Genomic DNA, 257,271 nt, shown 5'->3' on the forward strand with positions numbered 1-257,271 from the left:
CTGGTACTCTTTGATTAGCGAATATGTGAAATTATTGGGATGTATGAAGACTTAAGTCCCTAACTGTATATATTGGCACTTTTTCCTCTAATTCATCTCCTTGGCACCGTGCTGAAATTTCTCTGTGCAACACCTTTTGGCGTTGTATCATGTCCGCAGTGTGCGATATTTTTAATTATATTTTTTAATAAACTGTTTTTATTCCTCAAAAAAATCGTTGGAGGTAATTGTTTTGACCGCCTGGTTGACCTTGCTGTGCCTCGGTTCACAGCCGCACAGAGTTTTTTACACAGCATTTAGTTTCGTACTAAAACGGCTAATGTGATTAAAATAATACGCGGGAATATGGACCCGTCTTAGAATTTCTTCTCAATGTTTTATATATTTTTTATTTTGCCTGTATTTTTAATAATATCAGGGCTTTTTTAATATGCTGAACTCCTTTTTAGGCTCGAAGGAAAAATATTATGACTCAATAAAGATTTAGTCAAACCTTAAATGAAATGGGGTAAATGAAAAGTCTTTTCTTGAGTGAGAAATCTTTCATAAGATCTTACAGTTACATATTTACACTGATGAGATGTGGCGGTGGTTATTGCAGTGGATTATTGCATTGCCAGATATTTTTTATTTACATGTTGAGAATGCGTTTCTTGATAATGCATGTTTAGTGGAAACTTTGTTTACATTCCTTGTGAAGAAGTCATTAACTCGCAAGCCAGGAGGGCAACCAAAATCTTCTTTATGTTTCTCACCTATTTCTCTCTGCGAGGTCAATATAAAAAGGCTTAGCTCTCTACTTGAACAGCATTAATCTTTATTCCAATCTGTAGTTCTCACATTAAAGTCTGTCTTCGTCCGTTTCTTAATTTGAAGTTTCTCTCTAGCGAGAGAATGACTTAAACAAGAATATGACGTGTTTAAAATTTTATCAGCTATCCCACTTCTGATTTCTGCGAAAACGCATTTTTTTCTTTTTATTCCTAATATTTTTCTCATAAATGTACCCTAGGTTGAAATAGGTTTCTTCGCGGTGTGAATTTATAAGAGTTAATGAGAATGCGTTAAACGAGAATACTAACGCTATAAATTTTATCAGCTATCCCACTTCTGATTTCTGCGAAAACGCAGTGTACAGAAAAACACTTTGTTTTTACTGCACTCTGAGAGTTCACCTTTGATTCTGATCTTTTTGTTTGATTTGTATGTATCATCAAACATTGACCTCAAAAAAGAATTTGTCATTCCTTATCACTGGTGGGGGGAAATGAAAAGTCTTATATCGAGGGAGAATATATTCAGTATTTATTGTAGTTATTTTGTGGAGATCATCCATTACTTTTCTGAGGAGTTGAATTTGGGCTAAAAAGTGATAGGCACTGCTTTTTACTTGAAATATTTCCTTTTTTATTTTCTTTTACCCCTTACCACTGGTGGGGTAATTCGTAGCCTATATTTTTAAATTAATTATCAGACCAACGCATAGCACATGATAAGGCCGTTGGTCTTATCTAAAGGTATTTAGCACGTTACACGTGGTGCTTTAGTCAATATCAAAAAAGAAGTAAGTGTTACAAAATGACAATTCAATTATAAAAGGTTACATGACATTTAGCGGTAGATGGCGCATAACACGGCGCAGTGTGGGGCTTGTTTCCACACTTCTGTATTTTGCCTATTTATCACAATATTTGGCTTCTTTTTCTTTATTTCATCCGAATCGTTAAATTAGTTCAGTTCGACTTTTTTACATAAAAAATATTGCCAGACGGCTCGAGAAACTTAACTAAAAATAGTATATTTAAATTAGGTTGATACAGCAGTGCTGCCACAGCTTCATGTATTCTTTTATCAGCAAATGTATTTGTATACATTTGGTAGTGTGCATCTATTGCATTTCTATTTATTTGTTTATATAAATGTAGGGATTATACCCACGCACTTACAGAGGAGTTTTTCTTTTATTCAAATAAAATTCACGTTTGCAATTTTCTACTGTTTCTCACGTTGGAATATAAAAGTTTTATTTTATAATGCAGATAAATATTACAAAAAACGATTTACGATTAACTTTGCATTTACACGATTAAGATACATAGTTTTAAAAAGAGAAAAAGAGGTTGGTAGTTCAGTTTTAAAAAGGATACACTTCGGTTGTCTGCAGATAGATTCGTCACATGCGCACGGCTACGCGTTTACTCGACAAGTGTTCGTCTAGCATTCGCACTTTCTGGTTTTGCGTTTGTTGTTCGAAACTTGCGAAGAAGAGCTTTATGCGAAAAAGGGTTTCAGCGTTGCTCAACCCCACATAAATATGTATGTGTGTGTGTATGCAACTAAGGCACTTGAAGATTTATGATGAAGAATACAATAACCACCATAAGGGTTGTTTTTTTGTAATGTATTCTTATCACATATTTTTCTTTTGTTTGCTGCATTTTTGTATGCAGTCAACTGATAGTGGACTGTATATTGTTGTTCAAGTATTTGAACACTTTTTTATTAAAATTTAATTTAATGTATGTAGAATTTCTGATGCTGCGGAATTATTACTTTTATATTATGTATGGTTTTCTTTATTCACAATAAAATTCATATAAACATATCACTTGGATTTAGATTAGCCAAAAGTCACCAAATTATCACTGAGCATCGCTACGCTCAGCGTTACAATAAAGGAAAAGGAATATAATTAAAGTCACCAAATTCGCAGCGCATCCGCTACGCTGGATGTTGCAATTAACAAGGAAAATCACTTAAACTCTACGGAGTGTCTCATATATCGGCACGGAGCGTTTTACTACGCCCGGCGTTACAATTTAGAATGGAAATCACAAAAGTCACTTAAACGGGAAAACTGAATAATATGGCGATTTAGCATTACACACAAGAATATCTCTAGCTCAATAAAATGAGTACTACCCTGCTCCGCGTTACAATCAGGAATGGCCATCATACTTATCTCGCTATGATGGACGCTAAGCCTTACCGCCCACAACTTCTACGTAATCTACAATTGGCATCCACTATTTGACTTTCGAATAAGTGGTTGCCACTTATCTGTTAATTATGATGAATTATGAAATTCGGGTATCAATTCGAATCCCACATGTATTTAGGAAAAATAATGCAATCAAACACCTAAGTTTTATTTTAATTTATAAAAGTAGTCTATTTAATAGTTAACACTTTGTTTAATATTTCCACAAAAAAGTCTCAGAATCGTGTGTTTTATGTTAACCGTCGTTGTCGCTGTCTTATGTTCGTTTTGTCAAGTTCATTCATTCTGTGTGGATGTCTAGGGTTGCATGCGTGCGCAGGTTAGGTTTTTATTTGTAGTTCTGGAATATCTTCAAAATCCGGCTCGGACGACCAAATGTTATTACCTCAATGAAGTTTTATTAAATACCTTATCGTTGGTGAGGGGCAATGAAAGGCTTGTAGCGAGGGAGAATTATTTCATTCTTTGTCGCAACATTACGGTGGGGTGCGATAAAACCATGCGAGATAACGCCATATGGCCTTATCACTCAATTCAAAACGTCAAAATTTCTGTATGGCTTTACTGTCGTCGTCGTCGTCGTCTTTATAATCATCATCGGAATTAGGGATTTCATTGACGAATTTTTCTGCAAGTATGCAGTTTTCCATTTTAGAAAACTGACTGAGAATTTCCATCAAAGGTATTTTATTGTTTTTTAATAAGTCTAGCCGTTCTTTAATAAATTTGTCGCGAACTCCATTGCCGAATGTTTTTGATTTATATAGATTCGTACAACCAGAAATAGATTTTGAATAATCCATGGATTTTACAAAATCTAATTCGAAAAGGGTTTCTAGGAAGTTGTAATACGTGCCTCGCTTTGGAAGTTTCATATTCAATCTGCTATGGAAACCTTCAGCGGAATTACTTGTCCTGACAGGTTCTTTATACACTGAAAAGTTTACAGGGTTTTCCTAAAACAATAAAATTTCATAAAACTATATATGTATATGTGATTTAGTTTTCTCTCACTTTTTTCATCCATTGTCGCTCGAAGTAATTTATAAATGGTTTAAAGAAGCTTTCTGTATTATTTGATGGATTAACAAATTTTACATCCATAGCATCTTATTTTAAAATGCTATAGGCTTCTATAATATTAGTCGGTTTCAATAAAGGTAGATACATAAATTTGGAAAATAGGTTTTTGGCATTTTTATCTCTGTTCAATTTAGCTGTGGATTTAGGAATTTGCGTAACTTTCCGTCGAAAAGCATTCGTGTAGTGAAACCAACATCCAACCATTTTCACTGTTGGGTATACGCTTTTAAAAGCATTACGTAAACTGCATTCAAAATCAGTGATTACTGACGTCGGCTTCAAATCGATGACATTTGATTGCAAATATTGCAAAACATATTTATTGCAGATTCTGACTTATGAGACATTAAAATATACAGTGGCTCCATCGCATAATCGGACAAGAACTTTTCTAACATAAATGTCCTCCAAACATTAAAATAAAAAAGCAGAATGTGTTGTTTTTCGCTTTTATTTACACCTGATATTATCGTCTACTTAAGTGATAAAGAAAAGGTAACTTTTTTAAATGTAAGCTGTCAATTTAAATAAAAAAACTAAAACAATTCAATTTTTTATGCTCAACGAATAATCGGACAAAACAAAATAGAACCACTTAATATATAAAACAAAAGAAGTCAATACTTATTTGCATAACCCTTGTTATCCAGAACAGCCTGTAAGCGCTTTGGAACAGATTTTACCAAATTTTGACAAACCTCCGGCTCAATGGAATTCCATGCCTGTAATAAGGCCTCCTTTAGCTCACCTAACGTGTTAAACTTTTTTTGATACACTCTTCTAGCTAATTCTTCCCACAAATGCTCGATTACATTAAGGTCAGGGCTCTGCGGTGGTGTTTGTATTAGTTTAGGGCAGTTGTGTATCAACCAAAGCTTTGCCACGCCCGATGTGTGCTTGGGGTCATTGTTTCTTTCGATGGACGAAGCCGTTGACAAGTGTGTCAGCGATACCCAACTTCTCTGCACTTTGCTTAACATTTTCCTTCAAAATATTGAGATAGCCAAGTTTGTCCATTTTACCATCAATAAAATGCAAATTGCCTAGTCCAGCACTTGACATGCATCCCCAAACCATGACAGAGCCCCCTCCATGCTTCACAGTAGCTTTTGTATTTTTATGAGCAAATTCGGCATTTGGTTTACGCCACACAAACATTTTGCCATCTGACCCATGCAAATTAAACTTGCTTTCATCAGTGAATAAAACCTAAAAACAGGGAAAACTATCAAAATAAATGTATTTTGAGATGAAATAATGTGAAACTATCTGATTCCAAAAGTCTTCTGATTTTAACAAATACTCCCTAGCATATTTCAGCCTTTTGTTTTTATTTTGATGGCTAATGAAAGGTTTTTTTCTTGCAACTCTACCATGGTAATCGTATTTGTGTAACGTATTACGAATAGTATTTAGGCAGACATCTTTTCCACTTCGATTTTTTTAAGAGATTTTCAGTTCTTTTGCCGTTTTGAAAGGATCATTTGCTACTTCCTTTACTATAGAACGCTCTTCTCGCACGGATAATATCTTGCCTTGACCTTCTCTGCTTCTATTAGCCAATCTGAACTCATGATGGAATCTCTTGATCACATCATGGACCGTGGATTTGCTTCTTCCTACCAATTCAGCGATTTCTCGGACGGTTTTACCTTCACCATTCAATTTCACTATTAGTTGCCTTATTTCGAGCGAAGTTTGCTTTCCTTTTGGAGCCATTTTAAAAATAATTCACAAAATTCTAAACTCTTCTGCGACTAAATAAAATTTATGACTAAATAAGACCAAAAAATGTGATTGTAAGGTGCGCATTTACAAAATAACGGCACATTAAGCATTGCTATTTTCACTTGTCCGATTATTCGTTGAGTCCAAAATTGAGATATTTATGTTTTGCTACTCAAATTTACAGTTATCATAAAGGATAGCTGTTGATTTTTTATTGATGAGAGAAACTGTATTATGAAGTATAAATAAAAGCAAAAAACAATGCATTCTGCTTTTTTATCTTTATGTTTGGAGCACATTAATATTAGATAAACTTCTGTCCGATTATGCGATGGAGCCACGGTATATGAACGGATATGCCTGAAAAATAATGAAAAATGAGCGAGTTATTTTAAGATAAATAATAAATTTTAATTTGCTTATACATTATTTCTTTGAAATAGGTACTATCTTAAATGTTCCATCAACTATATAATTACGTTGTTCCATGTGGTTCCTTCCTTTAATAGCATTAGAAATGGTACCAGACACAAATAATGAGTAGGCAAAATTTTCTTCTACTATAGTGTCAATATAAAATTTGTCATTTTCCTCATATCTGGACATTGTAAATTTTGATGAAATTTCTTTATTTTTAAAAACTTCAATAATTTGTTCAAAAGTCATCGGATTTTTTGGATATTTTTCTTGTTTTATATGAATCAAATGCCTACGCATTTTTCCGAACTGCACTGAATGTGATGTTTCCTTATATTTTTTACATTGTGCATCAAATATATCTCGCACACTTGAACGTTTTAATGATGCACTCATCACTTCAGTTTTTATCGAATTTATTAATTTTAATTTTTCAATTAAGGCACTTTGTTCCCCATGATTGTGGCCGTTCTTGACACTTTTCTCTGTTTTGCGGCAAAATCTTGTGCTATTAAATTCAATGGCAACTGCAGCTGAACAGTTATCCACATAACAATAATAATATTTAACATTTTTATTCATATATGTATGTATTTATATTTGAAAATTTGATTTTCTTTTTCAATTAATAATAAAGAACTGTTTTTCCTAAAACCTGGAATCAACTTATATTCAAAAATTATTTCTTGATTTTCCATTTTAATTAAAGCACGAAATACGTGGATTATGAAAATATGCAATTTGACAATATGCAATATGACATTGATTAAGAAAGTTGCCAGGTGCAATGAATAACAATTAAATGCACATTCACAATGAAAAATAAATTCATATGAGAGATAAGGCCATATGGCTTTAACTCACAATTGACAAAAAAAAATGGCATTATCTCTCAATGCGAAGCGTGATAACCCCACCGCTGCGTACAAGCTTTGCACATTCGTCCGCACTTATAGCGTACCACTCGTTAATTAAGGCATTCTTTAAGGTAGTTTTTGATGTTACACTGTGTTCCTTAATCTTGCGTTTTAAAATAGCCCACATGTGCTCAATGGGATTAAGATCTGGAGACTGTGCAGGCCAATCTAACAAAACAATGTAACATTGAATCTCAAATGGTTAATGAAAATGGATTATACGATAATAATAATCGTAAAAAATTTAATCTGTTATCCCACTTCTGAATTCTGCGAAAACGCATTTTTTCTTTTTATTTCTTTTATTTTTACTTCAAAAATTTTAGCTCCATTGAAAAGTAATCCATAAAATCTTGACAAAAGCATTTGCAAATGTTGAGCTTTACAATTAATGCAATAAATACTTTTTAGCAAAAAATAAAGAAAGATTTTTTACATTTCGAAATAAGTAAATGTCAATATGTTGTAAATAAAGTAAATTTTTGACTGGAATATATTTTTGTAAAGAATTGTAAACAATACAAATAATGGTAAAAAATAGTAATGATATGTGAGTGTTCTTAGAATGCCCGGTTTGACTTACGCTTATTCCGATTGTTGATTTTTTGACTTTTCATTTAAAATTTCGTTTGCATTTTGTTTTGTTCGCCTCATAATTTTGTATTTATAAAGCTCGGATTGTTTAACGTAATGCGATTTTTAAACAGCAATCAAATAATAATCTCTTAATCAAAATGGATGATATTAAATTAATAGAATGTGTGCGGAATTCGCCACGCCTATATGACAAGAGTCATGCCGATTTCAAAAATCAAGAGAAAAAAAGGCGGTCTTGGAAGGAAGTCGCCGACAATTTGGAAGTTGATGGTGAGTTCAATACAAATATTATAAGATTTAATATATGTCGGTCCAGATATAGTAGCATCGTCTGTATTAATTTCCGTGCAATTAGGTGCTGCAGTAGGAGCGCCGTTCATGGGCAAGCCGATTTCCATTTCTCTAAAGTTAATATATATTTCTGGGGAAGCGCAGCGAACAACTGTACGACCGATCTCCTCTAGTATTTTCACACTAATCATACAGAACCAAAAGCGCTTCATCACTCTTAGTATATCTACCAGAACAAAGCCTTGTGCACATTCTTTGTCTCTTTCTTTCCTTTCCAATACTCGTTGATTTTATCGTGACGCGAGTTAATATCGTTTACACGATATGAGTTCAAGAATTTAAACAATTTTATTTATACGCCGAAATGCGTGCCTTTATTGATATTCTTAAGAACTGAATTTTAATATAAGATCTTACAGCTATTTATACTAATGAAATGCGGCTGCTGTTATCTGCATGCGACTTCTTTGTCGTAATTCGATATCTGCTATCTTGCTATTACTTGAGATGCGGAGTTGGTTATCGCAGTGGATTATTCCATTGCCAGATGTTTGTTGTTTACATGTTGAGAATGCCTTTCTAGATAATGCATGTTCATTTCTATTGTTCGACTGATAGTGCATGTCAAAGCGAGTTCTATCGGTTTACATACATAGTTCGCCTTTGTTCGGAATGTATATTAGGAGATAAGGTGTATGTGAGTGTGTGTGACCCGGAGCGAGGCTATGTCGTTAACTCCCCTCCTTCTTAAAACGGAGCGTCCTCGCTATGCTGCTACAGATTGTTGTTGTTGAAGACGATTCAATTCGACTTCGTATATTTCGTCAATTTGCCTTTGTCTGTGAAGCATTCTTCTATTTACGCGATATCGGCAGAGGTGTACCATACCGTAAGTGGTGACTACTAAAGTAAGGAATCCTATTATGATGAAGAACGTAAAATGTACTGGATTTTCTACAATAGGTATCAAAAATGTTGAGAGTGTTTGGATATTGCTGAATTTGTATATTGAGTTTGAAGAAAGGATACGGAGTACTTCAAGTTTTTCGTTGTGTTGATTGTGTATTATTTCTCTGAGTTGTCTTTGATGATTGTAATATGTCATGTTATCGATGTTCGTGGATTCATTGAAGTGTATCAATTTAGGGCCTGATATATGCATGTTGTTCCAAGTATGCTGGTAATCTGTCAAAATGTATCCATTCTCTAGGATGCGAAGTGGAGCATTATTTTCGTGGGTTGTTTCGCATTGTGCTGTTTTGTCTTCTAATATTTTTATAGTACAATTGTCAGCGGGTTCTGATTTACAAATAAAGTTACCCATATAATTTCTACATTTAGATATTCTTTGATAATCGTTACACTTTGCGATCTTAGGGTCTAAATTAATTTTACCATGCTTATATGCTAAAGGATATACATTAAATAAGCTACATTTAGTTTCAAGGATAGGATATTTGTATATTGTTATAATTGCTTGTTGTAGGTAACATATATGAATGTCGGCATATTCTAATATATTAATTATTGGAAGATCTAACTTTTCATGGTTTATTAAATCGTACACGTCTTTCAAATTTAATGTGCCAGAATAGAAATTATTAGTTTTTGCAAAATTTATAGTGTTAGTTATTGATTTGAGTTCATTATAAACTTCTGATATAACAATGTTTTCGGTTATTGCTTTGGGATCAAGGCTTTCGAGTATTCTTTCGAACTGTGAATTAATTAATTTTTGCTTATTATTGTTCTCTATTAGCAAATTAAGTGAAGTTTTTATTTCCACAAGGTCATCGTGGTCTGGTGTGCCCGTGATGAATTTTAACATGGAACCAAGAAAGTTAAGTGATCTTTTGGATCTATAAATATTGGGAATGAGTTGAGTTTTCAGAGTTTCGATTTTGTTTACTAAAATTTGAGTTTGGGGTTGGTCTTCTAGATTGAATGATGATTTCATTATACTTTCGTATGGCGCCAATATTTTTGAGAGATTGGATATGTGATACAAGAAAGCTGTATCCTGATAAATGTAAACAGGATCAGTTTCTACTAGTACATATTTCCTATGGCTTAAATCTATAATATTGTCGCAAAGTGCGATAGAGAAAAGTAAGGTAAATACTATTCCGTACATGCTTTTGCTCTGATATTGTCTTTATGGATAATTACTTTTTTATTGGTCGTTATTGTTTCTCCGTTGTCTTTTTTTTACTATGTGTTTCACGTATTTTTTTCCGTTTTTGTTTCGTCTATGCGTTTTTGAATATATTACCTCTCCTTCTTTGTATTTGAGCTGTTTCCGATTACGGTTATGGTATCGCAAAACTCTCTGTTGGTTTTGTTGAAGACGCTCTTTGATGCCAGGATATTCCCTTTGATTAAAAAACACGTCCTCGGGTTTGTGGTTGGTTACCGAATGGATTGTTTTGTTGTACTGTCGGACTGCTTCAAATATCTGATCGTCAGGAGCCGAACTGTGTTGATGCGCTAATACTTTTGTGAGTTCGATAATTGTGCTATGCGTTCTTTCAACTTGACCGTTTGTTGTCGAATGATAGGCTGGAGTTTTGGTATGCGTTATTTGTAATCGCTTGTATATTTGTTGTGCACATATGCCAGTAAATGTTGACTCGTTATCAGTCATTACAAACTTTGCGTTTGGGTATATTTGTGACAGTATCTCGTCAACATATTTGTATGTGTCTTTCTTTGATGGTATTTGTCTCAAATGGCAGAATTTGGAATATTTGTCGGTTGAACTAATGTACATATTGTTGCTCATAAAAAATAAGTCTAAGTGTATGTATTCGCCTACTTTGTTCGGTATCGGTGCTGATCCTATTGGTTGTTTATTTGGTCGGCGTTCATACTTGTTTGTGAGGCAGATTTCGCAGTTTTGTACTTCTTTTTTACAAGCGTCACGTATGTTTGGCCAGTAGTATCTGAGCGAGATTTCCTGTGCGTTGTTTTTGTAGTTTCTGTGAGCACGTCTGTGTGTGTCTTGTATGATCTGTTCTTGTTGTTCGGTTTCGGTAATATCGTCCACCAATTTTTGCGCTAGTACAATCGATACAGTTGGAAATGTGTTGATAATGTCATTTTCGACGTAAAATAACATTTGCTCGTCTATTTGTATAGCATTAGTTATCTTTGGTCTAATTACATTTTTTAGTCTATCTAGTAATACAGTTTTCGTATTAAAAAAGATCGTGTGTCGGCTGTTAGAAAATATGTTTTGTGAGAATATTTCGATGGGGTTCTGATCTGACCGTTTTACAATAATTTGGTTTCTAAAGGAGTTTACTGGTTTTTTTACTCGTTTGAGTCTTTGTGTTGGTGAGCTTTGTGCTGAATGTTGGGAGTCATCAGAATTTAAAGTGTTGTTTATTTGCTGACGAGAAAGGGCATCAGCGACCACGTTCTGATGTCCGGGTTTGTAAACGATTTTTGCACCATATTCTTCAATGAAATTTTTCCATCTTTTTAATTTTGTATTGGGGTTTTTTTCTGATATGGAGAATATTAGAGATTGATGGTCGGTGTATATTGTTAAATCTGCTATACCATACAAGTAGTTGCGTAGTTTCTGTAGTGACCATACAATTGCGAGTAACTCTTTCTCATTTGTGGAGTAATTCTGTTCTGTTTCACTGAGCGTTCGTGAAATAAATGATATGGGTTTTTGGTTTTGGGATAATACGGCTCCTATAGCGTAATTGCTAGCATCTGTGGTTAATTCGAAAGGTTTGTTAAAATTTGGTTGGAAGAGTTCGACCTGGGCTTGTAGTTCTTCTTTTATTATGTTCAGTGCTTTTAGTGCAGGTTCGTCTAAAGTGATTTTTATTTTTGCACTTTGATTCTTTGATATGCCACCGTTCTCTCCTCTGAGGAACGTAGTCAGTGGTTTGACGATGGCTGCAAAATTCTTTATAAATTTTCTATAGTAACTTGCGAGACCTAGGAAGGATCTGAGTTCCTTCAGTGTTGTAGGAATAGGGAAATTTTTAATAGTCTGTATTTTTGTTGGGTCGACTGTAATCTTGTTGTATTTAATTATATGCCCTAAGTATTCAACAGAGTCTTTGAAAAAGTGAGATTTTTCGTTAGAGATTTTCATATTGGCCTGGTGAAGGGCATTTATGATTATGCGGATGTGTTCGATATGTTCTTCAGGAGAGGAAGAATAAATGAGAACATCGTCTATATAGACGTACGCGAACTTCCCGATATATGGTCTAAGGATATCATCCACGCATCTTTGAAAAATAGATGGGGCGTTTTTCAGGCCGAATGGCATACGAAGAAATTCGTATTTAGCTCCATTTACACTAAAAGCCGTTTTTTCCCTGTCTGATTTATTAATAAGGATCTGATGGAAACCAGACTCTAAGTCTAGAGTTGAAAATACTTTTGCGTTTCCTAAATTTTGTATGGTCATAGCCACATCAGGTATGGGGTATCTATCTGTAACAGTTTGATTGTTAAGTTTCTGAAAGTCTACGACCATTCTGCGCTTAGGTTTCCCTTGTTCATCGGTACCTTTTTTTGCGACTGTCCAAATGGGAGAGTTATACGGACTTTTGCTGGGTTGAATTATTTCATTTTCTAAAAGTTTGTTAATTTCTTTGTTAATGAAATCGCTATCCGACATAGGGTACGGATATTGCTTGGTCCAAATAGGATCTTCGGATTTCGTTCTAATGGTAGCTTGTACCGTGGTAGTATATGGTAGCACTTCATTTGTGTCTTCATTTCTTTGCATAATTTCTTCGATTTCTGCTCTATATTTTTCACTATTAACCGTATAATTTATTTTTTGCACAGATTCACTTTCTTTCTTGGCCCTATATTTATAACTGAGCGTGTACTCGAAAAGGTTGATTTCTGCTTTAATTTTCCTAAGACCCTGTTCACCCAGAAGCATATCGAATTCTTTTAATGCATCAGTTTCAAAAAATGTGAGATTATGTTCTAACAATGTAATTATTTTTTTGATTTGGTTATTGAGTAACCATGAAGAGTTTTCACTTTTACAGGTTTAATTTGAATAGACTTACCTAAGTTACATTTTGTACTTATATAGTTGTTTGTTGCTCCAGTATCAATCAGGATGTTAATAAGTTTGCCTGTATCCCTGCAGTGGCGTTGCAGACACGGCAAATCGTTCATGCGCCTAAAAAAGCGCTGCCTGTTTCGTAATCATCGTTCTCGTATTCTGGTGTAAGCGATTGTAGTTCTTCGTCGCGTGTCTGGTTTACACGTTGACATTTCTGTTGTACGTGGGAATTATGAGATGAAGGATTTCGTTCTCTTTTTAGAGGGTTACCGCGAAATTGATTATTTGGAGGTAGCCCTTGTAATTGGCGGTTATAGCTGTTTTGTTGTGGTTTGGAATGATCCCTATTGGGATTTGCGGATCTCGTGTATTGTTGTGATGAATCTACGTCCATTGGTTGATGCTGTTGCCGGGGTGCTGTCTGATTGTATTGCACCTGTACGTTAGGTTTGTACCTTTGTGGCTCCTCGTAATGTCTTCTGCTTGAGTTTTGGTACTGTGATGTATTATATTGTCTCTGCTGATTGTATTGCGGAACGTCGAATTGTGAGTTTATATTATCGTGGTATATCGTACTCGCGATAGCGTAAGCGGTTTCTAAGTCCTTCGGATTGTGACTGTAGAGGGTGCCGCTGGTATATTTGCTGTTCAGACCGAGAATGAATGTCCTCACAGCTTCCTGGTTTGCATATTCAATCATAGCTGATGGATTTCCTGGTCCATGATTATCCATCTCAACTTTAGTGAGTGCAAGATTAAGTGACTTGCTGACTTCGGAATGGAACTCTGCCAGAGTCCTTTTTCCTTGCTTTATTCTTTTCATTCCTTCGAGCAAAACATACAGAGGTCTCTGGTCCGCATAAGTATAATCGAGACGGTTTATTATGGAATAAAAGTTGAATTTGGTGTTGTGGTTTATTAAAATATCGGCCGCCTCTCCTTGAATTTTGGAATGTACAATCGAGAGTGCCGTGTAGTACATGGGTGTAGTAGCGTAATTCTTGATGTTTTCCATGTGCGTCCAGGCGCGTTTTCTCCATGACCTATAATGGTTCATATCGCCTGTGAAGACTGGTAAGGTTTTGAATATTTCTAAGTTTATTTGTGATTCATCTGTGATGTTTGGTGTACAGTCCTGGTATTGGTTTGTGACTGTGACGTTAGGTGTTGCGTGGGTTTCCAACGAATTCAATCTTTGTTGGGTTTCAGTGAACGTTGTGGTCAGAGCAGCGATTTGTGCTCTCAAGCTTGCGATTTCTTGTGTTGTCATCTTGACGTCGGTGTTCAATAGGGGACGACGCAAATTGAACGGCTTTTGTCTCCTTTTTTGAGATTCTAGCGTGTTGGGATATCCGTTGATATAACGTTGCTTGACTGTTTTAACTATATATCAAGACTTATCCGTTATTCTTTTCCAGATTTTGCAGGAATATTAATTTTATCTTTGTTCAATTTTAAGCACCTTTTTCAAAGATCTAGTGCTGGAAGTCCTACTTCCCGTGGAATTTTTTCTATCGTTTTATTCAATGGATAGAGATGGCTTACAGACTGGTTGAGCCCCCAGTTAATATCGTTTACACGATATGAGTTCAAGAATTTAAACAATTTTATTTATACGCCGAAATGCGTGCCTTTATTGATATTCTTAAGAACTGAATTTTAATATAAGATCTTACAGCTATTTATACTAATGAAATGCGGCTGCTGTTATCTGCATGCGACTTCTTTGTCGTAATTCGATATCTGCTATCTTGCTATTACTTGAGATGCGGAGTTGGTTATCGCAGTGGATTATTCCATTGCCAGATGTTTGTTGTTTACATGTTGAGAATGCCTTTCTAGATAATGCATGTTCATTTCTATTGTTCGACTGATAGTGCATGTCAAAGCGAGTTCTATCGGTTTACATATATAGTTCGCCTTTGTTCGGAATGTATATTAGGAGATAAGGTGTATGTGAGTGTGTGTGACCCGGAGCGAGGCTATGTCGTTAACTCGCGCAGAAGCACACTCGGCAAAACAAAATGCTTTTCCTCGCTCTCACACCGAAGGATATAATGAAGAGAAACATGAAAACAGCATACTTCGATTACATCGAAATTTATTTACAAAGTACTTTGCATATACAGTAATTTGTCATGTAATATGAGATGCATATACAATTACTATACACAGTAGTTTGTCATGTATTACAAAATGTATATACAGGGTCATTCGTCATTTCAAAAATGATATTCAAATTAACAAAGTTATTTGTTTACATCGACATATACAATATGTTTGGACATTATAAACAGAAAGTGTTGTTATGAAGCGTTGGGGCAACTTGAGAGAACGCTTCTCAAAAGAAATTAGAATCTCACAAAATGCTTCAGGAAGTGGTGCATTCGTAGGAAGGCAGTGGGCGCTATTTGAAAGTTTGCAATTTTTAAGAAGTCACATTATTCCTCGTCCTTAAGTAAAATGCATTATTACCATATCCATGTAAATAATGAGAACATTAATATTAACAGAATGCGACAAAGTGCGCCAATATTGAAACGCAGCGACGAGAACTATGACTTTATTAACATTTCGTCCGAATCTATATCACAAGATCTCTCGCCGTCACCTCCAATTTCCCCTGGGCAGTTAATTCCGTCCGACCAATCAACAATAATTCTGTCCGATCAAACAACAGCAATTCCGTCCGATCAGTCAATCCCGTCTAGTCAGCCATCAGCAAATCCGTCATCAACATCGCGACCACGAAAGCGAAGAGGCAGACAGCTTCACGAGGTGGACACTGCCATCCTCGGAACAGTGAAAACTTTCCAGGAGGTATGTGAACGTAGAGCGCGTCGAGAAGAGTTTGATGCGGAGATAAGCGGTTTTGGGCGAATGATATGCTCTTCGATTTCAAAAATGAAAAAATCAAGGCAAGCATTGGTGATGCGTCAATGTACACTGACATTGTAATGCAAGCGCAAATTGATAAAGAAGAAGAAAGCTTTGTGTATGTGAACTAGTCCCTCATTTATGAGAAGAGTTTTTTAAACTTTTATTACATAAGTATTACTTTTTGTTCTTTTAATCAGATTGATTCACGGTTGAATTTTTGAACCTGAAATACAAAGGATATAATCCATATAATTATAGACTTAGCGTGTAAGTCTATCTTCCAATTTGAATAAAATACCTTGTATTCTTTTATGTTACAAATCGTGGTTTATTTAAGAGCTGCAAGGGAACTTAGAATAAAGTTGTTTTAGTTTAAAAGATACTTATCGTCCTTAGTTTACAAGATGTCCTGTGTCCTTGAGTTCCTTCTTGTCATCTAGTCCTTGGATGTCACATACATTTACTATTTGAGAGACAAACTGAATTTTAACTGCACTTAACTTCACTTGAACTGAACTTGTACTGAACTGGACTTCACTTGAATTGAACTTGTACTGAACTGGACTTCACTTGAATTAAACTGAACTACAATTGAACTCTTACTATGCCTTTTATGCTTTCTAGATTTGATTATTTCTAAGTCTCTAAGCAAAGCATCAAATATCATAACGATGGCACGAGTTCTTATTTATTATTGTGTCCAAATAGGATTCAAGTTTCTTTGATGTTTGTTTACATCAAATTCTATTGTTTTGAATACGTACAGCTATGGACAGAGAAATAGCGCACTTTCCAAGAATGATATAAAAAGCTAATATTTTTATGTGTAAGCATAGTGAAAACGTTATTTTTGCATGGGTTTTTTATTTCATTTTAATATTAACAAGAAAACATAAAAAAAATCACAATTCAGTGCAAACAAAAGTATTCAGTCCATTAAATATTGAGTTGTCTCATTTTGATCGGGACACCCAAATAGCACACTTTTCTTGATCTGCAGCAAAAAAGAATGTCGTATTTAAAAATGAGATAACTTAGTTTGTACAATTATTTACCTGCCTAGTACTTTGTAGAATAGCCTTTACTTTTTAAAACTGCATCACACCTACGAGGCAAACTTTCTACCAACCTTTGGCATTTCTCCAAAGGAATAGAGTTCCACGCTTCTTGTATTCCTTCCCAAAGTTCATTGCAGTTCTTAAATTTTTTTTGCCCAACCTTAACCTTAACATCGTTCCATAAATTTTCTATGGGATTAAGGTCAGGGCTTTGTGCCGGCCAATCAAGAACTGCAATTTTTTCTTTGAAAAACCAATCTTTCACCACTTTGGCTGTATGTTTTGGGTCGTTATCCTGCATAAATATCCAGTTTAGCGGCATGAACTCAAAGGAATATGGCTCCATTGTATTCCTTAGTATTTCCAGATAAGAAAACTTATCCATATTACCGGTTATTCTTACTAATGGTCCGACTCCACGCCAAGAAAACGATCCCCAAACTTTCAAGTTACCTCCACCGTGTTTTACCGTCTTTGTAGTGTACCGGGGATTGTATGCTTGGTTTCTTTCTCGGTGAACAAATGTCTTCCCATCAGGTCCAATCAAATTAATTTTTGTCTCATCAGAAAACAAGATTCTTTTCCAGAAATCTACGCCTTTGCATGTATGGGCGTTTGCAAATGATAATCGTGCTTTAATATTTTTCTGCGACAGTAGTGGTTTTTTTCTGCTGACACGCCCATATAAATCATTTTCATTAAGTCGTCTTCTTATAAGCCTGCTTGATACATTCAAGCCAAATTCTTCATTTATTTCCGCCGCGATTGTTCGAGAGGACTTGAAAGGATCAAGCTTACTCTTTTTGACGATTACTTTGTCCGCATGGGCTGTTGTTTTTCGTGGGGGCATCTTTCGCATTTTCTTCCTAATTAGCATATTTGGGTCTGCACTAATACATTTGATGACGTTATACACCATCTTTCTAGAACAAGCTAGAATTTCTGCAATTTTGGTTTGTTTTTTTCCTTTTCGATAAAGGTCCCAAATAATTTTTTTTTTTTTCAAGTGAGCAGTGAGGTCCTCTACCCATTTTCTTCCACAATAACGATTTTAACGAAAGAAATTATATTTTTAAATGCAATTAAAAAGAATTTATTGAAAGCACTAAACAGTAACTGTCTTAGTTGACGGTGAAAACAAAACTGCGCTATTTTGGTGTCCAACGGAATAGTATGCAGATTGAGTAAAATAAAGCAAAAACAAATAAACACAAGGGATAACGGAATTTTTTAGTGGAGTTGTAAAAACAGAGAATAACAGCACAAGAATGGCATAAGAATATGTACGACTATCTCTTAATTTTTTATGGGATAACAATTAATATAATGCATACTAAAGGTCCGCTATTTCTCTGTCCATAGCTGTATGTCATTACAACATTAGATGTTCAAATTCAATGTTTGGTTTCTAATACGTTATGTATGTACGTATGTACAGTAAAGGACATAACTGCTCACGAAAATACCAAAATTTTTCTTAAAGCTTAGAAATTTTATTAGACACCTTACACAAAAAAAATAATGTATACATTTAAAAGAGTAGTAAATTTGCTTTCAAATCCAATAACTTTATTCTAAAATTTGAACATAACGTATTAAAAATACTTAATTTTCAAAAGATATAAGTGTGAACACTTTTGTCCGTAGACTCAAAAGTTCGGTCAATATTTTGTATGACCACCGCGCGATTTCTTTAAAGCTTGAATCCTTTTTGGCATACTATTTATGAGGTTGTCTAAAATGTTTGGGCTTATATTCTGCAATGCGTGAAAATGAGCCTTACCCTGTGTTTACTCACTTGCTTGGATTCCACAACACGTGCTGCGGTTGGGTATCTCACACTGGTTACCACTCAACACTTCAGATTTCCGCAAAACACTTTTGATTACTTCAATAGAGCACTTTAAGTTTATTCCGCTGACTCCCTATTGACCTCAGTTAAACACTTTGAATTTATTTAGTAAAAACCAGTTGTAATTGTTTGGTAAACCACTTTTGAACGTATGTATGTGAAAATATCAGCAAGCACTTTTGCACGTTTGTATTTAAATATCAGAAAACACTTTTGAACGTTTGTATGTAAAAATATCAGCAAGCACTTTTGCACGTTTGTATTTAAATATCAGAAAACACTTTTGAACGTTTGTATATGAAAAAATGACTTGTAAAAAAGAACGCGTTGTTGTCAGCATTCGCTTCACTCTTGCGGACCGCCGGAGAATGTGTTGTCGCTACGAACGGGAGACGAAAAAAGGGCCGTTGCTCGTTGCTGCTGATCTTTTTAAGGGCTGCTGAGTGGCGAATACGCTGTATAACGGCATAACGGTATGATGTTGTCATGTGTTTTGTCTTCATATGTGATGTATTCGTATGTGGTCTTCAGGTGGGGATCGTGTTGGTGTCGTGAATTATCGTCCAAGGACGTGTGTTGAGGGGGGAGCGCTAACTCATCTAGCCACCGTGTTTGTCACTTAAGAGAGGTCTTTTTACCATTACTCTAGCCTTGAGCCCGTTATTTTTTAGGCATCTTCTTACTGTTTTGTCGCTGGCATTCACTCCATGGACCTCTCTAATGATTTTATTGGTTTCCACTGCGGTATTTGTTGCTCCTGTAACAATTAAGCGCCTAGCTATTCGTGGTACAACTGGGGATAACTTCTTCGGACGGCCTCCACTATTTCGTGGTACTGTTAAATCATTCTGCTTTTTTATTTTAGTAATTAATCCCAGAGAAATTTTATATTTTTTTGCGATTTCTCGGTAAGAAACACAATTTTTATTGTCTTCCAGCACATTTTTCTTCAAAACAGGATTTACGGCTTTTCCTATCATAAAGCAACTAAAAAGTTATTTTTTAGGATTTAAATATTTAAACATTAAATGTAAATTAATTAAGTAAATAAGTAAACTTTACCTTTTCCGTATTAAAATTAAACTTGGAACTCAATTGTGCACAAAATCTTATTGTGGTCAAAACTGTTCACACACTATTTCTGATTTCTTCGACTCATAGAAACAGTAAAAGTCCCTTTAGTTTAAAAAAGTGCTACCGGCTGGTAATTAACGTAACGCTTGAGAATTTACAATAGAAAAATATTGCCAGACTGGTTTCAAATTTATGAAATAGCAGCTTTGATCGCTGCAAAATCACATATCACATCATTGTAATTTAAAAATCACATATCATATCATTGTAATTTAAAGTTGAAGCAGTTTCACATTCTATTGAGAGAATTGCAAGATTGGACAGTCTACTCTGACTCATGGTCGATCTCAAGTAAGGATTGATCAGTTTAAGGGCTATTTTCATGATCATTGACACGGGGATTTAACTTCCGCCACGATGAAAATCCCAAAGTATTGCTAAAGGCACTTTGACAGCTTTTTTGTGGAAACAAAATACAGCAAAAACACTACAAGGAGTTTTTGGTTGGAGAGAAACACATCCAGGTGCGATGTATCCTTTCACCATTTTTCAAAGTTTTCTCAAACCAAATTTTGTTGAAAGATCGACCAGTATTATCCTGTGGAAACGCTGCGTCAACATTCTGGAGATTTTTTGTACCTTGGGCTATCATCAGGTCGCGAAAAGATGGAAATATTTTACTTGGCCAAGCTCCCACATCTTTTAAAAAAGCAAAATCCGTACCTTCCATAATGGGACTCTTTTTGTCTTTATCAGAATAATTTTGAGTGACGTGATTCACATAGATACGTTGCGAAATATTATCTTCTGAATTACGTAGAGGATTATCATCTTCATTGTCCGTGCGTATCATATCTGAACTATTTTTCTCCGTTTCGTCACTCTTTGCAAATTCTAAACAAAATTAGAAACAAATATTAAAATAAACGTAACAAATAAAAAGATAATATTCATATTAACATAATATTATTCTACATATAATTTATAAAACGACGTTAAAAAGTACGTTCCTTGAAAGTTTGCTTTGAGAAATTTGGCAAAATTATAAGTAGGTCAAATGCTCGATAGTCGAGAAAATGCAAGGTCTCATTTAAGGCAGATTGTTCATGCAAATTCATGTTGTTGAGAATCTAACCAATCGTATAGAATCAAGCCTACAGAACAATCCAGCCGTGTCGTTCTTACCAATTTCATCTGCATCCTTATTGTATTCATTGTCAGTTTCTTCTTATGAGGTCGAGTCGTCGACTAAGTAGGCCACATCTAGCGCAGTCGTTCCCTTGTTGATAAAAACTTCCATGACATTTTTAGATTTTTCGATACTTTGGTCTTTACGCTTTTTCATCTACCGAAACTGCGCGCCACTGGATTTGTTTCGTTTCAACAGTACAATGCTAAAAAACTTTTTATAATTATAATACATGGATCCTGAATTTGGAGGGCATTTTATCGCAATATGTTTTCCGTCGTTCGCACCTACACAGTTTGGCATGTTCCACATTTGCGCAAAGTCGGTCGTGATGTCTTTATACTGTTGTTGCGTGGTAAATTGGTGAAAGCATTTCCCAAATAGCCTCACATGTCTCCAGCACTATGTTTCTCACAGTGGTCTTTCCGATTTTGTAGCTCCATGCTAATTGTTTGAAAGGACTTCCGTATGCTAAGTACCTAATAATCACCTTAATAAATATAACAAATGGAGTAATAACACAGTACAACAGCTAATTTGGGAGGTGAGAAATTCCAAGTCAGGGTGATGGTACTAGGTCAGTATAGTAAAACCTTCAAAGGGTTTGGCGTTCGTATGTGTCAGTTTTTTTTTATGACCTTTTAAATTTTTTCTTATGTTATAGTGAACGAAAATTGGGTACCAAATATAGTGTGTAAAAGCTGCTACAACCGTCTAATGGATTGGAAAAATAGATAATAGTGGTTCGCGAGTTATGTATGTTAAACTACGTTTTTGCCAAAATGTTACAACTAAACGAAAAAACATCAAGATAAGGAAAAAATTTAAAAGGTCATATTTCTTTTAATATTTTATCAATCTCGGAGTCAACTGGCTTTTTGTATGAACCACGGCCCGTTCCATACGCATATTTTTTATGGTCTGCAGATCGCTTTTTCATATCTGCTTTCAAATTGAAATATTTGGTTCGCAGATTTTTTTTTTGACCGCGGTGCTCCGGAGCAAACCGCGTTGAAACTCTCCGCTATGTCATCCCACACTTTGTCCTTTTGATCGGAGCTCACTTTCCCTGTGGCCTTACACTCCAAAACACTTGCATTTTGCTGCACTAGGCTTAGCAAAGTAGAAATATCAGTAGCTGAAAAATTTTTGCATCGAGCTACCTTTTTCCATTTTTGTTAATCACCACAATTTATTTGTTTACATAAATCAGCTGTTATTCTTACTAACATCCCTGCCTTGTCATTTTTGGGCATAATGGCGAAACGCTGCAAACTTAAGTGCAAAGTTAAATAAAAATCAAAATTAAAATTAAATGGAGCTTAATTTTCAATGAAAGAATTTCGTGAAACCGGCTGTTAGTCCTAGGCAGGTGAATTTTGTCATCCTCCTTGTGCGTGTGATTAATCACGTCCCCCAACCCTTTCACTACCGTACTATACGCAGCGATGTTAAAAAAATTTAGGTCGTTTTTTCGGATGGATATAATCTTCTAAAAGAGAAAAATAAAACAATTTTTTTTTTCGTATCCTTCAGAAGGAAGATATGTCCTGGGATAATATGTCCCACTGGTATATTTACACGGTATTAATTGGGACTATATATCCCATTGGTATAATTTTTTGAGAATAATAAAATTTAGTTTTTATTTGTAACTCAATTTAAGTTTTATTTATTTATGGAACATGCCAAAACATTCAAAGCATAAGGGCTCTTTGCACATTGAACAAATGTAATACGTGCGTTTTTCTTTTTTTATTGAGGTGCATAAAACACAGCGTCTGCGGCGATCACCTTTTACTGGCATATGATCTCCCACGTTTAACATTTTTTTTGCTCTTTTTGACCTGGGTCCTTTTGTTGTAGATGTCCTTTTGACTTTTGTCCCAACTCTTCCTTGCGCAATGAGCTGTTCTGCGAGTGGAACAATAAAATTTTTCAGTTGAAACTTTTTGTGGATATTTTCCTGATAAACAATATGGGCATTTACAATAGATGTCATGAGAAGCTTGAAAAATACTTTACGCCACCATTTGCTTGATTTTCTGTTCTGTTCATAAGTTTTAACCTTTTGATCAGATATGTCAACTCCTCCCATGTTCTCATTATAGAAAGCCAATGCTTTAGGACAGTTAGTAACAACCCTTGAACCATCTTTTTGCTTTCTGAAGACTGCGGACATTGTAGGACTATGACAGTTACTCATAACAATAACTTCACGTGAGTCCTGCCATTTTGCTACCATTATACCGGTTTCGCTAATGCAAAATTTACATTCACCTTTCTTCAAACGGTCACTAATGGTTGGCAAGTTCTTTCTATTTTGAATACATGTTCCTACGCAAGCAAATGGCAAAGTTTTCATCAGATTATATGAGGTGAAAAAACGGTCAAAAACCAACACAGTATCTGGATTTCGAATAGTTTTGCACAATTTAAAAACGACTCTCTCCCCTAAAGTTCCTGATAATGTTGAGCATTCCTCTTTACCCGCATAAATATTAAAATCATATGTATAACCAGTTTTAGAATCACACCTTTGCCAAATTTTTATGCCACGTTTAGTCGGCTTCATCGGAAGATATTGCTTTAGAGAAGATCGACCTTTAAATTTTGCCATGGACTCATCGATGCTTTGACGCAAACTATCGGTACGAGTTTTGACAAACGTATATTTCAAACAATTGGTAACTTCTTCTATATAATAAAGCTTAGATGCTGCTTCAGGTTTCTCAGGGAAGTTAAAATATAATTTTGACATTAAGGTCTGAAAACGAGTTCGCGACATCGCCTTTTTTATGTACTCATTTCCCATGGATTCATTTTGGGACCAGTAATCAGAAATCTCTGGAAGTTGATTATAACCCATTATAAGCGTAATGCCCAACAAAATTTTAATTTCTGATGCATCAGTTGGTGCAATATTATAACTTTTTTGTTTTTTTAGAATGCTCAATCGTTCATTTGTGCACTGCGCGATAAAAATAAATAATGATTCTGGAAAAATGCATTTGAAGACTTCGAACTCAGTTGCATTCCTTGAAATTTGAGCCAACAGAATGGGCTCAACGTCTTCAGTGATAGAAAAGCGAGGACGAAATAAAACTGATGGTTCTCCCCATACTACTGGAAGATTGGAACTTTCACTGGATAACACTATTGCATTATCAATATCCGTTACTTCATCATCCTCGCTCGGAGACTCGTCTACTTCGTTCTCGGAATCCGGAATATACTCTGAGTCAGAAGCACTAAAATCACTTACGTCAGAGTCGCTGGAATTGATAATCGCCAAAATGTCGTCTTCCCTCATATTTCTGGCAGATTTTTTTCTATTATTCATTCTGTAAAATTGAAAGATATAAATTCTATGAATATTTCCATTTCGGAAATGTATACCAATGGGATTATGTGTCCCGCTTATTTGAATTATACAATTCCAATGGGATCATATATCCCAACTGGACAAAACCCCAAATAAACGAATTTATTTACAACATTTTGTTGCGAACTCACCTTATTATATTGAAAAACACTTATTTTATTCACTCAAATTAATTTAGTAAACAGAAACACTTTTATACATTTACAAATAGGCAAACACGTGCACATTCACTGAAGGTTGCTGTCGGTTAATTGCAATAAAAGGCAGTACAGTTATTGAACGAAACCAAATCAGCTGATATTGAACGAAAAATACTGTAAACTACCAATGGGACCTTTTCCTATCTAAATTGAGCTTGAATTGTATTTTTGACGATTTTTTAAATTTCTCTTGGGATGCATGATCCCCATGGTAGTGAAAGGGTTAAATCTCCAAAATGATTTCTTAATATTGTACCACATAATTTACACTTAGCTACTGGACCGGCAGTGCTTTCCACTACTTGCAACCAGTCCTTCAGTTCTGGTACACGTAACCAAAAATCACGAAACTTTTGGGTGTACTGTGGCTTAGGCATAATTAATTAAATACCTACTATGAAATCAGTTTTCATTCAAGTAAGATTAAGAAGTACGTATCCTCTATCATAACAATAGCAAACTGTACTGTACTGTTTGTTTAGTTTACTTTACTCACTGAACTGATCAACTGATCTGACTGAGTATATTTTTAAATAAACCAATAGGAGGTATTTTTCGCGAATCAAATCAAACTTATCTTAACCCAACCGTACAAATAACGTTCATAATCGTTTATACAAGAAGTTTGTAGACAATAATCGGGTAAACCCCGACCCGACAGATTTGATTTGAGCAATGTTGCCTACATCCTAAACTTAAACCATGTTTGAAGTTCCGGTCCTAAATGCTCATTTTTAACTATAACCACTAAAACCAAAAAAAACTCGCTGTAAGGCATGCCTAAACCACCAGATCTAGTGGAAAATCCACTAAGTTGGCAACACTGCGCGTTTGTAACCGAAATTTTTTTTTTTCTTCGAATTCAATTTGTCACAACGAACAAGCAAACGTCAAATTCACGGTATCATGCTGTCCGCTTTCACATCCCTGTTTTCAATATGCGGTGACAGCTAAAAAATTTGTTTGTCAAGTAAAAATTTTGCAAAAGTATTGGAGTTTCGGTCACGCCAGTTTTGCTGGGTTATCTCTTCTATAATATAAAAGCAATACTGTCTTTCACCTTCAATATTTAGCTTCTCTGTTTGTACTGATACGATTAATGTTCGAAAACGAAAACATTTTCATGTGAAAACGAATTGCAGCACATGCCTGATGATATCTACAGACTTAAAAAAATATCTTATTCAGGTTTATTAAAAACTATTGCTTAAATAAGGCGGCCTTTACGTATGTCCTCGATGTTCAAGACAGGAATTCAAGTTCTTCAAGATCGTCATCTATATCTTTACTTCGTTGATTGTCTTCGGTTTTACGGTTTTTAGGAGGAGGCTATCAGCATGGAGAGGGTAAAGACTTCGATATTCCAATGGCTCAGTGAACGTTTTGTTGCATCTTAAAATAAGTATTGGGATTGCTTCAGTCCCATTTGTGCCCTCAGTGGATAAACCTCGAGTTAAGAAACGTTGAAAAAAGTGAAGCGAAAAAGAATTTTTTTAGAAATACGGATTTCCAGCGCTATTTTGTGTGGGACACATATTAAAATCGTTGCTCCAACTAAAGATAAGTTTCTCTATTATAACCGCAAAGGACACTTTATTATCAATGCCAGGATTGTAAGTTCTGTGACAAATTCACATTTCACACATCTTAATCAATGTTTTGCAGATATGTGACAATAATATGAAAATACGTTATGTGAATGCTCAGTTTCCTGGCAGAAATCACGACTCCCACATATGGAATGTCAGCAACGCTCGTTATTTTCATGAGAAAAAGTACCTTGATGGTGAACGAAACACTTGGCTTTTGGGTATTATACATAAAAACATATGTATATGTTACAAAAATTCCCAAAACGCCTTACAAATTTTCAAACATCAAAATCGTTTTATATTTGTGCAGGAGATGCTGGATATGCCCTAGAACCATTGTTAATGACACCATACCGTACCCCTCCCTCAGGAAGCCCAGAAAAGAAATATAATAAAATACCTGCAAAAGCGAGAAATATCGTTGAAAGAACTATAGGTGTTTTTAAAAATCGATTTAGATGTTGTGGGTTTTATGGTCGTCAGCATATGGTTGCTTCCGATTCTGTTGGCTTTTCCTTGCCTTGATTAAAACACGTGTGCTTCAACTTTTATCTATACTAATACTTTTATTCGGAAAGTGGGGTGTTCTAGATGAATATGCGTAAAAGAATAAAAGTGGTGTGATCTCTGTAAGAATGCGCAGAAGAATGAGAATGAAAGAATAATGACAGTTCTGCTAACTGAGGTGCAGATAAATTAATGAGTGCTGCCAAACTATCGAATTGATGGTGCTGCCCTTGGGTGTTAGGTGTGTTCGCGTACTACACTGCCACAATGTTTTCTGGGTGCTCGTGAGCTTCACTACGAGCCATGGAAGGCATCTCAAATCGTTAATGTTGCGGCAGCGTTACACAACGTTTGCATTCACTATCGCGTGAATGATGAAATATTAGAAAATAATTCGGAACTAAATATTTTTACAGAAAGTAATGTGATTTTTTCATAAACTTATAATGATGCAGCTTCACAAATCAGAGAAGCTACATGTGCAACACTTACACTTTATTTAATTATTATAATTATTTTTTGTAATGGCTTGCAGTTTTTTTTCCGCCACTTCTAACATTTGCTGTTTTATGGAATTCTTAGCAGCTATCAAATTCTCCATAGCTATGTTGTGCCTTATAATTTCTTCCACTTCCGCTTTTTTTAAATCGTTTTGCATTTCCAATGCTCTGCCTTGTCGTCGCATACCTAATGAAAGATCGTCCAACTTCTCGAGAACCTTTTCCTGAAATTATCCTGTTACAAAAACAAAAACTACAACTTTATTATATTACCTTCTTCCAGCTGGAAATATTCTTGATAGGCGGACCAACACTCTTGAGTTCTTGGGCCATATTGTTCCTAAAAGCTGCCACTTCTTATTTAGGGCACTTGGTAAAACCCTGCGCCATTTCAGGTTTTTGCTGTAACAACTCAACCATTAGTGCATACTGCTGCTTGGTGGTAATTCCTTTGGACCTGCGGAAATCGCATTAAAGATTATTTTACTGGTAACAAATATGTTATAGTTTGAATTCAATAAAAACTTACATTTTTCTTTTTTTAAATTTATTTCTCCGCTAGCAAAAACTTTTCGTATAAAAATTCCGATGAAATTCAAAATTTTCCGTTCCGAGTGAATTCAGTGAATGCCACTCTACGAATTTCGAACTTACGTTCGGAATTATTCGAATTGCATGATAGCAATTTCGTATCTTTCCCGAAAAAATAGTCTACGATGGATTGCGTGATAGGGCTGAATTACATAAAAAATCTTTAGTTACTTTGACTGTTCTGGTGGCTATACATATGTTCAAGTTCAAAAGATGAGTATCGGGAAGCTGCAAGCTCTGGTCAAGATTGTTTGAAATTAATTTTATTTGTGTTTCAAACTTTTTCATCGGCAACAGTCTTTCCATTAAATTCCCTCTAGAGTTCCAAGGGACGCTTATAATGTCTCTTTGAAGCATTTCAAAGTTCTTCATTGTTGTGCTGAGTTTGGTGGCTGCTTCAATGAATTTCTCGCGTTTCAATTGCTCATCGAGAATTGAACTCAATTGAGTCGTTCATTGTTTTAAAGTTAGCCCAATAGGTTGGATTTTAACGTTTTAAAACATCTAATGTAGCGTTTTCCACTGAAGATTGATTTCGCAGCAATCCCAGCAAATAGTTTTCGTTCTCCTTAGCCTTCTCCATTTTCTCCGTTAGAACTTCTGCATGCTCTTCATCTATCAGCCCAAGCAAGAAGTAGTATAATGAGCCTATAAAAGGTAACACTTACCTAATCTTCCTTTGCATCCTCCTCCCCGTGAACGGGATGATGTCCTGAAGCTGTTCAATATCTAAGTATTTGTTGTGCAGCTGCTGAATCACTATGTTCAATTTATCCTCTTCAAATATCGTTGAGTCTGTTAAATATTTCAAATATTTCAGTGAATTTGAAATTTGCTGCCTTTCAACCGAGTATTGAATTAGATCGATATGGACAATTATATCCCACTACTTACTTAACTGCATTTAAATACTGGATTTTGAAATTTTGTTGATGTTTTTTAAACTTGTGCTGCTTCTACTGCATTCCCTTCATGATTCAGAAACGAGTGTTGTCGGGGTATAATAATAGCCTTTTTGGTAAAAAGCGCGGGAAAATCGTCTTCTTTTTTGTCTCCTTTTTCGCCTGTTGCGTGAAGTTGGGGCGGTTGGGCCTGTTTGTGGGAGTAATGCAGAGGAGTATTTGTTTGGATTAAACAAGTGTAGTGAATTGATCATCGGTATTTCCTTAGGAAATATTCCTTTTAAGGGAGTTTTCAAACCTAAGTCTTAAGTAGTTGTCTAATTTTTGCACAAGCGTATAGTTTAATAAAGCTTGTAACAAATTTTCTGTAGACAAACTGAGGCTTTCCAATGCTAGTACACAAGAAAATCAGAATTTTTTTCTTAAAATTTTCGTACACTAAAAGCAGTCTCATTCACACTTGGTGCATCTAAAATTTGTTTGAAATAATTATTTACTTGTAACCTTTTATTTTTAAATTTTTCATTAAGAAGGTTCCAGGGAGCTGAAAAATTCGTCGAGGTTGAAGGCAGATTTGCAATACAGCTTGCAGCCGATCCTCTGAAACATTTGGAGAGACTACGAGTTGCACAAACAATTCTCTAAAACTTTGCCAATGAGCGGATTCTCCCGAAAAAATATAAATGTCAACTAGAGGCAACGTAAAATTGGCAGCATTTTTTTGCTATTAGGTTTTAATTTGAGCTTGTAAAATCTATGTATTTCTTAAATCATCGAATTTACAAGTTACCTCTTCATCAAGCACAGTATTACGAGTTTTTTTCTATTATTCTACTATTGAAAAGCATTCCATTTTTTTGAGAGCACTTTTTTCTTTAATTGTAGTTATTAATTCGCTTAACTTGATGTACGCTGTCAAATAAATCGTACCTATCGTCCCCTCAGCACCATTTTTAAAATAGTTTTCATTTTTATTTTTGGGATCTTTGGACAATTCTAAATGGTTTCGTTGAAACTCTGCCGATTTTTTGTCCAACTATCTTGAAGTTTTTCTAAATTAATTTTCTAAATGAAGAATTATCATGAAAAGTATGTAAAATGATGATATTTAAGTAAAAATTAAAAATATTCTTACCTGTGTGGATCTGAAATTAATTTTTATATTTTTTTTTGTATTGCAATTTATTATAAAATCTTCATGTTTTTTTTATCTTCTGAACTGACATTCACAAAGGTCCACTTCTCAACTGACGCGTGTGTCACGCTTGCACAACAACTTTTTTTGATTAAGAAGTTGAATTTATTTTAAAACAATTAATAAAAACAAAAACAAATGAAAGTAATTTTAACAAAAGTAAACGCCGTCTTCCGGTGGTTTTTTTCCTCTTCGACTTCACTTCTTTCAACCAGTCTTCTCGTGCCGCTCCACACGGAGTCGTATTTCTGTTGCAAAAATGCACAGAGGCATATTTCTGTGACAAATACACTCAGAGGCGTATTTCAGTAGCGTGACAACTCGACCCTTCCTGACCTAAATCGTCCTCGATTTCGTCGGGTTCTAGCTCAGGACAATTTCTACACCAAGGCTTCGTTTTGTCTGATGCTTAGACGGAACAAAATTTCTTGTTTGTTGTTTGATACCCAGGAATATCTTCCAACGAGTAGCGATTGTTACCTAGAACTTTTCGAAGAACGCATGGCCCTCGAAACTTAGGCTCAAGTTTCCTATATTCACCTGTACAAGCTGGTTCGTTTTCAATGACTACCAAATTGTTTTCAATATATGTTTTGGGATTTTGGTGGCATTTATCGAATCTTTGCTTCCATTTCTCACGTTCATTATGTTTACTGTGGCTTGCTTACGTTTTTCTTCAGAGAACAGTGTTAGAGTGGTCGTCGTCAATATCACACTGTACAGCTGCTAGTAATTGATTGATGACTGTATCTCATAACAGAAAGTCGAAAATAAGTTCATTCGGACTGAAATCAGTCGTTGCATCACGTCGATAGTTCATGATCCATTGGTGATCTTTCAATTTGAGATCCCAATCTTTCGGATTTTCAGTTGTTGTTCTGAGGAATGTTAAAATGTTTTGGTTCGCACGCCCTACTTGATCATTAGCGCGTGGAGTACGACCGGCGACTTTCGTGAGTTGAATGCTAAGGTTATTGCAAAAGTCTTCAAAATCTTTTGACGTAAAAGATGTACTTCTATCAGTTAATCTTTGGGATCACAAATTTCGGTCCATCGGGCTCTTTGCGATATAAACGATGAACGATGAGTTAGAGTTGTATTAGATAATTTCGAGTGATTTTTCATCTTGGAGTTGTATCGTGAGAAGCCAGTCGTTGTCATTACTGGATTCGATATGTTTTGGGAAATGGGCCCTGTGTTGGGCTTGAAGTCGGAGAGGTTCTTCACTTGGTGCAAATCTCGCACATTTTTTGTATTTTTTAAATTGCTTCGGCTGTATAGATTCGGAAATCAACATATCCCTCGATTATGTATTGTTTTATAGACAACTATCTGTTACCCTGTACGTTTCGCTACACCTAAATCGATTAAAACTCTTAGGGTTTTTTCTTTGTGTTTAATTTATTGTTGTAAAACTGTTACTTATTTATAAAACATTTATAAAACATATTGGTATACAACATTTTTGGTTTTTCCACCTGGCGCGTAAATGAATAAGCACCTTGGTGTTCCCACTCTCGAGCATGCGACGAACAATTGGCCGTGGGAGAAGCACGGTTCTTCCAAATTGACGCCGCACACTTGAAACGTTTGCCCTTGCGATTTGTTGATGGTCATCGCAAAGGCAAGACGTTCTGGGAACTGCAAGCGCTTAAATTCAAACGGCATGTCCGTTGGAATCATGGGAATGCGTGGTAAGAGTACAACTTCACCTGCTGCCTTGTCATTTAGTATTGTTACTTCAATCAAATTTGGCCATAATTTTTTGACTGAAAGTCTTGTGCCATTACACAAAGTCAGTGGCTTCAGATTTCGTAGAAGTATAATGGGTGAACCGACTTTCAGGACCAAACGATGCGGTGGCAGACCGGGGGGATCCAAATCATCATCATCTTGATTTAAAACGCTATCAATCGATGTACATATATGGTGTAGCTTCTCCTGGCAGTTTTTCTTGAATGGCAAAATTGATTTCGTTGACGTGTACATTTTTCGGTGCCAATATTGCGCGTTCACTTAAATAATCGTGGCGTTGATAGTGTTGAACAATATTCGGAAATACACTTTCAATCAGTTCTTCTTTCGATTGTAAAAGTGTACAAAAGTTTTTTGGCAATGTGATCAAACCGGTATAATCGATTGGTCCAACAACTGCTTCGAAAACGCCGCTGCGGATCGATCATTTTGCAATTGGACTCGCATGTTGATGGTAAGAGTCAGCCTTTGAACATGTCTCCACAAAACTGACGATTTTAAACATACGTTTATTTCGTCGGCAGGAGTTGATCGAGGAATGACTGACAAAGTTTGCCGAAAATCGCCGGATAATAAGACTAATGCTCCGCCAAAAATTTGTTGCTTTTGGCGTAAATCTTGCATTGTTCTATTGAATGCTTCTAATGACTTTTTGTTTGTCATTGGTCACTCATCCCATAGAACTATTACAGCTCCTCGCAAAACTTTTGCCATTGTTGAATTCCTCGATATGTTGCACGTTGGTGTTTCAACGACTTGGATGTTCAACGGTAATTTCAACGCAGAATGTGCTGTTCAGCCGCTATCAAGTAGAGTAGCAGCGATGCCTGACGAAGCAATTGCCAGCGCAATTTTCTGCTGTGACCGTATAGTAGCAAGAATCAAAGAGATCAGAAACGTTTTCCCTGTACCACCGGGCGCATCAAGAAAGTAGAATCCACCGGCGTTATTGTCAACCGCTCGTATAATCTTATCATAAGTATTTTTCTGCTGAATATTCAATTTGGTAATGTTAGCTTGTATGAAAGCACGCAATTCATTGGAATGGTATTGTTGTTTACGTTGAAGCTCATGGTCAATGACTGGGCGCAGTAATGCCAAGTTGCGCTAATGCCTTATTCGCAATTGTAAGGCACAGATCTTCAACCAATATCAAAGCAGAATTATACATTTGTAATGTATATAGCAAGTCTGCGTCCGATGCTCGATTACGCGCCAAAATTAATAAGTCCTCGGTCATGCAGTCTTTGTACTTATTCCACAGTTATTGCGGATTTGACGGAAGGCATGTAGATATTATTATGGCGAATAGTACGCGTATTTGTTTTGGATGAGATGTGAGTGATGCGTCATGAAGTGCGGTGTCCCAATGCATATCATCTTCTAACAAATGCAATCGCTGACATGCTTCACGATACGTCGCACACAACTGACCGTCAAACGTTTTCAAATCATCAAATGATCTTGGTCCGCGCACGTTGACTAATAGCAGACGCAAATAAAAACATTAGGCGTTGTTCGGATGGATGGTGTAAATGCGTCTTATGGCATCGGTTTTACGGACATTTGGATAACCGTCAACACGCTCCCCTTGCTTTCGTCGTTGAAATGTTTTCGATGATGGATTCCAAGTGAAATATTGTGGTATTTCGGAATATAGCAATGTTCTTGCAAATTCATCGTTTTCACACAACTCGAAAAAGGTAGTTAGTGTTGTCCCCGGTGGTCGGGCTAGAGTATGCGCATTTGAGGTACATAAATAAAAATATGCATATTTGAAGTACATAAATAAAAATTGAAAAATTAACCTAAAACTACATCTTAAACTATGTATTTTACCCACACACGCATATGCAATAAGACCCACCAACAGTGTATTTGCGAACCGCATGGAAGCACTTACGAAACAATAACAATACTCACTTGCTTTGTGTGTGTTGCACGGTCAGCAGAAAAACACAAAATCGGTTCGAATAAATGTAGCAAATCGAAGGAATTAAATCTGGAAAAAACACACAATGTTGAAACACTTTTTTTTACACACACCGCGCATTTTCAAGCGACAATCGAACCGCATGGCATCACATATGAAACAACAACAATACTCACTTGCTTTGTGTTGTACGCAGAATGTTAATCACGTTGAAATCTGAGAAAAATACACACAATGTTGAAACATTTTTTTTGATACACTCAGTGCATTCGGAACACTTACGTTCTGTATGTCTTGTTAGCTTGACAGTCATTCATAGAAAGAACGAATGACAGGCAAAAACGATCAACATGCGATGTCAATGTTTTTTATTAATTGTAAACATCCGCCAGTTGTTTCTTTTTTTTTTTTTTTTTTTTTTTTTTGCAAAACGTTCAATGATACACACATTAAATTTCTTATGTGCACCCTCCAAACAGACCCCAATCACCCCTGAAAATTTCATTGAAATCGGGCAAGCCGTCTAGGAGGAGTATGCGAACAGGAAGTTTTGCCACTTAATTTTATATATATAGATATAGGTGTTGAATAGAGCCATATCAGACATATAAAAAAAAACTTTCGGTATCCTTTACTGTATTTTCTCATTATTGGAAAACAGGCCTAAATCGGGGAAATTGTTATCGTAATTGTCCAAAAGTTCAAAACGGTTACCTAAAATGCCTGCAACTTTTCTGCGGGCTTCTCCGTAAGAGCTTCCTTCTAGGGTCATCGATCTTTTAATTGATCGTTGGTGATGACGATCAACTAAGCAACGAATCATTGCTTCAGATTGCGAAATTCTGACGTTAAAATGTCGACTATATGCTCTTTGCGTTAAAATAATTGATCTCTGGTTTAAATAATAAAATTCTATTGTTCTGGTTCTCTGTTCAGTTGTGTACCTCTCCATTATAAATTCTCCAAGTGTTGTCTATATAATCTGAAAGAAAAAATAAAAAAATTAATAAACGAAAAAGTTATTAAACTTTTACACCCCTTGGTTTCTTTTGGCCCAGCCTGTATATACGCTTTTACCCTTGCTGGACATCCTTTCGCTGTTGGTGCATGCTCTAAGTTACAGTTTACACATATTAACTTTTTGCATGCTTCTTCTTCTGCATGTATTTGAAAACATTTTTTGCATCTTGACCTAGTTTCCTTACAATGTTGTGCAAAATGGTTAAAACGGTAGCACTTGTAACAGTGTGCTAACGCTACGAAAGGGCTTATTTTAATTTTTGTGCAGGCATAAGTTATGTGTTCAGGGATCGTTTGGTCTTTGAAAAATACTTTCACTCTTCTTGTTGGAATTTTTACATCTTCATTTTCATTTTTGGATTTGATTTCCACCCTTATCATCTTTAAGATTGGCACACGGGAGTGTACGTCTTCCATAAGCTCCTCCATTGTAATCTCTGTGGGAATATCGAATATGATGCCCCCTTTGGTTATACAATGTTGAAGGATTTTTGGTTCGTATCCCTTATCTCGCAGTAGTTGGTTGTTGCATAGATCGTTTGCAACTCTTGCAGTCTTGCATAGTACCTTGACTCTCCCATAACCAGCTTTGCTTTTTTCATTAATGTCGTCGTATCCATATTTTAGTTTTTTTTATTAAACCAGCGATCGCGACCGCATTTATAGCACTTCGTTCATTTCCTCTATTTTTTGTATCTATGTATACACTGAATGGACCTTGGTGATCTTCATCGTACGTAATTTTGTGTTTGCTGTTGAAAGTGATTTTATAATAATATTACTTTCAATATAAATTTTGCCATTGCCATATTTTGCTTTTTTTGCCGTTTCTCTCACATTATAAGCCCAGGAGTATTATTAGAGTCTGTCCTTCTATGTAAATTAGGTCTTTACATTTATTAAGAATTTTTTTAAAACTGATTTATCTTGTTTGTGTAAGCCGCGAAATATATTGCCAAGGGCTTGCTTATTCACATTGATTTCTTCTAAGATATGAATTTCACTAAAAGTTAATGGTTGAAAAAAAATTTATTTTGTTACCATTAAATGTAACGATTCGATTGTACATATACTATAACACTACGCATTGGAGTCAGTATATTCTGTCCAATAATTGCATTGAAAGATTTACCCTTGAAATCTACTAGTTTCCAAGTCATAGTTGCGTTTTCATTAAATTCAAAAGGAATATTTGTGACTATTTCTTCTGTAATACAAGTATTCAATGAATAAAGGCAAATGTTTTGTATAAGTTGTATTCTTTTATATTTTACTAATTTATTTGTATCAAGTAGCGATGTTGTTGCACCAGTATCTATCAATGCTAAAATTTTTTCGTTGTCAATAGTTAATTCTACCAGCGGTATTGATTTCTTGAGGCTGTTGTAAAAAAATTCAAATTGTCATCATAATCGGGAACCCAAGATCCACACTAGCATCTGCTTGTAAATGATCTACTTCCATAGATGACATGTTATTCACGTCATTGTTTCTGTTGCGAAATTGAGCGGAGAGAGCTTATGCATTATTATTCCGAAAATTACCATTATTTCTCATTTGAGAGGGTTGGTTTAAAAAAGCATTATTGTTGTGAGAGTTAGAAAATCTTCGAAAATGTTTATAATTTTGTTTATAACAAACTTGATTTTGTGTTGGAAAATTGCAAGGAAACATTGAATTAGGATATTGCAAATTTTGATTACACTGATTAGTATTAAACTTATCAGAATTTCTTAAATTAGTTTTACTTTCAGTACGAAATAAATCATTTTCTTCTAATACCTGAAAACCATCCCTAATATTTGTAACTTTAGAATTAATTATAACCGAAGCTCGGTTTATATCAATATTATTTAAAAAAGTACGTAAAATAAACTTATCAATACGTTGTGGTTCACACTCCACTGGCTTCTCATTGTCAAATTCAAATTTTTCGTTGATTTTACAACAAATATTACAAAGCTGTGTATAATAACTTACAATATTGTTGTTGGTAACGTTCAAATTGAAGTCTACCTCCTTTTAAGATCGAAACAAGAATGAGAAAATGAGAATATCTTCGCTATCATCTATAATGCTTGAACGCTTTCTGTTTGTATAAACTCGTCGCTATCACTGTAACCGTCATCATTGCTTCCATATACACGGTTCGTATATTCCATTTTATAAGGATTTGATAAACAGAAATTGTACCACGAGTCGGACTCGTGGAAATACGTCAAGGGGTTAAAGTATCATAACCCATAAAACAAAGATCACTTCCAGTATCAAATAACGCAGAGAAAGTAACGACTCTGATACTTTTTTACGACGATTCCTTAAACTATTGTGTATTTCCGCTGAAGATAGTTTCGCACCAAACTCTTCAACAAGTTTCTTTTTTAAAGACGACCAATCGCGTATACGACTAACGCCCCTAATAAACGACTTAGCTGCACCCTTTAAGAGTTGTTTTTCATAAATAAACATTTGTAATTCATTCCACCCTATTGTTGCCGCATTATCTTCATATTCAATTACTCACTGATTAACGTCTAGTGGGTCTGTGCCAGTAAATGAAGACATACTATATTCAATGTCTCTTAATATAAAATGCGAAATGTTCCTAACAGGTGGACAACACATCGTTTCCACGTCTTCATACCGACTGGCCTCGATTCTTCGTCACTAAATTCACCATCATTTAGGCCAAAATGTCGGATCAAATGAGTCTGTAAGTCTGATTTCTTTCTTTCGTGTTAAAATCACTCGATTGTCGCTTATTATTCCGGATTGAGTCCCCATTTTTGTGGGTTCTTTTATACAAAAACACGTACTTGTTCATTAAAACGTTTATTTTTTAATATAAATATAAGAGTGTTCTTATATTAACAATTCATTTGTTAAGCCCCATTATCCTAGGGTATTTTGTACAAAATACGTACTTTTTTAATTTAAACAATTTTTGCTCACATTTCTTTTTTATTCCGAATTGGTTTCATGGGCCCAATTTCCGGAAAATATGTGGCGTATTTGTCTAGAAGAAGAAGGGTCTCATTGTCTGTCCACACTGAAACAAAAACGTATTACGTGCTTTATTTTAAGTATTTGTATTCTTTTAAAACAGGGGTTTATATGAGAATCGCAATTATCTTCCATTTCAAAATTTTATTTGTATTGTAAATTTTGACTTGTATTTTCTATTCATATTTTTCTGAACAAACGAAAATAGTAAAACATCAGATGAATGACATGGTAAACCTTTTTTAGTTCTTTTGTGATGTAAAAAGTGGAACAATTCCATAGGGTGTAATTGAGCATTTGAATAACGTTGTCACATAATGAGGCAGCATTTCTCATCGAGAAAAGAAACTAACGTTAAAAACTTTTCTTATACCTCTGATTACGAAAAAACGGCCACAACGTCTTTACCAAATCCTTTAACTTTTGGTAGGGAATATCTTCCCAAAACTACTATTTTCATTTCATCCTGAGATGAAAATGAGGATGAATCCATCATCTCATTCACTACTTCTATTATGGAAGTCCATAAAATTTGTAATGGGGTTTCGTCCATAGCTGAGGTATGCTCAGCCGCTCCAGGGTCAGCCTTGGGACCCACGAACCCTTAGCAAATAAAAGATTTAATTCAATAGATGAAGTGTCCACACCCCCCTTTCAGTGGACAGCGAGACCAGCGTGATGTAAAACGAGCGGCGTTGACGCTTGTTGAAGCTGGCACGGTGATGAAAACGAACGGGATTGATGAGCCAGGCGTTGACGCTTGTTGAAGCTGGCACGGTGATGAAAACGAACGGAATTGATGAGCCAGGCGTTGACGCTTGTTGAAGCTGGCACGGTGATGAAAACGAACGGAATTGATGAGCCAGGCGTTGACGCTTGTTGAAGCTGGAACGGTGATGAAAACGAACGGGATTGATGAGCCAGGCGTTGACGCTTGCTGCGACTGGCACGGTGATGAAAATGAACGGACTCCTCTGTGTAGGAGAGATTTCATTAATAGCCAACCGTCTTCGTTGGCCTCCCACTATCGACTGTCTTGCACTTTCCTTACATTACATGTCGCCTGTTAGTCGCGTCAGTTTTAATAACGGTGCCGTAAGCAGCGGTACTGACGCCACGTGTTCTCGACGCGGCTACGGCAGTGCCATCGCGAGCATTGGCATCACCCGGCGGTGATGCATTTTCTGCGCGAGGCCTGCGCATTCCCTCAACTACCGGTCAGGGCCATCGCGAGCACTGGCATCACCCGGCGGTGATGCCTTTTCTGCGCGAGGCCTGCGCTTCCCCCTTCTACTGTCTAGGGCAGTCATCGCGAGCACTGGCATGATGCCTTTTCTGCGCGATTTTCTACCCCATACTGCCTACTTCTACTTCCTACTTCTATTGTTTTTAACTTACCCCTGCCTGATGCTGTCGATGGGGACCGTCCTCGCCAGAGTGCTGGAAGGAATGATCGCACTCGATTTTTTTTTTTTTTTTTTTTTTTTTTTTTTTTTTTTTTTTTTTTTTTTTTTTTTTTTTTTTTTTTTTTTTTTTTTTTTGAAGAGATGTGGGGGGGGGGGGGAAATCTTCTAAAGACACCCTGGCGGGTAGTGTCGGATTCGCTTGATGCGCCTACCGACTAAAACCCCCCCACACTGGTTGCCAACCATATGGTTATGAACCTAGAAGATAAATTGCGGGAGAAGGAGGAAGATTCAGTTGCGAGCGGTGGTGTCCCTCAAAAGAATCTGACGCTAATAAGCGAAGCTCGAGGTTTTGGTTAGGTGGGAGCGGAAGGATTTGTCAGGATACATGGCCTTCTGAAACGGTCGGTTTTCTTGCACCTGAGAGTGGCAAGACAGTTGATGCTGGGGTTTGCGTGGGAGGCAACTGACGCCCGGAGATTTGCAGCGTAAGAAATAGCTGCCGATTGAATGGAAGGGAGATTTGTTTCCACTAGGATCTGTTTGTTTCTAACATACCACGGGAAACTAAGGGCTGATCTGAGTAGACGCATGTATGTGGATTGAAGCCTGGACAGTTGTCTGGGTGAGGCAGAGCCCCACCGTTTTACACGAAACCATTGCAGCGCTTTGTCCTGCAGAATTTCCGGCATCGTGGCAAGAAGCTGGTTGTATATACCATATTACCAACACAATTACAACGATTTACGCAAATTTTTTATAAATGTGTCAAAAGAAAAAAAATTAAAAAAATAGGCTTTCTATGGAATTCAAATAACCTTTGCAACTAACAAAAAAACACATTCACTGAATTTCATTATTATTCATCATTATTTTTTTTTAATTTTCTTTTTTGAAATAAAAGATCAGATTTTTTCTTCTCCAATTCTGATTTTTTTAAAGGATACTTAATGGCCCAGCAATCCTTGGGCCCTGGTTCTTATTGTTGTCCTTACTTCCTGTCCTGATTCCAATCCTCGGGGTCCTGGATTTGGCGCAACATATTTCCAATTGTTCGGTATTCAGCAGAAGAGCCAAGAGCGTATAAAGCAATAGCAATGCGTTTCTCTAATTGAATTGCTTTCCTGTAGTTAGTGTTTTTCTTCTCCAAACCTTTCAACATAATACACAATTTAATGAAAGAATTGCGCTTCATTCGGATGTTGTTTTTAAAAAATGCATCTGAATTCACATGGCAGTCGACTTCCCAAAACATATTGCCACGAGTCTGAATTATATATGTATGTTACAGTTAAAACCAGTTTCCAAACATAACACGTTTTTCCTAGTTAGAACTAGTTATCTCATCGAGCTGTAGTTAAAACTAAAATTCGATAAAATAATTTAAAATTTATTTCAATTTAATAATTTTAAAATAATCTAATAATTTTAATCTAAAAAAATTATAAAGTTTCAAAAAAAAACAATCTACAGGATTTATTTGTTATTGCAAGACAAACTATTGTGGCATTTCGAATTGCATAGATAACCACTTTCCTTGCAGAGACACCTTTTTGATATATAGTACATCCTTTCTTGCATACGCAGCGCATAAATCCTTGGCCTGTTCCTATGGCTGTTTCCTTAGCAACAGTTCTCAAAGGTAAATTTGTGTTCGGTACATCTTCTTCACGCAAAAATTTTTCTTTGCACTTGTCAAATTCTGACCTGAAAAGCACATTTAAATAGATTACCCATTAGCGACATAATGAGAACAAAGGAATATAATTAAGTTTGATAAAACAATGAAGTAACGCGTATGTTCATACCTGCAATATAATTTGTCAAGCGTAGATGCTTCATCTTCAATGCCATATTCACTTGTTTCTGTTACAATTGACGATTCTCTATTTGTATTGGACGAACTTTCTACGTCTTTTTGTTGGGCTTCAGTTGTAATCAGATGCTGTCCACTGCAACTAGCTACAGGCTCGGATTCTGCATTATCTGTATTATCCGTCGTATTTATTTTATTCAACGCATTTTCAAAATCCTCTTCATCTCGTATATCCTCAATAACATCTCGAGGCAAAATCGAAGTCATAAGCCCTACTCGCGGTTCGATGCCAAACATTGCTTTGTATGGTGACTGTTTAATACCGGAATGAAGTGCCTGATTTGCCATAAACTGCACAAAACGAATACCTTTTGACCAATTTGTAGTATTGTTATCTTGCATCCATGAAGAAAAAATTTTCTCCGCGTCTTGGTTAGCCCTTTCAACAGATCCTTGGCTCTGGCTGTGTATTGGCTTTCCATGGACCAGTTTACACTCGGGCCAAAATGAAACGAGCTCATTTATGACAGAATTTACAAATTCTCTGCCGTTATCGGAGTGTAAGAAGCAAGGGGCACCAAATGTCAAAAATATATCAGTCAATTGATACGCCACCTCGGCGGCTCTCTTACTTTTCAGTGCACGTAACAAAACAAATTTTTGACAAATTTTTCGTCATAGATTTCGCTGGATAGTTCATTGTAGAGGGATTGTATTTCGTGCTATTCATCATTTATTTGATTTACTCTTTGTGCTTTTTTCTGGTGTTGTACTGAGTGTTCTCTTCTTCATTTAAATTAATTGCCAATGTGTTGAACTACTTGTCGAAATCGCTTTTGTGGTGGTGGACTGTTGTTTTGTAGCGATGGTTCTCTATGGTATCATTCGTGGTACATATTCAAGTTGCTGATAAAGGGAGTCATGATGCATGGTTACGGTGACCATAAATATGAATCGAAAATGCAGGACAATTTTTCAAATGATATATGTATGTACATATATTTATTTACGCAACATTAAAATAATAAAAAAAATATATATAAATATTTTTCAATCCAATTTTAACTTGAAACATAAATCACATTTTCTTCATTGGTATGCATATTTTTCATATGAGAGTACAAAAACTTATTGTAAATGATAAAATGCTTGTCAAAATAATAGTACCTTGATATTTAAACTATTTTCCTTTCAGTTCTTTAATGTTCATAAATTTTGTATAAGGTTTTGTTAATTTTATAACTACAACCATATAAATCCACATTTCAGACCTTATACAAAAGAGATACAAAATTAACAAATTGTTACTACGTAACAATACCTATAGATCTAAAAAGTAACATCTTATACACTACATTTTTGGTGAAATAGGATCTCTTAAAACAAGGAATTAAGCCAGTGAACACTTAAGCTACCTACGAACTAAAACTAATTTATAAAATAATTTTGCGAGATTTGCGAGATGCAAACTCATCAATGAGTAAATCGAAATTCAATTGTTTCGCAATAGAATTTTCAATTGATAAAATTCCTAACCCACTGAGCCTTTGTTGGCCCATTGACGATCTTAAATATGTTTTTATCAGTTTTAGCTTACTGAAAGCTCTTTCGCAAGATGCGACTGTTACAGGAAGGGTAAGGAAAAATCTGAGAGCTGCATCTACGTTTGGAAAAGTATCTGCCAAAAAGAATTCGTGAAGTTTTTGCAGCGTGTCTTGAAGGGTCTCCGATTCACTTTCAGAAAATAATACATCTGATTGAAATTTCAGTGATTCTAATTCGCCTAAAAATTCTAATGCATTTACATATATCGCGTTCGTATTCATTTGCTAAATCTCTGGCATGCTATTTTAGGGTTTCGACGTCATTGTGTTTCAAGTTAGCAATTGATAAAAAATTAAAATCCTTTGCAATTGTATTCATTTTTCGAACTTCCATTTTAGATCGACTAATAATGAATCTATCGCCTGAAATATTTGTGTCCTAAATTTTTTTTTGCTGTTTAAATTGTACCCTTCATCAGTGCTCTTGTCCAGATCTTGCCGTTTAATTCGTCTTTTTCTTTTTTCCGGAAAATGGTCGTCAATATCTATTTCTTGTGCCAGATCTTGGGCATCATTGAAATATTTTTCAAAAGATTCATTTCGTATTTCTTGGACCTGTTTTGTTAAACCTTCAATTATTTTTGAAGCAGTATCCAGTGTAATATCCTTGTTTGGAGGGTTTTATTTATTCGATCTCTTAAAATTCTGGACCAAATTTGCAAGAAACAAAGAAACTTGAAATCGATGCTGTTGATGAAACTTTGTGCAGAGATAGTCTCTGCGTTAAAATTGTTAGACGTCAATGTATGTAGAGCACCCATTACTCCTTTAAGCTGGTGATATAAAGTATTTACCGCTTTGGCTTTGGTAGACCACCTAGTATCCGCATGACATTTTAAAGTTATTTGAATCTTCTCCAATAAAATATTCCAACGTATTGTTGATCCAGAAAAAAAAGTAAATATTCTCTGAACGGTCCCAAAAAAAGTTATTATGTCCGGTGTAACGCTGGCAGCATGTACTCCTGCCAAGTTTAGACTATGTGCTGCACATGGCACAAATCGAGCATATTTATTAATTTCTTTAATTTTTGCTTGTACGCCGTTGTATTTCCCGCTCATATTGCTACCGTTATCATAGCCTTGTCCTCGAATATTGGATATATCTAATTCATCCGCTTCTATCTTGTCCAGAATTTCTTTTGATAAACCCTCGACGGTTTTCTGGTGGTTCTTCAATAATAACTACTCCTTTGGTAATTTTTACATATCTTATAATTTGAGACATCTGCTCGTTATGTGCAAGGTCCGGAGTGCAGTCAAAAAGAATTGAATAATATTGGGCTGCTTTTACTTCCGCAATAATATGTTTTTTAACAGCACCACTCATTAAACTAATAATTTCATTCTGTATCAGCGGAGAAATATATGATAATTTATAATAAAGCAAGAACGCATTTTTTTTACCTACTTTGCACCGCATAAAAATAAACTAACTACCTTATATTCGGAATTAAAAAAAATTAGGGATATGTCTGACTTCGATAAAATATCTATTTCAACAAAAATGTTACCGTCAAATAATAAAAGTTGTATTGAAGTTCCACGAAATAACAGTAAATCGGCTATTAACCTGTTAACTAAACGCGAACAATGTAAAAATTCGCCCTTTTTTAATGCGAATTTAGATAAGTTTTATTAATTTAATAATACTTATTTCTATTAAAAATAAGAAACAATGATGTAGTACTTACCAACTTATATAGAACTTGTATTTTGTAATTTTCAACTAAATTTAACCAATTTAACTTCCAAACACTAACCCGTCTGATTCTGATTCCACAAATAAAAAAGGATTTTAACTTGATGTTTTAAAGCTAATCAGACAATACCTCCCATTGAGCTCTGTTGTGGCTATACCAGCGATTAAATGCGTTAAAAAAAATTGATAATAAATTTGTACTTTAACTTTAGTTGCGAAAAGCGAACCGATTGTTGTTTGTTTTCAAAGTGAAGTATATTTTTGTCAATTGACACATTGACAGAGTATTTTGTCACTGGAAAACGCCTATAAAATTAGGGATGTGCGATCTAGATCGATATTTTAATATTTTATGTAGTGTTCGGTGTTCGGTGATATCGATTTTAAATTATGTTGAGTTTGTGTTGCAAAATAAAAGAAATATTTCCTTGTGATTGGTTCCCTTCATCCATTGTACGTGGTCGCGCAAAATTGAGAACGGATTGACTGGTTGAAGCTTCAAAATCAGCCTTACGATGTTTTTGCGATATCAAATGGCGTTCAATATCACATTTACCACCATTAGCAATGGAAAAAACAGCACTGCATTTCAAACATTTCACTTCATTCTCATGTGCAGCCTTTTTTATAAACGCGTACTTCTCTTTCAAATTATTGTTGAAAGTGCATTTTCTATGTGGAGCCATAACGCTACAATAAAAAAAAACTATTTAATTGAAGTGTTCAAACAATTTTCTGAAGACTTACCAATTTTGTTTGCTATTTCTTGTTCGATGGTCAATCGTTGCGCAGCATTCACGAAAATTGCATTGCAAGAAACATATGTTCATTAGAAATGGTAGTTATTATCGATAACTGCCTACATTTTGATTAGTAAAGGGCTGCCACCGTACATTTTTAAGTATCGAATAAAATGCGGGACAAAGGCAGGACACTTGGAAAAAAACAGTACATTTTCAGGTTTTATTGTTTCGAAAAATTACGCAGGACAGAGGTTTGAAAAACAGTACGGATGGTCACCGAATGCATGGTACGAGCTATGCCGTATGTTTCCATAAGTGTTAGGCTACATATTCGTCCCTATGAGTCATTTCAATTTTGAAAAAACGCAACATTAAAGGCTTGATTTAGTTGATCGAAGTAGACATGCAATGGACTATTGTTTTGCCGAATCTTCATCATTTCTTTCTCTAATACGTGTAGAGGTCGTTGGTCAGCATAGGAGTCTCAAATTTTTTTATGCTATCCATTAGCGTGATAGACATATTACGCCAATTTCGATATTCGTAATAATCACCGGTGAACGTACTCAGTGATTTAAAGATATTTAGATCCACTTCTGTCAGATGATTATACATAGTTGCATAGTTGTTCGTGAACAGGAGTGGGTGCGCTAGGTATTCCCGACTCCACCATAGATAATCTTTGTTGAAAGTTGGTGATGATTGTCTGAAATACGTTGTAGTCTGCCATAGCCATGATTCTTTACGTGATTATGATAAATTTTTAATATAGGATGTTAACACCTCAATGAAGTTTTATTCAATACCTTACCGCTGATGGGGGGCAATGAAAGACTTGCATCGAGGGATAATTATTTCATTTTTATTTAATATTTTTAAATCATATAAAAGTGTCTAAATATATTGCTGCATTCCGCCCTTTAGTAGCAATGAACATATTCTATTTTGAACATAGAATATATATCCTTCACATTATTTGAAGTCACGCGCGTAAGGATTTTATTAACCGTATCCTTTTATGATGTGTGCCCCACGTTGGGCACCAATTAATATTTCACTTTGCACGAAATATAAAAAATTTTAGTTTAGATCGTTACGGAGCAGCGATCGTTCTTTTAATCAAAACATCAAGTATCCAAAAGACAAGTGCATGGTATGTTGCGGCTATATTTATACTATGGTAAAGATACATACATATAATTATAGACTTAGCGTGTAAGTCTACCTTCCAATTTGAATAAAAGACTTTGTATTCTTTTATGTTAACAAATCGTGGTTTATTAAAGAGCTGCAAGGGAACTTAGAATAAAGTCGTTTTATTTTAGAGGATACTAATTGTCCTTGGTTTGAACGATGTCCTGTAAGCTTGAGTTCATTAGATGTTTCTGTAGTCCCGGATTCCTTCCTGTCATGTAGTCCGTGGATATCACACACATTTACTATTTGCGAACACACTTATCTAGACAAACTGAATTAAGCTACACTGAACTTGAACTGAACTGCAATTGAACTGAATTGAACTGCACTGAACTGAACTCTTACTATGCCTTTTATACTTTCGAGATTTAATTATTTTTAAGTCTGTCAGCAAAGCATCAAATATCATAATTATGGCACGTGTTCTTATTTATTACTGTGTCCAATTAAATAGGATTCAAGTTTGTAATAGGGTTTCGTCCATAGCTGAGGTATGCTCAGCAGCTCCAGGGTCAGCCTTGGGACCCATGAACCCTTAGCAAAAATATTTACTTTTTGCAGTAGATGTATCCACACCCCTTATGTGGACAGCCAGACCAGCTTATATTTATATGGCGAGCCAGGTGGAATCGATTGGATTTGTAATATAATAAAATAATTAATGTTTGTTGTGCAATTCATAATGCGTGTATATTTTATTAAGATAATTTGGAATTCGGTAAGACAATAGCTATGAATTTAAAGAATGACAATTGTTATAGTAGCACAGAGTTTGAAAGCGATATCCATGCAACGGAGGAAGCTTTAAAAATAAGAAAAAAATTAGCTAAAAGTTTGAAAAATTCCAAAGATTGACCATAAAGTGAAAATGATGTTAATAAGTTAAAAAAAAGACTAAATAAGACCATAAGTCAGTCATTTGGTATAGTTACTTATCATCTCACACATGTGGTATTGTTACTAGGCGGTGTAGGCTTATCTTTTCATGTATTAACTCCGGTGTAATTTAAAAATATTTCTTTCATAGAAATAGTAAGTTTTACCAAATGGAAATTTTCAATGAATTGTACATACATATATTGATTCCGGTTATGGACCTATCCAAACGGCTAACGCAGTCCACTTCTATGGAAGTATGTTGCCGTAATAAAATGCAATAAACATAAATACTGTATATTAAGAGGTTATATACATACAGTTAGAAGGCCGAAAAAAAGCAAATTTTCCCGAATTTGTTCTGGGAAATCTTTTAAATTTATTGATCCAAAAATTTGTACACATTTTATATTATTATTTTAGCATTTATTTGGAAAGAAACTACAGCTGATCTTCGAGCTCTATACCTCTGAACTGGATCCTCTGAACTTAAAAAACCAAACAGATTTCGTTAAAGTAGTTAAAGGAATAAGCAAAATAAAAATATTTGACAAAATGGCGGTTTGTAAAAAAAAATCGAATTTTGACCAAAATTTCGGGCTTAAATTGTTTATACAAAATATTAAGCTCGTCTAGACCAAATAAAGTTAGAGATGTATCAATAATTTCTTACCTGTGGTGGGGGAAAAATGACATACATACATATGTATGTCACGTAGGGATAAATATTAAATTCTTATTGAACTTGCTGAATATCCTTAGTAATACTGCAGCTAATAAAAATTGTCTTTATTGCTGCGCGCCCGTGACTGGGATAAGGAATATGTTCCGTAACTCACTCTTAAGAGCATCATTTTTGATTTTGTACCGATTTTTCTTTAATTATTTCCTTTGAAGGACATTTTTAGCTGTTCCTTATGTCTTATGAAAAGCTTATATAGAAAAAGCGTTGCCACTTGTTCATTTCCAATCAATAATTTCGTCTTGTGCATAAGAAATTTTAACTGACTAAAAACTATATTAAAATAAAGTAAATGACTTCAGTAATTTTTTATTTCTATACAATTATTGTTAAAACCATCGAAGCATTGGAGGTGAAAATGTGTTTAGTTGTTAAGTTAAAAAGCAAAAATAAAAAACTCAGGAAATTAAAAGCAAAATTTGAAAAGATAAGGGTTTATAAACGTGTATATATATATTTTTTACAGAATTAAATAAGCGTTATTTTAAAATATGCTAAGCATAAGGAACCTCGCATCAACTGAAATGATAAAAAAATATTTGAGATTCAAAGTTACATATTTGCCGCTTAAGTTAATTCAATTAATGAAACATATATCAACGCAACAATACAAAATAAACAAAAAAAGAAGTCCAAACTGAAGTAGAAAGAAGCGCACAATATATTAAACAATATGTCTCGTTACATTAAACAAAAAAAAACAAATTCTATAAAAATAAGTTAATATGTAGATGTATCCATCAATGGACTTAAACTCACCACCTCACATTAAAAAAAATAATGTCAATAAAAACGAAAATAATTGTAATGATAAAAAACTATGGAAAGATAATTCACAGTAAAATAAATAGAAAACACTAGCAAATAATGTAGTTGAATCGAATGTAACAAATTACCTGGATGAAAAAATAGTGTTCCAATATTATTGTATTTGTATCTGTCTAATGTTAAGTATCTAATTTTAAAAGCGAAAACAAAAATGTAAAAAAAATATTAAAAAAGTAGAAAAAAGGAAAGCAAAAAATGAGTAATTTGAAGAATTTTTGTACCAAAATGTAAAATTGAAAAAAAAAAAAATAATATATATATTTACACAATGTAATGTATTGTAGAACTTAAAAAACAAAAACAAACCAAAAAACTAAATAGTTAAATAAAGTATCATTTGTAATGGCAGTGCATAGTCATGAACTTTGCCTTTGCTCATTCAGCCTTTTGGCCCATCAAAACACAAACAATTTACCAACTGCTAGAAGGCAGCTTTATGGAATTAACAAAACAGAACCCATGCGAGTTTAAGAATATTTAAATGTTTAGGGGCAAAAGGCTGCACTAATGCACTGTCAAGAGACGCGTTCATTTGAACCGTCTCAAATACTCTGTACACCTTCCATGAAGGTCTTAGATTAATTTATAACACATTACACCAAATAGCCTTAAAGCAACCTTTCTTCAGGATTGGATTGAATAAGTTCAGAATTAAAGAAAGCAACAAATAAATTAGCTTCCGGTGCTAAAAAATTGTTCCACAAAAGATGTGCAGGTCATGTTATCAGGAGGTAATTAAAAGGCATTCAAAGCCCTAAAAATTCACGATAATTGTTTGGACAAATTAAATTTGCGGTTATGTACAAAAACATTTCATAGAAGAAACATTGAACGAAAGATCAAGCAAATAGCGAAAAAAGTATTATTAGATTCTCGAATAATTTGCAACGTAAAGAGTTACATTTAAATAGCGGAAAAGTATGTATATACATATGTAATTCACAACCGCACAGCTGTGGAAGCCTTATTACTTGTGATTGTATGTATTTGTTAGGCAAAAACTTTAATTCTAATAATTTTACACATTGTTTTCTCTTTTTTTTTGTTTTTTGTTTACAAATACGGAAGCTCGGTCTAACGCTTATATTTTGCTGCACATCTTTTAAATAATTATATACTCATTGTGAATTTGCACGATTATGCAATTGCCATTATTGTCACATTTTGTAATATCCTTTTATGAAAGGCAAAGTAATTAATAATGATAAAATTTGTTGCGAAAATCACCGGCATAGTTTATAACACAAGAAAAAATCTCAAATGTAAATTAAATTATCAATCAGTTCACACAGGCACCACTTAACAAGTGGTGTGTATACAGATATCATTGCCTCACCTCCCTCCCCTCCCCTTCACCCACCATATTTTTTTCCAATCACCACTCTTTCTGCTCTCCACTCCCAAACTTCCGCACGACCACCACAACTTCACTTTACCAAACAATAGAGGGAAAATGCTTAACACTGCTCTGACACTTATATTATCAGTTTGTCTATGTAACTATTGATATAGTCAACAGAGGAAGAAAACATAATAAATGCATTGTTCCAGTCTAACAAGAGCAAACTAAACAAAATTTACGAATTTTATTTACTGAATAAAATAAATGAGAAAGGTAAGTTTACAACATTATTAAAAAATCTGTATATATTGGTTAGTCGAAAAATTCTTTTCGTGTTCTGGCAATAGATGTCGTTGCAGTCGTATATCTGTGTTGGAAAGGTGAGATTTTAAGCTTCTTTTAACACAATACTTTGTGTCTGGGAAGGCGACTTAAGGTAATGTTTTCATAGAATTACGTTTGCGATAAAGAAAGTTTGCCGCTTACAATACAATGTCCATTCAATTTCTATTTAAGTAGGTAGTAGGTTAGGTTAGAAGGCTGATCCAACAGCGTGGCGAAGGAATCACACTTAGACTGTTCATTCAGTGCTTTGTAAAGCCAAATGAAAAACTCCTGTGACTGTATATTTTTGACATATACCCTGAATATCTAAGTGTATGAGACCCGAGGAGTTTTTACCTTGTTCTGACAAAAGCGGGACATTGCGACTGCACAGCTGGTGGTAGTTGTCCAGCGCTTGTTGAGGTGGTCCAATAGCAAACCACAGGAAGCCAACGGACCTCCTACCCGTTCCCATTCCGCAATTGTTGAGACGGAGGTACCTGTCCCAGCAAGCTCATCAGCCTTATAGTTTCCTGCAATATCTCTGTGGCCAGGCACCCAAACCAGTCTAATGCTTAAGTAAATTAATACTCGCATAAATTTTTAGAACAGATGGAGGAAAATATGGCGTTTCCAAAACTTTATTTTACGAAAGAATTGAACATTTATTATTCGACGAAAATAGGTCATATAATCACTTAGTCCGATAATATTTATGTTGAATTATTAATTTCATTAATTATATTGATTACATATGTATGTACATACAAAAGTGCTGGAGGAAGGTACAGTCATGAACAGAGAATAGCAAACATAAAACATGTAAACAATTACATAAACACAAAACAAATTGAATTTTTTCATTAGCATTGCTTAAATGGAGGAATAAGTAAGTTATCTACAAAAAATTATTATTTTTTTTTAATTTTTCTTTAAAAAAAAATTATTGAGTTGCCAATAGCTTATTTCGGTCTTGACATAGAATTTTTTTAGGTGTTATTGTTTTTAAGCTCTTACAATATAATACAGAAGCTTTGCAGATGTTTTTTATTTTTCAGCAAGTTAGGATCCCTTTAAAAAAATTTATGCGGTTATATACCATTTTCCTCGAACAATTCATAATTTTGGCAATGTGAGTTGGATTTTTGCCTTTTAGCGTAGATCTGAAGTAATTATCCTTTTTTAAGAGCTACAAGAGCCTTTTCCCGCGACTGCCAATTCGTAATAAATATTTGTACAAATAACCAAATTTGTGCAATTCATTTGTTCAATCAAATTTCGCTAGAATGCGATTGTAAAGAGTAACAACAAAAACGTTATCATGCCTACGGCATTAGAAGTCAAGACATACATACATTAATGAAGGAAATTATTGCGATTTGATAAAACTAAAAACTGATTTAAATAATTTATTTTAAGTGTGCTATTTCTCTGTCCATGACTGTATATACCGATACATATACATATGTACTTCTTGTCAACCATGGGATATTTAAAATACATACATACATATTGGGTATGTGAGCGAAAATTAACTGAAGGCGAGGTCCACATATCGTAACTGAATACTGACCCAAAAAAATAAATGCATGAAACCAGACGTTAGACGACTCCTTATATCCAACAAGGTAACTAGCATAAAGCAAAGATTAGCGCTTTTAACGCAAAATGTTATTGTCTAGACATTGCGCCGCGCGTTAAAGGACGCTGATTACCAAGCGAAAGAGAAGAAAAATCCGCTTTGTTTAAAAAAAACACATGTTTCTACCCGAAAGGATTTCCACAGTTTATTTTCAACCAGTCGACTTTTAACATACCAAGCCCGTCGTGCATGTAGTTTTGCCGGATAAGCCTCGAAATGCACTTCGCCCCAACAACAGCAGTCCATGAAATAATTTCTCTTAAAATAGAGTATAAGTTCAGACTAAGTCGTCTGAAATTCTAACACATTGTTCACGCCTACTTTTTGTAGTTCTGGAAAATTTGTTTCAAGAGATTGGACATGTAAATTTTATTGTTTTTATTTTATTTAAAAAAAATATTTTTAATGCAAATAATAAAAACAGAGATTTATTTTTCCCGAGAAATCAAGACGATTCCACATGCAAGGATTGCAAAGCAAAGCGTTTCTTCTAAAAGGAATTGCGACGAAAGCGAGCTCCCTCACCAGCCGTCGATAGCAGCACTTCATCAAATTGTTCTTCATTCTGCCGCTACGGTGATGTTGAAGCGTTTTATTGAAATATATATTTGGTAATATACATTTACTCCATGTTTAAATGTATATAAAAATTGGTTAATATTTGTTGTTTTTTTTTTTTTTGTGAAATTTAGTCGCTAATTTAGAAATCACTTGTCAGAAAATGAACGTAATCACAAAATTTAAAAGTTATAATATATTTATGCGGGGAAAATCAAAGAGCAATAGAACTGGGGAATACAGCCCGCTATGCTTCAGCACAATACACACAGACATCATTGAAGAATTTCCACCGGACTGAAAGGAAGAGCGTTGTTCCTAAAAAAAACACATCGTCTTGTAGAAGTTTTGATGGAGGAGCACTATACAAAGAGAGTCCCATAAAAAGTATCGATCGAACACTTCCGCCAATTGGCTCGGTAATTGCCCTCAAGGCGCTAAAGCGTATGAACCATGCTCGTAAACTCTATTCAACAATATTCAGAGTTTTTTGGGAATACATCGAGTGTCCGCTAATTTCTTTCGCTTCATTTCTTTTTTGGTTTTGCTCGTCGTGATATAAGAAAATAAAGTATGTACGATGAAAGGCCTTCAGCTTTCATTCACCTCCATTTAAAAATAATAAATTTTTGTTTTGTTGGCTCACTCATGTTTCAATCCCTATTGTATGTGCGACGTTCTTTTGGCTCTCATAAAATCTCATTGTGGATTGTTGTGTTTGTATTTCGTTTTCTGCTTGTCGTCGCTTCCAAATTCTCCTACTCGTAATTAACCCATTTAAGCACACGTTTGCGCAGGTGGCACACATACTACTCCGTGGCTGTGAAGTCGCATTTTTATGTGATCACTGATTCGCTGATTGAAATTGCATCCTTTTGTGATTTGGGTAGATTAACGGAATCTTCTCTTTTTATCCCTCGTAATTCCGCTTCAGTTCGATTCTATCCATGCGATCAGAGATCTGTGGCTGCTGTTTCTGCAGTGTTTTGTGTGCACGCTTCTTGTCTTCTTTGTTCTCTTTCGTTACATCAAAAAGTTTGTATTTGTTTGATATGAATTGTTGGTTTAACTGACTGCTGCTGCTTTTGCTTTTGTAGTTGGAATCAACCGTTATATCAATAAGGCTGCGAGAATTGACTCTGACTGTTCAGGCCGAATTTCATCCTATCAGTGGTGAGATTGCCCTGCAACAAGAACAAAAAAAAACCGTTAATGGTAATGTTTGAGTAACGGGATCATATTAAAAGTTTCAAGCTCACCGCGGTAAAATTTACATCTTGGGAAAGAATGCTATCTATTTGCGAAATTTGACCAAAATCCTGTGACAGCTCGGGCTGTTGAGACAATGTAAAGCCCCCCGGTTGGCTCATCTGTTGTGACATGTTCTGTTGGGTGAGCGGCAGGGCATTGTTCTGGGACGCGGTAGAAGCAGCCCCAATGAGAACACTAGCAATATCGGTGGCGCTAGTTGTTGTTGACGGTGTAGTATTAGGAGCTTGCATGCTGTTACGACTTTTAACATTTTGATTTTTATTAGCAACACCAGTGAGAGAAGAGTTATAGTTATTAAATAGTTTGCTGACTCCATTGCCGCTGCCGTTGTTGTTTACAGCAATACCGGTAGCTCCCAGGCCGGCACCAGTTCGGCGGCCTTGTTTCGCCGCGGCCTGTATCGCCTGTTGGTGTTGGTTGTAGAAGCGCGGAGGAATATTACTCATGTTCATGAACATACCAACCGGCACTGGCATGTTATTCATTGCTGCTTGGGCTCGTTCTGGTGAAATGTAGCTGATCGAATCGTGGTGATGATTCCATTGGTGCGCATTAGCAGCTGCTTGATTTGCCGTTCCACTTGGACCGCTGTTCCGGGCCCCGATAGCGCCAAAATTGCCGCTCATAAAATTATTTAAATTCTGAGCTGCAGCTGCTTGCATTTGTGCAGCTGCTGCGCCGCTACCGTAACCTAAGTTGTTGCTACCGCCATAACCCAATCCTAATCCTAGACCACTACTACCATAGTTTGATGCGTTAATAGGGCCCGATGAATAACCGTACTGCCCGGATCGATCGTAGATGGAGCCAGGAATCATGGCTTCCTTAGCATCAGCCATCATTGTGGTCATAAAGTGGGCGCCCATATTTAGGGTATTGACAATCTTTTTGGGCTTTTGAAATTGTATCAGGGACTCCTTTAGATTGTTCAATGAGCCCTCGACCAAAACTTTGCGATCTTTGTAGAAATTAAGTAAATGATTCCAAAGCGGTTGCTTGGACAAAACTTTAGGATTGCCCACAATGATAGTGCCATATTTTGAGCGAGTTAACGCGACATTCAAACGCCGGGGATCATTGAGGAAACCGATACCTATGTTCGAAGTTAAGATATATGAAGATACATATAATAAAAAACTTTCCCACTTTTTTGATCTACTTACCTTGACGCTCATTAGATCGCACACATGACATTATTATAATATCTTTCTCTCTGCCCTGGAAAGCATCCACGCTGGCAATCTCAATTTCCTGATATAGTCTGGAGTGCAAGCTTCCTTGATATTGCATGTATTGAACTAAGTAAGCGCGTTGGCCCTCGTATGGGGTAATTATACCAATTTGCTCTGGCTTGACGCCAGCCTTGAGAAAACGTGTAGTTATTTTTTCCACATTTGCTGCTTCAGTACGATTCAGATAGGATGTTCCAGAGCCAGCAATTTCTTCTTGGCCTTGGGTAACAAGGAAAAACATAGGCCTATCGGGTTGTGGCCACGGAAAGTCGATCTTTAGTTTGCGATCTTCAGCACAAACACCGTTCTGCAGCGAGCCTTCATAAAAGAAGTTTGAGGGGAATTGCGACAATTCTGGATGCATTCTATACTGGACTTCCAATCGGAAAGGGCGGATACCCAGAACTACTAGACGTTCGAACAAGCTCTGCGATAGACCAGCTCTGGCTGCTTTTTTGCACATTACAACTGGTCCCAACTGGCAGTGATCTCCAACAAGTATCAACTGTTTCGCTCCCAAAACAACTGGTACCATGCATTCTGGCTCAGTGGACTGCATGGATTCATCTATGAGGATAGAAGTGAATTTTATACGTGCTAAACGCACATCACCGGCGCTTACGCAGGTACAACAAATAACATCAGCAGCTTCGAGTAATTGATGCTCAGCGGCTCGTTTCAGGGTACGGTATCGTTTTTCATCAGCAGAGCTCAATTCACCGGTCTCATCTTTGAGTTGTTGCAGCTTCTTTAACTCTATATTGGTTTCCATATTACGAATTTGATTATGTAAAGCTAGGAAGCTGACAGGACTATCGATTGCTTCTCGAGATTTGGCGCAGAGGCGAACTACTTTCAAGTTTGTGCGGTGGATTTTTTCCGTAAGTTGGTCTACTGCTGTGTTGCTCGGTGCACATACGAGTACGGTGCCTCCATGCTGTTTAACTAATTGATATACTATTGTGGCCGAAGTGACGGTTTTTCCTGTACCCGGTGGACCTGTGAAGAATAAACGTGTCACCTTTTTAAATATAAATATGAAAAACTAATTTACCTTGAATTAAACTTAATGGTCGTTGCAATGCGTGTTTTACAGCATACACTTGAGAGCGATTCAAATCCGGTAAATTCGGGGCACTAAAAAGTTTTGGTATGGGACCACGAAACAAGAGTTCATCACTGCCATCATGTCTGCCATGTCCAAGAAGACGAGCATATATGTAATTAGACACTGAACTGCGATCCATAGCAAATACTTTAAGTGCGCGTGTCATTCGATCAAATGAAGTGCATTTCCAAATAAAATCAACGGCAAAGTTAGAGGTACACTTAACTGGTGCACCTGCTGAGGACTTTAGCTCCAACCCGACATCTTCGCCATAATTGTCAGGCACTTTTATAACGTGACCAATTTCGCTCCACGGCTTATGAAGCTCTCCAACGTAACGCAATCTTAATTCATCACCATGCATTAGTTTCATATCAGAATCAGTTTTCGCCAAGGTAAAATAGGCGATGGTTTTTTTGTTCAAGCCAACATCCCAACGCACTTCTATGCCCTCTTGTGTTTGGGATTCTTTCAACTTCTTATCATATTCCGCTTCTAATCGTACCAAAGGTCCGAAAACTTTTTCATATTGGTAGCCATCTTCGTATCGAAGAAGCACTTGAGATGGTTCCGTATCAATTCCGGGTTTCTCAAGATCTTGAAACGTTGCATCAATATTCTCTTTCCACAATTCTTCCAATTTATTTATCTGAGCAGCAGATATCTGACGAGCGCGTAATTGTTCTTGCTCGGTAGGTACCTTTACTAACCATGGTAAAAAAGATCGATCGGTTATCAAAGGTTTCCATTGATCTTGATCCCAATTCATATCTTTCAAAGAATTTTGTGCAGCACATGGTTGACTGCAAAACAACAAAAATGTAAGGAAGTTATGTTGAAACTATCGCTTCCGCTGGTAATCTTCGACTTACCGACACAATAGTACGACTACTGAATCCGCTTTAGCAGGGATAAATCCTAAAACAAAAACATTACGAACACCACATGAATAACACTCGAGTACAGTTTCCCCAAGAGGACCTTCTGAATGAAGAGTCACTTCTCGATGCTTGGCTCGCACTAAATGATTAACTATATGCGATCCGGATGTGCTACCCCTTCCATTGCAAAACCATTTTTTACAGTTATTACACATAACTACTGTGCCAGGGTCGTGAATGCCACAATATTTGCAGGCATGATTAGGAAGTTCTTTTACCGCTAATATAGATGTATCGTCATCCTCCTCTTCAAATTGCAACTCGGCCAAATTGTTTGTTAGTACATTCAATTTGCTCTGGACAGATATTGAAGAGAACATGTTTGCATCTAAATGTAATTGAATAGCATTGAATATTTACCTGTGTTGCATTACCACCAATACATTCCAATTGAGAGGCTTGTGTTTGAGATTGAGAAGGGAGCGTGAAGTCGCGAAAATCAAATTCTGATGCTTGCGTATCAGCGCCAATCAAGTCATTCTCCTCTGTATCCAAAAATGTCAAAGTCTGCGAACTAGGCCCATACGCGTCTACACTCATTGCAGTAGCGGAATGATTAAACGCGTTGATGACTACTTCACAATTCTCTTTATTGTTTTGTGGTTAAATCTCCTTTTTCCTTGGTTGCGTGTTTGGTTTCGTTCTTCCTCTTGCGCAAAATAGAAACCACGTCGTTGTTCTTACCAACTAATGCAATCGAAAAAGTTTCTGTCACCTTCTCCCTCGTTTTCTTCGAGATGACCTACGAAATCTTTGTTGTTGTGACGATGTCGACGTTCAAAACGGTTGCTATTTCGTCGTTGTCACGTTTTTGCTTTGTTCCGTTCGCTTATTTTCTGATTTTCTTTTGCGCGGAATATACCTTTTGTTTCCAATCGTATTTCTCCCTATCTGCTGACGACAAATTTTTCATATGAAGTTCTCAAGTCAATAGCTATGATTTATACTTCAATTTTTTTTTGCAGATATAATTTTCGTTATATTTGTTCGCAAAAGTTAAATTGTCTTTGCTACTAAGTCGATTTTTTATCTCTATTACTTCACAAAAAGTAAAACCAGGCGGTACAACAAATTCCCTCACATTTTCTTACCTTACGCACAAGCCTGCCAGATTACTTCAAGAAATTGAACGTCAAATGAAATGCTTAATATAACTGTCAGTTGAATAAGACCACTTTATTTTCCTCGGACAAAACGATTTTTTGCAATATTTGTTTACGTTTCTTCGTAAAATTAATTGCGAATGACGTTCAGCCGGCGTGCTCAAGCTTTAAGTTTTTGTTTTTTAAACCGATGAGGTTTGAAAAACAGTGTGTCGAAAATAGAAATAAAATGTTTAATTTTAAGCGAATTCACTCTACCACAAAAAAAAAGTATTCTGAGGATGAGGAGCAGTTAAAGTGCTTCAATATTATTTCAAAATGTCCAGTAAATTTGCTAAATGTTAAGCCTTAATAAAATCCGGATCCTTTTTATTTAACCGTGCGATTCTGTACCGTGATACAGTCTGAAGTCTCTAAATTTGAGATTTTAAGTTAGAGACAATTTTTGAGACTTGAGACGATTTGGCTATTCTGTAAGTGACAGTCACAAAATCTATTACATTTCATTATTCAGAGATGTTTTTACACTTGTATGAAAATAAATATGTCGATAACAAATATTCAATTTTCTATAACATAGTCAAAAAACATAATTATCAATAAAAATAAAAATAAATGTAGACTTTGCTTCATAATATTTACGAAATTTATGTAAAATTGATTTATTTTTAACCCTTTCGTGTTTGAGTTGCTTGCAAAATATAAAAAAACGACAATCGATTAATATCTATGACGATCTCTATTCAGTACATTCAAGATGGCAGACAAGAGTTGTTTTTAGTTTTGTGACTTGTGAGACCTGATATCAAATTTGAGGCAATATTTTGAGACTAATGCTAGAGACTGTTTAGTGAATAGTAACTAGTCACAAATTGAGACTTTACCTGAAAATGTTTCAAATAGAGACTAGAGACTGGTTACAGAATCCCGCTATAAGTATACCCGATTGTTGGGGGGAAATACAATTGGCTGTTTGCAAATAGGTGCAGTCATCCTCTTCTATATTATCGATATCGTTCATATAAATAACTATTATCGAAGAACTATCGTTTTCTGCTCTTTTCTGAAAAGTTAATAAAACAAGTTTAGAACGCGTTCATATAAGTGCATAAATCACGAGTTCTGATTAAATTACTCTAAATGTAATTAAAGAGTATTGGAATTGATCCCATTGCTGTAGGTAACATGTCTTCAAAGTCTGTTTATTGCAAGCTGTATAAAGATGATCCAGAGGATATAAAAACCAGTGAGTATAGTAATTACAACAAATTACCTTATTTATAAAAAATTATAATACATATGTATACTGTTTTAAGGTAATAAGCGGCGCAATAGATGGACGGAAGACAGCGAAAGGTTATTCCTTCAGTTATGGAGGAGCAACTTGGACGAGCTGCGTGCTTGCAAGAAAAACAGTCACATTTTAATGGAAATAGTTGTGGAAATGGAATTGCAAGGTTTTAAATACAGTTTAATAGAAATGAAGACAAAGATGCACAATATGACTTCGAAGTACCGGTAACTTTTTAAACACTTACATATGTATTTATACCCTTCTGGACTAATTTTCTAAATGGAAGGATATATTTATCGTTGTAGAAGGGAACGTATTGAAGTCAGAACTACAGGAATACCATCGCTTTGGGAGCATTATGACGTAATGAATTCGTTAATAACTGAGTATGAAAATGACCGGCGCAACTCCTTGGACATTGACCATTCTAACGGTAAGTCAAATTGAACTGAAACAGCATCAGAGGGCTCCGTTTCGCTTCAAAAAATTTTAAAAAAAGTCTTATGTAATATTAATGAAATTTATGTACATATCTGATGAAGTTCAATTTTTTTATTCCAGCCAAAAAAATAAAATTTGATCACGAAAATCCAATTTTGATGCCTGAGAAGAACCACAATACACCCAGAGATTCCAAATCCTCCTGGAATGATAACAATTTCGATACTCTGAGTGAGAGCGATAACAGTGTGGAAAAAAATGTTGGCCATAATGTTGAGGACATGGCGGAATCGAATAACTATTCTATATCAGTGCGAGGAAACTTAAAGTCCACGAAAAATTCAATATGTGATAATTACTGTTCAAAGGTACAAAACACAAACCGATCCATTGTGGTGGAAACAAACGGACATGATGATATGGATTTATTTTTTTTAAGTATGTCGAAGACGGTTAGGAAGCTTCCACATCACGTACAAGTGCATCTTAAGAGGAAAATTTGTAATTTAGTTTTTGAAGCTGAATTGAAAGACTTAAAGCCAAGTAATGTCGATGATAATGATTTCTAGATTACATATTCTGCGCAATATATCAAAAAGGTTTATGCGCATAAATGCATATATTGAAAATCCTATAGATATGTACTACATATGTATGTATATGTACATATGTCAAATATTCGAAATATCTCCATTATATTACATTGAATTGCATTTCATAATAAATTTAAGTCACATTCATCAATTTGAAATCCACTAATTTTATACTGATAATTTCATTTGAAATGTATGTCTAAAAGTTTACGATAAAAATATTGATATTATATTTATATTACTTTAATTTTTTAAATGTGAAACTTGACTGTAAAAACTTTTAATTTCTCACGAAGAAATATTTGCTTAAAAAAATATGAAGTGAAAATTAAGTTTTACCATGACACTTTAACCTTAGTACCACACCTTTATTTATTATCGATGTGCACATCTTTTTACAGTTATTACATTACTAGTTGACTGAGATTTGTACTCGTATTATCAGCAAGTTGCGTGCTGATTTTCAATTACTACGTTGAAATCACAAATGAAAAACGTTAATGTTTAAAATATATTTCCATTAAATAAATTGAAAGCATTTATAAGGCAATTAATTTATTTTACTTACTTTTTGTGTTTGACAAAAATTGTAGTCATTTCACTCCCTACACTCACATAGAACATTAAGATTGCTAGCAAACATTTTTTTTTAATTCTAAATACTTTTATTCCACACACTCAATAGCCAGATTTGATTGCGTGTCTATTACCAAATACGCTAGTGAAAATTAAATTAAATCAGTTATTCGACGATAAAAATTAAAGTTTAATGAATTAGATTATCCATTTACAGGATATCATAGAAACGTATGTGCATCACAAATTGTATTAACTATCCCTATTGGTTGATATACATACATACATATCTACAAACGCATGCTCGTACTTGTGGATTCATATCCACATTCGTGCATATATGTATGTATGTATCTTGACTGTCGAATTTATACAGTAATGAGATTAATCCAAAATGTGATGCATCCTTTTGAGCTTTTCGCCAAAATAAAATTAATTTTAAATAACACCCACCCTGCAACATTATGCTCCCGACTTGGATAGATATTTACATATATGTATATAAATGATGGTGATCAATATCCTGGTAAAGGATGAACGTGCCGATCACTATTATTACAAATATATGTACATATGTATGTACATATAAGGGTATAACATGTGTTCGTAGGTGTAACGGTATCAAAAATACAACTTCCTTCCTGAGGTTTTCACAAATTTTAAAAGTTTGTTTTGATTATACATTCATATGCTACATTCAGTATATTAGGTTTAAATGATTAATTAAACAAGGTTCACATAAATAATGTAAATCAAACCCAACTCCCCTGACACATTAAAATGTACGTACTTACATACATACATATGTACCTAATATGAAGGAAAAAACAGTCACCTCCAAGTAAATGAACAAAATCATTTGTTACGGGAAAATCACTTCCAATCACAACACCGTTTGCTATGCTGAGAATCATGTGGCGAGTACTCGTGCACTCGCGTTCTCGGCAAGCGGCATGCTCACGTTGGCTCTCGCATCATCACACACGCGACACACTTCGTCCGTTTCCAAACGCAACAGTAGCTTTCCGACTGCATACACAAATACACATTCATATTCTATGTACGAGCACTCGCTATCGCTTTTATCGTTGCGTTTAGTTAACTTGTAATACAACTCCCCGTCAACGAAGTGGTTCTCTAAGTAACTTAGCTTTAGAATATAGGGTAAAGCATTTTGGGTATAAAACATGATTTCATGAACCAATTTGTGACAATATGAAAGACCCTTGTCTCCAATGATTAGGATATCACTAAAGGAAGAAAATCGGCGAAACCCCCTAGATATTTATAATACCAATACCGCAGCTTTCCAACATATCCCTGATGGTTATTCGCTGAGAGAAAGATACCGAGTTTTGGGAAGTCGCGTCGTAAATTTCAGTGTCCGCTACACTGCTTTATGTGGAATAATTAAAGCTCGGGTTGCACATTTCCGGCGGCAAAAATTGCGAGAAAAAAAAGTCGATGAGCTATTTTGGCACCCTATATGTGTCGCATGTCGAACTGCATGAGTTACCTTTATTGTTTTCTACAATCGCACAGTGTTGGTTTTGTCTTTATGTATTTGCTTATTTGTTGCTTTTGTACAATCGCTTTTAATATACACAAACATGCTTACGCAGATATGTACACAATATTTTGCATTTATTTTATGTTTTTACTCATTGTTACGAATTGAAAGAAGTTTCAGTTGCCGCGGAAGTCTCAAAGAGCTTGGATGTGTCGTGGACTCGAGTGTGATTTTATTCGTTGTTTAAGGTTCGTCGGTTAATTTCTTAATTATTATTTTTTTGGCATTTGTCAACAACTAAACCAAAACGCGACATCGACCTCAAAATATTGTACCTAAATACATACATACATGCACACGAACTTATAAATATAGGGTTGTGAAGTGAAGCAAATGCAAAAGCGATATACTTATGTACATATTAACATAGAAGAAAATATACAAAATAACCATAAAAGTATTACTACGGATTAATGATTTTGTTGGAACTGAACGCAAGTGCAATTTTGTGCATACATGTACGTATTAATTATTGTAAGTTTTTATATAAAAATCATAGTGGTGCACTGGAGCAATTAGCACAGATATATAAAGTTCATACAAGCGCACAATACATATATTTGATACTATTACCAACCGCCAGTTGTGATTCAAAAAAAGTTACGTCTACAAAATATTGTCATACTGTGTAAATACTTAGTGATGCGCGGTTAATAAGTTGATGATGCCTAAGAATTAAAATGCACACACGTACACACGTTGCATATATTTATGTACATACATACATATGAGTTCATGTTCAACGAAAGCATATGCAGATTCCAAATATTCCCAGATATTTAACTATCGGCTCGGCGGCGCAGATCTTTTAATCTTAATTAAAAGGTATCCCCAATGGCCGGGTAACAAATGGTGCTTTTAAGTGCTATTGAAACGGAGCTTTCAGAAAGGTAAATGTAATAATACTCTAATGTGAGGTTATGAGAAGTGTGGGGCTAAAGTAATAATAATAATAATAATTTTTTCGCAATTATAGCCAAAATGCTGATGTGAACAACGGTATATACATACATACATATATACATATGTACTTATGTATGTATGTATACAGTTCTTAAAGCAACGGAAACAAACGATAGAAGATTTTATGGAAAGATGTCATTTAGTTGCTATTGGTTGCTAGTTACTAGTTGCTAAAGATCTATCTTAATAACTACGCAAAAATTTTCGAATACTTTAATCTCGTGGTTACAACAAGTTTCAAGCCGCGTATGTATGACTGTATGTATTTATGCACTTAGAAATTTGCAATGGCCTACCGATGTGCGACCGCATTAACGAAAGACCTTTGATCAACAACTTACCAATAAGTGAGTTTACGTGGTTAAAAACTTTTCGGATTTTGACAAAAATGTTTAGATAATATGCCCACAGCACTTTTCGGAAGAGTGGATCGTCATAACTACTAGTATGTAGAAATAAGTGTACATACAAAGTCTTTCTGCACACACTCAGGCAACCGAAAATGATGTCATACTTTCCACCACCAAGCCGAACTTTTGCGATCTTTTCTAAACGCTTTACTTTGACTTCTTCATACCAACAATGCGCATGAGTTGTAAATTCATCATATAAATATATACATACATATATGTATGTACATATATACTCCTATACACTTGAACTGCGTTTTACGCAGCTAAATTATGTAGTTCGGAAAGCCACAGAAAAATCAAGCATTGGCCTCTAATCAATTAAAATTCAGCTGTTACGCAGCCATAAACAAAAGCCAACAAGATAACGAATTTTGCAGACATTTGACCGATTGAAACGCTAATTGCGGTGAACTTCAGTGGCTCTGCCATGTTCGTGGGATCATGATTCATGATATTACTTTCAAATATGCATGTTTGTATATATAATACACACCTATGTGTGTGTTGTGATATAAGCTTGATATGAATGTGCTTCTAAAAGGCTTATCTAGTGATTTTATCTCGACATAGACAACAAATACCTCCACGCATGATACAATTACATTTGTTATGGAACTGACTTGTGTTGCTCATGGAGCAATCTTACAATGTGTTCTTTATAAATATAATAAAACTTTTATGCATCCCAAATAAGAACCCTAATATTACGCTTCATTAAGCAAAGAATCTTATTTTACTCTCTAAATATGCGCTGAGATATTCGTGTGTTAGGTGATCTTGTCCACCCTTGGTCGTGGAAGCACTTTGCATGCTTCTCGAAAATTCGTTTTGTATAAAGTAGAAACAGATTCCAAAGTTAAAAAATTGTGCTAAGGGACCATATCTTCAAATCTTTTAATAGTTTCGGAAATACGAATCCAAGGTTAAGAGAGGTTTCTGCCAAGAAAGTCTGACTTTGTTTTATTTTATCTACATATGTCGACACTTTTTGAAGCTTCTACATAAAATTATACCAGTAATACTGTAATCGTAAAATTCACAGAAGATTTAGAATTTTTTTTGTGCCGTTGTGATTTGAATTTCTTCGTAAAATTATTTTTTTCATGAAATTTATTAAACGTTCACTATATTTTTTGCACAAATCTGAGAGATTCTTATCCGAGCCGAGTACCTTAAGATCTGTTTTATCTATAACCGGCTCATTTATTTGAAAACGTATTAAATTAAATACTTATTATTTGACTATTTCAAAGTGTTTTATGTACATATGTATGTAAGTACATATGTTAGTTCTAGATTCTGGCATAAACTATGAACTTTATTTAAATTAATGTGATTGTTGTTTCTAAACAAATTTCCTTTGAATCCGATGAGTTTCTGAAATGCCTTCAACTTAAACCATATTGTTCGATTCCCAGGAATTGATTAACAATTTAAAGTTTAACGTCTCCTGACAGGTGTTCTTCCAAGGTCAAATCCGCTCCGTTTAAACGCTCTACTCAATACGGGTATTTCCGTATGATTTGTTGGTAAAAACGTAAATATGTTCAATCAGCCGTATTAACTTATAGATTATTGTGTGTATATGTAGATATGAATGTGTGCTTATGTACATATGTGTTTAATGGTGTTGACGGTCTGGGAACTGCAGCACATTCCATAATTACCACACATTCAAATTTCATATACGGTCAAACCTCGGAAAATAAATCAATGAAATAAAATTAAAATTACGTGGCATAAGGCAATTGTACTTACACACGGACACATATACGTATGTATGTATGTATGTACAGATATGAATGTAGGGATATGATCCATGCATACATCCACAATGAATCTTCGTCTAACCAAATAGTAGTAAGTTTATTGTGCACAAATACAGATTTTTGTATATAGGAATGAATCCTGGAACTGTGTAGCTAATAGCGGCTTCGGCCTTAATTGGCGACTTGTAGAAGTCTCCATTTTTCAGGTAACCCGAGAGCAGGAATTAGAGGCGAAGCATTTCATCACTGGTTCGCACTTGTGTTCTGTTGTTCCGATTGTATTACTATTTATGTTGCAAACTATTTAATATCACACTCGACAGCTAACAAAAATAATTACACTAACATAGAACCCTAAAAACCCAAACTATTTGAGGTTTTGAGCTTTTGCAAGCTTTTTATCAAGCGAGATAAAGATTTTGGATTGATAGAGTAAGCTTTATTTTTACTTAATGCCGCATTTCTGATTTATCCTTTCGATATATTTGTTTACATATTCCTTACCGCTATTACAATAGTTTCGCCGTCAATTGGTTTACTCACCAAACACACACAAACATTTCTGTGCGAGCATGTGTATATATGTACATATGTATGCAAGTATATGTTAGCGAAGTTCGTGGTCAGTCGGTTTGAGAGTTTGTATGTCATTTACAATTACCCCTCAACGCCCACACCATTGACATTTTGGAGTGGCGGAACTACCCACGGGTGTCATTCCTTTAGGTGCCATCAGAATTCATTGTTGTTCACGATTTCGCTTTCGTTTGATTGGTAATGAAATTTCAAAACCAGGGTTAGCTGAGCAGCGGAACAGAAACAACTAACAACGATTAGCCACCATCCAGCGCCATTGCTCCCGCGACCTGAATATGCCCTTTACGACTTCATTAAATCGCCGCCACAAACTGGGCCTAAGTGGAGGAACACAATCGGTGGAATGTTGTGTTGGCGTGTGGTAAATTGGTTTGTTGATAGTGGATTTATTATTGTATTGCATCCTTTTTGCGATATTTTATTTTTGTTTTTTATAGTTTCGCTGTCGTGTTACTTGTAGGCGGACAATGAACATGAACATGAATAAGATTGACCTCTGAGGGGAATTCAAAATTGTTGCACGAACACATACCTTTGCTAGTAACTAAACTACTATGAAGCTATACTATATATTTTATGGCTTATGTGTCGGGCTTTACATACATACATATACTCAAAGCGGATTGTGTATTCGTTTAGAGCGTTGTCGAATGGCCAAGAGGGTTAAAAAGACCTTTTTTTGCAAAATAATTTTCAAATATTTTAAAAATATTATTTAAACTTTGGTTATTGTTATTTAATTATGGGTTATTATCGGATAAAACTCGAATTTAATAGCACACTTCTAAGTTCTAATTTTTACTAAATAATAATAGTCACCCCAAATACTTTACTCGATGGTTGACCGAGCTTTCCTGTTTTTTTGTATGTCAGATGTTGCGCCAGCTTCGATTAAAGCCGTCCTGTGCCGTCGCAGCCAAAGCACTTAAATGCAACACGTGAACTTTTGTGTGCTGTCCCACCACACTTCACTTCACCCACAGCTGGCCCAGTCACATAAGAACTAACGGATTTATTTCGGATGATGTCAACTGCTTCGCTGTTTGGCCTTCATTTGCTCGCCCCGAATTCAAAACTCTCCATTTAATTAGGCTTAGGGTTTTCTTATTTTTTATGGGTGTTGTGGGGTCTTGTTTGTCAGCTGTGTCTTCATATTTACACCTTTACATAATCACATGTTCGGAAGCAAACAACGCATGTATGTATTTCCATGAATGGCGCCATTGTATATACATATGTATATATTCTTTTGTATAAATATGCATACATATGTATGTGTCACCTATGCGCTGATGGCGCGGAAGCGGTATTTATTTATGTATAAGAAGCAAATCCTCTGTTGTCACCGCAGTGATTTGTTTTGCTAATTAAATTGCACTTTAGTCCATTTCCATTCACGCTACATTCAACCATTTGTACATAGTGTGTTTACATCTGCAAATGCAAATGTACGCACGTATGTATAGATATGTTTTCTCTAAATGTCAAATGCTAAAATGTGTGAAAATTAACTTCATATTATTTTAACAAAGCAAAATGCCCTAATGGCTAATGTGTCATTTGCGTGGAAACCTAAATATTGCTTACACACTGCTATAGAGGGCTGCACCCGTCCGCGAAACTGGAGTGCTAAACGGTCATCTGATTTCACAAAGACTTGGATAAAACTCAACTTATGCGAGGAGAAGTAGCACTGTGTTAGTTTATTAGAAGTGACATAATAGATTACTGCTATCTTTTGAACTTTTGCGGTTTTTATTCCGAAATCTGTAAATTCGAGCCATTCGTTTGGCTTGCATCAGTTGTGTGAATACGTTTTAATCTGCTAATAAGCAGTGTATTCACTGGTTTAGAGTAGAGTGCACAATAACTGTTCATTATTCACATTTACTTTCCTTCATTATTCATTCTTATATGTACATATACATATGTATACACGTGCATCGATATTTTTTTGATTGCCCTAACACATGCAGCAAACTGGAACTTTATCTGAATTGGCACAACAATCCGGTTGACATTTGGTATACGTTTGTTTTCGAATATTCCTTGCATGTGATTTGTATATACGTAAGTATATATTTCTTCATAACTTTTTTTTCGAATTTTTTAACCAGTTCATAAGAATTTCTTTGCTGTATAGAGCTAGAGAGAGTTCTTTTTGGTTTGGGGTTAAAGAAGTTTTTGATTGCACCTAAAAAATATGCAAGTCTAATCCGGAAACATTTTGGTGTTACCCGCATTTACTAGAATTTGTGCACTGAATTTGTGAGCTGAATCGTTTGCGAAATAAAAGAACGAGTTACCGTCTCTGATATTTTAATTGTCATTATTTTAAACGCATGTACATATACATATATACATACAGACATATATGAGCATGAATGAATGTTCAAATGTATCTCTCAATGCGTACACGTAAAATAGTATCTCTCAAGAAGCCACCGCTCCGAATGACTCATACTGGCCGCACTCGCCTGGCCGTGATATCAACTAGCCCAACCAGTCAACTTTGAGAAAATTTGCGAAGGCTTACGCTCAAATTGACATTTTGCAGTAATACCAATTTAATTGACAATTTTTATACTAACCACACAACCGTTATTTGAAGATATCTCGAAAACATGAAACTCTATGGATTTTGTATTTCTCCGTGACCAATTTTTTAAAATATGTATTGTTGGATTTGAACAAAAAACAGAAAGAAAAATATTTTACTAACATTTTCATGAAAAATTAGTAAATCTTCTACATTTATGAATTTAAGATAAATAAATGTAAAGTGAAAGTAAACTTTTAAGAACAAGAACTTCGAGTTCAACGAGAATTCTAATGCAAGAGCGCGTAATGCAATCGCAGTATTGGAAATTGAAACCAAATAAATAATAATGCTTGCCAGATTTGTTTAATGTAAGTCATGCACTACTTTGCCACTCGCTTAAAAAGCAGGTGTAAATGTACGTACGTACATATGTATGTATGTTTGTTCGCTGAACATATATGTAAACGCATTAAAAGATATGTGTGCATACTCGAATAAGTATGTTGGTGGCAAACGTTTATTCATCCACAAATAGGAGAGTATTCATAATTAATTGTGCGTAATTACTAACTTGATGACTTGAAATGTTTTCTTTTTCAGTTCAATTATTAAATTCGCACCCAGCGTCTCGGCATTGGTCTCGGCTCTGTGAAAAAGTTCAAGGTGGTTTGGGGTTTTACTCCTCTACATGGTCACACATTTATACATTTACACATTTACTATGCTTACATTCGCATTCGTCTTAGCAATTGCCAACTGAGCACGCATAATTCTTCAAGTCACTCTGTGTGCACCACCATGCGCACACGCATTTAATGTGGAGATACATACATATGTACATACATACATAATACATACATACATATGTACATACATATTTATTAATTATTTTGCGGCTATTGTGTTTTTGGAAGTTTTGAGTGGACAAGGTCATTTGGTTAATTTGTAGCAAATCCATACATACATACATATGAATGTACAAACATATATATGTATATTCATATACATATTTATTTGATTTGAAAATCGCTCGAACCTAAAGTATCAATGAGCGCTATGCTAGGTATTAATTTCATTCATGGAAAATATTGACTGTGTTTCTTGTCTGCGAGTATGCTTTCTACAAAATTAAACTTAACCGAATAATGAATTTCGTGACAACAATGATTGAGAAGCACTTCCCTAGACAGCTGTTTCTTGTTGTTATAATCGGGACAGCGTTTATTAATTTATGTTATATATGAGCCTGACGTGCTGAGTCGGTTTAAGCGTGTTCGTATGTCTGTATATGCGCAAATCTCTTCAATTTTTGAATTGTCGATCTTAAAATTTGTCACACTTTCTTGTCTCCCCATCCCTTGCTTATTGGTCGGAACCATAGATATCGGACCCTTATAAGATATATGTAGCTGCCTTAAAACTGATTGATCAAAATGCAGTCTATTATGGAAAACGTTGTTAGAAAGACGAAGCAAAATTTTTCCTTTGGATGCAAACCGTTGGCCGATTACGTTTTCAGATTTAGTTATACGTGTATATACTATGTACATATGTATGTACTCAGTTGTTTTAAGAACAAGGGCCATGTGAAGAGTATTCTAGTTTCGGTGGATACGGTTTTTATTTGATTAATTTTTTTTCGAAAATGAAAGCTTTTTGCGCATAACTTCACTTCTAAGTCAAATGACGAAATTTTTCCTGTTACTCATACATACTTAAGCAAGTAGAATATCGAAACTATTTATAAAGGAACCCGAATTGAAAATTGACCTTGCACGAAAAAATGTTTCTCCATCGCGTGGTTGTAGTCTGTTAATTAACAGTTGATTCTTCAGTATTTTTAAATTCTCTGCTGATACCACATCCGCTGCTGCTTATTACTGAATCATCTTTTCTGTGAAGCGGGAAGAGTGAATTGCAATCTATTCGGAACATTTGTACAGTCAGTGTAAGTGTGTATGAGTCACGAAGTTTGTTCATTAAATTAAAATTAAATAACAAATGTATTTGAAGTATGAGTTTCTTACAACTACGTAAACTATAGCAAGATAACATTCAGACTCAGAAAGCTTACAGAAAACACACATCATAATTAGCAACCCGATCTTCATGTGCATATAAATACATTTGTATGTGCATGTGTGGGCATAACAGCGAATAAGCCGGATTATATAAGAATGCCAATCTGAGCTGAGCTATCAGGTTATTAAAGCTGTAAATTGCCAATGAACAGCACGATTTTCATGGATTAATTGCTGTACAAGGGAGCCCTGCTATCACTGGATATCGCATTTCCATATTTTCATTTGACGTTCTAAACAGTCGACAGAATTGCTGAAAGTTTGTGTGGAATGAAAAAAATTTGGTTTGCAAATTTTCCGTAATTATTTATTTTATAACATAAGTATAATCAGTAAATGTTAAATCGACTGAGTGAATGGAAAATTGATATCTAAACATCATTACGCTATATAATTAAGTACGGCTGAGCCAGACTCCAAGCCTGAACTGGGGCTGACAATTAAAAATTTCTGCTCCGCTAATTTATCATTAATTTTTTTATGTTCTAAATGATTCATTTAGATTTAATAAATGTTTCGGTTATCAAAACATTAGATTTTTCAATTTAAATGTTTGTTAATAACCAAAAAAAATAGGCACTCCTGGCCACAAAACCATGAATATTAACATATTTCTGAGTAAACTGATTAGAGTTTAAGCAATTCGTTCTGCTATCTACATTTGACCCAATAACTGCTTTGGCTTAAGCAAACATTAAAGTGGAAAGTATTTATTATTACACAATTTTTCAGAACAGGGAAGTCCACATGATTTAATCATCGGCTGCTCATTTGATAAGCCTTGACCACCTTAGCTGGGACCATGTTGTTCATAAGAACTATAGAATGGTGGTTAAATAATTTTTAGTATTTTATTAACCACATCATATAAAATATTTTTAAACATTTAGATACGAACATGTGCATAAATATTGAGTTTGTATAGCAAAATAATTTAATTTTTGTGCTAATTATATACGGCTCATTACTCTCTGGTATATACACGCAAACAATTATATAGCAAAAATTAGTACATTTGTTGGTTTATAAGGATATATGATCGCGAGCATTTCCGTCAATGTCAAACTCATTACTGCGACAAAAATTTGCGATAAGTATTGTAGTTTCGTGCGCTGTCGTCATTAATGGTAAGTTTGGCTTAAGATTTCATTAGAAATTATGGTTGCGTATGAAATCAAATAAAATTAATGTGCTAATGTTTTGACCATGCTCTCAGTATCTAGTATGTTCGAACGGATTTTCCAGTAGCTGTGCCCTTAGCTCCCTCCGGCGCTGCGTATAAGTAATATTTAATGGTAGAAAAATCGTCACCCACAAATTTTAATGTTCGACCAAGCATTTGGCTTCGTTAGTTGATATAACTATGTATGTATGTATTTGTTATGTTAAATACTGTTTTGGGCATTTTGTGCTGCCAAAATTACGATTACTTTGAAATTTCGACATAACTACTCTGTACTACTTAGTTTCTATTTTTTATACAATTGCAGATATTTTTGTATATGTTTTGCATTGTATTTTTATGCAATAACACTTCACCAAATAATGAACATCGAAATAAACTCTCCACTCCAAAAAAACCTTAGCTCTTTGAAAATCTTACACAGAATCTAACACATGTACACAGAGCATACACATACATATGTATGTATATGTATTGTATGTATATGTACATATGTATGTATATGTATTAATACTCTTACCGACATACGTACTATGTGTATGAGGAAATTATTTCTTTGCAATATTTCAAATATCGTAATTCAATTCATCAGTCAAATGTACAATCAAATAGAACAGTGGCGAGTGCATTGATTGTGTTTCAATTCCGTGGAATTTTTGGCTTATATATATAGATACAGTTTTACATATGCACTATGTATATGTACATATGTACATGCTGGTATACGAGCTTGTGCCAAAAACTAGCGATGGTCAAATCAGTTTTCTACACACTGGATATATTTCTTTGTTTGCACAGAGTTAAATGATCGCACAATATGTTGCTTGTAACAACAAACAATTCTTTCCTGCATCACCCAATCTGTTTTTCAAAATATAAACTGCTGACCAAAGTTCTCAGAAAACTAGTTAACCTCAAAATGTGCAGTTGCGAAGTCGCTAGAGGTTGGCATCGTATTGCATATGTTTACAGTTGCTTTTGCATTGGAATTTCAAGAAACTCAACACTTAGGAACTATTTTGATTACGCTCTCTTAGAAGATATATACATCATAACTCACATACACACCGCTTACATATGGATCCATTTTATTACCACCAAATATTTAAATATTTTCGACCAAATGCTAACATTGATATTTGCGTATTAAGCAATCCGTTTAACACAGTTTCAAATGGAACGAATCGTGCTACAGTTATGCCCACTACTGATAGAACGCTATTTTAAATGTCAACAGCTTAATGTCATCAAAAACGTGAAAACTTGTATCCTAAAATGTTTCAAATCGTTCCATGATTTCCTATGATCTGCTTTAGCTTATAAGAGGCTCTCCATTTCGGTTGATTTTTAAACATAAATGTATGTACTTATGTGTATCGATTTGCGTCCCAACGATTAACCTTGTGCCGTACCGCCGTACCGCTAAGCCAGACAAATTTCTAGGGTAAAATGAGAGGAGATTTTACACTTACTTTACTGTGTTTTGATGTGGAAGAATATGGTCCAAGAGCACGCAAATACCTAATATATTTTTTGTGCTATCCGTCAACTTTTTACCATTTACATATGTATGTATGCACATATATACATGATGGAAAGGTGGCACCATCAAATATTGTATGGTTGCAACCCTCGATGTCAAAAATGCCTTCAATACGGCATCTTGGCCAAGTATACTAAGTTCGCTAAAAAACTTCTCGGTACCGGCATATCTCTACAACCTGATAGTCAGTTACTTCAACGAAAGGATCCTATGCTACAACACAAACCAGGGCTACAAAAAATACAAAATCTCCGGGGGAGTGCCACAGGGATCTGTACTTGGGCCCCTCCTCTGGAATATAATGTATGATGGAGTACTACGACTCAAAGTACCGGCAAACGTACATATAATTGGGTTTGCAGACGACATTGCCGTGGTGGTAATAGCTAAGCATGTAGAGGAAATAGTTTCGGTAACCAATACAACAATTTCACAAATTAACAATTGGCTCGAAACTAATAGACTATCTCTGGCAGAGAGCAAAACCGAAGCTGTACTTATTACAGGCAGAAAGGTCCGAGAAGTTGCTACATTCTGTACGAAAGGTGTAAGCATAACCACACAGCCAGGTATAAAATATTTGGGAATCGTTCTCGACGCAAGACTATCGTTTAAAGAACACGTGGCTTATGCAAGTGAAAAAGCTACGAAAATATGCAGAGCTCTAACCCGGCTAATGCTCAATACCCGTGGACCAAAACAAAATAGGAGACGACTACTAGCCGGAGTATTAAAGTCAGTTGCTCTATTTGGTGCCCAAATATGGGAGAAAGCTCTTGAAGTCAAATCATACCGACGCGGCCTATTTTCCACGTACACCATATGCGCATTGAGAGTATGCTCCGCGTTTCGTACGGTATCCGAAGACGCTGCCCTAGTGATCGCGGGCTTACACCCGCTAGACCTCTTAGCCAAAGAGCTCACATACCATTCAAATGAGATAGTAACGCTCAGAACCCAAAAAGAGGAAGCCAGAGCAGATACGGTGAAGCGCTGGCAAAAACGATGGGAAGACAGCCGAAATGGCCGCTGGACATTCCGACTAATCCCTAAATTGGAACTATGGCTTAATAGATCGCACGGAGAAGTAGATTTTTACCTCACCCAAGTTCTCACTGGACACGGCTGTTTCAAATCATATTTGAAGCGATTCAATCATGAAGACAACGATGTATGCGACTATTGCGGAGGCGAGATCATCGAGAATGTGGAGCACACAATTTTCCTATGTGCGAAATACGACGAAGAAAGGCAATCTTTGAGAAACGCATTCGGGGTAGACCCAACCCCAGAAAACCTAGTGTCTCAAATGGTAGAATCACTAGATAAGTGGAAAGCCGTGTCCGAAGTGGCAGCAAAAATCATGAAACGACAAAGAGCTGGAGAACAACAACGTAGAAGACTACTCCAAATTCCAACGAACAATTAAGACGCGACACACAAACTATGACTGGAGCAGACAAGAAGGTTTTGGTGACAATCACTGTACTAGGGGGGTATAAGACAAACCGAGGTAGGGCCAAGTAAATGCAGCTTGTTACTGAATGCATTGGGACCATCACGTACATATGAGTAATACTCAACCTTCCTCCCGACGTAATACTTGACGGTGGTACCGTGGGGTTTGGTACAAGACAGTAGGAGGTTTAGTTCGGATTAAAGTTCCACACTGACATGGGTTCAGGCTTTCGATGCTTCCTCCTCGTAAAAAAAAAAAAAAACATATATACATGAGTCAGTAAGTTGGATACTTTAATGAAATGAAATGAGCATATTTTCTTGAACGCACTCTACTCAAGGCCCCCACATACTTAACATAAAGGGTTTCACTCCTTTGCCGATGCTGATTTTGTACATCTCGGTTAGAAGATATGTATATCTTGAAAGTAGATAAAGAGTTTATAATAAATAGTGTTGTAATAGATGGCTGCCGTTTATCGACCTTTCATTACTTATAAGGTCAACTATTTGTAGGCCCAATGCCTTGCAAAGGAGTTAACCACATTAATCATTTTGTTGTTGTGCTACGTTCAATTAAATCAAATTTGTAAAGATTCTCACGAGTGTATAAAAAATGTGTGAATATTATAATAAATTTCATTACAAAATTCTAATTTCCCATTCCTGCTGACAACAACTGAGTGCATAACACGTGGTGCAGCTGTTTTCTTCCACACTATTCCGTAGCCAACACTAGTTTCAGTCACATGCACTCATCGCATATGAATATTTTAATAAAAAATAAAATTGTTACAACTCATTTATAAATGATTAAAGTATGCATAATACCATAGTATATTGGCTGTTCTTAGCACGCCTTCGGAACTTTTCAGTATCAAACCCATTCTCAACGTCTTTTTATGTTTTTGTTTCATTTTTAGACGGCATTCGTCCTTTAACCAATCACATGGATATCCACTTCGTGCGGTCTCCACTTTGGTCCCCACCGATCATACGAAAACGCAGAAGGGCGCCTCCGTCCAAGTCCAGACCGCCTGGAAAAATTGACTAACACGTTCCACAAGCACAAGAGGCATTTGTTAATTGTAACGGAAACAAAGGATACATTCTACCTGCAACTAACTTAACAAAATTTATGGAATAATAAAAGTGCTAAATTAATATTTAAGAGAAAACGAAATCACAAAGACATAAAACAAAAGTTACCTTAATTTACTAGTTCTATTTATGGATAATGTTAACGAAGTCATTCTAAGTAAAAGTGCACTTATTTTTACGTACAACATACATATTTATACTGGCTTTTAATACGCGTTTTATCTACCGAGTCTACGCTTAAGCATAAACTTCAATTTGGACTAAAACGCTCTCAAAGACGGATAATATTCATAATGGGAACAAAAACACAACCACAGCCACAAAAAGGTGAGTTCCAACTAAGTTTAATTCATATTAATAAACGAAATTTGACTATGCATTATAATCGGTTTAGAACTATAGATAAGAAGAACTGCTTTGGTTCGTTGACTGATTTCCTTTTGAAAGGTATTTGGGGACCTTGTCGGCCTTTTTTCGGATATATAAATGTAATGAATATTATGAAAATCAATAATCATATGTTCCTGGTAAAATAACAATAACAAAAATAAATATAAATAATAAATTCCAATAACAAAAACTTGGTGTACGCTCTTGACTGTTTAAAGCGGGGTCAGTTATGCTCTGAAAAAACTTCACTTAAACAGAAAGGAATTTGTTGAACATACCGAAAGCTTTAATATATTTCATTTGCTTCCCCATAAGTTGTAATGTGTGGTAATGCAGTTCGATAAAATAGGCTGTGAGATGCTAGAACCTCACCAATGCAATATCTGGAGCAGGTGTTTCGACTATGTGTGTGTCCGATTTTTATCCGCGCTTTTTTGTGGTTTGCAATTATCAATAATTTATACATATATATTTATTTATAAATCTACTCTTATTACACAAACATAGCACCAATATATTACATACGAAGTGACAATAATTCTGGAATTCTGACTTACATACGTTGAGAGTAATTTGATCGTATTTCGATGAAATGCCCTATAAGGCATCGTAGTCACACCCATCAGTAGTGACATGATTATATACATATGTAAGTATGTATAAGTATATGCTGTGAACATTGAGCAGGGCTATTTTGAAGAGAGTACACCTGGGTTAATCTACAAAGGGAATGGATTAGTTCCCAAGTCATAAGTTTAGAATGCAAATAGATTTGCTTAATTCAACGAATGTCTTTAGGATATTATTACTTATTTTGAACTCTTTTAGTATCACGAAAGATGACTAGCTCGTAAACGATTGACAACGCTGAGACTATAAAAAGAAGCTTTCGGAAAAGTAAAAATATCTAAAGTTCAATCAGTTGCATGTTTCTATGTAACTAGTCATAAATTCACTCTGAACTGGTTGCCTTTATTGAAGGGTATATAAACAGACTCACTTTGATTACCTTGTGAGTTAGATAGGGGAATGAATGTATATATCACAACCTGACAGAGAAATGTTGCACTTGATGCTTCTGGTAAGTGGCAGTGAGTGTCCTGTCTGAAATTGTCAGGATCATATCCAAATTCTATATGTATGTAAATGGATGCGGGTAAATATGTACTTGTATTCACATATGCGTTGTACACTTAAAAACAAACATTAGCCTCAATTAGTAATCATTACTGGACTTCACGCAGGAGTTACAGGAAGTATATGAGGGGTCATTGAAGCGATGGGATAGCTTATGTGATTGTGACACCATAATCACACTTTCTTGCAACTACAATTATCTTTGAAATATAAATTATTATAATAAAAGGCTTTCAGTATCACTGACAAACTTTCTAATTTAAATTCAGAGATGTTCAAATGAAGAATAATTAGTTTTTGTAAAAAGTGGTAAAAGTAATGTCAACAAGGAAGGAAGCGTTAAGTTTGGGTGTGATCGAACATTCTTCACTCTTGCAACTTGCAAGAATCAAAGCTGGGGCAATACCTTCACGTGCATAAGGTTTGTTAGTTATATGAGGCGGTTTTCACCCGATTTTATCCATTTTACGTTCTCTCAATTTTATTAAAATAACTCACATATTAGTCATATTATATGCGGTATGAATGCAACCGGAAGTTCGAAAATCTTTGTATTATATTTGGTATATGGGGCTAGTACTGACTATTGATAAGTATTAACTCGATTCCACCCATTTTTAACATACAGACATACTATTATAACGAAAGGATTTTCTTCAAATTTAAATAATATATCTCACAGATTGGCCGATATTTTCTATAAAAAGTTCACAATAGTAACTTTGATCCACATATTCGGTATCTGGCATACCTTAGAGGCAATACTCGAGAAAAGTTTTATCCTGATACATTTATTTGTGCTTGATTTGCATACTAGAAAGTGAAAGAATCAGATACGGTTTTTAAAATTGTATTCCATGGAAAGTAGGCGGGGTTGTAGTTCGCTCATTTTTTTTATCATGATATTATATACTAAATTTGAATTTCCAGAGAAATTTCGTCGGTGCCACCCCCATCGTTCAAATTTGACCCCATCTCCTACAAAGTCTTCTTTATCATCCCAGGTGTAAAATATAATGCCTCTGGCTATCTATCGACTTTTTGATTAAACTGAATCACCTTAAGCCTTTTCCAACATTCGAAACGCTTCCGCACACGAAATTCAGTTAGAAATACAAATTTTGAAACAAATTCCTTGTTCGATATTTTTATACACTGTAAAAATCGCATTGCACCACTGAGGTAGCCTCCTGAGTCAAAAAAAATTTTTAGTCAAATTATTCATACACCTCTTATGGCTCATTTTTGGAGCACAATTCTCTAGATTGTTGGACTGTTTTGTTATATTTTTAAACCAGTCTCTCGTCACCAGGAATAACGCATTTGATGAATGTTAGGTTCTCATTTTTGCGACTCCTACTCGTAATTTTTTGAAAAAACACTACTATGGACGAGTACCATGACTTCGCAAACTTCAATGAAGACTCCGTGGCACTCAAATACATGTGCTCGTGAAAATAAATAGTCCCAAAAACACTTCTAAAACATTTTTAACGATTCCGTCGCAGTGATTCCATTAAAAACTCGCCAGACACACTTTTCGCGGCGTAAACAATCAGATACCAAACACACTAATTGACCTATGGAGATCAAACTTCAAACTATCATAAAAAATCTGGGAAAAAAAGTTTATCGATACCCTTTGCACGCGCAGCTTGTTTGGACTGAACTGGTCAAATTTGATCAGATAATAACAACACCAAAGTTGTTTATCCCTTCGATATATGTATGTACATATACATATATGTTATATATCTAATATGACAGCGTGAACATCTCAAAAAATCTGCGAAGAGTCTTGGCATTCGTTTTAATAATAAGTGAGCAACTAGACGGACGAATATGTCTTAATCGACTCGGCACACATATCATATAGATATATTATTTACAGGGTCTCCGACGTTTCCTTCTGGGAGTAACAAATTTCATTGCAAACTTAATACCCTCAGTTCAGGGTATAAATAGAGACGGTACTCTTATCTGACAAATAAATATTTTTATACTTAAATATTTGAAAAAACAAGAAAAAACGTTAACTTCGGTTGCACCGAAGCTAAATACCCTTCACAGGTGCATTTCTGTTAGTAACTATGTGTTCAGTTTGTATGGAAGCTATATGCTATAGTAATCCGTTCTAAACAAGTTTTTTAGAGATTACATTGTTGCCTTAAAAAATAACATATACCAAATTTCGTGAATATATCTTGTCAAATGTGAAAGTTGTCCATACAAGAACTTGATTCCGATCGTTCAGTTTGTATGGCAGCTATATGCTATAGTTGACCGATCTGAAAAATTTCTGCGGAGATTATATTGTTGCCTTAGAAAATAATATATACCAAATTTCGTGAACATATCTTGTCAAACGTGAAAGTTTTCCATACAAGCATTTGATTCCGATCGCTCAGTTTGTATGGCAGCTATATGCTATAGTTAACCGATCTGAACAATTTCTTCGGAGATTACATTGTTGCCTATAACATATACCAAATTTCGTGAATATATCTTGTTAAATGTGAAAGTTTTCCATACAAGCATTTGATTCCGATCGCTCAGTTTGTGTGGCAGCTATATGTTATAGTGGCCCGATATCGGCCGTTCCGACAAATGAGCAGCTTCTTGAAGAGGAAATGACGTTTGCAAAATTTCAAAAAGATATCTTAAAAACTGAGAGACTAGTTCGTATATATACAGACAGACGGACAGACAGACAGACGGACATGGCTAAATCGACTCAGCTCGACATACTGATCATTTATATATATTCTTTATTGGGTCTCCGACGATTCCTTCTGGGTGTTACAAACTTCGTGACAAACTTAATATACCCTGTTCAGGGTATAATAAAGGTAATGTACTTTCTTTCATCCTGTTTATACATATCTTATATGTATGTATATCTCCTTAAACCACTTGCTCATGAACTCTTTCACTATTAGGTACATATACATACGTTTGTGTTTAATTGTGAGCGATATACATAAGTCCTCAATGCACAAATCTTATCATACATACACTTATATACATACATATATACTGAATCGTGTACGCACATAAGGGCATCTAAATCAAGTGCTTTTTTGCTGCGAATTCTGGTTAAATAAAGAAAGTAAAGGAGCTCATTAATTTGAACGAAAAAATACTTATTTATGGCAAAGAGAAAATATGTGTGATTGTGGGGGACGACGGCCTAGTGCAATAGGTCAAGGGTACTTAGCCAGTCCGAGAAATACTATACATCGTGTGGATCAATACACGATACACGTGTAAATAATCAGTTTTTTCTTAAAGAAAGTTCAATATCATTGTAGATGGTAAGGCTGAGATCTTGCACACATGCGTTTCTACGAGTATTACAAAAACAATAAATAGGTACACAAAACTGCAGAAATAAATAGTTGCGAGCTATTATTCTACATAGACAAAATAAAAATAAAAATCCAAATCAAAATAGCCAATTCTATTACTCTTAGTACTTACTGTGGCACCCCTGATTGCATACGTCTACAAAAGCCAATCTACGTATAAGCGCAACGAATCATGGTTCCTGCAGGGTATTTATTAATAATTTTCCGGTTATTATTAATCGACTTAAACTTATATAACTGAGCATATTTTTTATTGAATATTTATTGTGAGTATTTATGCAACTATTGACGATCGACTTTGAATCGAAGCCGCTTTGTCACTAGACTAGAAAAATGACTCACGAATCATAGTTTGGCTTCATGCATAATACTCGATGCTTTATTGTATCAGCTACATTCCCTAACATTAAATAAATACAAATACATATGTATTTATATTTGTATATTTGCACGGATCTGAAATAAAATCAAACTTTTGTAAGATTTTCAAAATTTGCATTGCACGTTTACGCCCTGTTATTATATTATCAGCCCATACTACATACATAAGTATAATATATGTATACCAATATTAGATTGTATTTGCATGCATGCGATTTCATTTTTTCCAAATGTATTTTCCCCGCTTGCGAAACAATTACTTTTTAACCGCTTGAATAATCATTACAGCGTTGACAAACCCTGCACTATGTTTACTTTGTGTCATGCAGCACAGAACAACTCAAATTTAACTTAGGCGCTTACATATGTATGTATGTATGCTCCTGCATACGTTTATAGTAAGCTTAACTCTTATAACTTAACCGAGTAGAACATCGTTGCAGTGAAGCTTCATATTAATATACTGTTTGGATCAAGAATTTCCTGAATGTAATTAACCTATTGTAGATTCGTATATGATTTTTTGTTTGAGTTAAAAATACTGTACATATGTATTTACGCATTGTCTTCATATAAGAGACTATAATTGGAATATCTAAAGGCGTAAAATAATATTTGAAAATAAATTTAAAAATTTTTTTTATTATATACATTTTTTTAAGCCAAAGACAGTGGTTTTCGTGTAAAAACATTTTTTTTTTTAAATTACTAAAGTATGGTAATATGGACCGGTATAAATACATACATATATAATCATTTCGCAGAACATCTAGACGTGAAAAAAAGGATTTGAGGAAAAAGCCATTTGACTAACCAATTGGGGTCCATACTAGTTGAAAATTGTAACTAGTTATACATATATTTACTTACATATATATGCACATACAACTAATAAATCAATATACATTTACTTGTAATTGGGCTGTTTGCTAAACTAGATTTTGTGCCCACGAAAAGCTGTTAAGTTTTATAGAGAGATTTTCTAGTCAGTAAATGCTTTAACATCGCAGTTAGATCACTTCTATAAAACAGTTTCATTTTAGCTTATGTTGCCGTATTTTAAGCATCGAACTTGGATGTGTCGTATATGGCCACACACCATACTCAGTTCCCTGTATTTCGCACAAGCCTTTGTTACCTACACCTTTAATTACATATTTGCGCCTAAATAAAAGCTTTCTTCACAGACTTCAAATATGTTAACAGAAAATACATAAAGTAAATAAATTTCGACTCAATCGTTTCACTCATGCCGCGCTCATAGCGTTTTACCGCTCAAAGGCATTTGCTCTTTCTCGTTCACTATTCCGTTTGTACTTCAATTAATGTTGTTTTTGCTTAGATTTCCGTATAATCATACGATATCAGCTGGGCTGACGTTTCACTTCAGTGCGCAAAATCACGGTACCCCCTGCGAATGACGGCACAAAATGCGACAAACAATAAAAGTGGGTATAAAGCGTTTAGATGATTTGCATTTACAATTTATGAGTACATACATACATATGTATGTATTATATGTAAATATATATAAAATATGGGTGCATATGTATCTAGATATACCGGTAGATATATACTATTAAATAGTTGTAGAAGAAAGTTAAGAGCTAGTTAATTATTTACTCATAATACCGACGTTGAGCCGAAGAAATAAATGAGCATCATAAAGAAAGTTAACATATGTGCATTAAAAGAGGTCCTTATAACCTTATTCATATTCCTTTTCCATTTCCTATTATTCTTCAACTCACTTATCCTGACCTAGGCTATACTCCCGCCGCGTCAACTTAGACCAGCTGAGCCTATGCATTTATTCTTCTTCGTAGGCAAAATCACGGATGTTAATCCATATGCACGATCGAATCAATTTGAAAAGTGAATTTAACATTGTGTGATTAATCTGTCTTTGGTCTTTGGGATTTCCCATTCAAAGTTTACAGTTCACCACAATTTCACTCGTTTTGTTTTTGCATACATACCATGTACTATTATGGTATGAATGGTATCCGTATACAGTAGGTGGGTTGGAGGAGGCAGTGTTCATCGGGGCTCTGCGGCCAGCTGTTGACACTGGCACCACTGGCACAGTTTCGATACCGCTCCGTTGCACTCCTCTAAGTGCCAATGAATTCCGCCAGATAGTTCCCGTGGTCACCGCTATCCATGAAGGGAGCATAGCGTGAATAGCAACCACAACTTCTTTCCCCACTTGCCACAAATACCGTCGCCGCCAGCATTGCTGCCGCCAACGAGGTAATGAATGAAGGAGGCGAAGGAATATGTGTAGTCGAAACGAGTGTTTTCCTTATTGTTTACATTTCCATTTCTCTGCACTTTCAAGCTTCTGCGCCAAACACATTGAGTCGCCGCCATGTGAGTGAAATCGTGTTGAGTCGAGGCGCTTTTCCAACTTTTCATTTTAGTCTCGATTTCGTTCTCGTTTGTGCCGTTTGCTGGTCGAAAAGTAACAGTAGATCCGTTTGGCGATTCGCATAAAAAAAACCAACAACAACAACAATTAACGAAAAATACCATTTTAACACAAATAACCTACTTGAAATTAAATATTTTTTTCGCGAAATGCGTTGACTCGGACTTTAAAGTAATGAAGCGCAGCACTTGTGCATAAAACATATGTATATACAAACATAAATTGGCCAAGTACGGCGTTCTGCGAATGTGTAATGTTTTCTCTGGTTTTTAGTAACGATTATTAAAAAGTGAACTTATTGGGGCTTAGAGGAGGGAAGTAGTTATATGTAATTGTTGTGCCACGAACGGTGAGAAATCAGTTTTAGTGTTCAATACAGTAATGTATATGTAAAATAGCAGCTGAATAAAATAGAATTCGCAGAAAACTTAATCACCACAATTACAAATTGGCGACAATCGTTCGCTGCATTACAATGTGCTACTAAAAATACAACAACGACTACGTCAGCAGTCTGCATCTTGTGGGCTGCCTCTTGGCTGCTCGGATGGGCCAGCTTGAGAGCTGTTGGCTTGTAGTGGCCGCCACCAGCGCTAGCGTATGCGGCTGATCTTGGCCGAGTGTTCCGCTTACAACCATCAAATCAGCACAGCACACCTATGCAAATTAATATGTAATATGTACCATGCAAAAATATAGGAAGCACATATGAATGTATGTTTTTACGTGCTTAAGTGTACGCTGTCATTACCATGGCCCTCTGCCGGCCAACCCTCAGCGGTCCGCCCTTCAAACGGACGTCATCACAACTGAGTGCGCTCAAAACCGCTGCAAAGTGTTTGCAATGCACAAGTGACATATGTAAAAATAAATGGAAAGCATTTCTTTTGCAATTATTTATGGCTTGCGGGTTGTCTTCTGTGTTCATACATATGTACATATGTACGGTATACGAGTACACGTGTATATTTGTGTGTGCACGCATAGTTTGCGTTTTTATTGAATTTTCATCGATTTTTATTAAAAGACTGAGTGTTGTGCGTGTGTCAATAATTATAAACACGAAGCGCGCGGCTCTTCATACGTACATATGTATGTGACGGAGGTTGTTCTTCTAGTTAATTAAACGCGTTAAATATCACATCAATGTAGCTTCTTAGTGACATAGAGAAAAACATGACTCATGCTTTTACCCTACCCGACAATGAGCGCATAATAGATTTGGCAGACAGTGTTCATGTTGTCCACCCTCTAAACTTATTAACAAGCATTGCCTAGTAGTAACGCCAAGGAAAGGCCGCGAGCGTTTCTTTCGAATAATAAGTGTCGTTTTGTATGATTTCTAGTGTCACACATACTTATGTACATACGGACAAAAACACTTGCAAAGCGTTCTCAACACTTTGCGTACCTCCATGCCTGCAAACATACATATATGTATATATAAATCTTAACTGAACTGAACTTTTTCACTTCATGGATACTATGCACATACATATGTATAAGCTACCGCCGAAACATGGTGTAGTTTATATATGTATGTATATTATTAAGTATGTCTCTATACTTCAATATTGTATTAAATATGTGGCGTGGCGACAGTTTTCTTGCCTACAATTAAGTTTACATTTGCGCGTAATCGCACTTATGTAATTTTTTTTATTTGTTTCCAGTCTGAAATCGCATAAAACTGCGAATCCATGAATGGCATTCGCATACATGCACACACATATGTACATATATATGTATTTCCATACACCCGGTAGAGAAAACGTGTTGAGCCTCTCTTTGAATATTTGCACAGAATGCCATCATCGAACAGTCAGTCATGCTCATGAAGACTTGCTTGTATTCAAGAGTAAAGTGGTTTGTTAATTCTCCAACATATAGAAAATGTTGCGGTTCCAAAAAGAAGATAAACTATTCCTATTTCTTAAGCGGCGTTGGTACCGTTATAAAGAAATAGTAAAAACTATAAGCATTACACCCTTATCCACTAAACCGAAAGTCGTTTAAATTTTATGCCGCCACCAAATAGCAGATGTATCTTTGGAAAGAATTTGGTTTAAAATTGAATTAAACAAGTAAGAAAGGGGTAAGATCGAATGCAACCGAACATTTTATACTCTTGCAACTTGCACCAATCAAAGGAAAATATTTATCGTACCAAAAGTCAACTATAGGTACCTTGGTCTAAATATTCGGTACCTAGGGGCTTGAACAATTTTTATTGGATTTAAACAACTATTGGTCATAAGGTGGCACGTATTAAAGACACTATCGTACAAAGTTGTATTTCGTAATATGAATTGCTTCTTGATTTGTGTACTGGAAACTGAACGAATCAAGTGGAATTTAAAATTGTGCTTTATGGGAAATAGTCGTGGTTGTTTTCCATTTTCACACTGTGATATAAGAATGTTTGAAGAATGCCACGTACCAAATTTTGCCGAAATCGTTTGGTGGAGTCCCGGGATATTGGATTTGACCAAAAAGTGGGCAGTGCCACCCCCATCGTCCAATTTTCACAGCGGCTCCTATAAAGTTCTCTCATACCATCTCGGTGGTTATTGATTTATCGCGCTTTTAGTAGTTTTTACCGTTATATGAGGAGTGAGCGGGGTTATCCTCCGATTTCATCCATTTTCACACTATCACACTGTCAGTAGTTCTTTAAGATTTGCACTCAGTAAATTTTTTTGTTGTAGCTTCAGTGGATAGTGAGACACATTAAACTTTTTAGAGAGCGGGGCTACGCCCAGTTTTTCAACGATTTCAACTTTTCTCGTCATCCTGATCATTTATAAATATATAACACTATATCTATCTCGCTTACGTACAAACGTTAGGTGAACAAAACTATAATAATCTGTAGCAACTGGTTGCAAGAGTATAAAAATCGAACCAAGGCGCTCGCGCATAGCTTCTTTGATATTGGAATTCTTTTAATCTAAAATAATAAACGAAATGTGTGAAGTTCTGTCTTAATTAAAATACTTAGCACGTTGAGGACGGCGCAGCTTTTAGAAGTAGTAATAGTTTTTTTTTAAACTCACAAATATTAATAAATATATTTAAAATCTTTTTTTGATACCAAATAGTTTTATTTCATTTAACAAAAAATAGTTCTGAATAAAAGCCAGCGGTACCCATGTCGACGTGTTAAATGTAGTTCAACCCGATAGTGGTTTTCGGAAGAGAACTCTTTATTTTTCGATTTTTATGCTTAGATGACATGTGTAAAATTTCGCTTAATTGCGTTTATTTCTCATTTATTGGAATTGTTCTGGGCGAAGTCGAAAATCTTATTAATTACATTTACATTCTTATATGTATACGTACTTACATAAATATACAGAAATACTATATGTTTATTTGGAGCAATTATTCAAAGAATCCAGTTGCAAAAAAATTTTTACAATTTACATTGACCTTACTTTCTAGGTCTTGTTTCAATTGTTTCAACAAAATCAAAAAATCCCACTCAAATACCGCCAAACTAAAAAGGCATAAATACATATACATATGTACATGTGTGAACGTTCATATTTGAGATTTTTTTGCCTTAAAAAGTTTTTCTTCATCTGCGATGGTATTAGAGGTAACATTTGCATTGCACTGAATGTTTTCTATAAACGTACGAGGGCCACTGCTTACATTTCAGCGTTAGGATTGACAAGTGCTGTTTTCCCTTCCATTGGAAGGCACTTTTTAGCACAAAGTTAAAAAAAATTTTGTAAAATTTCGAATGCATCTTATGGTGTTATGTAAAAGTTCGGAGTATAAGTACGCCATGTATGCATTAGATAATATTTCGTACGATTAAGGCGCACTTGATCATTGTCAAGAGACCTTTGCGTGGTGATTAATTTAGTAAAAAAACGTGTGCCTTTGTTGAAGACGAACAAAATTTAACCGACGCGGATTTATGTGCCATCGCCAAATTAAAGTGGAAATAAATTGGAAAGTCACTGAAAAGTAATTGAAAAAGCTACAGCAACCCACGTATACATATTTGTTTACAAGTGAAATATAATATAAATATGCGAACTGTTGTTAACACCTTGAACTGCACTACGCTTTAAAATCACGGAAAATTGCAAAAAGCAAAGAAAATAACATTTAATGATAAAAACACATAAAATAAATGAAGAACTATCAGCGTCGGATAAATATTAAAGATCACAATATGGCCAGTTGCCACTGAATGTTTGAACTTTTACTCTTTTTGTACATTGTTCATATTCATGCACACATACATACATACATATGCACATACCTGAAAAATGGCCATTAAGTGTTGATTACTCATACGCCCTGTTCAACAGATCGGCATGTTTTTGACCTGCAATTTTGTTGGCAATTAGCCAAATGAACATGGTTAGGCGAGAACATAAGTAATCAAATGAGTTAACAATAAATAATATTGTATGTTTGTTGAAGCAGTTTATGCTGATGGAAGTTCAACTTTGTAAGGGTGTTGACTGAGATAAGAAAGAAGGTTGGATTTTTTATGATTTTGTGTATGGAAAATATTTGATTTTTCTTGTGGAAGCTGTGGCATCTTAGGCCTGTGACATACATACATCAAGTAACAATACTGTAAGTTTTATGGCATTTGGGACGGTGACAGACAGATTTCCTTTCCTTTGGAGCTGTCAAAAAATTAAAATAAATAAAATGAGAACATAAATCTATGAATATGCCCACATTTCTCTGAGTAGTAGATGTGTACTTAATTCACCCGTCTACGGCAGTCTCTTGAAAGTTGAGTGAAGCTCATTGACATTATGAAAGAGTTGATCCTTAATAATTATGACTAAGATAAGGTATACATTTCTTCAAAACACGCTCTAATTTCTTTACGGCTGGGCTAAAATTTTACTTTTATTGCAATTTACTTTCATAATCAAAAAAGGATGTTATGGAATAAATGTATCTAATATGATTTTCAATTAATTTTACGAACGCATATTTAGTACCTTGTTCTATTTACACATACTCACATGCATATGTATGCTCGACTGCAACGTTGCAACCAACAAGCCCTTTTATTAGATTTTCTTATATCTCAATTACCTTTGTAGATGCACATGCACATTGTTAAGGCGACCGAAGTTTAAGTTTGTGTCCAACATTTACAGGATCCGTTTTTAGACTCTTTACTATCATAATTATTTTTTTATGTAGGGTATATAACTTTTTTTTTTTTTTGATATTTTGCATTACTTTACTTTACTTGCCCATAATACAAAATTTTCCGCTCTACAAATGCACTGGGGTTCAGTAGTCCAGGAATAAGAACCTACCACTAGGATAAACTACCATTTTGTTTTTGCAACACAGAATTTATGAGGCACTTGTGTGAATGCTCAGTACATTTGATTCATAACTTCAGCTGGGTATAACTTTTACGTTGGATGCCTTCTTTCTTCTTTCTTAACTGAAACTTCGGGCGACGTTTGCAAAACAATCAAATTGGTAAATAATAATTACCATAGAACACATACTTTTCTTGGAATTATCTCTATTTACGTACCTGATGAGACTTTTATCGTAGAAAATATTTCTAACTGTATCTGAATTTCCTTGTAAATAATAGTAATAATAATGAAAGTAATAATATTTGTGGCCGTATACCCTTGGCAGGGGATTCGCTCTCCTAGCGTTATTCAAAGACATAATCAACGTCAGAACGGTCAAGTTCTGAGAACACTGCTCACTGAATGATAGATTTGTATGCAAAGCATTCAGTTATAAGGACAAATACATATATTTATATACATGCATACATACATCGTACACGCAACGTACACGCATCGAGTTCAAAATCTCCCAGACTTTTTAAATACCTGTGTGTCTTATACATAAGAATATTTTGTTCATGACAGAATTGTTTTGGGTTTTTGTGGCTTACCTCCGATCAACAGATTAGTTTGTTAGCACAATATTGCCAGGGTATAGAACTGAATTAGAAATGCGTTAAATAACTTGAATAGCAATCAATCAAAATGGGCCGGAATTCGACAAAATTGCAATGCCCCAAAGATACGTTTTCATTGTAATAGCCAAATGGGCAAATTTATAGACATTCGCACAATATTAAAATTTTGCCATGCAATTACTGTATTTACGCATACTTACATATACATATGTAACTATATACATACATACATATATGTATGAATAATACAAGCAATCGAGGCCAGTGAAAATAAATTTGGCTCCAGTTTGTAAAAACATATTCGCGAGGCAGGTGCTTGTTTTTTGGAGAAAAACTCGTACTTATACATGTTTATACAAAAAAATTCGAAATACAGATTAATGCATGTTGTTGTTGTTCTTGTGAAAAATTATTGAGCTCCTTTTGAGTGCACAGACAATTAAAATGGAAGTGTAAATAGCATTAGTTAAGTGAAAAAGCAAAAGTGTCGTTAAAGTAGACATGGAATTGACAGTATATCGGCGCATGCAATCTTGATTATCAACTACTCTGCGTTGCCGAAGCGTTTATCACGACAGCCAATTAATAGCATTTACATCCCGCTCAATTACGTCACATATTCGCACATTTTACTGTACACATGCGTGGTATGTACATGAATGCATGGAAGTGAAGGGTAGAGTGAAATGCTAAGCGGAAATCGAAAGCGGCCGGATACGCTGGAATTAGAGGTGCTTGGTGGGCGCCAAACGGAGTCTTCCGACAATGAGGATTGCGGTGTCACAGCCCGTGTTCTACCAAGATCACACCACCACAATTACCAGCTGCAAACAGAACAGAAAGATCAGGCACCAAAATCACAATACTTCCACGCAGCCAAGTCTCAATACGTTTCCGACAGCGTCGAAAAGCCGTCCAGTACGTTTCAACAAACACCATATTCCCCATCACAGCCGGTTGAAAAACACCACAGAAAATGGTTTCATTTACGTCGCAAACCTCGTCCTGCGCCATCAGCAAAAGCAGCATGCGACGGCAACAACGAGCTTACTGCTCATACGAACACTGTTCCACCAAAATTAGTCGAGCCGAAAACAGCGGCTGTCGCCAACACAACCACTACAATGTGTACATCGCTGCCCACAAGTCAAACGATACCCGATGTTGCGGCGGTTCTCATGAGACGCAACTCAAAAAAACGACGAAGCCGCACACAGACCGACAGCCTTTATAGTTTAGCGACACTCGCTCAGTCGGGTGAAATATGTCAACAACAAAACTCCGAACCGAACGTACCCGACTCTGTAGCGAACACAACCATCGCACCTGAGCCCTGGTCAAAATCGAGTGAAAAAGCAGACACACAGGCGGACATGAAAACAGCCATTCTTTTGAATGAGAAAAACGACGCTTCACTCCCGACTAGTGCATATATAGATCAAGAACTTCGCGATCATATGTTGCTCACTTCTGAGCTAACGTCCGTGGAGGAAGCAGTGGACGGCGCCATGTCAGCACCAGTATCTGGTTTTCAGGTGCGGTTTTTGTCTATTTTGGGAAAATTACCGGGTTGGAAGCGAAGTGAGTGCGTGGGCCGACGTTCTCGTACGACCGCCGCGACAAAAGTGTCGATGGCAAATGATGGATCGTTGGATGTCAACGATGAGGCTGAAAGTCTAAGCGATCATAAAAAACAAAAACTCAATGCCGGGTTTGAGCAGTTTTCGATGTCGCCGGTTGAAAACGGTGCTGGTAGCGATAAGGGTGTTCGAAGACTATCACAAATGCGACGTCGGCGCAGTTCATACTACTTCTCTGGTAAATGATGTTATATTAAAGTTATTACATGTTTAATACATAATTACATATTCATACTGATCATGACCTAAGCACTTAGTCAGACTGGTGGTTTTTAAGTATTAAGTGGGGGTTTAGTATTCATTTCTTTAATTACAGGACCACACATAACCTTGGTTCCCTCTCGAAAATGAATACTTGGCTCTTTCTCTCAAATCTTATTTATTTTCGGGAATACAATGACGTTGAGTATTCGGTATTAAATTTATTTTTCAAAAAGTACTGCCGAATTATTCAATATCACTGTGGCATATTCAAACTCTACAAATTATTTTTCGAGATGGCCTCCCAAGTGGCTTTGAAAGAAAGAATCCGAAATGTCATTAGTTATATTTTACGCACAGTTGGTATTTTGAAAAAAAACAAAAACAAAAATAAGTTATCATGAAATGGAATTTCTAATGGACTTTTTCTCCATTTATTGCAGAGAATGAACGCAGAATTCGAGCCAACGACCGAGAATTTAATGCACAATTCAAATACGCCGTAAGTATTTTTATATTCTCTCTGTTTGACAAATACCCATTTCATTTTGACACTTTATATGCAAACACAACCCATACTAAGAAGCTTAACTGGACTCAAGCGTATTCTGCAGAGGAATTTATGTGTATGTGCATATGTATGTATGTAAACATTTCGATTAATATTGAAAACCGATGACACAGATAGCGCAGATAAAAGAGAGATCAGCAAGAAAGCTTTGAAGAAGTTACAACCGAGGCAACTATGTACATATGTACATAGATTTACTCACATGCATAATATACAACACTTAACAACTCTAATTATACCAGCGCACGCCAATAACGCGGCAAAATTGGCATCATATTTTTATGAAATCGCCCGCAGTGGCCCACAAAAGTGCCAAATTAGTAGACCCCGCATGCTAATATCGAACAATTTCATTCTTCTTTAACCATATTTGCAATGGCATATTGACACTCAAGCGTTCATTCAATCATTTATTCTGACCGAGACTGAGCGAAGCGCAATTCGTAGCGTACACCACTCCGTGTATGTGTGTATAAGTGTACGCTGGCTTCCCATTGATCTTTGCGGCCGATGACGCTCAAGGGTAGTAATTTCTTGGACTGATTGGCGCTTTGGCATTGACATGGACATACGTACATTCATATACAATATATAAATGACACACGCACGGGCACACCTACAAATATACGTAGTCACAGTCGGCAGACGACAGCAAATATTCACGCGAAAATGTATAGAATAAAAAATGGACAATTCAGTATACTCGTGTCTCGGTATGTGTACTATGTACCTCGTAAAATAGGGTGCAACTAGGGTGATATTATTTGCTGAACAACTCGATTTCATTCAAAAATATTTTGCATTGGTAAAGCGCAACTCTTCGGACGTTGCTAACAAAAGTTGAATTTTCCAGTTATCCGAACTATGCGAACTTGGTGGTATCGAAAAATACTTGTTATCGTAGACTACCCAAGAGCGTTAAAGCTGTTTTATTCAAAGTAATATTGAAAACATCGATTGGCAATGTAAGCATAAACCAATTTTAGTATACGGAAATTTCGAAATCGTTTCTTTGTGTGTCAAATTCAGTCGTTGCGTTTTTAGTCAAATACATAATGTCGCTGACCTATGATCTATCTGGCCAATTGACAGACCCCATATGCAAATGATTCGGTCACCCAATAAAGTGATGTATCAGTATTTCCTTAGTCGCTATTTGAACTTCGTATCTGAACCATTGATATTGATAGAGATTAGACAGTTAAATTGCAACCTTTATAAACCAAAGATCTGAGCGAAATGCTACCAAAATATGTAAAATATTTTTGCTTGATGTAGTAGTTAACCTCACAACTTCGCCGACCAGACTGCTCTAACCCATCCTCTCTTTAGAAGCGCGACTTCACCAGATTTGATTGGCGTACCTTCATATGGACAGCTCCACAAATTACAAAATTGAATGCTTGAAATCATTATGAAATAAAAACTTACAAACTGTTATTCAAATTATTTTATAAAAAATGTTTAACTAATTTGTATAATAAATTGATTGATCTTCTCTTTTCTCTAGGACAATTTCATCAAAACATCTAAATATACACTGCTGACGTTTTTGCCATTCAATCTGCTCGAACAATTTCAACGTCTTGCCAATTTCTATTTCCTGTGTTTATTGGTGCTGCAGCTCATACCAGCGATATCGTCATTAACCCCCGTTACCACCGCCATACCGTTAATTGGCGTATTAACATTGACAGCCGTTAAAGATGCCTACGATGACATTGTAAGTAATTAAACAGTTATGAACTCTATATACTTATCTATATTCATACCTATCTCCGGATTATATTAACATTGTTATATGGTGTAATTGACTTCACTAAATTATAAGCCCATTTTTATTTCTCTTGATTAGAGTTGCACGATACTTGGGCTGGCAGTAATAGCGCACAATTAACCGCATTTGGGTTAAACAACACAACTCCTTACATCCCTTTTTTTGATCAGTTTAAAAATTAATATTGCCATATATCCGCCATCCGTTGGCTTTGGACATATTATTTTTTATTCCCTTTGCTTTAAAAAAGAAATAGATTTCAACATTTGTTTAATATTTAAAATCAAAAAAATTTACTTTCATTTCCCCTCGATGGATAATGTTGTGATAAAGAGATGATATTTAGGGACTACAGTAGAAGTGATTGAAGGTGTTAGGTTCTTGAAAATCGTATGTAAATCATTTGTACCCACCTTAAGACTCACCCTTATATATTTAGTCCACCTCTGAATTTAATTATACATGCAATTACCTTTATCTAACTAGCAATGCCACATTAATACCATCCAGATATGAATACTTTCTCTTTATTTACTGTTATTAACAGTATAAGTGAACTATAAACTTGTTACCCATAGTACATATGTTTCTTATATAAATGCTGAATGTGCGCCAATAAATAAAAATAAAAACATGAATTATTATCATTATTATAACCCATTATCTAAGTATTTACATTGTACTAGTTTCATTACAAATTCGGGAAATTGTTTGCCCTTAGTCGGTCTTTCAGTTCTTTACCATTTGAATTCTTTTTTTCATCGCTGGGACTAAAGACCTTAATAAGAAGATAGGTTGTTTCTACATAGATCATCGGAAACCAACTCAATGTCCTTTGTGAATTGTCCGATTGAGCCAGCTTCACTCATCTCATGCAAAATATTATGAAGAACGAAATGAAAGATTTGTAACGGAACGGCACGTACGCTCGCCTCGTTCTAAAACGCAATTGTTATATATAAATATGTATTTAGCTAATATATAAGAATGTACATATGTACACATAAGTTATCAAAGCTCATAAATATTTACAATTTTATTAATTTTCTATTCTCTCATTGGAAATTCATTGTGCACGAACCTTGAACTTTATGACGCCTTCAATTGCACCTTGCAGCAACGCCATCTGTCGGATTCCCAGGTGAATAATAGAAGATCGAAAACGCTGAGGAACGGTCAATTAATCGATGCGAAATGGTCAGGAGTTCAGGTAAGACACTGTATTTGATAATATTCAAAAACAAAAGCAAAGAAATTGAATAAGAACAATAGAACACAATATAGCAACGGTTCTATAGGCTTTCGCCGTTTTTAAGGTCAATTCAGCAAACACTTGAGTATCTTTAAGTGGTTATACACAGTTACAAGGCCGAAATAAGCAATTTTTTCGAGAGTTTTTTTCTGAGAAAACTTTTAAATGCATAGTATATAACTGTACTTCAAGACTTAGTATAAGTAAAAATATTTATTCGGAAAGGAACTACAGCTGATCTCCGGGAGCTCCTCTCAAAAAAGGCGTTTTGCGGTGGCCACTTTATCTCTGAACTGAATCCACTGGAAATAAAAAAAACAGATTTCGTTAAAGTAATGTTTAAAATTGGTAATTAATTGGAGGAATAAGCAAAATAAATTTTTCATAAAATAAAATCGATTTTTGATCAAAATTTCAGACTTAAATTATTTATGAAAAAATATTAATCGGTGATAAAAGTTCTTCTCTTCTAAAAAATACATATATTTAAGAACCTCGAATTAAAATTTGATATTAATCGATTTGGCCATTTTCGAGTAATGTTGGCCACCGACTTTGAAGACACCATTTTAAGAAAAACGCGTTTAAAGTTTGGTCTTGTACTTCCAAGCACTCCGAAACGCCTTTTCAAATTTGTATTTAACTTCGAAAATATTCACCGGAACGATAAGATTTCTGTGTGTATTTTTAAATGTACTTCAAGAAAATAAAATAAAATCTAAAAAATGAAATTCTAACTATATATAACCTCTTAAGTACATGCCATTATTATCTATATATGTATGTATGTTTCGGAAAAGGACTATATATTTGAGTGTACTCATCGACAGGTTGGCGATGTGATACGTCTGGAGAACAACCAATTCGTGGCAGCCGATATCCTCCTGCTGACAACGTCCGAACCGAATGGCTTGTGTTTCATCGAAACAGCCGAATTGGATGGCGAAACGAATTTAAAATGTAAGCAATGCTTGCCAGAGATCACTGAATTGGGTCAGCGGCATGATCTTCTGTGGAACTTTAATGGTGAAATCATCTGCGAGCGGCCAAATAACTTGCTGAACAAGTTCGAGGGCACACTCATATGGCGAAACCAGAGGTACGCGCTCGACAATGAGAAAATCCTACTTAGAGGCTGTGTACTACGCAATACGCAATGGTGCTACGGTGTTGTCATATTTGCGGGCAAGGACACAAAACTAATGCAGAACTCGGGCAAAACACAATTCAAAAGCACTGGCGTTGATAGACTGTTAAATTTTATAATAATCGGGGTGCGTCGAAATCCTTTTTTTAACAAATGTTTTAATTTATTATTGTATGTTTTAAAAATATATTTTTTTTTCATGTTTTAGATAGTACTTTTTCTACTTTCTATATGTGCGTTCTTCACGTTGGCCTGTGCCATTTGGGAAAGCTTTATTGGTCAGCATTTTCAGGTAAAAGGCTTGCTAATACATTAATAGCGAATGTACTAAAACTGGAATTAGCATTTCTAAGCTGAGATTTTTTTTAAATTTGTTTTCTTAAACGAATTTGCTTCATTTTGAGATATTTCACTTATGTACATATTTTAATATTTTTTGTTGTTTGTATCCATAAGTTTCCGATGCATTTCTGTTTAATTTTACAGGTATACTTACCATGGGAGAACATCATACCAAAAAATGTTGCACAAGGCTCCACCGTTATTGGTCTGTTGGTTTTCTTTTCCTATGCAATCGTCTTAAATACAGTTGTGCCAATATCTCTCTACGTTTCAGTAGAGGTAAGCCAAAATTACTTTTATGCGCAAACATAGTACATAGTTATCACCACGTTCCTTTCCTCTCTGCGCAGGTTATACGTTTCGCGCAATCATTTCTCATCAATTGGGATGAAGAAATGTACTATGAACGCTCGAAAACTCATGCCAAAGCACGTACCACCACACTCAACGAGGAGTTGGGGCAAATACAATATATATTTTCGGATAAAACTGGCACACTAACACAAAATATAATGACATTCAACAAATGCAGTATTAACGGTCGCACCTACGGCGACGTGTTTGATTTTCGTACGGGTGAAGTTATCGAGGTCACAGACGTAAGTAATCACTGAACACCACTACTCCATTTGAAAAGAGAACGCGTCCGTAACAAAATGTGTATATAAGTTCTTACTAACCAGTTTGGGCTCTTCTCTAGACCCTGGCTTTTTCTGCTCTTAAACTACTTATTACACATATACAAACACACACTTCTCTACCAAAGAAGGAAAATTATAAGAATTAAAGTTATTTCTAAAACCAAATATCCTTCACACTAACGATTTCTTCTAACACTCATTATAATTGGCAGCCACAAAGGTTTGCATGCGGTTAAAAACAAAAATAGTAAAATATATTTACAAATAAACCCAAATCATTCTAATATCATTTTGGGAGTAATATAATTATATAAATAAAGGAATTCGAAAATATTACGAATAAGGCCTCGCTTGGCATCATTTTCAGTCAAGAAATTGCGCTTCAACTAATTCTATTCAAAAGACGACACAACTTCTTTAAATGCACATTTTTATGTAAATATCCTATCTGCACAAGTTTTAAGTTTAAGAAAAATCTAAGTTCGCATTTTGACTGTGAATAGAAAAGTAGTCGCCTTAGGCGATTTTGGCACACTACCGAGCGCTAACATACCCTCTCACACACGAGTTCCTCTCAAAGAATTTGAATTAGGGGCATCCTTCCAGTGCTTCCCACATCTTCACTCTCCTGCTATTCACATCAGCTGCCCCCCCACATGTGATGTAGTTATCTTTTTGAAAATTGTTATGAAACTTTTGAATTTTGTTCTTAGTAAACGAAAATCCTTAAACCATATTCCTCGTTGTAGAAGCAAAAATATGTACAGAATTGCAACAGTAAAATGAGTGGCAACAATGCCAGCAACAAAAGCACACCGGCACCAACAATACTATTGCACAGCGCCGAAGTACATCCGAAGAGCACAATTATGGTCTCCAGTCCCGCGGAAGGTGGCACTGCTGATACCTCTATAGCACCACCAAGCTTAACAACAACACCCAAAGAAATCCCATTGCCCATCGCTACAACAACGACCACTCAAGCTGTGGTGAATCCGTTGGATGATGACGGCAAACCATCTCCAACGAACAACCAGCGACATGTCCAATATGACGAGAGTTCCATTGGCACGACAGTCTCGGAAGCGAATGCGCACCAGTCACCAACATGCGAAATACGAAGCCCGTTCTCCACGCTGTCCAATTCAGGCGATAAAGTAATGATATTCGGTGACTCTGCACCGCCGCATAGGGCACTGATTGTGTCTTACAACAACAGTAATACCACATGCTGTACACCCATAACCAATGCTTGCACCAGCACCAAGAAATCACCGTCGATCAACACAACACTACTGCCATTGACGATAGTGAATACACCAACAACATCTACACCAACATTATCACCAACATCAACAAGATCATCCTCATCATTGAGATTGTCATCGTCAACATCATCGCTTACACAAATAACAAGAACAATGCACTCAGATTCGCTTTCGCAAATAGCGGCCTTTTTAAACGAACCACCATCGCCCACCAGCACCTCATCAAGCACACGAAAAGCAAGCCTTAGAACAAATACGAAAAACATCGGCAAAACGAGTGTGCAATGTTCCACCTGCAACTGCCGCCAAGTTCTGAAACAGTCACGCTCACAAGGCAGCATGACATCCAAGTTAAAGTCGAACCTAAAATCGCAGTCTAAAACTAAGCTAAAGCAAAAATGTGGCAATTGTACAAAATGCACTCACCAAAACCACAATAAAAGCGTCCGCATCAACACCGACACCGACACGAACAGCAAGAGCAAGAGCAATTGCAAAAACAGTAACAACACCACCACAACAAGCACCGACAATGTATTTAATCTTTACGCCACCGAGTGGAGCTCGTCCCACCACCAACAAGTGCACGTATGCATGCGTTTTGTACTTGACTAAATGTATTATGTTCGCTCGAGCAGTCGAAGTCCTAGTCTCAGTGGCTTAAACTCGTCATGCACCTTAGAAACCCGTGTTTGCTTTGAGTTCTCAAATTCTTTTCAGTTTTCGAAAACCTGTCCTCAGCCTAACTGCTTTTATGTCGCTGAATTTTTGTTTCTTTATAATTTTGCACGATTCTTCTGAAATAGGTAGTTGCATAAGTATATGGCTAAGTTATTTAGTCTTCTAACTAATTAAATTGTCTAAGGATATGTATTTAACCAACTGCTAAACTGGCCCTTGCGCCAAAAAACGTTCAAAATGCTTCATCTAATTTCAAATCCAAAATCCAACAGCATGGCCCTGCTTTCGATCCACTAAGATGTATTACATCTTAATATATACATATACATATACCCATAATTAATAACCGTTTTTAAGCTCTTTCTTGTATTTATGGTACACCAAAGCGAATTGAAAATATAAAGTTATACAAGCACTCATAATTCCATCGGCAACAAATTAAACCAATATATGTACATAATAAAAACACGGTCACGCTTAGTACATTTACATACATACATACATATTTGTATATCATAGACACATACATTCCTAATTGTAAATGCATACATTTCGACATGCTACTATTGTGACATTCACACTCATGATATAACCAAATAGCTTAACTCATATTTGTGACGTATTTTTCAAGGCTCTTGAACCGGTTGACTTTTCGGCGAATCCGGAATTCGAGTCAGACTTTCGTTGGTACGACAGGACACTGCTGGATGCAGTCCGTTCTGACGAGGAGCATTCGCAAAATTTTTTCCGCTTGCTCGCGCTTTGTCACACCGTGATGCCCGAGTATGTGGAGGGGCGGCTAGAATATCAGGCGCAAAGTCCCGACGAGGCAGCTCTGGTGTCGGCAGCGCGAAACTTCGGTTTCGTGTTCCGTTCACGAACGCCGAATAGTATAACCATAGAAGTGAAAGGGAACCGAGAGGTGAGCAGCTTATTATGGCCATGCGAATATAATAAATTTATTTATTTTTTTGCAGGAGTATGAGCTTCTGAATATTATAGACTTTAATAACGTCCGCAAGCGTATGTCGGTGATATTGAGACGAGGTGATGACATTATACTGTACTGCAAAGGTGCTGACAATGTGATTTATGATAGATTAAGTACTAGTCAAAATGATATTAAGGCGCGTACTCAGGATCATTTGAATGTAAGTTTCCGACTAAAATTCAGTTTCAACAAATACATTTGAGTTTTTCAATTGCTTGATCTATCAATTTGAGCTGAACCAATGTGAAGCCTATTATTCGTCAAGCAGCTTAATATCGTTTTTTATTTAATTCGAATAATGTTATTTACAGAAATTCGCTGGCGAAGGTTTACGAACGCTGGTACTCGCCGAAAGACGTCTTGACGAAACCTACTACATGGACTGGTCGCAGCGTCAACAAATAGCGGCAGTTTCCCTAGATGCGCGCGAAGAGAAGCTAAACGCCATGTACGAGGAGATCGAAAGCGACTTGATACTTGTCGGTGTGACGGCGATCGAAGACAAATTGCAGGATGGTGTACCTCAAACGATAGCCAACCTACAAATGGCCGGTATAAAAATTTGGGTACTGACCGGTGACAAACAAGGTGCGTAGACGTACATAAGTGGAAACTATAACACAGCAAATTTATTTCCAAACCTTTATTTAGAAACGGCAATAAATATTGGCTACTCCTGTCAATTATTAACCGATGAATTAGCCGATGTCTTCATCGTGGACGGCAGTTCACTGGAGGAAGTCAACAAACAATTGCGCCAATTCCGTGAATCGGTGCGAATTCTCAATCGATTTAGACCAACGCGTAAGCACTGATGAGAAGCACGCTCAATGAAGTCATACTAATTTGAATCAATCTTTCTTTCTATAATCTTCGCTTATCTGCTTGCAGCGCTGGAGCCGACAGTTAACTTGAATCTGAATTTAAATGGTGCGAATAGTGCCGATCGGAACTCAACTGTGATGTATGGCACTGGATTGCGTACACGGACCTCGCCGCCGCCAGCGCCAGCGATATCGGTGGTTACCTTTAGGTGGGATGATGACAAAATTAAGCATAATAAGGGCGAACCGGACAGGTAGAGGGAACTCCAAAACAAACGCCACACATTTACACCTACCTACAAAACACTATCTATTTCTCTGCTACCCCTCTACGTTTTTCGTTTAATTTATTTTATTTTTTCTCAACGAAACCGAAAGTTCGATGATTTTAACTATTCTTCTAGTTATCATTTAAATTTAAATATCCTACTGAAATGCTTGAGATTGACATGAAAAACTACAATTTTCTAAATTTCGAGCTTCAACTTCACAAAATTATGCATATACGTAAATAATTGGTGTTATTTCGTAGATATATATCGTACAAGTAGTATATGGTCACGAGGCAATGTTTTATTTTTGGTTATTCACTTGAATTAATAATTACGTTAACCTCAGTAAATAAAAATGGAAAATTTTAGCTGAATATATGTAGCTCCAAAAAGTTAGCCCCACAATTGTATCCACATTTTTAACAGTTGTTTTTAATGTACATTTCGATATGTTTACACCTTCCCTTTGGCAATTTTACCATTCACAAAGGGCCAATGCTTATTGAAAGTTTCTTCATCCGGTTTTATATGGTCTATACACCATCACTAGAATCTGTATTTCTAAGCCATTCAATACAGTTTTCAGTACATTTTAATACTCGCACGTTTGTATTATTGGCAAATGTTGGCACCGGGCTTATGAGTAATATTTCCAAGTAATTTAGTATAGCAGATTGTATGCTTATTATTAAAATAGCCAGAATAAGGACATACATACTTTTACTTTATCTATATCTAATTGTTTCCATAAGCGTCTGCCTCTGTGATGAGGCGTCTTGGACCGATCCATTGAGATTTCATACAAATTTTAATTTACCTCTGTTGAAATTATTCCCACTTTCCCGACCATTTACTAAACTAAATTCGATATAGTTGGTGTTGAATCTTGCAACCCATCAAGGTAGAGTCCCACACGCAGCGCACTAGTATACAGCTGATCTTGTTTCAGTTATCAAAGTCTTACAATATTTGTCGCCAAATCAACAATTGTCAGTTTTAGATAAATGAAAAGAGAATTTAAGGTTGAGGATATACATTTTGTAGCGTATGTATGTAAATCTTTAATTTTTAATTTCCACCAAATTAATTAATGCTAAGAACACAAACTCTTTACATACTTATACATTGATTCCAAAGAAATCTGCAACTTAAAGATATTGCAATCGATGATTCGATTTCATTGTACAAGGATGATCCCCTCTATTGGTACTTGTTTCGCCCGGAAAGTAAATACTTGTTCCTTCATACAAATTTTTTAACACATTTAATAATTATATTTAATCACGCATTGTTGTTCGTTTCAATATTCGTTGTTAAAAACATTGCAAAACTTGCATTTCTATATAGTCTTATATTCATACTTATATACACATACATGCATACATACATAGAATAGTTTTTGAGTATTAATTGTCAGCTTCTTTTTGTGCATTTACCTCGCTTTTCATGCATCATTCAAGGCGTCATATTGTTGCTGTTGCTTTTGTTATTGTTGAAAGCTTAAATAATGTTTTTTTAACTTTTACGTTGATTGTGTATGTATGTATGATTTTAACACATGTAAGTCTTATTTCTGAGAGCTATCAAACGCAAAATAGCGATATACATATGTATTTATTAAAAGCCTTTAGAAACTAGAAAATTTGTTGCGTTGCTTTTGTTAACTAAATGTTTCGTCCTGTTTATTAATCAATATCAATGATGTGTCAATCGCTCCTAATTTGCATCACCCAATACACACATACAGTCACTCAAAAAGTTGAACTTAAGAATCGAATTAAAGCGTCGCTTCATTGAGTCAATTCGCGACTTCTTCATAAACTTATGAGTGTGTGGTCAATTCGCTAATTGACTCAATTAGTGGCTGTCTGCAACATCCACTTACTCCCAACAAATATCGAAGGGGTAAATGTACTTATGTTGAAAACACTCACAGATACTTATGCCGGTATTCTGCTTGTCACGATTGTCTCATGTCTCTAATTGCCACAATCGTAGTTTAGTGACTCTGTTAGTCAGGTATTCTGGCAGATACAGTATACTACTATAAAGTACTAACAGAGTCACTAAACTACGATTGTGACAATTAGAGACATGAGACAATCGTGACAAGCAGAATACCGGCATTAGTGAGTTTAACAAAATTGAGCTGAAGTGTGAAAAGTGTCATTTGCCATTTTGTCGCTCACCCGCATGATCTATGTAAATACATATGTGCGCTCATACATTTCTCCCGCCTGCTCTCATGTTCTGTCTGCTGTCCTTGTACAAAGTATCATTTATGCGTTTATTTTAATTTTCTCTATGTGTACCTCTGAGGACATTCAATATTTGGCAAAATGTTAACGGTTAATATTATTAATCCACTGCAGCGCTGAATGCAATGAACTGTATGACAATATTGAGAAGGGTGAAGACGGTTCGAGCGGGTTACATCCGGATGAAATCATTGAGGAGAATACAGGATTCGCTATTGTTGTGAATGGACATTCGCTTGTCTACTGCCTCTCTCCGGAATTGGAATCAAAGTAAGTCCTTTCACTCGGTTTCCTTCGATAACACTTCTCATAATTTCTTTGCCGTTTCCATAAATATCATATTTCTTATTCTATTATCCCATACCATTCCACCGGTCAATTTATTTTCATTAATTAGTATTATTGAATTTTTCTCTATGGCACTTAATTCAGATTCCTGGATGTGGCTTCACAGTGCAAGGCCGTTATTTGCTGCCGCGTTACGCCTCTGCAAAAAGCCTTGGTGGTAGAATTGATTAAGCGCGCGAAGAATGCCGTAACACTGGCAATCGGCGATGGTGCCAATGACGTTTCAATGATAAAAGGTAATGCAACTGCTCCAGAATTTTCGGCTACCAAGTATCCAAGATACCATATGTTAATGTGTATAATTACAGCTGCTCACATAGGCGTTGGCATCTCCGGCCAAGAGGGCTTGCAAGCGGTACTGGCCAGCGACTATTCGATAGCGCAGTTCCGCTACTTGGAGCGTCTCCTGCTCGTCCATGGCCGTTGGTCATACTATCGCATGTGTAAATTCTTGCGGTATTTTTTCTATAAGAATTTTGCATTTACTTTGTGCCACTGCTGGTATTCGTTCTTTTGTGGCTTTAGCGCCCAGGTATTTACCCACATAAATAAATTTAAAAAAAAAAAAATATTCCTAATGATGAGTGTATTTTGAATATGCAGACGGTGTTCGACCCAATGTTCATATCAGTATACAATTTGTTCTATACCTCACTGCCGGTGCTAGCTTTGGGGGTATTCGAGCAAGATGTCTCCGACAAACACAGCATAGAATATCCAAAGTTATATACACCCGGACTGAAAAGTCAACTGTTTAACACGCGCGAATTCGTTTACAGTGTTCTTCATGGTGCCTTCAGTTCGCTCATATTATTCTTAATACCATACGGTAATAAACATTTTGTGATATAGTGATATACCATTTTCGAATCGTATTAAATAAATGTATATGCTGGACTTTCAGGCACTTATAAGGATGGAATCTCGCCAAATGGACTCATACTGAGCGATCACATGACCTTGGGCGCGGTTGTGGCCACCATTCTCATAATCGATAACACAGCACAGGTACATACATACTCCTATATACACACCTCTATATATTCAAACAATTTTTCTTTGATACGAATAAGAATTAATGTATGCATATATGTACATATATTCGTTAAATTCCTCAGATAGGCTTGTATACTTCATATTGGACGATATTTAATCACATCACCATCTGGGGCAGTTTGGTATGCTTTTTCGTCTTGGACTACTTTTATAATTATGTCTTCGGTGGCCCCTATGTAGGCTCACTGGCGATGGCCATGAAGGATTTGACCTTCTGGGCGACAATGGTAATAACCGTTATTGTGATAATGGCTCCTGTATTAGCCTATAAATTCTATCTAATCGATGTACACCCAAGTCTAGCTGATAAGGTAAGAAATTGCAGTAAATATTTGCTTAACTAGAAACTTGTATTTAACAATTATTCATTGTCTATCAGATACGACTGAAATGTCGAGTCAGCACACGCCAGTCACGGCAGAGTAACATGGTAATGCGAACACCTTCGGCGAGAAAGGCACGACGATCATTGCGCTCCGGTTACGCGTTTGCGCATCAGGTGAGTTCGATGATAGTTGTAGAAGATTTGCTGAAACATGTATCCCAAATAGTTTATGAGATGAGTTTATTAAATAAATGCATTCATGACGAGTACAAAATGATATTTTTTATGTTTGTTTATATTGCAAATTTATTGTACAGTTGGAGATAGTTTTTCGTTAACATTTTGGTTTATTGACTGCCAACAAAAATTGTGTTAAAATATACATTTGATCCGCTTGACGATTTTCAGGAAGGCTTTGGTCGACTTATTACCTCGGGCAAGATTATGCGAAAATTACCACAGGATTTCGCCTTTCCATTGGGCTTGGGCAGTAAAAAGTTGCAACCGCAAACGATGGATGGTAATGACGGAAGAAATAATCAAAACAATAATAATAGTACCCGAAGTAACAAAAATTCGTCGACAGGATACCTCAACGACACCGATGCCGAGAGCGCGGCTGGAGGTGGGAGTAGCAATGGCGCTCATAGCGACGAAAACGTAAGCCCTCGTGCACCTTGCCAAGACTTAGATACAATTAATCTTTAAGTTAATTATCGTATGTATGTATGTGTAGCGTAAAGAGAGTGAAAATTGAACGATTGGCAAGCATCGACAGTTCAATCCATATGACACCAAAAGAATAAACCAAAAAGCAAAATTAAATTGCACATTGCAAAGGAAAAAAGGAACTTGAATTATTATAATCAAGGCACAAGCGGAAAGTTTTAACATAATGCTGTAGCAATTAGTTCATAATTATTTAAGGACTCTACAATCAACTAGAAATCCCAAGAACGTTTATAGTCATAGAATTATGTTAACAATGTACGATCAGGTGATTGTGTTTAATTATCTACTATTTGTAAATATTTTGATAAACTAAACAAATAGTAAGAATAAATAACTGTATTATGAAATATGTAAGGCGGAAGATAAGAAATACAAAATTTATTAAATAAAAGCTTTAATCCTTAGTAAACAGCTTTATTGAGATCTGAATAAGTAATTCAATCATTTTATGCAGAAGTAATATTTTCATTCATTCACCTATTTTCATATGCATGTGCGTGCGTTATAAAGAAGTCCTTCAACATGGCTTAGTCCCAAGGTGAATGTACGAAATTCTTCTTATCTCTCAAAATATAAAATGAAATTTTTACAATTATATTAATGCATACAATATGTGAACAAGAATCTCAAAAGCCAGAGGCTAGAGAAGAGTGGCCGCGATACTTATACAAACTCAAAGATACTGCATACTTAGAAGAATAGAAGAACTCACAAGCATACGCAAACTCATAAAAAGAAAAATGTATAAATTCACAAATTTTTAACAATTTCTTGAAAATAGATTTTCAACTATATGATATGAGCATAGACCTAAAATTGTGCTTTAGTATATACACTATTTACATACCTAATAACTTTATAAAACACATTTTCTATAATGCTTATTTAATAAGAGACGTCAATAAATAAGGCAAACATGTTTATACTTTTTTATTAATTTCATGCTGTAAAAGAACTTTGTAATATACATACATACATACTATATTCTCTATATACACTTACACGAAAGTATCAAAAATAAGAAGAGGTTTTATGTATGTGTATTTCTGGACACAAATATAATAATCCAACTAGTCTTTTTGCAAGATATGATTTGTTCAATGGACCTAATCAATATAATGTCTGCTGTCGTCGTTCTCGATACATCCTTTGTATATGGCATCTGCTGACCACCATTTGGGCTGGTCCCATCCGAACAATAAACCTCCACAAAACTTCGAATAAAAAGAAACCCTTTTCGAAATAGTCTAGTTTTAGCAAATCTGTTAAGACATGTTCCAGAAAACATTATTATTTTCAATTGGATTTGTCGTTAATATTCCCGTGCATGTCAATTTATTTCAAAATTTTAAATAAGGAAAAGTATAATGTCAAATTGATTGGGATTTGCTCTAATTCTCTGTATTATGTTGTTCAACGCTAAGATTGTGACGAAGAGAAGGAATATTGGTAAGAGAACGATGACGAAACCGAAATAAGAGTGAATTAGCTTTAACAGTTTTAAGGCATATTTTTCAATTAAAAATTTTGTAAATTTAACTTGAATAAAAAAAAAATTAAAAATAATTTTGTTTTTACGTTAGGTTACCAGTCTTAACGTTCTTATACATGCATATTCAATGACGAAGAGAAATCAAATTACAATAAGCAAAATAGCATTTCATAAACATTCAAATTAATTTTTGTATATTTTCTTACTTACAAAGTTAACATTGTTTCAGTATACATATGTATGTATGTGAGCATAACATAACTTGTTTTAGGCGGTGTTTCCTTTCAAATAATTTTTGTTATAAAACTGGATCTTTTGATTTTTCCAACACAATTGACTCCCTATTGCACATTTGCAATAAAAAGAACAAAAAATTCTTATTTTATATGTAAACTTCCCAGTATGGACACTGAAATTATTTTACATTACCAGTGCATATGTCAATTGTTAATACACAATTATAGCGCAAATCTGTAAGCAGTCTCTAGTCACTATTTGAGTCATTTTGAGGTAAAGTCTAAATTCGCGACTAGTTGCTATTCAAAAAACAATCTCTAGTCTTTAGGCACAAAATATTGTTTCAAATTGAAAATCTCAAATTTAGAGACTTGTGACTGTATCACAGTACAGAATCGCTCGGTAAATTTAATATACAACAGAAATATAGATCAAATGAAATTGTTGGTTACCAATTTGATTTTTTGTACCAAAAAATGTAAATCGGTAGTGAAAATCTCTGTTGAAAATAGAGTCGTGCAGAAGGTTATCAAGTGTATATCAAAAGTTCACTTTTTAGACAATGTTTTTTAATTATTTTCTTTTTAAAAGTGTACAAAAATTAAGATCTGGGAGAAAATGTATTTTTCTTACCCATAATACAGAATAAAATATATGCATACATATATATATGTACATATATATTTAAATAAAGGGGTAGTACCGCTGAACGATATACATATGTAAAGCTAATTTCGCAATAGAATAAATCTAAAAATACATTATTTAAGACACAATTTTTTCTTTACAACAACACTGCAATATTTATTGAACTTTTAGTTAAACAAAATACTTACTTTTAAAATTGTATTTCTAAGTTAACTGCTTACGAAAAAGACGATCAATGTTTCATTGAAATAAGTATTACTAAACAAATAAAGTGGAAAGCATGTATCATTGAGAAATGAAATTATCCGTGGTGAGTTGTTACCTAAACATACAAAGCATTGTGATTAATTACAACTTTTTTTTATATAAAACCAAAACATCTGACGAGAAATCTTCAATCTTGCCCGCTCGCTTTACTTAGCTCGTCAATGTACATTGACGTCCGATGCGTATACAAAAACTAGCAAGTGTACTTATGTCCGTATGTAAGGTAGTGCTTATAGTAGGTTTACTCATATATACTATATATAGTTACACACATTCAGCGTTAGATGCTTTTTAATTGGCAATTTATCCGTAGGTGTGGTACACAGCGTACTCTTAGCGTTGAGTGTTGTAGAGACGCATGCGCTCCGTTATCATTGTTGTACCTATTCAAAACGTATTTATAAGGCGCTAAATTTTTGAACATTGATGCTGAATATTGTTTTTAATAAAGAAAATTGTATTTTTACATATACTAAATTGTGTTTCTTTTTAACTTTTATATGTATTAATATAAGGAATAATAGTAATTAACAACAGATAAAACTAACAATTCACATATTCGAATTGTAATTAAAAAATATTATCATTATCAACCTATTGTAAACTTATTCAAAAAAGTTTCTTTGGCACGGTGCCACCTTCTAAGGCATCAATGAGTTTTCGTTTGAGGTTTGGTCTTTCCTCGACAGCCTGCTTGTTGCTCGAAGGCATTGGTAGTTTGTGCCCCATAGATGGTGCCGGTTTGTTGGAAAAGTATTTCATACATAATGCCTCCGTGCACGTGCAACGTTGTGCTGGATTAAGTGCCAATAATTTTTCCGCCAATACGATAAGATCATCAGGCGCAGCTGTGAAGATATGTTGTAAGGGAATTGCAGGAAACTGTTTGAATTGCATATAATCAGGTAATTTATTCAAATTCGGCCAAGTCTCCTCAGTGGGAGTGCCAAGGGCTTGGAAAATTTTCGTAAGCTGGTCAAGGTCTGAGTCGCCTGGCAAAAAAGGGACACGTAATAGCAATTCTGCAAGTATGCAGCCTACAGCCCAAATATCTATTCCCGTGCTATATTGGCGCGCGCCAAATAATAATTCGGGTGCCCTGTACCATCTTGTCACTACTTGATGTGTGTATATACGATTAGGTGAACCAAAAAATTTTGCCAGACCGAAATCACCAATTTTGAGTACACCGTCCGTATTAACCAATAAATTGTTTGGCTTCAAATCTCGATGCAGAATCCAGTTCATATGCAAATACTCTAAGCCTCGCAAAGTCATAATCATGTAAGCTTTTATATTTGCCTGTGTGAGTATAATTTTAGGGTCTTTAATGATAATTTCCAAATCGGTATCCATAAAGTCGAAAACTAATGATACATTTGATTTATGACCAAAAACGTCTACTAAACCAATAATATTCTCATGTTGCAGCTCATGTAGCAACTTAATTTCACGTAAAGCAGTGCGATTTATACCATCCTGAGCCTCTTCCCTGCTTCCTATTTTAATCTTTTTCACTGCGACAATCTGATCGGTGAGCACATCTCGCGCCTTATATACTGTGGCAAACTGAAAGGAGGCAATGAATTGTAGTAAACGTTACTAAACAACCTTGTGTATAGTGTGGTATATATTTAATATTTACCTGACCTTCGCCAAGAAATGCAATTTTCTCATAACGAGTTAGCTTTCCGTCCAACTGTTGCATTTATATTTTTTAAACTTTAGTAACAGATACAACAAATAAAAACTAGTGTTTAGCTATGATAGAAAGATAGTGGGTGATAGTATATTTTGTATTTAATCAACCGGCATGAAGACTGGTATTGACATAAATATTGCAATTATTTCCGTGCTTACCAGTTACACATTTATAATAATGCCAGTTTTAACTACAAGAGGGCGCTATACAAAGTAACGGACCATTTTCAAATTGAATTCTCAATTTTTTCGATAATTTCACCAAAACTGCTATGAAATTTGTTTTATAAATTTAAATAAATAATTGTCTAGATTTATTAAATAAAGTTAGGTCATTTACTTGAGAATGAGTAAAATTTTTGTTGCATAAAGGTATTGCCAACGAGAGATAATACAACTGTCAACAAATGTCAAAAATTCCGACTTGGTAACTTGGCGGATGTGTGAAAATGAACGAATTTGGCAGCACTACATGAACATGTTCTTTTTCTGGCGAACGCCATTACTGTCTGGAACGAAGGCAAATTTTCTGAGCTTAAAAGTAAGAAATTTGTAATTAGAAATAGTTGAAATATCAATTAAAGAACTCAATATTTAATCAAAACCATTAAGCTATTGAAAGAGTGAAAATTAAATGCTTATGTGATGAATTGTGACATGTTTAAATTTGAGGTTAAAACTCTTTGCGAAGCTACTGATTAAGTGTAACTTTTAACACAACTTCACACGTGTGCTTGTGATTTATTTCATGGTTTTACAAAATACATCCATCATATGTACAAGTGACCACAACTAATGAAATAAAAATATTAGAAAGTGATGAATAAGTCCACAACTAAAACCATGCACGCTACTTTATAGGCATATATGGTATTCAATTGGACAATATAAATACATATTGGTTAACTATTCCTCTTAAGGATATCGGCTAAAAGATAAAATCCTTAATAAAGTAATACCAACAAAGATATAATTACATTCATATAGGCATTTCACCGTCCATAACTAAAACCATATAAACTTAAATCTTTGGTATATGCGGTATTCAATTGGACCATAAAAAACTTATGATTAACTATTCCTCTTAAGGATATCGCCTTAAAGATATATTCCTTAATAAAGTTAAAAACCAACAGTAAATCATATCTTTGCAGAATTCAAATCAAAATACGTTCTAAACGCTGTCTCTAAATAACTTTCAATATTTTCAGAATGGCTGAAGTTGAAGAAAGTGTTGTTGAGAATTTCGACGAGCAACCGCCAATTGATACTGAGGGTGCTGAAACTCTCTTGGAAACAAATGTTGTGGCCACAACTGAATTGCCCGAAATCAAACTTTTCGGACGTTGGTCATGCGACGATGTCACCGTCAATGATATCTCTCTACAAGATTACATTTCCGTCAAAGAGAAATTCGCTCGCTACTTGCCACACTCTGCTGGTCGTTATGCAGCTAAGCGTTTCCGCAAGGCTCAATGCCCTATTGTCGAGCGTTTGACAAACTCACTTATGATGAAGGGTCGCAATAACGGTAAGAAATTGATGGCTTGCCGAATTGTCAAACACTCCTTCGAGATCATCCACCTGTTGACAGGAGAAAACCCACTACAGGTAATTATTTGTGCTAAATTTAAGAAATTATATAGAAAATTATGTCCCATGCTAAACTGTTATAGAGAAACTTGAACTTCTATGATCAGGTAGAATGAGGACGCATATTAAATAATATACTCCATATATTTAATATTTTTGGTAAAAAAAAATATTAATTTGCTGGAGTATTTAACATTGTTTTTATTGTGAATCTACATGTATTTGATAATGTTGATTACAAAATTTTTCAGATTCTCGTAAGCGCCATTATCAACTCAGGTCCCCGTGAAGATTCGACCCGTATTGGTCGTGCTGGTACCGTACGTCGTCAAGCCGTCGATGTGTCGCCTCTGCGTCGCGTCAATCAAGTAAGCCATTCATCGCTTTATTTTCCATGCCTACTACAATACCATGTAAAAGTTTTGCATCTCCTTTACAAGGCTATAACACTAGGCTAAATGAAAGTCACATTTAAATACCCATAGCGTCAAAAAGTATTATCTGCTTTTGTCGCATGAACTAAATGAACATTGCAATCAATATAGTTTTTGTCCAGCTTATTACTCATTCTTTCATTGTATAAAGCTTGAGTTATGCTTCTGGACAAGAAAAAATGTAAAGCAGTTTTGATGAAGCAAATATATGTACATACATTTGATTCTAGACTGCTTTAGAACACACTCTACAGGAGTTAGTTTTTATACAAATATTCCATATAAATATTACTATATGTTTTCATTATTTGTTTTAGGCTATTTGGTTGTTGTGCACTGGTGCTCGTGAAGCTGCATTCAGAAACATCAAGACCATTGCTGAGTGCTTGGCTGATGAATTAATTAACGCTGCTAAGGTAATTGTCAAAGTATATTACTACGAAATGTTAAATAAATGTCAAATAAGATGCAGTAATTTAAAAGTGGTTGTATGAAATCCATTGTCTAGTATCGCCTTATCATATGCAGATTTTCATCCATTTAATTTTTATTACCAAATATGTCCTCTCTAATGCAAAACAATGTATATAACCAAATTGTTCTGCCTCGCTTGTGGACAAGATAAATATTTCTATTATCCTAGTGTCTAACCTTATTAAATGGTTGGATGCTTGAGAAACATAGAAAAACAACTTTGTACTTTTGTTAACAAATTAGTCCTCTCTAATGTAAAATAATGATCTTATCAAATTGTTTTGCCTCGCTTGTGGACAATATCAAAATTTCTATTATCCTAGCGTCTAACTTTGACGAATGGTGTGATGCTCGAGAAACATAGAAAAACAATTTTGTACTTTTGTTAACAAATTAGTCCTCTCTAATGTAAAACAATGATCTTATCAAATTGTTTTGCCTCGCTTGTGGACAATATCAAAATTTCTATTATCCTAGCGTCTAACCTTAGATAAATGGTGTGATGCTCGAGAAACATAGAAAAACAATTTTGTACTTTTGTTAACAAATTAGTCCTCTCTAATGTAAAACAATGATCTTATCAAATTGTTTTGCCTCGCTTGTGGACAAAATTAATGAAAGGTTTTATTATCCTAGCTCTCTAAAGTAATCAAGGATTTTTATTGTGCTTGAGAAACGTAAAACCACATTGCAAAATTGCTCATATCTATTTGAATTCAAAGATTTAGGACACATGTAATATACCGATTAAACTAATATTTATATGTTATGTTTTGTATTTTCAGGGATCATCTAACTCCTATGCTATCAAGAAGAAGGACGAGTTGGAACGTGTTGCTAAGTCCAACCGATAAGCACTACAGTTGTACATTAATTTTTGTGTACATTTTTTACACTTACAAAATTACAAAGATGATTTATTGAAAAAATAAAGAAAACAATATACAGTTTAGCTCAATTAGTATTATTTTTTTAACTTTTAAAATTTTCTTAATTTAAATTTAGTTTCATGCTTACAGTTTTTCCCAGTTGTTAGGTCATTGAAAACGATAGATAGAAAAAATTTAATTGAGGTTTTTGCACAGCGACTTATGGTCTATTGTACCCTCTCCTATATCACATATTATCATAAAGGTCCAGCACTCTGGAAAATCTCAGAAGCTTCTTGTGAGCAATGGAGGTAATATTATCCTTGTCCACGTAGATGGGTCATTGAAAACGATTCAGTACGTAGTATTAGAAGTGCGGGTGTGTGTGCATTTGTACCATGCGAGTATTTTGTGGCGTGCAGGCATACAACAACCCTGTTTTTATTTAACCTGCCTTACTGTATAGTTTTTGAAGTATTGGCAACACTAATTAATTTTGTGTAGCTGTCAAATTTTAAATTTTTTCCCCGCGAGCGTATTCGTGCAATAATAATTTAATATAAATGGAAATCTGAACATGTCCAATGACGGCGCAGTATCAATTGAAAAGGATAAAGATTCTTCTCAAATATCGCAATCGTAAGCAAAAACGAATTTTTTTCTATTGATAAACTTGTAATAGACAGAATTTACAGATTTCGGGACCAAAAACTAATTGAAAGATTTGTTCGATGCAGTCAACTGCTCAAAATTATTGAAGGCGCAACAGAACTATTTATAAAAAGATATCGTAATAGCAAGAAGCCGGAAGATGCATTAGGTGCTCTATTTGTACCGCTTCATTTCGAGTACATCCATTTTATTCACAATAATGCTAATGAATTGTTGCACCAGATAATCGAAGAACCATTACAATTTTTGAACGCTGCTAAATATTGCGTTTATGGGATTGTTCGTGATCAAATTAAATTATCTGGAAACACAGTAGAGAGTAACGCACTTAAGTCTATTGACATTGACCAACTTCACATCCAACTGAGATTCATCGGATTACCACTCCAGGAAGATCTCCACTTTGCACACTACAAAAACTGTTGGCCGCCCGGGCTGTCATGGACAACTGGAATTTTGTCGGCAATATCGGAACCTCAGTGGGCAATGTCAGATTTTCTTGAATATTTAATTTTTTTTATATTCCCCAGGAATTTTAGATAATCTTTTGTATAACTTATAGCATTTGTGTATATATAAATACTCCATAATACTCAAAACAGACATGGTCATACGCTTATCTGAAAATATATCTTTTACAGTTTACAGTCGACGTGGTTTTGTTCAACCGGTTGCAATCGTAATAAAATTAAATCGGACTCGATAGATGGTAATATTACATTACATGAAATCATTCCTTATATATTGAATTTTAATCCAAATAGCACCCATATGCAATAGCTGTGGTCAGCACATGAATGAATATGCAAAATTGCGTGTGACTGAGAAATATCATTTCCTCCGCTTACTTCCCACCTCTTGTATTGAAAACCCCAGAGTTGTGAATAAAATTTTCCGTGCACTAACTGTGCATTGCAAAGGTACTATAGAACGTTCATATATATGTATGTATATATGTAGCACTTTTAATATTATACCGTTATTTTTAATGTATTGATGAATAATTTAAACTTCTAAAGTGTTGCATACATAAGTAGTTAAAAGCTTAATTTTTAAAATTTTCCAGAACATGTCCACGATTGCGAACTGCGTCTTGGAACTAGCTACTTCATAATTGGTTACTACGATTACACGCGTGCTGGTCAAATTTTTCAAGCATGGAGCGTAATCATACGTTAGAAAGCACTTTTGCGATGAGCCTGAGGAACATAACAGATAATGAATTAGACGCCCTATTGCATTTTGATAGTCCGCCACCGACTATTCAATTTTCCCAAAGCACTAATCAAGATGGAAAAGAGGGTAACGGAGGTACTGAAGAAGCTAATGAAACACTCAGCACTTTGCAGTTTAATCGTGAAGAGCTTCCTTCGCAAATGAGTTCACAAGTTGTCTACGTAAACTCTTTTCCAGATGATTTAGATTTTACCTTAAAGTTTACTCAACAAAGTTCAGGGCAACTTGATCCCGTTGTAATAAATTCGATGGAAGTTGAGAACATTGAAATAGATGACACTGAGATAACAACACCAGAAACTGAAAAGACGCCAACTAATAGAGCCATTGAAAGAAAAGAAGATTTAACGAGTAGAACTGTTCATGTTATAAAAGAGTCATCTATTGGTAACAGTACTGATGCAATGGGTTACATCGATGAAATTATCAAAAAGGAGCTCCTTGATCTTACGGCAATAGAAGACTTTTCCGATGATGATGGGTTTGCTGCTTTCATTGATGTGAACTTGAATGTTTCTACAGAGCTTGAACAGTCAAATTCTGGTGGCGCAAATTTAGAGCGTATGGTAAGGAAATAAACATAGCATATATACATACATAAATATATATACTACATATGTATACTGGAAATTGTGATATTTCAGTGCCAATCTCAAATGAATGCAGCAAAGAAAGAAAATATACTTGACAAACAAATATACACGTCATGCCCAGTAGAACTTCATATCCCAGCTTTACCCAGTACTATTTCTCCTGCTAAACAAAGCGAAGCCGTGGATTATACACTTAAAAGCGTTAATAAATGTAATCCACCAACAAAAAACGTCAAGAGCCTCTTGCCTCCAAAAGAGTTCAATGCTAGTGGAGTTACAGGTACAATAGACTATAGTTCTACCAGTGATTTGGGCATGGTACCCGCTTCTGTGAAACAATTATACGATCTGGTGCGGGCTCAGTATTCTGATTTTGCTTTCGTGTATGCATTAAGTGCGCAGCTTTGTCAAGATCGTGTACCAATGGATTGTTTCGTTAATTTAAAAATGGGTTTACTACTTAGCTTGGCGTCCATTAGTGTAGGTAATTTGCCGTGAGCTTAAAAAAGTACTAATTACATGGTTTCAGACAAATCCCGATCGTCCACCAATACCTATGATGGTGTTCGGCAGTGATACATACATAGCCAATTATTTACTTACAAACATTGCACAACTGTCGGAACGGTTTGTTGGCCCAGCTGATGTCGTAAAATCGCCCTTTTGTGGGAACTATCGCAATTGCAAATGGATTGTAGCAGATCCTATCTTGTTGGCAAGTGGAGGCGTATACTTCGCTGGCGATTGGTCACACCTGAAGATGACCCGGATGGATCAAGTTTTCAGAATCATCGAGTGTTCACGAGTTCCTGTTGATCATTCTTCGCAAATCTATCCTTTAGGGACCGCTATATGGGCACATTGGCGCTCATGCAAAGGCAATTCTAAAGATCAGCAAACATTTAACAAAGTGGTTAAGTAAGAACACGTTTCCTGATATGCCTCATATACTACATAAATTTTATCAAATAGAGATTGCTTATAATGCAGTGATAATAAGTCAAATTTTTAAATGTTACAAGAGAACAAAATCTTCATAATTCCACTTTAAAAATTCGTATATATTTATTTCGTCCTTATTGTAAAAAAAGAAGTATTGACCACAAACTTCGAATATTTCCAACATTAAGAAAGTTTGAATAAGTATTTGTAAATTTTAAAACAACTCATTTACTATTTTACTTAACCACATCGAATGAGTCTTACAGATGATTCACTTCTATTACCAAGAAATTCTTTTGAAATTAATTTACAGAATATTTGGTATTGCAATATGCATGGACGACGATGAAAAACATGAAGTGCTCGTAGACTATATATTAGAGCAATCGTCTGTGAAGATCTTCGAATCGACCGTAGACCACTTGTCAATTAGCAGCGAAGACATGCGTTGTTTTCTAAGGACAATTTCAAAACGCTCTGTAGATCTGACACCAGAAGCTTCGCAATTGTTACAACAATATTTTGTAACTTCACGTTTCGCGCGCCCCGGTAATTATTTACAATAATATGCTTATACTGGTTTACATATATTATAACAATTGTCAAAAACTTATATTTCCAAACAACAGAATGCCTGACTAAACAAGCCTATGTCGTATTGAAACAATTTGCCGAGTCTTTTGCAAAACTCTGCTTCCGCCACGAAGTGTTGGTATGTGATGTCGTTGCAGCTGTTTTTATGTGCGAACGTTTTTTACGAAGTATTTTCGGTGTGAATGAAAATTCTCCGCCGGCATTTGAGTCACATAATTTTGTGGGCTCTGTGGATGCGCACATGTTGAAATTTCAAGACTGGCTGAACGCCTACATCAAAAAATTTCAAGACAAATAATTTCATATTATAAACTATTCAGCGTTTAAGTTGAAACAATTTTTACATTTTATTTTAGAATCATACCTAAGTTGTAAAGATTACATATGTATGTGTGCGTTATATAATCCACATACATAAATATATGTACATTAATAAATACACTTTTGATATAGTTGTCAAAATTTTTACTCTACCAAGTTAGTGAAAAAATACTTGCCTTAATACAAAATTTAACTTATAAAACTATGATATACCATATAAATATGTATGTATGTATACTTCAGTGGTGTATATGAAAACTGTATTCGAAAATAAAATTTCCCTCAAAAAGCAACGAAATTAGAAACACACTCATTGCAAATTATTGGAAAGGCACTGATATTTAGAAACATATGTATTTATATTTGATTAGTTTAATAGGATGATTTCAGTACTTTACTCAAGTGTATCGAAACTCTGGAATAGTTGCCGTTTTTTGTATTGTTTCCAATTTGTTGCTTGTAAGTTTGAGCTATAGTTTCACTTATACAATACTTATAACTAGCTTAAACCTATTTAAAAGCTATGGTCATATATAGTTTTTAATTAATCGATTAATTGTTAAACTCCTATAGTTATACAAGGTATGTGTGAGCAGTAGGTCAATCTTCATTAGTAATTCGGGCAACTTCGCATATGGTACACAAGAGTTTCTTGGTATTAGCAAATCTTTCAACGTGATAATTTGCAAACGCAATTGAAGTTAATTATAATTTACGGCAGAAGTATATATTCTTAGTAGTCTAAATTCCCTTGAGCTCCAGTAATAATGGCGTCAATCCATATTCTTGCCGCAGCATCTGATGCTGCCTGCAGATGGTAGCTGCGCTTCTTAGTTTTAACGATTAATGTGCAATGTGGCCGTCCACTTTTCGAGACATTTAAATGGTCCAAATACACTTCGTCTATTGTCTGGAAAAAAAAGTAACAATTAATTATTCCTTAAAATACTGGCAAGGTATGGCAATAGAAAATTTAAGTAAAATGTCAAAAATTACAAAAATAAATGTTTTTTATATAAAATTTTCAACCAAATTCTAATATCCAATTTTAAATAGTGGCTGCCAATACCGCCACTATTTAGTTGCTTTATACATAAATCGAATAATCGAACGCACTCTATTATGACAACCAATCAGATGGAAGTGGATGACACCGACACCGAAGAATTCCAAGACATCGAAGAGTTCTCCGATGAGGCACCATCTTGCAGCAATACGCAGCCACAATCGAAGCGCTTTGTAGTAAAAAAGTTTCAGGCACAGGCGCTCTGGTCATGGGATGTGGCCGTGGACAATTGCGCCATTTGTCGCAACCAAATTATGGATCTGTGCATTGAGTGCCAGGCGAACCCGCTGTGCTCTAGCACCAAAGAGGAATGCACTGTGGCCTGGGGTGCCTGCAACCATGCCTTTCATTTCCACTGCATTTCGCGTTGGCTCAAGACCCGCCAGGTGTGTCCGCTGGACAACAAAGAGTGGGATTATCAGAAGTACGGACGTTAGCCCATAGCATTGGTTTGACTTGCTTATTTCGTAGTGTTTCTAAGACACATCTATATTTTGTTAGCTTATTTACAAACACACATTTGTATTCTACAATAATATCGAATTCGAGAGACCTATTCATATAAAAATATATTATATTCCGATTTTTTCAAAAACTTACCGAAAAGTAGGCACCTCCTCTGGGTTTCCGCTCCGTTTTATCCGCGTAATAGATGAAAGCGCTTCGCTGGCGATCAAGTACGAACCATCGACGAGCCCAGCCGTGGAAAGTAGCGCCCAATTTATGCAAATAACTGTAAATATTTATATTACGCAGCGATTTAATAAAAATCCATATAAACAAATCGGGTAAACTAACAGAAGAATAACGAAAATTTACGTTCACTTACCCCCGACAACTGAAGGCATCCACAAAGACATGCGGGCATAGCGTAATCTGGTGCCCAGCCGACTCTATGTGATGGCGCAAATTAAGATCCGGCGAAAAGATTGGCAGATAGCGTGTCAACGGACGTTGATGTTTGGGCAGAACACGTTTCCGATCGCCTTGTGCACTACCGCTGACGCTACCGCCTGACGTAGTCTCGTTGGAATTGACACTTGAACGCTTGTTGCCCGCCTCGGCGACGTCGCTGGATATACGCTCGGTAGAGTATACATTGTTTACTTTTGTACCGGCATTCGGTGACGCAGTGGACAATTCAAAGTTGGACTTACACGCGCCTTTGTGGTCGCCTTCCAGCAAATTGCAACTCAACTCCGAATTGGCCTCTGATAGTGGCCGTGGACTGGATGGCGATTGACGTGGTTGTGTTTCTATAAATTCAGGCTGCGAGTGACGTTGCTGCAAAGTAAACAAAGTGTAAATTAATGTAAATTTATTCGAAACTAATTATAGCTTGTTATGGTTAAAAATAGAATGACACACGTATATATATATTTATGCATGTATGCATGCATGTACATACGGAGAGTGCATTAGAAATGTTAAATTGAAATTGGGAGAATCGTGAATTTGCTGACCAAGAGCCATGGGCGACGTGCCTATCCATTTGCTCTTCACACACTTTTCAGCGCACTATTAATACACCAAGTATTTACAATCACCTAGAAGGTGTTTATACTTTTGGCGGGTAGCCAACGTGTGGTATTTAAAAAATAGTTCGTTTTGAAAAGTGAAAAAAGTAGTTCTTATCAAAGCCTACTCTTTGACGAAATACAGAATGAAATTTGAAAAGCAAACTATTATGGTGTCACTTCTAGTTTACCACAGGTTGATTTCGGTACATGTATGTATATGTGTATATATTATCACTAACAACTTCAACCCGGCTCTTTTAGCATATATTTCTAAGCTTTTTAGTTGATTTGTATTTAATGTAATGAGGTTCAACTTTAAGCACGTTCAATGGGCAACTTCCAACAAGATATTATTTAATAACAACAAAGCTAAATTATAAAATGAGTGCCTAATGTACATACATATGTATGCCTAGTATGAACTGACCACTAACTTTTAAAGAATTAAAAAAATATTTTTTTTAAACACTTTTCCAAGCCACACTAATATTTATGCATTTGCGTTCTAATACATTCATATATACTTAGTTGTCAACTTGATTTTACAAATTTTCTTATTGTTTTCTTACTCTACACTCACTTGATAGTACAACTCAGTTTTATAACGTTTATTTGAGTCTGCATGACGATGTTTCACATAATTCATCCAAACTGACATGATTAACCCTAGAATTTCTCTTTAATTTGTTGTTAATGTAGATTTTTTTTCTTGGCTTTAATTTTCTATTCGTGCTTGTACGCGAATTTTAATTCAATAAATTCACTTTTTTCGCAATTATGCGTGTTATAGGCATCCAAACAGTGTGAGAAGTTAGGAAATACTGAAATTTTTATATTCGTGCGATCATTTAGCCATTTAAACTGAGAATAATTTTCCCAGTGCAAATTCAAGTGTATTTAAGTTGTCCAGAGATGTGTAGGCCACATGCAGGAGATAGCAATTATTAAGTTTGCTTAGAAAAATCCACATCTTGTACTCTTTTGAGCATAGGTGAAATAAATTAAGAGCACCTTAATGGACTTGAAGGTTCATTAAGTTCAATATATTAGTGCAGGTTTAATGTTGTACATATATACATTTGTTGAGTAATTATATCACGATACTGGAACGATTTTACTTTTCACTGAAACTCAATTATATGTTCTTTCTCTTTGTTTTCAAAACCTTTTACCTTACTTTGTATGAGTACAGCAGATGTCAAGCGTTAGGAGAAAAAACTTTGGTGAATTTTTCCAACAAGGCAGACTTTTCCTAAATAGATATATTGTTTAAAAATATTCTCCGATGAGTTAGAGCTAACGGACTATCTGAGAAATAGAAATTACGCGTATTTCTCGTAAAGCATATAAACACTATATCGACGGGCATATATGTATGTATGTACTTAGCGCTTTTCACAAATTCTCCAAGTTATTGAAGAATTTTCCGCTCTCAAAATTATGACTAATAAATAAATAAAATTAGGATGAGGGTGGGTCTACAAATATTCGACTACTTTAAGAAATATGTACGTACGTACATACATATGTAAATAATAACGGACATTTGTTCGTTACCAGCCTTTGCACCGTCTATTTTTCATATTTTGCCGTTCCGATATGTTTATGTAAAATAGAAGAAAATGAGGTAATTCAAGATTAATACAATTTAAAACTAATTAACAGCTTTCGGTGTTAAAGTTAGGTATGATTCGAATGAAATTTTAAAATATTTATGTATTAATCACAAACAACTTGAACCAAACATTTTGGAACGGTATAATAATAAATAATAGAATAAATGATTTTAGACACTTTTCCACAATGTACGGACACACCTAAATATAGTGTGATTGTTAATTTATACTATAATTCATTGATGAATACATACATATAAGTATATACATACATACATATGTATCTAATACTACTATCTCAGAAAGACAAATTAAATTTGTATTGATTTATAATTCACCATTCCGTGGCCAAAATTAAATGAAGCATAATGAAATAAAATTGAAATTCTCAGAATCTGTTTAACAACCGCCTGCGGAAGTAAATATTTACCCCTCGCGCTCAATTACGCTTGCTCCGTTTGCAAGCTATAAACAAATTGGCGCGTAATTTTGTGTTTTGGTGAATAACAATTCGCCAGCTTTTATATTTTTTTATAAGTTGTATTGGGATGAAAACAAACTCTGAATTTATGTTTGTATGTACATATATGATTACTTTTATACTACGTAGGTATGCAGGCATTCGATCATTAATATGGGGTAATGAGTTATACGTGGGATTGCCCCCGGTTAATATTTTATTTTGAATCAGCCTATGTGCCATATGAAGTATTTTTTGTTTACGCATTTGAAGTATAAACAAAAACACATTGTACCAACCGTTGAAACAATATAAAATTAAAGATTTCATAGAAGTGTTGATTAATCTTTAAGGTGAAATATTATCTGTAAATACTTTCGCATATAGTACGCAGATAAAAAGGAGTGACCAATTATGACGAACGTAATTTTGTACTAATTTTTATGACGTTGGTGAATGTATTATTAATTATTTAAAAATAGCAATACAATATAATTTCATGATTTTATTTGAGTGAAATACTTTAACTTTTGCATCAATGGCTTCTAAAAGCCTACAAGTAAAAGCCAAAAACTATAATAACACCAAACTAACGCCAAATCTTACCTGACTAGATCGATCCGCTTGTATTTTGTTCGCTCCCTCGTTAACGCCAATCCGTGGAGAAAGAGTTATTCCATTTCCGAATGTAGAGTTCTTCTTTTGTGACGAACTCACGCCCGCTTGCGTCTCTTTGGTGGAACATACGTTACTTTCATCGCTTTCAGTACATTGGAGTTCTCGCATTTCAGCTTGATTTGAATTGCTCAGAGCATTGTTGCCGCTATTGCTGTTAAAATAATTCGGTATTAAAAAATCAAAATATGTGGAATGTATATATGGGAATATATATATGAGAATTTGTTTGTAACGGTAAATGGATAATCAAAATTAGTAATATCTCACCCGCAAATCAACCCGCAAAATTTATCCATTTAAAATTTTATTTTTAATATTTATCGATTTGTATGCTTCGAGAATCAAGTTAATAGGCAAGTGTAAATGCACCGTTTGTTATTTCCGTCGGCATTTAGCACTTGCAGAGAGTACTTCGTGATTAAAACCTAACAAGAGTGATACTAAAGTATAAAACATTTGTGCATACACCTCGCCACCCATATACGCATATACATAATTACATATGTATGTATGTATTAGCATATACACACTTACATATATATAATTCGGAATAAATCGTTTAACCATTGTTGTTTTTACCTATACAACCACAATAGACCAGTGTTATCATAAAAACGTTTAGTGATAAGAAAATTTTATCAAAATGCCTCAAGCTATGCGAAAACCAATGAAGACTTGCCAAGAGAAATTTAACAAACCACACACATACATATGTAAGTACAAACACATGAACTAAATGATCCATATATCAAAGTAATGCCCTTACACTAAATTATTTATTGAAATGCACGAGTAAGCCAACTATTCTACTTAGATTGGATACTTATTTACTTCAATTTTATTTGAGTTCCGCTTACCGCGTTTTCGCAAACCATACAAGTAACTGCATTTCAAAACAATTCAAATTCCAGCAACTTCCATTAATATGCACTGAATTCGATTTATATTCGTATAGGAATCTGACCTAAATTTGTGTTGTGCACCTCTAGTACATAATTGCAGTCGATAAACATATGAACTCATATACTTACATATGATGTGGTTATGTCAGACAGTATTCTCTCTCTGAGTATTATGAAATTAACTTTATTAGAAATGAACACTGATTTATTTCCCCCCTCATGAATTATTAAGCGCTTCACTGATCGGATCCAACTGTCACAAAGACAGCTCAGCTTGGTGTACGAGCAGTCGAACCTTTGTCATTGCATAAAGACACACACACTTCACTGTTACGTGTATCCGACTTTGTTGCTGAACCAATTGTAGGTCTGCTTTGATTGTACACATGTTTGTACATTTCACCACATTAAGTTTGTCTTATAACTAAATACACAGAACTGTGAGTAATAATTTGCACAAGAAGAAAAAATATCACCAGGAAATATGTATGTATATGGCAAAAAGTTGCAATTAATTTTTTCATACAACCGACACCTCCGATCCGGTTTTCTACCCGCATCTTTGCATATTCCAGACCTACTTACATACATATTCGATTCCGAATATATTTCTATATTTGCTTGTCATTTATTGCTAATGTAAACATTGTGGACATACCAACGCTCAAGCACATGTATGGATGTATTCAAAGGCCTTATCACAAAAGCACACAGATCAAGATATGAGTATTTGTTGACATTTTTGGGATATTGAAGTGGGCGGGAAGAAGAGGGTGCAATGCTAACACAAACGTTATAATTCAAAGTCCGTGAAATGTAATTTCAAAAAAATTTTAACAAAAACAATCATAGAATGCGACTACGGACGAGAAAAGGAAATTTACTTCCATTTCATTACAATCAAATTCGTTTAATAAGTTGACAATTTACAAATTTACGTTTCGGTATTATATACATACATATATATATGAACTAAATTTTTTATAAAACAAGTAGTAATATGCACTGTGATGAACAGACATTTTTAAGAAACTTTTTCAGACTCCATAATTTTTTCAATGTGATTAAGGTTCACTAAACCGTGTCGACTCAATTTGTCACCTCAACTGTTCAAAAAATATTTGATACTACACAACTGTTTTTTTTAAATAAGGTTTCGAAAATATCATTTCATCAACGAAAAAATTTTATTATAAAGATTTTTCGTATAAAAGAGAAAAAAATTGTTTTATTGCAGCCAGTGGCATGCGGTCGCGAACACTGGTCTCATTTAACTATCTCTCATGCGTATCTAATAAAAGATTCTCCTCGCAGCAATACATGTCAGCGTAGGTTAACAAGTGCAATAGTTGAGGAACATGCACACACATGAATGACCAACCAATTGAAGTTAATCAACATAACTCTATTTAATACGAAAAGGGCCAGTAAACCACTTTTACTGTTCACACCCTCACTATCATATATAATTTTAAATTACAACAGTCGCCCTCTAATTTTTGTGTTTGTGCGACTTTATTATAATGAGGCTTTATTTTTGCTTTTTCAGAATTTTTACTAAATAAGTCGGGGAAAATACTAATTCGATTTCAAGAGTATTTACAATAACACTCTCTATTTAGTTGTACTCCCTTTGAGAGTGGTCCAACAGGGAAAAATAAAAACTAATTACATGCGATTAAAGAAACAATAGGGACTTACTCTCTTTCGCCATTGTTCAGTTGTAAAAGATATTGGGCGCGTGCTTCATCATGGCATTTCTTCTTCAAATCAATGATTTTCTGGCGTTCATGCTCGATAACGTGATGACCTTAAATAAAAAATAATTTTATTAAGAACCTGTAAATGATAATATGATATGTTACACACCTTGCTGGGCCAGCAGCAACTGACGATTTCGTTCAATTTCCTTGATACTATCAAATATTCTGGTACTAGCACCTTTTGTTGAAATCGGTGCACTACTAGTCACTTTACATATGCGGTCAATATCATCCTGGGAAGGCACACGACGTTCCAGCGGATTTACTTCAAAATCATCGGTGCCCAAGGAAAGATTAAATTTTACCCGCTCATTGTGCTGATCGCAATTTGGCACGTCAAGTTTGCCATTCAATATAGAATCTACCTCAATTTCAGTACTCCTCCGCATATCGCTTATTGCATCATCAATGTCAACTACATAAAGTTGCTTACGTTTCGGTGTACTTGTGACTGGGGCTTGCGATGGCAGTTCGATTTTATTATTATAAAACATATTCTCATTTACGCTCTTTGACATTACATCCTCCGTGGTACGTTTTGGACAAAGCAATTCGGCGGAGCCAAAAAGAGATTGTGACATAACTCCCGTCGCCAGATTGTTCTGCAATATCGGTGAAGCGGAGGATGTCGTACTGATGTCTTCTTCGGATGAGTTAACCTTTAAATCACCAGTTATGTCGCAAATACTATTTTCTATAGCCTTTAGGTATTCCTGTTCTATTTTAAGCGAATTACATGCACTCACTAACTTTGATTTTAAAGTTTTTGCATGCACCGAAATATTTCCAAGGTCCTGTCTTTCCAGATATTGCAGTTCAATGCGCTTTTCTTTTATTTTCACAATCAAATTCGCTTCTTCGTTGTGGAGCTCCTCGCGGTAGGCGTGCCACTCAGATTCTTCTTCCAAATACTGGAACTCTAAATCTTCAAATGTCTTTCGGTCATTTTCCAGCGACTCACTTACATTGTGCAGTTCTTCTTTGAGGCAATCATTGCTCGGTTTCTGCTGTAACATCGACTTTAACCTATTTGCATAGACGTACATATGTATATATAGAATATGTAAGTTGAAAAATTATACTCACTTCTTCACTTGATCTTGCTTCATTTCAATTGATTGTTTCAATTTAGCCTGCTGATTCTCCTCCATTACTCGTGTGGCGTTTCGTTGTGCTTCAAAACGATGAATCTTGTTCTGCAAAAGCTCAAGCTGTGTTTCCAACTCGCCCACCGAGCCACCAACGGAATTCACTTCTGCATTCACCAGCGCTTTTTCCATATCCAACTGAAATTGTAGAAAAGAATAACAAATTCTTAAATTTTAAAATTATCGATGAATTAAAATAAGCACTCACTTCTCTTAGCTCCTCCGATTCCTGTTTTTGCAGTTCGGATATTTCATTCTTCAAGTCATGGATTCTCATCAAATGCTGTTTTCTTTTCAGCTTAAGCTGATCAATGCCTTCGCAGCCACTCAGAACCTGCTTGGATTTCAATGTTTCTTCAATATTATTTTGCACATTCGCAACTGATTTTTGTAAATCAAAAGTTTTAGCGGTGCCACTCTTACTGAAGTTCGCTAATGCGCTTTTGGAGAACATTCGTGGTGCAGGTGCTGGTTTCTTTTGTAGTTTGGGCGAGTTTTGCAGCGAATTCGATTCGGGTAAGTTCAACGTGAGATTGTTAACATTTTTATTCATACGTTTTGCTGGCGACTGTTCAGCGGAAAGCGATATGGATTTCACGGCGCTAGTCGGCTGGTACCGACTGCTCTCCTCGATGGCTTGCATTTCTAGTTTAAGTTTCTCTTCAAATGTCTTGATAAGTTGCTCATATTCACTCTGTTTTGAAGGCTTTGGTGCAACTGGGGGTGGCTTTGAGGCAATAGGCGTTTGACCATACACACTACTGAAGGAATGCTCCTTCTTCGGCGACATGCATGTCGTTCTAATTTTGGTGCGAGGACTTTGTGGCACATACTTGCCAATAACGACATTTTCATAGCCTGTCTTCGGTGAACTGGGACCTTGTGTTTGCCCACTAATTTCAATTCGGTTCTGAGTCACTAAACGAACATTCTCGTAACCAGAGGAGCTGGGAATGGAGGCTGAACCGTTATGTGCTTGGGTGCTGAGATTATTATTACTACCTGAGACAGATTGTTGAAGTTGCGAACCAGATAGGTCAAAGTAGAAGGGAGACTTTTTGTCACGTGGCAGTGAACCATTTGTTTTGATCCGGTTTTGAACTATAGGTGAGGAAGTAAGAGAAGCAGCACAACTCTGATTTTGTCGATCGGAATATTCAGTACATATTTTTAGCATATCCTCAAGGCATTCATTCTCTGAAGTACTAAGGTTCGAGAGGTTTCTACGCTGCATGCTTGGTGAACTCTCGTACTGCATACGATGCAGTGGCGACGAGTTTATAGAATTGCTATTAATTTCAGTATTGACTCCATTCATTGGATAAATCTGTAAACCACCATAGGTGCCGGGCTTCGGATAGCGATCGTAAGCAGGCACGTTGTGGTGATTCGCACTATTGGTGGTGCGCAATGGTGTCGTATTATTAACCTTTGCCAAAAACTCTCCACTTCCACACACACTGGTATTTTGTATGAAATTTGACGTGCTCGGAATGTTAACATAATTCCCCGTGCTGTTTTGGGCTCCTCCTCTTACACTATTGTTTAATTGATTATTGCGTACAGGACTTGCATTCTTGTCGTTGCGATGATTTTCAGCCAAATTTTTTGCAAAGTTTGCATATTTCTGACCCAAAACATCCTTGGCTGGCATATTCACCGTCACCAAGTCAGCGGCAAAAACCTTCGGGCAATGTAAGCCATTGATGTCAATCGGCGCTAGAGCAACGTTGTTGTATAGCGATTTATTGCTGCCTAGCATGCTTTTCGCGCTCTCTCTACCCATCGACATTGACATCTGTACATTCGACATGGGGCTAATATGTTCCTCGTAGAACGAGTCGATGGCTAACGATTGGCGCACATCTGCACTTCCATTGCTGGAGCTAAGACTTTTCGTTGAATCACGTCGTGGCACTTGAGTGAAGTCTATTTGGGGCATTGAAATGCGTTCATTCGAACCCATTGTAGAGCGTATCAACTGAGCCTCGGCTGGATTATTGAACCGCAAATAATTTGAATTACCAATGGTGATCATTGCACCCTGCGTTAGGTTCGTTTCATGCGTGATCTTCGTGCCGTCGATCAGTATGCGGGAATCCTGTTCTGGTACTATGGTTACTTCGTTCTCCTCACTGCGATAGATTGTACAATGAATCGATCGGACCCCACTACCATTCAGAGATATACTGCAAGTGGAGGCCGAGCCAATAGTCATATCACCTGAAAGCGAATAAATAGTTATATATGTAGGTACTTGTTAGCACTAGATAGAGAGTTTTTAAAAAGTAAATAACAACGCAAATCGCATTTACAATAAATGTGCGAAAATCATTTACTCCTAAACTTATTTGAAAAGCGTCTTCGCCGAAACTTATTTGGCAAAATTATGAAGCTACCTTTGCAACAGCAGTACTAAAAGTGAGATCATAAATTCAAATGTTTCCATACAAACATAGGTGAGTTGTATACATATGTACATAAATACATATACATACAAGTACGTCGCACATTTCGTAAATTTCGAACACATCGTTTTAATTATGATCGTACCTATGTGAATGTGTATCTTGTATTTGCAAGCATATGTTTGCTAAATGTTTTTATATTCGTAAAAAGTCACAAAAAATCTAAAAAGCGTAAGCATAAAGCTTTTTGATTGTGACCCTTAGGAGCCCGAACTTTTGATAAAGGCAAATTCATACTCAAAGAAATGTGTACATAACTACAAGTATGTGGTACAAATATACATATAAAGTATTGTATGTCACGTCGGATAAAGCTACGCTACTTTATACTTTTTAACTTTATAAATATAAAGCAAATATTCACACTTTTTTCTTTGGACTCCACTCAATGAAAGCTTTTCATAAAAATCTATTAGAGTTAGGAAGGCCTTTTAAAACCCAAGGAACTACCTTGCAATTCGAATGAAATCTAATTTATGTATGCATATATTAAGTCGACATGATAAACAAATCGTATCCATCTCTTCTACATATGTTGAGGTTTATGAGGCTTCTACTCCTATTTGAAGTTCACATAATGACATCCGATGATTTGGAGGATGCACAAGTTCTAAAGCTTCTCCTTTGCAGTAATATATGTAGAGATTAACCATTGCATGCCGAAAGGTCTTAACGTATGTATATATCATATACATTATGTACATAGATGAAATCCACGAAACTATGGTTTCATGATGTTGTTGTTGTAACGGGTGTTTCATGATATTTAGCTCTTATGAAGTTGTAATAGTTGAATTTTTAATAGAATTAAGGAATTAGAATATACTGTGTTTTCCAAAAGGGATGTTATGATTTCAATGTACCGTTTTTAATATGTCATGACCTGCATTTTTTATTGTATTCAGTAACTTTTACAATTTCATCATGGAAAGATTTACGCCATAACAACGTTTAAAAATTATACAATTTTATTATCAAAATAATCGTTCTCCAATTGCAACTTTTCGTGCGCTTTTCTCATTTATGATCGTATTAATCGTCCACCTGTGCTCCCTGTATGTCGAATTGTTGAAAATTTCTGACGTATGTATGTACATTTTTCTTACATAATGTTCAAGGACTAATAAGACAAACCGCTCAAAGTAATGAAAATATTGCTGCCGTTTAAGCACATCTCGCTGAAGAATGCAATTTGTCGATTCTAAGACGTTTTCAAAAATTGGGACTGTCTCAAACCTCAACCTGGTGGATTGAAAAAGGATTTGTGCTTGTATCTGTATAAAATTGATCTCACTCAAGAACTGAAGCCGTAAACGTTGTGAATTTGCTGACAACTGGAAAACGATGATTTAAAAAAAAATCATCTTTTCCGATGAGGCTCACTTTCATCTGAGTGAAGCAGTAAATAAACAAAACTGTCGTTTGTGGTTCGAAGAAAATTCATAAATTATTCATGAGCAATCATTTACATTCACCTAAATTGACAGTTTGGTTTGGTTTTTGGTCTGGTGGAATCGACGTTTCGTACTTCTTTCGGAATAAAACTGGTGACACCGTTAGTGACAATGGAGAGCGATAGAAATCTATGATAACCAACTGTTTATAGCCGCAATTGGAAGAAGTTGATCTAGGCAACATTTGGTTGCAACAAAACGGGGCTATGTGCTACACAGCATGTGCAACAACCGAATTATTGCGAGAAAAGTTTGGAGAATCGATTATTTCAATAAATTGTTACATTGAATGGTCTGCAAGAAGTTGTGATTTAACACCACTACTTCTTGTGAGATTATTTGAAGACATTCGTCTTTAGCAATAAACCAGACTCTTTTCAAGCTTTAGAAGTCAATATTAAAAGAAAAAGTACTCACAAATTTTGTTCATGGAATTCGTTCCTGCAAAAGAAGTCGTGGAGGAACATTTGAATTTCCTTAACAACTTGTGTGTCTTTTTTTTAAGAATACTCTTATTGAAAACCCTGTATAAACATATTGTATATGAATTGAAAATATTTCATGTTTACTATTCGATTTAGCACATACTGTTTTCCCTAGAATAGCGTAATAGTTGCCTGAAGTAAGCAAAGGTTTAAGGTTCTCAGCTTGTTAGTTTTTACAGAGAATCTTTTTCCTGCCAGAAAGGAAAGGAAGGATTGGTTTACCAGTAAATATTTTTATATAAATTGGAGACTTCAGACAAATATTTGAAATTATAGGGAAAATATCGATTTTTTTCTATGAGTTCCACTTAAACGTTATCTTTAGGCACTCCGAATTAATTCCACTGAAATTAATTTCCTAATCTATTAAGCGTTATCAATGACATAAACTCATTTGAGTTCCAGTAATTGAAGGTATATTCATTGAAAATTATCTATGTAAATGCTTCGAACCGGCGTAAATATATCCGTGTATATGTAGTATATGTGTGTACATGCATACAAATACAGTAATAAATATAAGTAATCTATACCAGTTTTTGCTTTTAAAAAGCTTTACCGTTTTTCTAATATTTTATATATTGAAGCACATTGTATATGTACATATTGTATGTATATCCGCATTTATGTATGCATGTATGTTTCAATTATCTTGTGTTAAGCTTATAGAATATCAAAAGGTTTTAATTGATTTAATGTTCTGATTTTGAGACTAAAGAATTGTTAAGCTCCTTCGAGATATGGAGTTGAATAGCAGTTCAAAATTGATGTAATATGTGATGTTATTTTGTTACCTATGGGTATGTAATGTATAGTAACAGCTGTGCTCAAACGTCCACCTCCCAAACTGACCAAATGCGGATCATTGGCAGCAACACGCAGTGTAGGATCCTTTTTCGTTAACGACATCTAAAAAATAAAGAATAAATGAAAATTGGTGCATTGCAAATAAAAAAAAATAAAAAAAAAATTAAAAAATAAATCCAATTTTATTTTGTATATACTTTTTTTATTTTTAAAATTTTTAATTATTTCGGCTTAACGAAGTTTGTCAAGCAAATATTTTTGTGCCAACCGATATTGAGGCTGTTATTTCTCGAGATAATGATCAAACAGTAACTGTCAATGGTATACGGAAAACTGATTCAACCAAAGGTGCTCTACATAAATTATAAAATATCAATCAAGTAATGTTACTATGCTTATTGGAATGCAAAGAACTTGGAAATGGAGAAAAAATCGATTGCATACTGTTGTACAGTGAACGAAAAATAAGAGATTAAAAAAAAATATTATTTGTATTTTTTTAAGCAACTAAAAGAACTTTTCTGATTAAACATTTATTAAAATATAAAGGTAATTTTTTTAAATTTTATTTCAGCAAAGTCAATGGTAACTTATCAGATCTTTTCATGCCATACCAAACAACTCAACTTCTTGACGAAGATAGGAAAAACAATAGAGTAAACTTATTATATGAATTTGATCGAGATTAATTTTAGTGGTATAATGTAACACAATATCAAGGCTCACTATTTTCTGTATTTTTTACTGCAAAAATTTATTGTGCACACAAATTTTTACCACAACAACAACAACAGCAGTTAAACCGGTAATCCTTTTGAAGTAACTCCCGGAAATATATGAGATTGCGCAATACTTGCAGAAAGCTTGTGAAATTTATGCGAACAGGTTTTTACGTTTTTCTGTGTTTCATATATTAGGCTTATTTGTGCCAATTTGAAAATAAGCTACTACGATGTTGTAATACTCATTTGCGTTCCGTTGCACTTTAGAACCAACCCGTACAAAACCCTAAAATGGAATAATAAGGAACGTACACAAAAACAAGCCTACAAGCCACTGGGATTGCGACGTAAATGTGATAAAAGAGAAGAAAGGTCACCAACACTGGCATTTGGCGTGTGCGCAGACGCAGCACAATTGACGCATCTGAAGTACTCAAGAAAAACTATTCAACTTAGAAATAAAACCGTTATGAAGCCAAATACACATGCGCATTATTACGAGTATTCCTTTGAATACTCCCATCTCAAACACATCAACTGAGAAAACGGTGTGAAAATAAAAGGTAATCTACAAAAGGACGAGAGAAAAGGGGAGATTTAAAGGTGCACTCAAATTGTTGCAATACAAATATGCATACAAAAGCCATGGGGGAACCCTAATAAATATTTTAAAAAATATATGTTTATGTACATACATGCATATAATAAAATAAAGTAAGCAATTAAAACTTTTTGAGTCACATCAAACGCAAACAAAATATAAATATAAATTTATAAATATACACTTTGATAGTAACTTTGTAATTTTTCTGACAGCTAAAAACTTCAGCGTCAAGAAAGGCAAATAAAACACGTATTGAAGGTATATGTATGTATGTATGTAAGTATTTATATCTAAGCATATGTTTTGTATCTCGGTGACAGACGGCGTTTGCGTTTGCACTTACGACATCATTCCGTTGATGACTCATACTCAAAGGTATGTGCAGAGACAACCAAAAACCAGGTAGATAAAACGGGCAAGAAATAACCTCAAATTCTAATGGAAAGCGAACGTCCAAAGAAACACCGCATAAGCGACTCTATTGAGTACTCGTTCTACACACATTCATTCATTTATTATATGCTTAGATATCAAGCTCTAATAAATGTTCATCCACATGATAAAAGTTTAAACAAAAAGGAATGCACATCCACATGTACAAATATTGGTAATCAATGATTACTGTTTTTACAAAGTACCAGCAAGAACAGATATTCTTGACACTTATTGATGGAAGTGATTTGAGGAAAAAATCTCTTGTGGGCAGCACGTGTCTATCAAGCTGAAAACAGCTGCTGCTCTTACTTCATAATACCAGCCCTTCCACAGTGTAGGTTAGTCGACGTAAGAGGGGTTGATGATGCCAATTGGCAATTCAAGAGCCCACATGTGATATTTATTTATATTGTACACAAACCCTGAAAATGTGACCCCTCTTCTACCAACGCGGAACTAACGCGCCATTTGTCTCAAGGCACAGGAGGGTGTATACATAAGCTTGCAAAAAATAATAAGGTGGCAGCTGAATTTTCTTTTCTTTTTCTGGTTTTAATATTATTTGTGAAAATCAATAACTACCTTCAGCTAATATTGTGCATGAAAGAAAACATAGATGTTGACGCTCGAACCAATAAACATGTGCCTATCGATTCCCGTCGTAATTCTATTTTCAATCAATTATTAATTGTCAAAGACTCTGTTTCAAATCAGAAGGCAACGCAACAAAACAATATGCTTTGTGATAAATTGTGCTTCAATGCATGCTTCTTGAACAAGCTTTGTTCAAAGATTAAGTTTATGAGAAAGCAAATGAATCCCAAATAGTATTACTGCTGTAAATACTGTGACGGTTTTATTAGGGGGAATCAATGTGAAATTTTAAACTAAAATATAGTATGTAAATTAATACCGAACTCACATTTTCTGTCAGAAACTTTCGAATAAGTGAATGCCGTTTCACCAGTACTCGCATCAAAGCCAATAAATCGACTCATTTCTCTTGATTTTTTTGTCACATGGACAGGGGAATGTGATTGACTTTCTTCGATGAAATTACTGCCAACATAAAGCACACACTGACACGCATTCTGGAAGCCGTCGTGGTGTAACCCGTCTTTGGTGAACAGCGAAATTCAACTGATGCCGGCCAAATATGGCGCAAACAGCCGGCTTATGCTGTCGGGTTGATAACGAGCCCGATTCCAAAAGTAAGTAAACAAGTCGGTATATGCGTAAACTGTATACAAATACGTAAGCGGAGAGGAAATTCACTTTTAACTGCAAGCAAGTCGGCAAATGATCGTATAATTCTATCGTACATATTTACTCGTGTACACATTTACACACACCAACGACCTTGCGGAGAATAATGATATTTAATTAGATACATATACATATGTATGTTACATAGGTACATATGTATATGGTATATAGGTATGTACATTTCAAAGCAACATAGATCGGTTGTCTTCAGCTGAAATTGCAATTTTTCGTTACACTTTTCCAAAACATTTCGACCAAATTTACGATAACTATTATGTATGTATGTGTATTCTTTATGAAAAAAACTTAGCATATAAAACGAATCCAGTTGTACTTTTTATAAATCTACCTGTATGAGTACATACGTCATATTTTATTTAAATAAAGCAGTTGGATTGGTCTATTTTTATTGCATTATTACACTTACACAATTTATAAAATACAAAAAAAAAAACAAAATTAATTATAAATATCGCTTTAAGCTAAACGAATACGGCATATCAAATATAAAATTTACTGAATTTCGTAAAATAAACACATAGAGTTTTTGAAGTGAACGGCTGATTACGCTTACGTGTCAGTAAACCCAAGTATCATATTGATATGAATCTGGTATATATGTATGTATGTATAAGCTGACGACTATTTGAATGCTCTACAAAATGGGCCCTTTCAGTTTTTTTGTTAACCTTACCGTTGAAAGATATTAATTATTGAAATTTAACTATTTTGAATCAAATTAGTTTTTTCTTTTGTATGAAAAAACATCATTTTAAATTTCAATGATATTGTAAGAAATTTATGCTCTGTAAAAATACTTGGAGAGCCTTTTTTAGAGGTGTAGGTGTAGAAGCGAAAAAAATCGTTTTTTCACCCACCGTGATGTACATATAACTCGACCGAATAATAAATATGTAATTTATTACTAATATAGCCTTATATACTAAAATTTTGCTCTTTAAAAACTTTACACATTTACAAGATACACATTTATATTACTCCTCTTAAGACTTTGTTTATTCAATAAAGCTCGTTATGCTGAGCTTTGAGAAATTTGGGTTAGGCGCTATTAATCAAAAATCGAGGTGTGTGGCATATGGTATGCGGAGAAGAATTTTTTATACCCTGAATAGGTAGAATTGATAGAATGTTTGTAACATACAAAAGGAAACGTCGAAGACAAGTGATTCTTATGTTGGCAAGAGTCTTGATGTACTACTATGAACAAAAATAGTAAGACTTTGTTCATAATTTTAAAATTCTTAATTTATTCTTCAAAAACTATGTCGTATCCCTCAAAGTAACCCCCTTAGCCGCAATACACTTGTACTAACGTTTTTTACAATCACCGGAACGGTTGTTAGTCAATTTTCCGGAATAACCTTCAATGCGCGTAGCGATTCACGTGTAATGTCTTTAATTGGTTCAAAACGTTTTCCCCGGAGCGGTCGTTTGAGTTTGCTTAATAGTCAGAAGTTACACGGAGCTAAATCAGGCGAATACTGCGTGGTTGCGGTACGATTTGGGTTGAAAATTTGGCGAAGAACTCACGAAGAGTCAATGCAGTAGGCGACAGGGCATTATCGTGATGCAAAAACCAAAAGATATCGGCCCATAATTCCGGCCTCTTTTTACGAATAGCTTCGCGAAGCATAACACTCAAATAGTATTTCTGTTGACAGTTTGGTCGGTCGAAAAGAATTTGGAGTGCAGCACACCTCGATAATCGAAGAAAACTGGAAATATCCGTATAACCTTGATTTTGTATCTGCTTTGACGTGATTTTTTCGTCTTTGGCTCACCTTTCCCATGATATTCGGCCGATTGATCGTTTGTTTCCGGGTCGTAAGGATAGATCCAAGACTCATCACCTTTAATTTTACGTTTCATGACATCTCGGGAATCGGAAAGCATTGTTTCACAGACGTTAACGCGACACTGTTTTTCGAAAAATTAAGTGAGTTTGGAACCAATAGCGCCTTCACTTTTTTTAACCCCAAATGATATTTCAAAAAGATTTTCACTGAGCCTTCCGATAATCCAAAGATGCCAGTAAAATCTACGACTGTTAATCGCCAACTGCAGTTTATGTACATATGTATGTACATGAGAAAGACAAGCGTATACTAAACTCTAATGATTATTTTGATGTGACATTGGAACATACCAAACTAGAAAAAAATCCGAGCGAAATTTAAATTAAAAAGTTCTTCTATGTTTTGCCCACAGTCGTTAGGATCGAACGGATGATGAATTTTATACTATGTATTCAAAAGGTATCGTTGCTTCCCAAACACGATCGTTTTTATAAAATATGTTTTTATCTTCGCTTGGTTGAGATTTTAAACCGACGCACCTGGCCACAAGCATTATGTTATTTACTTTTCGTTATGTAAAGTATGGCAAGTAAACACAATATAAAAAAGTTTAACATATTATACATAACAGATAAGATAAAATTAACTTAATCATTACTTGAAAAAACTTACGATTCTTGTAACCTGTTCTAAATGCGTATAATTTTGGTAAAAACTGGGTACTCAGTGACGTTAATGGTGAAGAAAAATATTTATATATTATAAATGGCGACATCCATTATTTAACAGTCTGCTTCAAAACGTGTGTTAGAGCCAAACTAGGTTTTGATCAATAAATACATACATATAGTACACATTAGCATAAGTATAGTAGGATTCTTTTTATATTTCGGTTTTTGGCAACACTAGCGTTGCAATCTGACAACTCTCCACTTTATCGTAAAGTTTGACATTTTTGATGTTATACATATTCAGTACGTTTTGATATACGAACGCTCTTTGTTTTATTTACAGTTACTTAAAAAATTCATCTCGGTCAAAAAATGGAATTAAATCGCGAATAATTAACTTTCGACGTGGATTATCTCAGCAACAGCGAATCGATGAACTTAATTCCATTTTTGGCGATTGTGACAACTATAAGAATTAGTGGACTATCATACCAAACATTCAATATTGTATGATCAAATGTGACTGTAAAATCGCTCAAAAAAGCATCGTGTCGATTGGTCGAAAGAAATGTTAAACAAGAAAAAACGATAACTTCGGTTGCACCGAAGCTAAATACCCTTCACAGGTGCATTTCTGTTAGTAACTATGTGTTCAGTTTGTATGAAGCTATATGCTATAGTAATCCGTTCTAAACAAGTATTTTAGAGATTACATTGTTGCCTTAGAAAATAACATACATATACCAAATTTCGTGAATATATCTTCTCAAACGTGAAAGTTGTCCATACAAGAACTTGATTCCGATCGTTCAGTTTGTATGGCAGCTATATGCTATAGTTAACCGATCTGAACAATTTCTTCGGAGATTACATTGTTGCCTTAGAAAATAACATATACCAAATTTCGTGAATATATCTTCTCAAACGTGAAAGTTGTCCATACAAGAACTTGTTTCCGATCGTTCAGTTTGTATGGCAGCTATATGCTATAGTTAACCGATCTGAAAAATTTCTTTGGAGATTATATTGTTGCCTTAGAAAATAACATATACCAAATTTCGTGAATATATCTTGTCAAATGTGAAAGTTTTCCATACAAGCATTTGATTCCGATCGTTCAGTTTGTATGGCAGATATATGTTATAGTGGCCCGATATCGGCCGTTCCGACAAATGAGCAGCTTCTTGAAGAGAAAATGACGTTTGCAAAATTTCAAAAAGATATCTTAAAAACTGAGAGACTAGTTCGTATATATACAGACAGACGGACAGACAGACAGACGGACATGGCTAAATCGACTCAGCTCGACATACTGATCATTTATGTATATACTTTATTGGGTCTCCGACGATTCCTTCTGAGTGTTACAAACTTCGTGACAAACTTAATATACCCTGTTCAGGGTATAAAAACACGATAGCAGTGCTTCGAAACACGTCTATGTCATCGTGTCAGGTGAATCATGGATCTATGCGTATGAGCCCGAAAGTAAACAGCAGTCGACTGTATTGGTATTTCCAGATAAGCCGAATCTAACAACTGTTGTTCGCACTCAGATCACATCCAAAAAAATGGTTTCCCGTGGTTTCGTGCATTTTTTGAGCACTCAAAACATCGATTTGATGAGTCATTCACTGTATACATAGTTCTGACTTGGCACCGAATTATTCCTTCTTATACTCGTACATAAAAAATAAACAAAGAGTTCGACGTTTTCGACACATAAAGAGGCGATTGATGCGTTCAGAACACATGTTTTGGAGATACCTCAATCGAAGTGGCAAAAGTGCTTCGCCAATTGATTCAAACGGATGCGTAATTGTATACGTGTACATCTTAATGAAAAATATCTTGAAAAAACACTACAAGTAAAACGATTTTCGATAATTATCTCTAATCCCGAAATATAAAAACAACCAACCTACTATTATTTATATCAAAAAAATAAAATATACTCTTGCACTCATGGCAGTGTCATAAAAGGAACGTTCCAAAGTAAACAGGACTTTTTGAATCTAGCGGCCCCTGGTTTGACTGACGATCAAAAATTGTTCAGAATCCAACATTCGAAGGACATGATTAAAAGGACAAAAACTTCCTCTACAATATTGTGACTGGTGCCGAAACGTAGTGTTTCCAATATGATCCCGAAACGAAAGTCAAAAGTGAAGACAATGCCGATTTTGGGGTATTGTCCACAAAGAATTTGTTCCACCCGGCCCAAACGTTAATGCGGTATTCTACCTTGGAGTTTTGAAGAGTTTGGTACGCCGTATTCGACGTGTTCGGACCGAATATCGCGAAGATGAAAGTTGGCGTTTGTTGCACATTAATGCGCCGTTTGACCTGCCTTTCCACTCGTTTGACATGCTTTTGGACCGTGCAAAAAGCTGTATTGAAGCAGAAGGAGACTGTTGTGAATAAAATAAATTGATTTTGCCGAAAAAACCATTTGTTCTGTTTTTTTAAGCTCTAAAACTACACTTTGAAAGTATGCAAGAAATTGTATGCGAATTTCTCGCACTGAAAATATTTGTCTGAAATATAAACTTTAACAATTTGAATACAAAATATAAAAATTTTCCAAAACATGCTTTATATGTTTAAGGAGTTGGTGTATAGAATAACAACTTGATTCGACTTAAGCTACTCTTTAAAACGAACATATATACATATATTATTTAAATAAGCTGTGAAACGAAAAATAATTTACGAACTGGAAGTGGCAAAGTGGTCTTGCCTTCTATATTCCTAATGACTAATTCAGGTGACACACCATAAACATGAAATCGAATATTAAAATAACAAAAACAGAGAAAAAATAAAAAGTTATCGCTTTTATGTATGTATTTGGATTTAAAATAAAAATCAGAGCCACAATAGCGAATAAGGCGTATAAACCAAGTAGTCTGGCTCCCGATCTCATGTAAGGTAGATATAGGAGAAGTTTTCAGCTAAATATCATAGCCATCCACTGGCTATTAGACTAAAGAGTTGTATGGCTGAATTTATTTATAGGTAATTATGGCGCCCTAGAATAGAGGCATATTTTGGCACCGAAACACCAAACAATGCACATTATTTATGAATTGTTGGCAAATCAGAATGTTGCAATTAAATTTTTGCCAACTTAATTATCATTACATTTGGATGCAACCGAATATTAGATAAGCCCTCACTTATTTGAAATTGAAATATTGTCAGAACTATTTTGAGATAGGGCCCTATTTTGGGATAAGGTCATCTACGTGTTTTATACTCTTTCAAAATGTTGTTAGAGAGAATAATAATTAATAGCGTTAGATATAGTCTGTCTGTCTCTCTGTAAAAGCGATAATTTGAGTAAAATTGAGATATAGAAAGTAAACTTGGCACACGGCTTCATTGGCAAAAAAAAGAGAGAACGAGTTCAAAATGGGCGTAATCGGACCACTGTCACGCCCACAAACCCCATTAAACGAAGACATATGTATAAAATGCCATAACTATATACATGTATACTATTAAAACCACTAAAAGAAAATGAGAGTGCTTTATAAGATCCAAGGTTAAAACTGGACGATAAGCCTGGCACCGGCCACTTTTCTGTGAAAACACACATCTCGAGTCCCGGCCGACCGATTTCAACTAAACTCGGTACGTGACAAAATAGGTAAAATCGAACTACAACCACGTCTACTTCCATATAACACAATTTTAAATTCCAATTGATTCTTTCACTTTTCGGTAAACAAAGCAATTAATAAAACGAGATACAACTTTGCAGGAATAATGCATTTGAAGTACACATGTCATCTTATGACCAGAAATTACCCAAATCCGACTAAAAGTGGTAGGTGGATACAATCGGGCGAAATGAAACCCAGGGAATATTTTATTAGTATGTGGCATGTCAATAGTAGGTGGTATTGGCAAAAATAGATAAAAACGGGTCGATACTACCTCCAACTCCCATATACTTCATATAATTATTTTTGTTTTCCTAACAAACATTATGAAGAATAAGTCGGTCAATGAGAGTTGTATTTTTAAAAATTCTTTGAAAATATTCGCTGGCCCCAAAACACCCCATATAATGATTTCCGGTTTTCCACCTGACTTGGTCAAAATGTCATATTTAAATGAAACTAGATGGAAAAGTTTTCTTAAAACTTATGTGGTTTAGGCCGGAATTAGAATGGAATTGTTTATACCTTGATCTAAACCTCATATCCCTAATATAAAGAATTTCGACCCTCTGGTTGACGTTTTCCAGATTAACTCAATATATAAAATTTAGCCTCTTCGGTCGAATAAATATCACATATGTACATACTCGTATCACTCAATTGAAGATGTTTTTAATATAATTTTAGTTGACGCGAACTTAATATACCAATCTCAACGAATTTAAAGTGTTAACATAAAAACCAATCAAAAAGATAACATAAAAACTATAGTTGAATTATGAAGCAAAATCATTGGTGCAACATAATTGCTCTATAATTTATATGCAAATCGAATTTTTCGACTAGTACCCTCGAACATTTCCTGACTCTCTTGATGCCTCACTGCAGATCACACTGCTCAACTTGAAAATATGACCGAAATAGCGACATTTGCACATTGTAAACAAATGATATACTTGTATGTATGTATGTATATGTACATACGTACATAATATTAATTGGGCTAATTAGGCTTTACCGCATCAAAACAGTTGAATGATCTTTTTGACAATTATTAAATTCGATAACAATTGTATGATCGCATAGGAGCGCTAATTGAATAGCTCTCATGTGTTATAAAAAGCGAGAGTGAAGAGCGAACTTGATCTACATGCACAAAGAAGCAAGCCTGACGATCGAGCCACCAATTAAGTGTATAATATTCAATTAATTATCGTATATTTCAGAAACGGGTTCTTAAGCGTCTGCAACAGGTAATAAAGAGTGGTGCCTTATTTGCTGATGATAAGACAATTTACTTTGAAGTAGCGCAACTAAATGCCAGGGACTAAAATATATACATATGTATGTATGTATATAAGTGTATTAAAATATCATATTGAAGGATTTTTTATACTCTCGCAACAAAGTTGCTAAGAAGAGTATTATAGTTTTGTTCACATAACGGTTGTTTGTAAGTCCTAAAACTAAAAGAGTCAGATATAGGGTTATATATACCAAAGTGATCAGGGTGACGAGTAGAGTTGAAATCCGGATGTTTGTCTGTCCGTCCGTCTGTCCGTCCGTCCGTCCGTGCAAGCTGTAACTTGAGTAAAAATTGAGATATCATGATGAAACTTGGTACACGTATTTCTTGGCTCCATAAGAAGGTTAAGTTCGAAGATGGGCAAAATCGGCCCACTGCCACGCCCACAAAATGGCGGAAGCAGAAAACCTATAAAGTGTCATAACTAAGCCATAAATAAAGATATTAAAGTGAAATTTGGCACAAAGGATCGCATTAGGGAGGGGCATATTTGGACGTAATTTTTTTGGAAAAGTGGGCGTGGCCCCGCCCCCTACTAAGTTTTTTGTACATATCTCGGAAACTACTATAGCTATGTCAACCAAACTCTACAAAGTCGTTTCCTTCAGGCATTTCCATATACAGTTCAAAAATGGAAGAAATCGGATAATAACCACGCCCACCTCCCATACAAAGGTTATGTTGAAAATCACTAAAAGTGCGTTAACCGACTAACAAAAAACGTCAGAAACACTAAGCTTTACGGAAGAAATGGCAGAAGGAAGCTGCACCCAGGTTTTTTTTTTTTTTAAATTGAAAATGGGCGTGGCGCCGCCCACTTATGGACCAAAAACCATATCTTAGGAACTACTAGACCGATTTCAACGAAATTCGGTATATAATATTTTCTTAACACCCTGATGAGATGTACGAAATATGGGTGAAATCGGTTCACAACCACGCTTTCTTCCAATATAACGCTTTTTTGAATTCCATCTGATGCCTTCTCTGTATAATATATACATTAGGAACCAATGATGATAGCGGAATAAAACTTTACACAAATACGGTATTTGAAAAATATGTAAATGACGTATAATGAAATCTCGATTATCACTTTATCATGCGAGAGTATAAAATGTTCGGTGACACCCGAACTTAGCCCTTCCTTACTTGTTTTTAATATTATCGATGAAGTAGCAGATTGATAATCATACTCGAAGAATTTACACTTCACACATATTTATAGATACATTCATGTATATGTATGTACATATGTACAACTTCAGCTGAAAGGTCGTTCATTCACCCCGCATAATTTGCTTTAAGCTGATTAATTTGTATTTAAGCGCCAGAAAATTAACATATATTGTATACAAATTACCACCAAATTTCAGATGCACACAAAACAATGTATTGAATTCTTTTACTAAAAAGTTAAAAATGCACCACACTTTTGAAGAACGGAAGGTTATTAGGATAACATAAGTACATTGATATAAAAGGTTTGCAATGTATGTAATTTTACTCTAATTGTGTAGATATTTTTCACCGCTCACTTTTGACTATGTACCATACATATAAAGTACAATGAAAGTGTTGATTATTCATTGTCGAATCATGTCCAGTAAATACAGAAAATTCATAGAAAGTCTTTATATTTTATAATACATGCATATGTTTATGTAAATATGTAGATATGTAAATTTAACTCATTAGGTATTACTCATCATTATTTTCGCTATGATTCCCTTTATATATAGAGTGGCTTACTAATTGACTTACGTTTTTATTCGGCAGGTTATTATTTAAACTTTTTAAAAATGAAGCTTGATATACCGAAAAGAGGGTTTGGATAGTGCAACAATTCCATGCTTTGCAATCCCTTATTTCCGTTCAAAGGGAATTCAGACGGAATTTTGGCGGCAACATCCCCCCAAGCAACCCCCCCGAGTAGATGAACCATTATAATGTTGGCAAACATGTTTGCCGAATCTGGAATTGAAGAAGCGATAAATGTTCATAATATCAATTTTGTTTCGAAATAAGTATAAGAAAAGGTAAGTCCCAAGGTGCAAATTTCCCAGAAACGCAACTTGCAATTTTGTTAAAAAATAATAATTTTTAATTAAATTTGACGGCAATTTAATGAAACATCCAACACAAATGCCAATATATACTTCTCTTTGTCTGTCACAAGGTGCAATTTCCCAGAAACGCAACTTGCAATTTTTATTAAAAAATAATAATTTTTAATTAAATTTTACGGCAATTTAATGAAACATCCAACACAAATGCCAATATATACTTCTCTCTGTCTGTCTCCTTAATTGAAAATTTCAATTCTTTCAATCAGTTTTCGACTGGCAGTGATGTCATTTTCATTTCTGTGCATTTTTACGCATTCAAATAAATGTGCAAAGGAACGGCACTGTTGCAATTTATGCATTCTACTCTTGTATGAGAATGTATGTATGTATGTACATGAAGACTGACTTCATTCCTCAAACATTAATTGAAAATGCAAAACAAAGAAAACACAACAACGAAGCACAATAAATAAATAAATGAAGTCATAATGAAAATAAATTAACAGTTAACAGTGAGTTGCAAAATGTAAAGTAAAAGGGGAATTTGCATATAAATATAAGTTCGGGCATGGATCATGGTTAATAGAGACTCGTGTATATCATATTCATACATATGTATTTACTATATAAAAGCAGTGAAGGCAAACAAGTGTGTAAGTTTTTGTGTAGGTTCATCGACACACATACATGTATACATATACATATGTAAGTATGCGCAAAGTTACAAGTGAATTCGGGTCAGTTAAGTGGGGGGTGTACTGAGCATGTGGGACTACCGCAACGATGTTACTACTAACTGCCGCATCGACTGACAGTCTTCCGCCATAAAGGGGGCATCATTTCACAGCAGTTAGCCCTGAAAAGTCAACAAACTTTGCACACACTACGGAAAGAAAAAAAAGACGACAAATTAAAATCATATTTTGGAGAAGTAGATTCACACATATATCCATTAATAGTGTAAAATTTTCAAGTAGTTAAAATTGTTTTCTTAAAACTTGGTGGAAAACACACTGATGCGAGCGTGAAACCTTCCACTCCCTTTATATGAGATAAAATTGTTTAATAATTTAATCAAGTGTTTTCTCGTAATTCTGGTTTCGTCTTTTTATACGAATTTGCATCGGTTTCTCAGTATATGTTATTTAGACGATTGATTATAATGTTAGGTTATTTTTTATGGTAACTCTTCTTTGCATAATGAAGAATTGCAAATAAAAATACTATAATAAATAAATGTGACCTGGTCTAGGAAAAGGGAGCTAACGTGCGAAAACTAGTTTTCTGGGAAAAGCTGTTAAAAATAAATTTCGTCAGTTTCTCGTTATCGTTATCAGTCTCTCGTTTTTTGACACCTAAGCCCCCTTTCCGTAGACCAGGTCACAAATAGAAAATTGCCCATATAAGAGCATGATTTTGAGCGGTCAATTTGTGTAGCAGCTACATATGTTTTGATAATACAATTTGAAGAATTTGTTCGAAGATTATACCGTTTCCTTGAATATAAAATCTATGCCAGACTTCGGAAAAATATCACGTCAAATAAATGAGGTTTTCAAACAAGAACTTGATTTTGATTTATCAGTTTTATGGCCAATTTTGGATAAAAATCCATTCCAAATTTCGTGAAGATATCTTGTCAAATAAAAAAGTTTTCTATGGCAATTATATGTATGGTGGTTCGATACCGGCAGTTTCGAAAGCAAACGGACACGACTAAATCGACGCAGCTCGTCCCGTTGATCATTTATATACAAACATATATACATACATACATATATATATAGGGCCTCCGATGTCCCTTGTATGTAAATTCGTATAATATTTAACAAACAGAAAAAGTATAAGGCAGCGACCTCCAACAAAGCTAAAAATGGCAACAATTGAATATATTCCATTCAAGATTGCGCTGACTTCGCCACAGTGGCATATTTAACTATACAAACAGCTGCATGCAGGCTTTATTTACTGCGTATGTCTTAATTAATACACAGAGATACAAAATAAATTACGCACAATTGGAATCAACTCAAGTGTGGCCCTTGTCCATGCGTATAGGATATGTGTGGAAAGTCTCAAGAAACAATAAACTATGACACTTTTCCAACCGGGGCAGTCTGGTAGCGTTTGTTGACTTTACAATGCACTCGTACACAGGTCCAACTACGTCAGCGTAGTAATCATGAAGCGGAAGTGCCACTTTTGGTTCAACATTTCGTTTTTTGTGTTTTAGTATCATAATTGTGGTTATTGTTGACATTAATGAACCTAACCGCAATGCGAATACATACATACACGTGTATCTACATATGTACATAAATCTATATAACTATTAACTTATTGTGCGCAAATGTAACACACACACTCAAATGTGAAATATGTACAAATATTTAACCGTTAATAACCTGTTATGGCCCCCATCGACCAACTGATAACCAAATGTTTTTGTCATGCACTTCTACAAACATACACAATTAAGTTAACTCAAGCAAACGATGTAATTCGCACTAAAAGCGGATACGTTGACCATATTTTATGCAAACTTTATAAGCTAACATTTAAATTGCCGCTCGAAAAGGGCAGCATATGAACTCGAACCATCTCTAATTTAATTCATTCTATAAATCCATATGTATAATATACATAAATGCATATATTTTTGTTACCAATGTTGTTATTTTTATGGTTCGCCTACCTTTATTTTTGTTCTCAGTAAATCAAAGAGTTGACATTATCTAGAATGGAAACAAAGAGAAATCGGTTTTAGAAATCGTTACTCATAAACATTTACAATTTAAATTAGTTGATGGCATATACTTTGTTTAATAATTAATAAATATATATTTATCGGAAACTCTTAAAAAATACAATTTATTACTGCCACCTTTAGTTTTTATACTATTGCAACATGTTGCTACAAAGTCAAATAGCGGTTGTTTGTGTCACCTAAAACTAATCGAGAGAAAATGTTCATCCTAATTTCATTAAAATATCACACATTTTTACCCACCTAAAAGGTTTAAAGTCAGCTGGAAAGTCGGACATTATACAAGATATGTTGGAGGAAGAGAAAGGTCTGTGCTTGTTGTATTAACATTTGACATTGGTCAGGTATACTCGAGAATATATTGTTAAGCAATATTATAAAAAACACCTTGCTCTTTGAGTTTTATTACGGTACCTCACATACTACCACCAATATACATATAGGGAGTAAAGTCAACCGCATGATTCAAAATCCTTAAATTAGTTAGGACATGTATGGCAAATTTTCAACCTATTTTATCTATTTTATACCATGTTCAGACTGAAAATTTAAAAGATTAGATTATATTTAAGCATTTCATAACCCAACAGTGTTCTCACTGCCGTTAGAAAGATCAAAAAACAGCTGTTATTGTCATTCAAGAATTCACATCGCATAATATTTATCAAAAGAAAAGATTGTCATATAGTATTTTGAAATAAAAAGACGGTTTTTTTAATATTTTCCATATAATAGAAATAATGGATGCATTTTTTCATTTGTTAAGTCGATTTTCAGATGAAATTAGATTCAAAGCTTTAAAAAAAATTTGTTTGTTTACATTTTTTTCCCTTTGTAGTGTCTAAATCAGCTGTGATAATGTAACAGATTTCCAGTGCTGACAAGTAGATTGCGCAAAATCAGAGTCGCACAGAAAGATTTAGCGTGGATCAGTTTCAAATCATTTCAATGAAGTGATTTGGAACTGTCATTTTTGTATGGCGAAATCTTGATAAATTTTTAAGATTAGTGGGATAATCCATTCAACAGCCGAAATCGTGTGATTAAGTGTCGGTCTGAACATGGTATTAGGCCCAAAGATTTATTTTTATTCAGATCGGTATATGGGTGCTTGAACAGTTATGTTGCAATTTTGACAATTTTTAGACCTGAGACTGCATACCTTAAAACCACTATTTGTTCAAAGTTTTATCCCGATATACTAATTGGTGCTTAATTTGCATACTGGAAAGTGAAAGAATCGAATGGAATTTAAAGTTGTGTTATACGGGTAGGAAAGTAAGTGTGGTTGTCTAATTTTGACACCGGCTCCCATAAAACCCTCGGATTTCATTTATTCTCCCACCCTCGTAAGAGGTATCGCAATGATTTGTTCTGTGCGAGTTTAAACCTATTAGTATAACACCGCGCTTTTGTACTTCACACCTACTCGTATGCACATATATAAGTAATAAAAGTCACGAAAGATTGACGTTGCCAGTAAAATATAAGGAATATTTTCTTAATAATTTGCCACGCGTTGGAAGACGCATTTGCTCTTCTTTAAGATATGAAGCGGATAAGCCCTCCACAAACTTCCTGCTTACTTCTGCCATTGCCTATAAGATTTGATCGAAAAGTGCAGACATCCACCCACATTTTCGCTGCAATTAAACACCCTGCTGTCGATGAATGGGCGTTACGAACTTATGCATTTGCGAAATGTCTTGCTTCCAACTAAATATAAAATGCTTCTCCTGTTTTGCATACTTGAGAGCTATGAAGCTGTGTGCCGGATGTACATAAAAATCGCACAAGTTCACTGGGTACAGTTAGTGCACACAAAGTGCCAAGGAAGCGTAGTGTTTCTGAAGAATTGAACAGAAGCAATATGAAATGAAACAGCAGAAAAAGCATGGCAGGCGGAGGGGCTGGCTCCACACAGCACCTTGAGACTGCTGATGCCGCCAGTTGGCTTGCAAAAATTATAATGATGATGGAGAATTGAGTGTCCACATGAACATACGCACACTCTTATATGTATATAGTATGGTACTTCAATGTTGAGACGTAAACCAGCAGGAAATCGAATTGCCGCTAGGAAGTCGATAGTAACTTTAAGGAATACCCATTCTCACGATCGCATGCATCCGAAGACTAAAATTGAGCTACTTTAAACCTAAAAAACCGACCATTACTATTTTTACTTAAATTAGGAAATGAATGTGCCCCCAAGTAACGCGAACGTTAAATACATATGTACATGGTGCAGTATAGTATATAGTATGTATCCATTCTACCACTCGACGCACTAGTAGAGCAACTCATGAGTGGCCCTTCGCAGACTAAGTTAAATGATAGGAAAACGGCGAACATTAGAACAAGAACAAAAATTCATAAAAGTAAGTGAGAATTTGCTTACAAGAAGCGATTATGTCGACTGCCAGAAGTGTCAGCTCAAGTGCAGCGCATGGCGCATGGCGCATGACTCAATCCGGGTTGCCCCAAGTCAGCAACGTAACACCAAAAGTCGAGATGTCAAGTGTGGTTGGAGTGGCAACTGAGCACTTGAAGACTATCATTGCAGCTACTCAAGCAAACTCAACAATACATTAAGCACAAAGCGCCCAGATGCCTCTCGCTTCTACATATTCACATATATTATCTCTAGACTAACTAGACTTCCGAAACCTCACTAGCGTTAATTCTATCTGCTTGCAAGTTAGCGAAAAAAGAAAAGGTGTGTGTTTCTTCGCCTATAATAAGTTTTTCCTTCGATTTTAAGGCGAAAGCACGAAAACAGAAAACTCATTGATACTTCATCCTAGTTCCAGTAAAATATACTAAAATACCACAACTAAGGATTCATATTATCAATATCATATTATAAAATTTTTGGCATTCTACAAGTGGACCAAAATACCTTGTACTTTTATGTTGACATCTTACATAGCTTGAAGAGCGGTACGACAGCATATACGATTTGAACCGGGTTTGCTCCACAAAGTAAACGTATACATATGTATGTATATAATATAAGCATATTTGTATGTATGTATATTTTTATTAGCAAGAGGAAAGTTGCTAAACTATGTACTGCAGCTGATGTGTCAAAGCTTCTTCACTGGCGCCTTTGCGAAGTAAAATCCAAATTTTATGCTGCACTATAATGATCTGAGACCATGCCAAACGGTTGGATTTTGAAATGAAATAAAGTGAAGAAAGACACATTTGGAGATATGTACCTCGGAGGGGGATTCGCGTTGTGCGACGGTGTAGCATTAGCTCCCAATGACAATCAAAACAAATCATGCACACAACACAATACTTGGTAGCACACATGCACATACATATGTACATAGATACGTATAGTAAATGCATTCATACATACATACGTATGAATATGTACCGAAATGTTAAGTTATAATAATAGAAATATATTATTTGTAAAAGCAAGTACAAATGACGTGAACGTCATAGTTCGGTGAAATTGACATACAGCGTCCGGTTGCACAAGCAATTCAGCCGACTACCTATTTTAACTAATTTAGGTTAATATTACAATTTTACAAGTGAAGTTAGAGGGAACATATAACCACTAACAACAAAAATCGAATATATAATAGTGTTGACTTTCATCATTCATAATATTTTTTTTTTTTCATTGAGTTATAAAATTCATAAAAAATAAAAAAATTTTCCAAAAATAACCAAACTTTAACTGTTAATATCTTTTAAACGGTTGGGTTTACGAAAAAATCATAGGAGACTTTTTTGTAGAGCATTCAATTTCCTACAAGGAAGAAGATATTTTTTGAAGTACTAGTTGGAAGCGAGATATAAATTTTCTATCTGATAATAAGAAAAAATAGAAACCTGTATGTAGGAGGACCTTCCCGTTATAATTAAGAACTCATGCTTGGAGAGGCTTTCTTAGAGGTGTATAGGAACCCTATTTTTCCGAGTACCAAACGAAAAAAAATTTTTTTTTTTTGGAATCACCCTAATACATACATATGTACATATATATGGCTATTTGTTTAACCTAAAAATAATATTGTTTGAGGATTTCCATCAAGATTTTTCTCCATATTTCCTCACGTGCGCACAACTTTTTCACACTCCGCCAGCAAACTTCTCCAAAACCCAATAATTACTTGTAAAATGCCCAATTGTTCGATGAAATTATGTATGTATGTGTGTTAACGTATTAATGAGCTTCCTAAAATAACACGGTATAAATTGATGTGTCTGTTGCTTCCTAGCTGGTGCACAAGTGCAGGGCAACATTGTCTATTGCCTGCGAGAAAAATGTAATGAAACGAATGAGCTGTGTTGTAAGCAATATAATAATTTCACCTACATAACAAAAATCACATTACAAAAAAAATTATTTTGAGAACATAAAGAGCAAAAAAAAGCTTTCATTTGTGTTTCTTAATCATAACAGTGAGTTTTTATTCGTATTTGAAAAGCGGAGTATGTACACCTTTGCCTTTTTTCTCTTTTAAATACAGCAACAAAATACATATAAAGAGTATTGAACGTATTCAAAACACATTCACACATGTACTAATGAGTTCTTTGATAACCTTTCAACTATGAAAAATTATCGAACAAAATCTTAATAGTAGCAAAATATGTATCGGTATATGACTTGACTTGAAACTTTACTTCGAAAGTTGAAATGGTTTTATTCTTGACTTATTGCTTTAAATTACGCCTATACGAGGGTTGCATTTTATATTTCGGGATTAGAGAACAAAAAACAAATATTCTCCAATTGTCAAAACATCCATTTCGAACGCATCAACCGCCCCTTCACTTGTCGAAAAACGTTGACCTCTTTATTTATTTTTTACGTACGGAAATAAGAAGAAGTAATTCGGTGTCAAGTCAGAACTATACAGTGGATGACTCATCAAATCAAAGTTTTGAGTGCTTAAAAATGCATCAGACGACCATTTGCTTGGACGTGCTTCGGGTGCGAATAACTTTTGTTGGATTTAGCTCATCTGGAAACACCTATACAGTCGACTGCTGTTTATTCTCGTGGTCATACGCATAATTTCACGATTCCACATCTGTCACGATGTCATACATTTGTTTCGAAACACCGCTAACGTATTTTTTGTTTACATTTCCCTCGATCAATCGAAATAGTAAATGTTTATGCAATATTGAACTCACTAATGTCCATAGTTGTCTCAATCCCAAAATAGATCACATGACGATATTGCAATGTCAGTTTGGGCACAAAGGTTCCTGCACAACAACTGATTTTGGACGACCTTAACGAAATTCCTCTTAGAGTGATCTACGACCTCTTCTAACTTGATGTTGAATAGTCCGAAATAAAAAAATTAAAATGTTTCCTGAATATCTTAGCAACATTGGTTGAAGTGTGCACATTACGAATATATTCATGAAATGAATATGCTCTCGTTTTTATGACATTTGCATTTCATATATTTTAATCAATTATCGGCATTTTAGTAATACATTTTATTTTTTCAGTTATGATTATTATCCTCGCTCTTAGACTTTTTACCGAAAATATTTGGAAGTTTTTAAGGTTTATTAAAAATCAAACGCGGATATAGCTAAGCTTATAGCCTATTTAATGTCCATTATTACTCAATTTTCATATTGCTTACATCATATATGTATATATAACCCTATATCTATCTCGCTTAGTTTTAGGTGATACTTACAACCGTTAGGTGAACAGAACTATTATCTGTAGCAAGATTATAAAAATTTCAAAATGTTCGGGGAGGTAGTTTTGAATTTATAAGGGACACCGACTTTGCTTTTAATTTTTGAACGCAAAAAAAATCGAATGTAATGTAATACCTAAACAGTTAAAAAAAAACACTAGTAACTTCTTCAATTTTTTTTCCAATCGACTTGAACTTTTGACAAAACATTTTTAAAATATTATGCATTTCTTAATACAAACTCATAGAAAAGTGTCTTTTGGATTCAAATATGCGTATATGTATGGATGGTATCAGTATGTCTCTTCATCTATCTATGTATATACATAAATACAGATGCTTGGATTTATTTCTATTAGATTTATGGTAGAGGTAGCTTTCATTTTTGTTGTTCCTTTGTTTTCTATGTGTATTTATATTTGTATGTGCACATGCATTTTTGGGTTGAGCATCAATAGTCTGACAGCATAAACACCTTCCGCGTGCTGAAGACATTTGCCATAAAAATTCCGTAAAATAACAAAGGCAATAGAATTACAAAACTATAACTCTGAAAATGCTACCTCACATATCTATATACATATTTATGTATGTATATGTGGGGTATGACTGCAAAAGAATTTAAGGAACTTTTCAAAATACAAATCGAATATGTGTAATTTTGCTAGAAGTTTTCAAAACATTACCAACATATTTCCACAAGTAGTCCAACTTACGCAAACTCAACAAAATAAATTCAGGCCTTTTTAGTATTACTATCCGTCTGTAATACATATATTTTTTCTTATATATGTATGTATGTATATTTTATTAAGTCAATCAAGTTTATCTGTTTTAGACACAAAGTTACACTATTAAACGTAAAACACGCTCTGTAATTTTCATTGGGATAACTCAAATATTGGCCGATATATATAGTATAAAGCCACTGGAAGATCGAAAATATTTATATTAGGTATTTGGGGGCTGAGGAAAGTATTGACCCGATTGAACCAATTTTTGACACACAGAGTTATTACAATTACACCGGCTCTCATAAAGCACTTCCATACCACCTCGGAGGTAAAATTTAATGTCTCTGGCATATTTAGTTATTGATTTATTACGCTTTTTATCTTCCGATTTCAGCTCTTTTCACACTGTCGGTAGCAGTTCTTATAATATTTGAGCTGGACGAATTTGGTTGCTGTGGCTTTAATGGTTTAAGAGATATATGTATTAAACTTATTAGATGTCGACTCTACGCCCACTATTTCAAAAATTTTTGCCCACAACTGCCTTTAGGTACTTCGATCTCCAGTTTTATGTCTTAATTTAATGATTAGTTATGGTTAATGGCGTTTTGTGGTTCGGATTTCAAATTATTTAAATTTATCTATATCGATTAGTTTTAGGTGATACATACAACCGTTAGGTGAAAGAACTATTATACTCTGTAGCAACAGTTTGCAAGTGTTAAAATTTCCTAGCACTTAGAATTTTTTGTGTTATTGTCAAGGGGTCAACCAACCAGCATTTACTTAAATGACAAAAATCGCTGTACGTGTTGGAAAATTTTTTCATTCAAATTCGTACTTCATGTGTTAGTTAGTCACGGTACATAATAAAATATCTATCCCAGGTCATTTAAAAATATTTTTAAATTTTATATTGTTTGGAAAAGCTATGATGTCTTTATTACAAAAATGTAATTTAACACCTCCATCTTCTGACGTACAACAGACACTGCATCAGACATCATTGGAATGATGACATTATTATACTATTTTAAAGTTACAATACAATACATATAACCATCACTTCGTCATTTTCAGTATACATAAGTATATCAGTGCAGTAGCATTCTCTGGGTGATGTATTCATAGAACTTGTGAAAAGAGAATGGACATTTATGACAATTGTTTGAAAATGATACGTATCTAACTACGTATGCAAGTGTTTAAGTTGGGAAATTCTTTTAAGAATCCACAGAATATTATTTTCAACATAAACGTCTCCTTATTGTACTCTTGTATCTTTGTACATATATATGTATGTATGTATATAAGGTGGAGAACATATGTATTTGCATATTTAAAATCTTATTCAACATATGTACATATGTGCAATAAATACAACAGTAAGGAAGAGTTGAATTCGACAGCAGCCAAATGTTATATGCTCTCGAAATATAAGATATACATATTTATATTGTCTATTTTCGACATCAAAGCAGATTTTGATAATTGTCACATTGTCATTGTGGTACTATTATGCTAATATGTATTTATGTAGGTTTAGCTAAAGTGGTCGACGTATAGGAACATGTTAAGCTATCCTGCAACACTAAACTGAATATGAATCGTAATAAAATTAAATGCCTCAAGGCTAAATGTTTAACCGTAGCATTCTTGCATAGCGTTGTTCTCAATAATGATATAGACAAGATTAGATAATTTAATTGTCATGATCTACCGTATAATTCAGACATATCTTGATCATTACAAAGAAGTCGTCATTAGAGATTTCACAGTAAACAGGTACAAAACTACGATTAAACTTCCATAACTAGAGCTTTTTTAACTCGAAGTTCTTCATAAATCAAACTCTTGAATTGCCAATAGTGTTTAAATAGAACTTCCTTAATTTGTGGCCTCAACCAGAAACTGCTCTGTGAGAGAACTGTTCTTCTAGCGTTGAACTTGTCTTCGACACAGTCAACCATACAACGCTGCTCAGAACATAGAACAAACCAAGCTTCCTCCAGGACTTAAGAGGTGGACCATGAAGAGAACAATCAAAATTAAGGAGAATTAAACAGCGGGTTCCGAAGGGTGGTGTCCTCTCCGCTTTACTGTTTAGTCACTATATTTCGAAACTCCCTCAACCACTAGAAGAAGTCTGCATATGCAGATGATTACACGTTAATTACGTCGGGTAATGGAATTAATAGCATGTGTTCAAAAATTAACGCCTATCTCCCAAAACTTCACTGCTAGGGACCTAAAACTCTCCCTGCCAAAATACCGCACTCCGTACAATTACGGGATGTCTCCCATCGTGCCCGTATGCTACCTGTAAAGGGGCATAAATGGTTAGAAATGGATAGAAATGAATTAGTGAAGTGTTAGTGGATATAAAAGTTAAAAATATAACTATAAAATTTATTATAAATGGGAGAAACACGCATTTTAAATAGTTGAATTTTTGAACTTTAAATGCAAATACATATCTCAAAAACCATAAATCAGCGGCAATTTATGCACATATATTTTCTGAATCTGGAGGACCTCCTCTATCCATACATACCAATTTATATACCGAAATCGGGGGATGCTATTCTAAAATTTACCCGAAAATTTTATTTTTAAGACCAGTTGAGTCGTGTTTACTGAAAAAAAATCACAAGTAGGTGTGTCATAAAAAAAAACCTTTTTTTAACCAAATTACTATCTCTCCATTCTCTAAAATAATGTAAACACATTTCATATTCATGTACATATGTATGTATGTATGCATACATTTTGCAACGTAAACAATAAGTATGAATATTCGCTACTAAACCTGTTCGAGACGAAATGAAAATTTATGTTTTATTGGTTCTATCTCATCTATCAATACATAGATACTCGTGCAATCAATCTTACATACATATGTATATAAAGGAAACAACTTTGTGAATAACCACACAAGTATAAAAAAATTACATGACTTACCTTTTTAACAGACTAGGCCGTAATTATAAAATATTTTAATATTTTCGTTTTTCTTTCCATTAGAACCAACTTTAATCCACAAAGATTTTCACAATAACCCACTTAACTAATTGCAATAGTTTTATATATTGTTTTAAAGCATATTGTACAAATAACTATGAGTTAGTCTAAATTTTGACATTTTAAGCCAACCAACACTTGCGTATAAACAGGTTACACTTTTCTGCATTTGCTCTTACTCCACAGCTTTGAAATTAGCTGAGTGTATTACTTTCCAAGCCAATAACCAAAAATATAAGTTATTTTAGACTTATTACGCACAGTACCGCTTTATAGTTTACGAACACAAAAAATGTGGTTTATAAATTAAATATTTTTGTCATGTTAAAAGACGATATTCGAATAATTCAAACTACTTAATGGTTTAAGCGAGAAAGAAACAAATTTATCCGCCGCGAAAAATAACAACACTGCTGTAGATGACATTTTACATTTGCAATTGCAAATGAATAAAATTCCATTTCCACTGGAACCATGGGTTCAGGGTTGAAGCTTTTGTGTACACAGAAGTGTATTTTTTATTACGCTAAGTGCATTGTCTAATTTCATGCACTCAATGTTCCCTTTGTTCCTAATTTGTTTAAATAAATAAACAAACATACTATAATAATATGTAATAATAACCGCATCCATTATAGTATTATTCCTCAACTTAGCTGTGTCTTTAAGAGTTAAATATTAATTTTCATCGTCGAATTTCTCAACTAATATTATGTAAATGCACATGCTTAATGATTACATTAAATATCTCCTAATGAAAGGTTTTATTTGTTTGCTACAATGTTCATACATATATATTTATGTTTTAGTGGAAAATGAAATAAACGTATCTGCCGTGTATGTATACACCTTTAGCTTTACGATTATATATATACCAATGAAACTCTGCTACGTCAATTGTAATTATATTATTAAGAACAACTGTCAAGAGTTTTCCAATTAGAAGTAATGGAAACGGAGTTGACAATTACAGATTCCATAGCAATTAAAATATTGCATGGAGGAGCAATACTTTCAGGTATAAATAATATATCTCACACTATTGTTTTTATTAAATTGGTCAAATGTCTTATTTGCAGGTGTTGGCAATGAGTTACACCTGCATTTACCGAACACATCTAAATGCCTCGTGCTTGCGCAGAAATTGCGCGCTAAAGTGCATGGCATTGCTGATGTATTATTGAAAAACGCACCTTCTAATGAAGGAAGAATTATTGTACACGGCGAAAAAGAATGTATGTTAATGCAGTATGTCTACGACGAATATAAGGTGTTATATTTATAAAATATGAGCATGTTCTTTTGTGAAAGTAGCTTCTTATTTATAGTACACCTTTACGCAACTTTCTCACTTTCGTCTTTCTGACTGGATCAGTTATGCACACTTTCTTCAAAATCCAAATGAATTTGTCCTTCTTACTGCTCACAGTGTGGTTCTCCGATTCCTTTACGAAGAAACCGCTCAACAAAAGAATTCTTGTAAAGTTACAGCGAAGTCATCCTCCAATGAGAAATCCACACTTTATTGCTCCCATATTCGAGGCAGAACAAATGAGGATTTGATAATTTTTGGAGGTAGGTGTGCATTGCAATGGTAAATGAAAATTATTGATTGGAAATTAATTAGGGAATGCTTTTGGAGAACTACTCATTTGGAAGCCATTTATTGCTGAGACGATTTCTAGAAAGATTGATTGCATTGAAATAGAAGTGGAACTAAAGCATAGACAACCAGCTCATAATGGAGTAATTTTTTCTATTGACTTTGATGATGAATCTAATTTGCTGACCACTACGTCAGATGATCGGTCAATACGCTTCTGGAAACTTGAAAGAACGTCAAATGATTATTGGGATGAATTAAAAATTACTGCAATAGCTAGTGGATATGGTCATGCTGCACGAGTGTTTCAAGGAAAAATTATACATTTCGGTGAATTATTGTATTTCATGTTTTCTATATTTTCAATTTAATGTATATGTGTACTTTTCACAGATCGGAAACCAATGGCTGTGACAGTCGGAGAAGATTCTCATTTTTGTATTTGGAACCGTAAGGCTGAATTATTGTTCAAACAACGTATTCAATTTGGTGCAGTGATATGGAATTTCGAATACGACAAATATACACACACATTGTATACAGTCGGATCAACGGGAAACTTGCTGGCATACAATGTTGAAGATGTACTTAGAAAGAAATCGGAGATTTTTTCAACAACTATGATTGTCCCAGATTTAGAACCAAAAGAATATGTGGCGAAAGCAAAGTTTCTCAAATCTAATATGTTAGTTGGTATAACAAATAGAAATCGTCTTATGTACGCCCTCTTTCAATATAATGAGGAAAATTATAAACATGAATGTGGCCCATGGCACATCATTGATATGCATAAAAAATATAAATGCACTGTATTTGAAGTACAAGACAACTACATTGCAATATGTGGCTACAAACGATTAACTCTTATTAAGTATTGCCACGAAAACGAGTTCAACATATTATTTGATGCCGATATACTTGACGGAGTAATACGTTCATTCCATTTTTTAAATAATAATTCCTTTTTGATTTCTGATGAATCTGGAAAGTGTTTGCTCCTTGAAGGTGAAAACATAGTGATTCAAATCGCTGTTCGCCTACCACACTGCAAGGAACCATGGACAACAACAGCCCTACGTATAAAAGTAAAACAATTAAAAGATTATCTGTTAGTTAGTAATCGTATGGGAAACACAATACTGTTTAGAATTGAATATGGGTCTGCTGAAGGCACATGTGTGGACACTATTCGGCATCTGCACGGATCATTAGGTGCAACAATGTTTTACCTCAAAGAAGTTCAAAAAGATTATATATTTATTCAAAGCGCCGGTCATGATGGATCATTGCGGATGCTTTCCATACGAATTGAGTCCGACACGATTGTATCACATCAACGCACATTTGTACCAGTAGCTTGGGTGGAGAAATTAGCTGTAATTGAAAATAATGAATTTCTTTTGGGTTTTAACGATAACCATTTCGTGATTTGGTCTCACGACTATGACATATCCGTACAAATACCTTGTGGTGGAGGACATCGCAGTTGGCATTACGATATCACTTCTGAAGACAGGAGAAAGTTTGTGCAACTACTATTTATAAAAAATAAAGTGCTAAGACTTCATAAGCATAAAATGTGCAATATCCTTTCTAAGAGTATAAAGATGTTACGAAATCAGTGGCACACTCGTTCATGTAACGTTTTGAATATAATTGAACCACGACACATTGAAGTACCTTTTAGTATAGTTGTAAGTGCCGGAGACGATAACATGGTAAAAATATCTAAATTAATGTCCGGTGGTCGATTAGAGCAATGTGCGGAATTGCATTCACATATATCCAATGTGAGAGCATTAAAAATTTTACAAATGCAACAAGATGCTGTTTTAATTTTTACAGGCGGCGGCCGAGCGCAACTATGCATAGCGTTATTGGACCTGAAAGATTTTCGTGTCCATGAACTTACGAGTTATACTTTAAATAAGAATGAACAAAGTGAAGACGAAAAGACGCAAACTTACCGACCCGACCCGGAAACTCGAATAATGTCATGCGATGTGGTTAAAGTGAACACTAATAATTCAGGCAATAAAGTGGAATATTTTGTTTTCCTATGTTGTTCAGACGGTTATTTGCGCAAGTTACATGTTAGTGAATCTTTTAAAGTTATTTCCGAGGTAGCTTTCTATTGCGGCTGTTGTTTGCTGCAGGTACGGACGTTCACGAACTCTTACATTCTAGTAGCAGGTACAAATGGAAAGATACGCATGTTTAACTTGAGTTTGGTAGAATTACCAATTAAACTGCCACATCACGCAAGCGGAGTAAATGCTTTGGACATATATTATGAGCCTAACACCTATATGCTTCATATTCTTACTGGTGGTGATGACCAGTCAGTTTCCTATACTTCTTTAGAAATACAAAACGAAAATACATTTGAGATTAAAAATAAATTTTGTATTGAAAATGCACACTCGGCACAGGTAACTGCGGTACAGTTAACTTTCGATAACGAGAATCTTTGCGCATATACTTCAGGCCTAGACCAGGTTGTAAACAAGATCCATTTGCGAATTCCTGCAACAGAACTGGTTTGTTATACACCCATATCAGACATCAAAGGTTTGCAAATTGACAATTTCAAACGATGTTTCATTTATGGTTGCGGCATTCAAATATTCAAATTGAAACAATAAAAATTTGTTAGAAATACTTTCGGTTTTTCAATTTCACACATAATTTTGTTAATTAATGCTTAGTCGAATTCTGAAAAATATATATACATATACATATGTATGTTATAGCAGACTGTTCAATATTAATGCGAAATAATTTATATATCACATTTGTCTTCGGTTACAGTGGGTATCGCCGGGTTTGTGGTCGAATACGAAGTTGTGATGAGGATATTTGAGTCTAGATGCTCCATTTGACCTTCTTTTGCACTGCGGTAGTCTAGCATAAGTTCTTTAAAAGTCTCAAAGCTATTGAATGAGTGTAAAAGTTCAATAATTTCGCCGCTACTTAACACATCATCGAACGCCTCATTTTTCCTATATGAAAAACAAATAAATTAATTGCTTTTCCAATATTCCATATGAATTACTCTAGTTCGTCCGCAAATTGGCTCATATTGAAATCAGGCATACGAGCACAAAGTTCTTTAATTAGGAAGGTCTCAAAAGTATTGGTATACTCTTGAAATATATCCATATATACTAGTTTGTTTTCCTCAGTATTTTCAATGCAATGCCAATATTTCTCCAGAAAATCATTATGTAGTGCCTAATAAAATGAAATAATTTGACTTATTTACCATGTATGAAAATCGTCATGAAAATATAGATTTGAAATATGAAGCTAGTAGTTCCATTTTATAATTTTTATTTAATATATTTATAACCTGGAAATCTTCTCCAAGCACAATGTCTTCTATGTGACCAATAACATCGTCAAAAAATTGACTAGCCTTCGATTTACCGATAATATTCAAGGATTCATCCGATAAAGTTGTTTCCATTACAATAAAAGATATATATTATTTTAACAAAATATATTTTCGTGTTTTTATGTATTATTTTTCACAAAAGATGTATTTTTTATGTTATTTTCGGTTTGTTGACATTAAATGCCCTATTTGTTGTTTTATTTGTCGTTGCTATAGAGCTTGAGGTTACTATTGAATAGAAGTAGGCATTTCACACCCTCTTTTTAAATATCATGTACATAAAATCACACCGAATTGTTTTTATCAATATCTACCGCTCTTAGAATCTTAGTCCTGCATTAATGAAACAAGTAAAATAATTAAAAAGTACTTTTCACAGTAAAAAAATAACTTAGTACATGGATGAATACATTTCTTTAAAATAAGAAAAAGTAGTAAAATGTTCATTCCGCACCATCCTTTACTGTTTTAATCGTCAAAACAGGACTGAGAAATTTGAATTGCAAATCGGTAATCATTTGTCACTTAAAGTATTTGAATTTTTGGTGAATATCACTTTGGAATCCCTCATTCGTTGCCCTTGGTCTTTTGCTTTTCTTCAATCCCTTCTAGTTTCGCAGCAGCTCTATCGGCTTTATTTTTTTCATACATCTGCAATAATTCTCGTTTACTGGGAATTGGTTTAATATGTCCGGCTTGAACAAGATATTTTATGGACACGGTTGTACCACCTGCAATTATAAAATTTACCTCAATTACACTGAATTTATTATATGGGATGCAACTGAACATATCAAACGAAAACCTCAAGGAAAAAATTATTAACTTTAATACACATATACCGATATAGTTTACAAGTGTTTTACCATGGTTTGCATTCTAAACTTGGGTGTTAATGAAGGTCTAAATTTTGTTATTTTACGCACCTAAGGTAACCGCATAACGTAGGGGAGTCGCCACTTTGTAGCAAAGATAGGCTATCGCATAGTGACCCATACTAGAGTTTTGGAAGCGTTCCACTATACTTTCACTAAGGTGCATATGTTGTAGAAGCAATGGAATATCTACACCACTAAAATAGTAAAAATTAATGAATAAAATTATGTTGCTATGTATAAGCATGCATATGCACATTAATGTCCAATCTCACCTTTTTGACAAATAATAGAAACCTCCAAACCAACCAATCGAAGTAACAACATGAACAGGTAAAAGCACATACCAATATTTTTTGTACATCAATTTGAATTTCGCAAATAGTCCCAGTTTAGATGCCTCACCAAAAATATCCTCATCGGCTAAAACCGGAGATGATTTGGTGTCGGTTTTACCAGCTAAGTCCGCAGTTTTCTTTGTGCTAAATGAATGGCGACTACTTACGAAGGGTGCAAGTGATATACATTGTGTTGTGCTGTGAGAGTTTAGTAGGTACCATGATCTGTACTTCATGTTACCCAAAACTGTCAGTTGCATTCCTTGCCGCTGTTGCCAAACAGTTTGCCCAATACGCGTCATCAACCTCAATGTGGTCATTTTGTCAATTATTTCTTCTTTTAAGGTAGAAAAGTCGTTTTACATTTACTTAAAGGACATTATATATTTTAAATTCTCTTACATTTTCCAAAAATATTATATTAACTCTCAGACCGGTGATTGTCGTGCAATCAGCTGTTTATTTGAATTAACAATGTTGAAGTCTTTCACATTTTACCCTGTAGTTAACAAAGCTTTATGCTAGTTTAATAAATTTAATAAATTCAATGTATATTAATACATGATTTTAAGGCAACTATGTCCAACAGAAATTTTAGGACATTTAACTTCGTATCTTTAGTTTTAAATACCTAACTTGATTTCTAATGTTATATCACGACCAAACATTCTAAGCTGATCGAAAAATATTTCAACATGCCACACTGTTTCCCAATTAGCACGTTGTTAGCTATATACATACGTATGTATATGAAAGATTTTGTAATTTCAATTGTTTATTCCAATAGTGAAACTTAATTTTACATTTAAAAAAATAAATATTCTAAAATATGGCTGATGATAAGAAACCCATATTCAGAAATATTGACGGGGATGATCCAGATCTAGAAGCCACGGATATTGAATCCGCATGTATGAATTGCTTTCGCTCAGGCAGAACCCGTCTCCTGCTTACCAAAATACCTTTCTTTAAGGAGATTGTGCTCATGTCTTTTAAATGTGAACATTGCGGTTATGAAAACAGTGAAATTCAGTCAGCATCAGAAATACAGAAAAAAGGTGTGCGCATTGAACTTAATGTTAAAAATGCTGAAGACTTAAACCGACGAGTAGTACGCTCGGATTACACATCCGTAAGCATTCCTGAAGTAGAACTGGAAATACCTTCTCAAAGTCAAAAGGGCGATATAACTACCGTTGAGGGCATACTTGACAGAACGATAAGAGGTCTGACTCAAGATCAAGAAAACAGAAAACAAAAACATCCTGAAGCTGCAGCTGAAATTGATGCGTATGTCAAAAAGTTAACCTCTATAAAAGAGAAACAAATTAACTTTACACTTGTCTTGGAAGACATAAGTGGAAATAGTTTTATTGAGAATCCTTTTGCACCATCATCGGATCCGGGTTGTAAGATTCTTCACTTCGAAAGACAAAGGGAGCAAGATCAAATTCTTGGTAAGTGTCGTTTCATATATACATACATACATACATATATAGACATTATAATTTTAAGATACTTTAATTAAAGTATAATTTAGTTAGCTCAGATGAAATAGTACATTTTTAACACAACCATATTCATATTCTCAGTGAAAAAAAGTCCTATTTTTAAGTTTATTCCTATTTTTAAGTTTATGAGTATTTCTAGGTATTTACTGTCCAACAGATGTGTCAAGTGCAGAGGAAACTAATGATAGTGCGGAAAATTCGAAAACTCAAAAGAAACATCTACTGAAACCCATTGCGGAAGACGCTTGGGGCATTGATGATCTACATGGCGAAGTTTTGCAGTTTCAAACATTATGTTCACAGTGTGGTTCGCCTTGCGAGACGAATATGAAACTAACAAATATTCCACATTTTAAAGAAGTTGTTATAATGGCGACAGTATGCGAAGTTTGTGGGTGTAAAACAAATGAGGTAAAATCTGGAGGTGGGATTGAGGAAACAGGTATTCGCTTTGAAGTCAAAGTTGAAAACAAGGAAGATCTTACTCGAGATGTGCTAAAATCTGAAACATGTAGCCTTCGAATTCCGGAATTAGATTGTGAAGTTGGTCCATCTGCTCTTGGTGGTCGTTTCACCACTATAGAAGGTATTATAGTAGCTATGAGAGACCAACTTCAAGATGAAAGTTTCTTTTTTCGTGATTCTGCTGACGAAGAGAGTAAGAAACGTATGGAAGCCGTTGTAAATAAGTTCGAAAAAATTTTGGCTTTGGAATTGAAAGCAACTTTGGTTTTGGATGATCCCGCTGGAAATAGTTATGTACAATCTATGGCAGAAGATGATGAGCTAGACGAAAAATTAGTCATTGTAAAATACGAACGCTCATTCGATCAAAATGAAGAACTTGGTCTTAACGATATCAAAACCGAAAACTATCAGGAATAACACGAAACGAAACTATTTACTTCTATTTTTTAACAATAAAGTACTATATGTGGAAAATATAAAATATTGATATATGGAAAAATTTGTATTAATTATTTTTCTATGTTTTGGATCTGTTTAACAAATGTAATTATATTTCATATTTACTCAAAGTCATTGTCCAAACCTACTATATTCTGCACAAATAAAAACAATTACCTAATTATACTATTTGCTATTTTCTATTATCAAATTACAACATCCAAGGATTAAGCAGTTAGTAAACAGTAACTTGCAAGTTTTTCGTGTGTTCAACGTAATATTTTTATTCATTGAATAATAAACTTGAACACACCTTCACTTTTGTAATAGTTTAATTATTTATATACATATTATTAAGATATAGTACCGAAGTTTAATTTTTGGTTTTCCTGTTTTCACGTAAATACGTTAATAATAATTTTCGCTATTTTTATTACCGAATTGGCAACCATATATTTTTCCACTGGCAGCTGTTCAGTGACAGTTCTATCATTTGTGTTGTGTAACGTTGGTGATTCTTATCAATATTGTGGGTTTTATATATTTTATATTTTAATATTAATTCAATAATATTGTCTTCTACAGTTTTGAAATGTCTGCTTCAGCTGCGCGTAATTCTCATGGCCTCCTGAAGCGTGCTTGGAACGAGATTCCAGACATTGTTGGCGGGTCAGTCTTAGCACTGATAGGATTGGGAATGGCAGCGGTTGGCGTTGCTGGATATTATGCCAGAGACGGTGATAACCGGCGATATAAGATGGGATATGTTGTAATGCGTCCCGATGATCCACGTGCAGAAAAAGTTCGAAAAGATTAAGTATTTAGGTGTCCTACTTCGTAATGAACTCTTAAGTTAATACAATTTTGAAGCCAGATTTGTAAGCGATCAACAATAAATGCATATTCTCCGTGTACTACCATGTAATTCAAGTCGGCATACACTGTTTGTGATTACTTTATTTACTGATGCCAATATTGAGTTTTGTAAGAAAGCATCGACAGTTCACATCTGTCATTAATATTGTGACAATTTTAATAATCCTTCAGTTAGTTATTTTGATCAAATATTTTCACTTTTTTATATAAAACTCAACACACCGGTTTAAATTTATATATATTTCATAGTCTTAGGCATTCTTTGCGAAAGAACATTTATAAACCAATAAGGAACTTGGTGAGTTTTCCAATTCATTGATAAATCTAGCGAGGTTTTGTAGAGCTGACATTGGACCATAAAGTAAGGAAAAAGATGCAGAACATTAATTCCTACATTTAAAGATATTATTCGATGCGAGAATGCCCCCCTTCCAATTGAAATCAGAATTTCGGACGTTTTTTAATCCAATTACGGTTACGAAATTATGCGTTGTTTTGGAATATCCAAAATAAATAATAAAACCTCATACGATAATGGTTAAATATACGCAAAACAAAATAATTCCCCAGAATCTTAATATTTTAACTTTTCGTGCATACTGGGTTCAATGGATTATAATTGACCATTCTTCAATATATCAGTTCATTGCTTATTTTTCCTTTTCAACATTTTTTGTAGAAAGTGTTGAGAATGAGCAATTTTACCATATTTTTCTTTACAATAAGAAATATATTTAATTCCCAATTAATTAGTTTTTCCTATCTGTCAGTTACTACAACTCTGTGTGGCTACCGCCATTTATTTTCGTTAAATAATTTGCCGATTCGTTTTATTTGAACGACTTGATCTTTGACTCGTTGCTTGTTCGTTTATTCTTGTTCGTACTCACGCGTTTCTAAAAGTCGTTGTTTCTTTCATCGTGGTTCCGCGAAAAGTCTTAAAAAACCATATTTTCTTTTAATCTTCTGGGTTTAAAATTATTCCTAAATCTTGAGAACAATATTACGGATTAAACGTAGTTAAAGTAAATTTATTATTGAAGTGACGACGGTATAAAACTATAATTAAAAGTTCGAATGTCTGGCTGATAAATATGCAAAAGTGGTAAAAATTGGTGGGGACGGTGACAGCGAAAACATCGAATCAAAAACGGCATAAGGAAGTTTCAATTGTAATGTGCTTGAGAAAAAGAGTGCAATAGATGTAAGCTTACATTTTGCGTTAAAGAGCAAGTAGGAAACCCGCTTACTGCTTGTTGAAGGGAAATCTAAAGTAACGTGCCGCAAGAGCAGCGCTGCCCTCGGTAGCGACAGAGGCCTTACTTATTTTAAGTTACTACTATGAAGAACTCTAATAAGGAAAATTTTATTCGAGAATTGCAAACTGTAGTTTGTTTCAAAAATATATAAAAAGTGAAGGGTATAATTTAAAGATTCAGATTTGCCAAAATCTGTTATAAAACATAAAAATTGTTGTCACTGAGACATATGTGTGATTATATGAAACAAATTGAGTAAATGCATAAATAAATGTGTTGGAATTGCGACTTCTGTGAGCGTAATTTTTAATAAAATATAGAGGTCCCCTGCTGTCGACATTGTCCTAGCTATGTCAGCAGAGTATGAAAGTAGTCAAAGCGCGGCGCAAAGCAAAGGTATAATGCAGAAAGCAAAGAAAAATGATAGCAGCAATAATGACGATGACACCTTAGAGGATCTGGCGGGCTCAGCGAACAACGTGAGTACAGTGCTTATAAACTATTAAGTAAATGTATTTGACATTGTAATTAATAAATAATAGTTTATAGAATAATAGAATAGTTTATAAAAGTTTCATATTTTTTACGAACCCAAGCAGCCAGGGTCTCTGACCTCTAAATAATATTGGTGCATTTCGTATTTGCAGCTAACTAAATACATAGAAATTTCTTTCATAAATAATCTTCAGACATTTCTATATTCTTTTTAAACTAATATTATTAAATGTTTGGATTGCCTTTTCAGTCGATTATTGGGAAAGTAAAATCGCGAGTATCTAGCATAATCCCTAGCAGTTTTTCAAAATGGTTTTCACCATCGACACGAAATAATGATTCATTAAATGGAAGCCTCAATTTAGGCACGGCGCGGCGCCGTCGGCGTTTAGAAATTGAGGACGATGAAGAATATGACGATGATGATGACACAAATGAAAATGAAAGTCTTTCACGCAGAGATTATAAAGAAAATCTAGGCCACAGTGATAAAGTCAACAAAGACTCAGATGAAGATGATACTGACAACAATAGCGAAGAAGACTTCCCAAAGGCAAGAACTCTTCGGTCTGCAAAATCAGAATTTGTTAACGAACCACCTAGTAAACGATCCCGGATTAGTTTTGATGTAAGACAACATTTTTTTGCACTTATTTAAATTTTGTATGATTTGTTTTCTGTGTGTGTAAATCTAGATTTCAAGTGTTCATCAGTCGCCGTTAATCGCATCGACTCCTGCGATCGGCAATAATTATAGAAGTATCATCAGTCATTCTATAGATAATGTATTGTCTAAACCGACACCATCATACATTACAAGTAATTTCACAGAGGGAAATGTAAATAGCAACGTAAACACACAACAAACGACATCGTCCACGTTCAGTACAACATATGTACCCGAAGTTAAACCGCAAGATGCTCTTACGAATAGAATGAAAATTAATGAAAAACAATTTGATAACGTTACTGGAATTAGGTAAGGATTCGAGTAAAAATATAAGAAATTTTAGATGTTCACTAAGTGTCATATGAAGAAATTTAATTTTTTAATATCGTACACATAACTAGAAATATTTTGCAATATATTTTCATATATTTGATAGAAAAAGATATTTATTTCCCATTTGAAAAAAATATATATGTAGAAGTTAATATAAGAATGTTAATAAATATGAGATATATTTTTACAGCTCAAGAAGAACTTTGCATTTGCCTTCGACTTCGCTGGCAGCTAAAGAACGCGATATGTCTATGGAGTTTTCAAATTTAAAACGTCAATCCCTTGGTGGTGTTTTGGATCCTAAGAAACTGGGATCAGATCCAGCGGACACTTCAACAACTATAACTGAAGTTGAAACATTCAATCGAGACAACCAATCATCAACCTTTTCGGATAGGAAAGAGCGCCGTAATATAAATGGGAATACATCGACAGTGGTAAGCAGTAAGAAACAAAAGTTGAACGGTATAGAGATACCTGAGGAGAGCAATGCAGATGCCGAATCATCTTCCGAAAGTGGTGACGACTGTATCGGCAATAATTCTGAGTTGCCTCATATCACAAATTTAGGGCAACGTAAAACAGGTTTATTTAATATGTCCAATATAAATAGCCAAAACGGAAATAAGAGCCGAACTTCTTCGTTTGGAAATGGCATCAATTTTTATTCTCATTTAGAAGGCCGTAAATCGCTATTTTCTGGCGGAATAAACACTGCCGAATCTGTTAATGTTATAAACAATTCTACTTTATCTCTGACATCTCTTAATAGACGCCAATTTAATGCTTCTATATATGGCAGTACGGCAGCTTTAAGCGATAGTAGATTGCTAAATACATTCTCACCTTTCTACAAAGGAAAAACTACATACGGAGGCGCAGCAGCCTACAAGAAATATAATACTGGCGCAGGGTCGAACAGAATCTGTAATATCACACCAACTGTAATACGCCCCACTTCGAGTTTATCGACACTATCCTCTTCGAATAATTCGCTTATTGCAAATACTGGCGGGTCAAACGCATTAAGTGGTTTGAGCAACAATGGTTTAGAAAACACTTCAGCCATTTCCAGTACAGCTAAACGGATATTAGACTTGATAAACGACTTTGCCACACCCTTAAGCGAAGCTAAGAAGATGGCTAATACAAGCGTCAAGGCAAATCTACAAAATCTTCCACAAGCTAAAACGCGTTTAAATGAAACTGATCTACAAGCGTCACGGGCAATGCGTCTTTCACAAGTGCGCACACCTTACTCACGGCCGGCTGTCACCTTGCAGCCAACAATTAAGAACACAACTATAGCCCCACCTGTAAAGGAATTGCAAGTACCGTCGATATCACAGTTATTGCAAATGAAAAAAATGCAAAGCACCACCGAACGCTCACGACAAATAACAATGCAAAGCAGTGACAGTGTCACGCACGCAATAGTCAGGAGCGGTGAATATAAACTACCTATAGCAAACGAAAACAACTTGGTCGATAAGGAGAGGCCACAAGTTCAACAGCAACAGCAGCAACATACAAATAAAATAAAAAGCAAAGTTCGATCATCTGGTCGTGTTACTGCATCAAAGAACGCTGCAAATTTTGAAGCAGACGAACCTCCACCTCCAGTCAATTTGCCCAATATAGCGTTTCCGCTTATGCAGTCGGTACCAAAGTTTGACATAGCTCTACCAAAGCCTCAAACAGCTATGCCTCTCGATAGCATTAAGCCCAGCTTAAAAAATCACGATACCTTGCCCAAATCGCAAATGTCAATCGAAAATAGTACAGCCGACGCCAGTAGAAACAGTAATACAGCTCCATTCAAATTTAGCGCAGCCATTAACAAAATTGACCCTGCAAAACGAACCAATCACGTAACGATGTCCAAGTCAGTTGTAAAGGATGGTGATTCATCCACTACAGGAATTAAAATGAATTTCAAATTTTCAGCACCACTAACTTTTGAATGTTTTGCTTCGAATATTTCGTCAAAACATAATTCGGATACAGTTATTAAAAGGTACACATTTAGTCCGCCAAGCGATGTAAACTTTGAAGACAACGAGCAAGCGAAACTAGAAAGTGGTAAAACGGTAGTATCCCAACTGAAAAGCGGTAGTGTGCTTGATGCCCTGAAAAAACCCTTTGTTTTGCCGTCAACCACAAAAGAAATTATATCAAGCTCAAGCTTTGATGGCAACGAGTCCACAAGTGGTTTTGGCGATCAGTTCATAAAAGCTTCAAACAATAAGTGGGAATGCAACACTTGTTTGATTCGTAATGAGAGTGATGTAGATAAATGCGTAGCCTGTGAAACTATGCGCACAAAAGGATCAACGACTACATCAACGCTAAATGCCAATTCCAAAGCACCTCTAATTGATAGCTCTTTAACTTTGAGTGCTCAATTCAAAAAACCTTTGGATGAGTGGGAGTGCGACGTTTGTATGATACGGAATAAAAAGCAATCCGATAAATGTGTCGCATGTGAGACTGTGCGTAAAGGAGTGACAGAGTCCACCAGCTTAAGCACAAGTAAGTGGCAGTCTAATTCATTTGGTGAAGCATTTAAACCGAAAACCAACTCTTGGGAATGCCCAACTTGCCTTATAAACAACAAATCCGATTGCAATGAATGTATTGCTTGTCAGACAAAGAAACCAGGCAGTGGAAGCGAGGATAACACTAAAACTAGCTCTACAACAATCACTAAAAACACAACATATACATTTGGTTTCAGTAATGTTCACAGCAAGTCTTCCGGTCAATCAACTGCTCAACCGGATTCTGGTTTCAAATCACTAGCGGCATCCCAAATGTCAGCTAAGTGGGAATGTGATGCTTGCATGACGCGAAATGATGCCGCTCGCAATAAATGCGTTTGTTGTGAACAAGCGAAACCTGGAATGGCAACGTCAGATTTTCCAGACAATGGTCCTAAGTTTACATTTGGCTCAGCCGCATCGTCAAAATTCACTTTTGGCTTTGGGTCCAGTGTGAATGGAGCAACGACTTCAGATTCCGGTGCAGTATTGACATCCGTAGCCGGATCAAATCAAAAGACTGAAGAAGGCAATATAAAAAGTTCAGCATTGGAAAACGCACAGGCTACAAGCCAGGCACCACCTTTAGGCAGTGGCTTCATATTTGGCATAAAACCTACTACTGTCACAAGTGAAAAAGATGTTTCCAGCAAGAACACGGAAAACAAGGATGTCGCAGATAACGGAAACAATTCTAAGACGTCAATAACTGAATCAAACATAAGCGGTTTTAAATTTGGCGGAAGCACCGCTTCAGAGAACAATGATCTTAATACAAAACCCAACTTCCAATTTGGCGTGCCAGCAACCACTGCTACAGCTACGGTGACATCATCACCAGCTGTCAAATTCAGCTTTGCCGCACCAGTACCTTCTGTCAGTGCTATTGGAAGTGAATCTAAGGAACAACCTAACTCTAATACGTCATTAAGTAGTAAACCTGCGACTGGAGGCTTTTCTTTTGGTAATAGCACAACACCAGCAACGTCTCAATCAATTAGTGGATTTTCATTCGGCACAGGTACAACAACAACCACAACAACATTTACTTTCGGCGCCTCTACATCCACAACTCAACCCAGTCAATCATCAGTTACAACAACCACATCAATGTCGACTGCCACCGTTAAACCAATGTTTAGTTTTGGCAGTAATACTACCTCAACTGCACCAGCAACAAAGCCAACGCCATCTTCAATAGCTACAACATCTATAACCACTACAACGCTTTCGGCCTTTTCAAAGCCTACAGTGGGTTTTAGTTTCGGTAGCGGTGTCTCAGGGTCTGCTACAGTCTCTCCGGCTACCAATGCTATTTTTGGTAGCTTTAGTTCTCCTACCGTTTCTGGGGCTCCATCTGCTATTACATCGGCGCCCAGCACAGCGAACTCTACATTGCCCAATGTGTCCAAAAATGTTTTTGGTACGTTTGGTGAAAGCAGCTTACCGGCCAAGACAACTACTACCTCAGCTCCATCAACCACTGCTGCACCTTCAGCAAATCCTTTCGGATCGATAAACCAAAATGTTGCGGCAACTATCAGTAATGAGTCAACAAAGCCCATTGCTTCAGCGACAATGATTTTCGGAAGTGCTGGGAGTGGCAGTTCGAATAATAAAACCAATGCCGGTGCGTCTCAGTCCTCGAATGTGCCGTTTGTTTTTGGTTCATCAACATCAATTGCCACCACGCAAGGTTTATCGAGCAATACAACGACAAATGCAAACATAGCTGCACCTGCCGGTTGGCCGAAAGGTGGATTCGCTTTCGGAGCATCCCCTATCAATTCTGGTACACAGAATACAAATGAGCCTTCTAAACCTTTATTTGGGAGTTTCGCCCCTCCTGCAGCTTCGTCAACGACAGGGACTAGTGGCTCAATGTTTGGAAACACAGTTAATAGTGGCACAGCTGCGGGTGCGAATGCTACTTTTGGCAGTGCGGCAGCCAATGATTCTACAGTGAGTCCCAGCACAATGTTCGGAGCTAACACTTCCAACGCACCGACCACACATGCAACGCAAAACCTTTTTGGCAGCGTGTCTACTGCGCCATCTTCATTCGGTGCACCTCCAACCTTTGGTAATAACGGTAACAACGCCCTCAACAGTACTCCGACCTTTGGCGCCGCCAGTTCGGCAACGTTCGGAAGCTTCGGCTCTACGGCATCGAATGCTAATGGTGATGGTGCATCTGCTGCAAAGAAATCCGAGCCGGCATTCAATTTCGGCGGAAACAGCTCTCAAATAGGATCAAATGTAAGTTAATTTATTTTATTTTAATTATGTAATTCATTGTAAGAAGACATTTGTTTGTTAATCTTTTATAGAGTGGTTTTAGTTTTGGAATGCAAGCAAGTGCTCCAGCTAAACCAGCATTCAATTTCACAGCTTCAAGTGCGCCCGCTTTTAACTTCACCGGTTCCTCCAGTGATGTAAGTCTAATACCTTCATTGTTGTTCTCATTTTTTTTTACCCACAATATGTTTTGTAGTTTAATTAATTTTCTCTAGTAGACATAGCTGTAATATGTATATAAACTAGTACTTCTGTTTACATATAGAAAATTTCGTACTTTTTTTCATTATTACGACTAATTCAACTACTGTATAACTGTATGTAGATAAACTTTAATTATTCTTGTTTTTTCCAATTTTCAATGTAATTTGCATTCTGGTATTGAACTGTGATTTGTGAAATAATAATCGCATCTACGTATGGCAACTTGGTGTTGCATTTCTATTAATCAAATCTCGTCTGCAATAACGGATATCTTCAAATTAAACTACATATATGAATGATTGTTGTGTACATTGTTGACTTTGACTTGATAAAACTATGAAATGAATAAAAGGTGGCTAAACCTTTTCAATTCGGAGCTACACCACCAGCGCCGGTTTTCAATTTTAATAGTGGGGCTGTGGAGGTAAAGTTGAATTTAAGGCTTGTTATATTTTAAAGAAGATGTAATTACATATTATACCATCTATTTCACCCATTCATCATGAGCTTCTTATATATATATTGTGTAACATTAAAATATGTTTTTTTTTTAAGGCCGCATGTTTATATAATTATTAATTTTAATTCAAATAATCATGACAAATTTAAACTCAATATTGATAAATACTAAATTCATAAATATTAATAATTTTCTAAGAAAGTGATTAAAATATTTTTTAACATATCCTGTTATTAAATCGTCTATCGTCATTTGAACATATTTAAATAAAAAGCCTTTGGACGTAAATAATATATATAATTACCAACTAATGAACCATGAAGACCTAGATTTTAATACTTTGAGTTACATCCATGTTAAGAGTTCATCCAATTAGAAAGAAAAATAATCTCAAAGAAAGCTTGCGCTTAGTATATAAATTTACTGATATGTTGCACGGTAAACACTTGTATATGTAATTTTTATGTAAAATAATAATCATTTTTATTTAGAGTGAATTTCATGGTGTGAAATATATTTTAAAAGCAATTGCTTTGCTTTTGCAAATAGTCATTGAGAGACATTTTATTTTTCTTTAAATTTTTTTATGCATGTAATTTGAAAAAAAAAAAAAACTTTTTACACCTATTTTTCTGACAGCACTTACAATAAATTTATTTACATTGTTATTCTATCTTACTCTAACTACCCTCATTCCCCTTAAATTTTTAATAGTTATACCAGACTTGTCCGACAATTGTTTATTATATACTTCCGCTATGTCAAATATTAGACTTGCATCCATCTTTGCTTTGCATTAGCTCCTTTTTATAACACTATATAGTTAAGGTTACTAAAAGTTTTAGGAAATTCACTACTACATCTACATTTAGTTTTGTAACTAATAAATCATTCATTAAAATTTTTTAAATAGAAAATTAAATATCCTAATCGTATTCCTAAAAATACTTGTAATATTTTTTGTATTCAAAATTTTATTTGTTTGGAAATGTATAAAAAAAATTAAAATTGAGAAAAGACAGTAAACATTGATTCAACTTTTTTTACAGGCCACACCGAATGCACCTTTCCAATTTAATGCAGGCACTGCGCCTGCTTCAAGCAATATTTTTGCGTAAGTATAGCTGTTATAAAACATTCAAAAACAAAAAAACACTAAGAATTCGAAAAAATAGAAAAAAGTATAATACCGCTACAGGAAATGGCCTTGCAACCAAAGTTAATTATAATCACCCAACTGCATCCACTAACTTTGTACTAATTGTGTTTCGCCTCGTGCATTTGAGTTTGATTGAAAGTGACTAGTGCATCGTTTTGTTTTTGCGTTCATTTGTGTATATTTTCTTCAACTTTGCAGTGTGTAAATAACTTTAGTATTTTGTTTCATTCATTTAATATCAGTCCATTTACTATTTTCCTTTAAAAATAAATGTACCAATTTGGGTTTTAAATAGAGACATAGCGATTCGATATAAATGTTTTTATGGACGAAAAGTAATCAAAACTTCTTTCGAAATTAAATTTAATATCTCATTTTTAAATTATTACGTACGAGTTAGGCAACGCATCTACCGAAGTTTTGAGGCCACTCGGTATTTCTTATATTTATCACTTGTATGTATTATTGTTATATTCCTATTAAAAACCCGAAATTTCCTCGGATATTAGAAACAAGTTTTTATAATAGGCAACGAAAAAAAATTCCTCGAGCATAAGTGAAACTTTTTTGTATGATTGAAATAATTAAACAATATTATAATAAGGTTTTTTTAATTTTCATATCTTCAGGCCAACACCTACAGCGACAAGCGCCCCCGGTGCTATGCAGGCTCGACGAAAGATCCGTCAACCGGCAAGACGACTGCCACCACGGTAGAGCAATTTACAAACGCAGACGCCATTAACGGCGTGGACCAACACCAAAACCAACTGACGGGACAAATACAATGGTCGAGACAGAGGAACAGCCAAGATAAAGATAAGAGCAAAAATAAAATTCCTGCAACTACGCAGAAAGGCGAGAATAAAGCAACAAAAACTAAATATAATAATTACACTGTTTCGGACAACATAATTAACACCAGCGAGAGCAACGACAACAACAAAGTCGAATCAAGCACACCATCATTGGTAACTAATGTAAAAATGGTTGACGGCGTCCGATGTGAATATGATATTAACAAAATCATAATGCCCCAAATGAAAGTAAATAAATATAAATATATTCGTCAGATCGACGTCAATGGTACACAAAGTTCCTGCAATGTAGCATCAATTACTGGGCAAAATAATGCAATTACAGGGAATCCATTAGAATTGTATAAAGTCAGCCATTTTCATGAAATACCCGGTCATCAGGTCTCTGGGAAGAGGCTGGTAAAGCGTAGTATCCGTGTCCAACAGAAATTTAACAGGAGCAAACAAGAATACATTGCACCCACAGAATCATATGTAAAAATAGATTCATATCTCATGCGAAACCAATATCGCAAAGTTAATTTTAAAAGTGTTGGATCAGTAAGAAGATCAATCGTGACAACTTCGCCTGGAATATCAAGTGATAACTCGTTGCCCTCATCCCCGTCGTCGCCGCCGATGCAGCCAGCAGTGGTTAATCAATATCATCTGGTGCGTTGCTGGCAAGACAACTCAGAACTGAAACCGACACAAAATGAGTTATTAGAGTCCTTGCCAATGGCAAATGAGCGACTGAATACTGGACGAAAGGCTTGTAACTCATTTATTATCACAAAATCCACTAGAGCCACTGTTGCGACAGATGTTATCGATTAGCCTTAAAGCTCTGCTACGACCACCAGCTGTTAGACAGGAATTTCAATTAGCAAAATGCTGGTAAATGACAGAATTAGACGTGACAGATTACATTATTATTGATTTCTAAAAGTTACTTTAACCAATTTACTATTTTAAGAGCTCTAATACTGTGTAAACAAAAATTATCAAGCAGAAAAGATATTTAAGAGTTAATAATGAGGTTATAGTAGGTAAAGGAATAAATTAGAAAATAAAGAACATAACATCAGAACAAAATTTCCAACGTGCAGTAATTCAGGAAATATGAAAGTAGTACATTCGTGCATACATCTTAATAAAGAGAACCTATTATACTACCACTAAAACTAGTATGAATAAGAAGAAAATATTTCCAGATGCCACGATGCGTTTAAGGTGAAACAGAAACAGGAAGATTATATACATATATTGTTTTGATAACATAACTACCTATATCACTAATTTGGAGAAGTTAATTGAGGCGTTTATATTAAAAAAAATATGTGTTTTTATTCATATTTTATTAAAACTCAACTAGTGTGTGTTGGCATTTCGTCGTCGGAAATTGGCGAATGGAAGGTCATGTTCTAGTGCATCATCATTAATAACTATAAATATTTCTATTAACGCAAACTTGCTTATTATCTATTATATTTTGTTACTTTTGTAAGATACATAAATATTCGTTTCTAATTGAAGAGTGTTAACAAAATTGTAAATCTTAGTCTAATTGAATTATCTGAAATTTGTTTTTGTAACAGTAAAGAAACCAACTTAAATCTGCAGAAGACCGTTGAAATTTCACAACTACAATAAAATAATGTACATACATGTAAGAGAATATATGGATCGTCCTTTTTTCTGTTTTTCCCTTTTCTGACTTCTTATGTACAAGGAAAAACAAAAATTATGATTAGGTATAAATGGGGCTTTAATATCGTAATTATTTTTTTACTTTGAATGCGACTGTTTTAAATGTTGCTCAAAAACAGTTATACACCGCTTTCAGCGATACGGTTCGTAAATTGAAAAACATTATTTCCTGGTGTTGTTTTAACGACAGAAAACATTTCTGAAGTATTTTCGAGACATTTTGCGGACAGTTTTCGGTCGGATAAAAGACCGAGTCCGTTCCGATTAGACCCAACTGTCGTGGAAACGGAATATTTCTGTTATGGTGAAAATAATTTACAAGTATTGTCAGTGTAGATACGGCATTATAAACATAACTAGCAACAGTGTGATTCAAAATCCCTATTTTAATTTTATTGAATATATGTATCAAAAAATAAAAAACTTGAAAAAAAATGTATTTCATTTCAAACTATTGTTATTAGTTAAATATTTCATTTCTGCTCAACTGCAACAGTTCTTTGGGAAATGCAATGCAGCTTTGCGCAGCAATTTGTAATTGTTAACATAAAATTTAAATTTGAGAATGATACGGTCAAACTTTTCCGCAACAGATGTAAGTAATTTTACCAAAGAATAAGATAAATGAGTCTTTCATGCTTTTACTAAAATGATTTAAAAAAAATGTATTAGATTAAAAAACTTAATTTATTACTTCATTTAATAAACGCATTGCGCCCAATTAAAACTCAAGTGTGGCATTATTAATTAATGTCCCCCTTTTTGAAAGTAAAAACAATTTTCACTTACATAAATTTTTACAGATGCTCGATATACAATATTAACACCCAATTCGAGAAAATACAATTTTTATATGAAAAAAATTTAAAAAGAGATTTCTTTCTGTACCAGATTTGTGGTACCACAAAGGAATACAAATGGTAATGGGCAAAACTGCAACACTCTTCCATAGTTGTTTGTGTGTGTCACTCGTGAGGAGCATTGACTCATTCGCCATTTTTATTTTTTTCCATTTGTCTTTTTTGGGTGTTGCTGCAGACGAAAACTTAAAAAATCGCTAAAAATGGTGAGAATATACAGAAAAACAAAGCAAAATTAATTAAAAACTTATTTTTATCGCGTAAAGATCAAATATGTCTATAGTGTAACTGATTTCTTTGGTTTACTGAATAGTAAAATGTTGTAAATAACGCCGGGTGTTTCTCAATAAAATAGACGCATTGCCTAAGGCGTTTAGCATGAGGAATCACTATTGGTCTGGATGCACGTGCACATTTCAGTATCCATATATTGATGGTTACTGATTGCAGTTCCATAATTTCGTAATTTTAATGTAATTTAGTTTTTGAATTTGTTTTATGTTACCTTAAATTACTGGTTAAATTTTTATTTGAAGTTTCTGGAAGTTTGCTTCGGTGTTACGAAAAATAGAACTAATGGGTATCTAAAAATATAAAAAGCGAATGATAATTTTCATAATATTGTTCACCATAATTCCAATTAAATAAAATGACTATCTTACAAGAGAGTTTAAGTTTTGCACCTTGTGCTCGAAAAGTAGGGTTATAATGTAATGAATGATATTATATATTGAATTTTTATAAGTTGCGAAGAAAACTTTTTTAAAAAATGTTTATTATTTTATTTTAAGGAAATGTCTTTAAATCCTGTGCGCGTGCTTAAGAGCGAGGCGCAAGAAGAAAAGGCTGAAATGGCTCGCCTGTCATCTTTTATAGGAGCTATTGCTATCGGTGATCTTGTAAAAAGCACTTTGGGACCAAAAGGTATGGACAAGATTTTGGTAGCGCATGGTCGCAATGCTGGCCAAGTTGAAGTTACAAATGATGGTGCCACGATATTACGCGCTGTGGGAGTAGATAATCCAGCTGCTAAAATATTGGTAGACATGTCGCGTGTGCAAGACCAAGAAGTTGGAGATGGTACTACTTCAGTTACCGTGCTTGCTGCTGAGCTTTTACGGGAAGCCGAAAAATTAGTGGAACAAAAATTGCACCCACAAATTATCATTGCCGGTTGGCGTTTGGCTACCCAGGTGGCACGTGAAGCTCTTACACAAGCTTCTCAAGACAATTCAGCCAATGATGTCAAGTTTAAAGAAGATCTACTAAATATTGCGCGGACAACATTATCGTCAAAAATTTTACATCAACATAAAGAGTTTTTTTCAAAATTAGCTGTGGACGCGGTTCTGCGACTTAAAGGCTCTGGAGAATTGCATGCAATTCAAATAATAAAGAAGACCGGCGGCACATTGGATGACTCATTTTTAGATGATGGTTTTCTATTAGACAAAAAACCAGGAGTACATCAACCACAACGAGTAGGTTTTATTTATGTTTATAACTAAAAAATGTAAGAAAGATGTTCTTCATCAACGCGTTAAAACGGTTGTGAATTATGTTGCAATAGTAAGCCATATCACAGCCATTTTGACGAGTTTGATGCTGCAGCAATGCCATCATATTAATATACAATGTAATTAAATATTATCAACCTTTAAAGTTCATGTTAATATATAATAAAAAATTCATACACAAACAGATTGAAAAGGCGAAAATTCTAATTGCGAATACACCTATGGACACTGATAAGATCAAAGTATTCGGAAGTACTATCAAGGTAGACTCTTTGGCGAAAATTGCCGATTTGGAATTGGCCGAAAAAGAGAAGATGAAGGATAAGGTGCAGAAAATCTTGAACCACAATTGTAACGTGTTCATTAATCGTCAACTTATTTACAACTACCCTGAGCAATTGTTTGCGGATGCCGGCGTTATGGCTATTGAGCATGCTGATTTCGATGGAATCGAACGTTTAGCTCTTGTTATGGAATCGAACGTTTAGCTCTTGTTACTGGTGGTGAAATCGTTTCCACTTTTGACAACCCTTCGCTGGTCAAATTAGGTGAATGCGACGTCATCGAACAGGTAATGATTGGTGAGGACACACTTTTGCGTTTTAGTGGAGTGAAATTGGGCGAAGCTTGTACAGTTGTGATACGTGGTGCAACGCAACAAATCATCGATGAAGCTGATCGGTCATTGCATGATGCCCTATGTGTTCTAGCTGCTACTGTAAAGGAATCGCGCATTGTATATGGTGGCGGTTGTTCAGAAGCTCTAATGGCTAATGCCGTTTTCAAAAAGGCTGGAGAAACCCCAGGAAAAGAAGCAATTGCAATGGAAGCATTTGCCAGTAAGTATTTTTTTGAATTCTTTCTTTTCAAACATATAATTCCAAATACTAAAAATAAACCATTTGCAGGAGCTTTGTTGGCCCTGCCAACAGCTATTGCCGACAATGCCGGTTATGATTCAGCACAACTGGTATCAGAATTACGTGCTGCCCACGCACAAGGTAAATCAGCCATTGGCTTGGATATGGAAAAGGGTAAAGTAGGTGATATGAAAGAACTGGGAATTACAGAGTCTTTCGCTGTTAAACGTCAGGTATTAATGTCCGCATCAGAGGCAGCTGAAATGATATTACGCGTGGACGATATCATAAGATGTGCCCCAAGACGGCGTGTTCCTGACCGTGGTTACTGTTAGATTAAGTTTTTTATTATTGTATTAAAATACTTACTTAAGCAAAGTAAAACTATGTACTCCTTATCTGTTCAAATTATTTCATTCTACAAACAAAGCGTAAAAAAAATTATTAATATCTGTCCCCAATGCTGTCCGCTCTAATCCATTCTCCAGAAATTCGAAACATTGTACAGTTGACAGCTCTTGTTTCCGCACTTGTATCTCACTATATTAAAAATACTGATTTTTAAAATAAATCTGTTAATACTGGAAATTAATAAAAATAAATCTGTTTTAATATTTTTGCAAAAAAAACTTTATTCAATAAATCCACTAAAACAAGAAAAATATCAATACAATTATGGTGTCATACGGGCGTTCCGCTCCTGCTGGAAATACGTCGAAAGAAATAACTCTAAAAATTATCTTACGATGGTTCGGCACTATAAACAAATTTGTTGTCGAATATATATGTATATATATAATAGGTTGCAGTTAGTTAAAAATTGTTTAGATCTTAAATTCAAAGTCACGAACATTAATGCACACACATATTTGTGCGTCCGAAATAAGAGAACTAACTGCCGCGTATTAAGCCTTACTAATAGGTAGGTAACTCCTGCAGTTAGACCAAATTAGTAGAATAGCCTTTAGCGCAACCATTTAGGATATTACACATTCCATTTCTCCATGCTTTGGCACACAGTCCAGAACAAGAGCAACTGCACGAGCCATATATGTCATAGTGCCATAGCTACCACTGGGTGCACTGAGAGCGTGTTATGATAAAAATATAATTAATTAGTTAGTATAGCAATTTGATTATTTGTTGTTTTTATAATACAATCTTACCTATCGTATAAATGTTGACAGATATATGCTGCACCTCCACATAAGAGCATACCGGAAGCTGCCTGCTGGTCCTTGCCCTCTTTGGATTTGGCACAACATAGCATAGCATCACCTTGCACTTTACGTTGATCTTCTAGAAACAGTTGATTGGCTTTGTGAACCAAATGTTCAACATAGATAATACCGCCCAGAGAGGGTACCATATTATGTTCTGTCATAAGTGTGAGCACCATAAGGGCTTCCACCACCAATTGTCTATATTCTGGTTGTGGAATTTGATTAAGTGCCGTTTCTACTTCTAAAGCAAATTTCAATTCGCCGGTTGTCATTTCTTGTGTCAAACTCTGCGGTAATATGCGTCCTTCGATTGCCAATCCTTGGCATTTTTCAAGCACACTCCAGACGCGAGAATAGAAATCACGTGGTACCCGATTCAGTGCACCATCCAAGCGGCGGCGTCTTAACCATTGACCTTGACGATCATCGATTGTTGCTATAAGTGCATCATCTCCCTCTTGATCGCCCAAACCTATTTGACTCTTCTTGCTGACACGACTTGATTTACAGCTTACGATTGAGAGATTTCCACGTGCAACTGGATTAATGAAAAAACAATATTTGTTAATTGGAACGTCAACATTACATATTATTTAGTCATGGAATGACTCACCACTGCTCACAGCAAATTCTTTTCCGCTCAGTATGTGATAGAGCAAGTTCTTCATTTCAAATGGCGACAGGTTGAGCAAATGTTCCGAGGCTGCCTCACCGTCACAATTAAGTGTACGTGATAACTCCTTGGCCATTACCTGAATAATAAGCCCTACGCGCAGGCGCAACATTTCGTGAAATAGTTGTGGTTCGGTGCGTATAAACATAGCTAGATACACCATTAATTCCTGCGTCAACATCGCAGTACTTTCATCATCACCATAAGTCTGGGCACAATATTGATAAAAAGTAAAAAAAATAATCCACAAAATGGTTTGAGGATGTTCAACTTACATCATGGATCAGTTGACGTAACTCAATCTCTGGTAAAGGTGCAGTAATTGTATATTCATTATTGGGTGGCATTCCTACAGTGACCTAAGATTTTAATAAAAAATCTCAAAATGTTTCATCCAGTTTCAATCATACTTAAACGAGTACATATGTATGTACTCACATATATGTATACATGCATATGCATAAATTTACCTGCTTCTGTCGCACCAACAGATCGGTTACGGCCTTGGCAAGATCCTCGACACGTTTTCCAAGCATTCCGGCTGTGTGGCGCACAAGGCCCCAAAGTTTCTGTTGACAAGCTTTTTCGTAGAGGCCTTTAAGGAGATCCCGCACAGTGACGACGCGACCTTCCTCCAACATCCCTTGAGTGGGAAGAAGTGAAGAATTAGTAAGAGTAGTGTCAATGATAACCGTGGGTAGAAGTTCTGTATTGTCGCATAGCTCGCCCTTTATGACTGAAGCAATAGCAATGGCCTCATCCACATCTTCCTGCTCAACGTCTTTTATAAATAATTACACACGCACACATAGATGTACGTACATACAAACGTTGATGGAGAAACATTAGGCACATAAATGCTCGTGAAAATACAGAAACAAAAAGGGACGTGGCCATTACAATGCGGGTAGTATATAATAATTATTTAATTTTTGGAAATTAATTAGAAGTATGTACACAGAAGTGGAAAATATGCATGTATATTTTTAAAAACAAATATTTTAAATTACGTAAAATCCATTAAAGTTGAAAAATCATTTTGAAATATCATTGGTAATCAGGGATTGTTACATGCAGTGAATGAACGCACATTTATAAACAAAAATACATATATACATATAAACATAGATAAAAATTAAAACAAAAGAGAGAAATATAAGAAGAATTGATTAGACGGAAGTATACGCAAAATTTTTAATTACAGTTCAGTATTTATTATTATTTGTAAACCTTGTATAAATTAACATAAAAATTTTTTTTGCTCGTATGGAGTTTTTAATATTTGTATTGCTGCTGGAATTTTAATTGTCAAGCATTCAATAAGTAAACAACTGTGATTTAAGAGTTTTGCGAATGTAAATGGTTAACAAAATTTCGAAGAGTGAATAACTAAAAAAAATTATAGATATATTCCTTTTTTTTTAGTTTAAAACCCTAGGCTAGTTTCAGATACCGAGGTGTGCTTTGGAAGTTTTTTTCGCTTTTGAAATCACAAAGTTCAATATTATAATTATTGATCTTCTCGAAAACTAGCCTAGGTTATCTTTATCAAATAGTACACAATTTTAATGATATTTTTTCTGAACGAAAAATTAAATTAAATTATTTCGGTGAATTGGATAATTATATATGTGTGTATATGTATGCAAATGCATTTACTTAGGTGCCGAAATTAAAAAATATAACTTACCGGAATCTTTATTCCTCAAACCTAAGCCAGCTAATGAATAAAATTTTCACAAAGAGAGAAATTAAGAAGTAGAAATCAATGCACGTTTTCAGAAAAAAGTAGACAACATCAATTTGAAATAGGCAATAATCGAGATAAAGTTTAATATAGAGGGAGTTGGACCACGAGTTTAGATGAATACGGGATAGGGTGGAATAAGGATAAACTGCGAGTAACACATCACTTCTATAATAATTTATTTTAGGAATATTTGAATGTGTGTATGTATATGTAAAATATGTGTGCATGTGAGCGGGAACACTTTTAATCATTTTGCAAGTCATTCAATACATATGTATGTATGTATGTATGCAAGTAAACGTTACTGCACTTACCAGTATTGAAGTCCAACCCCTGTGTGTCGACCAAATATTGCAAAATGTCTCCTTGTTCTTCCAGATTCTCCGTTTCACGCAACATTGCAATTAATTCCTCTACTTCTGTGTCGGCAAAATTAGTGTCCGTGCGATGGCGTTGAACAAGAATTTTCGGTATAGCTTGTACTAATGATCGTACAGGGTTCATATTTACAAATTATAACGTCAAACCAAAACAATGAAATTATAATAAGAAATAAAAATATGAAAATCGAATGAAAATAAAACAGTTATAACATATAATATTAATACATAATAATAAACAAACTTAAGACGAAACTAGTATTCGACAATGCAACCACTTTATCAGTAAAATATCTGCACATATATTGCAAATGTTGTTAATTACAAATATTACAATAACTCATCATTTCATCGACTGACACATCTATGAATGATCCAACATAATTGGTTAAATTGAACCATTGCATTCTCGGACACCTTGCACTAAAAATGAAACTAAAACCACTACTAACTTTCTTGTTGTCTTGTAAACTCACTGCGGCGTTCAATGGCCGAACGATTATGATGTGGATCAATGGGGTAGATATTTTCACGAATCAATGGATCCACTGTGAGGGTGGGACCTTCTTCTGGTGTTGTTGCAAAAACACTGATATTATTAGCCTTATTTGGCTGTAACCATGGTGGCGGAATCACCGATGATAAACGTCTTTCCGTTAATGGTGTCGGACCTTCCATACCCAAATTATCAGCTATAAAAGTAAGTAATAGAGAATGAACATTTCATAATAAGACTGTTTATTATTGTATACTTACAATCGACATTAATTGAACGGGTTTTTTTAATAGCACCCTTGCAAGACATACGCCTGCGTAATTGACGTGGCCGCAAATGTGCGCCATGTAGTTTCATCATGCCGCGATGGCTAAATGAGCGCAACAAGTGCTCGTCCAAATATGCCTGTACGTCGGGATTTAAACGATCTGGGTAACCATCTTCTGTGCTTCCCAAAAAGCTTAGATCGGTGATGGCGGACGTATTTAAGAAGTCCTTGAGGTTGCCCAGCATAACTCGAGTGCCATTAATATATCCAGACTTAAGCTTACGCATTGTTTGGATCATAGCCAGTGGTATTTTATCTTGATCTGTGCGAAATATTACAGTTATTATTGTATATAGAACTTTTTCGGATAATAACAATAACTTTAACGAAAAATAGCTATAATCCTATTAATATATATTAATCAAGCTTCTACTATTATGTAATTATTGACAAATGTTCATGAAAATTGCGATTAAAATACATACTCTCAATAGGATGAATCATACCATACCTATTTCAAGATAGTATTTTGATAAGTTATATACATTTACATAATAAATATTAATGAATGTGTTATTTAAAAAGTCAACTTACAATACAATTAAAGTTAGTATTAATCCCATAACAGATTTGGTATGGTTTTGCTTAAATGTGGTATTGGTATTGTGTATATGTAGGTACGTACTTGTGCATATTTACATGTGCAATATTTCATAAATACAGAGTTAAACAATTTAGTTTTAAAAGTATGAAAAAGATATGCAAAGAAAAGTTACGGCAGAAACTAGGAAAAATTTGGTCATTTTATAAATTTCATTTTAAGCGTTCTTCATATAAAAATTATTTCTAACTACAAAAGCAAAACATTTCTAAATATATTTGTGGCATTAGTTATTTAAATAAATAATTTACCACCAAATTACAATGACTAGCTCATATATGTATATGTATTAGACTGTGTGTGTGCGGATGTTAGCTATGCAAGCTAGAGTTTAATTCTAGAAGAAGCTCGCATATGACATTCTTACATGTAGTTTATATTTATATATAATATATGTACATATGTAAAAGAGGTGAATTGAAGGAAAAACATGCGAACAAAAAATTAAATTAAAAGATAGAAATGTTTTCTTTTCTTAAACAATGGCAAGTGTAAAAAATAAATAAGAAATTATGCATATTTCGATATACCGATCTTTATAAATATAAAATTTTGAACCTTTACTTTATTTAGCAGATACTAGTTATTTTTAGTTAAGTAAATAATTACGTACAGACTATAGTATTTAAACGTGTATAATACAAAGCTATAAGATGGCTGCCTTCATGTTTGTAAGAAAGATATAATGTAATTACCTAGCATGTAATGCGTGGCCATTAGAGTTATAGTCGGTCTTCCTAACATGTGCCGCCAATTGTTTGTTAGGAAAGCTAAATTTGTTGTGAAATTGCTAGCAAGCAAATCAGGATCACGAGTTGTGTAGTACTCTTCAAAATCGATATTCTGCGACGATGTTCATTCCAATTGAATTGCATTGCATTAGTGGGTGAAATACGAGCAAATTAATTTGAAATTATGTTTTAAGTTTTGACTGAGTGAGAAAGGTATACATAAGTACGTATATACTCTTGTTTATACTTGTCTCTTATATAAGTACATACTTAGATTTAAACTTTACGCATTTTTTCGTTTTTCATAACATTTCTGAGTTAATGAGATTCGCAAATGCATTTTTTGAGAGTATGTTTTGCCAACATGTACATAAAAACTACTGCGGTTAAAATTTTTTTTAGCAGGATCTAAACTTTCGACCGGGATAAAATTAATAGCAAACTACAAATTATTAAAAAAAAACTACGTGTAAATGTGTCGGTGAAAATTGACTATTTAATGTGAATGTATGTAAAAGCAAGCGTTAACATATTGTTAGGAACCAGTTTTAAGGTTATAGTAATATAGAATAACATGGACCAATAAAAATGCAAAATTAATTTATATGTTAAAACCCAATTCCAAATCTTGATGTAATTTACACAATCTGTAAGATGATTCTTGCTTTTACATAAAATTCTACACGAAAGTTTTCTAGATAAAAACTATGTTAATATGTCCCTGTACACAAAGTGGTAATAGAATATATTAAAAATACAGATGTATGTATGTTGAGCAAAGTAGAGCATATACAAATATGTAAGTGATACATAAAAGGGCTTTACAGCAGCATACACCAAATTAAAGAAAACATACAAATATTATTTAACCGACCTAAATGAATTTTTCTCAAAACTAGAGTCACTAACGGACGACCCAGCAGATCCCAAGCGGATTTTAGGAAATTTATCTCTCCTTTCAGGATGTCAATCATTAATTCATTATCAGATGCGATATAAAATCGACTCAAGTCAACAAACTAATGTAAATAATAACGCAACAGATTGTAATTAATTTGAATAATTTCAAGGGAATTATGAATCGTCATTCAACACAGATGTAACAATGATTGTAGCACTCGATTTAACAAATATATAGATTACACATATATTTTTGATATTGCAATAGTACTTAAAAAATCTAAGCGAATGCATACATTATTCAAATGACGAATCATAGTTAAAACCCTGTAACAAATTTTATATACATATGTATGTATGTATGTACACACATATGTACTTATAATAAAGCAAAACCTTTAACTTACTTGTGGTGTAAAGGCAAATATACGATCCTTAAGTGAGTATAATTTGCTGGTGCTCAAAATACCCACATCGCGAGACTTACGCCCTGTTAATCCTAATTTCCGATTACGACCCAAATACGTGTACAAATGGCTAAGAACTCGAGCTGGCTGTACTTCAATTGGCGCCACTTCAGCTATTGTTTGTACATGCAAATCATGTTCTGTCAACTTGTCACGTATTTCGTTATCCTCAGCTATGATGACCACTTGGACAACAACGTCAGGTTTCTTTTGGGCACCTAGACGACGATTTAACGGATCTAATTCTCCGACTGCCAAGAAACCCTGGAGAATGGAAAAAATACATTAATTCCTATAATATGAACATCATCAGAGAAGAATTATTAAATAAATATACTTAAAAAATGTGAAAAGTAATGAAAATATTATATTGAAAACATATTTGGCTTCAATGGTCGAGAGCTCTATTTTCGTTATAACAATGTGAGGAGAACGTTATTATGAATTATACACATATGAGTTAAGAGTGTACTCATTTTAATAATTTTAAACTTCTTAAACATTTGAGCAATATATGGTGCGTACCTCCTGTAATAGTCGACCTAATATGAACAAAGATTGTCCCCAAAGGAATGGGCATCTGCCTACTACTTCACGCGGTTGCGAGCCGGGATGTTGGTATTCGTTTGATACCAAATTATGCGGAACTGCATAACTTTCAGGTATAAGTAATGTCCCATCGTCTGCTCGGACCATAATTTTCTAAAAAAAAATATTTAAGATTAATAAGTTTGATTTGTTTTGTAAATGTATTATTTGATTGTCCATCCAATACCTCAAGGCGATCTGCATATTCCTTCACTGCTAATTTGTCATTTTGAAAAGCGTGGAAAAGAATGAGGTAACAATAAAACAGAGGCCACTCGCACTCGATGTTTTCAAACATTCTGAGTTCCCAACGTTCGTAGTATAAGCGAGATGGATCCTCTTTGGGTGTACGGTAGCCATCTCGTAAAAAGCGTTTGCAGCCATATTTTCCTTGAAGTCGTGATAAAATGGCATCTTTCGTGTTACGTATTAATTGTGGGTCATCAGCAGCAAACGCTGGAAATCCAATTACGCAAAGCAATCCCGAGTCAAGTTCTTTGCTGTTTGATTCGCGTGGTAACATAGATTGCAAAACAGCCTGACATTTATGTGCTTCATCAGCTAAAACATGTATAACACTTGCAGGACCTCCTCGGGCACCAAATAAGTCCAGTTCGTTCATTGCTTCTAGAGCTGCTTTGGCCATACCAATTGAACTTGCATTTAGTTCTGGCTCACCTGTTGAAATAAATTCATTTATACTATTTTTACAATTATGGTCATATGTTATTTTTCACCGTGATTAGTTTTGTCGCCTCGCTCCCAAATACCATAATCGGGAATACAATATGCCGACTCTATGTAGAATACCAGATTTTGAATAAATGAAACTTCATCTAAAGAAAATACAATCTGCAACCCAGATGCTGTCATCTGTGCTAAAATCAAAAGATACAAAGAAACTGCGTCGATTTGTAAATGACCCCATTCCCCATCTCCAACAACAGGTTGTCCATTTTTACTCGAATATTTTGCGTGCAATGAGTCCAATGGGTTTTGCGTCATTTTGAATCGTTCTACTTTATCTTTTTGATTCATCATTGCCATAAGTAAGCCTCTCATTAATTTCACGCAACTTTGTTCCAACTCATAGCATTTAGCTCTATCTTCATCTTGATCCGCAATTTTCTTGTAGGCCATCGAAAGACCCCATACGGCCAATATACAGTAAACATTATCACGTATCCAAGCATGGGAATTAATGTTTGAGGCAGGAAATAAGCCAGTAACAGGTTCTTGGTGCGACATGATCAGGCGGTGCACTATACGCTGGTAATAGTCCAGCCGGACGCCCGAATTGCTGCGGGAACGCATTTTTTTGCTTTCGAATGCAACACGTTCTTTGTAAAAGAAAGCGAGATCAAACTATTTTAAGAGCCCTGTCTGGGGGCTCTTGTGGTTTGTCAGGCAGCCCTCCCTGCAATATCCTTATGTAAGATTCGTTCTTAGCCCCACGAATTTTTCTGTAATTCAATTACAAATAATATTCTGCTTATATGCAATCGATTTGATAACAATTATTTCTTACTAATATGCACAAATTCACTATTTTAACAAAAATTAATCCCACAAAATAGTAAAAATATTGCCAGATGATTACTGCTACGCTTCCGCCTTCCAAAAATGTCACGCCAATGTCAAAGTAATCACTGCGAGTATCAGCTGATGAACGAAATTCCCTCACAATGAGATATTTTTGAGTTTACCAGCAACTATATTTTTTATGGACCTTTTAAAAATAAAGCCACATTCGATAAGAAAATGGTCCATAAATATTTATATCAGATTTTTATCTCTGATTTGTGTGTACGACTAACTATAGTTAGTTTATAAACTTAAGTTTTAAATGTCCTGTTCACAATGAATTATTTACATTCCATGGTGGATCCTAAGCAGTCACTTAAAACAGTTTGCAATTTCTAATTAGTTTTATTTCTCTCTCTCTCTCTCTCTCTCTCTTACTCTCCTACTCGCACAAGATTTTAGCGCAAATCTTATTTTTGGTGCATTTTAAAAATTGGCAGTGAAGGACGTCAATAGAATTTTAAATTGGTTTTAATATATTTTAATTCCGCAATCATATTTTCTTATTTTACACAAGTTTCCATTTTACGAAAATATTCTAAGAGTAAAGAGTTCCTAGCGATAAGGAAAAATATTGACAGTTGTTTCGGAAATAGCAAGTGACTACTTCGGTTATATACAATCCAAATCTGCCTCAAAACACACATAAATATATGTAGATACATCTTGAAGTTTTCTAAATAGTAAATCGCGGTTATAAGTACATTTGGAGCGGTTTTTAATTGTCTATATAACAAAGAGTGAAAGGCAGGTCACCAATTTGTTTGTATATATGCAGTAATAATGTCGAGAAATGTGTTGGATAGCGGTGGTTGTGGAGATGGAAGTGAAGGACGCGGAGACTATAAGGACATTTACGAATTATTGGCAGAATTATGCAAAAATTTGGCAGGACCGTCTGAAAATCATAGTAAGTCAACTTTCCAGAATTTAATGATGTAACAATATTAAATTCTGCAGTTGTTTGTTCAGAAAAACTTTAAATAAAAGAAAAATTAGTTTGAATAGTGACATCTAATCAAATCAAATCATAAAGCTGAAAAATTAATTTATAAATATATTTAAAATTCTATTAATATTTAATGAATTGTTTCCGTGCGTCCAAATTTATTTTTAATTATAAAATATGTTTCCTTTAACATCCTTCGATTTGCTTTACAGGAGAAATTTTACGTCACGTAACACAGTACATATCCAACTGTCCCACTGCTTTGGGCTCAACATTGCCTTTCGACGAAACCTCAATTCTAACAAAAATCACACATCATCTTGACTCCTCTGCTGCTAAAAGTGTTACTTCGAATTTATGCCCTGCTGGATCACAATTCGGTGCAACGGGAAGTGATTGTGCTAATTCTAAAGGAGAAACAAGCAGTTTTATAAACAATAGTGCGTTATTTTTAAAATTTCATGAGCAACTCAAAGCAGCAGTAAGTAAAACTTTTCAGAAACGGGGAGAAAATTATTTATTTATTTTTTTTTAAACATTTCATAGCTTCCTGATGAGCATCAACGTACCGCATTGCTAACTTTTCTATATTTTATGTCTGACTCCAAATATTCAACTGATAATGGGCACAATGTTGGGAATGTTAACAGTCACCGTAGTCAATTAATGGCTTCGACTAACTCAGCGTTTCAATCAATCCGATCACATTTGTTGCACAAAACTTCTAGTCAGCAGCAACCTCAACATTCCGTACTTCCTGTTAACAATAGAGCCAGAAATGTAAGTTATTAAAAATGATAAAAATTATTGAGAAATTAAAAAGTTGGTTTTCAAACACACTTTTTATATCAACATACTTCACAGGAAGAAAGCGTAAAACCAATGGTATCTGGTCGTAGTGCCTTTAGTCGTATGACACCTGAAAATGATCCAACCGGTGGAAATTGTGGTGTTATTCATGGAGTAAACTTTCCATCTCTACGTGCTGATGGTAGTAAATCACTCGACCTACAAAATAATGTAAACGACGACATAGTACAAAATATTATATACGTATTTACGGGTATTCAGGGAAAATACCTCAAAAAGGACGTAATATCAGGACGTTTTAAATTAGATTCAAAGGTGAAGTCTTTAAACGTGATTCAAGCAGGAATGCTTCTGAGGCTTTCTGAATTGGGGTATGCTATGACTAAGCGATACCATATTCCATTACTTATATATCATATCTGTATATATATATTTATATCTTGCAGGTACTACCATGACTTGGTTCAGTCATATACAGATAGCAAAAGTGGCTTATGCCCTTTGGGTCTTATGGGACAGGGGTTTGTGTCCGCTTTAAAAAAAGAACTAACTAGATATTATGGCATGGTTGCAACACTTCAAGAGCAGGTATTGTTTTATGAAGGTTATTTAAATTAGTTCTGAGATTTTTTTTTATTTGTCAGTTAAACAGGCAAAGAGATCATGAACATAAAACAATTTTAAGAGGCAACAGTATTATACCAATGCGTCACGAAAGACTAACTTTAATGAAAATTCTAGTATGGTCAGTTGACGCACTTAAGAGGTTGCAATGGCTAGCGACTATAGCGGAGGCATGCCAGGAGAAGAAAGGTGGTGCTCTCGCTTCAACGGTACATAGTTTTTTAAATAACGGTAATCCCACTGTAAAGTCTCTAGTTCGTGAGCTTTTACTTGCGATTTGTGGTCCACTTTATCAAATGCTCTCACATTGGCTGTTGGAAGGAGAAATTTGCGATCCACATGGTGAGTTCTTCATTGAATGTTTGGCAGAAGTTGGACCTGATCGCTTGTGGCATGATAAATATAGAGTACGCATAGCTATGTTGCCAAATTTTATGTCAACTGAAATGGCACACAAAATTTTGGTAACAGGAAAGAGCATAAATTTTTTGTGTGAAATATGTGAAGATAAGAGACCAGTTAAAGGACGGGATGAATTACGTCTATGTATCGAAGAAAATGGTAAGATTTGGAACTTACATTGATTAAATGCAAATAATGAAAACAATCTTTGTATTAACAGCGGATCACATATTTTCACGAGTAGCCGATACGAAATTGCATTCGACTATCGATGCTATTTACTTGAATACTTCGAAGCGTGTGCTAGATATTGTCATGGGCCCACATAAACTTCTCGAACATCTTCAGGCAATGCGTCGTTATCTTCTACTTGGACAAGGAGACTTTATTGGAATCCTTATGGAAAATTTGAAGTAAGAAGATAATGTAGTTAATTTGTTGGTATACATATACATACATGTAAAATATGTCCTGTTTCATAATTCATAGATGCGAGTTGGATAAACCAGCAAAGGAACTTTACTCTTACGATCTTTCATCGATAATGGATGCCGCCATAAGATCAACAAATGCGCAATATGACGATCCAGAAATTCTCAATCATCTAGATGTACGGTTGCTAACACCCTGCGATGGCGATATTGGTTGGGATATACTATCATTACAATATACCGTACGCGGACCTTTAGCTACAATGCTCGAACCGTGTATGGGCATTTATCAAATCCTTTTCAAACCTCTATGGCGTATGAAACACATGGAATTCGTACTATCCTCTAAAATTTGGAAGGATCAAAAGTGCAACGCAAAGGTAAGTTATAAATAAACTGAGTATATTTATCTTACCCAACTTTGTTTATATATTACTTGGAATACTGTTTACATACACGTTTATGTTGTTGTTGTTAAGAGTTATCCCAATTGTATTGTAGTGGTTTATTGATTATTTAGGTAGACCCCCCCTTGGTGAAATTTCGTAAAAAAAAATAAAAACAAAAACTTAAGTAGGGTCGACGGATTTTCATTGATCGCTTATTTAATATGTTAAATATTTATGAGATGATAATAGCCGATGGGGTAGAGTTCGTCAAAGGGAAATAGCCGGTAATCTAATCCAAAACGAATTTATATGACATGTGATAAGTGAATAATAAGTACAAGCACATGTAATTCACAATCCCACCACTAATACAACACATATGTATGTACATAAGTAAAATTTCAGTATTATTTTATTTATTTGTTTTGCATAAAATATAATCGCCAGTACTAAATTATGCTCATAAAACAATGTTTTGCCCTTTACATTGTATAAAATTGAACTTATCTCCCGAATGTTAAACTAATTTTATAACACCAATATACGAATTCCAATGGAATAAATGTTAAATATGTAGAATGCTTGTAGTTTATTTGATATGAAACGCCATTTGAATGTCCTTACAACTTGGCCTCTGTCTTAAGCAGAGGTGCCAATTTTTGTGTTAACATTATGTTACCGGAAATCTTGAGTTTGCCTTTCATAAAAGCGGCTTGGGGATTGAGTTTTCCGAGAGCAATGTCCACCATGTCTTCATCGGCCACTGTCAATGTAGTGTCGACTTTAATACCTTGTGCTGGACCTTCGTATGCTTTAGCGTTTTTGCAATCCAGAGCTGTAAATAATATATCATATATTTTTTGTTGTGTATACTTATGGAAATATACAAATGTATGTTTTATATGATTTATGCACATTGAACTTTTCAAAAGGTTTTTCGAACTTGAATATCTCGACTATTAATTGATCAAAAATCAATCCAAATAATTGGACTTAGTCACCACTTACTCCATTCTTTAGCCACTTTGCCATCTTTGGTGATTTTGTAGAGAAACACCCCATTTATAGATTTAGCCTTCGCTTCGTTTCCTTTTAGGCCATCGATAATTTTTTCAAATACGGCATCAGATGCAAGTGACATTTTAATAAATAGCAGCAATATTCTTGTAAAAAGATTATATATTAGTCTTTAGTGCACTATAGTCAAAGTCCACACAATGCTGATAGACGAAAAGGCAAACGTCAAGTAAAGAGAAAAATTGCTTCACATGTGGATTTTATGTCGATTGCGCTGTCGTCGAAAATGCTTCGGAATGTATACAAACATGTTGCCCATCCATCTATGTATCTACATACTTCAACCCCACTGTCAACATTTTGTATATTGTTAAAGTGCAATTAGCTACCATCGTATAGTATGGTCGTTGTAGTAAACATAGTATATTTCCGTACAAGTGCCCAGTAGAACTGAGTCAGTTTCATTGATTTAACAGAATATATTAAACGACTGATAAATACCGTAATGATGATTTAAAAAATTAAGTAAGTGATAAAATGTAATATTAATTTATCTGTCATTAATTGCGAATGTTGTGAAAAATTGTACTGCTAAAATAAAGTAATTATGTCTCAAGAAAGATGAAATCGGAACGAATTATAAGCTCTACACCCAATTATTTTTATACCCTGAACGGGATATATTAAATTTACCCAAAAGGAAACGTCAGAGAGCCTGGATATGATAGCGTTGCAACCGAAGTTAAAATTTTATTTGTTATAGTCTTTAAGTTATATTTTGCTATGATGTTACCTTTGTTCTATTCTAATTTTTAATTATTTGAATTTAGTTTAATACAAATTTGTACAAAATATTTTCTCTATTAAAGCCACTCCGAGCTATAGGCAGTGAACTGAATCAGGTGCTCTATCGCTTGCATCTCCTCACGTCCGAAATGATACATTTCATCCATCAGATGCAGTATTACATACTCTTCGAAGTAATTGAATGTTCTTGGGCTGAACTGCAGGACCGTGTACAAAGTGCAAAGGCATTAGATGACATCCTTGATGCTCACGATGAATTTCTGAATGCCATTAAATGTGGCGCTTTCCTTGACTCTAATTCGGGACAATTGTGCCAGAATATGGAAAACGTGTACGATGGTATAATACGGTTGGAGTTGTGGCAAAACAAATTCTACGAAATCTGCTTTAAGGAGTTATCAGCTCGTAAAGAGTATGAAAATCACATATTTATATCTGAAGAGGCAGGAGAATTCGGAGTAACTGCTGAGCGTCAATTAGAACGGGATCAAGAGCGTAAGATATTCGAACAAATAATTGGAAGCTATCACAAGTCCTTGGATAACATTTGCGCCGATTATGAAAAGGCAGTACGCTGCTTTTTGTTGGCACTGAATTCGCATAACGATCATAATTTACAGTTATTCGGCATACGGTTGGACTTTAATGAATATTACAAAAAGCGCGATCAACGCCTTTGTGTGCCGTTGACTTTCGAGCACATGCGAATGAGTATTATGTTCAATGGGAATAAGAGTTTGGCGGGAAGTCGATATTCGGCGGTGAATTGACATACGCCCCTTTCGCTGTGGTGCAATGCGGTCCATTTAAGTGATGACTGCTTTAACAATAATAATATTGAATACAATACCTATTTGAATTCCCCAAAATATCTACATAAAACTTCTTCAGAGGATTTGAATAAATATCCCAGGAAAAGAATTAATAAACAATCCAACGAAGGCATAATGTTAATTTATCCGCTAAGGGACCAACAAATATTAGGAAAACGAGATTATGATAGGGAAGATATGTATTGCAGTCACCAGAGTGCCAATGCAATTTTGCCAAGCTATTTAACTACACGTACTTCATTAGCAACTTCAATACGTCCCATATTTATAGCAGAGAAGAATCGCTTTTATATGTCCTGTTGTGAAATCTTGTAAAGATAGTATGCCACGGATACATCAGATGAAGGTGGAACTTATTTAATTATTTCTATGAAAGTTTTGAAACATGAAAAAAACTGCAATATTTTATCTGTGCATGTGATGGAATGAATATTATAGAAAAATGTCGATTGTTTTAAATTCTGAGTATCATTTTCGTTTAGTTTCCCCATTTAAATTAAACAAAATATTTTAAACCTATTTTCGGTATTTTATAAAAATGAAGCCCAATTTAATATTTATTGGTAGTAACTATATAGCACTTACTTTATGAAATTTCGAAGTTGTAAGACCTAAATATAAACATATTCGTAATAGTTATAAGTTGATTTTTCTCGTTTAATGAATTTAAATGTCAAAAGTATTTTGTTATTAGAATAAACTCCACTAAAGAGAAAACATTAATGAAGGCAAAGCATTTTCCACAATGCACTTTTATTATTCATATATTTGACCGTAAAGCAGGGGATCGAACTGTTCTACAAGCACGGTTACAACGTCATAATAAGCTTAGAGTACATACACTTTTTGACTGACCACTGGAGTCAATGAAGGAAATAGTGGTTATAAATTGGATGTTGATATTTATGTCCAAGGCTAATTAAAACAACAAAAAATAAATAATATTGATTATTATATACGTTTATTTGTTCATTATGTTCTCACTTTACAAACTTACTATGTATTATACAATATAATCATATTTTATTACAGTTCATATCTTAACTAGGGAACGAGTACTGTTGTACGTTTCCTCCGTTAGTCTAATAGGATATACGATTGTAGATGCATTGTTAAAGGAATATGCTTTATAGAATTCATAACTCGCTACTCTACAGCATTCATAAGCTTATAATATCTATAAGTTGATATAAAATATTTTGACCGTTATGTATTTTTAAAGTCTTTAAAGCTAGAAAAGCTGTTTGTATATGAAAGTAGATGTGCTTTTATATATGTATGCGTGAGGAAAGGACCTCTTTTGTTTCGAAACAATTTCAACAATCTTTAATAGACATGTGTAAGTATAAGTTTAAAGGATTTGATCACAACTTTCTTCTAAGTCATGTTTTGAACGCTTGAACACATTTTATTCACTTGTCTGAAAGTTTGGGAATGTTGCAATTCACCTTCGTAATGGGGTACATATATAAAAAGTCATATTACATTTACATTTTGCATTGCACGTCCTCTTCACATATTTTGTACATGTATATGTATCAGCTTCAACCCTATGCAAATTTTTTAATGACTTTGCTTAGTTATCCTATACTTTAGTGTAATTATTGGCTATTGCAACTTGATCGAAAATATAGCAAGGGACGGTTATACAATATTATATGAGTGTGTTGAGTCGCAAGTTAAATGATTTCCTTACTTGGAGTTGAAATGCCTATAGCTTCTTCGTAACCTCCTATCGACGATTCGAGAATACTGTGTTTTTTCTCCTTACTGTGGCTACGATGATGTTTAGCCTTTTTCTCCTTCTTTACGCTGACGGTTCCCTTACTTATATCTTTTGATTTATGTGATTTCTCCTTCTTGCGTTTTTCCACAGTGCTGATGCTGTCGTCCAACGCCGTTTTTGCAAAGCTCTTTATCCTCTCTGGGGAAATACCTAACAAATCAGTATGGGTTGCTTTTGCATTACTTCTCGATTTCTTCTTTGATTTGGGTTTGACATGCGTTTTGGGGACACTATCTTCGTCTTTATTGTGGTGTTCTACATCGTTCTCTTTGCTTTTGGACTTCTTCTTGTCTCGTTTCTTGGTTTTATCTTTTGGATCAATTTCATTTATTAATATTTGAGAATTATTGTTTTGATTTTGAGGCGCGGGCTTCACTTCGTGGAATCGGCCTTTAGGCTCCTCCAAGTCAGGGCTGTAAAACAAATAATTTACTACTTATTGACCCTAAACTCTTTGTTTTCGTTACTTACATGTCCAATTCAATATTCAGAGCTCGGTGGGGATCATTCGGATCAAACTTGCAATCTTTATCTTCACTGTCCGATAGAGCTACACCTTCAGGCATATCCATGATCGTGTTTACTATATGAAGTGGTTTCGAGTCTGAAATTTATTTATTTGTATTTTAAAACAAGGCGATTTTAATTTTAGCGTTTAAAGTCATACCATCCTCCGATTCGGAGCTGCTGTATGCCACTTTGTTTTTTGATCTTTTGCTTTTCTTTGACTTTTTATGTTTTTTCTTCTCCTTGCTCATTGTTTTCTCTTGTATTAGATAGCGATCAGAACGTTTCATAACTTTCAAAGGAGAAAATAAATATAAATTATTAAAATATAGTGAACAATCAGATTTACTATTGTATGAAATGGCGTACAACTTACCACCTATTTGAAGTGGTACATCCAAGGACAGTTCCGAAATCGGTATTTCATCAATATTGTCATATTGATCAACATTATAACTGGAGTTATTTGCACTTGGACCTTTCTGTTTATTCATATCTGTTGCTGAGGGCGAAGATTTAATATAGTGTGGGTTGTGAGATTGTTCTATTAGACGAGCCATGCGATTTCGTTCGATTTGCTCGGGAGTCAGCTCTTCACTCTTGCGTCGCTTGCCCAATGCCCCACTGTCATTATGAACAGCTGACACAAACAGTTCATCTTTATCCTCTTGGGACGAATTGCTACTTTCATCTTCAGGCGGCACATTTATCCACTCATCTAGATCGAGACCGTCAGGAAGTGGAACTTTGCGTTGTGCTTTTGGAGCCACTGGTATAAGTTCGCCATCAAATAATAAAGCCATCTCTTGAACAATTTCAATTGCTAGAGTCGGTATAATAGCAGGTATTGTGGATGTGTCAAGCTCAGGCAAATTTTCAACGTCGTCGGTAGAGAGTGCGACCATTGTGGCCCTTTTATGATGACTGCTGTCCTTACTGAATTGGGAACGCAGCATTTCAATTAGAATACACGAGGCATTTGCACGCTCCTGCACTTCAATATCATTCGAACTACTAAAACTTTGAAGCTTCTCCAGGGCATGATCACAAAGCTGAAATAAATTAAATTTTGTCTGTAATAATGTCTATATAAAACCTAAATACATCCTAATACTCACTCGAATCAAGCCGCTAACATCTTTATTTTCCAGACAAGTAGTTGCTAATTTTGTAAATAATTTAGTAACATTTTGTACAAACACACCTTGTATATGGCCGGGTACTTGGCGTGGGCGCAATAAAATATTTAGAGTCCTTTCAGCATCTTCTAAATCACTGCATTGAAAACATATGTATATACAAGTGTAATAATTACGACAAAAGATCGTATGACGGGTGAATTTTTTAATCAATCTACTTACTTTGAGAACTCTCCCACGATCCAAGCTGCGGCGTATAGCACTTCATACATTGAATTGCTCTGCGATGATATGGAGAATGTGTCCAACAAGTTGGTCATTTCATTCACTGCAAATTGACGTACAACTGGTACCCGTATAGCAACGTCTAGGAGTTGCTCGGCAATTAAACGCCCTTAACATAAAAAATATAAGTTAGCGAGATGAGTCATAATAAGTTACATCATAATGGATAGATACCGTGTTTAGAACCAGCTTCCAGTTGAATTAACTCAACTAGCACAGTTAAGTACCATTCGAAATTCGTAACGTACAAATAAGAACTCTGTGAGCAAATCTCAATTACTTTGAACAGCAATTCATCACGATACAGCGATCCTTCGGCACGCTCCATGTGACCTAATAAACGTTTGACAATTTCCATAAGATTCTTTTTTGACACCATTCCGTAAAGTAAATCTAGAGCACGAAGTCGTATCGATTCGTCCTTATCATCTAGGCACGCCAAAATTAAATCCTTATGCTCTTGCACGCTTTTCGGGTGGGTTTTCAAAATCTTGGACATGGCCAACAATCCCAGGTATTTCACTGCATAAAATGGTGAAGAAATTTCCAGTAACAATTTAAACGTCAGTTAAGGTTCCATGACATTCCTTAACAATTCAATTTACATATACATACATAATAATACTCACAATTCTGATCGGAATCCTCTATGAGAATGCGCAGTTTCTGCACGCAAAGCTGTATTGAGGCACTATGATTCGGCATTCCACTGCTAATACTGATGAGTACTGCAATCACTGTGTTTATGCACTCGTAAAGCAAGCTCATGGCGGACGTACTATTTGGGACGAATTAAGAAGCACAGAAATAACTTATTGTCACATACAACTTTCTTTCATTTTAATGCACTAGTACACATTTGATAAAATGCAATAACAAAAACAAAATCACTGATCGCACGAATATGTGTTTTTTTGTAAAAATAATAATAATAGTTTTGCTGTAATAAGTGCATTCTTTAAGTTTTGAAGAAACAAAAGTACAAACTATTAAAGCAAATTGAACACATGAAGTTTGTATTGAGTTTGCCGAATTTTGAAAAAAAAAAAAAAAATATGTTCTTATACATGTAGCATGTATAAATACATATGTCCATATAGTTCATATGGATGTGTACGAATTTGAAATCTTTATGACAACAATAACACGACAATGAAACTTGCCTATGAATAAGATTTGTGAGAGGTTCTATTAATTTCTTTCCTAGCCGGGGTTCTAAAGGAGTTAAAGCGCCAAACTGCAAATGCAAGAGAAAAAGAAACAAGCAAAGAAATTATAAATACATAATCACATACACAAAACTTACAAAACTAATCAATATTTGTATTGGCTTAATTCTTTCATTATTCAGGAATTATTTCGGAGTGATAGACAGCTTGTAGGAAGTTAGTTTTCCCCGCCAAATAAATAAAAACAGAAAATAATGTACAAATGGATAAGCCACGCAGATTAAAAAAAATTTATTATAAGTCCTTTATTGACACATGAATAGGTATTTATTGCTAGAAATTTATAAAAAAAAACATTTACCAACACAATTGCTTGCAGTATGTTAGAAGTACAACAAAATAACAGCAATGTGAGCAGATTAGCTTAGGAGGTTTCGCATAATGGAATATGGTATTCGAAATTCCTGCCAACTGACAATACAAACTTAGCAATACAAATAAATAACGTAATAAAATTAGTAGCAATAACTTTTCGAGCCGAAAAGTGCATTTCTTTTGTTTGAAATAAACGTGTACATAAAATAGGAAATAAATTATGAACTTTTTTGAACTATATGAGGGAAAAATAATGGGTAAATCAAATATGCCACAAAGCAGTGCGTGCATAAAATTGATTTAGCGCCAAACGATATGGAAAAATCAGTAGGTGAGTGTCACTTGAAAAGCGAAATTATAAAACTAAAGAAATTAAATAATAAAAAATGTTTTCAGATAGTGATTTAATAAAAACCTGGAAATAATTTCAATCAGGGGTTGCGTTAATTTGCGTCCTAACGCTGGCTCGATTGTCGTAAGGCTGGCAAACTTGATGATTATTTTAGATTAAAGCCGCAGAAATAAGAATAGTCATTCGGTAGTATCAAATGAGACAAGAGAGAGAAAAGAAAAATTAAAAAGAGATTTAAGGGAAACTTTCGCTAAATCTCGTGGGGTATTTATGATAGTTTAGAAAAATTCACTCAAATTTGAAGTTACGTTTTTAAGTAATGAAAGGTTCCAAATGAACTAAAATTAAATCACATAAAATATCAACATATATATACATATATGTACATTATGTATATAAATATGAAATTGTTTAAATCAGGCTGAGGAAAAATACTCACCAATTTAATTATTTTAATTAACATCCAGTTGTTGGTGGAAGTCGTCATAAGTTTAAAAAAAACTGGTGCTAAAGGCAGATAGTTCTTGGGATTTTTACGGGCCAACTCGCAGATCACATTAACAGCAGCTGATTGTACACCTTATAAATCATTTATATATATATTTATTTGAAGTTAAGATATATATAGGTATAAGCAAGAGCAGTATGTTTCAAAAATTAAAAGAGTGTCTACATTTTACCACATTGTTTTATCCTTTTTGTGGAAATGGCGATATTTATATATACACATACCTGGATCAGGGTCCTCTAATTTTTCCTTAAGTTTGGGAAATGCAGGTCGTAATGCTTCTGGATAACGTAAAAATACTTTATACATCATAAGAACAGCTTTCATGCGCAAATACGGTTTTGTTGAGCTCATCTGCAACAAAATAAATAATACCTAATTATTTTGCACGTTTTTGCACGTTATAATTATTTACCAGAGTCATAATATCATTTGCAAGGTCCCGAGATAAATCGGGCGAAATAAAACAACTTAGACCGCTTAAAGCCACACCAGCATCGTATTGATTTTGAGAATTCAAATCCTTACGTATCATATTTGTTGTTAACATTAATAACTATGTGAAAATAAAGTGTATATTACTTTTAGTTTTTTATTGCAAATATATTTACATACCTCACTATCAGGATGAAAACATTGGCTTGCTGCCAAGTAGCCAATACGTTTGCATGTAAATCGTGATGAGCTCATTACTTCAATTATGTTAAAACCGGCCCATGAGATGTCATAACCGAGCATTTGTATCTACAAGTTGTGATATATATGAGTTACAAATTTGATTTGCGTTAAAGATATTCCAAAGAAATCAATTAATAGAATTTAACCTTCTATCTATGTATGTAATCCAAGGTTACAAAATTTGAGCAGCTTAGGTTTGCCATTATTAGTTTACACAAACACATGACTACTTACGTATGTTAATTTCGCAACAGCATTGCACTTAACGTTGATGTTATCCTGTCGTAGTTCTTGTTTGATTTCCTCAATACATTGTGCTATGTATTTCGCCTAAAACGATTAAAAAAATCGGCTATAGTATTTTTTCTAGACTACGAAACCGAATTAAAAAGCAAGTATATACTACTTTAAGCACTAATATATATAATTATTGTTGACCACAAATAAAATGTATGTCAACAAAACACTTTTACCGTGAAGGTTTGTGCAAAATATTGGAGTCTCCAATGCTGTCGAGTTGACACTCTTAATTCGAATATAAATTCCGCAGAGCTTCGGTTATAGTCTTTATATAACTCAATGTCAAATTCTTATTTATTTTATTAATTTAGTGAATATAAATATTTGTTCGATAAACGAATGGTGGAAGAGATATGGATTGTAATTTTCTCATCGGTATAGCTTATATTTAAATAACACTAATTACTATAATTCAAAGACAATAGAAAGAATTGTGACATTAAGTGATGCTGGTTGAATGTGCATAGTATTCTCAAACAGGTAACAGTTTGATACAAATCTTTCCAAATACACAAATACTACAATTGATAAGAAATGTGAATACATATTTACTCTTTTATGTGTGTGCATATGTAAATCCGCACGGATTTTTATAAATAAGGAAAATCAAATTTATAATTCACGATAGTACTAAACATCTGAAGTCTCCTTAGAAATAACAGATGGAAATACATTTTACCTCGTTATCCTTATTATTCCTTATGCCCCGTACGAGATCCGTGAGATTCTTGTCAAACATACGTTCGAAATTTCCTTTAACTTTTTTTAAAGCCATTTTAACGTGTTAACACACAAATTAAATTGTCACTGTTTATCAGATTATTTCATCTATTATTAGATTAATATCCTGGCAACGTATGCTTTACTTCGAGATGGTTTCAAAATTGCACTCTTCTATTTTTTGGTGGCATTCACACATTTGATGATGTCGACAAAAATTCCTTCTTTGCTGATTGATTTTTTCACTTTACAAGACTAATTCACCTTTTCTGTTGAAGCCAATATCTTATTGCTAATAACGTTTTGTGTTATAAAGAATGGATTTTAATAATTTGTAATCTTCAAATTAAATTAATTGTAGTCATAAATTCAATAAAAACAAGTCTAACAGAATTTCCAAAAAATTTACTTCAACTATCGCACACCGACAAATGAATGAATGAAAGAAACTGCAAAATGAACGCAATAACACAATGCTGCCATACAACGAATTTATTAAGTCCCCCGAAATACAAAAAAAAAAACCTATCGACTTATTTAAATAAAGTGATAACTTTAAATAATTTTTATTTAACTAGAATTTAAAAATAAAAGTATGCTCCATTAATCCGAATATATGTATATATATTTTTCATATTTAGCTGTTGTAATTTGTTCTAATTATTACATGCAACGTTTATTGCGAAGAATCCGATCATATACTCGTAAACTGAAAATACAGGGTGTCCAAAAAATAACGTAACGTATTTTGTATGAAATTTTGGAGCTGCGGCCGCCAAGCTTTCATTATTTTTGAAATATTATCAAATAATGAAGACACGTTGTTCTATCTTGTAACGCTCTATTTTTAGTTAGCCTAAACTGTCAACTGTCAATTTGTTTTCAACACCTTACATCATAAATAACGGTAAATATAAATATTGCGTTGATATAGGGACACGTGTATTTAATCCCAATCTATCATGTAATTTGGGACAGCCTTTATATGCGATGCTATGGAAATATACACACCCAGTCACGCAGAGAAATTACAAGTCTTAGTTTCGAAATTCCTTCTGAGCAATGTCCAAAGAATATTTTGGAATCCGTTTAGTTCCTACAAAAACAACAGACTATTCTTCATTCAATACCGATATTAAAGTTTTCCTTTTGTATTATTTCTGTATTCTCACAGTAAATTAAACGTAAATTTATTTTAGAGCGACAATTTAGAAATTCTAATATATGTAAACGTATTTACTTTGAAATAATTGAACAATTACATTTGCATCCGAAATCATTTAAAATTAGTGAAAAGAGTAAAGAACACAGTTAGTTACGAAATACTATTTAAAATAGGAATTAAATACCATCAGTAAATACATATGTGTTAAATACAACTTATTGAACATATAAATTTATTCAGGGATATAATCGTTTTAAGACTTACAATAAGGTTGGGTTAAAAATTGTAGATAATAAAAAATATATGAAATGGTTAAGCTGTAATATGGGAGTGGTACACGAATGACAATTTTAATATTGATAATGGTACAATGAAGTACACATATGTATATATACAAATTATATTAAATCTTCAATGAAAGAATAAAAATTATTACCCTCAATTACTGTAATTGTATGCAGGTTTTAATAAATTTAAAACTATTTATTTTTCATCTTTCAGTTTTTTTTTATCAATTATTTGGTAAGAATAGCTTCGTTCGCATTTCATTATAAAGTACAAAATTAAAAATAAAAACTGTAACCTCCCATTTTTTAGCTGTACTCCAACGGTAAAGAAATGCGCACTGGCTTGTATGTACGTATGTATATACTGTTTCATCTTATGAAAATAAAACATACAGGCATACATACATACATACTGACATTTCAATTAATTACGATAAAATTCGCATTTCCTTTCTCTAATGTTGGAAACCCACTAATTTTGCCATCCAGTGACTTTGATTTAATCGTCATTTACAAACATATCAGCAACAAGACGATTTTTCCGGCTCCGCCATAACCAAATTAAAATCTAAACTATTTGGACGTGCAAACCCAGTTTTTATACCGTCCCAGCCGTCCTCTACTTTGTATTCTCCTGAACGTATTCGCGTATATACCTCCTGTGTAACCATACGAAAAGCTTCTTCAACGTTAACACCATTTCGAGCTGAAGTTTCAACAAAATGCAAGCCGTGTTGGTTGGCAAACCCTTGAGCTTCCTCTGTAGTTACTTCTCGACGACCACCGGCATTTACTAGGTCTAATTTACAACCGACTAATGCGAACACTGGGCGATGTGGTTCAATGTGACGTTGGGCTTCCATCATCCAAAGTGGAATATGTTCAAAACTGGCATAATTTGTTATGTCATATACCAACAATACTCCAACCGAGTTTCGGTAGTATGATTTTGTAATTGATCGAAAACGTTCTTGACCAGCTGTGTCCCATAGTTGTAGTTTTATTTGGGTTCCATCCTTCATTTCCATCAAGCGGGCAAAAAAGTCAACACCAACAGTGGGGTCAGATAGCTGTAACATTAATTGTTAAAATAATATCAATATATACTCATATAAAGAATTTAAATATTGCTATAAGCAGTGAAGTGCAAACATACGTAAACGACTTATTCGCTTAAAACATATGTTCAACAAAGGAGGATGATTTACTAATTAGTACATCTTTGTTTATTATGTAGTATGTGAATACTGTATCTGTTCAATTATGTAATTTACATATCAACATTTTTTTTTTTTAACTGAGCAGTTTTAGAAGTTTCTTACCTCGGCGAATTTGCCATCTGTAAAAAATTTGAGTAACGAACTCTTGCCCACTGTACTATCACCAATTAGAATCAGCCGAAACTGGTAATCAAAAATAGGTTCAACCATTCTGCAAGTTGTATCTAATAAAGATTGAAAAATAACAAAATAACAAATACAGTGTAATTGCTATAAATTTTCCACACTTTATTCAGTAGACAGATATGTATATGTTACTTTTGTTAGTCACTTCCTCCCAAATCCGTTTATTGTGAAGTTTTACTATATCAAATGCGAATAAAAATTATTAATGCGATTAATACTTTCAACAGAGCTGCTTTAGTTTTAAAGTGTATATAATGGATCCGCTTATATTGATTTGGTTCACTATTGGTAATATTGTAAGGTATTTAATTCCAAATGGAGAATCAAATTTAGTTACAATGTCTCCAATGGAATATTGCGACGTATTTGCTCTATGTTCACCACTTGCGTTTTATTTTGCAAACTTGAACTTTGTTTATAATATTAGAAGAAAATTGCTTATTGTTTTTTGTTATTTACTTCGTCGCATTCACTATGAAAATTTGATGCTGATAATCAAGTGTGATGAGTGATAAAAAGTGGTTTGCCTTCAAATGTCAAACAATTGACAACAAAATAGAGAAAGAAAAGACAAATTTTTGGCGTTTCTTCTATTCTTGATAGTTCTGTTTGAAATCTGAATTCAAAAAATAAATTTATTATAAACATATGCATTGTAAGTATTCAATACAATTGTAAGAGAATACATATAGTTATCTAAATATTAATTATAAATATTAAGCATATACATATGTATTATGAACGAAATATAGAATCCACAATTTTTGGGTGGATTTTATATATGTATTTGTATGTTCAGATGTAGTTTTCATTTATGGCGAATGGCAGTTCCATTCAAAACGAAGAAGAAGAAAGTAAACAAACCCATGTGGGTTAATTTTGTTCGAAATAATAAATTACACCAGATAGACGTGAAAGAAAATGGTACGTAATAGAAAAATTCCTGCCCGCAAACACCATGGAGTTCGAGACCCACTAAAACAACTTGAAGAAAAAGAAAAAAAGTATTGTGTCCAATTATATTTATACCAGCATAAATGTAATCATATACATATATTTTTAGACTTAAGAAAGTTACGAACAATCCTCCTGAACGTGATAATCAGCAAGTTTCCTTCAAATTTACACAATTTAAAAAGCTGGTTGAAGACACCAAAGCTGGAAAGAAAATTAAGCGAATACATAAAGGTAAAGAAGATATGCCTAAAGATAAATTAACACACCCTAAAAAAATTGGACACATTCAACAATTAAAAGAAGAGACGGATGAAGATTACTTAAAACGTGTGAATAGAATAACATCACAATCCTTACGGGAAGCACAATACGAAGCTAAGTATGGTGTAAATGTTATTCGAAATGCAAAAACTGGAGAAATTTCAATAACCAAGAAGCCAAAGAACGAAATTGATGAATTATTAAAAGAAAAAAGAAATAATAGAGATAAAAGTAATGTGTCCAGAAATAAAGGAAAAGAAAAACCAGGAAAGCCTCTCGATCCTGAAGTTGCAAAAGAATTGATTAAACAAGCCATTAAAGAGGATAAAGAAGAGGTAAATTTTTCATACCACAAAATATGTTTTAAAGGAACTTTCCCTATTTAATTGCAGAAATCCCATAAAAATCACGATTTGGAAGAATATAAACATGATATAATACGCTTTGGAGAAATTGTACATGCACCACCAATAATTACAGCATTGCCTCGAAGAGCTGAAAAATTTGAGACAGTTCCAAGAGTAAGATGATAAAATATATATGAATGCCATAATGTTTAACTCTCTTTTAAATTTCAGCCAGGAAAAAAAGCTAATTTGCTACTTAAAACATTACTGCCTAATACCAAATGTGATCAAGGTCAATTAAAAAGTAAATGTAAATCAGTTTCAAGTAAAGCAGAAAAAATAAGTCTTAGTGGTAAGAGGAAAAAACTTCCTGTGGCTACAAGAAAAATGATTGAAGACGAACAAAGCAAATTTATCGAAATTTATAGGAATATGAAGAAAAAACAAGTATTGCCATCTTGATAATCAGGCTTAGAATTACAGTGTAATTTTTTTATTTTAAAACTAAAAGATAACAAAACATATTTCAAATAAAAATCGTCTATTTCAATTAGCTAAAAGCCCGTCTTTTTTTGGCTATAATTGATTTTCACAATGGTTACAGGTGTTCTTCATATTAACCATAGTAACTTTTAGCTAGCTGTCAGTTTATTTGCTATAGTTGTTACTTTTTGATTTAAAGTAACAAATTTTTCGCAGTGTGTTAATTTTTTATATACGCACGGTACAGAGTAGTAATTTGGTTTTTGATAAATCTAACTTTCCGACAAGTTAGAAACGATTGCCTCTGCGATTTATAATGCACCTGAACGCTTTTGTAATAGTTGTGCAAAGCGCTGCGTGACTAGCAGTGATGTATCAATGAAACGATCAACGCAGTTGCTTAAACATGTCTCCGTGGAACTGTCGAGTTTCGATCCTGGTTTGCCGATGCACTTTTCCCAACAGATATCATTGAATTCATGTATCTGTAAAATTGGGAGATAAAATTGCACATTATAAATATAAGGTTAAAATTATACTAACCTGTGCATTCACTTGAGCCTTTTGTTTTTCAACCAACAAAAAATCCTGTAGTTCCTTATCGCTTGAAACCGATGATAGTGAATCAAAATCAGACATGATTACAATTTAATTTAAAATAATTACTTCTAAAACAACTATATTAGATCAGCAATTGACAGAGATACCTGACCAGCTCTAATATCAAAAATTTATATAACCTCAAATAAATTATGTTCCACAAAAAGCAGAGTCAAACTTGCAGATGTTTTCCTTATACCAAATTTACATTGAAATTGGAAAATACATTCGTATAGTATGTGAACTATAAAAGACATCAAACAATCAACATACACATAATCATGAAATAGCCATCAAAATTTGCTTGTTTAAAATATATTTATAGATATAATTATTACAAACATGATACCATTTAGTAAAACATTTGTACTACCAAACATAGCACTATGAGTTGACTTATAGTTGTGTTACATTTTGGCTGACATTCACTGTCATTAATTCTACATCAGCTGATTTTGTTTCTTCGGAAGAGGCAAATTAAATGCAAATAAGCAATAATAGAAAAGTTATTTAGCCGGATAAATTATATATTATTTTTTCTTTTATATTAAATTTAAAACGTAAATTGACAGGCGATATAGCAAAAATTGTGTCCATAAATAATAAATGAAACCCATAATGATTTGGAACTGAAGTTTTAAGTCCAATTAGTGTGTTATCAAATAATAATAATACTAATAATAATAATGAAAGAACAAAAATTGTTACTTATCCTTTCGCAGTCGTTAATTGGTTAGTAAAGTGGTTCCACATCAGATACATCTATTGTGCTTTTCGATCGTCATACTTAGATGATTTTGGAGAATATCGTATTAACGCATATATGTATATAAATATATTAATTTTTACCTAATTATTTGTTTAAAATGATATGGTCAATTTGTATAGGTACCGGCTTTTTCTTTTTGTATGTTCAACATGTGCGTTCAATATTTGAGTCCCGCACAAATATAGCATATTTAACACAATTAGAACGGGAGTCTTTGTTGCGGCGGGAGGACTCGCTTTATTATTCATTTTATAAGACACTTACAGAGGAAGCAGACTTTTGGAGTGGTTACGATAAATTAACCAACTTAACTGGCATCGAGCATCCACAAAATGTGAATGTAATACAAAGGTTCCATGTGTTACCAGAATTGGCAATAGGGTATATATACCAAAAAAGTAAATGTATATCGCTGCTAATAAAAATAAAATATATTTGTAGATATCTCTATCATTTGCTAAGGCGATATGCTTTCACAGAAAACTTTCCAATATTTAGTTGTTGGCGGAGCAACGATGTTCGTTTGCCTTTGGAGCATCGTCATTGCGACGGCATTGGACAGCCCATGCAGTTTTACTTGGAATGCGTATGGCTTCTTGGCGGGGTCACAGTACTAGTTATTTATATATATGGAACATTACTGAGGTAAAAGCTTAAATAAGAAATCTTTCGCAATGGGTAAATAAATATATATGTATGTTTTTTATGATTTTAGTGAAAATATATTTGGTGGTATTTACGCAGTGGTTTCCTATGTTATGTTCCACAGTTTTGCTTCCAAGATCTACGAATCCCCTATGGCACGTGAAAATTTTGCATTCCCAATTATTTTCATGCAAATGTTTTACCTTTGTTTGTGTATTGATCGCATCACGGAACGCAAGGCGTATCACAAGCGGCTTTTTATAGTAAGATACATATATTTTTTATTAAGCTTTTATAGTTTTCATTAATATTTGATTACTTGTGATATTTATAAATATACTTTACAGACCATCAAATTGACACTGTTGACAGCTCTTGCTCTTCTCTGTTGGCAATTTTCTTCTGTTATTTTTGCAACGCAGATCCTTATTATGATGGCTCCTTGGACGCCAAGTTCAATATCTGAGGTGGTTTCTAGTACTTTTACGATTGATTATGCGATCTCGCAACTTATTGCCACATCACTAGCTTACTACTGTTCCTTTAGCAACAAGAAATATATTTTCGCCTGGCATATTGGTCCAGCAATTGGACTTCTATTTCTCAGTATAGAGCGGCAAGTCAAACCTCAAACTCCTAATAGTGGCATTTCGTTCAAAACCATTTGGGCGGGGTTATTAGCGGCCATTAGTGTACAAGGAACTTTATATGATATGTTGGAGAGAACAGGATTCGCACGTTCAATTGACAACGGGTTCGCCTTATATCGTGATTTAATAGTGCAATGGGGCTTCCAGGCAAAAGTGAGTTTCTCTACCAGTCTTGCGGCCTGCAATCCAGCTTATCAGAATTTGAATATTGGCCATTTGTGGGAGCTCATAAAGACTCTAATTGTGAAGCCCTATTGTATGTACGGTGTCGTGATGTTGGCGAAGTTTTTTCGCAAGTGGCGTAAGGGTAGTGAAAAAAAAAATCCCAGTAAAGATAATGTGGAACGAGCCAAAAAATATGTGCTCGAGGATTTTTTGGAAGAAAACCACATATCAATGGGTGATATGTCAAATAAAGAGACGGAGAACGATTTAAATGAATGTCTTAAGTTACTGAAAGATTGTAACTATGATTACAATCGCTATAAACAAGAGAAAACTAAGTCGAAGAACAATAAAGTCATTGAACACGAAGAGTTTATGAATAACATAAAATTATTAAAAGAGCAGATTAAAGAAGGTACTCGAAATATTTCTAAAATTAACCATTCTGAGAATTCAGAAAAGCAAGAAGAAGAACTTACTGATGGAAATGTAAAACCGTCCATAAGTGAGGATAAAGCAACAATTAAGAGTGATTCGATTCCAGCAGCACCAAACGTGGAAATAAATGATTCTGAGAATGATACGAATAACGACACTTTTACTGATAGTAGTGGTATGCCGAGTGGTATAAAAAGTGGCGATGGTAATAAAAACACACGACGTACACGGCTTAAAAGCTCGGACTGCGAAGCTTCCAAAGCTGACTATCATAGCGATATTACCGGATTCCACTATGTCTACAGCTTTGTACAAATGGCCGTTTTTACCGCCTTAGGGCTTAGTATAAAAAAGTTATTCTTCCTTTGTTTCACTCAAGGTTGTGTTATTGCGCCGACAATATGTTCCAAGTTTTGGTATCGCAAACAACGCAATATATTTTGGGCAGTATCATTGGCGGTTTTTTTAACCAGCATGGTTAATCCCGGTTTAGTTGTAAGTATTAACTAGAGCGAGATCTATCTATTTAAAATCCTTTTTATTTTTCATCTGTGAAACTATTTTAGAATATACGTGAAGAATACTTTCCTACACGCCCAGGACATGCTAGTGATGATTTGGATAGCATGTTGGAATGGATCAAAATTAATACAGAGCGCGACGCTGTTTTTGCAGGTTTCACTCAATAACTACAATTTTCTCACAATGCCTTTATTGCCATTTTGAAAATTACAGGTCCAGTAGAAATTATTGGCACGGTGCATTTAGTTACTAGACGACCGATTGTAAACCACGCCCACTTGGAAATACGTCACATCCAGTAATTATATATAATAAATTTTAGATTTTGCGTTGACATTAGAATACCGAATTTAGATATAATAGAATGAGAAAATATGCGTTTCAAACCAGAGTGCAATACATAACAGCATAAATTGAGTTGCGCCCCTCTCTTGCACCATATGTGGTTGTGACAAAGGGATTGTATCTGTTCTAAAAACATGATGTAATAATATACGTGATTTCATTTCGAATTCACTATTGGCGGACTATATTGAAGAGAAAATTCAAAAAGGCCCAGTATCTTTAAATGCCTAAAAAGCTTTCCATGCAAAACATATTTAAATGTTTCTGTTCTATATAATGCCCATAATATTCAAGTGTTAAATCGTTACTTACTTTTTTATTAATTTTTTATTTAATTTGCAGTGAACGCACCGAACATGTCTACTCAGTGTTCAGCCGTCAACAGTCATCAGATATTTACAATCAATACTCACAACTTAAAGTGCAGTATTTAATTATATCGCTTCAGGACTGCAGCAATGAAATTCGGTGCGTAAATTTTACGATATTTACATAGTTTTTATATCTGTATAAAAATATTTATTTGTGCTACTTTATATATTTTAGTGATGAATGTGACCTACTTTCGATTTGGGATGATCTGCAGCCGTCAAATCGCAAATATCCGCAATTTTGTTCGGAATTGGCAAACAAGAATATACCCAGCTTCTTGAAAGTATTCTCTAATGATTATTACGGTATTATTAAGATGTTTTCGCAGAGTGTACAAATTAATTTGAAGCTTAGTAAGATGCCCGAAAAAGTAATGTAGTCAAGTAGTCAAACTTGCTTCGATTGTAACTGAGGCATTGGTAGGAAAAGTGGCCAAGAATTTAAAATGTCAATTACATTATTTTATTTATATACAAAGTTTCATGTTACGTTCATATTTTATATTTATTGTAATTTTGACAAGAGACATTTTAAGCCTCGATATATTACGATTGAACATCGATTTTGCTGTATTTAATAGTTGTCGTTAAATGAAAATAATTTTAAGAAATACAAATACAAACGACTCAGACCTACTTATGTAGATGTTCTAATGTATATATGTACATACATACATACATATGAGAATATGAAAAGTGTAGAAAGCTACAAAATGAGCAATACCTACACATTTTTAGTTCAATTTGAAACATCGAGCAGATATAAATATTGAAGTTTGTTCTTTTTTTCATGAAAGTTTTGAATCGTAATTTTTTTCCTTTATAACACCTAATGCCGAGTTTACTGAATTTTATATAGACTGCCCTCTTGCATTCCATTTCTGGCTTATTTGTATTACCTGCAATTAAAAAAAATATATGGGAAAAACTAAGTTTAAAAGTTTGAAATTAGCGACCTTTATTAATTTGCATGAGAAAGTGGCCTCTATGTTACCTTGTATGTATATACATATTCATATCTGTATTTGAGATATTCGGTTGGTAATTAATTACAACTCTTGTCCATGAAAGCATTGCAGACAACCGTTTTGCAAGCGTAATGTTTATTCTTAAATGAAACATTTCACATGCAGTAAGGCAATCATAGTTTTTGTTTTAATTAAGAGCTAATGTCGGATTTAGGAAATGTGCTAAGCGTTTAAGACGCATAAGATAATACATTTTGTTAAAAAAAGAAAATAATGTTGTGTACGTATAGGCTGTTTCTCTATGTAATTTAAAATACTGAATTTTAAGGATAAAGAGACTGCTTCCATATCTCAACTACCAAACCTAATGCGCGAGAAATATTGTAATAAATTGTATTATTTTTAGTTACATATTTCTTAATTTTTCATATTACAGTTTAAAAATTGATCTTATAGTATTCATTTATTCTTATTTTTCTTCAGTGTTTATTTTTTTTACTTCAAGGAGACTAGTAAATAACGTACTGTTTCATACTATTCGACTAACCATCCTAACAGCTGCAATTTAATAACATTGTGGGCATATGTGTTGTAGCGGATTAGGAGGCCAATGCAAAAAAAATAGATATTACTTTCATTATAATTGTGTTGGTTGGTAAAATGTGATTTACTATATTTATAAATAAAGGTATCAAAATAAATAATTTCTTAAACGCTTAATGTGGCTTTATGGTCTTTATACATATAAAAACACACTTTTCAAATATCTCGACTTAACTTGTACACCATCATTTTATCTGCATTAAATTTGATTCCAAATAATGAATCCATTCGATTGATTTTCAATGTACATCGTATTTTTCTATTTGTATACGGCCCATTGAAAATTAACATTTTTAATTACTCCTACACTTGTCAGATCAACCACAGGAACAGAGATCTCCATATCCTGATGTATATATGTGTATATTTGGGGGAGGTGTCTTTATATATTAAATTGGTTTTTGTGGGAGCATAAATATGATTTGAATTTTAATTGTTTATCAATACAGCTCTATGTTTCCCCAAACAATTTATATCTGCAAAAGTATAAAAACTATAAAAAAAAGGCAGGCGAAATAAGCAATTAACGAAAGTGTTATATGTTAAGGGTCACTAAAGCAATCGTTTTTTTTTGTGTTTAGTTGGTAACTCTACTTACTAATGGAAATGTAATAGTATTTGATAAAAAAACATGTTTTACTTACCCTTTGCTTAAGTATTATTTTCTATTGAAATGCTGGTTGATAAAGTATAAAAATACTTTGAATCTTCGCTTTATTTTATTTGTATAAATTTATTTTATTACAGTTAATTTGCGACATTTACATATAGAAATACCTAAAAGCTTTTAATGTTCGAAGCATATTCAGCGGTGTTTCGGTATACTTTGGGGGCTTTTATCAACTAACATACGGCGCGTTTTCCACTATATATGCATCTATATATACATATATGTGTATGTATTTTATATTAGGGGTAACCGTAAATCATAAATTATACATTTGTCTCAATGATTGCTTTTAAATTATAATAACAAAGTAGTTATTTAAGACTTTATAATATACGCACACAAAGGCGTGTATGAATCAAGCGTCATTGCATTTAAATACCTATGTATGTATGTATGTATGTGTATGTCGCAATAAAAATTCGCTGCTTTATTTCTAAAAATTAATATTTACACAAAAGCATACGTGTTTGCATTTACTATTCGGTTGTTTTTTATTAATAGTATTTAATAATTTTCTACATTTCTTTTTTGTATAATTGCAATTTGAAGGCGTTTTGATCACTAAATTTAATGCGGCTCTTATTTGAATGCTTTTAGTTTTCCCACGCTGTGGTTGTTGTGCTTGTTGTTTTTCGTATAATCGTATAACTACCTTTACACATATGTATGTATGTTTGTATGAATGTGTGTTCAATTGTATATGTATGTCCTCTCAAATAGAGGATGTTTCTTCAACTGGAGTCAAATCAATTTTAATAAATAATTAAGAACAGATCTCCATTTGTTGGATGGCATCAAGGCACGAACCACAGATGGGAAGAGAAGCAACTAATTGACAAGTGGGATAACTCAGTGAAGAAGTCGGATAATTGCGTTTGTGTTATAAGTAACATTTATGAGATATGGGCATGGTTGGGCAGTTAAGCGCCAAGTATCCCAGAGTTATGTACCATGTAAAAGAAAGATGTTGGAAAAACGGAGATAACGATATATTGGGTAGTCAAAAAAGTCTTTTCGTATTTTGTCAATAGATGTTGTTGCAGTAGTAAATCTCCAGTGCTACCAATCACATTGTGTTAAACCATCCGTTCTAGAAATTTTGAAATTTCTATTTACACTGATGAAAGTTTTACGTTGATGGAATAATGTCTCTAGCGGAAAAATGACAAAAAGTGGTCGACCAAGATGGCACATACTATTTGCTTATTTATTTATTATTATAAATATAAAAAAATAAGTTAAAATTTGATTACTTAGAAATACGAAAAGACTTTTTCGACTATTCAATATAAAGAAATCAACCATTCAATCAATCTGCCATCATATCACATTTTAGTGTCGAATGGTTGGATATTTTTAATAGATTTTCGGACAGATATTTGATTTGGACAATTAGTAATTATGACCCGGATTTATTGAAGGTATTTGACTACTATAATAGAGCTTTCAGACTGCTCATTACATCAGACAATTACCACATATAAGTAGACAATTTGGCAATTTTTGCTAATCGCTACAATTATTTGATTGTCATGAAATAAAGAAACGGAATGTGCCATGAAGGGAAGACAAAGAGTTCATCTAATACCTCTCTCATTCCAAGAGATTCGTATTCGTTATCACCACTTTGTCGATTTAAGGACACCAAACCAATTATACGAGTACCAAAAAAAAACAACAAAAAAAAAAAACAATGATACAATTATATTTACGCATATTTGAGTTTATGTATCAGTAACATTTTAGTGTTTAAAAGACAACGTGTTGGCCCCCACAAAAATGTACAATTTATTCAATCTTCATTCAAATGTGAGCGCTTGCTTTAGTTAATAACTTTGTAATATATTAAATTTATTAATACATAGCGTTTTCCAATTGAAATTTTATCACAGCAACAATTATTTATGCATATCGTTTCATCCATTATTTGGTAGTAATTTCCTAAGTTCTAAGCTTCATCTTCTTCCAGTCGTGTTTGCATAGGCATATGTACATGTGTGTGTGTAACTAAAAACGGGTTTAATTAGGAACACTAACTCAGTAATTTCGCCTGCAGATCTAATAGACTGAACGAAAAACACACGTACATCAGAATATCCGATGAAAGTTAAAAATCAAAGCAGACGATAAGTGGCTCATTAAGAAGGATGCAGGAATACTACAGGCTAGACTGCGTTGTTCTCTATATAAAGCACAATAAAACATTGTCTCGCTCGTGCTCGTGCTCGTGCTGAAATTCACTCTGTTGGGGATTAGAAACGAAAAGGGTGGATATTAAATTTAATAAGGGGGTCGCGTTTGACGAACTGAGAACTGAGATGGATCGTGAGTCTATATGTATGTATTCGAGTAAGTTTCTTTCCATATGCGTACTGATCATTTTCTAAATGTCTTTAACTTTGTGTTTGCTTGTATGTACATATGTATATATGTGTGTATATTCAATAACAATTTGCTTAGGCGTTAATTTATAAAATTTGATTCGTAACAAAAGCTCGCTTATATTTTCTTAAATATAAGTACCTACATTCTTTCCTATGCGACAACTTTTGTCATTTTTGTTACTATAATATTTTTACAAGTATTATAATGATTTTTTTCTTATCAGTGTTAACAAATAGTTGCTTAGAATCTTAAGCTAGCATTGAAGCAACGGTACTGCAATCGCCTCCTAAAAATTGTATCTCAACACTGCTGAGAAGAATTATGATTTTCTATATTCGAAAATATGCATATTAACAATTTAAAATCTATATGATGAAGAAAAATAACCTGTACAATGGTGCAATCTCTTAGTACTATAAATCACAAACGTCCCAAAATGTGAGCAAAACAAATTGTAAATAATATTAAATGTACAAATGCTATTTATTTCGCCGCGTCCGTTAGAGGCGTCATCCGATTTAACTCAAATGCGTCTTATTGTGGGGCCTGTGAAGAAAACCGACACTTTTCGCTTGAATTTTTCCATGGGTGGCTCGTGATCTGATTCTTCACTCTCGTAGCCATCACTCTCGTCATCTTCACCAAAGATGATAGTTCGTGTGTACGGCTGCACTGGTTCGGATCCATCCGACTCACAGAAACCCGGATTCAGTATTATATTCGGTATAAGCTCTATGCTTTCCCAACCGTTCTCGAAATCTATATGTTCAACAGGAATTCGCGTTATGTTTTTCAATAAGTCGGCGATGTATATTTAGTGCATAAAGAAATTGAGAGTGTACATATACATACATATATGAGTTGTATTTATGTTATTTGTTTTTCAATTTATTTGTTTTAATTATTTTTATTTTCATATTGCGTGAATAATAATTATTTGGATTTGAGTGAGATTTTTAGCAAAAGAGAGAGAAAGAGAGAGAGAGACGCATAGTGGAATGGAAAAGAGAAGAATAAAGAAAGAGTGTATTTTGAAAATGCCGTTAATCCCGTTTTATAACTGTAAAATTTTAATGTCATTTAAGATGGTATTGATGTCGATGATGATGGTGTGCGCATAGAGCAAAGTGACTGGATTTGTTGACATTATAAATTTCTCTTTTAGGTAGCATATGACTAAAATAAAAAAGTAAATAAATGTATATACAGAAGCAATTTTCATCAACGAATGCAATAATGTATTTTTATTATATATTTAAATTCTATCAACAACAGCAACGACAACAACAATATAATAACAATGACAACAACACACATTATACAATTCATTTCAACATATTTACAGATAAGATAATTATTTTACAATAATACATAAATATTTATTTTTTGTATTTTCCTTTAGCTCCTTGCTCTAAACAACAATAAAGCTTAATACTATTTGAGTGAAAAGTGGAAAAGTGTAAATCGCATAAACTACCGTATTTTAAGTACACATATTTATGTATGTATATTTACTGTATAAATACAAAGCTTTTTTCTAAAAAGTTATTATTTTCTAGTTCATTGATTGTCCATTTGAAATGTTAGATTTCTTTAATTTAATCTTTCTGAGAAATTATTTGAAATTGTTTAAAATCATAACCTATGTTTAAAGGGAAATCTAAGACCAAATTAAAATTTATACACAAACATCCATGTCTCAAATGAAAACAACAGTATTGAAATATAGTTTCGAACTTTAATATAGAATACATTTTTTTAATTTTGATTTATGAATTTGAAGTAATGCTTTTGGGCCTTATCCCAATAATATGTACATATATTATATATGCGTGTGTATTATTTTACTTCAAACATCATGGTAAGCCCTAAGGTTATGATTAAGTGTATGTTTCAAATCAAAAACTGGTAAAGTATTTAAGAAAACTTGAAATTATCGAAACCTTTTCTATTTTTGAAATGCGGAAGTCGTGGTATAGTGTTCACAGGGGCTCCGGCGCCCCGCGGCAATTCATCCACGGCCAAGATGTATACATGAATACATATTTGTTTATGAGAAAGATATATACATAGATGAGCGAAAATATATTCAGCTTTTATTCGAAAAAGAATCATAGGTATCATCAAAAACTAAGATGACCGCTTTTTCGATTTATCAAGCGCTCTATATTGTCTCTTTATATATATCTTTTCTCAGCAGAATGGTTTTAAATATATCCTATATACATACATACAAGTATATGCTGGAACTTACTGTGCTTCATAATACAGTGCACTCGCGAAAACTCAAACACACGATAACTCGAACGTACGAAAAAAATCAATAGTGATAGGTTCAAATTTGTGGAATTGTAAAAAAGAAAAACAAATTTTTGAATGTGTTAAAAAAACTCTATCGGGCCCTGGAAGATGTAAAACGCTTCGTGTTTCAAAACTTCCGATAATAAAAATGAATTTTACAAATGTTTTTTTATTACAACGCAGCAAGAATTACCCAATCAACGGATTAATTTTAAAAGCAAGAGCTAAGGAGTTAAGCAAGGATAGCTCAAGATTTTTTGCCAGCGATGACTGAAGCGACACGCAATATGACTTATTTCGATCTCAGGGGAAAAATTACATATCTTCGCGACCGGAATTAGTTGAGCTATTCAAAAGTAGCTACTAGCTAAAATACACGAAATTGGTTTATGTCCTGACTTAATTTACAATGCAGATGAATTCGGGTTATATTGGAAACTTCTTTCGGAAAAATTATACGTTTCCACAAATTAAGAAAAAACAGGCACCGAAAAACAAATGTGAAAAACATAGTATCATATTTTTAGTGTGTGCCAATGCTACTGAAGAACACAAGATTAAATTGAGTGAAACAAGTGAATAGAATATTTAAGCATGTTAACTCCCCAGTGAAGTACAAAGCCAGCCTAGATGACATCAACTCTGTTAAAAAATTCGTTTGTACCACAGGCAACTACACTACCCTCTAACAAATCTATTCTTTAATTAGGCGATGTCCTATTTAGTATAAGAAGTCGGATTGCCTCAAAAGTATTTACTTCTTCTTGAAAACGTAGTTTCGCGTACAAACGAAAATGAATTAAAATCTGAAGATGCCTCAATTACAATGTCACTCCTTTCATTAAAGTAATGAATCAAAACGCAATAAGAATAACAAAGTTATATCGTCAAAATTCTCTGTTGGCAGCCATTTTTTCCGTTGAATGCGAATTGGTCGAATCAATGAAACAAAAAATTAACTTCAGTGATGCTATTACATCTTTGGTTCAGAAAAGAGACTTTGGTCAAGTGCTGGACAAATATTTTAAACTTTGCCAACCTGAAAGATGATTACGACGTTTCCCTTAGTGTTTTGAAGCAAATGAAAACTTGAAGAAAGTTTGGAAAAGGAAGCTTCAAATATTCTCGAAGGCTTAAACGCTGTGATAAAAACTTATGATTAACAACAATACATTTTTATTAGGTTACTTTTACAGAAGAAGAAATAAATAACTGGATTAAAGACAACTACTTGATTTAGGAGGAACTGATTGAGAAAAACAATTCTGAAGATGAATTTTAGATTGAAGTTGAAAATAAACCAAAACGCATTAGCTCACCTGATTCGGATGAATTTTTAACAAATCTATACAATGAGAAACTGCTGAAAGAGTTAGTACAAACAAAAATAAATTTGTTGCAATCATTACGCGAAAAGGCCCTACTGAATTCGGTCGAAATTGGAAAACGACCTACATCTGACACACACATGTTCCTTCTATTCTTCATGAGCACTGTAGATATAAAAATATAGAAAAGAAGAAGGTACAAGTACAAACAAAAAAGTGTGCAGGATATTTCAGTATTAAAAATGAAAACAATTTTATTACATGTATATTTTCATATTTGTTAAACCCGAATTTCGAGCAATTAAATGTGCAAAACACTAAGGGGATGTTCAGATTGCACTTGCTACAAAATGCGAATGAAAGTTTTAAATCAGTTATTGTTATTTTTATTGTATGTTGAAATAAAATCTATCCTTTGACTCGTTACACCGTACAACACAAGCTGGCAGATAAAGGTAGTGTACCGAATCGAACAAACTTTTGAAACAACCAAGGACTCTGTATACCATTTTAAAAGATCATAATATGAAGTTTGAAAACTTGAAATAATATTTCAGTATTGAAAGCTTCAGAATTATGAACACAACAATATTTTGTTGCCAATGCTTTATCTTATTAAACAAAATTTGGCTTTATGTTTCTATTTATTGCATTAAAAGCACTAGAGGCTTCATGTAGCGCTTCATTTAGGCAAAATTTCAGGTCAAATTTGATATTTGATAAAAAAAAATATTTATTACTTTTTTCTGTACGTTGATTTCATTGCAATATATGTATATTATATATATAGTAAGTAAGTGTAGTGGTCCATTTTATCGACAAAAGCTATTTTCTTCATACGGTGTACTACGTGTGGTATACGTAACTTTCGAATGCATTTGTATTTAATTCTAGAAAAGTAGGCACGGGTAATATGTTATATTGGATATGTTCTGTCACATCATGTTAAACGGTGCTTTAAATAGACACACATATATATAAGAGGGAACTTGTCGCAAGCGATCTAAAACACCCGATATGCAAACAATAAACAATATTTACACACTTCAATCATTGAAAAATTGATAAAGTATAGTACTTATTTATGTTTATAGAAACATACATACATGTATCAAAGCAAAAGCACTGATATACATACTATTTAAAATTGTACACAAAGCAAAATAAGGAATAATGATAAAATAATAAAGGGCGAACAACAAAGACGCGCTCTAAATGAAATTAAGCCATGACAACAACATTCAAATTGCGTTCAGCATCTGCATTAGGTATATTACGAGTAGCTATAGCACTGGTGGCGGTGTAGTTAGTGTTACTAGTGATATTGTTTGTAGTATCTGTATTATGGTTAGTACCCGTTTGCGATGATTGATAACATTCTTTCGATAAAACTATACATAGTCCAATTGCTAATATCACAAGAGTTCCAAGTACAACACTGACGGCGATTATCCAAATGCGCGGATCGAAATTATCTAAGTCGGGTTGTATAAGGCGTATTAAATCTATATAAGAAAGAAAAAGATATAAAAAAGAAAGATACGTGGAAAGGCGAGTTACGAACAATAACACACAACAAAATAGTAAAAGTTACAGGAAATAATAGCAAAAAGTCATATTCATGTTAGTGTCATTACGTACATACATATGTTGGTAATGTTCATATCTATGATTGTATGACTATGTGTATGTTTGTATGTACGTATGTGTATATTTAGGATGATAGACACATTTACAGATACATCTTTAAAGGCTACATACATTTATGGAAATCTGGAAATTACATTTTGATAATAAATTACATAAGAGTGTAGAAATGATAACTTTGGAGCTGGTCGAAGATTGTTGGGGGCTTATGTTTAATGAACAAAAGAAGTTATTTCTTGAATAATATGAAAGAGTAATCGTGAAGAGTTTCGAAAACAAATATTGACGCTTAGCCGAATTTCATCGAATTTCAAATATTTTGAATGTACGGCACATTTTCTAACGAATTTACATAAATATTTTTTTTTTTGTTTTTAAATTATTTAGATCGATTCGGCTGTTTTTCAAGTAAGGTGTCACTATGTATATGAGACGATAACGGGAATTTATTATTCGTATATATATATATATTATTCGTATATTTTGCAAATTTGGTTTAGCTAATGCCAAAAAAGTATCTATCTTTCAAAAATTGAGAGACACAATTGACATCTTGAGACCCATATTTTGTGTTGGGAGAGATTTAATTTTTTATGAAGGTGGACTTATTAAAATTCCCAATTTAATGTTTCTTCAATTGCAGCGATCCATGTATGTTTTTGAATTAGCGAAATAAAATTTTGTAAACATACTCAAATTGTCTTCTTTTACCGATTCTGCAAGTAATTAAATATTTTTTGTTCAAACTATTTTATGTTTTTTATCTTTCGGATATAAATTATACGTAGAGATTTGTATTTTTGCTATTGAACACAATTAAGGATTATACGTTTGCCATGTTCATCCTATCGCTTACTCACTTAAATGAAACTCATTTGTACATTCACTGCCATTGATCTAATCGAAGATCGCATTATGAAAAACTTAGCAAATTCCACTCTAACATGTCCATACGAGTATATTACAAAAAAAAATATTTTATGAGTACATATTGTTGATCACGTAGACAACTTTTAGCAGTTAAACACAATTACGTGTGTAGGTATAAAAGCGGGGTGATTCACAGGGAACCAAAAAAACGGAAAAATCGCGTATGCGGGAAATGTTCTACATTCTGAAGAACTTTGAGAAGGAGACTATGGATTTAAGCTCGGTTTCGAGCCCGCAGTTTTTAAGGCGAAGTTTTTTAAGGATCATAAAAATTTGTACCACAGTTTTCGAAAAATCCGAAGGAAAATTAATACGTAGGTGCATTTTGATATTCTATTGATCTTTTGTCACATATCTTCCATACAATCGATTAATCAGTATTTTTAAATTTCGCCTTAAAAATCGCTGGCTCGACACCGGTTTTAGACCAATAGTTTCTTAGGCAAAGTTGTTCAGAATGATTCGTAGAACATTTCCCACATACGGAATTTAGAGTTTTTCAAGTAAGTTGGCTTTATTACAAGCCTTTTATAAGATCGTTATTAAGTGCTTTCTGTCTGTCTGTCTGTATTGACACCACACTCACCTTCCTCTTTGGTTTCAGGAAGCGTTGTTACATTGGTGGTAACAACCTCGCCACTGCCTAACTGGTTGTTGGCCCATATCCGAAATTCGTATGTGGTGTTGGGCTCCAGGCGATATACCTCCATTTGCCGCTGAATTCGTCCGTTGATATTCGATAAGATGTTAATTTAAAAAAACATATGAATATATTATTTTTGAAATAAATAAGTTAGTGCGACTCTTATCGAGTGGGTGGCGGCAAAGATATGAAATGAATGCAAATGAAAATTATAGCACGCAAGTACCAAGTACCAGGGTTGTTTTCCATTGCATGCACATGAAATAACGGAAATATTTTGCTCATGTCATGTGGTCGTAATGGCCACTTGCCACTGAAATATTTGCAATACCTACATACATATATTAAGTGCACTGGTACTGGCATTGTAACAACAGATCAATTCCAAGGAGAATGTTCAGGGATTCAATAAAAACGGACTAGATAGTTAGTCTATATAAAATATATATTCGTGTAGGTGGATTTTCTAACTTACAACATTCGGCGCAATATTAATTGGGTCCATACGACTCCATTCGTGTTCGAACGATTGGTTGTAGGGTGTCTCATTATACGAAACATTGCGAAATTCGGCAGTAAAGCTGCGCACTGGATAACCACCGGAATTGGTTTTGTTAAAACGCCAGATTAGAAAACCTAGAATAGTAGATGCCTTGAAGTAAAGTTGTGTAACAGGCCCTGGCGGTGTGCGCACGGTCAAGTTGACCTTTTCGACAGCTTGGTATTCCTCCGCCTCGGTTTCTTCTTCGCTCTTATCACCATTATTTGCTTCTGTCTTCCGTTCTGCGTCCGGTATAGGCGCTTCCATTGTCTGTCCACTATTGTTTAAGGTGGTAGCTTTGTCAGATTTTGAAACTTGCTGCGCCGTCGATATATTCACTGTGTTTGCATTTGCGTTTGTGGCGGTGGCTACGGCTATTGTGGGCACTGGCATTGGAAGCGATGAGGTAGTTGAAGCATTTGTTGCACTTGTGTGCATCATTGTTGATACGTTTATATCTTCTAACGATGATAAGGTTGACGATGATGACGTTGATGTCAATATCAACGATGACGCCGTCGATGGCGAGGCAGATGTAGGCAATGATGCTGTTATTGATTTTCTCTGTTCATTTGTTGCTTGTGCATTGGAGCCGGTAATGGGGGCGGAAGATTGACGTGGAGGAACCGCAGCAAAGCACACGTACAGACCACGTTCGTCGGTCGATACATTGGTCAGCACTAAAAATTTACCTGTCTGCAATGGAGAATATAATTTATAATCCATTAAGTTATCAACGTGTATTATATACTCGTATATGCGTATAAATATATATCGGAAAAGTGAAGAAATAGAAATTATTATCTATTAGCGCAAGTGATGGTGATTTTCGGATTACACGGCTTGTAAGTGATCTTTTCTTAGTCCGGAGGGGCCAGGTTGAACAGACTTATTGAGACAATAGATCTAAACAACCGTTTTGCAAGATTTATTTTGGCAATCTTGTGGGCAATGAAGCCACTAATAAATGCTAATACTTTGGATAGTTCCGCTAATCCGTACGGACTCGGATTTATATCGGACAAGGGACCGCAACAACAACAATTAATAATTTGATACTTTTACCCATATATCATATTTATTTGGCATGACTTACAATTTCCGCAGAAGAATACTACGCTCCAAAAATTTTAAAGAAGAGCGAGTGCATTTGTACTGTGCCTCTGACTTGCGAACTTGCGTATGTAGGAATTTCGTATTTTTTCAAGTGGAAATAATTTCAATGTTTGGCCCCTTGCCGTTGCCTTGCATAATATGCAAATTTACAATATTTTCAGCCGCAAGTTTTTACGGCTGCTCAAATTCGAATTTTTGAATCCACTTCAAATGTAGGTATGGTTATGTGTAAGAGAGTATATTTTAGTTCGGAGTGCCACGAACGCGCAGATATTTGTTAACAGATTGTACTTATGTATGTATATTAGAAACCACGCGTTGTACGTATTTAAATATTATTATTTTATATATGGATAGGTATGCAAATATACTTATGTAAAGTAATATCTAAGTAAGTGACCATTTTCTCACCTGTATTATGGTGCTATTGTTGCCGCCTTCCTTAACCCACATAACGTTGCCCTCCGCTGTGCAGGGTATGGAAATATTTTTGCCTTTATCCGTCACGTACTCGTGGTATTTTATTGACGATGTTAAAACCGTTAGAACTGCATTGAATAATATTTATTATGTGGTTACACTTATTATTAATTGTTTAATTGTAGAAGTACTTAAATATTCAAAACGGAGAACCTTTAAAGCTTATAGGGCAGCAAATGTATAAATGAGCAACCGTGGCTAAGGCACGGTGCTAAGAAAAATTTCATACCTTACAACTATTGAGCTTAAAGTTAAAAAATTCTAAATACATATGTACATATGTATGTAGACAATTTGCATCTCGTCATATACATATGTATGTATATGTGTACATAATTATATTTACAAACAACCGTTAGACGAACACACGGAGTATAAAACATGTTGTGACTTCTTGTGCAGTAAAGCTTTTTCTTTAAACTTTGTTAAGGAGGTCTGTTATAGATCTCTACAATCAATAGTTTCCAATTTAAAATATTTCAGAAAAAACGCTAAAACGCTAAAGGTATGTAAAGACGCGAAATTAATTTTGGTAAAATCCTCGAATTCTTTTTCATAAGTATTTTGTCGTAACTCTGTAATATACAGATACCATCTAATGTTCGGTTTTGTTTAAACACAGTGATTTTCCAAGTTCTTTTTTTGTTTTATGAGGGTTAAAATAACACTTGGGCTACTCACAAGGTGTCATAGAGCATCGTAAAATCATAAAATCATAAATTTTTATGGTAGTGTAAAAAATTTGTTGTTGGATTGAATACTAAAATAAGTTTACGCAAATACAACTCTGAACGCTATGTTTTCGGATCGTTATAACTTTATGAAACTATGTGAAACCCCTAACTATAAAAAACTTTGTTTAGAAATTAATCAATACGACTATGACGTAGAGATTCAGAATAGTTTATCAAAGAAATCATCACTTTTACTTTATACGAATGCTTACTTAGCATGCAACCATTAGGAACAACAACAAACAAGCTTTACAAAGGTCGAAATGCCAGAGGTGAAAAGCAGCAGAAAAGTTGCTAACATGTATATATGTACATAGGTATATCTCCACTTCTTGTACCCCTTCTATTATGCAAATAACGCTAGAGGTCATACTACCCATCGGCAAGTTTTGGTTTTCAATTTAGTGTTGCTGTTGTTACAAATACAAAGTGACTTTTTCACATATGCTTGCGAAGTAATAATAACTCCTTAATTACAAATATCAGTTTTACAATTAAAAAGTAAAGATCCCCTCGTTTGAGCTTTGACCTCAGCTGACCGCACATTAAAACAATTGAGCTTTATGAACACGAACATTGTAAAACTTAATTATGACTTCGTCTCATAAATTGTGGACCCTGTAGCAATACGAATATTTTTCTTTGTAGAAAAGTCTAATTACTATGGTAATTAAGAAATTTTCAGTTTCAGATTTTCACATTCTCATAATACGATCATAAGCATATGTAAGACAATTTCGATTATTTCTTCATTAATATTATCAAATTCTTATGTATTGGAGAATTGTGCATTTTTTTCGGTAGGTAGGTATATTTATAAGGGAATACATTATATACATATTCATTTATCTTTTAATTACAAACCTATTCATTTACCATAGCCCAGTGACTAAGAAATAATAATTATTTTATCATTATTATTTATATTATATGAAAACTTCCGCCAGTACCACTGCATGTATTTGCCACAACAAACATTGAAAGTTAGTACAACGTCAGCTTTTCTTCGTTCGTTGCTTTTCCTGAAGCTTTTATTTGAACTGTAAATTTTCGCCACACTAAAGCGAATCGGTCGGTATTTTGTTGCTTCTTGAGTCGTTGCTTCTATTTTTAGACGTTCTTTTAACTGGCGCGTGTATTTGTAGCAACGGTGGACACAATGCCGACCATCGTCATTTGCTTTCACAGGCTAGCCATAGGGCGAACGATCACCAGCGCAGCGCCCCAGCCATCGTCAGTGACCACTCAGTGGGAACACTCACGCCTACAAGCAATCAAATGTGGCAACACAATGCATTTGAACAAAACTAGAGCAAAACAAAAGCGAAATCCACACGACAACTGACCTTGAATTACGTAAATTGATCAATTGATTTCCTTTGCTTTTTGTTGTTGTTTAATAATATTCTTAAATAAATGCCATTGAAAGGTGGAAATTCGCAATATTTACGGCCATGGATTTGCCGGCTCAACACAATCAGAAACTAATTGTACCCCAAAGTAAAAACAAGAACAGGACAGACCCACGCGACGCAGAGTATTTGAGAAATATGTAAGTACATACACAAATATGTGCGATTGTAACGTGTACATGTTAAATATACGTACCTATATGTTATATTAAAACTTGAAACTAGCGAGTATATTTAAACAACCAGAAGGAAGGCTCTACTCCACCAATTATTTAGTTATAATTATGATTCTTATTGTTTTCATGTTAGCGTTTTTGAAAAATATCATCACAAATGGAGTGAGGTTCTCCTTAGGAGTATGTATATGATATTTGTGTTATGTAAATTTTGTTTTGTAACTTTATTGGTTTAGGAGATACATATGTACATTAAGCTTTTTAGAGGGCGGGGTCACGCCCACATTTTCAAAATCCCTTGTTACTGCGATTCCCTTTGCTAAATTGATTTTGATATCTAAATTTAGTGCTTAATTATGCACTTTATACGTTTTCGGTCGTGGGACTGTTCCAATTACGCCGATCTACGAACTCGTTCGCTGTTTTTACTAAGTAACGCGCATACCAAGTTTCATTAATATATCTCAATTTTTACTCAAGGTATAGCTTGCACAGACGGACGGTTAGACAGACAGACAGACACACGGGTTTGAACTCGCCGTGTCATCCTGGTCATTTTTATATATGTATATGTATACTATCCCGATTAGTTTCATATGATATATGCAACCGTTAGGTGAACAAAACTATTTTACTCTATAGCAACATGTTGCAAGTGTATAAAAATGTTGCGAAAGAATTAAACATCCATTATTCGATGAAATCATTAATAAATCAATAAAATTTAGTATCTTCTTCACTTATATTGAAGGTCATAAACTTAGACTTAGTTTTATTGCTATATTTTAGTTAACTAATTTATATTAAAAAGTCTTCAAATAAGAGATGTGTGATATGTGATATTAATTCAACCGAATAGGCTAAATTTTATATATAGAGATAATGTGGAAAACATCAACCAGAGGATGGTAATTCTTTGTGTTAGGGATATGAGGTTTTGACCAAGCTATACATAGATCAATTCTATTTTAATTCACGCATAACCACACAATTTTTAAGAAAACTTTCCCATTAAGTTTCATTAAAATATCACTCAAAGACGGAAATAATTGTATGGTGTACATTCTTCCTTATTGGCGTGGACACCGCTTACGCGATTATAGCCGAATTGGATATTCCAAGCGAAGCCGGGTCCTTCTTCACCTGGTCCTTCCAACGGAGTGGATGTCGTCCTCTGCCTCCCTCGGCGGATACTGCGTCGAATACTTTCAGAGCTGGAGTGTTTTCGTCCATTCGAACATGACCTAGCCAGCGTAGCCGCTGTCTTTTAATTCGCTGAGCTATGTCAATGTCGTCATATATCTCATACATCTCATCGTTCCATCGATCGCGATATTCGCCGTGGCCAACGCGCAAAGAACCATAAATCTTTCGTAGAACTTTTCTCTCGTACACTCGCAACGTCGACTCATCAGCTGTTGTCATCGTCCAAGCCTCTGCACCATATGGCAGGACGGGAATTATGAGTGACTTATAGAATTTGGTTTTTGTTCGTCGAGAGAGGACTTTACTTCTCAATTGCCTCCTCAGTCCGAAGTAGCACCTGTTGGCAAGAGTTATCCTGCGTTGGATTTCCAGGCTGACATTGTTGGTGGTGTTCCTAAATATACGAAACTATCTACAACTTCAAAGGTATGACTATCAACAGTGACGTGAGACCCAAGTCGCGAGTGCGACGACTGTTTGTTAGATGACAGGAGATATTTCGTCTTGCCCTCGTTCACTGCCAGACCCATTGGTATATATTGGGGGCAGATAAACGATCGGGGTGATTTCATTAATGTTGGCATTGCTCAGATATACTTTGAAGCAATTTTATATATGTACTGAATACCTTAAAATCATTATAACTGATATACGGAAGCTGTGGGTAGTATTGATTTGATGTTATCTATTTTAACCAAGACTACATAGAACTAAATGCCACAGACTAATAAAATGCTCCCAGAGTGTCATCAAAGTTCTTTATATACAATCACCAATCATATAGAGTAAGGTGAGCCGGATGTTCGATACTGATATTAGTTATGTTACCCGGAAGCTGGAAAATATTTATATTAGGTATATGGGTTCTAAGCAATGTATGGACCCGATTCAACCCATACAGATATACTATTATCAGGAATGAATTCTCTCCAAATTTCAATTATACTTGGGTTACTCACAACGGGTCATAAAGCATCGTAAAATCATAAAGTCATACATTTTTATACTAGTTTAAAAAATGTGTTGTTGGATTACATACTAAAATAAGTTTACGCAAATACAACTCTGAACGCTATGTTTTCGAATCGTTAAACCTTTTAACTTTATGAGACTATGTGAAACCCCTAACTATATATCTCACACATATATTTTTTCTGTGAAAAGTCTACTAAAGGTACTGGGGTCCGCATATGCGGTATCGAGGGGCTTGAACTGTTTTGTTTCGATTCGAACAGTTTTTGCTTCTTGATTTGTTTACCGGAAAGTGAAAGAACCAAAAATAATTTAAAATTGTGTTATATGGGAAGTAAGCATTGCTGTAGTTCGATTTCCAATTTTACACTGTGATATAGGAATATTAAAGTGATGTTTACTGAATTTGGTTAAAATCGGTCAAGCATCTCCCGAAATATGTGATTTTACGTAAAAGCCATTATAAAGCCATCTCACACAATCTCACACCATTTCGGTATTTATTTATTTGTCGAGCTTTAAGTAACTGTATGGATAAATGGGAAATGAGCGGGGTTATGATCGGATTTCATTCATTTTCACATTGTCGGTAGCGGTTCTTATAGGATTTACCTTGAGCGAATTTGGTTATTTTAGCTTGAACAGTTTGAGAGATATGTACATTAAACCTTTAAGGGCGGGGCCACACCCACTTTTTCAAAAGTTTTAGCCCATAGGGGCCCCTTGCTACTGCGTTCTTCTTTTCCAAATTACAGCTATGTATCTTAACTTAGTTCGTAGTTATGGCACTTTATAAGTTTTCGTGTTTAATGGCGTTTTGTGGTCGATGCAGTGATTCGTTACGGCCATCTACGAGCTCGTCTTTACTCTTTTGCCAAAGGACATATACACAAAGTTTCATTATGATATCTCAAATTTTATTCAAGTTACAGTTTGCAACATGTTGCAAGAGTATACAAAAAGATTACCACAGCCCTTTTTATCGAAGTGTACAAGTATGTCATTAAAAACTATAAAAACATGAAAAAGGGGTTCAATTATTGCAAACTCTTTGTTGTATTTATATTGAGTGTATGATTAATAATACTTCGATCAATAGTGCAATATTATGGGCGCTGCTTATGTTACGCAAATCTAGTTAGGGAAATTTGATTATAGCTGCTTGTTCCGCAATTGTATAAATAGAGCTAGACTAAGACAAAGGGCTGGCAGTTGCAGTCAACAATTCGCTTAGGTATGATGCAAAGATTGATTGCCATTTTCGTCAACAGATACATACATATGTTCATTTTAATAAACAAACAGAAGAGGTAAATCCCAAAGCTACAGTGTTGGCACCAAGCGACATGATTGTCATGAATGCAACCAGGTGTGACGGTATTGTATTCTCTACTCTATTCAGCAACATGCCAATTTTACAAACAAAATATAGATATAGCATTATTACCTTCCATTATACCGGCGTACACACATACAAACGTGAATTTAGTTATAGTTCTAATTATTTATTGTTTGTTTGACAACGTGACAATTTTGATCTAAAAGCCGCCACATGTGAATAAATTGTATGTGGATGTAAGCACCGGAAGTTGGGCTAAATGAAAATTACAAAAGGTTCAAATGCATTATAATCAAGACTTTTAAACAGGAGATTTGAATTACGATGTAAATGTTCCAAAGGTAATTATGTACAGCTATATATGAATTATCGACACGACATCCCGCTTGGAGAACACAATTTGTTTGCAGCGGAAACTTAAATAATAAAACTAATGGCAGTGTACTTGCAATTAAAATGTTATCTTTTTAGAATGATAGAGTAATGCACAGAATATAGTATTTGGTATTTTTGAAATCGTTTTAAAGCACAAAATAGTGCAGCTCCGTCACTATTATATCCGTACATAAACAACTAGAATATTATACCAAGATGCGAGTAGGCATATTAGCCAAACAGGATTTGGATTTCGCGAACGCTAATCTTAATCTAAACTATCAATCCAATAGGAATAACGAAGATCTTTAAAAATGTCAAATTTTCTGTGTAGGAAAGTACATAGTCAAATAAATACAATATATAGGTAGCTAATTGAATAAATCCTTAAACGTATCTGTGTAAAAATCCTTAAAAATTTGTTTTGGTAGTAGGCTTTATTTTTCATAATTTTCAGCTTTATTTTTCATATTTTCGCAAGTTCTTTTAATTAAAAATTTCATGGGAGAAATACACTTCATTCGTCTCTGCGTCACTAGGTAATTATTTTGCTCCAGCTAGGCTTTGAACCCACGTCCCTCTCAGTAAAAGGCATTCACCCGGGTACTATATACTTGTGCACTTACTCGGGTATATACATATGAATGTATGCGCACGATTATAGCGACACATGTAATAAATGTGCGTTGCCACTTCCGCCATAAAGCCGCCGCAGAAACACTACCATTAAACAATGGTAATAAGCGGTTTTATGATATTTAAAAGACCGGAAAAAGAGCAGTGGGCTTTGGGATGTGAGACATGAACTTGAATGGACTAATTACAACTGCAACAAACGGTACCATCACAATTTTCAAAAGGGCAGATTGTTGACAATCGTTCTGGATGTGCCCACTTGCAGGTTCAGGTATATTATACAAGTATAAATGAAAGCATGCATGTTTTTGCAACCATGTACATACATATGTTCAAATTACCCTGTACGCCTTATATAGCGTTACAAATTAGTTAAAATTAATTTTCATATACATATGTACATATAAACATTGGTTAAGTAACACCAAACATTGGAACATCTTAGATGAAAGGATCTCATATCTTCGATTTTTTTTTGTGTGGAGCTATGGATTATTGTCGCTATATTTCCTTTCAGTTAAATTTTAAAATAAAGTTCTTGTTTAAAGAGATCTAGGGCAAGCAGTCTTATTGGAAGGCCTGCTATGTGAATACATGTTTAATTTATATGGAAATATGAGTGTCCGAAATTCATCTATACTTATGTATATTCTAAAGGAAAGTAAGCAACACGATGTTCGCATTGAGTTTTTTTAATCTTCGTATGCAAATTAACATCATAATCATTTCACCAGACACATCATCAACCATATTGCCACCACATCAGCCGACGTCATGTGGTATACTTATGGGGAAGATGCGGTGGCCAAAAGGCAAGTGTTTGCGTTGTTTGAGCATATTCAAAATTCCATCTAATTTTCCTCGAAATAAAGGTCATGAGCGTCTGCCTGAATTTTACCTGCTATTTGGGCGAATAAACCCTCACCTTATTTAAACAACAATAGGCACCACCTCTGCGTATATACAAGCGGTGTTTATGCATAAACAATACTGACTGTGATGAATATTATAATATTACAGTCATGAATTATTACATAAATATTTTAATTGTGGCAGTATCCTCTTGCCTTCTGCGGCTGAGCGTATGTGCCTGACACTGTGTATTTATCTTGATTGGGTGCACGTTTTGCTTTGCTCTTGTCGCTTTTTGCTCATTATGTTCTTTTTAATTGCTCTCACTGTCGTTGAGATGCTTGCAGCACTGTTCTGAGGTAGCTTTGTACATACGAGCTTTTGTTTACATTCTTACTCGTAGATTGGTATACTTATCTGCTATAGAGCTCTCGAGTCGTTCACTGAAAGCGCTCATTGTGATGCTAAAGTGATAAATATACAATATAATGAAATCGGATGGAATTTTAATCTCTCTAAAGCTTAAACTTAAAATAAAATTAAATGGGATATGAGCTCGATTGAACACATAAAAGCTTGTCGCAGTGGGCAATTTCCAACGCTTCTTTAAAGCTAACAAGAAGTGAACAAATTCTTTGAAAACTTCCACTTAGTGCCACATGCTGTGAAAATTGTTGCAAAAGTGGTCTACTGTCAATACTACTTCGATGGTGTTATGTTCGAAATTTGGACCAAAAAAAAATAAAAAAAAAGTTATGTTTCATTCATATCAGTGCAGGACTTACTAAGATGCTTACGTCATATTGCATCTTGATCTCATTCTGAGCTCTCTTGGAGAGCTTGTATCAAAGAATATTTTTCAAGCAAATAGTTCAACTTTGCACAATTTCAATCTTTGCAATAGTAGAAAATCGCTTTTCACATCAAATATTTATAACTTTTCATTCCCCAAAAGTAAACGAAGAACAATTTATAATTGAAACGTTAAGCAAGCCATTTATTTAATACTTAATTCCAGAAGGCACAGGTGGTAAGAGTTTGACATTTTATATTATTATGTGCTTAACTAAATAGGACTGTTGTGAACAATTTTATTTGTAGAGATTTCGAAACGCTCCATATAAAACTTTGTATATTGTCTAAAGTAATCGTTCAGTGTTTGCATGAAAAACACTTGGAATTTTTTAGCGGGATATAAGTCTTTCGTTTACTTATCCTTCAAGTGTCCAAGGGTGGTAAGTCAGCAGCAGTAACTAGCAAATAATTTTATATACATATGTTCGTACACATGTGTGTTTATGTCCTTGACATTACAACTTTACATGCAAACATAGAAACATGTTGCACATGCGGACGTATTTTTATTTATATGCAGCTACTTACATACCAAAAAAGCACACATATGTACTTACAAACAGATGGACATACATGCATGTGTGAATGCCAATTTGCTTGGATTTCTTTTTCTTAGTTAGATTAGCATTCGTGCGCATATACCATAGTTACGTACATAAAGTGTTAACTTCTTGCACACTTTAACAAAATGAACATTTCGAGCGGCAACCAAGTATGTAGAAGCGAATACACTCGTATTTATATATGTGCGTATGTATAAATAACAAGCAAGGAAGAGCTAAGTTCGGGTGTAACCGAACATTTCATACTCTTGCAACTTGCAAGGATTAAATCCAGGAAAGTACCTTCAGGTACAAAAGGCCTGTTAGTTACATATATGGGGTCTAGGGCGAGTTTTCACCCGATTTTTTTCATTCGAAGCACAAATATGCACCGTTATAAGATAAACATGCTCTCTCAATTGTGTAAGATAACTCACATCTTGGCCGCTATATCACCCGGAAGTTCGAAAATCTTTATATTAGGTATTTGAGGGCTAAAGGCAGTATTCACCCAATTCGAACCATTTGTAGCACACAGATATACGACTATCAGGAAAGGATTCTCTCAAAATATTACTTATATATGTATATGACACAAAGTCGCGTACTCTAATGGCATTATTCCGTTATATTAATTGCTTCTTGATTTGCGCACTCAAAAGGAAAGAATCAGATGGAATTTAAAATCGTGTTATATAAGAAGTAGCCGTGGCTGTAGTATGATTTCGTCCATTTTCCCTCTGTAACATAACATTTGGTCAGTGGGGCGGATCTCGGGATATGTTGTTGCATCCAAAAGTGGGCGAAGCCACGCCCATCGTTCCTTTGCCCTTTTAAAGCCCCCTCATACTATCTGGCGGGTAAAATTAAATGTTTCCTATTTAATATTGATTTATCGCACTTTAAGTAGTTTTTAAAAGTACCGTTATATGGGGAGTGAAGGGTTTTATTATCCAATTTCATCCATTTTCACACGGTCGATAGGAGTTCTTATAATATTTGCGCTAGGTGACTTTGGTTGTTGTAGCTTAAGTGGTTTAAGAGATATATACATACAAATTTTTAGAGGGGATGCCACGCCCACTTTTCATCCGGATTTCAACTCGTCTCGTCATCCTGTTCATTTATATATACATAACCCTATATCTATCTCAATTAGTTTTAGGTGTTACGTACAACCGTTATGAGAACAAAACTATTATACTCTGTAGCAACATGTTGCAAGAGTATAAAAAGTAGCTTTTTGACTATTGTATACAGTGCGTGAGTACATTTTTACGTCAGTGTGCAGAATAAGTGCTTGGACAGAAGTTGTGTAAAAGAAGAAAGTTTCAGAAGCGTGTATCTGAAGGTTGTAGCTGAGGGAAAGGTCGGAAGATAAATATGGCAAATGAATGATGTTTGCGGAAGTCAACAGAAACAGGAAAGTTCACAAAATATCAACACACTTCTTCGAACAGGACAGTTCGGATATTCTCACGCATCCCTCATATTCGTAGGCTCCAAAAGAGGTAAAAAAAATTAAGCGAACTCAAGAGTGCAAATGCTGCAATTGTTAAAATGAGTGCATACACAGCTGTTGATGGCTAATTAGAAAGTATTCGATACTCGTTTAGAAAAAAAAGTGCTTCTGCACCTCAGACAGTATTTTTTATATGTTTGCACAGCCTCTAACTAACAGAATATTTGAGCAATAATGTGAAGAAAAAGAATTACACCTATGTACATATGTATCGGGTGATTTTTTAAGAAAAATAACTTTTTTAAAAAAAAAACTAAAATTTGCACCTCATCGGTTCTTTATTTGAAACGTTAGATTGGTTCATGACATTTACTTTTTGAAGATAATTTCATTTAAATGTTGACCGCGGCACGTCTTAGGTGGTCCATTCGGAAAGTCCAATTTTGGGCAACTTTTTCGAGCATTTCGGCCGAATAGCCCGAATTTCTTCGGAAATGTTGTCTTCCAAAGCTGGAATAGTTGCTGGCTTATTTCTGTAGACTTTAGACTTGACGTAGCCCCACAAAAAATAGTCTAAAGGCGTTAAATCGCATGATCTTGGTGGCCAACTTACGGGTCCATTTCTTGAGATGAATTGTTCTCCGAAGTTTTCCCTCAAAATGGCCATAGAATCGCGAGCTGTGTGGCATGTAGCGCCATCTTGTTGAAACCACATGAGTCAACATTTAAATGAAATTATCTTCAAAAAGTAAATGTCATGAACCAATCTAACGTTTCAAATAAAGAACCGATGAGATTTTGCAAATTTTATGCGTTTTTTTTAAAAAAAAGTTATCAAGCTCTTAAAAAATCACCCGATATATAGAACAACCAAGGTCGTAAATCCTTATGTGAACAAGGTAAAAGGGTACTCCTGAAGGTCTACAAAACTTACTCTACTTTTTGTAAAAAAATATATATTGTGTATTTATACCCTGAAGAGGTTATATTAAGCTGGCCACGAAGTTTGTGATATCCAGAAGGAAACGTTGGACAGTCGTGACGAGTTGAGTCGATTTCTTTGTATATACGCGAACTCAGGGAACTACCCTCAGTTTTTGAGATGAGCTACTCATTCGTTGGAATATCAAAGTACTACAAACGAAGTACAAAGTAAAGGAAATGGGTTTGACACTAATTTCCGACCTACCCTCGTACTAACATACATACATATGTATATGTACATACATGTAAAGTCTTCTTTACGTTTAAGTGTTTGGCGCTCAGCAAAAATAAAGAAATGTGTAAGAAATCTTTAAAACACAAACAAACAAAAAATGCGAACAATTGCGTCAACTGAATCGCCAAAAGGGTATCACCTTGGATCCCCACTTGAACACATATTTACGTACCATTTGCTTGTATGCTCAGCCTTATACTTTATACGGCAGAACTAACTGAGATTACGTGCAATAGAAATAAAACAAAAAGTGATTTGAAACTGCCATTGGTGCTGCTTGCTATAAAAGTAACAGTAAAACCTTACTTTTTGCCAAAATTGATATTATAATGAAATCTGAAAGTAACAACAAAAATCGATAATGTTATATAAGATATTAGATATCTTTATTACATCCATACGTTACAAATACAATTTTTTGGAAAACCCCTAACCGAACAGTATGGTTTATTAAATTAAAAATAATTTTTTTTCCGATTGGTTTTTCTAACAGCATCACAGAAGTATAATAATTCTTCCTACCTAACGAATAAGTTAGGATGTAATTATCTCTCAAACTGGTGAATATATTTTCTCCCTTTTGTCGGTGTTCAATAAAATTGCGAGCTAGCGATGTAAAATTATGTGGGCGTATACATATATCGGGGAAACGACACCGAACAAAATTCTTTTGCACTTATTTTCATATAAATTAATTCGAACGTAAATATAAATTAACAAGAAAAGAAGGGCTAAGTTCGGGTTTCATAGTCTTGCAACTTTTCCGAATTTCAATAATATAAGACACTTATTATTGGAAGAGCAGGTCCCGACATATAGGTTTTCACCTAAATAACGGTAGGGTCATTGCCATCGTGCAAAATTAAGTGTCTCTGACATTATTCAGTTACTTCAGAATTGCTTATGTGTAGAAGTACTTCTAGAGTCAGAAAGAATAAAAAAAAAAAACGCAGGGCATTACAATGACGTCAATGATTGCGAATGATAGACTGCGAACAAATTGGTACGTAATCAACAACGGGTTCCTAGCACACTCAGTGCAATAGTGGTAAATAGATTTAGTTATAAATATGGAATTCCAGGATGTTAATAAACACCTCCATTCTCCTGAAACCAAAATCTTTTCTGAGTAGATTTTACAATTTTAGAACTAAATATAATTTTTTTTCCAGATCTTCGCTCTCACTATGTGTCTTGTCTTGCATTATGCATCGTTGATATTTGATTTTGTATGCATCAACCTTATTCGCTGCTACCCAAGAAACAACTAGTTAAGTAAGCCCCAGAGAGAATGCAATTGGTGATGAACGTATGTATGTATAAACATATACATACATATATGACAATTAACATAAGCATAAACCGGAGTATGTACGTAAGTGTATTTGAAAATTAAAAACACAGCATTAAGAAAGCAATGAAGATGTATGTGATATGTACATACATACATACATATGTGTACTATGTATGCAAATAACATTGATTACTTTAGAAACTAATTTAACATGCAAATTTACAAAATACTGAAAACCATTATCCTATATTATTGAACAAATACGTGGGGTTCATGACTGCTTTGGTTCTTCCAAAAACCGTCGATTTCAATTTTTGGCAATTACGGAGGGAGTAATGTAAATTTTAAAATATCAGTGTACATTTTACATACGTACAACACTTTGTAAACAATTATACAGATTGATTGTTGTTGGAGGAATGCATATATGCAGTGATTCGCTAGAGTGGCTGGAGAGGATAGAAAAAGTATTAATAGAAATTATGAGCAAATGAAGTTGGATTTTCCTTCCTTAATAAATATGTATTTGCAACCATGAATTTTATCATTTGTTGAAGAAGAACGCGTATATCTGAAGTTACGATACATTAAGCGGAAATTTGTTGAGAAAAATGTGTTACGTATACGCAACGTATCACCACTAATTAGCTAATCATAACCAAAGAAATATAAGGAAATAACACACTACTCAAATGAATACTCCCATAATGTGTACATGTTTAGAATACTAAATAAAGTTATTATTGATACAAAAATCAATGAGACTCCCTGCAAAATTTGCTTTCTTGTACCAGTAGTGGTGTACTGGTAACTTGCGTAAGCGATACCTGCGGACCATTGGAGTAGGCAGTGCCATCGGCATTTCACGCAAATGTATGTACATTTTTTGCAAAACGTTCCATACATGTGGTCACACATCTGCACCAATACTTATTAGCCACGGTTTAGGCGTACGCACAAAGCCCAAGGCAGCCTTTGCGGGAGTTATATAAAATGCATGAGTCAGTGTAAACATACCCTGTGTAAAAAATAATATATTAAAAGATGAGAGTGATACAACGGAGTGGGAAGACATGCTTCCACATTATCTTTTCACATTCGAGTTATGCGCTTAACGCCGTTTTATCGAACCCGTTCAATTCTCCTTGAAATCAAGGCTTTGCTCCGCACACATTCTTCCTAGATTTGCGAAAGAACTACGTTATTTGGTATTGTTTATACTAATGTTGTTTACAATATCGCGTGTTATGCTACGTTTCACGATTTTAAGAGTACACAAATATTTTGTTTTGTATATTTTTAGGCGTTGTTGCTACTAGTATTTAATCGTTATTTCATCACTGTATTTGTTTTTGGTTTTCTGTTTTTAGCTCGAGTTATTTATTTTATTATTATTATTGTTGTTATTTATTAGCACAACCCCATCGAGGCGTTTCGTTTTCGATTCGTTGCCTTTGCCGAGTAAATTCCATCCGTAGCATTTGACAATTTGCACTCGACTGAAACGGGCGTCTCTCCACATCGTAAACATGAGTTGACATTCAACTGCTCCTCTTCGTTTTGGTCAACGGTTTCCTTTGACGTCGCCACTTATCGCGCTAACCTTTGGCTTCATCCCCACACGAACGTGTGAGTGTGCCATGTGGGGTGACTTAGGTTTGGTCGGCGCATGTTAGTGGTGAATTTGGATGGTGACTTTCTTTTGTTTCTGTTGCTTGTGAGCACATTTTAGACATTTACTTGATTCTGACATTCACAGCACAGAACGAGTCATATTCCTATCATCCATGGTGCAAGAAATAGGTGAAGTTAGCACATTTAGATTTCCGATTTTTATAGTTCGGTTGGTTGATGTATTCCGATGTTGTTTATATTTTTTGCGGAAGTATAGTTTAATTTAAATTATAAAAGAGGACTTGGCTACCGATTGGAAGAAAATGTTTAATTAGCATTAGTGTTTTTTCTTTGCATTGTCAAATATTTATTAGTTAAAATCACCTTTTTTATACTCTTGCAACCTGTTGCCAAAGAGTATTATACTTTTGTTTACGCAACGGTTGTACGTATCACCTAAAACTAAGCGAGATAGATATCATACATATATATTAATGATCAGAATAACGAGAAAAGATGAAATCCGAGTGACTGCCTGTCAGTGCGTCTGTGCAGGCTGTAACCTAAAAATTGAGATATCTTGATGAAACTTGGTATACGGGTTCCATACTAAAAAAAAAAATTACGAGTTCGTAGATGGGCGTATTCGGGGCACTGCCACGCCCACAAATTAACCGAAAACCTATAAAATGCCATAACCAAGGACTAGATTAAGATATAAAACTGTAATTGGTGCAGGGGATCGCAATAGTACATAAAGGGCACCTATGGGCAAAACACTTTGAAAAAGTGGGTATGGTCCTGCCTTCTAATGAGTTTAATGTATGTACATGTCTCCTAAACCAACAAAACTCCAATAACCAAATTCGAATAGTGTGAAAATGGATGGAATCGGAAGACAACCCCGCTCGCTTCCCAAATAACGGTACTGTTAAAAACTACGAAAAGCGCAATAAATAAACAAATAAGCCAGAGGCATTAAATTTTATCTTCAAGATGATATGAGGGGGCTTTATGGGAGCCGGTGCGAAAATTGGACGATGGGCGTGGCACCGCCCACTTTTTGGTGTAATTCCATATCTCGGGACCCGACCGACCGATTTTTACAAAATTTAGTACGTGGCGTTCTTCTTTTATATCTATGTCACAGTACGAAAATCGGACAACAACCATGCCTACTTCCCATATAGCACAATTTTGAATTCCACTTGATTCTTTCCATCTTATGACCATAAATTGTTCAAATCCAACAAAAAATGTTCAAGCCTCTAGGTATCGAATATGTGGACATCTGTAACTATAGTTGACTTTTGATCGAAAATATCGGTCAGTGTGTGACATATGTATATAATTAAAATTCAGATATAATGTTTTCCTAATAATGGTATGTGTGTATGTCAAAAATGGGTTAAATCGGGACAATACTTCCCTGGGCCTCCATATACCTAATATAAAGATTTTCGAAATTTCGGGTGACTTTGTACCAAATATATCGGCCAATACTAATATGAGCTATTGCAATGAATATGGGATAGTGTGCTTTACTCATAATATTGTATCGTTATGACTAAAATAGATAAATTTAAATGAAAACTTAACTTATCCCCTATATAACTAATATCAGGATTTTCAAACACTCTGCTGACTTTGCCCTATATGATTAGTTTTTTAGTATGTGGCGTTATAATAGTAGGCGGCATGATAATAGTAAATCGGGTTAATACTAACGCTATTCCCACATACCACATATCGTCACCTAAAATGCAAAATAATGTAACATTTTCGGAAATTCACAGTGGAAAGAATGAAACACGTTATGAAATGGAACGTGAGTGAAACAAAACTTAAATCTTGGTTAAAACTGGGTTATATCTAATAGCAGGAACCTTAAAATGCTGGACATATGTACTTATATATATGTATGTATGAGTAATTTGAAGTAATGTATTTTCCATTTTAGGTGACGATATAATCATTTTCGTTTTGCTAACAAACCGTATCACTGTGTTGCGGCTAGTGGAAAAGTAACTTTTCTCCGATTATTTTTTTCGGTGTTTTTAATTATGCAATTTTGTCACAGACATTCCAAGTAAACAAGAAACACATAAACAAAAAACACATAAAGCTTATTTTTATGTTGGCCCGTTGATTTTTAATTGATTTTAGAAGTCAAATATACAAAATTTTCACGAAAAGAGGGGATTTCAGGGCTGTATTCAAAATGATCTCATTTGATTTTGGTGACAGATATTTTGATTCGGAAAAAAAATCTGCCTTCGGACAAGTATCTTCTGTAAAACAAAGGAATGTTGTTTGAGACATTTTCATGTGCACCTTTTTTAGAGCGAAAACCCGACTAAAGGTCCATTTTTCCTTTAAATTTGGGTTAGGTAAGCAATATCTAAAAAGTCCCAGAAAGTCCCAGTTCCAAACCACTACAGAAATGTTACATAATTTGTTTTCAACGAACTGTGAAAAAATCAGCTGCCCATACCTGCCCTCCTGGGAGTTATAGCGATTTTAGTATATCACTCTCAGTATTTATTCCATAGAAATAGAACGGAAATTCTCGGAATCACTTATTTTTTTTTATTCTACTTTTTTCTACATTTATTCTAGCACTCCACAAAAATGAGCATAACTCTCTTTAAACTGAAGCTATTGACTTCAAAGCGGTATCAAATTAAAGCTTTTATTGCCACCTTTCAAATAAGAAATTAAATAGATTTTGGTTTTATATAAAATTTCAGAGTTTTTCAACAAATATCGAAAAATCATGAAAATTTGACCTTTATAATTCTTGTTCGGACCACCCTATACTTTATTTAAAAAACTAATCATAGGGTATTTATCAGAAATAAAAGAAGAATTAAAATACATTTTTTTTGTAAATTTTTCGAACAACTTTTTTTTTTTTACTTTTGTTGAAAATTTGACCCAACAATTTTTTTCGGTGTAATTTTTTTTTTCACTCATTCTGTTTGGGATTTCATTCTGACCAATCTGTAGAAGTTTCTCATCGATACTATTAAAATTACAGTTTAGGCAATATGATTTCCAAAAAATTCCGGTTTCGCAACACTGTGCGTATGCTGAATATATCGATCAGTGTATGAGTTATACATAAGTATGTATATATAAAATTGCTTGGAGTTCGATCCTCTGGTTGACGTTTTACGCCTTGTAGTATTTTCCTGGATTTGATATAATAATAATTCATTTGAGGAATGTTTTCTGCGGCTACAACCATTTATTTTAAGAACTCAAACTTTATATACATATATGTATGCATATGTACATATATTTTTTTGGAGGATGTAATTTGTTGAATTGAGTTAAACGTAAAATAGAGACATAAAAAGCAGGTATCACATATCTACCTCTTATGACTAAATAACCATTAAACTTTTTTTGCGTCACTAACTCACTTCTCACTTTATTTATCTGTAGTTTCATGTTTCACAAAAAAATATTTGAAAATATCAACACTTGTAAATGTGTTTATTCAATGTTTATTTTAAAATTTCATAATAATCTAATTCAAAACTATTACATATATGAGTGAAATTGTCATTTATATTTCTTAATAAATTAGCATATAATATAGTTTTAAACAAAACTCAAAAGTACAATGCAAAAACATTTTTATACCAGAGACCGTAATCATTATAAGTTCTTTTTAAAAAACAACGTTATATAATGATTCTTACGATTTTCTTCACTGTTAATGACTGAATGGAGCAATTCCATAATAACGTATAAGCAATCATTCCGTTGGAAGAAAAAATGAATAAAAAATTTTTAAATATATATAATTTTTATTTTTTTCACTCGAAATAAAACTCTCTTTTTTATTAATATATATGTATGTATATGTAAACTCCAAATTTTTCGCATGTGCTTTTAAAACAAACAAGGGACAAATGTCCTGTTCTTAAAAATTCATAAAAAATCTGTAATCTAAAAGTGAGTTTTATTTTAAGCAAAAAAAAAAATAAATAAAAACCATATTATATTTTGCTCAAATGTTAGGCTAATGAGTTATTTTAGAATTGCTTAAAATTAATCATTATCGGTGAAAAAGTCATAAAATCTGATGTAAAAAATCATGAAATGTATAGATCGTTGAAAAAGGATTAACACATTATCCTTTTTTGGATGCCGATTCTAAACGATCGATGCTTTCATTTGGAACTTTATTTACGGTTCTGTTAAACTAATTTTGCGTAACATGCATAAGAGTTTATTACTTTTACTATTATTATGCTCTCATGTGCTATATCTAGGCAAACTATCGTCTCTTATTAACACGTTCAATGTATTTCGTTTTATTCAAAGCACGATTTCCCGCGTTTGGGTCCATCATACGCTTCCAGTCAGTTTGACCAACTACAAAGCCGATAGCACGCATCTTCTCCTGTGCTCGCTTCTCTTCGATATCTGCCCAACGCACCTAATCAATAAAACACATTTGTTATTTTTTCTTTACTTATTCTAAAACCAAAAGATCTTACCCTCTTTTTGCCGTTCGCACTGGTTTTAGGCGGTTCCCAATCGTCCATTTGTAGGTAGTCCTCCATTGTAGCTGTCTTACGCCTTTGCATTAATTTGTTTGTGCCATCCAAACGAGCTGCGTTCAAATATCATATTTATATCAAATGTGATGCAAAGCACAAGAATATTCGTGAATACATTATATTAGATTCTTAGGTTTTATATTTACATATTTATGCATTTCTCCCAAAAAAAAGTATAAATACATTAACTTGTAAATCTAAGTGTGTACTTATGATTTGCAAACACTTACCAAGGTTTTCAGATGTGGTATCACTCTCCCACTTGCTCTTTAAGAATCCAAACTGTATTGAAAATATTCGTTTCAAGTTACATTCAATTATACATACAAAATGTTCAAACCAGTAATAATAGGTATGAACTAAAGTTTTAAAATATTTAGAAGAAATTGTCCCTTACGAAACGCGCATAGCACATTAATATTGGTATTATCTTTTATTCAGGATTTCAAAAACATTCAATCCATGCTTTGAAATGCTCGAAAACAACAAAGAACGAATAATTAAAAAAAATGTATGTTCGTCTTTTATACAAGGCTACTGATCGTTTTTGCATGTCCAAAATTGTAGGCAGCTTTAAATATACATATCTTAACTTACACTAGCTGTATCATCAGCCGCCTCGTTACTATCTTCAGTTTCGTTGTCAGCTTGCGACTGTGTCAAATTACTATCATCGGGCGCACCACTATTGCTGTTATTATCCTGTAATGAAAACATCCACAAGCCATGAAATAACGCAATCCAATCATTTTCTAAATACGTTTAGTTCGGATGCCTTTAAGCAATGGTTGTATATTCATCAAATCGTAGATATTATTTTCAATACAAGAAATATAATTGCAATATCGTAGCATTTAAGAAAATTCCCAATGTTCTTATTTTATACATACGGATATCCTAATATATATATATATATATATACACATATATTTATATAATGTTTTAGCATCAGAACAAACAGTCGGTTATCATAGATTATTCATTGTTAGAAACGTTTGTTTTAGCCAATGTATGCATTGTATCTAATGGCAAGGACAATTTTTAAATTTTTACAGCAAAGGTCATATAAAGGACAACATATGTAGAAGACATTTCTGAATACAATAAGAAATCGCATATATGTATAATATGTAGTTCACTTAAAACTAGTTATGAATAACTTTTTGGTCATACATTTCGACTGGGGAGATGGTTGGTTGTGCCAAAATAGAGAGGGAAGGCACTAGTCTTGGCGAATCTTTTAATAATGTTGGCCAAAATGTTGAAAATTTAATTATATTATAATAAATAGAATATATATGTTTTTGATCTATTAAGTACAAGAAATTATAAAAAAATAATTTTCAAAATTCTCTTAAGACTTATTTTTCACTGCTGTAATCACACACAAAACTATATATTAATGACATGTGACATTTTACATTAAGCAATGGAGCAAGTAAAATTTATGAAATGGCATGTAACTTATTACACTTATTGCAATTAACCGAATCGTTTTTAAACCTTAAATAGCAACAGACGTTCTTTTCTAAATATACTCTCAGATGTGGGAACAATCTATTAGTTTCCCTTATTTTTGAATATTCCTAATAAAGGTTGGCATGTCGGTAGGGGAGAACTTAATGTTAGAAGGAGTGAAAAGCGCACATACCTTTTTTTCTTCTTTTACGCAGAAATTTGTGTGAAGATTGGAAGCTGTATTTTTTCCTTTTCTTAATTAAATTTCCGTTTTTTAATTAAGTAGGTAAAGTTGAACATTTAAAGGTTGTTTTCTTGATTTCTTAAAGATATTTTCTCATTATATCAAAGTACGCATATATTTTACTTAAACATATAAAATCGAAACAAATTTATAAAATAAATAAAGATAATGCATCCGATGCATTATTATATATTTACCATCACCATATCTTCGGCATCTTCCATTTCCACAAGATTTTCCAACAATGAAGACACATCCAATTTGATGTAATGAAGCGGTGTCTGTTTCCAATTATCAATTATACCTTTAATATCTTTTTCAGATCTTTCGTGGATGTTGCGATTCATGCAGATCTCCAAGTCGAACATCAAGTCAACTATATACGGCTATTAAAAATAGATATGAAGCCAAGCAAAGCAATATACAGTATAGATTAGCATTTCATTTCCCTAAAATTATGTGATTTATATGCCGAAAATGCTTACCATGAAACCAGAGTCTTTCGAGTGGCAATAAAACTCATTTAACGTGCGCAACGAGTTGTTATTGCAGTCGATTATAATAAAATCGTATAAATTATCTGAAATAGTTTTCTTAAATGATTTTATCAAATATTGCATGTATGTCTCCTCCATATCAGCATCGTACTCATATAGAACTTCTTTTTTCGGTATCTAAATTGTTGAAGAAAAACAATACAACAAATACTTTCTAGAAATGTATGCAATTAATAATTTATTAAACTTAAAATGCGAAACCGTTACATAATTATAATTTTGTTTATTAAAAGTGCAGATGATTAGTCTGCCGCTCACCTTTTTGCCGGTTTTGGGACACCGTTCTTCGTAATCGTTCTCGATTAGGAAATAATCATCGATACTCAAAATACGAGGATTAGTTCCGCCCATTTCCAACTCTTTTTCTTTGATCAACTTTGCAACATATGATTTTCCACTGCCGGGCGGTCCCCGCAATATCACACAAACCTTTTTGGGGCGTGACAGACGACCGGGTTTAAGGAGAATCTCATCAACAGTTATGGTGTTTTTATTTTCTATACTGGGGAATGACATTTGTACATGTCCGCTTGAAAGTTTAGCTATGTTCTCATTAGCTTCCGCAGTCGATGGGAACAAGGACTGAGTGGGCGCAGTGGCGTCTTGTTGCACTGAGCACACATATGGTCGGTTTGTCGTTAGCATTGGTGGCGGTGGAGGAGCCGGTGACTCACAATCACGGCTGTTCTCCAAATTTCTACAATGTTAAATTTAATGAAAGCACAAAACGGAATAACTGTTTATGTGTAGAATCGAGATTTGAGCTCCAGTCATTTGCCCACGTGCAACGTTCGCATTGTGGCCATAAATTTATGGATATTTATACTCATGTAACGAACGTTTTCAATAGCAAATAACACGGTGCACTCCAATCTGATTCGTTATAGTGGCTGACTTACTCTTCATTGTCAGATATTTCTTCAAGCTCTTCATTAGCTCCAATTGGTGAACTCACATTAGTACTGATTGTTTCAGTCGAATTTACAGCTGACTTTTCTGCATTCTCACGTTCACTCTGTTAAGGATTAATCGTTTATTTTAACGAAATCTCGACACAGAATGCTCGGTAAATCAAAATATTTTGTATTTTTTGTGTGCATGTTTAATCCAAATTTGAAAATAATGCTAGTTCTACTCATTTATTACCTTGTTTTCTGATTCACTTTGATCTCGATGCTGCCCTGGAATGGTGGGCATATTAGACGCTTGTATATTTTCATTTTGTGATCCAACACGATTTGGTTGATTCTTCTTCTTCTTTTTCTTATTCTTTTTTGTAGGATTGGCATTCATATTGCCAAATCTTGTAGCTGTTGGATTGGACGCATGTCCATATTCAAAAGTTTTTACCGGTTTGAAATCTTCCGAAAAATTGGGCATATTCCTATTGAAGGTGTTCGATGGGGCTCCAGAAGCAGAACCAGAACCAGAATCAGTAGTGGTACTAGCTCCCTTATGACCATAATCTATTACTTTCGGTTTTGGTACGGCAGTATTTTGGTAATCAATTACTTGTACAGGTCGAAAGTAGTCATCTCCGTAACCATGCTTGTTTCCTGGGCTGTTTGATTAATTTCATATTTTGAAAATTTTAAAAATTATTAATGTAGACTTGCAACACTAGTGTAGATTCCATATTAACTTGAAATACTTTCTTTTTACATTTTTTTCTTTATTTTATAGCATAACTTGGTAACATTTAGAACACACGAACCATAATACGAACTCACAAAGGCCATTTCTGTAAGAAACTGCTTTCATATCGAAACATAATTTTCGTTATCATTAAAATTAAAACAATTTTGTTTCATTGGTTGTTTATATACTAGCATGTATACGGAATAGACGATCTTTTAATTTTTATTTTCTCATTAATTAAAAATATATACATATATCTTTAGTGAGTGAGGAAGGGCAAACAGTGGAACAATAGATGCGAGAGTATTTGTAAGAATTAAAAAAGAGGGAGTATTGTAATTTGAGGGGTCGTCGTTAATTTTGAACCGATGGCACACAGAACTTCACTAGATCAATTCCTCTATTAGCATATTAGAACATTACCAATTTACACTGTAATTGCTTAATTTTAAGCATTTCGTGAATTTATAGACATCTGGAAAGCAATTAGACTATAATTATGATTATATTGACATACACATATGATCAAAATAATAAATACATTCCTTTAACCTGCAAATGCGGTTAAATTTTGAATGCTTGTCGAGACGAGTTGAAATCCGGGATCTATCTGTCCGTCCGTCCACCTATGCAAGCTGTAACTTGAGTAAAAATTTAGACATCGTAATGAAACTTGATACACGAGTTCCTTGTATAAAACGGAGAACGGGTTCGTAAAAATGAGCATTATCGAACCACTGCCTCGCAAACAAATACCATTATGCGGCAACCTAGAAAGTGCCACAACTAATCACTTATGCTCAAAAATGAACATGTGCCTTGATACCAAGGGCACCACTTAGTCGGAGTGCACAATATATATGTTTTTTATAATTATTCTACATATTAAGAATAATAAATGACATAAATTAAAAAATATGTAATACTCACGATTATAAGAGCACATACAGTCTACTAATCATAAATATGTATGTTCAAATGTAATGAACATGCAAACACACATGCATAAATACACACATAAACATACAGTGTTGGACAAAACATATTGGACAGATGGCTATGAAATTACAATTTTGGATATAAAAAAGTACTTAAATATAATGGCATATTGTTTATTTAGTGAAAAAATTAAAAACCTTATAATTTACTTTAATAGTTTACATTTTATACGAAAGAAATTACAAGTACCCAATATTCACTGCGACAAAACATATTGAACTAGTCGCAGTTTTTCGCGATAAGGGTCATCGAAAATCAATTTGAACAACGACATACAAAATCAGCATCATTTTAGTTTAACCAAGTGTCTTTACATAAAAAGTTGTAATGCGATTAAAATTCTACTAATTTTATTATAAAGAAATTTAAAGACAGTGGTTCTGCGAAAACTCACCTTCGTGGAGGACAACCCAAAGCTACAACACGACATTTTTTTCGGATAAAATGGCATAGGTTCAAATAATTTCCAAGGTTTTGTAAGTTTTCATAAAATAAATAATAATTCTTTAAATCTGAGTGATTTCTTTATATTTAAAACAAGAAAAAACGTTAACTTCGGCTGCACCGAAGCTTATATAACCTTCACAGGAGCATTTCTTTTAGTAACTATGTGTTCAGTTTGTAAGGAAGCTATATGCTATAGTAATCCGATCGGAACAATGTTTTCGGAGATTATATTGTTACCTTACGCAGTAATCAAAGTCAAATTTCGTGAAGATACCACACAAATGCGAAAGTTTTCCATACAAGCCCTTGATTCCGATAGTTCGGATTGTATGACAGCTATATGATATAGTGAGCCGATCTGAACAATTTCATCCGATATTACATTATTTCTACGAATAATAACACATACCAAATTCCCTGAAGATATATCGCCAAATGAGGAAGTTTCCTATGCAAGCATTTCATTCCGATCATTCAGTTTGTATTACATTGTTGCCTTAGAAAATAATCTATACAAAATTTCGTGAACATATCTTGTCAAATGTGACAGTTTTCTATACAAGAACTTGATTCCGATCGTTCAGTTTGTATGGCAGCTATATATGTTATAGTGGACCGATATCGGCAGTTCTGACAAATGAGCAGCTTCTTGAAGAGAAAATGACGTTTGCAAAATTTCAAAACGATATCTCAACAAGTAAGGAAGGGCTAAGTTCGGGTGTCACCGAACATTTTATACTCTCGCATTATAAAGTGATAATAATTTACATATTTTTTTATTTTTCTGTAAAATTAATTAGATTAGATCAATTTGTGTACTTTGAGCATTGAATTGTATTTTCATTTCCTAATGTATATATTATACAGAGAAGGCATCAGATGGAATTTAAAATAGCGTTATATTGGAAGAAGGCGTGGTTGTGAACCGATTTCACCCATATTTCGTACATGTCATCAGGGTGTTAAGAAAATATTATGTATCGAATTTCATTGAAATCGGTTGAGTAGTTCCTGAGATATGGTTTTTGGTCCATAAGTGGGCGGCGCCACGCCCATTTTCAATTTTTAAAAAAAGCCTGGGTGCAGCTTCCTTCTGCCATTTCTTCCGTAAAATTTGGTGTTTCTGACGTTTTTTGTTCCGTTTGATTTTCAAAATTTGGTGGTTATTATCCGATTTATTCTATTTTTGACGTATATGGAAATTTGACATAGCTATGTTTCTGAGTATGTATAAAAAACTTAGTAGGGGCGGTTAACGCACTTTTCACTTTAATATCTTTATTTATGGCTTAGTTATGACACTTTATAGGTTTTCGGTTTCCGCCATTTTGTGGGCGTGGGAGTGGGCCGATTTTGCCCATCTTCGAACTTAACCTTCTTATGGAGCCAAGAAATACGTGTACCAAGTTTCATCATGATATCTCAATTTTTACTCAAGTTACAGCTTGCACGGACGGACGGACGGACAGACAGACATCCGGATTTCAACTCTACTCGTCACCCTGATCACTTTGGTATGTATAACCCTATATCTGACTCTTTTAGTTTTAGGACTTACAAACAACCGTTATGTGAACAAAACTATAATACTCTCCTTAGCAACTTTGTTGCGAGAGTATAAAAACTGAGGGACTAGTTCGTATATATACAGACAGACGGACGGACAGACAGACGGACCTGGCTAAATCGACTCAGCTCAACATACTGATCATTTATACTACATGTATAGTAGATACTTTATAGGGTCTCCGACGCTTTCTTCTGGGTGTTATAAGCTTCGTGACAAACTTAATATACCCTGCTCAGGGTATAATGATAATTGCTGGAATAGGGAATGATAATGTAATTCGTAGGTATGAGTCAGAGAACTGCAACGAGTAATAAATTTTTGTTTGTACTTAAGTACTGATCCGTTATTCTGTCTGATTCTGTCAGTTCAGTTCATGTACACGAAGCGAACTGTTTGTCTTCAAATCAGCGATAGAGAACAACTTTGTATCACTAGTGATCAGCTTATACCTGTTTTGTTTATGAACGTTCGTATCAGCAGAAAATACCCGAAGTGATGCAAACTCATGCTTCAATGATTGAAATGATCGACAGAGTTTGGTTTGTATGTCATCCCCTTAACACTGATTTACTAGTGCACTTTTGTTCTGTTTCAAATACATATGTTTGTGTTTGTATAATGGAAATTCCATCGAGTACATACATACAACAAATGTATGCATATATATGTATGTACGTTCTCGATGAAATTTCCATTGTTTACGCTTCGAAAATTTGTAACATGCGCACATTTTCAAAGCTGATACATTTTTTGCTACACATGAGTCAAATCAGTCCAGCAGAATTGTGTTGTACTCATAGATTTACCCATAGATTTACTTATACATAGTTTACCCAAATTTTCTTTTCAATTCAAACAATCGTCGCAACGCTATGAACTGACATGATACGATTGCAACCGAAGCCAGCCATACGTTTACATGATCGTGATTGCCGAAGAACAGATTGTTCGTGTTGCATCAGGTCAGTTGACGCTGGCGGCTAATTCAGAAAGAATCCTTTCCTGATAATAGTATGTATGTATGTCAAAAATGGGTTGAATGTGATCAATAGTTAGCCCCAATATACCTAATATAAAGATTTTCGAACTTTCGGGTGACTTTATGCAGCATATATTGGCCAATATGTGAGTTACCTCATTGTGGTTAAAATCGGGTGAAAACTAATACCAGAATTTTCGAACATCCGGCTGGCTTTACTCCATATGATTTGTGATTGTATGTGAGGTACCTTAATGAAACCTAGAGAACATCTTATTAGTATCTGGCATATAAAATAGATCAAATCGGGTTGATAGTACCGCAACTGCCATATTTTAATATACAATTTTGCCACCTGAAGGAGTTTCCCCAACTTTGTTTCCTGCCAGTTCTTCTTCTTCTTACACCCGAACTTAATGCTTCCTTACTCTTTAGTAATTTTCATACTTGCTAATTACTCTAAGGTTTTCAGCAAATCGGTCGATTTATTTTAATGGTTCGTTCTTTCGCTTGTATAGCTCCTTATTTAAAAGGCAATTAAATCTTAAACATTTTATAAAAGTGTAGAAATAAGCATTACAGTGCTGAGGAGAATCGTCTCGAACCTCAAAAAAGAGTACACAAGTCTCTCTAAATAGGACCCATTCATATTTTCAATAATCATGGTGCTGTTTTTCAGAGAATGGTGTATGACCAATATATCGTATTACAGACACCATGAATAGAGATCTTAGAAAACTGAAGCTAATACATTTTTTCAGTCACAGATAAGTTTTTATTTAAATTTGTATTACTAATATCTTAATATAAAAGTGAATTTATTAGTAAAGCCTCACGGGTGAATGTACTTATTATTTTGACCATGGTTGTATATAACCACATGCGACAGCGACAGCAAACTTCTGTAGATAAATTCGAATTAAAGAAATTTTGGAATAAAACACCGATTTTAACGGCTTCTTGTTCTATCCCCACCTTATTAGGAGAATTTATACCAGTTTTTTTAAATTATTTTTCAATTTCGAAAATTTGGTGCATCATAGAAAACTTTTACTTACTGAATATTTATGTAATCGTTTATAAAGAATGAAAGTATTCTTTATGTTTTTATATTCAAAAATGTTTTATTACGCTCTTTTT

At 34.5% G+C, this 257,271-nt stretch overlaps 27 protein-coding genes, 1 long non-coding RNA gene and 6 other non-coding genes across 67 annotated transcripts in view; 20 read left to right on the forward strand and 14 right to left on the reverse strand.

Moving 5' to 3' along the window:
• Positions 1 to 8,380: 8,380 nt before the first annotated feature.
• Positions 8,381 to 13,344, reverse strand: LOC126758765 (uncharacterized). The gene is made up of 2 exons (XM_050473144.1): positions 13,092 to 13,344; positions 8,381 to 9,333 (listed from the first exon to the last, which is right to left on the reverse strand). The coding sequence occupies exons 1-2, from the start codon at positions 13,201 to 13,203 to the stop codon at positions 8,801 to 8,803; spliced, it is 645 nt and encodes a 214-aa protein (XP_050329101.1). The 5' UTR covers positions 13,204 to 13,344; the 3' UTR covers positions 8,381 to 8,800.
• Positions 13,345 to 52,310: 38,966 nt separating this feature from the next.
• On the reverse strand, positions 52,311 to 58,156 carry LOC126757994 (regulator of nonsense transcripts 1 homolog). Its single transcript, XM_050471949.1, has 6 exons — positions 57,419 to 58,156; positions 56,990 to 57,354; positions 56,064 to 56,920; positions 54,941 to 56,008; positions 53,765 to 54,870; positions 52,311 to 53,689 (listed from the first exon to the last, which is right to left on the reverse strand). The coding sequence occupies exons 1-6, from the start codon at positions 57,596 to 57,598 to the stop codon at positions 53,621 to 53,623; spliced, it is 3,645 nt and encodes a 1,214-aa protein (XP_050327906.1). The 5' UTR covers positions 57,599 to 58,156; the 3' UTR covers positions 52,311 to 53,620.
• A 778-nt stretch (positions 58,157 to 58,934) lies between these two features.
• On the forward strand, positions 58,935 to 61,039 carry LOC126760227 (uncharacterized). 2 transcript variants are annotated; one of them, XM_050475702.1, is made up of 5 exons: positions 58,935 to 59,407; positions 59,478 to 59,679; positions 59,761 to 59,888; positions 60,017 to 60,264; positions 60,336 to 60,446. In XM_050475702.1, exons 1-5 carry the CDS (start codon positions 59,347 to 59,349, stop codon positions 60,351 to 60,353), a joined length of 657 nt encoding a protein of 218 aa, XP_050331659.1. In that variant the 5' UTR covers positions 58,935 to 59,346; the 3' UTR covers positions 60,354 to 60,446. The 2 variants fall into 2 exon arrangements, with proteins under 2 accessions (XP_050331659.1, XP_050331657.1); XM_050475700.1 differs by having other exon boundaries at positions 58,936 to 59,407; positions 60,017 to 61,039.
• Positions 61,040 to 62,774: 1,735 nt separating this feature from the next.
• LOC126760224 (phospholipid-transporting ATPase ID) lies at positions 62,775 to 107,183 on the forward strand. 10 transcript variants are annotated; one of them, XM_050475695.1, is made up of 25 exons: positions 84,001 to 84,341; positions 90,313 to 91,754; positions 92,221 to 92,279; positions 93,859 to 94,071; positions 95,243 to 95,335; positions 96,208 to 96,651; positions 96,733 to 96,816; positions 97,011 to 97,145; positions 97,217 to 97,465; positions 98,257 to 98,664; positions 100,088 to 100,378; positions 100,434 to 100,607; positions 100,759 to 101,035; positions 101,099 to 101,251; positions 101,339 to 101,525; positions 103,916 to 104,071; positions 104,234 to 104,385; positions 104,458 to 104,681; positions 104,753 to 104,978; positions 105,054 to 105,157; positions 105,268 to 105,516; positions 105,585 to 105,704; positions 105,939 to 106,050; positions 106,117 to 106,190; positions 106,267 to 107,183. In XM_050475695.1, the coding sequence occupies exons 2-25, from the start codon at positions 90,623 to 90,625 to the stop codon at positions 106,285 to 106,287; spliced, it is 5,337 nt and encodes a 1,778-aa protein (XP_050331652.1). In that variant the 5' UTR covers positions 84,001 to 84,341; positions 90,313 to 90,622; the 3' UTR covers positions 106,288 to 107,183. The 10 variants fall into 10 exon arrangements, with proteins under 10 accessions (XP_050331655.1, XP_050331654.1, XP_050331652.1 ...); XM_050475692.1 differs by having other exon boundaries at positions 105,939 to 106,190; XM_050475694.1 differs by having other exon boundaries at positions 106,117 to 107,183.
• LOC126760228 (uncharacterized) lies at positions 94,693 to 102,814 on the reverse strand. The gene is made up of 3 exons (XR_007667176.1): positions 102,662 to 102,814; positions 95,207 to 95,679; positions 94,693 to 95,063 (listed from the first exon to the last, which is right to left on the reverse strand). It is a non-coding gene; the product is annotated as an uncharacterized LOC126760228 (long non-coding RNA).
• Positions 107,184 to 109,342: 2,159 nt separating the features above from the next.
• LOC126760226 (cyclin-dependent kinase 7) lies at positions 109,343 to 110,731 on the reverse strand. The gene is made up of 2 exons (XM_050475699.1): positions 110,552 to 110,731; positions 109,343 to 110,475 (listed from the first exon to the last, which is right to left on the reverse strand). The coding sequence occupies exons 1-2, from the start codon at positions 110,612 to 110,614 to the stop codon at positions 109,516 to 109,518; spliced, it is 1,023 nt and encodes a 340-aa protein (XP_050331656.1). The 5' UTR covers positions 110,615 to 110,731; the 3' UTR covers positions 109,343 to 109,515.
• Positions 110,732 to 111,057: 326 nt separating this feature from the next.
• On the forward strand, positions 111,058 to 114,060 carry LOC126758613 (40S ribosomal protein S5a). Its single transcript, XM_050472953.1, has 5 exons — positions 111,058 to 111,148; positions 111,819 to 112,218; positions 112,452 to 112,568; positions 112,952 to 113,050; positions 113,894 to 114,060. Exons 2-5 carry the CDS (start codon positions 111,820 to 111,822, stop codon positions 113,960 to 113,962), a joined length of 684 nt encoding a protein of 227 aa, XP_050328910.1. The 5' UTR covers positions 111,058 to 111,148; position 111,819; the 3' UTR covers positions 113,963 to 114,060.
• On the forward strand, positions 111,426 to 111,581 carry LOC126760847 (small nucleolar RNA psi18S-1854). Its single transcript, XR_007667267.1, has one exon. It is a non-coding gene; the product is annotated as a small nucleolar RNA psi18S-1854 (small nucleolar RNA).
• LOC126760846 (small nucleolar RNA psi18S-1854) lies at positions 111,596 to 111,752 on the forward strand. Its single transcript, XR_007667266.1, has one exon. It is a non-coding gene; the product is annotated as a small nucleolar RNA psi18S-1854 (small nucleolar RNA).
• Positions 113,191 to 113,328, forward strand: LOC126760848 (small nucleolar RNA psi28S-1192). Its single transcript, XR_007667268.1, has one exon. It is a non-coding gene; the product is annotated as a small nucleolar RNA psi28S-1192 (small nucleolar RNA).
• LOC126760851 (small nucleolar RNA psi28S-1192) lies at positions 113,346 to 113,482 on the forward strand. The gene has a single exon (XR_007667271.1). It is a non-coding gene; the product is annotated as a small nucleolar RNA psi28S-1192 (small nucleolar RNA).
• Positions 113,500 to 113,637, forward strand: LOC126760850 (small nucleolar RNA psi28S-1192). The gene has a single exon (XR_007667270.1). It is a non-coding gene; the product is annotated as a small nucleolar RNA psi28S-1192 (small nucleolar RNA).
• On the forward strand, positions 113,655 to 113,799 carry LOC126760849 (small nucleolar RNA psi28S-1192). The gene has a single exon (XR_007667269.1). It is a non-coding gene; the product is annotated as a small nucleolar RNA psi28S-1192 (small nucleolar RNA).
• Positions 114,061 to 114,488: 428 nt separating the features above from the next.
• On the forward strand, positions 114,489 to 115,828 carry LOC126758349 (uncharacterized). 3 transcript variants are annotated; one of them, XM_050472599.1, is made up of 5 exons: positions 114,489 to 114,616; positions 114,664 to 115,137; positions 115,291 to 115,358; positions 115,414 to 115,569; positions 115,716 to 115,828. In XM_050472599.1, exons 1-5 carry the CDS (start codon positions 114,555 to 114,557, stop codon positions 115,826 to 115,828), a joined length of 873 nt encoding a protein of 290 aa, XP_050328556.1. In that variant the 5' UTR covers positions 114,489 to 114,554. The 3 variants fall into 3 exon arrangements, with proteins under 3 accessions (XP_050328556.1, XP_050328558.1, XP_050328557.1); XM_050472601.1 differs by having other exon boundaries at positions 114,673 to 115,137; XM_050472600.1 differs by having other exon boundaries at positions 114,490 to 114,616; positions 114,660 to 115,137.
• LOC126758344 (uncharacterized) lies at positions 115,807 to 118,466 on the forward strand. Its single transcript, XM_050472592.1, has 5 exons — positions 115,807 to 116,451; positions 116,530 to 116,958; positions 117,008 to 117,396; positions 117,734 to 117,969; positions 118,050 to 118,466. Exons 1-5 carry the CDS (start codon positions 115,807 to 115,809, stop codon positions 118,310 to 118,312), a joined length of 1,962 nt encoding a protein of 653 aa, XP_050328549.1. The 3' UTR covers positions 118,313 to 118,466.
• A 221-nt stretch (positions 118,467 to 118,687) lies between these two features.
• LOC126758336 (uncharacterized) lies at positions 118,688 to 157,911 on the reverse strand. 3 transcript variants are annotated; one of them, XM_050472574.1, is made up of 12 exons: positions 157,422 to 157,911; positions 147,956 to 147,995; positions 144,956 to 145,165; positions 132,690 to 132,804; positions 127,697 to 129,711; positions 127,427 to 127,626; positions 126,447 to 127,366; positions 126,279 to 126,387; positions 123,604 to 123,826; positions 120,231 to 120,685; positions 120,002 to 120,134; positions 118,688 to 119,245 (listed from the first exon to the last, which is right to left on the reverse strand). In XM_050472574.1, the coding sequence occupies exons 4-12, from the start codon at positions 132,802 to 132,804 to the stop codon at positions 119,069 to 119,071; spliced, it is 4,347 nt and encodes a 1,448-aa protein (XP_050328531.1). In that variant the 5' UTR covers positions 144,956 to 145,165; positions 147,956 to 147,995; positions 157,422 to 157,911; the 3' UTR covers positions 118,688 to 119,068. The 3 variants fall into 3 exon arrangements, with proteins under 3 accessions (XP_050328531.1, XP_050328530.1, XP_050328529.1); XM_050472573.1 differs by lacking the exon at positions 144,956 to 145,165; XM_050472572.1 differs by lacking the exons at positions 144,956 to 145,165; positions 147,956 to 147,995; positions 157,422 to 157,911 and adding an exon at positions 135,386 to 135,543.
• Positions 119,458 to 119,838, forward strand: LOC126758358 (RING-box protein 1-like). Its single transcript, XM_050472613.1, has one exon. The coding sequence runs from the start codon at positions 119,458 to 119,460 to the stop codon at positions 119,836 to 119,838; it is 381 nt and encodes a 126-aa protein (XP_050328570.1).
• Positions 157,912 to 158,380: 469 nt separating the features above from the next.
• On the forward strand, positions 158,381 to 161,745 carry LOC126758340 (WD repeat-containing protein 6). The gene is made up of 5 exons (XM_050472588.1): positions 158,381 to 158,499; positions 158,561 to 158,751; positions 158,810 to 159,056; positions 159,109 to 159,414; positions 159,478 to 161,745. Exons 1-5 carry the CDS (start codon positions 158,430 to 158,432, stop codon positions 161,727 to 161,729), a joined length of 3,066 nt encoding a protein of 1,021 aa, XP_050328545.1. The 5' UTR covers positions 158,381 to 158,429; the 3' UTR covers positions 161,730 to 161,745.
• LOC126758353 (ADP-ribosylation factor-like protein 2-binding protein) lies at positions 161,733 to 162,602 on the reverse strand. 2 transcript variants are annotated; one of them, XM_050472608.1, is made up of 3 exons: positions 162,503 to 162,602; positions 162,140 to 162,318; positions 161,733 to 162,086 (listed from the first exon to the last, which is right to left on the reverse strand). In XM_050472608.1, exons 1-3 carry the CDS (start codon positions 162,551 to 162,553, stop codon positions 161,867 to 161,869), a joined length of 450 nt encoding a protein of 149 aa, XP_050328565.1. In that variant the 5' UTR covers positions 162,554 to 162,602; the 3' UTR covers positions 161,733 to 161,866. The 2 variants fall into 2 exon arrangements, with proteins under 2 accessions (XP_050328565.1, XP_050328564.1); XM_050472607.1 differs by having other exon boundaries at positions 162,437 to 162,553.
• On the reverse strand, positions 162,572 to 164,179 carry LOC126758350 (protein FAM210A). Of its 2 annotated transcripts, XM_050472603.1 has the most exons (4): positions 164,097 to 164,176; positions 163,632 to 164,031; positions 163,408 to 163,553; positions 162,572 to 163,212 (listed from the first exon to the last, which is right to left on the reverse strand). In XM_050472603.1, exons 2-4 carry the CDS (start codon positions 164,012 to 164,014, stop codon positions 163,049 to 163,051), a joined length of 693 nt encoding a protein of 230 aa, XP_050328560.1. In that variant the 5' UTR covers positions 164,015 to 164,031; positions 164,097 to 164,176; the 3' UTR covers positions 162,572 to 163,048. The 2 variants fall into 2 exon arrangements, with proteins under 2 accessions (XP_050328560.1, XP_050328559.1); XM_050472602.1 differs by having other exon boundaries at positions 163,632 to 164,179.
• Positions 164,180 to 164,428: 249 nt separating this feature from the next.
• LOC126758347 (zinc finger protein ZPR1) lies at positions 164,429 to 166,297 on the forward strand. Its single transcript, XM_050472597.1, has 2 exons — positions 164,429 to 165,151; positions 165,345 to 166,297. The coding sequence occupies exons 1-2, from the start codon at positions 164,524 to 164,526 to the stop codon at positions 166,088 to 166,090; spliced, it is 1,374 nt and encodes a 457-aa protein (XP_050328554.1). The 5' UTR covers positions 164,429 to 164,523; the 3' UTR covers positions 166,091 to 166,297.
• A 256-nt stretch (positions 166,298 to 166,553) lies between these two features.
• LOC126758356 (uncharacterized) lies at positions 166,554 to 167,041 on the forward strand. Its single transcript, XM_050472612.1, has 2 exons — positions 166,554 to 166,640; positions 166,697 to 167,041. The coding sequence occupies exon 2, from the start codon at positions 166,704 to 166,706 to the stop codon at positions 166,926 to 166,928; it is 225 nt and encodes a 74-aa protein (XP_050328569.1). The 5' UTR covers positions 166,554 to 166,640; positions 166,697 to 166,703; the 3' UTR covers positions 166,929 to 167,041.
• An 804-nt stretch (positions 167,042 to 167,845) lies between these two features.
• Positions 167,846 to 178,882, forward strand: LOC126758334 (nuclear pore complex protein Nup153). Of its 4 annotated transcripts, XM_050472570.1 has the most exons (8): positions 167,846 to 168,725; positions 168,992 to 169,369; positions 169,437 to 169,720; positions 169,935 to 174,543; positions 174,615 to 174,719; positions 175,139 to 175,210; positions 176,296 to 176,360; positions 177,035 to 177,206. In XM_050472570.1, exons 1-8 carry the CDS (start codon positions 168,597 to 168,599, stop codon positions 177,120 to 177,122), a joined length of 5,730 nt encoding a protein of 1,909 aa, XP_050328527.1. In that variant the 5' UTR covers positions 167,846 to 168,596; the 3' UTR covers positions 177,123 to 177,206. The 4 variants fall into 4 exon arrangements, with proteins under 4 accessions (XP_050328527.1, XP_050328528.1, XP_050328525.1 ...); XM_050472571.1 differs by lacking the exon at positions 175,139 to 175,210; XM_050472568.1 differs by lacking the exon at positions 176,296 to 176,360 and having other exon boundaries at positions 167,848 to 168,725; positions 177,035 to 178,882.
• Positions 178,883 to 179,771: 889 nt separating this feature from the next.
• On the forward strand, positions 179,772 to 182,763 carry LOC126758345 (T-complex protein 1 subunit beta). The gene is given in 5 exon segments (XM_050472593.1): positions 179,772 to 179,978; positions 180,564 to 181,253; positions 181,475 to 181,735; positions 181,738 to 182,128; positions 182,198 to 182,763. Coding segments are annotated over 5 exon segments (1,632 nt in total). The 5' UTR covers positions 179,772 to 179,975; the 3' UTR covers positions 182,485 to 182,763.
• On the reverse strand, positions 182,756 to 192,123 carry LOC126758337 (probable phosphorylase b kinase regulatory subunit alpha). 10 transcript variants are annotated; one of them, XM_050472577.1, is made up of 15 exons: positions 191,815 to 192,123; positions 191,024 to 191,749; positions 190,474 to 190,964; positions 190,224 to 190,400; positions 189,639 to 189,962; positions 188,296 to 188,443; positions 186,932 to 187,261; positions 186,628 to 186,867; positions 186,110 to 186,277; positions 185,736 to 185,765; positions 184,516 to 184,826; positions 184,321 to 184,404; positions 183,989 to 184,253; positions 183,316 to 183,910; positions 182,756 to 183,232 (listed from the first exon to the last, which is right to left on the reverse strand). In XM_050472577.1, the coding sequence occupies exons 2-15, from the start codon at positions 191,598 to 191,600 to the stop codon at positions 183,127 to 183,129; spliced, it is 3,846 nt and encodes a 1,281-aa protein (XP_050328534.1). In that variant the 5' UTR covers positions 191,601 to 191,749; positions 191,815 to 192,123; the 3' UTR covers positions 182,756 to 183,126. The 10 variants fall into 10 exon arrangements, with proteins under 10 accessions (XP_050328534.1, XP_050328533.1, XP_050328537.1 ...); XM_050472576.1 differs by lacking the exon at positions 188,296 to 188,443 and adding an exon at positions 189,206 to 189,350 and having other exon boundaries at positions 183,986 to 184,253; positions 191,815 to 192,122; XM_050472580.1 differs by having other exon boundaries at positions 183,986 to 184,253; positions 186,110 to 186,214; positions 186,652 to 186,867; positions 191,815 to 192,121.
• A 131-nt stretch (positions 192,124 to 192,254) lies between these two features.
• Positions 192,255 to 198,859, forward strand: LOC126758341 (gamma-tubulin complex component 3). The gene is made up of 9 exons (XM_050472589.1): positions 192,255 to 192,780; positions 193,032 to 193,300; positions 193,366 to 193,599; positions 193,684 to 194,000; positions 194,076 to 194,217; positions 194,274 to 194,814; positions 194,876 to 195,068; positions 195,145 to 195,466; positions 197,362 to 198,859. The coding sequence occupies exons 1-9, from the start codon at positions 192,654 to 192,656 to the stop codon at positions 198,067 to 198,069; spliced, it is 2,853 nt and encodes a 950-aa protein (XP_050328546.1). The 5' UTR covers positions 192,255 to 192,653; the 3' UTR covers positions 198,070 to 198,859.
• On the reverse strand, positions 195,856 to 196,730 carry LOC126758354 (peroxisomal multifunctional enzyme type 2). The gene is made up of 2 exons (XM_050472610.1): positions 196,484 to 196,730; positions 195,856 to 196,310 (listed from the first exon to the last, which is right to left on the reverse strand). Exons 1-2 carry the CDS (start codon positions 196,614 to 196,616, stop codon positions 196,096 to 196,098), a joined length of 348 nt encoding a protein of 115 aa, XP_050328567.1. The 5' UTR covers positions 196,617 to 196,730; the 3' UTR covers positions 195,856 to 196,095.
• A 208-nt stretch (positions 198,860 to 199,067) lies between the features above and the next one.
• Positions 199,068 to 206,389, reverse strand: LOC126758339 (AP-3 complex subunit delta). Of its 2 annotated transcripts, none has more exons than XM_050472586.1 (15): positions 205,911 to 206,389; positions 205,166 to 205,261; positions 204,869 to 204,997; positions 204,669 to 204,809; positions 204,478 to 204,607; positions 204,185 to 204,324; positions 203,013 to 203,086; positions 202,479 to 202,627; positions 202,024 to 202,371; positions 201,787 to 201,958; positions 201,544 to 201,700; positions 200,802 to 201,477; positions 200,586 to 200,717; positions 200,390 to 200,522; positions 199,068 to 200,331 (listed from the first exon to the last, which is right to left on the reverse strand). In XM_050472586.1, exons 1-15 carry the CDS (start codon positions 206,004 to 206,006, stop codon positions 199,812 to 199,814), a joined length of 3,093 nt encoding a protein of 1,030 aa, XP_050328543.1. In that variant the 5' UTR covers positions 206,007 to 206,389; the 3' UTR covers positions 199,068 to 199,811. The 2 variants fall into 2 exon arrangements, with proteins under 2 accessions (XP_050328543.1, XP_050328544.1); XM_050472587.1 differs by lacking the exon at positions 203,013 to 203,086 and adding an exon at positions 203,809 to 203,882.
• Positions 206,390 to 207,320: 931 nt separating this feature from the next.
• Positions 207,321 to 209,373, reverse strand: LOC126758351 (ras-related protein Rab-39B). Of its 3 annotated transcripts, none has more exons than XM_050472604.1 (3): positions 209,269 to 209,373; positions 208,726 to 208,847; positions 207,321 to 208,473 (listed from the first exon to the last, which is right to left on the reverse strand). In XM_050472604.1, exons 1-3 carry the CDS (start codon positions 209,276 to 209,278, stop codon positions 207,925 to 207,927), a joined length of 681 nt encoding a protein of 226 aa, XP_050328561.1. In that variant the 5' UTR covers positions 209,279 to 209,373; the 3' UTR covers positions 207,321 to 207,924. The 3 variants fall into 3 exon arrangements, with proteins under 3 accessions (XP_050328561.1, XP_050328563.1, XP_050328562.1); XM_050472606.1 differs by having other exon boundaries at positions 209,028 to 209,341; XM_050472605.1 differs by having other exon boundaries at positions 208,942 to 209,340.
• A 226-nt stretch (positions 209,374 to 209,599) lies between these two features.
• On the forward strand, positions 209,600 to 210,934 carry LOC126758348 (coiled-coil domain-containing protein 137). Its single transcript, XM_050472598.1, has 4 exons — positions 209,600 to 209,813; positions 209,873 to 210,362; positions 210,420 to 210,548; positions 210,606 to 210,934. Exons 1-4 carry the CDS (start codon positions 209,731 to 209,733, stop codon positions 210,834 to 210,836), a joined length of 933 nt encoding a protein of 310 aa, XP_050328555.1. The 5' UTR covers positions 209,600 to 209,730; the 3' UTR covers positions 210,837 to 210,934.
• On the reverse strand, positions 210,825 to 211,595 carry LOC126758355 (mitochondrial import inner membrane translocase subunit Tim8). The gene is made up of 2 exons (XM_050472611.1): positions 211,401 to 211,595; positions 210,825 to 211,342 (listed from the first exon to the last, which is right to left on the reverse strand). The coding sequence occupies exons 1-2, from the start codon at positions 211,494 to 211,496 to the stop codon at positions 211,169 to 211,171; spliced, it is 270 nt and encodes an 89-aa protein (XP_050328568.1). The 5' UTR covers positions 211,497 to 211,595; the 3' UTR covers positions 210,825 to 211,168.
• Positions 211,596 to 211,903: 308 nt separating this feature from the next.
• Positions 211,904 to 217,050, forward strand: LOC126758342 (C-mannosyltransferase dpy-19 homolog). Of its 2 annotated transcripts, none has more exons than XM_050472591.1 (9): positions 211,904 to 212,282; positions 212,346 to 212,607; positions 212,668 to 212,871; positions 212,942 to 213,134; positions 213,219 to 214,619; positions 214,691 to 214,799; positions 214,860 to 214,944; positions 215,334 to 215,459; positions 215,538 to 217,050. In XM_050472591.1, exons 1-9 carry the CDS (start codon positions 212,249 to 212,251, stop codon positions 215,740 to 215,742), a joined length of 2,619 nt encoding a protein of 872 aa, XP_050328548.1. In that variant the 5' UTR covers positions 211,904 to 212,248; the 3' UTR covers positions 215,743 to 217,050. The 2 variants fall into 2 exon arrangements, with proteins under 2 accessions (XP_050328548.1, XP_050328547.1); XM_050472590.1 differs by having other exon boundaries at positions 211,904 to 212,189.
• A 567-nt stretch (positions 217,051 to 217,617) lies between these two features.
• LOC126758346 (uncharacterized) lies at positions 217,618 to 243,564 on the reverse strand. 2 transcript variants are annotated; one of them, XM_050472594.1, is made up of 6 exons: positions 243,066 to 243,562; positions 228,906 to 229,042; positions 227,313 to 228,074; positions 226,781 to 226,910; positions 224,973 to 225,122; positions 217,618 to 220,747 (listed from the first exon to the last, which is right to left on the reverse strand). In XM_050472594.1, exons 1-6 carry the CDS (start codon positions 243,121 to 243,123, stop codon positions 220,512 to 220,514), a joined length of 1,473 nt encoding a protein of 490 aa, XP_050328551.1. In that variant the 5' UTR covers positions 243,124 to 243,562; the 3' UTR covers positions 217,618 to 220,511. The 2 variants fall into 2 exon arrangements, with proteins under 2 accessions (XP_050328551.1, XP_050328552.1); XM_050472595.1 differs by having other exon boundaries at positions 220,566 to 221,164; positions 243,066 to 243,564.
• Positions 243,565 to 247,158: 3,594 nt separating this feature from the next.
• Positions 247,159 to 257,271, reverse strand: part of LOC126760428 (probable WRKY transcription factor protein 1) — an 18,157-nt gene continuing 8,044 nt past the window's right edge. Inside the window, exons 3-11 of the mRNA XM_050476049.1 lie at positions 251,645 to 252,059; positions 251,398 to 251,513; positions 250,757 to 251,195; positions 250,427 to 250,615; positions 250,139 to 250,327; positions 248,837 to 248,941; positions 248,470 to 248,521; positions 248,177 to 248,292; positions 247,159 to 248,115 (exon numbers count right to left, since the gene is read on the reverse strand). Coding sequence (XP_050332006.1) covers positions 247,954 to 248,115; positions 248,177 to 248,292; positions 248,470 to 248,521; positions 248,837 to 248,941; positions 250,139 to 250,327; positions 250,427 to 250,615; positions 250,757 to 251,195; positions 251,398 to 251,513; positions 251,645 to 252,059 — 1,783 coding nt within the window. The 3' untranslated portion in view covers positions 247,159 to 247,953. The remainder of the gene's footprint in view (positions 248,116 to 248,176; positions 248,293 to 248,469; positions 248,522 to 248,836; positions 248,942 to 250,138; positions 250,328 to 250,426; positions 250,616 to 250,756; positions 251,196 to 251,397; positions 251,514 to 251,644; positions 252,060 to 257,271) is intronic.

Source organism: Bactrocera neohumeralis, chromosome 5 (assembly GCF_024586455.1).
Source record: "Bactrocera neohumeralis isolate Rockhampton chromosome 5, APGP_CSIRO_Bneo_wtdbg2-racon-allhic-juicebox.fasta_v2, whole genome shotgun sequence".
In the NCBI taxonomy this organism is placed as follows: Eukaryota; Metazoa; Arthropoda; class Insecta; order Diptera; family Tephritidae; genus Bactrocera; species Bactrocera neohumeralis.

Bases quoted from the DNA above. Each gene is read 5' to 3' on its own strand.
- LOC126758765 (XM_050473144.1), bottom strand. From the start codon at position 13,203: ATGAACGATTTGCCGTGTCTGCAACGCCACTGCAGGGATACAGGCAAA. The intron at 9,334-13,091 runs GTAAGTCTATTC...TTTGTAAATCAG, and splicing joins AAGTACAAAATGTAACTTAG to AACCCGCTGACAATTGTACT.
- LOC126757994 (XM_050471949.1), bottom strand. From the start codon at position 57,598: ATGAGTGTAGACGCGTATGGGCCTAGTTCGCAGACTTTGACATTTTTG. The intron at 56,921-56,989 runs GTAAGTCGAAGA...GTTGTTTTGCAG, and splicing joins GTAGTCGTACTATTGTGTCG to TCAACCATGTGCTGCACAAA. The intron at 53,690-53,764 runs GTGAGCTTGAAA...TTCTTGTTGCAG, and splicing joins AAGATGTAAATTTTACCGCG to GGCAATCTCACCACTGATAG.
- LOC126760227 (XM_050475700.1), top strand. From the start codon at position 59,347: ATGTCTTCAAAGTCTGTTTATTGCAAGCTGTATAAAGATGATCCAGAG. The intron at 59,408-59,477 runs GTGAGTATAGTA...TACTGTTTTAAG, and splicing joins TCCAGAGGATATAAAAACCA to GTAATAAGCGGCGCAATAGA. The intron at 59,680-59,760 runs GTAACTTTTTAA...TTATCGTTGTAG, and splicing joins AATATGACTTCGAAGTACCG to AAGGGAACGTATTGAAGTCA.
- LOC126760224 (XM_050475689.1), top strand. From the start codon at position 90,623: ATGCTAAGCGGAAATCGAAAGCGGCCGGATACGCTGGAATTAGAGGTG. The intron at 101,526-103,915 runs GTAGAGGGAACT...AATCCACTGCAG, and splicing joins AATAAGGGCGAACCGGACAG to CGCTGAATGCAATGAACTGT. The intron at 104,682-104,752 runs GTATTTACCCAC...TTGAATATGCAG, and splicing joins TTTGTGGCTTTAGCGCCCAG to ACGGTGTTCGACCCAATGTT.
- LOC126760226 (XM_050475699.1), bottom strand. From the start codon at position 110,614: ATGCAACAGTTGGACGGAAAGCTAACTCGTTATGAGAAAATTGCATTT. The intron at 110,476-110,551 runs GTAAATATTAAA...GCCTCCTTTCAG, and splicing joins CATTTCTTGGCGAAGGTCAG to TTTGCCACAGTATATAAGGC.
- LOC126758613 (XM_050472953.1), top strand. From the start codon at position 111,820: ATGGCTGAAGTTGAAGAAAGTGTTGTTGAGAATTTCGACGAGCAACCG. The intron at 112,219-112,451 runs GTAATTATTTGT...AAAATTTTTCAG, and splicing joins CAGGAGAAAACCCACTACAG to ATTCTCGTAAGCGCCATTAT. The intron at 112,569-112,951 runs GTAAGCCATTCA...TATTTGTTTTAG, and splicing joins CTCTGCGTCGCGTCAATCAA to GCTATTTGGTTGTTGTGCAC.
- LOC126758349 (XM_050472599.1), top strand. From the start codon at position 114,555: ATGTCCAATGACGGCGCAGTATCAATTGAAAAGGATAAAGATTCTTCT. The intron at 114,617-114,663 runs GTAAGCAAAAAC...TGTAATAGACAG, and splicing joins TCTTCTCAAATATCGCAATC to AATTTACAGATTTCGGGACC. The intron at 115,138-115,290 runs GTCAGATTTTCT...TATCTTTTACAG, and splicing joins TCGGAACCTCAGTGGGCAAT to TTTACAGTCGACGTGGTTTT.
- LOC126758344 (XM_050472592.1), top strand. From the start codon at position 115,807: ATGGAGCGTAATCATACGTTAGAAAGCACTTTTGCGATGAGCCTGAGG. The intron at 117,397-117,733 runs GTAAGAACACGT...ATTAATTTACAG, and splicing joins ACATTTAACAAAGTGGTTAA to AATATTTGGTATTGCAATAT. The intron at 117,970-118,049 runs GTAATTATTTAC...TCCAAACAACAG, and splicing joins TTCACGTTTCGCGCGCCCCG to AATGCCTGACTAAACAAGCC.
- LOC126758358 (XM_050472613.1), top strand. From the start codon at position 119,458: ATGACAACCAATCAGATGGAAGTGGATGACACCGACACCGAAGAATTC.
- LOC126758336 (XM_050472572.1), bottom strand. From the start codon at position 135,439: ATGCGAGTACTGGTGAAACGGCATTCACTTATTCGAAAGTTTCTGACA. The intron at 132,805-135,385 runs GTGAGTTCGGTA...TTTATTTTTTAG, and splicing joins GAAAGTTTCTGACAGAAAAT to ATGTCGTTAACGAAAAAGGA. The intron at 126,388-126,446 runs GTGTGTAACATA...TTTTTATTTAAG, and splicing joins GTTGCTGCTGGCCCAGCAAG to GTCATCACGTTATCGAGCAT.
- LOC126758340 (XM_050472588.1), top strand. From the start codon at position 158,430: ATGGAAACGGAGTTGACAATTACAGATTCCATAGCAATTAAAATATTG. The intron at 159,057-159,108 runs GTAGGTGTGCAT...GAAATTAATTAG, and splicing joins GGATTTGATAATTTTTGGAG to GGAATGCTTTTGGAGAACTA. The intron at 159,415-159,477 runs GTGAATTATTGT...TACTTTTCACAG, and splicing joins AGGAAAAATTATACATTTCG to ATCGGAAACCAATGGCTGTG.
- LOC126758353 (XM_050472607.1), bottom strand. From the start codon at position 162,553: ATGGAAACAACTTTATCGGATGAATCCTTGAATATTATCGGTAAATCG. The intron at 162,319-162,436 runs GTTATAAATATA...TCATTTTATTAG, and splicing joins TGCTTGGAGAAGATTTCCAG to GCACTACATAATGATTTTCT. The intron at 162,087-162,139 runs GTAATTCATATG...TTTTTCATATAG, and splicing joins CAATTTGCGGACGAACTAGA to GAAAAATGAGGCGTTCGATG.
- LOC126758350 (XM_050472602.1), bottom strand. From the start codon at position 164,014: ATGACCACATTGAGGTTGATGACGCGTATTGGGCAAACTGTTTGGCAA. The intron at 163,554-163,631 runs GTGAGATTGGAC...TTACTATTTTAG, and splicing joins TTCTATTATTTGTCAAAAAG to TGGTGTAGATATTCCATTGC. The intron at 163,213-163,407 runs GTGCGTAAAATA...TTATAATTGCAG, and splicing joins ACGTTATGCGGTTACCTTAG to GTGGTACAACCGTGTCCATA.
- LOC126758347 (XM_050472597.1), top strand. From the start codon at position 164,524: ATGGCTGATGATAAGAAACCCATATTCAGAAATATTGACGGGGATGAT. The intron at 165,152-165,344 runs GTAAGTGTCGTT...GAGTATTTCTAG, and splicing joins GGAGCAAGATCAAATTCTTG to GTATTTACTGTCCAACAGAT.
- LOC126758356 (XM_050472612.1), top strand. From the start codon at position 166,704: ATGTCTGCTTCAGCTGCGCGTAATTCTCATGGCCTCCTGAAGCGTGCT.
- LOC126758334 (XM_050472568.1), top strand. From the start codon at position 168,597: ATGTCAGCAGAGTATGAAAGTAGTCAAAGCGCGGCGCAAAGCAAAGGT. The intron at 168,726-168,991 runs GTGAGTACAGTG...TTGCCTTTTCAG, and splicing joins TGGCGGGCTCAGCGAACAAC to TCGATTATTGGGAAAGTAAA. The intron at 169,370-169,436 runs GTAAGACAACAT...GTGTAAATCTAG, and splicing joins GATCCCGGATTAGTTTTGAT to ATTTCAAGTGTTCATCAGTC.
- LOC126758337 (XM_050472575.1), bottom strand. From the start codon at position 191,600: ATGCGTTCCCGCAGCAATTCGGGCGTCCGGCTGGACTATTACCAGCGT. The intron at 189,963-190,223 runs GTACGCACCATA...TCCATTCTCCAG, and splicing joins TAGGTCGACTATTACAGGAG to GGTTTCTTGGCAGTCGGAGA. The intron at 183,233-183,315 runs GTAAGATTGTAT...ACACGCTCTCAG, and splicing joins TGTCAACATTTATACGATAG to TGCACCCAGTGGTAGCTATG.
- LOC126758341 (XM_050472589.1), top strand. From the start codon at position 192,654: ATGTCGAGAAATGTGTTGGATAGCGGTGGTTGTGGAGATGGAAGTGAA. The intron at 192,781-193,031 runs GTAAGTCAACTT...TTTGCTTTACAG, and splicing joins AGGACCGTCTGAAAATCATA to GAGAAATTTTACGTCACGTA. The intron at 195,467-197,361 runs GTAAGTTATAAA...TCTCTATTAAAG, and splicing joins ATCAAAAGTGCAACGCAAAG to CCACTCCGAGCTATAGGCAG.
- LOC126758354 (XM_050472610.1), bottom strand. From the start codon at position 196,616: ATGTCACTTGCATCTGATGCCGTATTTGAAAAAATTATCGATGGCCTA. The intron at 196,311-196,483 runs GTAAGTGGTGAC...TATTATTTACAG, and splicing joins CAAAGTGGCTAAAGAATGGA to CTCTGGATTGCAAAAACGCT.
- LOC126758339 (XM_050472586.1), bottom strand. From the start codon at position 206,006: ATGGCTTTAAAAAAAGTTAAAGGAAATTTCGAACGTATGTTTGACAAG. The intron at 205,262-205,910 runs GTAAAATGTATT...TAATCGTTTTAG, and splicing joins GGAATAATAAGGATAACGAG to GCGAAATACATAGCACAATG. The intron at 204,325-204,477 runs GTATGTGTATAT...ATGATTTATAAG, and splicing joins ATTAGAGGACCCTGATCCAG to GTGTACAATCAGCTGCTGTT.
- LOC126758351 (XM_050472604.1), bottom strand. The intron at 208,474-208,725 runs GTAAGAAACTTC...TTAATGTTACAG, and splicing joins CAGATGGCAAATTCGCCGAG to CTATCTGACCCCACTGTTGG.
- LOC126758348 (XM_050472598.1), top strand. From the start codon at position 209,731: ATGGTACGTAATAGAAAAATTCCTGCCCGCAAACACCATGGAGTTCGA. The intron at 210,363-210,419 runs GTAAATTTTTCA...ATTTAATTGCAG, and splicing joins TTAAAGAGGATAAAGAAGAG to AAATCCCATAAAAATCACGA. The intron at 210,549-210,605 runs GTAAGATGATAA...TTTAAATTTCAG, and splicing joins AATTTGAGACAGTTCCAAGA to CCAGGAAAAAAAGCTAATTT.
- LOC126758355 (XM_050472611.1), bottom strand. From the start codon at position 211,496: ATGTCTGATTTTGATTCACTATCATCGGTTTCAAGCGATAAGGAACTA. The intron at 211,343-211,400 runs GTTAGTATAATT...CCAATTTTACAG, and splicing joins AGGCTCAAGTGAATGCACAG to ATACATGAATTCAATGATAT.
- LOC126758342 (XM_050472590.1), top strand. From the start codon at position 212,144: ATGAAAGAACAAAAATTGTTACTTATCCTTTCGCAGTCGTTAATTG. The intron at 212,608-212,667 runs GTATATATACCA...ATATATTTGTAG, and splicing joins TTACCAGAATTGGCAATAGG to ATATCTCTATCATTTGCTAA. The intron at 212,872-212,941 runs GTAAAAGCTTAA...TTATGATTTTAG, and splicing joins ATATATGGAACATTACTGAG to TGAAAATATATTTGGTGGTA.
- LOC126758346 (XM_050472594.1), bottom strand. From the start codon at position 243,123: ATGTCTTCCCACTCCGTTGTATCACTCTCATCTTTTAATATATTATTT. The intron at 229,043-243,065 runs GTATGTTTACAC...TATTCAATGCAG, and splicing joins TATATTATTTTTTACACAGG to TTCTAACGGTTTTAACATCG. The intron at 220,748-224,972 runs GTACTAACCATA...TTGAACATATAG, and splicing joins TTATCAATCATCGCAAACGG to ATTTCGAGAACGGTTGGGAA.